Raw genomic sequence first — 288,358 nt, 5'->3', positions numbered from 1 at the left:
AATATATCAGTTTCGGACATCCAACTCTGAATACGACCCAATAGCAAACGAGCTATAATTTTTGGAACTGCATCTATAAGGCAATCGGGTGATAGTTGGCCGGGGCAGAGCGATCACCTTTCTTATAGATCAGCAATATCTCTGCCCCGAACCAAGAATCCGGTACCGATGCTCCACTGTCCAGGGCATTAGCTAGGATGGTTAAATAGGGGACCCATAGGTCCTGCTCCTGCTTAAATAAATCTGCGGGAATACAATCGGGTCCCGGGGCTTTACCACTCGGAAGAGATTTCAAAATTGCCTTTACCTCACTGGGAGCAAACTGTAGAACTTCTTCACCACTAAATGACCAAGATACTGCTTCTAACCTGTCCCTAGACTTAAACTTATTTTCAAAAAAGCTAACCCACTGTTCGGGTTCCACATGAGGTCATATCCTGCGGGTACCTGCCCTATTTAAGGAGGTGCCAAAATTGGCACATATTTCTACCCTCACACGCCTCGTATAGCTCCCTCCAACGAGTTTCATCCCAGTTTTTCTTTGCTTTTGTTTGGGCAGTTTTGTATGCAACTCTACAGCTCCTAATGGTTACTGGTAACCTAGATTTAATAGCTGTTAACAAAGCTTTATGGGTCTGTCTACAGCTTACATCGTACCAGGAATTTTCCCGAAGGTGTTTAGTTTTACCATTAACAGGAATGCTTTTAATGAAGAGAGATTTAAGCCCCACAAATAATTCACTATGGATACTCGGGATAATACACTTAATCCCCTCCTCGGACTCACATCTGGTCAGTTTATGCATGGCTATACTAACCAAATTCCCAATAGTAGCCCGTGTATTCACATTAGAAGCTATCTTTGGCCAACGAACCCTTCTCTGGTCATTAGTTAGCATAACTTGCGTTTGCACAATGCTAGCATCATCAATGGGGGAACCAATAAAACTACTATCAGATAGAGACAATGTCAGGGGGTTGTGGTCACTTTCTAACCTATCAGTCACCACCATGTCTATGATAGCCGGCCACAACTCCCGATTAACCAGAATATAATCTATTCTACTCCCACTTCTACCATTGTCAAAAGTCATCTTCCCAGACCTGTCCGATTTCGTTTTGCCATTAGCAGCCCTCAAACCCTTTTCAAGGCACAGTCCCTTCACGTGTAAGGCTGCTTGGGTCCATTTCCTTATGGGTTTTAGTTCCAACTGAGGGATTCCCCACACGGAGTCCTCAACCTCAGACAGTTTCCCGTCATCATCGCCCAAAGGCTCAAAACAGGTGTTAAAATCACCTGCCACCACCATCTATGGGCTCAGTACTAAGTAATTGCTCCAGAAGAAAAACTGTTGGGGAACACTTACCTCCTGGAAGACCCCTCACATAGATATTTATGATAAGGATGTTAAGACCCCTTGTGGAGGTAACCCTGATGACCAGGATATCAGGGTTATCAATCGGAACTTCCACTACTGTAATACCCTCACATTGGCGTACCCATGTAGTCAGGCCTCCCACCGGTCTACCTCTAGGGCCCTTAACGGCTGGTTTAAAGTAATTCAAAAACCCTACACGAAATATAGGATCTACCGCCCAGGTCTCCTGAAAGCACCATATATCCGCCTGGTCGATAAAAACCACCCAATCGGGTACAGCCAATCTGGATTGTAACCCGGCTATATTCCAAGAGGAGATCGTAACATTGTGGCAAACAATTTTTGTATTTACCACCTGATTAGCCAGGTTGGAAGGGGAACCAGGACAGACACTGGGTAAACCTTCATATGTAGGGCATACAATTAAAAGACATTCCTCTCCTTGGGCCATTGGATTTACCTGAACAAGTAACTCCCGACATGATGGTACTAGACCCCCTATTACCACAGGCCGAGGGAGGACAATGCTATCCCTCAGTCAGTCGTTATCCTCCAAGGTAGATAAGGCGTCTGAACATACCCTGCCAACTTATGGCGAACAAAGCGGTACAAAAGGACCACTGGATTCCAGCAAGCCTGGCTGAAGACGGCTGAAATGCCAGAAACTGGTCCTAGGAAGCTTATTTCCGGTCCAGGGAAGGCATGGCTTGGCAGTTCGGGCTGGACTGTTCCCATGAGGCACAGGGTCAGACTGATTTGCATATGGCCATGTCTGAACTGGGGTGGCAGAGTGGGCTAAAGAACGGTGATGGATCAAACTCAGATCTGTTGACTGGGTGTGAGTGTTTGATTGGTTCTGATGCTCCGTCCATCACCACCCCCTTTTGTACCGGTCTGTTGAACATGGCCCTTGCTGGTCTATAAAAATAACCTAGGGGTAGAATCATAATCTCATTGGGGGTGGGAGCATAATGGGACGCCATATCTAGTATATGTTCTACCAGTAGCAGGGACCTAAAGCTCAGTACCACACAATCCCCTGCCAATGACTTTTGGGAATGACCAACCCAATTCACCCGCCTAACCATTTTAAATTCCTCAAACAATGTTTTACTGGCCCCAAATTTATTCCCAAGACAGTACAGGGCTTTGTTTTTAAGATTAGACCAGTGCTCCCTAGACCCTTCTGGAAGTGTTGGGACGTTAGCTAGAATAACTGTATAGGGTGTGGCTTCTGGGGGAAGATGTAAACTTGATATCGCATCAGGGCCCTCTATAACTTGGGCAACAGACCTTGACCTATTCCCCATTGACTGCTGTTCAGTCGACGGCTTACTACCAATATTTGGAGGGACCATAGACCGATTTGGGAGTTCCCTGATCACTAAGGGATCATGAGGGTTATCTGCTTGAGGTCTTGGGGCATAGTGTCTATTAATAGCCCCTTCACCAGTGTAACTAGCCACTAACTTGGGATTCGACTCGAGTAATGATGCGGCTGAAGATTGTTTATTTATCAAGCTTGCTTCGATGCAGTTAAGCCTTACCACCACAGAGTCTAACTTTTCCAGGACGGGTTGTATAAGGGATACTAACTGTTCCCTAAGTAGAGAACATAATAGCTCGAAGTTATGCTGGGCCATAGGTTGCGATGGTGAGGTGCCTACAGGGGCAATAGGGTTCCCATGGAATTGAGCCCCTATGTTACCGGAAACAGCCTTAGGAGCACTTTTCTTACTAGGACCTCGTCCTTTCCTTTTCTTACAGGGCGGTTCACTAGCTTTGGCTCCAGTAACTTTTTGTTTCCCCCATGTGGTTACCATAGCTGGGCTAGAGGGGCTACTTACAATTAAAGAGGGGTCTGTAATCCCTGACCTAGATGTTAAAAATGCAGGTCCCGTCGGGGAACAATTACCCGACCGCTTATTCTTTGTGTTATCCTGTACAACAAAAGGCTGTGCACAGGGTAATATTAGGGCTGGTTCCAGGGATAGCCTTCGCTCCACGGCTAATATCTTCTGATTAATTGCTGTTTCTGCCCTAGTTAAATAATCGTCAAGAGTCCCCACCATCCTGCCCTCAGCCTTCCTCTTACTCATATCAATAGATTACTTGCCACCTAGGGAACCCGTATTTGAATAAACAAATACCCCACAAATTATACAGAATAGATTTGTAAATCCCTACAACGTCCAAACTAACCACCGGATCCAAGGGCCAAGAGAGAGGGCCCAGCCCGGCCTCAACCGGTCACTGACGGGCAAGGACGGGCCCGCCCTTGGCCCGGGCTTAGCCCGGGCGCCGCCCACGCGCGTCCCGCGCTGCGGGGGGAGAGGCGGCGCTTTATAGCGCGTTGGTCTCGCCTTCCCCTCAGGTGGTACAGCAGCGCCGGGGCTTGTGGGATTTGTAGTCCACTTACTGATCACAGGTGTGCAGGTGAGAGATTACAGATCGCTGAAGAAGGAAGACAGTCTATCGGCCCCGGGACTCCTGTCCCACCGGGGTAGAAACTTTGCGAGAGGAAAGGGCAAGCCAAAGGTCTATAAGCGCGTCCCGCGCTGCGGGGGGAGAGGCGGTGCTTTATAGCGCGTTGGTCTCGCCTCTCCCTCAGGTGGTACAGCAGCGCCGGGGCTTGTGGGATTTGTAGTCCCCTTACTGATCACAGGTTTGCAGGTGAGCGATTACAGGTCGCTGGAGAAGGAAGACAGTCTATCGGCCCGGGACTCCTGTCCCACCGGGGTAGAAACGTTGCAAGAGGAAAGGGCAAGCCAAAGGTCTATAAGCGCGTCCCGCGCTGCGAGGGGAGAGGCAGCGCTTTATAGCACGTTGGTCTCGCCTCCCCCTCAGGTGGTACAGCAGCGCCAGGGCTTGTGGGATTTGTAGTCCCCTTACTGATCACAGGTGTGCAGGTGAGCGATTACAGGTCGCTGAAGAAGGAAGACAGTCTATCGGCCCCGGGACTCCTGTCCCACCGGGGTAGAAACGTTGCAAGAGGAAAGGGCAAGCCAAAGGTCTATAAGCGCGTCCCGCACTGTGGGGGGAGAGGCGGCGCTTTATAGCGCGTTGGTCTCGCCTCCCCCTCAGGTGGTACAGCAGCACCGGGGCTTGTGGGATTTGTAGTCCCCTTACTGATCACAGGTGTGCAGGTGAGCGATTACAGGTCGCTGAAGAAGGAAGACAGTCTATCGGTCCCGGGACTCCTGTCCCACCGGGGTAGAAACGTTAGAAGAGGAAAGGGCAAGCCAAAGGTCTATAAGCGCGTCCCCAATAATAATAATGCTCTCATATTTTGATCCTTGTGGTGTTTATGTTACGTAGAATATGAAATGAATAATAACTGTACGTATGTATTTCTTCTATTGCCAACAAACTAACAAAGTATAACATAGATTCTTCCACGGACGAACATGTTCTTCTTGTCAGCAGTATGAAACCAGTTCTGTAACATGGGGAGGCCCGCTAAAATGATCCAAACGGGCACACTCCGGTCACATAGGTCTCTAGAAGATTATTAAAAGTAATTTTTATTAAGTACAGAAAATGTAAGAACTGGGTATCACACTCCCCTCACAATCTTGCATTCAAAACTTGACAGTGTAGATTGTTACTTAGGAAAAAGACACCTAAAATATCTTGCGTGTATAAAAATGGGAGTTAGCCTTAGTTTTTGGTCCCAAGCAGCTTTCTTTGGAAATAATACACTGTCTAACATACAAGGTGCTGGTTGTAAGCAAATACTCTTAAGCCACTAGTAACACGTTTGGAAAATCACCCTGAAGATTTCACTAGAGATCCTCTAATGATTCCTGTAGGAAAATAGCAACTCCACTGACTCCACTGCATTTTTAGTACACAAATCCTTGAGGCAAAGAAGGCTGGGAAGTTATGAGTAGAGAACTGTGTGGGGGGGGATCTTTTGGTTTTGGGTCCAATTTGTTCTCTTAAGTAAAGTATCTGATCTTTTTCACTACTATGATCTCACAAATAACACCATCTACACTCTTCCCTCTTCTATCCCTCTATTATCCTATTCTGTCCAACTAGCAAGCCTGCATGTCCACTGCTCAAATTAACGCATATTTCCCTGTACTAACCCACCACTAATCCTTTATGGATTCCGGAGTAGCATGCTACTCGGGGAAAGGCTCTTCAACGCCTCGTCATGGATAGTATTCTCTGCAAAAATACAATAACAATGAAAATTACATTATTCCCAAGGTTGGGTCATAGGACGTAGCAAACGTTTCACTTTTTTGACTTGCCCTCATCATTGAAAACCTTTTGCTCAAGAAAAATATACTTGCTATTTTTTCTGTATATTACTATACTTTTTGGGGCTGTGTGTCTTTGAACAGGCTGGGTTAGTGACAGATAATAAGAAATAGTTAAGTGAAAGCACACCATAATGTTGGTTTGAAATACAAGAATGTTATTCTTATCAAACAAATAGTCCAGGGATGGGGCATGGCTACCAAAGATGGCAGATGCAAATAAATGGACTCAGTGCGACAACCTTAACATTTCCAAATAATTAGCCACTAAGGTGACTCATCTTTAAGACCTTGATGCCAAGATAATCATACCCCTGGTAGACAGTGTTGAGCACTGGGCTAGCCCCCCAGACAACGGAGCATGTAAGTAAGACCAACTAATTTAAGACCATGAAAATTCCCCCAGGCCCTCAGACTTGAGCTGAGGCTGATGCTTGGGACACCGACTAATGTGGATAGGGAAGTGGACCTGAAGCATGGGTCCAGCCTTGGCACACTTGCCTGGTGGGGTGGAGTAGTGGCCACAGGCCCTCAAGGAAGGAAGGTGGGTCTCTGGTGACTAGTGTTGTTGCTGCCTGATTTGGTATGATATACCTGTATGGTCCCCATGCCGCGAGGAGCTGGTTCTTCTGTGTGCGTATCCTGGGGGCAGCGAGGTGAAAGCAGCTGGTCCTGGGCTGTGCTGCAGTTGGGAGGCAACACTCTTCATGTGGGGCACAATTCAACCGTGTGGCTCCCGCAGGTATGGGTGTGGACTGGGCTCCCCTTGTGCAAGAAGGTGCCTGTAAACAGCAGAGGTAGCTAATAGCACCACACCACATGGCACACTGTCCTTCAACAATGTTAGCAGCCTGGAAGTAGCAGCATTCTGAATGTAATCTTGAAGCGAAGAGGAGAATTAACGAGTCCAACCAACACAATCCCCAATGAGGAGTGAGCCCCGGCACTACATACACCAATCAGTTAATGTAATGAATGGAATTCTGATTACTCATTGACCACTTATTGGCAATCCCCCTAGAGGCCTTTTGCCGGTAGACTCATGAGGTGCGACCCAACGGCGAGACTAGTGATGGGGTTGGAGTGAACTGGACACTTGCTAAACAAGTGAATGTTCAGGAATAGAGCAGCTGACACAATATTGTGGGAAAATTCAGAAGTCCCACAGGAACAGGGTGCAGCTAATGACCTATCAACAGCCTACAGGTCACTATACAGTGACAGAAGGTCCTTTGATTTATCCAACACCGCCTTTATAGAATAGCGAGCCCCTGTCTCAATGAGTCACTCAGCTGACAAACTGGAAACTATTTTGTTTCCCACATCATTGTTTGACCGTAGCCAGTTGGTGGAGATATTCATTCCTAGGGGCACAGGTGGCTGACACTTGATCCTTAAGACACCCCGTGTTCACTGTCGAGTGAATAACATCCATGAAAACTACATGAACAGATCCCTCACCACTTTAGATGAGTCACCTCATGGCATTGAAAACCCCAGACAAGTCAGAAAGTGGAACTGAGGCAGACACTGGAGGCAGCATAATTGAAAACATGGACCAACATCTGGAAATGGAGGGCCAAAATGACTCCCAAACACAAATCAAATTGGACAAATCCTCGCTGCAATTACTCAACATTGGAACATAAAATATATACTGTTGTAATTGACATTAATCTTCGGCAGGACCGTCACAAAAAACTAGTGCAAAAAGTAAGGCAAAGGGAAGATCCTCTTGACAAGCCCCAGTTGCAACATTATTCTAGTGTCAAGTGTTGGAACTTACAGATAGAATCCACATCTTAGATAGAAAGACTGAAGATTTTGAAGGGCAGTCACCCGGCAATAATATCAGATTGGTTGGTCCTCCACCGCATTGAGATGGCAAATTATTTTGAGAGCTGAATGAAAATGGAAGTAGCACTCTATGGCCTTTCAAACATCTTTGCAACTGAGTGTGCCATAGGGGTTCTGGTTCTGCCACACCACCATGAGCCCCGCCAAGGCCAGTAGTGCTGCAAATATTAAATTACAGAAATCGAGGCAACCCTTGCAGAAGCAAGAAAGGCTGGCCATTTTCAGGTAGGTGACACAAGATCATGGTATTTCAATATGATAAGTTGGCAGTGCAAAACAGATGAATAGCTTTTCGGAAGAAAATCAGTGTCTACGAGTAGAAGGCATCAAATATAGCCTCTTGTTCCTGGCAAGGCTTAAACTTAAGGCAAATGACAATGCCATATTCTTTGATCTCAAGGAAGCTTGGGACTCACTAGATAGTTATACTAATAAGAGCACTGACAATACCTCCTTCCAGCAACCAAAACCAAGATGTTGACAGCACCACAATATGAAGGGATTTGCTCTTCATCCAAAGGGCTGTCCCTCTGAACAGCAAGCCAAAAATACAAATATAGTACAATGTGAATTCGACTGCAAAACCCCTGGCACATTGGTGAGGTGATCACCAAGAAGTATCTGAGGAGGGTTGATCCACTAAAGGTTCAGACTCTGACGCTACAGTAAAATTCAACAAGGACTGGCCAGCTAAATTCCCAGAGTAACAAACGATTGAATGTAGCTGCATTAAAGGCTGTTTGAACTGTGCAGGAGTGGGCTCCAGAGGCGGCTATTGACCAATGATGCCTGGAGTACTGGGGACCCTGTTGACCATAGCGTAAAAGGGTCTAGATATTAGAATCTATATAATGACTGGCTGATAGCAGGTCCAATCTAGGGGGCCGATGTGAACCCACTATAGCATTAGACTGTAGCATTGATCCTCCCCCCACTAGACCACTCTGGTGATTATAGACTCAATTATTAGACAAATCTTCATTCAGAGGTGAATTCGGTGAGGGAATTGATTGATTTGTGGCTAAAGAGGGGGACAAAAAAGAAGTACCTACCAGTAAATGGAAGGCCTTTAATGTAGTGATATGCAATTCCTGTATTGCAGTGGCACATGTAATTAGGATAACCATTACGTTGGTTAACAAAGAGTACCAAATAGGTCGGTAAGACCAGATAATTCTAAGGTCTAATAACAACAGCATGAAATATCAACTTATGGAACAGCACACTAAATTAACACAACAGTTGAGCTGATACAACTGCAAAGTATATCTAGCCTTCAGGCATGTCAGAGGCGAAACAGCTGGTAGAATTTTAGCTTGGCTCATCAAGCAAGATCAGAGAGGCTAATCCATAACACAAATAGTAGACGTCACAGGACAAATGTGATACACCCAACAAGCCATTAATTATGACTTTCTTGATTATACTGAGACAGGGACCCCCAGGCCAAAAAAGCACCTGGGTGGGCCAGGTCCCGGGGCACTCACCAAATACTTTGTAGGGGCCCGCTGGGGCCCCTGCAGCCCTGGGGACCACCACCTCCCTGGGGATAATTTGAATGCATGTGGGTGGCACTGCGGCCCCCCGCAGCCCTGGGGACGGCCTCCTTTGCCGGGCTTTAAAAAAAAATGTGTGGGGGTCCCAGTCCCCCCATGCTGCCCCGGGGACTGCCACCTCCCCGGCTATGAAAATTAACCACGGGGGGAACGTGGCCCCCGCAGGCCCGGGGACCGCCACCTTCCCAGGGCACAGTTTCTAATTTAAAATGATGTGTGTGGGGAAGAGCCCCCCCCACATGCCCCAGGGACCAAATATTCAAATTTGGGGTTCCGGTACGGACCCCCGGCCCTGGGGATCACCACCTCCCCAGGGCTTTGCAAACATGGGGAGGGGGGCTGCCCTTGATGGCCCTGGGGACTGACACCCCCCAGGGCTGGTTCTTGCAATGTCCCAGTGTGCCCACCCCCGGGACTTTGCTGTTTGTCCCTGCCATAGCAAACCCTGGTTTACTTCATTGAAGCGAGAACAGAAAAATCTCCTCTCGCTTCAATGAAGCAAAGCAGATTGCTTTTGAGCAAGGGGAGCTGCATGTTAGCAGATCCCCATGCTCAAAAGCAATGCCGGCTCCCACAGGAGGCGGGAAGCCGGCGGGACTGTGGGGGCATTGGGGCTCCCCCCACGGTCCCAACACAAAGGGCCGGCCCCGGAGGATGGGGTTCGTGGGGCTATAAATGGCCCAGGGGAGGGGAGCCACGCGGCCCACCTCTCGCGAAATAAAAAAAAATAAACAAACGAGGCCAAGCCCTGGGGGATGGGGTCCCCGGGGCCAGAAATGGCCCAGAGTAGAGGGGCCACGTGGCCCCCCTCCTCTCAAATATAAATAAATAGTTTTTTTATACTAGGCCAGACTCCGGGGGATGGGGTCTAAGGGGCCAATGGTGGCCCATGAAAGGTGGGCAATGGGCCCCCTTCCTATTTGTTTTTATAAAAGAAAAAGAAAATACTCAGGTCCTGGAGGATGGGGTCCCCGGCCAAAAGTGGCCCAGGGAAGGGGGGCCACGCAGCCCCCTCCCAGAAAATAAGAATTAAAAAAAATAGCAACTCACCAGAGGCCCTGCCCCATCCCTGCAGCACTGTGCAAACGCGCCCCCTGTCATGCTGCAAGTTGGGGGATTAAGTCCGATTAAATACTGAGGGTCCCTGGGGGCCAACCAGCTCACCCTTTTATTACTTCCAGTAAGTCCCACACAGCAGGATTGTGAACTGGTTATAACCAGGGGGAGCGTTTGCACAGTGGTGCAGGGAGGGGGGCAGGGCCTGACATAACAAGTGTGCAAATGTGCCTCCGGGCATGTTGTAAATTGGGGAATTAAGTGCCCTTCAATCCTGAGGGTCCCTGGGGGCCAACTGGCCCACCAGGTACCTCCAGTGAGTGCCAGAGAGCTGCATTACAGAGAGGTGGTTCGAGGCCATGCCCCTTTTTACACCACTCTGCAACACAGCTCTGTGGCACTTACTGGAGGTACCTAGTGGGCTAGTTGGCTCCCAGGGACCCTCAGGCTTCAAGGGTACTTATCCCCCAACTTACAACGTGCCAGGGGGCACGTTTGCATAGTGGAGCAGGAAGGGGGAAGGACCTGACATAGCAAGTGTGAAAACTCATCCCCTGGCCCATTGTAAATTGGGGGATTAAGTCCCCTTCAATCCTGAGGGTCCCTGGGGGCAAACTAGCCCACCAGGTACCTCCAGTAAGCACCACAGTGCTGCTTTGCAGAGTGGTGTAAAAAGGGGCATGGCCTCTCAACACGTCTCTGCAAAACAGCTCTGTGGCACTTACTGGAGGTAGATGGTGGGCTAGTTGGCCCCCAGGGACCCTCAGGACTCAAGGGGATTTAATCCCCCAATTTACAACACTCTAGGGCGCGCGTTTGCACAGTGGTGCAGGGAGGGGGCGTGGCCTGATGTGACAAGTGTGCAAACGCACCCTGTGGCGCGTTTTAAGAACTACCTGAAGCATACTAAGAATAGGGCCGTTATTTCTGCTATCAGGAACAATGCAGGGAAATATCCACATCATCCCAGGACATCCTGGATGTGTTCCAAACGTTCTACTCTGATCTATATAATACTAACAAGTTGGTGCACCCCAATACATGCTGCAAAGGCTATCACAATTCAAACCCCTTTCCACAACTGTCTCTCTCTTAATACACCCACTAAAAGAAAGGAGGATTCGAAAGCTAATCACTGCATCAGGGGTGGAAATGCCCTGGGACCCAATGGACATACATCAACATTTCACAAAACCCTAAAGTAACTGATAGCCAATCCAGTAAGATCTGCTGGGCTCCAACAGAGGTTACGGTATTAGTCAGCCCGAAGGAGGGGAAGGACCAATTAGATTTTAAGATATTCAGACCCATATCAATAATTAACCTTGACTGCAAAATATATATTCTAAAATCCTTGCAGAAAGACTAGATAAGGTAATACTAAAATTGATCACTCCATCTCAGACTGAAAGGCAGGTTAGCTGCCCACAACATTAAACTATTCTGCCACGCCCTCAATAACACTGACCGCATTGAGTCTCCATCAGTTATGTTGGCAATTGACACAGAAAAATCCTTTAACAAGGTCTCTTGGACATTTCTGTGTGCAGCCTTACACAAATACACAAATACCAATTGGGAGATTACTTTGTTAGCATGATAATGGCACTCTATTTGAACCCTATGGTGAATGTCAGGGTTAACGGTCATCTCTCTATACCCATCTCACTAGTACAGGGCACAAGGCAGAGCTGTCTCCACACTTATTCTTGCTAGTAGTTGAACCACACTTGTCTGCTCCTAGATGCAGCAACAACATTAGGGTTGTTGACTTCCAATCTAGTAGACATTTGGTTAATACCTATGCTGAGACATGTTAGTATTCACAGAAGAAGCAGACGTTGCCATCCTTCACATTATGTATGAGATAGAGAGTTTTTCCTTGATGTCAGGCTAATCTCTAAACTGAAACAAGACCAAGGTTTTCCCATTAAATATCCATTATACTTCATTGAATTGGGTGACTCAGGCCTGAAGTGGCAACTAGAGGCCCTCAAATACCTGGGCATAAGGACCTGGTAAGGACCTGAATAATTTCCTGATGATTAATGAAATCAAAGCACTGCCCAAAATTAAAGATTTACAGAACATATAGTCCCCCAAACACATCTCCTGTTGGGTTCGAAAAGAAACAGTGAAAATGATGATAGCCTCACTGCTTAACTTTCTTGTGAGTGTGTTTCCCATTTCTCTCCCATTCTCCTTTTTAAATAATGTTGATAAACAAATATCCAAATTTCTATGGAAGGGCAAGAGCATCAGGATTTCCGGAAATATTTTGAAATTGAATAAGAACAGGGGAGACCTTAACCTCCTTGACTTTCCAAGATACCAACAATTGTTCCTGTCTTCCCAGGGCTCATGGTGACTCAGAGAATCAGATGATCATTCTCTCCCATGGCTACAGATTGAAGTTCGATGAATTCACCCTCTACCCCTTAGGTCTACCCTCTCTATTTATGGTGTTGCAAAACTGCCCCTGAATCACTCAAACCGCATACTATTGGACACAATTTGAGCATTACTACACGGAAATAAACTACTAAACAAACATCTGATTCAGCATAGGTCTCCTTATGGCACAATCACAAAATTGAAATAGATAGGAAAATGATATTCTGAGAACCATTGGCAAACAAGGGCATAAATACAGTAGGGGATATGGGTAAATTTCTTAACCCCATACCCTTCACTTCCTTATGCGCACAATATAATCTTCCAGATATAGAATTAAGCAATTTCTTGAAACTGAAGAGTACCATCCAGAAACTGCCATAACCATATACTCCCGACTTCCCAGGATTATTGTTTACCTTTAGAAAACTAGGACACTTGGAATGACACCTCTATGAATTGCTTGAGACCCCCCAGGAATTACTAGCTTAAGGGTCCAATAAAGAAATGGCTTCTAAATATCACAACTTCACAATCCTCCCGCTTCCCAGATGCAACATGGAGTAGGAGTTCACCCTTTATGTCAAACATCACCTGGCTTTATCCCAGTCCAGATTTTGGTCTATATATAAGACTTATTCGACACCAAGATCTACAAACTAAGTCTCATCAAAACTGACAGCTGTGGGGAGGGTTCGGGATCCCTCGAACACATGTTTCTCTCAATGACAATGACCCAGCCATTGTAGACCAGAATACAACGCATGATTGAAGATATTTTTAAAATACCACTTATGATTGACTTCTTGACAGTAACATTGAGAGTCGCAGCCAAGCCATCCTCCTTATCTTTCCCTGAACATGATCTGCTATTATTGGCCCTCATGATAACATTGGGTGTCAAGACGATACTATTAGATTGGAAATCAGTGTCCATGGTCCTCTTTAATAAGTGGAGGAACACGCAATGCTTCACTAGAATCTCAGACAATATAATGTACAGAAAACTACATAATACATCAAGAACAAGGCAACTATGGGACTCTTTTGATAGATGCTTACAAAAGTCCAAATCACCATAAAGAGCACACCACGTACATTTCTGTGGGATTATCAGCTTAATCGCCCCTCAGAGAGGGAGTTTACTGTCAATCTTAGGATGTTATTGGGTTGACTCTGCACCCCCATACGCTTGTATTAATATGCCTCTGGTTTAAAGCCCTTCCAGTTTTGCGAGGACTCTACGACGCATGACTAATGCTGTTCAATCGATCCTCACCCTGTCGATGTTATCCTACCTGACTTGTTTATTATTTTTAAAATCTCAATAAAAGTGGTTTGAAAAAAAAAGCAAGATAGTGAAAATCAAGCATAGTATCTTTGTGTGGATCCTCTCAAATTATAGCATTACATTAAATGGTAAAGCATTGTGAACAAACCAGTTATCGAACACGCCCTGTTTCTAACACTTGTTCTCGTCTGCAGTAGAAAATGAATCACAAACCATTGTTTCCAGTTAACAAATGCAGTCTTGTATGCTGTCTAAAATCAGCAATTCAACTCCAGCGTTTGAATAAAAATACCAAATGTAATGCCCTGACATTTTCACGTGTAATAATAGAAGACATGCAATGTTAGTTTTTGCTTTCACATATATGTGTGTGTGTGCGTGTGTGTGTGTGTGTGTGTTTAGGCGTGTGTCATTCTAGTTACTTTGAATGAGTCCATTCGATACACCTGGCTGTGACATTTCTCTAGCCTTTCAAATCGCTTTTATTAAATTAAGGCTCATTAACATCCCTATAATTTGCAATTCCGTGTAGTAACGTTTTGTTTTATGTTAGGCAGTGTAAGTGTGAGAGAAATGACAGTTTCGATAATATACTGAGAGCACTCATCCCTTCGCACTGAAAGCATTCCTAGCAAACATTGTTACTTTCACTTGGATAAATCTTAATTTACCGCACGGATAAACCAACAGCATGTTTGTAATCGACAAATTGCTATGGTTTTATCTAAGCTGCTCTCTAGTGCCTTAAAAGTACTCATCTGCAGAATTAATGAAAGCGGTAGAGACGGTTTTAACCCTCTTCTTAGACAGATACATTGTTAATTTATGCTGCACATTGCACAGCACCCTGCAGTTCAACTGGCCAGTTAGTTGTCTGCCATGGTAGCTCCTTTTAGTTTATAGAAGTCCTCTGCTGCAGGTATTTAAATTTGTATGTCCCTCAAAAGTAGTAATGTGTCAAAGCGTTGCTCTCTAACCATTTCCTTTATTTTTGGTATCTATCCTTTTCATCCAGCTTTTTTCATCAAATATTTCTAAACATAAGTCACCATGCCCAGGACAGATTTGCTAAAAGTCGAGCAGTGCAACATTAAGGAAAAATATTTCACTTTGCATTGGCAGAACAGCAAAATTTGTCCTGCATCACTTTTAGAATGCATCGCATGCCGGTGACGTCATTTGCCACGCAAACGTAAATAATTTTGTACTCGCATGATGCTAAATGAGATAAAACATTCTGTCATGTTGAAAAGGCAGTATCTTGTGTGTATTTTGTGCAAGATGCACATCTTCGTATACAATTCTCTTCATGCAAAACCTTTCATGGGTTGGTTGTGACAGAGCAGAAATAGTCCAAAATTGTAATTTTCAGTACCCGTTCAACCTGTAACTTACAAGAATGGGCTCCAACTCTTCACCACATTCGGTATCTAGGTGACAGATCTTTGCTATGTTTCTGAATGGCAGCTAAATCAAATCATATCAATCAACATCAACATTTATCAGTTCTTAAGTTCAGTCAGTAATGAGAGCTATTTTAAATTGGTTTTGAAAATCTTTATTCTGATACAGAGCTGAGTAATCTTCGTTTTCTTTTTATTCAATTAGTAAGGCAGATAAATCAGTTTACAAAAATGTATCAAGAAAAATATGGCTAGAATCAATAATAATAAAAAATAACAAGCCTGTTCCATAAAATAATTAATCCTTATTCTAAATAAAGGTCAAAATTAAAAGCTAATAGAATCCATGAAGAGTTCAGGAAAAGAGTAATATCAGAGGAGCATAAAATTTAAAATCAAATTTAAGTAGTCGAACTCCCCTTAAAGAGTAGTTCAAGAAACTCACCTGAGTCTCAATATCCAAAGAGCAACAAGGAAACATGGGGAAATAGTTGCAGCAGTAGCTACACCCGTCAGGACAAGAAGGGTGGTTGAAAAGTCTCCAAGAGAGTCTAGGAGCACCTCCTCAGAAAGAAGCCTCTCCATATTAGAAACAGTCACTAAGACAAGAGCACATGTAAAAGAACATTGTTGAAGGTCAGCTCACTCTGGTTCATTGAAAAGACATGTTTCGATGGTGAGCAGACTTTGTTCTTCCTTTCCCACAGAAAACACATGAAGTCGACAGTCTGCTATCAAATGTGTAACAGACATCGCTAAACATTTGTGATTCAGAAACTGTTAACCTTGATTGCCTGTGGAGCTTAATGCAGAGTCTAATCTACCATTTATTCAATATTTCACTGCGTCACAGGGAACTATATTAAAGAGATAAACATTTACGTGCAGATTATGATGAATATTCTATGCAAATTGCATTAATGTCAAGCTATCAAATACATTTGTGCATAGTATAGCAATTTCTAAGCTTCTACATGTTAAAGATAAATAAAACACTGGCCTACCAGTGAACTTGACTGCCTAATGCATTATTTTTACTGTGGGTTTTCATGTTAATATCTAAAGCAAATTATCAGCCTTCTCAATCCGTTTTAATTTACATTTTCAGCTTTATCAGTTGTATTATATGTGTCATTTTCATGAAAATTCAATTGAATAGGTATGGAACTATTGCACAATTTCTTTTTGCTCATTGTTTAAAGCAGTTTTGATTACTGCTAATATTTCACACAAAGCACGGCCACTCTACTTTGCTTTATTTTACTTGATATGGTGTTGTGAGGAATTCTATGTATTTTTTGCACTGTTCTCACCATATAAGCCAATTTTGTATGACTTCTCAAGTGCTTCAGGCAAAGCAACACAATGTGTTTTAATATTAAGCGTATATCAATTTTTAACACAAAATACCTTTGGTGCACAGAAGTTGATCAACACTATTGTGTGCATTGCTTAGTGTTATGTGAACACCTGTGCAAAATAATAGTAAATTTGGGACCCTCAGTTATAGCTTTACTAGAGTGATTGAAAGTAATGTGACACCACACCCACTGTATCATGTGATTAATCTTATCAAATGTCCTTTCCCTATTTTAACACTAGTACTCAGGGGCTTTTCTTAGGCTCTAAGGTTAGTGGGGTGTGAGTCTGAAATTTCGCAACAAGATACTCAGCTGAAAGGGCTAGAGGGCAGGCTTGTGCCGCTGAGTGGAGGGTTAATGCCAGTGGATGAGTGGCATAAGTTCTGAGCAATTTGAAACTAAAATCAAATTTGAAAAAGCCCCGATGTGACTTATCCCTGTAGCTTCATTTGCAGAAATTCAACCAAACCACGGGAAGGAAGTCTTCACAAAATGTGTCTGTCCAGTTGCACTTTTTGAGCTACAATCCTCCAAATCTGGTAAAGACGATCCTGTCCTGTCACTGTCCCTTTGATTTACCTGAGCTGTTATAGTCTGTGCATGGAAATATCAGTCTTTTGATGCTCCCATAATTACTCTAAGGTACTGTACCGCTTCCCACCCAAAAGTATAAGAAGCCCCCTCTCTGATCCCCTGCGTAACACCAGGGGAGGGGAAAACCACCTTTAACTGCTTGTGTGCCTTGGTCGGAATGGTTACGTCCTCGGCTGCGGCCTGGTGTGCTGCGCACATAACCATTACTTCCTGGCATCCATCCATGGCGTACGCACTGCGTCTCCCCCGTGGGCCGCCCCTTTAAACCCTCACACCAGGGATGGCAGCAGAACCCCACAAACCCCTCATCGGCAGTCTGAGGATGTTGGCGACCTCACAGCACGCACTACATCATCAAGTGCAGCCTGGAACGCGCTGGAAGCCATTTGCTTCCAGTGCATCCAGTAGCAGTAGAACTTCAGGTGAGTCCTTCTCGGGGGTTGGGAGTGTTTTGTATGTGAAATCAGACACAAGGGGGAAGGAAAGACTTTTCCTTTTCCCTTGTGCCTGTTTGAAGTTGATTCCTGCTCAATGACTGCACTTGAGTCCGCGATCGTTGGGCAGGAATTCAAACAATAGACTTTATCAAACACTAGACTTTATCTGTTGATGGGAGAGCAACCCTTTAGGCAAGGGTTGCTCTCCTGGGAGCATTTAATATTCATGTTTTGGCCCCCGTGGGGGGTAGATTTGCTGCTTTTTTTGGCCGATCTGTCCCCAGGGGTATCAAAACCCACTATACCACCAGAGATGTTCATTTAGGCATAAACTATGGGTTGGGACCCCTTGGGCAAGGGTCGCTCCACTTGGGGAATAATTATTTTTAGTTATTCCTTCCTCCCACAGGGCAGATCAGAAATTTTTAGGCCAATCTGTCCTCTGGGACGGTGGAGGCCTACGAAACCACCAGGGATTGCTTTCTTGTTTGGAAAGCGACCCTTTGGACCAGGGTTGCTGCAAAGGGGAAATTGCCTGTATTTAGGCTGATCTGCCCTCTAGGGGGGGTAGAAGTCCACTAAACCACTAGGGATTGTTTTCTTGCTTGAGGAGCGGCCCTTTGGGCAAGGGTTGCTCCCCTTGCAGGGGAGGTCAGCTGTTTTTAGGCCAATCTGCCCTCGGGGGGGTGGGGGGGGGTGGAAGCCCAATGAAATACCAGGGATTGTTTTCTTGTCTGGGAAGCAACCCTTTGGGCAAGGATTGCTCCCCATGGGGGAGAATCTTTTACTCATTTTTAATCTGATCTGCCTGGGTGGAAGCCCACTAGACCACCTGGGATTGTTTTGTTGTTCAGAGCGACTCGTTGGAAAAGGGTCGCTCGCCTTGGGGAAGAATTTGTTTTTTTGTTATTCCACACCCCCAGAGGGCAGGTCACCTGTTATTAGATCGATCTGCCCTCGGGGGTGGAAGCCCACTAAACCACCAGGGATTGTTTCCTTGTTCAGGGAGTGACCCTTTGACCAAGTGTTGCTCCCTTTGGTGGAGACTTCTTTCATATACCGCTCCTCCCAGAGGGCAGATCTGCCCTTTGTGGGGGTGAAACGCCACTAGACACAAAGGAATAATGTTTTGAAGGGAGCGACCCCTTTATCAAGGCTCATTCCCCTTGGGGGCCCATATTTATTTTCATGCCGCTCTTCCCTGAGGGCAGATTGGTCATTTTTAGGCCGATCTGCCCACTGTGGTATGATTTTGCTCCTTTGTGAGATTTGTGGATTGAGCCTCAGGGTGGGTAGTAACACTTGAGTCACTTGGGAATAAGGTTATGTATGTGTTGGGAGATCTGCTTCTGAGGTAAGTTTTACTTCCATCTGGAATATTAGTGTCTTTTCATATTTTGCTAAATAATTTTTGTGTTTTAATCTTCTTTTCTTTATTGGAGAGTCAAATCAAATCAAAAAATTTCTTTATTCGACCTTCCGAAGACAGGTCATAAAAGATGCAGAGGCAAATACAATGTTTACTGGAGAGTCAATTGTTTCCTTTGTCTTGTTGGTGAACCCTGTTTGTGGGTGCAGGTTTGGCAGATCTACAGTTTGTGGAGTTGTGGTAGGTAAGCAACTCATTTTGTAATCTTTTCATCTAATGTATATCCTTCACCTGTTTGTACAATTTGTTTTGTTTTGCTTTGTTAGCTTTTTGTGTGATTTTCTTTCAAAGTTATTTATTTATTTGTACACGTTCTTTACTGCCTTGTGCGTAATGTTTTCTTTTAATTTCCTTTCTTTTTAATTCGACTTCTTTACCTCTTGCTGTGTCTGTGCATAGTAAGTGCAGTTGATCCTCAGTGTTGCTGTCTCTGGCAAGTGGGTGGTATTGCTTTTAGAGTAGATTGGTCCTTGTGTGCTTTGAATTGATTTACCTTTCCTACTAGATTTTACTATATACCAAGTAATTTTACTTTTCATTTGAGAAAGCCACACTTTGTTTATTACAGTGTTTGGTATTGTTAACTTGTTTGCCAAGTTACATTTCTTAATGAGGATTATCGCTAGCCGCAGGATGTCTGCTAAGCAGGTTGGTGGTATGCTTTTCGAGTCTTCTTCTGACCATGATTATGAGACTGACTCTGCATCTGAGGAGGCAGAGGAGGAATGCCAGATTTCTGGTAGTGAATGTTCTGTCCAAGAGGAATCCTCTAATGATGAAACCACTCTCTGGGCACATGAAGTGCCGCTTTTAGAGGAAGACACTGTTGTGCCAATAATGCAGCAAGAGGCATCTGGATTGCAGGCTGGGGCTGAAAGGATTTCCATTGGAAGTGCTGGACTCTGGGTTGCCCAAACATGGTGCAGCCAGTGTTGTCTGCCTTTAGTGGTGTTGCAGGGTATAGAGTGAATACTGAAAACTTTTTGCCAATACATTTCTTTCAGTTGATTATGGAGAATGTTTTTTTGTATGCGATTGTTGAGCAGACTATTTTGTATCCTGAACAGTCTTTGTGGGACAACAGTGGCAGACTTAAGTTCACCTCTAGAGCTACCAGTGGACTCCCATTATTCTGGATGAGGTGAACTAGTTCTTGGGTTGAACTTTTTTGATGGGCCTGATACGGAAGCCGTTGTTGTCTTCATATTGGTCTACTAGTCCCCTTGATGGCAATGGCTAATTTTCCTGCAACCATGATCGGTATTTGCTTCTTCTTCGGATGCTGCATTTTGTTGATAATGCTTTAGCACTGCCACAAGATCACCCTGAATGAGACCATCTTTTTAATGTTCGGCCTGTCCTTGATAACTTGTAGATCTATTTTCAGAGATCTATGTTCCAGGAGAAGATGTGGATGAATCTTTGGTCCTGTTCAAGGGCCGATTGGTTTTTAGGTAGTAAAATCCTAGCAAGATAGCATGTTATGGGATTAAGATATATATGCTAAGTGAGAGTAGTACTCCAAAAGGTCAGGGTATATGCTGGTAGGGATTGCAGTATTGACTCCTGTCCACTTTTAGAGTTAGTGAGAAAATTGTGTGAGAGAACTTGGTAGAGGACTTTTTAACAAAGGTCACCATTTATACGTAGATAACTTTTGAATTGGTGTGCAGTTGTTTAGGGAATTTTTAGAAGTAGACACTGTTGCTTGTGGCACAATCTGCTCTAGTTGTAAAGGTTATCCCAAAAAAGCTTGTTTGTAAAAAACCTGAGAAAAGACAGTGCAGTACCTTGCTTAGCGATTAACTTCTAGCTGTGAAATTTTCTGACAGGGGAGATTTCTACATGCTGACCACCATCCACGATGAAAGTACTTTACCTGTGACTGTTTGTGGGCAGGTTACTGAAATGAGCCAGTGTGCATTTTAGACTACAGTAAGCACATGGAGGGTGTAGATAGAGTAGGTCAGAGGTTGAAACCTTACACTGCTGATTGTGAGGCGTACGATTGTTATAAAAAGTTGGCTATCCATTTATTCCATTTAGCAACCTTCAATGCTTTTTTTGTATTCGAAGATTGTTCTCCAGAGTCAAATATGACATCTGTTCAGTTTCAGCAGTCTCTGATAGGCAGCCTTGTTGTGGTGGAACAGGCAAGAGTTCCCAGAGAAGCAGTGGTGGATGGATGTGGCTAGATTGAAAGATTGCACTTTCCTGCTCACATTCCTCCCATGATCAAAGAAAACGTTCCTGCTAAGAAATGTAGAGTTTGTGCCCAAAAAGGTATCTGGAAGAAGTGTCCTATCTTCTTCCCTGATTGTCCTTCTAATTATGGGCTGTGTGTGCTCACATCTTTTAAAACGTACCACACACAGTGGAGTTTTTGGTTGCAACTGTGAGCATAAAAGTAAAGTAACTGGTCTGTATCATTTTATATTGTTTGTTCAGTTTTCATGATTGACGTTCGAGTGATGTATTTAGTTAGAGATGTTGTGTTTGTAGTTATAGTTTTGTATCTACTTCCAATTGGTTTGTGTTTTCTTTTTTGTTTAAAAAAGGTGATGGCAGTGTGCATGGACTGGTACTTGACTGGCGGTGTATGTGGACTGGCATTTGGCTGGGATGTGAATGGACTGGCGGTTGGCTGGCAGTGTGCGTAAACTAGCATTTGACTGGCGGTGTCTGTGGACTGGTACTTGACTGTCAGTGTGAGTGGATTGACCTTCGGCTGGTGGTGTGCTTGGAGTGGTGTTTGGCTGGTGGTGTGAGTGATCTGACATTTGTCTAGTGGTGTGTGTGGATTAGCATTTGGCTGGTAGGGTGCGTGAACTAGCGCTTGGATGGCAGGGTGCATGGGATGGCACTTTGATGGTGGTGTGAATGGACGGGTGCTTGATTGGTGGTGTGCATGGACTGGTGTTTGCCTGGCAGTGTGCATGGACTGGCGTTTGGCTGGCAGTGTATGAGTGGTGACTTGCTACTGATCACTACACACACTGCTTACCAAATTCCAGTGCACACACTCCATCAACTGCCAGCCGGTGTGATTTCTATGTCAGTCATGGGGCATATGAAAGTGATGGCCCTTGAATGGCACGGTCTGTTGATGTGAGTGTTGTAATGTGCTGGGCCCGTGGCTGGCTGTGTGAATAGTCTGGTGTGTGTCACGTATGAAAGGTGTGTGAATGGTCTGTAAAGCTTTTGGGTGCCTTGACACAGTTTTACAGTGTATTTCATTTTTGCAAAGTCTCTTGCTAATACAATTTTAAGTTCTGAACCTTTACATACCCACATGGCAATTTTTTTTTTAATTCAATTGAAATGTATTGCATCATTACTTAAAACCATTACAAATTACATAAAACTTAAAATGAATAAAAAGCGGACAAGTGCACAAAAATTGAGGAGAAGAGCCTTGGAAAAAGCACTTTCTCTCCAGAAGCATGTATAACAAACAATGTATAATACATTTTAATTGAATCAAACCGGATATCTTACTGTAAAAGACTCATTGTCCTTTCTTTTTTTAAATAAAAAAACATGAAACACTAAAATGCTTGTCAAGTATCTTGATAGTACAATGCAAAGTTATTTGTGAAATGTGACTTATTCAAGGTGATAAAAATAAGAGTACAGTACAGTAGAAAATTTGTTAACAAAATAGGCACATCCCCTAACTACCAGGGAGAGACTGTTAGAATAGAAAAAAATTCATGCTTACTTATTGTTCTATTTATGTTAGCATTTGCAGCGCCATTTTCTATGTCGGTGCCATTTTGAGTCATAATTAAAACTAACTCCTCGTGGATTTAGAGAAAAGGGCCTCTGTTAGCTTTCGCCTCCCCGAGGTTGGGTTTTGCTTCATTAATGAATAGACTGTTCTTATTAGCACATGCTTTTCTAGCTAGAAAGAGGCCTTCTTCCCCTTGTCTAGTGACGGGCACGGGAAGACTGGCCTTGAGTAGTAGATTGTGTGTGGCCTCTATACTTCTCTTTTCAGCTGCATATCCTTGGAAAATTCCATTGTGGGCGTGCCTTCATTGGTTCTGAAATGTACATAACGTATCTTTATGCTTGCTGATGTCAGTCCCTCTGCAGCACTCCTAGCGACTGGGCAGACTGGGCTTCACTCTGAGTGTGCCTGAATAAACAGATATTGGTTTGTATTCTCTACTGTCTGACTGACTCTTCATTTAGTATGGAAGGCTGACCCTAATCAGGTCACTTCCTTCAAGACGGGATCAGGTTGGACATGGGCTCTCAAACAGGATATAGCTTTTTGAAACTTCAAATTAGCAGACCAGGATATTGAAGTGCAATGTGCAGTCACAGGCATTGTATACATTTTATGGTGCAACAGTTCAAGCCTAAAATGCAACTGTATTGATAAGTCACAATGTCTTTTAAAGTGCAAATAAATTCATAAATGAGTTCTAGTGCGGACAATATCTGAAAATTTAGAAATACAAATAAACCAGGCAACGATTTTGAAATGCATAATTAGGTCACAGACATTGTGTGTCTGTTAGTATGCAACAATAAAAGCCGGACGTTTTTAAGTATGCTTTTAAAGTTCAGTCACAGTCAATGTGTGATTTTAAAGTGTAAACAGAATCATGAACGATTCCAAATCCGGCCACTTTTTAAGGTGCTGTGTCATAGGCAGCATATTGTTGTTACAGTGCCTACAAACACGCCGAGGTTTGAGTTAGATTATTGAGTCACATACACTGTAAGGCTTTTGAAGTGCAGAACAAGTCTAAAATTGGGATCCTCTCAAGGACAAGCTAGAATTGATTGGCCCCTGAGAATACCATAAATGACAAATAATAAATGATATAGATGTATTTAAGTCGGCTGGGGGAGCCGGTGGGTGATTTTTTCCAGTACGGCATAAGCCTCTTACTCCGATCCTTGCTGCACTGGAGGCAGGGCAGTCTGACAACAGCTGGCGTTATTTAATGAGTTACAAACTTGCATTATGAATTTCCCAAATGTTGCCATTTCAGTCACTGTTTCCAGGCAGTATAGAAGGGAGACGGCCTCCTTGGTTGAGCGGGTTCCCTACCGTAAGAAGATGGGCCTCAGTAGTATCCGATGGGCATGTACTAATTGCTGGGCAGCAGAGTAGTATGTATGCCATGGATTCCCTCCTATAATTGCACAGTCTGTACCTGATTATGTTTTCAAGAAATTCCTACAATCGATTCAGGTCGCTGATTGGGAGCTGAACCAGTCTTGCCAATAAAACCGGGCGAGTTTTCCCACTGCCCGTTACAGATTAAGTTAGGCTGCATGATTCAATTGTGCTGCATCCTTTCTGATCTGTTTTAGGACTTTACAGATTGCAGGTTCATGTGGGGGAGATGAAGGTTTCCTCTCTATGATCCTTGCGTCTACTTTGTTTCTGTCAGCAAAATTGGTTGGGAGGCATTGGTCCTGTGATTGACAGTAAAGTGCTTTGGTGCTTTGCTATTCCCTTGCTTGCATGGAGTTCCCTCAACTTTAATCCCAGTGGCATTTGGCATTAACATGCTGCCAAAATTGCTGATGTTTGTTCGAGACGATCAAGCCCACAATTTTAATCCATTAAGCCTCTTGAACCTTCCTTGTGTGTTCCCACATCATATGTTTGTGTTCCCAGTTCGCAGAGTTTAGCTACTCCTTTGAGTGTCTGATGTTCACTTTCCTGTGCGCCCTTTGTATGGCCCTTAAATGCTGCACACTTTTCTTAATTTCCATGTGTGGGCCTAGTGTGTAAGTGTTTTCCAGTTTCAGAGCATTCAGGAGTTTCCCTTGTATTAATTTACATGGGACAGAGCATTTAATTATCTGTGGCGAAGTTGGCCACCCAGCCCAGCTTGTTTCCCTGGTATGAATCTTTCCTACATTCATAGCAGGCCATCTAATCTTCCAAGTGAACTTGTAGCATTCCTTGCCATTAGTGATTCCAAGGGAGCTTGCGTGGTAGCAGGTTCTGGCTGAAATACCTAATCCAACCTTTAGGGAAGCATGGTCATTCTCATTTCGTTGTAACACCTCTTAGGTTGTGAGGCAATTGCTTTGACTCTATGACAGGAAAATACAGTCAATAGTGGGTAGTATTTTTAAAGAAGGGGCATATGTTGCCTGTAAAATATTTTTTGCAGCTATTGCCTCCACTGAATTGAGGTTATAGGTTTGCAGAAAGATGTTAAACCTGATTGTTTCACTGTTGGTCCTGCAGTCTGCAGATCTGCAGGTTCCTCCCCCAAACGATGCATATTAAAATATCCCAATAGGCACATTTCTGAGGCTTGGTCTTTTTGTTCCCTTTAGCAGACTCTTCTTGGGGCTAGTTTTAAGGGGGAATTCACACAAAAGGGTGAGGGTAATGGACTCACATACTCCGGACCCCCAGACAATACTTTCATACACCTGAAGGAATAGGGAGTGATAAAAGGGTCTCTATTTCATGGTGGCACGTGCTGTGCGTCTTAATACTGCCCTCACTCACACAGTTGTGTGACATGCTTAATCATAGGGCTGCTACCAAACACCCCTGCGCAGCCAACGCCTGGGGTGGAGCAATAGGTTAGGGGAAGACAAACACAACATAAAAGAGAAACAATAATATCTAAAGTGAGTGGGATCACCGGAAGTGAAAGTGCAGTGTAGATTAAAACTAGCTCGCAGGTGTCGCTGTGCCTATACTTTATTCCTGGATCCTCCGGCCAGGATTAAAAATGTGAAGGATGGTGGTGATTGGGAGATGTAATGTGCTCCTTACACCCCTCCTTACTGCCAAATCGTCGACATGTTTCAGCCGTGTGTATGCGCCCCTCATTTGGGGTCACGCCGGCCATCCTCAAGGCTCTGCCATTCCCAGAATATATATGTGTTTATGTCTCACCTCGTATTCCGAGATAAGAGAATGTCAGAACCACTTGTTCTGGCTGCGAGGTATCCCCTCGACAGTACTCTGTTGTGATACTAAGTAGGGACAAAAGGACAAAAGACAACAAAACATGGGGTCATTAAAAATCAGGTTCCCCTTCGTGGTTAATGATTTACAAAGACATATTAAAAATATGCTCCACCACAGACTGGGGTAAATTACCCTTGTTGTACTCCTAATTAAGGAATCCAGCCAGTCGCACATAACAAACAATTTGTTTATCCTACCCTAAGAGTAGGCATAGATAAAAGCGACATGTACACCAAAGTACGTATTCCTACAATCAAACATAAGGACACATAATATCTCATCACTCACCGAGTTTACCTCTAAACAATGTAAAAACTGGTGAGAGGCAAGGAGAGACCCCCTGTAGTCACACTCTGAGGGGAGAAAGTTAAAAAGAAAAAGAACAACATTGTCAGAGTTAATGGTAGTAATATCATATTGTATTGTTGTCTGGAGACATGGTTGAAAATACATGTGTAGTTGTCTGAGGTATCACTGTCATTTGGGGTGTAGTTTCGGATGTAGTGATAGTTTACATGCTGTAAACGAGGCCTATATAATAAGTGCTGAGAGTATTGCACTCAGATATGAATCTACCAGCCCGGTGGTTTTATAGAGGTATGTGGAAGGCCCAGGGATTCTCTCTCAATGCCACTAAGGGCAGCAGATCACCGGTTTGTCGTCCCCACGGGTAGAAGGCACCCCCTTCAGTGATTAAGCACCCGGGGCTGAGCCTGTGTACAGTGCCCCGCCACCCAGACTCCTTACTTTATTAAGGTGGGTGCTCCTCCTTAGGACAGCTCATTTGCTCTCGTCATGTAGATTTGCAGGAGGACGGTGGCAAGCGAGTCCTGATAAAGTCTCTCTGCATCCCGGTCTGCCCGGAGTGTTTTCGGTCACATGGGTGTCGTGATGATGTGCACGTTGCCGGCGGCTAGGACGGGGAGGCACTGAGCGTCCTGTTGCCAAGGCGACCAGGCTCGGTCAAGTGTGGTGTATCGAAGCAAATAGTTTCTTAACGGTGCATTACGGTGAACAACTTGTCTCTCCTCCTCAAGAGAGTTGTTATGAGACAAAAAGATTTAAATTGGTGTGTTAACAGTAAATAGCGGTAAATTACATCAGTCACCTCCTGACAGGTGGGGGCTGACCTTGACTAAAAAAGGTGTGTGTACGTAGAGGCTTAACTGAACGCTAACTGGCGGTGCCAATAAGGTCTATTATAATGACCCAAAGAAGACGTGGAAAAAATGCGGTGAGCAAACCAGAGTTGTGGACCCCAGGACAGTCGGTACTGCCTAGACTGATAGTAGAGTCTCTAGCATCTCATTTATGGGGACCCTTATTACTTCTGCCAATGGTACCTGTTTCAGCTATAATATGTGCTAAACCCTCATAGCGACGTTAATCCTGCCCCGGAGACTACCCCAATTGTGTGTTAGGCATCCCCTGGGTCAGGATCAACCCATTACAAAGAATGGCTATTATACCCATGTAATGCTGCTGTGAGCACTCCATATAGATGTCTCCCACATCATATTTTAACTTGTAGTTCCACAAGTCATAATCAAAGAGAGAGGAGAGGAGTTGGCCTAATGGTTAGGGCGCTCGAAAGCGGACCTGGGGGAACTGGGTTCGAGTCTCGGTAATGACGCTAAACATCCTCTGATTCTGAACAAATCACTTAATCTCCCCTTGCCTAACAAAAAAAATGAATGTGTGTCCTCATGTAACGTAACTGGTGCTATGTAAAGCGCTCTGATACCTGTTTGGATTCGGGTCAAGTTTGTGCTATATAAAACTCTGGAGAAAACATAAAAAAAGTTGTGGTGGCCTCATAAACAGTAGAGTGCACATGAGGTCCTCAGGTTGGCCAGGACATTTATATAGTTACAGGTGATCTCCAGTATCTCTATATCAGAAGGACATCTACCTATTCAGGGTATGTCATTGAATGTCGTCATTAAAACACAACAGACAACTTTTTAAATGATGTACCCATTTTTACTCTCTAAGGAGGAGGGCCCTCGTCCTTTCTCCAGTGGCAGGGTTCAGAACGGGGTTTTTCAATCACCATCCCGGTCACATTGTCGCTGATGTGGTGTTTCTCTAGATAGTGTGCTATGAGCTTAGTGTTGGATTTCAAACACCTTATTGTGCTGCGATGCTCCATAATACGTGTCTTAAACTTTCTACTGGTCATGCCCACATACTGCTTGTGGCAGGGACAAGTAAGAAGGTAGATCACGAAATCGGAGTTGCAGTTGGTCTGTGATCTCTGCTCCCATGGATAGGTAAGTCCCAGATCTATTGTTTATGTGTTTTCAGTGAGGTGACACACATTGCATGATCCACATCGTGAGTGCCCTTGTATAGGAGGTAGCCCCCCCGGTGTTACGGTCCTCCTCTGCTGTGGTTGGTCAGGTGTTCACCAAAAGATCTTTCAGGTTCATGCTCCTCTTGAAGGAGAACAGCGGCTTAGCTAAATTCATACCATTCGAATTCAGTATGCGCCAATGTTTTAGTACCACTTGTTTAATCTGATGAGAGGCCGTATTGAAAGTAGTGACACACACTGGTTTTTCTGTTGGTGGTCTACTGGTTTTCTCCAAGAGGTTTTCCCTATTGGTGTTGGTTGCTCTTTTCCTGGCTCTTGTAATTGTGTGCTCAGGATATCCCCTTTGGGTCAGCTTTCTTGTGAGGAGTGCGGCCTCGCCCTTGAAAGTGTTTCTCTCTGTACAATTGTCCCACAGGCAGCTTGTCCCTGAGGGATTCGGGGTGAAAGCTGTTCTATGCCAGCAGTGAGTTCTTATTAGTTGGTTTATGGTAGACCTTGGTATGTAGTCTCCCGCAATTGGGTTCAATCACTAGATCCAGAAAAGGTAACTCTGTCTTAGTTACTGTGGATAAGAAATGGAAGAGGGGGTACCTGTTGTTCAGCCAATCCAGGAAAAGTTTGACAGATTGTACATCTCCCTTCCATATCACCAGGACTTCATCAATATACCGACACCACAGTCTGTTGTAAATCTCAGTCCTTTCAAAAGCACCCACATTCAGACCTTCCAGGCTCGGTGCAAACATGCTGTCCATCGAGGTCCCGTGGGTCTGCAGGTAAAGGGTGCCTTCGAACTCAAAAAAGTTCCTTGTCAGGGCTATATCTGCCAGATTTAGGATGAAGGCTTGTGGGGTTTGGTACCTCCACTCCTCTTCAAAAAGGATCTTCTCCAGTACCCTCAGAGTTTCCATCTGTGGAATGTTGGTGTACAGAGCATTGATGTCTAGGCCTAGTAGAAATTCGCTGCCAGGGTTAAAATCCATCTCCTTGATAAGATTATGGATATTCAGGGTGTCCTGTAGATAGGCGGTAGTTTTTGGACCAATGGTTTCAAATAAATATCACAAAATTGTGATAGCGGTTCAAGTATTGATCCGATGTCCGACACAATGGGTCTGCCTGGCGGGGGTCTGGTGGGTTTATGGATTTTCAGCAATATGTAGAAGTACTGCATCTTTGGTTGGTCTCTAATGAGGTAGTCTGCCTCTTGTTCCAAAATCCAATCATTGACCAACCCCTCTTCCACCAGTGTTACGATGTCCTTGGTTATCTCAGCCGTGGGGTCCCTGGCCAGGATCCTGTAGTTCCTTTCATCCGAGAGGTGGTGATGACATTCATTAGTATAAGTTATTGTATCCAAAATAACTATAGCTCCCCCTTTGACCCCCGGGTTGATGATGATGGAGGGGTTCTCCTTCAGTTCCTTTAGTGCCTCCTTCTCAATGTTGCTCATGTTGGCATATGAGCGTGTGTAAAGTTTTCCTAGATTTTCAAGGTCATGGATGACTGCTTGCTCAAATGTGCCTACCTCCTCTGGTAGCGTAGCAATCTAGGGTGTAAACATCGATTTTGGGCGTAGGGGTGTCCCCCCTGTGGTGGTATTTCTTACTTCGGCATCTTCGTGAAGATCTCCAATCTCACCCTTCTGAAGAAGGTAGCCAACTCCTGGCGCAATAGGAAATGATCCAGCTGGTTCGTTGGAACGAAACCTGTAGAGGAGGTTCTCCTGAGGACCAGTAAGGACTGTAGAGGACAGGTTAACTACTAATGATGTTCCCTGCTGGTTCCCAGTATCATGCTCTGGGCCATGCTCCTCTTCATTCGCTGGTTCAGCTCCTGATCCTGTTCGTCCCAGGTTAGTCTATGGTGGCCCTTCTGTTTGCCTCTGCCCCTGCCTAAAAAAGGAACCTGTGGCTGTTGGAATTGGGGTGGTTGGAAATATGGGTTCTGGAAGCCTGGATGAGGGGGGAGTCCCATTCCTGGCAAGTTGTAGTCCTGGTTTAGGTAGCCTTGAAAAGGGCAGGAGAAAATGGTCTTGATCACCTCTGATAACCTCTGACCCTCCCTCACCTACGTTGTGGGAATTCATAATCACTACCCTCACTACTACTGCTTAGGATGACCTGATATTTCTTGCCTTGTTTGGTTGCTATCTTCATTTCTGCAAGTTTTTGTTGGACGTAGTCTCGTTGGTATAGGGGTAGACTTTTTCCTTCGAGAATTTTTAAAGATCTTTTTGCAGTTTCAATATTTTCGACTACATCAGGTACTCCCTATATTCGCCCAATTCAGTGTTGACCTCATCAAGTTTGTATTTAAACGTGGCTAGTATTACCTTCGTTTTCAGACCGTGCTCACTTGTCTGGATCTGTATCACAAGGGTTTAGGCAAGTCTATTTTCTGTACTAATAATCAAGACCAGCCAATCCCTGGTGCATTTCCACGCAATCAGTGCCCAATCCCGTCTGAATGTGGCATCCTCTGAAAAGATGAGGGGTTCGTCCATGACAAAGAGGCCCCGTGGAGCTGCGTTTCCCCTCTGGTATTCAGTCAGGATGGCCCCATGAAGTATAGTCTTAACATGTGTTCTTTTAAGTCGCCGAGTGGATGAAGAGCAGCCGCCTGAAACTGAACTCAGACAAGACGAAGGTCCTCATCCTCAGTTCCACCCCCTCCCTCTGGGACGACTCCTTGTGGCTGGCCTCACTGGGAACTGCGCCGACACCCACCGACCATGCACGCAACCTGGGGTTCATCCTGTACTCTTCCCTGTCAAATGACCCAACAAGTCAACGCCGTCTCTTCCTCCTGCTTCAACACGATCTGCATGCTTCGCAAGATCTACAGATGGATCTCCACCGGAACCAGAAGAACAGTCACCCAGGCCCTCGTCACCAGCAAGCTGGACTACGGCAACGCCCTCTACGCAGGAACCACGACCAAGCTCCAGAAGAGACTCCAACGCATACCGAACTCCTCCGCACGCCTCGCCCTCGACATCCATCGCCACAGCCACATCACCGCCCACCTGAGGAATCTGCACTGGCTCCCCGTCAACAAGAGGATCACCTTCAAGCTCCTCACCCACGCTCACAAGGCACTCCACAACACCGGACCAGCATACCTCAACAACCGACTCACCTTCTACACCCCAATCCGCCATCTCCGCTCCGCCGACCTCGCCCTCGCCACCGTCCCACGCATCCGCTGACCTTCAGGATGCTCCTCAAAACCTGGCTGATCGATCAGTAGCTGCTCCCCCCTTCAGCGCCTTGAGACCCTCATGGGTGAGTAGCACGCTCTACAAATTGATTGATTGATTGAAGTTCCAAAAGTGTGTCCCAGCCCTCTCCTTATGTGAGAACCTGGTTCAAAGCGGTGTCACCTAATAGAGATGATCCAGCAAGCCTCTCTGCTATCATATCCTCCCCAAAGGATAGTCCCTGGTCCTGTGCCATAGTGGCTAGGGGTAGTGACCTGTAGTTTGTGAATGTACTCAAAACAGTGCAACGCCCTTTATCTACCTTCTGAAAAAATATGTATAGAATAAATCCGTAGTCCCCTGTGGCTGAGCTGCCGCTCAAAGCAAAAATTCACACAAAAGAGAAGGGTTGAGGGTAACAAACTCACCTACTCTGGATCCCCAGACAATACTTTCATACACCTGCAGGAGTATAGAGTGATAAAAGTGTTTCTATTTTATGGAAGCACGTGCCGTGTGTCTTAATACTGCCCTCACTCACACAGTTGTGTGACATGCTTCATCATAGGGCTGCTATCAAACACCCCTGCGCAGCCAACGCCTGGGATGGAGCAATAGGGTAGGGGAAGACAAACACAACATAAAAGAGAAACAATAATGTATAAAATGACTGGGATCACCGGAAGTGAAAGTGCAGTGTAGATTAAAACTAGCTTGGAGGTGTCGCTGTGCCTATACTTTATTCCTGGACCCTCCGGCCAGGATTAAAAACGTGAAGGATGGTGGTGATTGGGAGATGTAATGTGCTCCTTACACCCCTCCTTACTGCCAAATCGTCTACATGTTTCAGCCGTGTGTATGTGCCTCTCGCTCGGGGTCAAGCCGGCCTTCCTCAGGACTCTGCCGGTCCCAGAATATATATGTGTGTATCTTTCACCTCGTATTCTGAGATAAGAGGGTGTCAGAACCACTTGTTCTGGCTCCGAGGTATCCCCTCGACAGTACTCTGTTGTGGTACTAAATAGGGACAAAAGGACAAGAGACAACAGAACAATGGGGTCATTAAAAATTAGGTTCCCCTTCGTGGTTCCATGATTTACACAGACATATTAAAAATATGCTCCACCACAGGCTGGCGTAAATTACCCTTGTTGTACTTCTTATTAAAGAATCAAGCCAGTCGCACGTAACTAACAATTTGTTTATCTCACCGAGTTTATCCCTAAACAATGTTAAAACTGTTGAGAGGCGAGGAGAGACCCCCATTGTTCTGTTGTCTGTTGTCCTTTTGTCCCTATTTAGTACCACAACAGAGTACTGTCGAGGGGATACCTCAGAGCCAGAACAAGTGGTTCTGACACCCTCTTATCTCGGAATACGAGGTGAGAGATACACACATATATATTCTGGGACCGGCAGAGTCCTGAGGAAGGCCGGTGTGACCCCGAACGAGGGGCGCATACACACGGTCGAAACATGACAATTTGGCAGTAAGGAGCACATTACATCTCCCAATCACCACCATCCTTCATGTTTTTAATCCAGGCCGGATTGTCCAGGAATAAAGTATAGACACAGCGACACCTCCAAGCTAGTTTTAATCTACATTGCACTTTCACTTCCGGAGATCCCAGTCACTTTAGACATTTTTGTTTCTCTTTTATGTTGTGTTTGTCTTCCCCTACCCTATTGCTCCACCCCAGGCGTTGGCTGCGCAGGGGTGTTTGGTAGCAGCCCTATGATGAAGCATGTCACACAACTGTGTGAGTGAGGGCAGTATTAAGACACACAGCATGTGCCACCACGAAATAGAGACATTTTTATAACTCCCTACTCCTTCAGGTGTATGATAGTTTTAAGCGGGCCCTCAGGATGTATGGGTATTTTTCTTCTTCCATTGGGCTGATGAGTATACCCTATTCAGCGAACTAAGCTTTTTTCTTGTGGACCTTTGTGGAGGAGATGGGATTTTGGCAAGTTAGTATTGTAGATTCTCGTCCTGACTCCTTGGTGATGCTAGAGAATTGAATCCGAGATATGTCATGGGTAGCAATTGATGCCAGAGATGGAATATTCTGTAGGAGCATTAAAATATTTGATCTGTTAACAATGTCCATATTGCCTCTAGATATATATTGCAGAGTGAGGAATACTCTCTGTGAAACACCTCCATCCATGAGGCCACTCATTGTTATAGCACAAGTCATGGATGTATTTGATATTTCCTCTGAGTGGGATCCCAAGATGCCCCAATGCTATGTTGGCAAAATTGTTTGCGGCATTCCTTGGACTACTTCGATTGCTCTGGATGGAGGCCGATTCCCCAATCCTGCTCCATGTGTATCACGGCTGGCTCCTTGTTCATCGAGCCAAACAGAAAGGTCTCATGTAGAATTTGCTTGTTCTGCGATCTCCATTTGGACGTACATCGCCAGACCTTCGTTATTTGAAGGTAGACTCTGGGGCACCCCCAGGTGACGTCTCAAAGTTGGCCTGATTCCTGTGCCCTTAGCTTGCAGTGAATTGGCTGCAGGTAAGTGCTTCGATGGACACCTACTAAGCCCAGACATTTCCATACAGTAGACACCCGGGAGGGTCCAGGGAGGTGTGGCTTGCATGGATCCCCCAAATCAGGTTACTCCCTTGCAAAACCAGGTTGTTTTGTGATAGATAATTTTGATGTCCCCACAGTAGGTTGTGTGCCGTTTCTTGCTACAGGCACTAATCCCACCCACACATGTGAGGTACCATTTTTATTGGGAGACATGGGGAAACACTGGGTGGTAGGAAATTTGTTTCAACATGGTGATTCCACAACTTTTCCACACAGAAATATGAGGAAATGTTGTTTTTTTAAATCTAAATTTAAGATTTACATGGGATTCTGGGTAAGAAAATGTTGGGTGATCCATGCAACTCACACCTGCATGGACTACCCCAGGTGTCTAGTTTTAACAAATGTCTGGGTTTGGAAGGTTTTCCTAGATGGCTGCCAAGTCCAGAACCAAAAACTCAGGTTACACCCTTGCATAGCCAGTACTTTTTATGATAGATAATTTTTTTTTTTTTTTTTTTTTAAATTTTTATTGAACAATAAATCAGTTACAAGCATGGGCCTACAACCACCAGGGCCGGCCGCTAGATGCAGAAAGGATCGTACATTAGTTAAGGCAGTAGGCGACTCCTGGGGCCCAGCCCCGTAAATGGCTCCGGATAGTTCGAAGGAGGCAGGAGACATAAATTTAACATAAATAACAACTAAAAAACAAAAGGCGAGGCATAAGGGCAAAAAACGTGGGTCAGGCTACATCCGGGGGACTCTACTTCGGACCTTCAATTAGCTATCAAGAGGAAGGAGTACTGAAAGATCGGGGGGGGGTAACGGGAGAGGAACATCTATATTCGATTATTACAACAAGTTGCAAGGAACTACCAAGGGTCAGGGGGACAAGGCAATATCGGTGTCCACAAGGGGGGGAGTACAGATACCCCCACGATACGCGTTCCATTGCCCCCAAATTCTACCCCATGCCCCGGGTTTACCACGGGCCACATACACAGTCTTCTCCCTGAACATACACCAATCCATGTTCTCCTTCCATACTGACACGGTGGGAGGCCGCTGGGAGCCCCAAAGCTGCGCTATATCCCTCTTGGCAATCATGTTCCCCAGGGCCGCCCACCGAGTCTGAGCCGCGTTATAATCATTGGGCTCCCACACATTCAGGACACAGCGACGCACCTCCGGCAGCAGCGCAACTCCGGTGACTTGTCCCATGACCCCATGAACCCGACGCCAGTATTCCGCCACCTCGCGGCACTCCCAAAGGATATGGAGAAAGGTGGCACTGAGCCCACATCCCCGCTTACAGAGCCCATCTTCCGAGAATCCCATCGAGACCAAACGGGGACCCGTCACATACACCCGGTGGAGAATCTTTAACTGGACCAGGCGGAGACGGGCTGGAATGGCTACTTCCTTAGGGGACGACAGTGCGGACTGCCAGTCCTCATCGTCTAATTCCACCCCATCCCCCGTCCACGTCTCCCGAAGGCGCACCAATAGGTCAGCCCGATTATTAATACGTTTTTTATAGATTAAAGAGATAGTACTGTCGGGGACATGACCATCGAGTATGCGGTCCTCGAGGGGCGAAGAGGCAGGGATCTTAGTCCCCTCCCCAAAGACGGAGAGCAGGGCGTGCCGAACCTGGGCATATCAGAAGAACTCCCTGTCCGTGAGTTCGTATTCGCTCTGGAGCGCCGCGAAGGTCTCCCACTCTACTAATACCAATCGTGTCCCAACGGTCAAACCCTTTCGTCGTCCAGAGGCTTCCCAGTCGGTCGGAGGCAAATAAAGGAGTAGCACATGTTAGTCGCTCACTCCAGCCCATGGCTACATTGGCCGCCTTCCAGATCCGCACCGCAATCTTAGTAGGGCCCGTCAGGGTCCGTCCAGCCGAGCGGGAGTAAAGCGCCCTGTTATAATTCCCGCCGGGAAGCAAGAATTTATCCATCTCATACGCCGGATTCAAGCCAGGCGCATACGTGGCATGGTTAATGGCCGATAACTGCGAGGCCCAATAATACCTGCGAATGTCGGGAAGCGCGATGCCCCCGTCGTACCAGGGGAGAGTAAGCTTGGCCAGGGCGATACGCGCCCGTCCGTCCCACACCAGTCTCCTCTGCAGGCTCTCCACCTCCCGAAAGTAGGCCACTGGAATGACATCGAAGGAGTTCTGAAGTGCATAGAGGAATCTGGGAAGGGACATCATTTTAAACAGTGCTGCCCGACCCAGCGGGGACAAGGGCAGCCTACACCACCGAGCCGTGTCTTCCCTCAAACGCCGAAGTGGAAGCAGGAGATTTTGCTCATAGCGAGCCACCGGGTCCAACGAGACGTATATCCCCAGGTATTTAAAGCCGGCCAGAGATACTTGGATCGGAAGCCGAGGCGGCAAGAGAGGAGGGCCACCGGAGATAGGATAGACACAGGATTTAGACCAGTTAATCGTGAGACCCGAATTTCTCCCATAGGAAGTCAGAACATCAAAGAGAACGTTAAGCGACTGCTGCGGCGAGGTAAGATACAGGAGAATATCGTCAGCATATAACGAGACCCGATCCTCGAAGCCCGGGGCCCACCGGATCCCCCTGATCGAGGGCTCCCAGCGGAGCCAAGCAGCGAGTGGCTCCAGGGCGAGAGCAAAGAGCAGAGGGGACAACGGGCACCCCTGCCTCGTACCCCGACCGAGCGCGAAGGGCCGAGAGACCCGCCCATTAACCACCACCTGAGCCATGGGTCCCGTGTAGAGAAGCTTCACCCAGCCAAGAAATCCCTCCCCAAAGCCGAATTTGGTCAAGACAGCCCAGAGGAACGGCCACTCGATGGTGTCGAAGGCCATCGTGGCGTCTAAAGAAACCAGCACGGCCGGTTCGGAGAGGTACTCCGCCCTGGCGAGGGTGCCATGAAGACGCCGCAAGTTGAGGGCGGTGTTGCGATGCGGGATGAAGCCGCATTGATCAGGATGAATCAGATCGCAGATGACGCTCAACAAACGATTGGCGAGGACTTTAGCCAGGATTTTAGGCTCTGCGTTTAGCAGTGAGATAGGCCTGTAGGAGGCACAGCGGTCCCGCGGCTTACCTTCCTTGGGGATCATGACTATCGTGGCCAGTCGCTGGTCGACAGGAAGGGAACCTGCCTCAAGGGACTCCTGAAACATACGACGGAGGAAGGGCGCTAGTTTATCCGGGCGCAACTTATATAATTCGATAGGTAGACCGTTGGGACCCATAGCCTTGCCCGAGCGAAGGGATTGAATCGCAGTTGCTATCTCATCTACCGACAAGGGGGCGTCCAGCCGCTCACGGTCCTCGACGGACAGGCCGGGCAAAGCAATATCCCTCAGTAGAAGGCAAGAGTCTTCCTCATCCCTATCAGTCACCGGGGAGTACACGGCCCGGAGGTGGTCGGCGAAACATTCCACAATCTCACCAGGCTCAGTCACACACACTCCATCCGAGACACGCAGCTCCGGGACCACACGATTCACTCTCTCCTTCTTGTCCAGCCACGCAATCAACTTACCCGCCTTGTCCCCGGCATCATACAATCGACCCTGCTGCTCCCTATACATAGTTTTGGCAGCGTCAGTGACAAGAGACCTGTATTCAAACTGTTTCAGGCTGAGGGCATGGAGCCCGTCCGGAGTGACACCCTCCTCCAAGGCCGACTCCAGCCCCGAGATGTCAGTCTCCAGCTTCACCACTGCCTCACTCTTGAGCTTCTTAGCCACCACTATCTGGGAGAGGGCGTGTCCGCGGATTACGGTTTTAAAGGCTTCCCACAGGGACATTGCAGACAACACCGACCCCTCGTTTTCAAGGAAGTATTGGTCCATAGCCTTAACCAGGCTATCGCGAGTCGTAGGGTCTCGCAGGTACCACGGGTTAATGGGGGCGATCCGCCCTGCAGACCGCGACTCGGTGTCAAAGAGCAGCCACAGCGGGGAATGATCGGAGATACCCCTCGCCAGGTGCCTGACCTCTCGAATTCGACCAGTCTGCGCCGCGGGCATAAGGAAATAGTCTAACCTAGAAAGACTCCCATGTGCCCCAGAGTGAAAGGTGTACTGACATTGGGTCGGATGCATTAATCGCCAACTATCCACCAGGCCGAAGGTCTCCAACAGACCACCTAGCCATGCCTGGGCAGCGGGGAGGGCCCTGGGTGGGTGACGATCCAGGTCACCCGAGACCACCGAATTAAAGTCCCCGCCCATAAGCAAAAGACTGTCCGGAAGTTCAAGCAGCATTAGACCCAAGTCCGCGAAGGTGGAGTTCTGGAGGCCCGGGGGGACGTAAACTGAGACCAGGGCAAGGGGATGCCCCTCCCACCTCCCAGTCAGACACACATAACGCCCTCTGTCATCTGAGACTACCCTGGTGATCTCCAACGGAAGTGAGGATCGCAGGAGAATGCCCACCCCCCTGGAGCCAGTTGTGAAACCAGAATGAGCCACGAGGCGGTATCCCCCCCTATTCATTGCATGGCAGACATTACCAACCAGATGCGTCTCCTGGATAAACACCACATCAGGAGTCAGACGACGCAAATACTGCAGTACTACACCCCGTTTGATACGGTCCCCCAACCCATTGACGTTCCATGACATCAGCTTCAACCCGTCCCCCCCCATCCCCTCCAATAAATCAAAGGTCCCCCAGTAAGCAGCACAGTTCCCGATGGTGGACAAAAATCAATACCTCGCTCTGCAAACAAAAAACACACAACAAAACAACCCCTCCTTCCCCCCCACCCCCCCCAACATCCAACTCCCCCCACCCTGCACCCCTGCGGGCCAAAAAACCCCCCCAACTTGCAGTGTGCCTGTCGCCCAACTAACCCCATTCTACGAAAAGACCCCGGAGGAGGAAAGGGACCCGACCCCGCCCGCCCCCCACACAGGTCCTAGCAAGACACAATGAACCAAAGAAGTACAACCCAGCTGAACAGTGCAAAATGGCAAAATCAAGGACCAAAAGTCACTCCAAAGGGGACCCGTCACCGTTGGCACCTGCAGAGGGCCCGGGACGGCCACCTCTGTCCGGCAGCGAGTCCAGCCAGTCACTCACGGCCACAGGAGAGTCAAAAAAGGCAGTCCGATCCTCATGTTCCACTCGGAGTTTTGCAGGGTAGAGCATAGAGTACTTTAGGCCCAGTTCACGAAGACGACGTTTCACCCCCTGGAATCCCATCCGCTGTTTCTGGACAAGTTGGGTAAAGTCCGGCTAAAAGTTAATGGATGAGTTCTCATGTCGAACCGGGCCATGGACACGTGAGGCCTGCAGAATCGCATCCCAGTCTCTGTAGTAAAACAGCTTGGCCACGATAGGCCTCGGGGGGGCCCCCGGCCGTGGTCGACCGCCCGGAACTCGATGGGCCCGCTCCACGGCAAAGAACTTACTCAAGCCAGCAGGGGTCAACTGTTGGAGGATGAGCTCCTCGACCAGGAGGTCAACCGGGCGGTCGTCGGAGGACTCCGGTACGCCTATGACACGGATGTTGTTGCGTCGGGCCCGTCCCTCGAAGTCCTCCAGCCGCCGGGCCATCTGATCGTTGACCACCTTGATGTCACCAAGCGCGGCCTGCAGGCCCGACACATCCGCCCCAAGGGTAGAGGTCCGCGCATCGAGAGCCTGAACCCTCTCGTTTGTTTTGGAGAGATCCACCCGTATTAAGGTGACATCAATTGCCACCGTGTCGATTTTACGGGCCAGGGCCTCGTATTGCGTGGCGATGGTTTCCCTGATGCCATCAATGGCGCCCATGATATCCTGTAGGGAAAGTTCCGAAGAGACGGACGTGCCACCACCGGTGGCGTCCGGGGGGGGACCGGCCGCTCCAGGGGAGCCTCTGCCCTGAGTGTAGCGGTCCATGTTGTTGGTCTGGACCGATCCCCCACGGAGGGAGGCCTTAGTCTTACGCCCCTCGGGGCCCCCCTTGCCCCCCATGTGGTCACGGACACCGAGGGGGACCGCCGATCAAAGTAGCAGAGGCACCGGCACCGGAGACTAGCGCCTCATCCGAGACCACAATATGGCGGTGCGGGGGGACCCAAGGCGATAGGCACTCTAGTGGCAGGTGGAGACAAAGCCTTGTGCAGAGGCCAAGGATACACCCCGCCACCTCAAGCGCTCCACCGGCCAGCCCCCTAATCCGAAAGTGAAACCGAAAGTGGTCGAGCGGCCCCTGGCACCGCGCCGCAGCCGCTGTTGTTCAATTGCGACACGGCTCCACGGTTCACCTTCGCCCCGGGCACCTCCGTCGGGTGGGTCCCAAAAGTTCTAACAACGATAACTCAGGATTCCCAGGTCCGATTCAATTTCTGAAAAGAGATACGTGCTCAGCCGGTCTTCATCTCCCAGATTCCATAAACCACATCAGGATATTATCAGGATAAATTCCGAGGAGCAGCGAGGGTCCGGGGAGCCCTGTGCTCACGTGACCATCTTGGATGCGCGCTAGGCTCCTCCTCATGATAGATAATTTTGATGTCTCCACAGTATATTTCAGGCCATTTCCTATCATGGACACTTGGCCTACCCATACAAGTGTGGTACCATTTTTATTTGGAGACTTAGGGTAAGGCTGGCTGGGTGAAAGTCTGTGGGTCACCACAGACTCCAGATATTTCTATTACAGACATATGAGTAAAATGTGTTTTCTTTGTGACCAATGTTAAGATTTGCAAGGGAGTTGCAGTAACATAATCTGCTGAGAGCCATACAAATCACCCCATCCTGGATTTCTCTCTGTGTCAAGTTTTAAAACAAATTACAGGTTTGCTAGGTTTCCCTAGGAGCCATCTGAGTTAGAACCCATAATATACAGCTATGCCCATTGCAGAAAAAGGATCAGTGTTCAGTGGAAAAATGTGATGTGTCCACTTTGGGTTTTGGGCCATTTCTTGTCACGGGCATCAGGCCTACCCACACAAGTGAGGTACCATTTTTATCCATAGCATTGTGGAAATGCTGGGTGGAAGGAAGTTTGTGGCTCGCCTCTGATACCATAGCTTTCCATCACAGAAATGTGCGGAAAATTTGCGTTTTAGACAAAATATGAGGCTTGCAAGGGATTCTGGGTAACAGAACCTGGGGAGAGCCACTCCAGTCACCCCATCCTGGATTTCCCCGTGTGTCTAGTTTTAAAAATGTAGGTGTTCTAGATTTTCCTTGTCCCAGCTGAGCTGGGGCGCACAATCCACATCTAGGCACACTGCCAAAAAACTGTCAGTATTCAGTGGAAAAATGTGATGTGTCCACGTTGCATTTTGGGCCATTTCCTGTTGTGGGCACTTGCTGTACCCAGGGTCGGACTGGGAACCAAAACCGGCCCTGGCAAAGAGCTCGGCGGCACCCCGGTGTGCCGCCGAGCTCTTTGCCAGTGCCGGTTTTTGGCCGATTTTGTTACAGGGCCGATTTTGCAGCTATGCTGCAAGAACGACCCTGTAACAAAAAAACGGCCCCAGGGGGCCCAAAACCGGCCCCCACCCATGCGGCGCATCGGGGGATTGCCCGGTGCCCACTACGGCCAGTCCGGTCCTGGCTGTACCCACACACATACCCACACTAGTGATGTACCTTTTTTTTCAGGAGACTTGTGGAATTGCCGGGAGAGTGGACGTTTCTGGCTCTCAACAGATTCCAGAACCTTCCATCGCAGAAATGTGAGGAAAATGTGTTTTTTTAAGACTGATTCTGAGGTTTGTTAGCGATTCTGGGTAATAGAACCTGGTGACAGACACACAAGTCATCCCATCGTGGATTTCCCTGGCTGTCTAGATTTAAAAAAACGTACAGGTTTGTTAGGTTTCCTTCAGTGCCGGCTGACCTAGGGTCCAAAACCCACAGATAGGCACATTGCCAAACAGGGTCCATTTTCTTTGGAAAAATGTGATGTGTCCACATTGCATTTTGGCCCTTTTCCTGTTGCAGGCACTATGCCTACCCACACAAGTGAGGTACCATTTTCATTGGGAGACTTAGGGGAAAACAGAATAGTAGAATGAGTGTTATTACCAGTTCTCTTTCCATGCATTTCTGCTTTCCAAATGTGGGTAGAAAGTCAGTCATTTTGAATAATGACCTCTAATTCTCATGCTACTATGGGTTCAAACAAAACAGAGATGTGCAAAAAAACACTTTTTGTTAACTCCGTATATTGTTCCCATTTCAGAAATACATTGGTTTCCTCAATAATTATTTTTCACTCTTTATATTTTACCAATTGAATTAATTTATACCTTGTTATACAATGAAAAACCTTTGTATTGTGCAGCTCAGTGTGTAGCCCTGGGTAACCCGGGTTCTTGGTAAACATGCAATCCCTAGATATCCCCACAACCAGAAGGGTTCAGCGTACATAATGGTATATTGATTTTGAAAATCTGCCATATTTAGAAGAAGTTACAAGTGAAAACATAGGAACAAATGGCTGTTCCTTTTTCAACTCAATTTCAATATTGTTTTATTTTAACTGTTACTTTCTCCAAGAAAACCTTGAAGGATCTACACAAATGACCCCTTGCTGAATGCAGACTTTTCTCTACTTTTCTGAAATGTATAGCTTTCCATGATCTAGCATTCATTTTATACCCATTTCTACCACTAACTGGAAAGAGGTTGAAAGCACAGAAAATTAGAAAATGTGACTATGTCCCAGTAAAATGCCAAAACTGTGTTGAAAAATATGGTTTTCTGACAAAAGTCTGCCTGTTCCTGAAAGATGGGGAGATGGTGATTTTAGCACGCACACCCTTCATTGATACCATTTACTGGGAAAAAAGACACACTTTCTTCTGCAGCACTTTTTTCCCAAAATGTAGCTGCATTTAGTCTAATTTCTCCTTCCCCTCCAGGAGAATACACAAACCCTGGGTACCTATAGAATCTCTGGGATGTTGTAAGAAATGACCCAAATTTGGTATGGATACCTTATGTAGACTAAGAGTTATAGAGGCCTAACCACAAACTACCCCACATTGTCCAAAAAAGGCTTGGCACTAGGGCAAATGGGTTAATAATATATTTTATGAACTTCATTGAGAAGTGTCAGTAAGAACACTACTGTTTGTAAACTTTTTCTACACTGAGTGAAAAGCTGTTTGCAGAGTTGTAGATTTCTAAATATAGCTTTTGAGAAGTAGACAGAATGTAAAGAGATATCAGAAAATATTGCACGTTGTGTTAAAATGAACTATATAGCTGTGCAGCACGTACAATAAAAAGTGCTCAGCCGGTGAAATGGGGCTGTGTTTCAATTTCAGAACAGAAACTGACCCTACCCCAGCCATGATGGCCCTTCCGAGGTCACCGCCTGCCAAACACTCTCGAATTAACTCCTGATGCCCGTGTTTCTAATTTAGGGGCCACAGTGGAGTTAGCCATTTTGCAGATGGCAAAGAAGTGTGCTAATTAGGCTATTAAGGGTAATGGTGGGGAGAGCCAGAAAAGCAGCATTAAAACATGTGAGGCCGGTCACTCCCATATGAGATCACTTCTGTGCTCTGGGACACAGTGGCAGAGCACAGAAAAGGCAATAAACCTTGTGGCGTGGCCCATTAAGCTGCATAGTAGAGAATGGAGGCGAGAAAAAAAACCCTCACCCACAGATGGTCACTGCAGCTGGGGCGTGAACCACAAAAGACAACATGCACTGCCCACACTCCCTGCTTACTTTCACCCAGCTCTCATGTGGCAGCGAAGATCACAGTAGTGCTTGAGGATACGGCGGTGGGAGATGTAAGGCCCAATGCACCTCCAGACGTCTCAATGGACAGTTTACAGTGGTTCTAGAGAACCACCAGCACCCTTCAAGCTACTGTAATTTGTTTGCTCTATGACTGAGTGTTGTAAACACATGCACATAGATGGAGTGCTTGAACACAAGTCTGGGTGTCAGCTAAACATCTCGTGATTGTGGGCAAATTATTTAATCTCCCTGTGTCTACATAAAATCAGAATGTGTCATTGTAAGACATAACTGGTGCTCGTGAGAAGAGCTGCAACAACTTTGGGTTGAGTTTGCGTTTTATAAAAGCTTAAAAAAATTAAATAAAAAGAGGCTGCAGAGAAGCCGCGGTCCATGCAGGTAACAGCAGTGGGGCCGGGTGGGGAGGTATTTCAAGGGGCGATACCGAGGGAAAATTATTTATTTGTTTAATTTTCCCTTGGCATCGTCCCTCAAAATACCCCCCCGCCCCACCAGACTGCCCCACCGCTGTTACCTGCATGGACCAACGCTGCTGCAGAGAGAGCTGCAGCATTTCTAATGTGTGGCAGGAAAGCGCTGCAATACCTTTGGGTTGAGTTTGCGCTATATAAAAAATTACAACAAAAAATTAAACAAAAAGAGCAAGCAGAATGAGCTGCAGGACTGCTAATGTGTGGCGGGATGGTCACCTATTAAAAACAAAATGTAGTCCCGAAACAATAGCAAAAAAGTGGCTACTGGTAGGCTTACAGTAATAGGCTGGTACTCTCGGAGAAGGTTAATGACTGGAAGAGGCATGACTTATGCAATCCCTTGTCAAATGGTGAAAAGGGAAAATTGAGTGACGATGGTTGCAGCCAATGACAGCACCTGTTTCCTGACATTATACATTAGGTCGAAGTGTTGTGAGATAGTTATAGGTATTGGAATTAACAATCTTTCACTTTTTAGGTGGTAGGAAAAGTATGTATCTTTAGGTAAATCATGATTTCGGACTTGTTGTCTAGCATAAAATTTCACTGGACTTGCGGATATTCATTGTAATGTGTGATGTTTCTCGCCCCGGTTACAATAAATTCAAGAATTTATTGATTTTCTTACATTTTAATTTCCATTTTCTCTGTCTCACCCACCTCATAACAATCTGATGATTTGATATTTTCATGCACAAGTATAGTCAGGCTATAATGATAATGGTACTGGAGAGAAGGTTTTTGAGCCATGGTACACAATACTCTTGCTTGGATCTTGATATTTGATTTATTCCTTTAACATGGAGATCTTCATTTTTGGTTTTTGCAATGCCAACATTTGAATTCAGTGTGTTAAACCAATTGGTAATTGGTAGTACGAAATGGATAATTTAAGTGAGTCTTTAAACGAAGGTGTGAGAATTGACTCTTTTCGATTCAGGCCAGATGGGCATGTAGAAGCACTTCTCCATTAGTAGGGATGCTTTAGTGCTTTGAAGTTTGAGTGGGTTTTTAAACTGTTTATGGGTTTTCTGTGCAAGTGAGCCGCACATAGGGATAAAATGAGTTCTTTGACTATCCAGCATGTTTTAATATTACTTGTGTTATTCTATGTACATGTTTATGACAAAATGAGAAAGAACGCCTCTGGGGGGGGCATGGTCTGCAGGGGCAAAATGGCAGACGTGTTTTAAAACCACTCCGCTACAAATCCCCTTTATCCACCTAATTTACCTACTACAACAGAGCATCCACTAAGGTGCAGCTGGGTGACAACTCTCTCGGTCCCTTGGGGGTTGACCTGAGGCGGTGGGAGCTGAATAACTGCAGCCCGAACTGTCAGGTGCAGGTGCCGGGCCTGCAGCGGGGGGCTGGGCCCGGAACAGCGCTCGCGGAGAGGACACCCAACATATGACTGGCACTGAGGTGGTGGGCCTGGCGAAGGGACAGCAGCGACTGATCTGGAAGGTGATGGAGTGCAGGCCGTGCAAACAGACAAAGTCCAAAACGTAGCACCACACCGGCTGCAGGAGGCCTATGCCCGGCCCACCTGGAGTGGTGGCACAACAACCCTCAGCACGAAACACATAAGGGAGTGGTGCCTTCAACACACCTGAAGGAGCAGAGTCGAGGCCTGACCTCGGAATACCGGGGGCCACGCCGGCTGCCGGACGGGTGGCGCCACCGGGCCTAATACATTCCGGAGGCTGTGAGAGTCAAACAGTATGGAGGTGACTTAGAAGCTGGGGCCTTGCTCATCTATAAGCACTCCCTAACATGCAATTACTGGCCTCTCTGTGTGCTGCTGGAGCTAGAGGGGAGCCAGGGTGTTGAGCTCTCTGAGGTAGCAGGGACTGTGAGACAGGTGTAGCACCCCCCTGGTTCAGGATAACAACAATATCACCCATAAAATAATGTGAGGACCTATATGGACCTTGTGGTGCACCACCTGCTCCCCCCTGGCGGCACAGAAATGCGTCCCTGTGGTGTAGCTTACAACACCTTTCTGCTCCTTGGCACCCACTGTGAGGAGATCACAAATAGGTCATTGAAGCCAGCAGCAGGGGACAACGGTACCGTGCAGTCAGGTGGTGAGCTATAAGTTATCTCCACAGTACAGAGGATCACAGGACTGCGCCATCAGTCCAACTTGGCGTTCTCACCATTAGCACCCGCCCCTGCTCTAACTGAACCTACTGAGATGCCAAGGGCCACCACAGACACAAAACAGTAAGTCCACGGGGATGGGTCGCACAAGGGGTACTGAGTCAAGTGCCTCTTCACACACCTCAGGCATGACGGACACAGAACAATCAACTCACACAGACCCCAGTCCCATCTCCTGGATGGGCTGGATGCAATATTGAATGCCATTGAGAGATCCTGCACATCACTGGAATCCAAAATAGTGTAGCAGCAGACCTCACGCTGCTACACGCAGACCACAGGAAGCTGTCAGACCGGGTGACGACGACGGAACGCACCCTATCAGAACATTAGCCAGTAACAGATTTAATTGAAAAGCAGCAGTGTGCACAAGAGGCCAGAATAAGTTGCTTGGAGGACAGGGTAGAGGACACAGAGAGCCGCTCTAGGCGGAACATTGTCTTTCTGATTGGCTTGCCGGAGGAGGTGGAGGGCCAAGACGTGGTCACATTTATGGAACAATGGATCAGAGACTTGTTGCCTGCTACCTCATTGTCTCCCTTCTTTACGATTGAGTGGACACATCTCATCCCCTCTAGGAGACCAGCGCCTGGAACAGGGTCCGTCCACTCATCTTTAAGGTGTTGCACTAAAGGGATAGAGAAGCGATACTAAGTGAAACGAGGAAACTCCAAGAAATCAAAATAGAGAACACACTTGTTATGTTCTTCCCGGTTACATGTTGAGAGCGCAACACCAAAGGGGCTCTTTCTTACAAGTGAAGCAGAAGCTCTTTCAACTGGTTATTCAGTATTTGCTGCCGTTTCCAGCGAGGCTCCACCTGGTGGCTGGAGGACAGACAAATTCTTTGACGTGCCACAGGACACATGGGAATGGTTGGAGACGACTAGTCATTTTTTGGGGTCTCGTCCTTCTGGTGAGTCAAGACTCTGGAACAACGCAACAACTGGGCCCAGGACTTGTGGCTGATGAAATAAGAAACAACCACCTGGTCTGGAGGTGGTGCCGGGTCTGGAGGAGATCATAAGGGAGTGACCAAAAGTTGTGCGTGAAGCTGAGCGCATAGCTGCCACTCCAGAAGGTTCTGGACAGGGTGTTCAATCGATCCCTTCATCTGAATATGAATGCTCATCAGTTGTGTGCCCATCAGACATCACTTCACTAACTCTGCTGGACATCATCCCACAGACTTCAGATGCTATTATTTAACATACACAAGGCCCTACACGACCTGCTGCCTTCTATGAGAGTGCTGCTCCTCTACACACTGACATGATAAGTATGTTATGCTGTTTGTGCTTGTGGGCTGGCTGGCCCGGGCTGTATACTGCTGCCACACTGATTCCTCACTGGATTTTAGTTACACAGCATGCACATTTGGCACAACATAAGACATAATTAGGGGATGATATTTTTGAAAGCTCTACAAGGTCTGCTCCCTCTTGCTCCCATTTTAATTCAGGGTCTTAATTTGAAGTGCAGGATTTCTACTTAGGTTTGGGCAGCTCCTTCTGGTAATTGAGACCACCCTTTTGGTATTCACACATTGCCACGTTGGCACTTATGTTTTAACGTAAGATGCACAGGCTAGGGGAGGGCCTTGTGGTGCCTGTTGTCACCTATACACATGAGCACCTGCATACCTTGACCTAGGAGCAATCACAACGTGACATCACAGATCAAAAGATCCTTACTTGGAATGTGTGGGGTCTCTTCAGAACTTCCCGCCGCTATGCGGTATACTCCTACCTCAAGAGGCACAATGTGAGCATTGCCTTATTGCAGGAAACGCACCTATCACACTTTGAGATTACTAACCTCCAGCGTACATGAAGGGGTTGAGTGTATGCCACAGACTTCTCCTCCTATGTCGGGGTAGGGCTGGTTTGGATCCTCCCAAACACTCCCTTCCTGGCAGAAGAAGTAGTGATGGACAAGGAAGGCAGATATGTGCTTATCGAGGGTAGGTTAGATGGAATTTTTTTTAAAGTTTTTTATTTTATATCACAGCACAATCTCTAATACACAAATATCATCTGAGGAATAATTCACAGTACAGTACATTTTTTAACAGAAAGGAGTAAATATTACTATAATAATTCCAGTTACCATCATAATTTATCTAGGTCATTCATGTTCGGACAGCTGACAGTAAAAAAAAAAAAGGAAATCCTCCTGCCTGTTTACCATACTTAGAGGCTATTATCAATCCTATCTTCCTTCCATCTATAAATGGGCCCCCAGATGCGTCTGCCAAGCATTCTCCCTTTTTTGCCCTTTCTCTCATAGATCCCTTTTTCAAGATTATACGTGGCTAGCAGCCTAGCAAGCCATTGTTGGAACGTTGGGGCGGCTTGAACCAACCAGGCTGAGGCAATGCAAATGCGCAATACCGCCATAGCTAAAAAGAGAAAGTGGAAAAATGGATCTTGCCCTTCCTTGCTATTTATCCCCAAAAGTATTAATAGAAGGAGTAAGGGAGATTTTAAAATTCAAAGATTGGTCAAAAAAGTTTTCAATTGACCGCATCAGGGTTTGCAGCTGAGAACAAGACAAAAAACATATGGATTAACTCAGCATCCAAGCTATCGCAACGGGGACATCTAATTCCCTCCTGTCCCCCCCCCCCCACTGTGCAATCCTTGCTGGCATATAATACAAAGAAAATATTGTTTTAAAATGCTGAGCTTGAAGCCCCGCAGAGCAGAGGACGGACTGGCCCAGCTCTAGAGAATCGCAGAAGCTATCTTGATCAATGCCGAGTTTGTCTGCCCATTTCTTCCCATGCTTATCCAAATTATCCTGCTTCAGTAGAGAAAGTTAAGCATCAATCCTCCAAATAGGGCAGTCTTCCCTTTCTCTAACAACGTCAATAATTTTGATTTCTCTGAAACCATTCAACCTGCCCTTTTTCCCTCCTAGAAAGCTACGTATTTGAAGATACTTGAAGTTTTTCTTATCGATACCATAATCACATTGGATTTCGGAGAAAGGGCGAATTCTATCTGGCCCTATTAGATCCCCTATTTTCCGAATACCACACCCCTCCCATTCTGACATTATAGAATCGGAAAAGATTCCTGGAAAGGTGGGGTTTCCAAACAGCTGAGTATAGAAGTTAATTTTCTCAAGACCAGCCTTTTTTCTAAACCCTGCCCAGATCTTAAACGCAGCCATCAGAGTCTTGAATCTTGGTTTTTTTTAAATAACTAGGCTCAGTAAATTTCAAAAAGCAGTTCACAGCATCCTCTCCCAGCAATAACTTGTACATCTCTGGTGACCCTGTCCAAACCCATGGGTCTGTAACATTCCCACCAATTAGCCAATAAAAAAAGGCAGCCACCCAATAATACATTTTAAAATCAGGAGGTGCCTAACCACCTCTTTCCCTTGGCAATGACATATATCTCAGGGCCCTCCTTGTTTTCCCATGTGCCCATATAAACCTGTTTACCATATGTTCGAGCACCACAAACCATCGCTTCTCAATTTCAAGCGGTATAGCCCTAAATAGGTGGAGTACCTTTGGTAGGAACACCATTTTAACCACATTACAGCGTCCGACCAGTGACAGATGAAGAGTGTGCATTCTAACAAAGTTTTTTTTGCCTTCCCTATTACTGGTTCAATGTTTCTCTCTACTACCTTTCCCAAATCTGATGTAATATCAATGCCTAAATAGATGGCTGAGTCTGTCACCCGTGGGTCATCTAGGTCACCCACCCCCCGGTTTTTAACTATCTGTGTCTTAGATCTATTTAGTGCATACCCAGATACTGGGCCAAAGGCCTGTCCTTCTTGCTCTATGGCTGCTAGGGCATCCTGAGGATTAGATGTGGCCACAGCAATATCATCAGCATATGCCAGCGTTTTCGTTTCCAACCCATGGTATCTAATAGGGGTGATTCCATTGCTAGCCTCCAGCTTTCGAATTAAGGGGTCAATATACATGGCAAAAAGAAGTGTCGAACATAGACAACCATGCCGAGTGCCGCGCTTGATTAATAAATATGTTGTGTACCCCCGTTCAGCCTAAGCCAGTCCATTGGTGCCTTCTATAAAGACTGGATTGCCTTGATATATCTACTCCCAAAACCAAACCATTTCATAACTGCCCAGAGATAGTCCCAGGAGACCCTATTGAATGCTTTTTCGGCATCCATTAGCATCAAAGCCATAGGGTCCCCTGAGACTTCGTCAGCAACAAACAGGGTTATGACCCTACGAACGTGTTGTGTTGTTCCCCTCCACGGTATAAACCTGGCTGACAAGGGTGTACAAGGTTTCCAATAATATGGTTTAGACGTGTCACCAGGGTCTTAAAAAAGATTTTAGTGTCATTATTCATAAGCGTTATCGGTCTATGGGACGTAAAACATTTCTACTGGGCAACATTTATGCCCCCAATACAGATCGGGCCCTTTCCCGAGATCGCTTTCACCAGTGTTAGCTAAGAGGTGTGACATGGCGTGGCTGATAGGAGGAGACTTTCTCCCCTAATATTTTTGAAAAAAAAATATTCTTATATAGTGCATGGCTACCCGGAGGCATCCCAGCACTGCGGAGAGGCATTGAGGAGAAGGCAGAGTTATGGAAATAGCCAGGTCTTCAGTTGTTTGCGGAATGACAGGAGATTAGCTTCCTTACGGATGGAAAGAGGAAGGGTGTTCCAGAGTTTCGAGGCGTTGTAGGAAAAAAGGCGACCTCCTGATCTAGCCCTTCTGACTCTGGGGACTTCCGCTAGATGAAGTTGGTCTGAGCGGAGACTTCTGGTGGCTTTGTGAGGTTTGATAAGGTTTTTGATGATGGGGGGGCCTTTATTATGAAGGTTTTTGTGTGCGATACAGAGGGCCTTGAAGTGTATTCTCTCCTGTATCGGGAGCCAGTGGAGTGTCTTCAGGGCAGGCTTGGATGAGCAGCGGTTATTAGTGCCTGTGAGTAACCTGGCTGCCGTGTTTTGGACAACCTGTAGTTTGGAGATGACTGAGCTAGGCGCACCCAAATAAAGGGCATTGCCATAGTCCAACCTGGATAGGACGAGTGCTTGAACCAAAAGCTTTCTGGAGTGAACAGGCAGAACAGGGAGTACTTTCCGTATGGTACGAAGCAAACCATAGCAGGTGGCGGCCGTTTTTCTTGCCTGGGTTCTAAAGGTGAGATCGTGGTCGAGCAATATGCCCAAGCTTTTTATTTCCTGTTTGGGCAATGGTGCGGGTCCCATGCACGGTGGCCACAAATTATTGGGGTTGAAGCTTATATGATTGCCCAGCAGCATGAGCTCGGTTTTGTCACCATTAAGCTTGAGGTGGGAGGAGCTCATCCAGCTGGTGACTTCTTTAAGACATGAGCAGAGGTTTGTCGAGGACTGATCTTCCTGGTTCAGAGCTACAATGAGCTGGGTATCATCTGCATAGGTGACCAGTTGGATTTCAAAAAGGGCAACTATCTGTGATAGTGGGAACATATACACATTAAAAAGAGTGGGGCTCAAGGAGGAGCCCTGAGGTACCCCGCATTGGAGAGGTACTGGTTGGGACCGGATGTTACCTTCAAATACCTGGAAGAATCTTTCTTCCAGGAATGATTCCAACCAAGACAGGGCTTTGCCTGTCACTCCCACATTTTTGAGCCGGTGTATCAAAATACGGTGGTTCACCGTGTCAAAGGCTGCACTTAGGTCTAGGAGGATGATAGCTGAGGAACCTCCTATATCAAGAATCTTTCGTGACTCCTCCACCACCGCTATTAGTGCAGTTTCAGTGCCCTGGCCAGGGCGAAAGCCGGTCTGGGAGGAGTGGAGCAGATTGAAGGTCTTGAGGTGCGCGGAGAGTGCTTGGTTGACGTATTTTTCTGCTACTTTGCTGATGCCGGGGAGCAGGGAGATGGGGCGATAATTGCCCAATTCTGGGATCCAGGTGAGGTTTCTTTAGAAGTGCCCTCACCATGGCGTTTTTCCAGTCAGGAGGGACTATGCCTGAGGCTAGGGAGGCATTGACTAAATTGGTAATGGGAGTGGTGATTGTGGGCATTGCTAGTTTCAGAATATTAAAAGAGGCAGGGTCGCTTGGGGAGCCGCTTTTTATTGAATCTAAGATGTGGGGGAGGAGTTCCTCAGAGAGAGGGGCATATGCTTCGAGGTGACTGGTATTGTTCTGAGGTTCCAATTCGGGGAGTTCGGGGATTTGATCAGTTTTAATAGGTGGGAGGAGATTGAGGATGTTTTTAATTTTAGTGTTGAAAAAGCCTGCCAGATCTTCACAGTGACGGCCGTTAGGGTCGGCGGCAGGAGGGGGATCGGGAGTTCGTAGGAGTTTTTTTACGATCTGAAATATTTCTTTGGGGGAGTTAGAGGATGATTGAATTTTTTCCTCGTAGTAAGTGGCCTGTGTTGCCCTAAGAGCTGCTTTGTAGGATGTAATGGAAGTTCTATAGGCTGATTTTTTCTCACTCGAGAAGTCTTTGCTCCAAGCTCGTTCCAATTTTTTACATTGCTGTTTCAGTTTGCGGAGGTCAGGGGTGAACCAGGGGAATTTGTTGGTTCCGACTTTATGTAGAATGTACGAGGAAGTACTGCATTTAGTGAATTTGCGATCCATGCGCAGAGCTTTCTATTGGCAGTTGCGGGATTGGGGTTGTGGGTAGGTAAGGTCCGTTCCAATTCACGGGTCCAATCCTCAATGCTAAGCTTTGGCCATTGGCGAGCCAAAGTACGAGATGACAGTAGCTGGGTGTGCGTGGAGGAAGGGTGCCATAAAAAAGGGATTAAGAAGTGGTCTGACCAGGGGAGGGGGATGAGATCCATTTCTTCTAATTCTACGATATTTGAGAAAATAGGGTTGAGAAGGTGGCCCTTCGAATGGGTGGTGAGGTGGTTCTTAAGATACATCTGGTAGGCTGCAAGATCCTGGGTAAGGTCAGCCGACACTTTGTCCGAGGGCTCGTCAATGTGTAGATTAAAGTCCCAGAGAAGATTGAAGTTGGGTGATGTGCTTGCAAGGTTTAGGACAGATTTGCGTAATGAGCAGCAGAATTGTCCATGAGCTCCTGGTGGGCGATATAGAAGGATACCAGAAAAAGTAATTGAGGGGGTGAATTGAATAGAGAAACTGATGTTTTCGCAATCTGACAGGGGGCTATCTAGAATGCGGCAGACTAATTGGTCTTTGTAGACAATAGCGATCCCTCCGCCCTTGCTGCCTGCTCTGTCTAAGCGTTGGATCAGGTAGCTCGGGGGGAGCGCTTGAACCACATCAGGATCTGAGTTAGTTGACAGCCAGGTCTCTGTAAGGAACAGAACATCTATTCCTGTATCATGTAACAAAATGGAGATTTCTACAGCATGTTTTGGCAGAGATCTGCAGTTCAACAGAGCCATGCTAAGCTGCTTCCTTGTGGGTGGTGAGCTGTTCAGCATGGGGGGAAGTTTGTATGAGCAATGAGGACAGTTTCCTTTGGGTGTTTCAGGGGAGATGGGGTAGGTACAGGTTACGTTAGAGGTATCCCTGATGTGAAGCAGTTTTGCCCTGGAGTAAAGTAAAGGGACTGGGGGGGGTGGGCCAGGGATCCTGTGCCCTGTGCCCGGTCTGGCACGGACGGGCGCAGACGGGCTTGCCTTTGGCGCGCCTTCGACGCGCTACCGGCGTGCCCGCTGCGCGCGTCCGCTGTGCGCTCCGCTCTGCATTGTCTTTTATGTGGTGAGTAGAAGAGGAAACTAGACCGCCATCCTTAACCGGAAGTAGACTCCCTCCACTCAATCGGGATTGGGACCCGTGGTGGACCGGGGAGCGAACCGGAAGGGCTGCGGCGGTGAAAAAGAGGGGCTGAGGTAGTTTCCTTGCAATCAGCAGATATTGTAAGAATTTTAAGTTTTGCTGCTAAAACTAAATTGGTGCACACATATCAAGAGTGACAATCAATAAGATAAAAACAAGCGTGGAGAAGCGAGCATCATCAGCTAGCGCCAGGCAGATTTACACAAGTCTCACAAAGCGACTACTTTAACGCGTCCGCTGCGCGCTCTGCATTGTCTTTTATGTGGTGAGTAGAAGAGGAAACTAGACCGCCAACCTTAACCGGAAGTAGACTCCCTTCACTCAATCGGGATTGGGACCCGTGTGGACCGGGGAGCGAACCGGAAGGGCTGCGGCGGTGAAAAGGAGGGGCTGAGGTAGTTTCCTTGCAATCAGCAGATATTGTAAGTATTTTAAGTTTTGCTGCTAAAACTAAATTGGTGCACACATATCAAGAGTGACAATCAATAAAATAAAAACAAGCGTGGAGCAGCGAGCGTCATCAGCTAGCGCCAGGCCGATTTACACAAGTCTCACAAAGCGACTACCTTAACGCGTCCGCTGCGCGCTGCGCTCTGCATTGTCTTTTATGTGGTGAGTAGAAGAGGAAACTAGACCGCCAACCTTAACCGGAAGTAGACTCCCTCCACTCAATCGGGATTGGGACCCGTGGTGGACCGGGGAGCGAACCGGAAGGGCTGCGGCGGTGAAAACGAGGGGCTGAGGTAGTTTCCTTGCAATCAGCAGATATTGTAAGTATTTTAAGTTTTGCTGCTAAAACTAAATTGGTGCACACATATCAAGAGTGACAATCAATAAGATAAAAACAAGCGTGGAGAAGCGAGCGTCATCAGCTAGCGCCAGGCAGATTTACACAAGTCTCACAAAGCGACTACCTTAACGCGTCCGCAAAGGATGCAAAGTTGAATATGCGTATATAGGAATGTGTTGGTTTTTTTATGCAAAATTTGAAAGATTTATACATTTTGTGTTCATTCCTTACAGCCCTGTAGAAGCAGCTTTTAAAGCTGTGAAACACATGTTGGCTGTGTTCCAAAGGAACTTTATATCTAATTCAAGAATTTGTCTATGACAATGGGTTTCAAGAACAGCAGTTCAATACATTTTGTTTCAATATTATTGGGACATTGCTTTTCTTCTGTATTAGAACTCCTATGAAAATGCTCTTTAAGAATATTTGTATAACAGTCTCTGTTCATACATGTTTTGGAATACTGTTTTCTTTTCTTGTATAAAAGACGATTTATGATAATCTCACATGTAAAGACTGGTCAATAAATGTAACTGAGATTTAATTTGTAGGCATATATCTTTTTCTTTTATACCTCCCTCCTCCATTGGAAAGCAATTTAAAAATTTTGAAACATATGTCGGATGGGTTGTTGTGTGCAGATTTAGATTCCGTATATAGGTTTCCCGATTTATGCCCTTATTTGGACATAGAAATCTGCCCCTTATTTAGAAATTGTCCATACAAACCAAATACAGGCATGGCCACCTACATCCGTCCATCCACCTCCCAACGAATTCTTGGAAAACCAGACCCTTAAGCCTTTAGGAATTTCCCTCAGCTTGAATATTGATTTCTCCAAGAACTCATTAAGTATGCATGAACATCTATTCCTTAGGGGTTCATTCATGACGTTCCTCTACCCGACTTTTACGTCAATACTGGCATTCCTAGACACAATCAAGGTATAAATATACCAGCACTTGCCTTGGCAAATTGCGGTTCCCAGAGGATTTGATCCAACCCAGGCTACGCGGTTCGCCACAGCAAGTTCGGAAGGAGATCGAGTTCCAACCTGATGCACTGACCTGATACTGCCATCCTTCTCGCAGAGAATCCAGCTCCAGTGCTCTCTGACTTCCCTTGTGGGGGGTTAGACTATCGAGTCCAGAAAAGAGATTCCAACCTCTCTCATTCTCAGGTATGGAGCTGACTGGAACTTAGAGAAACTTTCGGCAACTCTTGGCTAAACTAAAATATAGCTAGCTATACTTTAGAAACAGCACCTATTTCAAATCTCGTACTGCACTTACGTTAGGTACACTGGGGTAGAACAAATTAGAAGCATCAGATTAGTATCACATTTTAGCATTATGTTATTTATGTATGTATTTTGATTAATATATGTCATAGCTACAAACCATGCTATTGCAGTATTATTTTATCTTACTGCTAACCTCGTACATATTGTACTTCACAGTCTGTCTTACGAATGTAGCAATTCATATCTCTGTCATGAGAAATAAGACTGTTCAATAAACCCTTTTATTGAAACGCCCGTCTCTCTATTAATGTGCAACTCTGTAGCAACGAAGCATGCACGATTGACTGAGTGAAACTGTTATCTATTGTTTCCACGATTTTGAGATTGTTTCGACACTAAGGGAAACAAAGTTGTCATGTTTATGCGGTTGTCAGAGACTAATCCCTTCTAGTATATTCAAGAAGTTTCTAGTGACCTCCGAGTTAGCTGGCACACACAAGTAATTAAGTTTAATATACTCGATAGAGACATACTGACCTTAGTCCTATGTCAAATCTGTAGTGTATGTTATTCCAATGCGCAGAGCCTATCAGGGATATAGGAACTACAGTACATGGTGCCCAACGGTTTGGTAAGGCACTAATTTAACGCTAGATACTGAAGTAACTCAGTCGTGCTTTTCTCAGAGACCCTCTACTCATAAAACTCCATAAGACGTCTGGAGTGGGTAGGGATAATATTCGCCATAGCTGAGTAGGACGAAAGTCCTATGTATTAGCTGTTTGGTTTTGTTCAACGTTGAAGGATACAGTGTTCCAAAATATTGTGCACCTTATCTTTGTTTCCTTGAAACTTGCTCTGCAATTTTTCATTAAACAATGTCCGACACCGGAAATGTTGTCGTCGAAAATGGTACAGCTGCAGCTGACATTACAGGTGTTAATGGAAACGAAGCGGGTGTTATACACATCCCACCAAATTTAAGGAGAGCCATCACTCTAAAACTTATAAAACATGGTCTAACACCAAGTGGTGGTAGAGCAGTTTTCGTGATAGAAGCACATGAATCTCACCAGACAGAGGTATTCTATTCATGGATAGTATTCCCAGAATGAAATCCAGTAACACACTTGTTTCACTTCTACAAAGAAGATGAACCACCTGAGGAATATATTCCTATCGAGGATATTGAAATTCCACTCACATACCAGGAGCGTGAGCTCTGGTTTGAAGGCACCCTAAAACATTGCAATCACATTACCAGGCTCAATTCACTAGGTAGACCAGGAGCAACATGGCCGATTTTAGCCTGTTGCACACCTGACCCTGACATTGAAATACTTAAAAACATACAAAAGCTAATAGAACTATATGGTTTCTTTTGTCAAAATATTGCACCAGAAAGCAGATATTTGACCGCTTTCTCAATAATGGGGACCCAGCGTCAATTTTGTTGACTGCCCAGGGATTCAAAAACAGCCCGGGGTTATTCTGAGCAAGGGTAACAGAGTTACTACAAACTTATGATGACGAGGCATTGTCGTATGTCGATGATATATATCTGACAGACGATGACCTGGATAGGCACTTGAACAGGGTGAGCACCATAATATTGGGCCTCGCCTCAGAGGGTTACAAATTCAACATTAAGAAGTCAAGAATTGCCCACCTCAACATCCTGTTCCTAGGATATGATTTATCAAGTGAAGGCAAAAGCCTGGCAGCCAACTTTTTAGAAAAGTGTGCGCTGCTCGAACTGCCACAAACGTTGAAATATTTACTGCTGATTCTAGGTTTCCTGAATTTTGGAAGAACTTACATTTTAAATTACGCAGAAAGGGTTAAACCTCTCTACGAATTAATCAAATGTGATTTTAAAATCACACATTAGACACAAAAACACACAGAAATTTTGCGTTCACTACAAATAGACATGTTAGCAACAAAACACTTGCAAACACGCGTAAACGTACGCAACTTAGTGATCCGAATAATTCCGGATCAATGCGGATTCACCTACTTAACTTTTAACGAATGTGAAAAAGTACCAATTGCAGTTCAAACCGCTGTAGCAAAAGAAAGAGCCCTAGCACAGGGAAAACGCTTTATGGTTGTGACTCCTGTACCAGCCCTAGAGGCAGTTACAAAGGCTAGCATTCCAAATGCAAAAGGTTTACATCTGAGATGGATACAATGGGTTAATTCTCTGGCTGCAACTGATACATTTTTGATCCATATTTAAAAACACAAGCATTCCTGTAATATGAACACGAATGTCGTCTGCCTACTGAAATTCTCCCTCTTGACCAGTACGAATTTATAATTTATACTGACGGATCTGCACAGCCCGCTATGGAGAATAAACAAGCTTACAGTGCAGCGTGTGCTATCGTTAAAGGTCGCATGCGAGATGGCAAATTCAGACAAATGGTCACAAAAACCCAATCTCTAGGAGATTGTACAGCTCAGCGAGCTGAACTACAAGCATTCAAGATAGCACTTGAAAATACGGATCGCGAATTCCCCACACTAATAGTGTGCGATTCTTTTTACTGTGTTCAATCTTACAATGAATATTTACAGAATTGGATTCAAAATGGTTTCAAAGATGCAAAAGGTGGCACAATTAAGCATAAATTGCTTTGGGAACAAGTAGTTCAGTTGCGAAACAGACTACAAAACACTCACGTAATACACACGCTGAGTCATCAACATGATGGCGTTCACATTGAAGGGAATTCATTGGCTGATGAAGCCGCAAAAGGGGCTGTGCAAACGGCTTTCGTAGCTGCAATCACTCGTTCAAAAACAAAAATAGACAGCAAAATAATGCTGGCTGTCAATGCATCAAGCAAAGGCAGCGGTGCCGCATTACCTAATAAGTTTCCACTCAAATATAATTGATGCTAATGGCGTTCCGTTTGCTCGAATCCCTGGAGTGGGGGATAGAGTAATTCCAAACAGGGAACATAGAGTAGCTTTGATTTACGAAGCGCATCTGAGAGAGGGTCTGATACATCAGGGGATCTCAAAGACAATTTTAGAACTAAAACTGGTGGCCAGGGATGAATACTTTCATTCACATCTTCATTGATAACTGCATAAACTGCAATAGAGATCGCAGTACAGAACGCCACCACATACCTGACTACAACATAGCCAGCCCAGTTCAGACACCATTATTAGACAGCATTAGACTATCTACATGCAGGCATCCTCTAGGAGAAATGCAATCCCAGAAACACTAAGTCTAGGTTCCTATGGATGTGGCCTCAGCGCTCGGCTGACGCTCAAACTGTTTTAAAAGATTTGCGAGTCTTTATCGGCACATAAGGAATAGGCACACTACCTTCTGACCAGGGTCCTCCGTTTAGCTCTAGGGCTTACAAAGAAGCCATGGCCAGTCTGGACGTAGCATTGCGTTATTCTTCTCCATTTCATCCTGAGGGAAATTCTGTTGTGGAAAGAAAAAACCGGGACATAAAGCAGTCTATAACAGCTAGGGAATTAGGTTTGGGTGATGGGTGGGGTCCAGTGTGCAATAAACAACTTGCCAAGAAGTTCTCTAGGGGGTGTCACTCCATATGAGGTCCTGTTTGGGACTGGAGTTGGTTCCGGACTTAGATATGAAAGGCACAGTAGTGGAAAACAAACAATTTGATATCAAAGATCGTTTGGCTGTTTTACAGGACTTAAATTAACTTAGAACGCAACAAAGCAACGTGGTCCTGAAGCCAACCACCACTGACAAAAATCCATCCCAGCAAGGCCTGTCTGGATCCCAAAGCTTGGGGATCTAGTCAGAGAAAAGATTGCGGACAAGAAGGAATTTGGGCCTTCTACAGACAACCAGTACCTGTCCTAGCAATCCACGGATCAAGAACAGCACTTTTGCCGCCCCTTGCCGGTAAAAAGGAGAAAAGATTTGTGTCCATCGACCTGATCAAACCACACTATGTGGCCGATACTGAACAGTAGGCCAAGTGGACTCCGCCAATGTAGCAGACGCACTACTCTAGCTACAATCCAAGAGGTTCAAACTGAGAGACTCATCACCTTTGAAGATTTGACAGTAAGAAATAGAGGACTAAGCAACAGTGCTATGGACCTTGTACCTCTTGAGACCCAAATAACAGTTCGTCCAGATACACCTATTTACAACGAAGTAACAAGTGATCAACTGGTTCCAGCAATTTCATCAAATACAGATGCAATTCCAACCATTGACAGAACTGCTTCTGGCTATTTCATGAACTTTGAGGATCCCAGTGAGCCTGAAACGATGCCAGTACAAAGAACTTTCAAAGAACAAACAACAGACTTTTTTCATCTACTGAAAAAGACTTATCTGGTTTCACCATGGATTGAACTATGGATTGTTTTAGGAATATTCTTCTTTCTACTTTGGTTAGCTCTGGTAATAACTCTGGGTATGCTGATTAATGGAAGATATATTCAAATGGACACAGCAAGTAAAAGAGTGAATTTACTTCTCCAGCCACACAAATCATCCCATCGTGAAGCAAGAGACTTGTCAGCTGTGAACATCACAGCGATTCCTATACCAGATGGTATAGTTTGGGACAAAACCGAATATGACATTTTTGGTCCGTCTGAGCTTTTGAAGATTCCACATTTATTTAAAATTTCATTAAGTGACTTTATTACCTCCAGTACCTTTTCTGATGATTGGGACTTCGAGACTGTTAATAATATGATGTCTGATCTAGAGATGTCAACTGCATTTACTAATAATGAATATTTACAAGGTTCATCAGACTATGAACAACTGTATTGTTATAACCACTATGGTCATAATTTCTTGCATAAATCTGCAACACCTAGAAATGTATTTATGTATAACCAATGGGAAAATTGTCCTACACCACCAAAGGGTAGCTCGAAAACATTTGCAATGAAATTTACATATTTTTCAGGGTTTAATATCTCGAATGCAGAGACATTTTACTTCAAGAATGTCAATAAGACAGGATTGAAAAGTATGTTAAGGAATACCAAACAGGTTTATTCTACAGCCTTTATTGCCCAACTGTCTAGACAGGGTTACGACTTTTGGAAAGACAACATTGAGACAAACACTGTCTGGGGTACTAAAGATTGGCAAGTACAGGGAATAGAAGCTTTGTTTAGAGCCTGTATTATCCCTGAGCAAATTATGTTTTTGAACGACACTGTCCAACAAACATCATGCCTTGGAATAGCCAAGATAAAAGACATGAACACTCCGTCTATACCTGCACCTACAAGTGAAAGCACTACACAGGGGGAGGTCGACGTACATACTATTTTGAAAAATAACAGATCAGATTCTGAATGGAAAAAATGGTTGCTCTGGCCCTTAGACACAAACAACTGTCAAGATAGATTCCTTAACAAGACACAAGGTTTTACCTTTCATAGGGCAGACCCACGTTATGTCCAAAGACAACATCCGGGGGTAGTAACAACTTACAGTGTAGGGAAACTTTGCCTTGATTGGCTACAGAAAGCTACACTAGAGGATGTAAAACAACACTTGACTTTGATTCAAGAAGGCGCAGACCTTAGGGAATTCTTGCTAGTTCCAAGAAAACCGCGTCAAAAATGTTTCATATATGCCGGTATCTACACTGCTTATAATGAAGCATGGAAGGTCACCCAAGCAGAGACTGCAGAACAAATACGAGAGATTGATCGTATTAATTTAGAGAAATCTCTCTCTGTAGTAGACAATGGGTTAACGACCCTGTCGTCCAGGATATGTTCCTTGGACAACATTGTATCCTCTGTCATAGACATCATGGAACAAGACTTGGTCATGTTGCAACATGGTCAGTCACAGCTATGTTCTATCATGCTATTAGGCTGGATGGCTTTGTGCTTTGGCGTTTAATAAATACTACGTCCCTTTTTGCAGAGTTCAATCTCACTGATAGACAGATCTAAATGGCACAAAGGGGAGCAGACTATACGGTGCTAAGCATTGAAAACCTGGAGAAATTACCATTCATGGTGGCAGAAAAATGAGCTACTGAGTGGATCATACATGGTAAGATTACTCTGCCCGTTACGACTTTCCGTTTTCAGTATTGCATACAAAATATACCAGCAGGCAAATATGAAAGGTTGGGTAACAAATACATAAAGACATCCTGGGACTATCGAGTCCAGAAAAGAGATTCCTACCTCTCTCATTCTCAGGTATGGAGCTGACTAGAACTTAGAGAAACTTTTGGCAAGTCTTGGCTAAACTAAAATATAGCTAGCTATACTTTAGAAACAGCACCTACTTCAAACCTAATACTGCACTTAGGTTAGGTACACTGGGGTAGAACAAATTAGAAGCATCAGATGAGTATCACATTTTAGCATTATGTTATTTATGCATGTATTTTGAGTAATATATGTCATAGCTACAAACCATGCTATTGCAGTATTATTTTATCTTACTGCTAACCTCATACAAATTGTACTTCACAGTCTGTCTTATGATTGTAGCAATTCATATCTCTTGCATGAGAAATAAGACTGTTCAATAAACCCTTTTATTGAAACGCCCGTCTCTCTATTTCTGTGCAACTCTGTAGAAACAAAGCATGCACGATTGACTGAGTGAAACTGTTATCTATTGTTTCCACGATTCTGAGATTGTTCCGACTCTAAGGGAAGCAAAGTTGTCATGTTTATGCGGTTATCAGAGACTAATCCTTTCTTGTATATTCGAGAAGTTTCTAGTGACCTCTGAGTTAGCTGGCACACACAAGTAATTAAGTTTAATACACTCGATAGAGACATACTGACCTTAGTCCTATGTCAAATCTATAGTGTATGTTATTCCAATGCGCAGAGCTTATCGGGGATATAGGAACTACACTACAGGTTTAGTAGCTAACAGTAGGTTTGATTCAGCATGGTGCTCTGTACATCCCTAACCCATTCAAGTTGTAAGTTGTACTATATATACCTGTTAGTATGGGAAGAGGTAGGAGCAGAGAGGTAAGTTTTTCTCAAAGACTACTACAGACACCTCTCACCCTGGGGAGATGTGTTGGCAGGCAGCTCACTTTCTTCACAGACAGTACTGTGGACCCCGTTGCTCTAGAGAGAGGTGTCAGCAGAGAGGCCACTCCTTGCCCACACAATACTGCACATCCATGTTGTCCTGGAGATAGGTGTTAATGGAGAGGACAATGTATCTCTGTACACTGAGAATGTGTCAATCTGGGCAAGGGTGTCATTGGACAGGCAAATCTAGTCCCACACCCTAATATAGATGGTTATTGCCCTTGGGAGAGTTCTGTGGAAAGGCCAGTCCCTCTAATACTTGCTATGCAATGCAGAGATCTTTCATGTGAGGTGAGCACCTTCTACATCCTACTGTGCAATCTGCCTGGCTTGGGGAAAGATGTGAGTGAGGAGGCAGTGTCTCTTTACATCCTACTCTACACACTGGTCACCTTGATACCTTCCACATAGTCTATTATACACAGTTGTTGGCGTTGGGAGAGGTGAGTAAAAAGCCAGTCTATCCTCACGCATTACTATGCACTGTTTTCACATTGTGAAAAGGTCTCATTGGAGAGGCCATTTTTCCCCACATGCTCCTAATGGGTATAATAAGGCATAAGCACTCTAATTAAGGAAAGTGTAAATTTGTGTCCAAAAACATTTCACGATCTGATGGAAGTCTTGCAGGATCAAAGATAATGCAGGGGGTGGAGAGAGTCTTTGTCGAGAGAGAGAGAGAGAGGCTTCAGTGAAGAGGCTTCTGTGTTCACAGTCTATTATACCTCCCCTTTGAAACAGGTCTATTATGCATGAAATAAAGGTTTAAATGTTTGGGCTCTCAAGAAGGTGTTTGAGTGCTCCCACTTTTGCTAGATTTTTGTGGGTGTCAGTATGCCTTTAGAAAGAAAGAAAAGATTTATACCATATAAAAATCACATAATTTTGGAATAGGGTGGCTCTGACAAGAGCCGTTGTATTTAGTATGTAATGTTCAGCTACACATAGAACTGGATGCATTCCTTGATGTTAAGGAAGAACCTGCTACCTTCTGCAATGAAGTTCACTCCATCTCAAGTATAGATATCTGGCATATGAAACCGGATGTTATTGTGATATAAAGAGCCCATGCCATGGTCATGAAAAAAGCAGTTTTTTTTAATTACTTTATTTTCCAATTTGAGGAACATAAAGGAAACAAAAGAAGCAATAATGAAACATATCACAAAGAAACTAAGAAAAAAATAGCCAACGTAATAGAATTTACATTACTGAATAGTCTGTATAATCGTGAACAATGAGTAGAAAACAAGCAAATATTACATACATTAATATCAGAATACAATCATCGCTGTGAGGAATAAAAAAACAAATTATTTAAAGACACTAGTATTCTAAGTCAGTACAGAAGTCTGCATTGCGTTTCTCAGAACTGACAGAATCCGTCATGACTGCTGGGATCGCCCTGTGTGGGGAGGTGTGTTGGTGCGCTCTCAAGCCATGGCCACAATGTATGCTTTGTACAGGCTCCAGAAGTTTTTCGGTCAATTTCTAGGGGGAAGTAGCTCGCTATTTGTTTCTGTCTGTGTATTACAGTACATCATGTCCCTGGACCATTGTGATATCGAGGGGGGAGGACCTTGGGACCAATGTAATGCTATGAGACGCTTAGCCACCAAAAGGGCCATATCTACCAAGTGCCTGATGGGCTTCTCCAATTTCTTGGAATAGCCGAGGAGGGCTAGCAGCGGGTCAGAGTTGATTGCCACCTGCGTAACTGCGCGAAGTTCGGCAAAGACGTGTATCCAGAAATCCGCTATTGTGGGGCAAAGCCATGCTAAATGTAGGAAATCGGCCTCACCCGTTGCACATCTCTCGCAGTTTGACCTGTCGCGAAATCCAAATTTGTGCAGCTGCATCGGTGTGTGGTAAATTCGGTTAAGAAATTTAAACTGTATGAGACATGTCGGCCGTTTAATTAGATACATTTAGTTGCTTCGCAACAATATTTCCACATGTCATCATCTATGTTAGTCTCTAGGTCAGTCTGCCAGTCGAGTCTGGCTTTTACGTATTGATTACGATGCAGTTCTTGTGTCTTAGAATATATATATAAGACCAGTCTCTTAGGGGATTCCATGCGAATTAGTGTGGAGACGGAAAGTACCTCAGGAGGTTCCAGAAGCTCGTCACCGAGTAGGTCTCACAGAGCACTTCGAGCCCTAAAGTAGTGTAATGTGGTTAGGGGTGGTGGTGGCGGATCCGTCTCCAACAAGTCAGTCCAGTCTCTGCCCGCTCCATCTCTGAAAAAGGCTCTGATCGTGTCTATTCCCAGGGAGTGCAGAGTCGCTATCATTTCTGGAGAGGTGAGAGTGGGGAGCCACTCGCACCAGGCTATGGGAGTGATAGAGGAGTACAATATGGAAAGCGCTTGTCGGTTGAGGAGGTTATGCCAGGCATGGGTGGTAGCATTGATCGAGTCAAGGACAGATGTGGTTCTACGTGGCGTATGGTATAGAGCAGTCACTAAGTGAGCAGGAGACTGTGTCAGAAGCTCTATGTGCAGGTGGGGAGGGGGTGTCTGCTGGTGTAGCCAACAGTATGCATGTGAGGCCTGTGCCGCTCGGTAATAGGCAGAAACTGTTTTATTGACATGCTTACAGAATTTCTCAATTTTAGGACAAAACTTTGCCTTTGACATATATTAGAAGATAGGCAGTGTGAGGAAAGACATCAATTATGAAAATGTCTGCATTTGGATTTCAAGCACAGCACCTGGGATTGTGCTTAGGTCATTTCCACCACAGCGCACTATCAGTTCTGATTGCTCACAATATAAATGGTCGCAACCATTGGTAGCAATTGTTGTCAATTCATACCTGTATGACCAATCCAAGATCTATCCACGTTTGGAATGTTTGTCACTATCACAATGAATGGCAAATTCTCTAGCCCAGTGGATGAAACTGTGTCCAAAAATCCAGAGGTTAACCATGGTGCAATATGGAGCTCTGTCACAAGAGGAGTGCTCAGCAGAATGAGCAAGCTCCAGGAGGAAGATAGTTATGTGGCGAGAGAAAAAATGGGAGGGTAGCAAAATTATAAATGTTATTGGTATATTTTTAGCAGCAACAATAGTAGGCTAGGTTGTCACCAACTGCTGTTTGTGTGGTGCACAGTTTGATAAACTGTGAGGTTTTCTATTGGGTGATTTTCAAATCTTGGTAGAGTCTTACGAGAGTAAAGCAGGCAGCACTGCCCCATTGGACTGCACACAAAGGATTGTCTATCTGGCTTTCACGAACTCTTGTGAGGCCCACTGACAATGATGAGCTTTTTCTGGCTCTCGCAAGAGTTGTTGAGGAGGAAAAAAGGGACACATACTACAAACAACATAGATAATGAAACTATAGGGTAGCTCTGAAAAGAGCCATTTTTGTGAACAGCTTTACATTTTTTTTGTTTTCTAAATTTTTTACTTTTGGCTGATTACATTTTATAACTGGGTAGAGTTATCCAGCTCTACAGTGTGATCTTACTCTGCCAGAGCAAACCTTTGTGGATGCACAGATCTCACGCTCCTCTACATGCCTGTAGTTCTAATACTGTGGTGTTTGTTTCTACGCCCCCAGCTGAACTCCATCTTGCAAAGTTTGCAGATCACATACTTTGCACAGACATTTTTGCAAACTGGCCTCATGCCAGACAATTCTCATACTAACTACTTTTTGGAAGGCTGAGCTGGTGCCAGAGCACCAAGCTGCTCATCTGACAAAACAAACGGCACGCAGTGCAAAGCAACATGGTCTACCAAAAGCAGACTCCAACAGGCAAATAAACTACAAAGATAGATTATAACTTTTGCAACTAAAGACATCAACCAATCACAATTCTTTCTTGGGGTGTTTCCTCTCCCAGACCTCTTGCGAGATCATAAACATATGTGTGCTTTATATATTGAAATAAACAATTCATAAATATTTTTTCTAACTTAACCAACACCTCTAATGTCTTTTGTTGTTCAGAAGAAAACACTTTACTATCTTAATACCAAATGTACGATTTTGTGGGTGCTTGACGAGAGCCAAACAGGAAGTACGGCCCTCTCAGAGTCCACGCAGGGGATTGTATGATTGACTCCCGCAAGCGTCTGGCAAGAGTTATCATTTCTGAAAATCAAAATAAATATAGCAAACATATATAAATGACTCCCTTATTAGAGATTACCTTTAAACAATAACTAAACACATAAAAAATAACTCTGTACTATACTTTAAAATGACATTCATAACTCTGCAATCTCGCAAGTGTTCAGTGAGCAGATTGCGAGCCTCGCAAGTGAAAGACTTTGAAGATACATTTACATAGTGAAAACTAATGCTCTTCGTTATTGCAAAAACTGATTACTCTTTCTTGAATTATAATTAGAACTTTAATGTTAAAACAGATGCAAAGGCTATAAAAATATGGTATTAGAATATTTATGAACTTGCTGACAAGATGTCTCAATATGAGTTACAAGAACTGAGGAGCTGGACAATCTCAACACAAATATTGTTGTATTACTCTTAATATTCAAGTTAAGTGTAACAAGATTTGTTTTTGTTTTAAAAAGAAAAAACCCCATAGAAATTCACTTAAAAACAAGGGTTCAAGTAACATTCTGGTTAGGTTTAACACAAATTTGTTTTTGTTAAAATAAAACTGAAAAAATCACTGAACAAAACTAAAGGTTAAAGTAACATTATAATTAGCTGAATTTGTCAGTGACAACATTAATGTTTTGAACAGAAAAACAATCAGAAATTCACCAGTTATAGTTAGAGCTACTAACTATAACTTGCGCCCCCATCATGCACTGCTTTTGACCTCACAAAGGATATCATTCTGATATCATTGATGACATCTAAGATGACATCATCCAAGCTTCCTTTTGCTGCATATTGATCAATAAATTACTATGGCATTAGAAGCCTGACAATAAGTAAAAAATAGCTCAAGAGAATATCAGCCATCGTTACTGCCATGATAGGTGTAAAAGGTATGCATTGTGTTCAGCATGGATCCTCTGCCATTCACTTTGGTATCGCTTTATTCACCTTACAAAACAAAACAAATGATCTACTACGGACAGCTTTTACGTGTATCTTACACCTGAAACTCATTAAACCTATTTCTATTTCTATTTCTATTTAGGGAGTTTTGTAAAGCGCTTGGTGACGCACAGCGGCGTGTCCCCGCGCTAAGGAGCGGCTGCTTACTGGAACCTACAGGAGTGGAATATTTTACTGTTCAAATAGTGCAGTTTTAAGCTTGGCTCTAAAGATTAGTTCAGATGGTTCGAGACGCAATATTAAGGGTAATGTGTTCCATCTGACGGCTGCAAGGTCTATAAAGGATCTTCCGCCCATCCGTTCTCTAGACACCTTGGGGATAACGAGGAGTCCTGAGCCAGAGGATCTGAGGGAGCGGGACGGTTCATAAGGCGTCAACAGTCCTTTCAAAGGGAGAGGAGACCTCCCGTTGATGATCCGATGGCACATGCAGAGTGCTTTGAATTCAACCCTACTTCTGATCGGGAGCCAGTGCAAGGACCGGAGGGCCACAGAGGATGCGGCTCTTCTGGGTAGTCTAAGTACTAGCCTAGCAGCGGCATTCTGTAGGACCTGTAAACGACTCAAATTCTTCTTCAGAGTCCCTAGATAGAGGAGATTGCCATAGTCCATCTTTGAAGTGACTAGTGCATGCACAAGGGTTTGACGGGCATTTACGGGTAGAAACTTCAGTGCCTTCCAGAGACTTTTGAGGGTCCCAAAGCATGATCCGACCACCCGGTTGATCTGAGGGCCGAAGGTCAGGTCGGAATCAAACCAGATGCGCAAGTTCTTCACTTTCAGGCACGGGATGGGTGTTGAACCTAGGCATGGTGGCCACCATGCCGACGTCCACGCCGATCGGTCTCCCCCTACGACAAGCACCTCGGTCTTGTTTCCGTTGAGCTTAAGGCAATTTGCGGACACCCAGGCAGCTAGGTCTTGCATACAGGCTCTGAAGGTGTCCGCCGAAAGATCGGGTGCACGCGACAGGGAGATCACCAACTGCGTGTCGTCGGCATAGGATACCATTCGAAGGCCGTAGCTCTCTACCAAAGAGGCAATCGGAGCTACATAGAGATTAAAAAGTGTTGGGCTCAGGAACGAGCCCTGCGGCACCCCCTGGTCCAGAACGATTCGCTCAGAGTAATAGTCACCCTGCCTCACTTGAAAGCCTCGGCCTGCAAGAAATGAATGAATCCATTTCAGCGCTGCCCCTCCCACCCCACCTTTGCTCAGACACTGTAGCAAGATGGAATGTGCTACGGTGTTGAACGCCGCGCTAAGGTCTAAAAGGATGAGAGCCATAGTTTGTCCCTCGTCGGCACCCTGCCCGAATTGAGTCGGATGAAGTAGGTTACTATCCTCCACATATTTCATTAGCTGCTTATTTACCACCTTCTCAGCTAACTTCGAAAAATAAGGCAGGAGAGAGATGGGGCGTAAGTTATCCAGCTTGTCGAAGCCGATGTTAGGCTTCTTACGGATGGGAAGCACCACAGCCTGTTTCCAATCCTCAGGTATAGAACTGGATCGGAAAGAGACATCTAGCAAATGCCTGATGTAAGGTTCTAGTGTCTCTAGGCTGTCACTCAACCTTTTTGGGGAAGCAGGATCGCGTGGGGAGCCAGATCTGACGGATCTGCAGATTTTGACAAGATCCTCCGATAGAGGAGTGGTGAAGTGAAGTAGCAGATCTAAATCGGCTTCAGCTCCTGCTAAGTCAGCAGGCTCTTCCGCTAGGGGTGGCGTGTCGGGAAAAGCAGAGTAAATCTTACACACTTTGTCTCCGAAGTAGTTGGCAATGCGGTTACATGCTGTTACTGAGTTTATATATGCTAAACAATTCCCTAGCCGAGTTTTCTGCCCCGTAAATTTTATCTGCATAGTAGGTGGCTTTCTCTATCCGGATTTTATTATGATAGGATCGTCTCTTTGTGAGGTAGGCCTCTTTCATCCGATCATCATATGCCACTCTCCATTGTCTTTCTGCTCGTTTGCAGTCCCTTTTGGCACAGCGCAGCGCCTCGCTGAACCAGGGTGCAGTTCTTTGCCTGTGGACAGCTTTGGTTGACCAACCCAATGGGGCTGTGTGGTCCAGAGCAGCCGTGATACGGTCATTGAGCAATTTATTTGCCGTTGTCACGTCATTTCCTCCTGGTGGCCCTTCCACGGTAAGAGCCTTATTAAACTCTCGCAGGGAGAATCTTGCCCACCTACGTCGAGGGTAGTTAAAAGGGGTGGGAGCGCTAGCTTTATGCTTGGACAAGTAAATAGTGAATGGAACAAGAAAATGATCAGTCCAGGGCAGGGGCACTGGGGGAGCAACTAAAACACCCTCCCAATTGGCGAATATTGGGTCTAGCAGGTGCCCACGATTGTGTGTTGGAAGCTGACCTTTTAACTCCAGCTGTAGGGTGTGAAGTTCTTCCCGGAACTCCACCGCTCCTTTGTCTAGTGCGTCTTGCAGGTGTATATTTAAATCTCCCAACAGCAAAAACTTGTCCCTCCTAATCGCTGTTTCTGTGACCCACTCTAAGAGATTTCCTTTAAAACTGGCCATAGGTCACAGTGGGCGATACATTAGCAGGCCCTTTACAGTCATGCTCCCATCAATTTTTATGGTGAAAACACCCGCTTCGCAACCTGCCAGGTCAACAAGTTCTAGTTTGCAAGGCCATTGTTGTTTAAAGGCGATCGCAATCCCGCCTCCTCTGCCTATCGGTCTGTCCAGGCGCACCATCTGATAGTCATCAGGTAAAGCCTGAATGATATCGGGATCAGAGTAGGGGTCTAGCCACGTTTCAGTAATAAACAGCAGATCATAATGTTTATCAGTGAGAAGGTCATATACGTCATGTTTGTGACAGCTAAGCGACCTCACATTAACGAGGCCGCAGGACAGCGAGGGATTGCTTGCCCTGGTATCTACTAGGGCTGGGCTGAAGCGGAATTGGCAATAGCTACACCCTTCATTCTCCCCTACCCTTACACTATGGTGACCAAGGGTGCACACAATCGAGGATAAACTTACTAAGTCACTCCTACTCCAGGTCAACTTACGATCTGGGCCAGGGGTTGGAGCCCTGGGCCGTGTCCGGTCACGGACGGGCGCAGACGGGCTTGGCTTCGGCGCGCGTCCGGCGTGCCCGCTGCGCCAGCCCGCTGCGCCGTCTGGCCGGGACGCACATATATAGGGTGTGAGGAGGGTGGGAGGGCGGGCCGACTAGAGCGCACCCCCAGCCCTACCTAAAATGGCGGCCACCGCCTCCAACAGCAAATAACACAAGACGGCTGGGCGAGGCAGAGAAAGGAAGATCAGTGTGATGGAGAAATGTCAGTGTGCCTAAATAAATTCCCCAGTTAACTATTCAATTTAAAACCCCCAAGTAAAAAGTTATAAAAATGATCTCTTTGCAGTTTTAAATCACAATTTCACAGATACATATGCCAGCAAGTAGGTTCCAGGTAAAAAACGCTCGCAGCCCTAGCGTCTCTCACTAGGGAGAGCTCTAAAATAGGCAGCGAGGGCTTCAAAGAGCAGCTCTAAATAGCCTGGGAGGGCGGGAGGGCGGCGCGACTAGAGCGCACCCCCAGCCCTACCTAAAATGGCGCCCACCGCCTACAACAGCAAATAACACAAGACGGCTGGGCGAGGCAGAGAAAGGAAGATCAGCGTGATGGAGAAATGTCAGTGTGCCTAAATAAATTCCCCAGTTAACTATTCAATTTAAAACCCCCGAGTAAAAAGTTATAAAAACGATCTCTTTGCAGTTTTAAATCACAATTTCACAGATACATATGCCAGCAAGTAGGTTCCAGGTAAAAAACGCTCGCAGCCCTAGCGTCTCTCACTAGGGAGAGCTCTAAAATAGCACCTGCACTGAGAAATTAAGCAGATGTATACATGGTCAATATCTACTCTAGACCAGTTAGCATTCGTCACAAATCCCCTGGGTACACAACTTGAGAGTGCTTTGAAGGTGCTGGGTGGTGTTTTAATTGCAACTTTGAGCCCCTCGAAGCCAACCATAATGACACGTTTTATAGTACTGTCTCCCCAGGCGCTTCAAATTAATGCCCTCACTCTGAACCATTCTTTACAGGCTTTTAATGGTTTATACTATGTCAGATAGCTAGGGGTCATAAACATTTGATCATGTAGGATGTTCATCTTTAATAGGTTACATCTTTGTTGATGTAAGGTTATGGCCATCAGTAGTAGATCTGGAAGTCCTGCCCAGACATGACAGTGACCATAACGTCACCTCCCTCTCCCTAGCTCTTCCAACCAGAAGAACAACAGTAACACAAATAGAACATCTAGATGAAGACCTAGATTGATCTTCACCAGAAGTAGAATTGAGGGCCATGCCCTTAAGCGGAAATGTTCATCCTGTGGTATAGCTGAGGAAACAGAGGTCCCTGCTATTTTTTTCTGTCCAGTTTGCAAGAAACACAGGTCCAAATGGTAAGTCTCACTTTGCAGGAACCTGGGAACATTGCATTGCTTTGAAGCACCTAGAATTTTGAAAACTGATACACACCAACCTATTGCTTTTGCTGTCTCTAGATATCTATTTTTGATTTGGTGCTTACAAAAAAAGGTTTTTGTGATTGTCTTTTTATTGTGTAAGCAGCTTAATTATTAGTACTGCTGAGCGTCTTAAAAATTGGTCAGTCTTTACTTCTATGCAACTGTTTTACAATTTAAATTGTATACTTTTATTGGCGGCATTGCATCATTTTTTGACCATGTTGGATGGAAATGGTTACAAATGTTTTAAAACTCTAGCCATGTTTTTAATTTATCATGTTATTGAAATGGATGATGTTTTAAAATCATTTGTTTTAAAAACCTTGGTGTTTGCGTACTTTTAGGGCTCTATGAGCCGCAGTAAAGTGAAGGAAGAAATAAATAAATTAGGCTGATAGCAGTAGAGAACTGGGTACTGTAAACAGTGCTTACTCTTTGGAGAGAGTTTACTTTATACAACACTTTGCAAATATTGAAACCTTCATAAGAAATATACCATAGAGTATTAACAAGTATTTACTAAGAAAAGTAAACACTCTACCCAACAGTTGTCAAAAATACACTATTTGCTAAAAATAAGCAAGATCTGAAGGTGTTAAACATCCTACAACCTGCACCCATTATACTGTTGAGAAAACTTCAGATAGCCTATCTTCTTACACAAAAGAAGCACATGTAAATAGGTTAATATCTGGTGCACACAGCCTTCTAAGTTATGTTGAAATTGTCATGCTGACATGATTCTGTCTAATACCTGAAGGCTGCTTACAAAATGTGGTACAAACTATGTAGAATCTTAGTCATGTTGAGAACGTTTTCTGCAGTACCAAAAAGTTTGTGTGCAACATAATGAACACTAAGTTGTCAACTGTCAGCTGCACACAAAAGTTGCTCTTTAATATAAAGATTTATAACATGTTCAAAACATCTACACACCTGTGGTACATTAGGAGCAGATGTGTTTTGTAAACACACCCATTAGCTGGACCCATGCTGTACCAAATTAGGCAGACAAGAAATATGATACTTACCTGCCACTTTGTAAAGTACATTAGTGTTTTACTGAGAAATTCACCTAGCCATAACCTTTGGTTCTTTCAGAGAGTACATATGTATACACCTACCTGATGCATACTTACCATTTCGTTGTAAAGACATGCGCATTAGAGGCATATACATTGTAAAGACATTCAGAGTAAAGGCAATGCATGGTAAAGGATGCATGGTAAAGGCATTTTGTGATGAATGCTGCATTCTAAAGGCTGTTTCCCCTCCCAGGACTAGCGCATTAGTGGTAAGTCTGCCAATCTTCCACCCCAGGGGGCAGAAAGACAGGTTTGGTCCCAGAGGTGATGAAAGCCCAATGCCAGAATGGGACCAACCTTACCTTAATTCTCTTTTTTTTAATTCTGTCTCTGGTGCCTATTGGGCTTTCTGCATCCTTAGAATGAATATTTGTGTCTAAATCAGCTCCCCCAAAGTGACAAAGTCTGTTTTTGGATCAGGGAAGTGTGTGCGAAATGGTGTCAGGATAGGCTGGTTGCCTCCCCATTCCTTTCATTGAAAAACATTCCCCAGTATCTAGAGGGATTAAGGACCCATGTGGCAAGCAATTTGGGTGTAAACCCCCTTATCTGCACCCACAGAGGGCAGAAAGACTAATGTCTTCTCAGTGGGGGAGGAAGAATTAGGCCAGTGCACGGGGGATGCTCCCCCCGTATAGCTGTCCCTAGTATGTAGTAGGCAGATCCCTGTATCAGGATCACCTTTCCGCTTTGATCCTTGAACAGTGACCCACTAGAGAGAGCTATCACTAGAAAGTAATTCCTTTACAGTGTTACTTTTCAAACTGTGATCAACGCTCTCAGTCTGTGTTGTTCCCTGAGCACATATCAACCGTTAAAGCAGCCACAGCCGTTATGCAGATCTTGTAATACCCTAATCACCTAGACAGTATATGTTCTGCTAAATGAGATTATTTCTCAATGTATTTTCAGCATGCACATCTAAATCAAAACTTGTCAGCAGCATCATCACTTTCAAGTTGAAAAACAATTCCCTCACTAATCTTCCATTCATGATGAAGGGCCATTATCTTAGTAGCAACTGCACATTTACTCTGCGGTTGCCCATGGTGCTGAAGTGAAATAGTGTTGAAATGAGTTGCTAATTAGGATATCAGCATATTTCATTTTAGTATACATTCCCAAATATCTGATAAATTTTGTTTAACATGACATTTTTAGTGGTGGAAGTAGAATTACAATGATCGTGATCTCTGACTTTATGAATAATTCCAGGGTTTTCATTATTTTATTGCTAGAATTCAATGAACTAATTTTTCTTAGTTAAATTTCATTTAGAAAATAATGACAATTGTAAAAAATGACAAGTGAAAAAGTAATATCCCACAGAAGCTGGTATATAAGATATTTTAGTCCATATTTAAAGTGTCCAGTTTGCGTAAATGTGCCCTCCTCAAGCATTAACACTTTATGGACACGGTGGTATGGCAAGGTTTTGGAACATAAGCATATACTCTGACACAAGATAAGATATCTGTTTTTTACTAACTATAAACCCAAGAGCAGGAACAAGACACACTAGAAAAATATGAGGAACAAAAAATTCAACAAATGAAGGAAAAGAATAAAATGTAACTTTTATAGTTCTAAGCTATAGATGGCTTTAGCTCTCTGTTGGCCAGAAGTATTCATTCCAATTCACACAGATTAGGCCATGGGTCATCCCTTGCTCATGACTGGGTCACTTTGCTATAGATATCAGTTATTTCCCTTTGATTTTATACCTTACCTCTCTAGACTTGTGCTTGTCCTACACAGGAGCATTGAGGACTTGTATCCTTCCACTGCTGCTATTGCTTGTAAACAGGGAATTACTTATTTCTTCTTCTTTAGGCACTTCATTGGAGGACATGGGCTTCTTGCACTCTCTCCCCTGTTTGCTGAACAATCCCATTCAAAGGTGACTTCTACATATATGACCTTGTCCCTGAAGCCATATTTGAATGGGTTTGTTCAGATATTACAAACTCATTGAAAGCTGGCTGTCGTGGATGCACGTGCATCCTTGACAGCCATCTTTCAATGCATTTCAGTTTTTTGAACAAATCTATTTCTCAATGACCACCACATATGCATGCTTATTCACTGTGGCAATCTAATTAAAAATCATTAGCACATCCATTCACTGCTAAGACCTCTCGGTTTTGACAATGCCGGTTTCTAAACAGCAGTTTTTCTCAAATGTGAACGTCTAGGAACAGTCTTCTGGTTCGCCCTCTGGTAGACACTCTGTTAGGCCCTGAGGTCCACAGGGTATTTGGGTGACATCAGGCTACAACCATGGTGGTTGAGGTAATTTTTAACTGGTGTTCTGGGGTCCATACTACTACTACTTTGCAAACTGGGCCAACCCCTTTCCGCACTTTACTCTCAGGGTAGTGAGGGCCAGCAGTCATAGGCTTCTTCAGAAGGTAGAATGGGGGAAAGAGCTCATAACTCAACAGTCAAACCAACAGTCTGTTAGAATAGAAACTGTTTATGCTTACGCAGTGCTCTGTGTAAGTTAGCATTTGCTGGTCCATTTTCTTCTTGGGCGACATTTTAGGCTGTTCAAAACTGATCTCGTCCAAGTTCTCAAAAATGCTCCCCTCTGAGTTTCGTTTCCTCTGGTAGGTTTTGTTTCAGTAATAAGCATATCATTCATGTTAGCTAATAGCTTTCTCACAAGATAGAGGCCCTTTCCCTCTTGTCCAGTGGTGGGCTCCAGATGGAACGACCTTGGTCTACGATACTTTGTGTAAGATAGGAGCGCTGAAACAGTTCTCTCTGTATTACACTGTTTAACTACACCTGCCTGGAAAATTCTACTGTGTGCGTGTTTTCGCCCAGTTGCGAAACGTCCATAATGTATCTTTATGCTTGTTGATGTCAGTTCTCTCTGCGGCACTCTCAGCGCCTGGGCAGATGGGGCTTTACTCTGAGTGTATATGAATAAACAGTTATTGGTTCGTGTTCGCTACTGTCTGACAGACTCTTTATTTAGTACGGAAGGCTGAGAGGTGGTATTAGTGACCCGGGTGCCCCTAAGCGGGTTACTTCCTTCAAGTCCCATGAAGTATTGTGTAGTTAAATGCTAGTAAAATAAAGTACTATAAATCTAGTGCTTCTGAATGCTGCACATTCCAAAGGCGGTTCATACCGCCTATGGTATCTAATGAAATGCAGATATCCCTATGGTGTACACTTCATCCCTCCTTTGCTCTCTTGTGTGACTTAAATAAAGATATGTGTACAGTCGTAGCCTAGGCATAGATGCAGATCACTAGTTTTTATCCCAAAGACTGCTCTACAGTTCAATTGTCTTTTGGCCAAACAAGTTCATTCCTGCAAAGGATATCATTGCAGTAGCAGTTTTGCCTTTGCTCATGTTTCGTGTCTCACTTCATGCAGACTCAATACCACAGTGCTTGCTCAGTGATGCATGTGAATTCCAAGTGTAGGTTGGTGTGATCAGCATCTTCACACTCATGAGCTTCGATTTTGGGGTGGGACAGCACGGATATTGATCTACCTACTTCAGGATCACAGGTGCTGAGCAATGTGCTAAGCAGACTTGTTGGAGGATGCAGTCTTCTGGCCAACACATGCCGGTGTTCATTCTCAGTAAGTCTGGGTGGTGAACTCCACTCCACTCCACTCGCGGAGTTTGCAGAGGTTTCCGTACCCCACGTTACGCGGAGCTTGCGGAGTTCCCAAAAACTCCGCTTTGCGCTGCTGAGCGGAGTTTTTTTCCTAGCTCGCGTTCGTCAATGTCAAGTTGGAGAGCGCGAGTGAGGAAAATCAAACTCCGAGCAAGATTTTTCCTCGTTCACAATCGTCAACATTAATTTGGCTATTGCGAGCATGGAAAATCAACCTCCCGGCGAGATTTCTCAATGTGGACGGTCAGATTTCTCATTCGGTCACGTTGTGAAACTGTCCGTTCGCATTGAGAAAGCTGCCGCTCGAGTAAAAATCTACTCAAGCCGCAGAAAAGGAAGCAGCGCCCGCTTGCACTGTGCATGGTACCGTTTGCGATGATTGTGCAGTGCGGACAAGCATCTGGCACTGAAAATCATTGCGAACAGCATTTATCTAATGCACTCTGCATAGCATAGCACGGCTGAGATTTTTTTGCACTTCGCGGAGATCCGCCTAGGCTCAATTTTCAGTAGTTTCTGTCATGGACGAGGATGCGTGAAACTGCTTGTCTTCAACAGTTACAGCCCAAGTAGCTGATGAAGCAGCTCCTCTCAGGTAGGCACCTCAGGTGACAGTAGCAGCAATAGGCCCTCCGGGTTGATGGTGGATGTTAGAAATTGGGTTGCAGGTTGACTGAGATGTGAGCTCTGGTCAAGCAGCAACAACAATCCTAGTAAGGGCAAAGTAAAAGCAAACCCTAAATTAGTCTGTGCTCAACCCTCTGGTAGCTTGGCATAGAATGGTCAGGCTTAACTTAGAGGCAATGTGCAAAGTATTTGCGCAACACTTAACATATAAACAGAGCTGAATTTAATCAATAAATTAAGACCAAAACGACAAAAAATTCAATCAGGAGAACTGGAGTTATTCATTTTTTTGTAATAAACTGTAAAATAGCCTCCAAAACCATAAAGTGCCAACCGAGGATATCTAGTTGAGCTGGGCCATGTCAAATTCAAAAGTTCAAGCCGACCGCAATGGAGCACAGGTCGGATACCGTTCCAGATTAGTCGCCCTGAAAGTCTATCTTCTCAAGTTTTGGGCCAATTTCGTGTTTCTGTGGAAGTTTACCAGGAGCAAGGAGAGCATTGCTGGCGGTGGCCTGCATGATGCGAGGAGAAGCTGGGCACCATGGGCGGTTTCCGTTGCAGTCAACACGTGCAATCAATGCTTGCTGTACGTAGAGACAAACTTTAGTATCTCACTCTGATTTTCTGTGCGAATGGTGCGGTTATAGTGTGAACTGGCCCATTCGCAGTCACAAAAGGCCCAAAACCTTGAATTTAACGGTTTGGAAGCCACACCAGGGACCCAGGGCCTGAAAGTTGACTCTTAGGGAGTAAGAAACTCATTGAAGGTAGACCTAGGAGCTGTGGGGAGGTTGTTTTATCTCTGAGGTTCCTCACATGCCAACTGTAAGTTGCACAGACTTTAGAAAAACAAACTTCTTCTTCACAATAATACACTTTGCATCCAATACTCCATGTTGAATCCATGTTTTTAATTCAACCTTCTTCTATGCTTAAACCATTCACTACAAAGGCAACGTGATTTCACACTTTTTCAAATGCAACAGACGTGCCCATCAAGACCTTCGCTGTGGCATGTAGTGATTCACTGTTTGCACTGGGTAGCCTCAAACATGTTACACCTAATGCATTTCGGGCTCTGCAGCCCTTTGTTAGGGGTAACTGAAAAATTAAATAAGAAACATGAATATTCTACCTGGTTTCCCTAATAACTGAACTCATGAAACATAATCTCATTGTAAAATGTGCTATCTAATGAATAATTAACACTTTATACTACGATGACTGATTCCAACATGAATTTGATTCTCAGCTGTTCATTATTGTGAAGAAGAAGTTTCTTGTTCTAAAGGCTGTGCGACTTACAGTTGGTGTGTGAGAAAGTGCCACATATAGTGGATACTGCAAGAAAATGCCAACTTTCTAAACATGGCATTTTCAGAAGTACAATTTAAAATCCGACTTCACCATAAATTAGGATTTTAAATTGTGATTCCAGAGACACCGAACTTGAAGGGGTAATCTCTTCCCATTTGTAAATTGCAATTTTAAAATGTAATAAAGCAACTCCAATGTTCTCCTTTGGGAGAGATAGGTGCCTTGATGTAGTGAAAAATGAATTTAAGGGGTTTTCACTACAAGGACATGGAAACCCTAAAAGTACATGCCCAACTCTTTAAATATATTGCACCCTGCTCTCTGGGCTGTTGAGGGACTACCTTGGGGTGACTTATATGTATTAAAAAAGAAGGTTTATTTTGCGAGGTCAAAATGTCAGTTTGAAACTGCACACACAGGCTCTGTAATGGCAGGCCTGATACATGTTTAGAGGGTTACCTAAATGCGAGGCACAATCAGTGCTGCAGGCCCACTAATAGCATTCAATTTAAAGGCCATGGTCACATGTAGTATCACTTTAGTATGGACTTATATGTAAATTAAATATGCCAGTTGCGGATACGCCAATATCACCATGTTTTAAGGGGTGAGCACATGAACTTTAGCACTGGTTAACAGTGGTAAAGTGTACAGAGTCCTCACGCCAGAAAAACGAGACCAGAAAAGAGTGAGGAAGAAGGCAAAATGTTGGGGGGGAAGACCACCCAAGGTTTGACAGGTCTAACAGTGCAAATGCCACATGGTGACATAGAGCACCATAAAATCATCAAGAGGCGTCCTGCAGCACGGGACCCTCGTTCCAGTTTGCTCGACTACTGTGCTCTGCTTCAGGCTGGGGAGACCACAACTCTCAGCATTCCAGGCCTAGAGGCAGGCCGCAATGCATGCTCTAGGCACCGGAGTGTCATAAAATCATCAAGAGGCATCCTTCAGTGTGGGACTCTCATTCCGTTTGCTCAACTCTTGTGCCCTGCTGCTGGCTGGGGAGACCACAACTCCCAGCATTTTCTGCTGGGTGGATGGGGGCGCAATGTATTCCCTAGGTGCCAGAGAGCCATACAATCATCAAGAGGCGTCATGCAGCACAGGTCATCCCAGGGTGTGGGCCAGGCCAAAAGCGGGCCGTCTGAGTCCAGAGGAGGCTGGGCTGGGACACCACCCTTGGTCATTCTCAGAGGTATGTGTGGTCATTGATTGAAACTTATATTGTATTAAAACCCAGCAACCACTTTATTTTATAAGTGTCACACTTAACTTAGTACAATGGGGAAGAAGAAGGTTAGGGGCCCCTGGCATTTAGCTACGCTTCCCTCCACTTCAACGTCAATTGACAGACTGCTTCAAAGGGTGGTGAGTGTTATTAGTAATGAGATTTTGACCTCACTGAGAAAAGACTCTCCCTTAGCTCAATGATATGGCTGTGCCTCTTGCTCAAACCTCTGATACCCCAGACTTGGAGCCACCTGTTGCTGTAAGGCTACTGGACTCACCAGCCCAGGTGCCACCACTGGCCAAGAAAAAGACTGTCTCTAGTTCTATGCCAGTTGCTAAGTGCTCAATGCGGACAGCAATTGGGTTGCAGCTCCTGATTGATAACTTTGTTACATTTATGGAAAATAAAGATATGAAAACAGTTAGCATTGTGAGTGGAAAAGGAAGGCCAAAAAAGAGGACACACCATATTAGAGGAGAGAGACTAGCTGAGACCCAACTGTTTTCATATTTAGGAGTCTAAATTACTGCATCAGAGCGCTGGGAAAGCCAAATAAATACCTCCAAAATGAACATCCTGTGAGCCACAGAATCCGTCTTTAGATTTGCGAGTTAAGTAGCCATAAACTGATTAGGGAAATACAGATTTTATATAAAAGTAAATGCCTCCCAACTTCTGGCTATGGTGCGGCATTATGCGGGCGGATAAATTGCGCCTCTTTGCAAACTGTAGAGATTCTGTTTTTGGTTCGATTGCTGGCTGTGGCAAAAACATTTTTGTCCTTCATTACTCATAAGGATGTGGCAGTTCCTTTTCTAGAGGATGAGCTACATGCCAGCCCTATCCTTTTGTGGAAAAACATATGGAGCAATGTAGGGACAGAGTTTACAAAGGATATAATATCAGATTGCCTAACTTTTGACGCATGGAGAAAAATAAGATGGCTGACTTATACAGAGATCCACCTAAGAAAAGTGGATAATAGTATTGGAGCCAAGCATACAGTTAAATCTTACAATACAGCAATACTGAGGTCCAAACCATATTTAGGGGAAGTGAGAGAGATAGAAAGAGATACTCGTGAGTACAAAAATCCACTGTGTGCAGATATCGGTGAGGTCCGGTACAAGTCGGGCCTGCAAAACTATCTGGTATTGGTGAAGAACACCCAATATAGGTTCTACCTCACCAGATTACACTTACACTTAGGAACATTGTAATTGAGTGTCTCCTTTCCAAAAATAGGGCTTGGGCAGATATATCACCAAAATGCACATGTGATGGTAGAACCAGCCAAAGCACAATGCACTTTATTCTGTTTTGTAGCTTCTATAAGGACCTTAGAAAACAATTCTTAGCGCCGATTTTTAAAACTGGTAACTATATTTACTATCAGGATGCTTTTAATTGTTTATGTGTTTTCGAAAATGTTGACATTTGCTCCTCTATTACCTCACTCATTATATTTGCCCTTTGTAGAAGGAAATATCTTGCACACTTGGAAGTTCTAACCTATGAGGCCGCATTATATTTTTTTTGAGGATGGTGTTAGCTATACCCATAATGTGCACATTGAAAGACTCTTTCTGGAAGAGCTTTTTAAATCTATCCTACATTGTACAGCCTTAAAAACAGTGGACTATTTATCCTCGTATGGATGTCTTCATCTAGAGCAAAGAAACTGCCATCATATGTTGCTCTCGATATAAATATAGTAAATAGTGAATTAAATGTTTTTTAACTGAAGCAAATGTATTACATTTTAAGATTCTTTTTATAGATTTTGGTGCCTCCGAATATAATGATATCATAATTGATTGAGCGAATTGATTTGAACTTGCGAGGGGAGCGCCATGTTTTTATAATTATTAACATGGCGGACCACTAAGTAGGTCTTTGTCTTTTTTGCTAGGTTTGAAGAGCCTGTGCCATCATATATGAATGTTATAGGTTTCTGTCATTGTGAGTGGGTATTATTTTATTGTCTTTATTGTGTACTTTTATGGTTTTATATATTTAAACCGAATAAAGAAATTATATGAATTCTCAAACCGATTGGCTAAATCTAGCCAAAGAAGAATAGCTACCCAGACGGATTAACGTTTACCAAACTCAGCTTTAACCACAGCTTCTGACTGTGATTACCCCCCTTGGTAAGGGAAGCTAGACCCCTTGGGTCAGCTCATAAGCCCTTCGAGGTGGCGCATTCATTGGAGGACCACCTTACGAAATTTAAAGACATATTGCAGGCAGTGATCTCACCAGTTATTGAATGGCTAGATGCCATTGAATGTACGCTCTTGGCTCTTAATCGCTCAGGCTGGAGTCTGTTCGAACCCCACCGCTTCAACAACCCTAACGCCTGATATAGCCTCAGGACAAAGGTTGGTTGAAAATCCCCAAAGCCTATTCACTCAAGCCCAGGCCGGCCCAACCACAAGGACTCAATCTCTAAACCAAATCCCTGTGAGTCTTCCATCAGTGGGAGATGGTTCTACTATATAACAATCGCCATGACATTGCTTCCTATAATGAAGTGCCCATTTCTTCAGGTAGATGCATGCCCTCAGGTGGAGTCATAATCTGGGTTAAAACTGCTCTGCATGCCACCATCAAAGACGTAAAATTGGGTTCACTAGACATTCTTGGCATTAGCCTTGTATCACTAGATTTTACTCATTGTCATATATACAATATATACTGTAGACCCAGGGGTGGTAAACCTGAGTCGGATGTGATTAGCTTGTAGCAGGTGTACTTAACTGTTAATTTGAGCCTTTAGACGCTCGTTTTAGACTCCACTCCCTTGAGGAAGATCAAGTCTGGTCCATACCCCAACTGTCAATTACATCAGCAGTTAAATTGTCCCCTTTGGCAGTCCAATTAAATGCTTTTACCCTAAACCAGGGCCTCAGGCCTTGTAATGGCAGGTCCACCTCAGAAGCCACGCATTTAATCATTTTCAGGGGTCGAGCTGTTTGTATAACTTCTTACTGGATGTGAGATTGTGGTCCGCTCTTATAGATATGACTGTGATTCCTCGCACTGATAGCAATCATCATCCCTTATCACTAGAATTAAATATTATAGTTTGTGCTAACTCTGATGAACCTTTTGATGGAAGATTGGTCCTGTCTACCAATAGACAAAGGGTGCGATGGAATGCCATTCAACAATCAGAAGAGGTTATTGGCAATATCTGTAGTTTATGTTGCTGGGGAAATTAATGTTATTTTGATACTGCCTGAGCTAGAAGTGGGTAACTGGGCAGACCCCGTAGATATACATTTGGAACTGTTTTGCAAATTACGGGAGATCTTTTATGTAGAATCCTGTTGCCTGAGCAAGAGCCTCAAACCTCCTACCTGGTATAAACAGCAGTGTAAAACAGCAAGAGTGGTGCTGTCATCTACCATTAAGATTGGTTCAAGATACAAGAGGCTAGAATGCTTTATAAAGGTAGCATCCGAAAGGCAAAGAGAGAGTAGGAAACCATGAAGTGGGAACACCTGCTGACTGCAGTAGAAAGGAGGGATTCCAGCTCATTTTGGAATATAATTGCTACTGGCACCATGGAGGGTAGCCCCCGATTGATAATCATATTCCCATGGCAACTTGGGTAGATCATTTTTCTAACTTATATTCCATCCAGGACCCTAGTTTCGCATCTGCTGGTCAACCCTTTACTTCCTGCAGCAGTGCTATTTTAGAGAATAGTACTTAATCAGCCTCCCATCCTACCATGGAAGATTCCCCTGACTGCCTAGATATTACTGATAAAGAAGAAATTGCAGCAATCAATAAAGTTGTTCCACAAAAAGCCCCAGGCTTTGACAAGGTCCCTGGAGACCTCTTCCTAAGCAAACCTGATGTGTGGGGGGGCCTATTTTTCTTTTGTGTTTAGTGTTATAGGGGCGCTCCCATTCCTCCAACTTGGGCCGTGGCAGAGATTATTCCAATCTTTAACAAGCATTGGCATAGCCAATGGGTCTCGCCTTTGGGACCTTATAGGTGTTTAGCCTTGCAACAGTTGATGTTGTTGCACCAAGGATATTGTGCTGGAAAACTAAACACTTATAAGGTACCAAAGGCAAGACCTATTGGCTATGCCGATGCTTGTTCCACATGAAGCAATGGCAGACCTATGGACACGCATGCCTAGAGGCAGATTCAGGGGAAGACTCATGATTTCTATAAGCAAAAAAATGCTTTATTTTAGCTGTCTCCCGCCTGTTTTCCTCTTTTTCAATGTTAGTCCATGAGAAAAATAAATTACCCCGATTTATTTTTCTCACAATCTTCCTCTTTCTTGTAACGAAATGTTGGCATATATGCAGGGGTGAGAGACCTATAGCACAGGTGTCCATTTGTACTGCAAAACAACGTTTCCTTCCCCTATTAGGAGGATGCTTGTTCTGTAAGGCAGCAAAGCTAGATTTGTGAATTTTATTCTCCCCACAAAGTATACACTTTTACCCGCCTTCTTTACTTTGATTTATGTCTGTTGTTACTTTAGCGAAAAATAATACTATGGTGGTACTGAGACGATACGGAGAGTATTGCTCAACAATAAATAACATGGGAGCATCAAACAGGCCACATGCATTGTCATAGGAGTGTAGTGTAACAATTCACAAGGTAACAGACTATGGCAAGAAAGGGGCAGCGTCTATTTCATATATTGTAATAGAGGATTTGGCCCAACGATCACAGCTGCCGACTTTGGAACTGGGGAGGCAGGTTCGAATTTTGCTCACCTCAACATCCTGTGATTCTGGGCAAATCACTTAATCTCCCCGTGCCTACCAAAAAATCAATGTATCCTTGAGTAAAGTAGCTGGCGCTCATGTAAAGCGCTTCAATACCCTCGGGTCGAGTTTGCGCTATATAAATGCAAAAAATATATATATATATATATATATATTACCTACTGGCGGTCGCCAGTAGGTAGTTATAGTTAGGACCTATTTTCCATAGGAAATCCGCAACATTCTATTCCCAATAAGTCTGGCGCCGGTTGATGAATCTTCGTGAAATTTTACAACTTTTGGCAAGCTCCGTCCGCTCCTATTCTGAAAGTTTTGTGATGATTCGTCAAGTGGGGGCCGAGATAAAAGGGGGGTCCCAAAACGCGTTTTCCCCATGCAATTTCCCATAGGACCTGTTGACGCAGCTACAGCCCGAACTGCTGAACGGAATTACACCAAATTTGCCAAAGAGGCAGTTATCAGTTCAGACTCGTGCCTTTTGCATAAATGGTGTAAATCCGTTCAGTAGCTTCTGAGAAAATTAGAGTAAAAAAGATAGATATATCTATGGCCTCGGAAGATCCGCACACCCTAAGCGCACCCTAAGCACACCCTCCCCGAACCGAGAGAGCACCCTCCCGATCACACGCTGAATGCTAATTGGCTGTCAAGTGTCTGTCTACATTCGAAACCAGGCAGCCATTTTGTGCCTCGGTAGAAGCGAGGCTGATTAAGTAAGGTAAATAAGTGTGTGAAAGATGTAAAGGGGGCAGGGTAGAAATACTCTGACACTCTAGTGTTGCTTAGGGGGTCCCAGAAGGACCCCCTGGGGCCTCTTTTTTTTTTTTGTGGTGAAATGCACGCAGGGTGCACGGTTCTTAACGCGTTGGGTGCGCGGATCCCAAAAAAAATGGAAAAATAAAATACAAAATAAAGTTTTGAAAATATTTAAAAAAATATAAAACTATATTTTAAAATATTAACAATTTTTTTTCAAAAAACCCAATAAAAACAAATAATATTTTTTAATTTTTAAAAGAATTAATTGAAAAAAATAAGTTTAAAAAAAGGTGATAAAAAAGTATTTTATAAAAACATAATTAAAGGAATTGACACACTGAAAAAATTTAGAAATTCAATGAAAATCATTAAACATCATAGCTTTAGAGATAAATTATAGATAGGAATTAGCATTTAAAAAACCTTTGAAATTCACTGGAAAAAACATAGGTTTCACGCACATTATAGTTAGGAATTGGCATTTAAAAAACCTTAGAAATTCACTGAAAAAACCATAGGTTTCAGGGGTGTTAGTTATAGTTAGCTGGACATTTCCCTCATACAAAACCCTAGAAATTTCCCCGTTATAGTTAGTTCAGCTAACTATAACTTGCGCGCCCCCGCAATGCAGTGCTGATGACGTCACATATTACATCACTCATGACGTGGTCAGTGACATAACTGATGACATCACTGATGACATCTCAAATGACATCACTGATGACATCACTGATGACATCATCAATGTAATAAATTAGTGCATCTTCTCACACCCTAATATAACCTTTGATACACCGACTCAAAATTTCAGACGGCCATTCTCAAAACCATAGATACTCCAATACCAATAACTACATACCCACTCATTGACTCTTAGGTCTACACACACCTCCACTCACTCACCTGTAGAGTCACTCATACTTACAGTCACTCAGTACAGGACTATCATATGCATTTATATACCTATATAGACACTCAGACACCGCCAATCATCCATAGACTACTCACACACCTTGTCAATCATGCAAATAATTAATCACACTCCAATTTACTCACCAATACAGTTATACACACACAAGTTCACGTACTCATAAAAATACTACCACATTCTTACGCTCTTATACAATTACTGATACAAGCACACACTCATCCATACAGCCACTCTCACAATCACACACTCTCACATATACCCAGTTATATACTCTTACACACATATACCCTGCCTTTCACATATGTAGTTACTCACACATGTACCACTGAGATATACATTCAATCACTAACACACCCATACGTACACTCACCCAACCATACAGTCCATCACATATGCACTCTTAAAACCATGCACTCATAGAATCACCCACTCACACATCTATGCACAGAGTCACACACACCCTACCCACACAAACACTCAGGCACCCATACAGATACTCAGACAACCAATCAATAACCCATATAGACACTCATATAGCTATTCACAAAACCATGCAGCCACTTACACACCAACAGACAGACAGATACAGACATTCACACAGTTTAGTCACTAGTATGCAGTAAGATACCTTTAATGACTCACTTATAGAGTCAGTCACACACCTAGAAAATCATCCATTCACACACTTATACACCCACTCATTCATTCATAGGTCCTTCCCTATATATTTTAAACATATTAAAACTCTACAGAAACACAGACTCACTGGATGACGTCATCAGTGATGTCATCAGTGATGTCATTTGAAATGTCATCAGTGATGTCACTGACCATGTCATGAGTGATGTAATATGTGACGTCATCAGCAGTGCATTGCGGGGGCGCGCAAGTTATAGTTAGCTGAACTAACTATAACGGGGGAATTTCTAGGGTTTTGTACGAGGGAAATGTCGAGCTAACTATAACACCCCTGAAACCTATGGTTTTTTCAGTGAATATATATATATATATATATATATATATATATATATATATATAGTCACACGATGCTGACTGTAAGAAATGGGCGTCGCAAGGAAGGCAACCCGGATACTCTCAACAGAGACAGGCTAGAGATTTCCAAAGATGTCCAGAATACCGAATGGAATGGAATAAGAGGGCCAGAGGTAAAACGTGGAATGGTATGAGAGGCTGAGAAGTAAGATAAAAATGTTCCAGCGAGAAAGTTTTGTAAATATATGGAACTACGTACACAATCACAGCTGCCGACTTTGGAACTGGGGAGGCAGGCTCGAGTCTTGCTCACCTCAGCATCCTATGATTCTGGGCAAGTCACTTAATCTCCCTGTGCCTACCAAAAAATCAATGCATCCTTGAGTAAAGTAGCTGGCGCTCATGTAAAGCGCTCCAATACCCTCGGGTCGAGCTCACGCTATATAAATGCAAAAACAATTATATATATAAGAGGGCCAGAGATAAAACGTGGAATGGTACGAGAGGCTGAGAAGTAAGATAAAAATGTTCCCGCGAGAAAGTTTTGTAAATATACAGAACTACGTACATGGAAATACGTAAGAGTGACAAGGGACAAAATCAGGAAAAGGACTCGAAAATACATGGGATACAGTAATGGCGTCTAAGGGCAAAGACAGGTATGGTGATGAGGCAACCTCCACTGTACGGTTACCATACTGACTATGCCAAATGTATTCTGGGGTTGTAGTCTTGGGTCAGCTTGGTTTATCCAGTTGATGGGTAAAAAAAGGCCCAGCATTGCGTCGGTTCCTCTGGTAACATATTTGCTGTACTGCAAAGGAAGAAGGCAGCCTGGCTGGGGCCATGTGGTGTACAAGGCAGAGCAGAGGCTTACTAATGCTGCAGTCTGTTTGTACAAATTAAGCCACACTACAGCATATGGCCCAAGTGGCCCCTAATTACCCATAAAGAATACAAAAGTAACACCCTTCATGCAGGAGAAAAACATACCAGAGCTGTTGACGTCACCGATTCCCTTCATAAACCTCTGTTAATGGTGCCCTCGACCCTCCCAAGATGGCAGACAAATGCAGAATAATGCAAAGGAAGCTCGCTTAACCCTTTATGGCCCAGTGACTGAAGCAAGTCCCTTGGCTTATACGTTTACCCGCCTATTAACCTATACTACCGTCCTTAATTGGGACAAGATTCCATGAATATCTTAGAGTTGCTCCGGACAATAAAACATGCATTTGGTGAACGTCGATACTCGTAGGTAGGTGTAAACAAGCATTGGCCGCGCGAGCGGCCGCGAGACGCGATCTGTGGAGGGAGGGGGGAGAAGCAGGAGTTCTATGCGCGCACTTGGCCCCTTCTCTAATTGTTCTATCTGCTGCCGTGTGGATAAGAAAACTGGTGTGAAATAGCAGCAGGGAAGGGGGCAGAGAGGAGGCTCTGAGGGAGAGCGACGTAAAGCCATATGGTTGCTTTGCGCGCGTGTACGCCTCGTGCACTGTAGCTCTATGCCAGCGGTAGCACTTTGAAAACTCCCTTACTAAAGTCTCGCTAGCACGCATGCGCGCTGGCTCAGTGAGACCTAAAAAGGGAACCCAGGACACCCCGGTCAATTATAGGCCTATTAGCCTAATTGATTACACTCAAAAATATTTCAGAAGGGTTGTGTTGAATAGTCTTCTAGAATGGATGACTGCGACCCGAACACTATCACCTTTACAAGCCAGGTTTTTTTTTTTTTTTTTCAAAAGGGCAATACAGAAAGGAAGAAACAACATGTCACAGGTACACTGTTTCATAGTGGCACAAAACAGTCATGATTACATCATTCCTTCCCATAACGTAGTACAAAAAGAGATTACGAAAAAATAAAAATAAAGGATTGAAGATCCGAAAGGCACGGTGTTGGAGCTTAGATACCCAGGTGTAGGTCAAAGTGAGTGGTTCGGGGACCGAGAGGGCGAGAGAGATAGAGTTAGCCCGGCAGTGGCGCCATCACCAATGGCCGGAGTGACCCTTATGGGGGAATTCGAAGAGGACCTGTCTGGGACATTTAGCTGGTGTAGATAGGAGATGAGAGGGGCCCAGATGTCAGGGGGTCTGCTAGCAGCCGGCATTAGGTCCAAAAATTCACCCAGAAGTGTCTGACAATTAGCAGCATCGTCCAGCCAGCTGGCAACCTTAGGCGCCGGCTTGCCCCCCCAGTGGAATGACACCCTACGTTTTGCAAGAACTAGGAGCATTGCAGTAAGTTTGCGGTTTGCATTAGATACATGTTTAACATAGCCTAGGAGGCATACCAAAGGATCAGGAGTGATATGTTCAAGTGTGATATCGCTGATAGTCGTGTATATGTCCCGCCAGCAGGCAGAAACCCTGGGGCACAGCCATGCAAGATGGGAGAAGTCAGCAGCCGGGGCGGAGCATCGCACACACCTATCGTTCGTGAGGAGCCCTATTCTATGGAGTGTAGCGGGAGTGCGGTATAGCCTGTGCATGTATTTTAAATGTATAAACCGCAAACGGTAATTGGGAGACAAGCGCTTAATTTGGTTGCAGCAGTACAGCCAGACCACCTGGGGGAGGTCCCTGCCCAAGTCCGCACATCATGCAGTGCGAGGTCGGTGAGTATTGACAGAAGAAGCGGCGAGTGAGAGAGCATATAGCCTGGTGACCAGCTTACCAGAAGAACTCGAGGCGTGGACTAACTCGAGGGCAGCAAGCACCGGGGGGGGGGCACGAGGAAATGTGGGATTTGCCTCTTTACATGTTGCTCTAATTTGATAGTAAAGTAACCTGTCCATAGGGCCTGCACCCTCTGGAAGGGCAAAGAAGGTATCATTGGGATAAACGTCTGCTATGGTGGTAATGCCGTGCGTCTGACCATGCCAGTAATCCGTAGTGGGGGGAACGCTGGGTTACGAGCTAGGGACATGGAGGGAGCATGAAGAGTACTGGCGGCAGCGTGCATCCGAAGCCTGTCATAGGCCCAGCGCAGGCACTCCACACTGTCTATTTCGCCGCACGGGGGCTTAGGTGGGATGAAGAGAGCAGTCTGGAGTTGCCAGGGCGCTACGAGGTCGGCCTCGACAGCAACGTGAGGTTGGAAGGGAGTGGGATATAACCAGAAGTGGAGGAAGCTGGCCTGGGCGCATAGCGTGTATAACTGAAAGTCAGGGGCACCCATGACCCCGAGGGCCAAGGGGAGAGTGAGAATGTTGTAGGCTATCCTAGGTTGTCACCCAGCCCAAACCAGGGATGTAATATGCAAGCTCAATTTGCGAAAGAAATGCGATGTAAGTGTGATGGGGATATTTAAAAAGAGGTATAAAAATTTCGGGAGGACCACCATTTTCACAATGTTGATGTGGCCCGCTAGCGACAGGGGGAGTCTCCGCCACACTGGGAGCTTAGATTCCAGCCACTCCATCGTACGGCCAAAGTTTGATTTCCACAGTTCATCCACATCTCGGCTTAGCCAAATACTGAGATACCTGGCGGGGCCGGATGCCCAGACAAAGGGATACTTGGGGGTGAAGGGTTTAGTGGCATCTGTGAGGGGGAAGAGAATTGATTTATTCCTGTTAACTTGGATGCCTGAAAGGCACCCGAACAACACTACCTCCCTTGTCGTAGGGGCAAAGTTGTCCTGGGAATTGCCAATATAAAGCGTAACGTCATCCGCGTACATGGAGACAACAAGAGCCTGGGCCGTGAAGCCTATGCCTCTTTGGGTGTAGGTTTTGCTGAAGCCTGGCCGCTAGGGCTTCCATGACGATGGCAAAAAGCATGGGGGAGAGGGGACATCCCTGCCTGGTGCCTCTTGTGATGGAAAGTGGCTCTGTAACCTGTCCATTAATTTTGATGCGAGCTGTGGGGAGAGTGTATAAAAGCTGTATTTTACGCACAAAATCCGTGCTGAAGGGGAGGAGATAAAAAAGGAAAGGCCATTTGAGGTTGTCAAAAGCCTTAGGGGCATCAAGGAGTGCTGCCACAGCCGGAAGAGAGGGGTTAATTTGGTGAAGAACGGCAAAAATGGTCCGGAGGTTGTGGGACGTGGCGCGCCCGGGAATGAAAGCAGATTGGTCCGGGCATGCAATCAGCGGCATGAGTGGAAGAAGTCGAGTGGCCAACAATTTTGCATAAATCTTATTGTCCGTATTAATGAGGGACAATGGGCGATAGGAATCACACGATTCGGGGGGTTTGTCGGGTTTTAGAAGAAGAGTGAGTAGGGCTTCTCGTAGAGATGGGGAAGCACCCGTGTTTAGGAGAGTCTTTATACATGGCGGCTAAGTGTGGCACCAAGAGGGGTGCATATTGTTTATAAAAGGCCGGTAAGAGGCCATTGAAGCCGGGAGCTTTGTCCCCAGGAAGCCCTGCTATAACGGCAGAGATCTCCTCCTGAGTGAATGGTTCGTCCAGGTACTCCCGGTGACTGTTGCCCAGCCAGAGGAGCTCAATGGTGTTGAAATATTGATCAAGAGTCGCACGGCATGGTACCTCACCAGCGGACTAAAGCTTCGAATATAAAGCAGAGAATCAGGTAACGATCTCTGAAGGGGAGGTTGCTCTATCATAAGGCCCATCTTGTAAGGCTATGATGTAAGAGGAGGCATGTGGATGCCTGAGGAGGTTAGCAAGTGTTTTACCAGGGCAGTTGCCCTCACCTTAGCGACGGGCTCTCGATTCCCGGTCTAAAAATGCAAGCTCCCTGTCTGCCTCCTCATGGAAGTCGGTGATTTTGCCTCTAATCTGCGTCAAAGTATCGGCGTGCGGGTCCCGGGACTGTTGAAGATCCAGGCATTGATCCGGGTCTCAAGACGCTCCAAGGTACCCTGATAGATCGCAGCACCCCAGACTGTTTAGAGATGCACTCACCCTGAATCACAACCTTAAAGCCCTACCAGAGAGTGGAGGGAGACTCCACCGAGCCGACATTATGTTCGAAGTAGTTGACTATGGCAGTGCGGATCTCCTCAAGCCGGGTTTAGAGAACGGATCACACCACTGGATCAGATCCTCCGGTTTCAGCTTCTCTAGTGGAAATACGTTTTATTGGGGCAGGGACAGCTTTATGTAGTATTTGTTGATCTTAGATCAGCTTTTGATCTGGTTTCCCACTCCAAGTTATGGCAGGTGATGGACAATTTGGGGGTACCACATTATCTGTTGAAAATGATTATGCGCTTACATGAAAATAATTTCACCCAAGTAAGATGTGGTCAGATGTATAAATTGACTGAGCCCTATAATATCCAAAGGAGATAAGACAGGGGGTTACCCAAGCCCCAACCCTCTTTTCTCTTTTTATTAATGACCTAGCAACTTTTGTGAACTGGTGTGGCTCTGATGCTCTGTCCCTCGCAAACACCAGGACACCAGCCCTGTTGTTTACAGACAACATGTTGCTTATTTTAAAATCCCTCATGGGTCTCCAAAAGATTTTGGACCGATTTGATTCCTTCTGGCTCTTAAAGGCTTAGACATAAACATCATAAAAACTAAGTTTATGGGACTTAACCCCTGCAAGACCACAAATCCTAACCCTGCCCTTAGAGGGTCCCATTTGGAACATGTTCACACGTTCGAGTACTTTGGAGTAACTCTCACTGAGCATTTCAACTGAGAACCGCACTTAACTAGGAGCAGGTTATGGTTAGAGCAGATTTCGAGGGGCATTGTAAAATTATAAAAGGTCTTCCCTTTTCACCCTATTTCCCCTTCCCTGCAAATCTTCAACTGCCAAGCACTTTGTTCAGCTCATTATGGAGCAGAGCTCTGGGGGCATAGGGATGTGTCTACCCTTGGGCTTGTTGAAAATCGTTTCTTGCGAGAGTTGATTGGTCTCCTTATTGCTTCCCCTAAGGCTAGACATGGGCTAAAAAAACGGATATGGTTGGCTTAAGGCCTATACTACACTGGAAGAGATTTTGGTCCACTCCAGAGCTGGCTCTTTACAGGCAGGGTTGCATGAGATTCTCTGTAGTGCGGCTGTGGTTGATATTCCGTGGCTTAAGTATATTAGGGCAACCCTCTTAAATATTGGTCTTATCCACCTTTGGTGTGCCTCTTCTGAGTGCAGCGAAACATCTAAGGCCCAAAAAAAGATTGCTAATGGGCAACATAAGTTAAATCTGCTGCATGCTCAGGCACACGTTGGAACCTTGACCATGGTTTTTCTTCAATGTAAAGACAACAATGACCTGGAGAACTTCTTGGATGGCATTCAACCGGCAACTGCAAGGAAACTCTATATGCAGTTCAGATATGGGCCCCTTGCACTTTTTTCCTTTACAGCTAGGTGGGGGCTGATTCGAGGCCCTCTCCCCAGGAATTTGCTACATCTTTTTCAGTGAGTGAAATACTTGAGCATGTTTTATTCTTTTGCCCGACATATCGAGGCCCTCGGAATTCCTACATCTGACCATTGTGCTGTAATCCTGAGTTTAGGATGTGCAGAGTGGCGCTGAGAATTTTGAAATGTGATGCTAGCCGTTGTGTAGTAATCACAGACTCACGGTATTTGTTGGTCGTGTAGAGGATCAGGCAATCTATCATAAAAATGAATCACATTGATTAGTACTACCCACGGTGTAAAGAATCAGTTCTTTGGCAGTACGTGTTGCCTGACTACCTCTACTGTTTAATATTACTTTTTTTTTTTTTTTCTTTTTTTTTTTGAAACCGTTTATTGCAATCTCAAGAATATACAGGTATGGGCCTACAACCTTCCGGCCGGCCGCTAGAATGACAGGAGCATATGACATACATACAAAAACACTTGGCGTTGCAGAGGAGCAAAATCAGGAGGTATCAGCGTCGTGGGCCACATCACTCTGACCCCACAATACGGTTTCATTTTACACAAACAACACAAAAACCACACCCGCAAGGCAACCTGCAATCGACAGTAACAGCACGTGCTCCCCGAATGGGGGACCCCAGCCATCCACAGGAGTCTAAAGAGGGGAAGGGGAACAAATCGAGGACTGGGGGAATTCCGTGCTCGGGGCTAGGAAAGGAGTCAACTAAGGGGACGGGGCTGGTGAGGCCGCAGGCAGCAATGGTGGCGCGCAGATACCCCCGCGGTAGGCGTTCCAGGGGCCCCATACCTTCACCCATGCCCCAGGCTTACCCCTCGCCACATACACTACCTTTTCTCGGAACATGCACCAATCCATGTGTTCTTTCCAGGCCGACACCGCCGGGGGCCTCTGGGATCCCCACAGTTGAGCAGTGTCACGCTTAGCTATCATATATCCCAGAGTCACCCATCGCGTCTGCGGAACCGAGTAGTCAGTTGGTTCCCACACATTCAGCAGGCATCTCCTCGCTTCAGGCAGCAGCGCGACATGCGTAACCACTCGCAGGACCTCATGCACACCACGCCAGAATCGCTCCACCTTCGGGCATTCCCACAAAATATGCAAAAAAGTCGCCAAAGCACCACACCCACGCTTACACAACCCATCCTCAGCATAGCCCATACGCAGAAGCCTTGGCCCCGTCATGTAAACCCGGTGGAGTATCTTAAGCTGGACGAAGCGAAGGCGAGCCGGTATGGCCACCTCCTTCGGAGAGGCCACCGCGGAAATCCAGTCTTCGTCGTCCAATCCAGCCCATCGGCAACCCAAGCCTCGCGGAGGCCAGTCAGCAGGCCCGAGCGGTCATTAATCAATTTTTTGTAAATAAGGGAGATCGTGCTGTCCGGAACGTGGCCATCCAGCACTCTATCCTCCAGGGGGGAAGACTCCGGGATGGAGGCGACGTCTGGGAAGACTGAGCCCAGCGCATGACGGACCTGCAAGTACCGAAAGTATTCACTGCCCTGCAGCTGAAACTCCGTCTGCAGCGTCTCGAATGTTTTAAATCCCCCTCTCGTCCAGAGGTCCCCCACTTTACTGATGCCGATCGTGTCCCACTTCTCGAAGCCCTTCGAGGTCCACAGGGAGCCCAATCTCTCAGACGCGTACAACGGTGATGCCCGGGTCAAACGGTCCTTCCACCCCATAGCTGCGTTAGCCGCGTGCCATACTCGTACCATGACACGCGTAGGTCCCGTCAGGCGGGGGCCGGGCGCGCCAGAGTAGAGCGCTCGATTATAATCGCCACCAGGCAGGAGCATCTTGTCCATTTCAAATGCCGGGTTTAAGGCGGGCCCGTAAAGGCCATGATTAATTGCAGCCAGCTGGGAGGCCCAGTAATACCGTTTAATATCCGGGAGGGCAATCCCCCCGTCGTACCATGGGAGCGTCAACTTCGCCAGGGCAATACGCGGCCTCCCGTCCCAGAACAGGCGGCGCTGTAGACTCTCCACCTCACGGAAGTAGCGCGCCGGGACTAAATCCATAGTATTCTGGAGAGCGTACAGGAAGCGTGGCAACGACATCATCTTAAACAATGCCGCCCGGCCGAGCGGCGAAAGCGGCAGGCGCCGCCAGCGCGCGACGTCCTCCTTCAAGCGCTGGAGGGGGGGAAGCAAATTCCGCTCGTAGCGGGCCTCCGGGTCCAGAGTAATGTAAACCCCCAGGTACCGAAACCCCTGTGAGGCAATCTGGATCGGACAGCCCCGCGGGAGGACGGGAGCCTCCCCGGAAAGCACATACACACATGATTTAGCCCAGTTGATGACAAGGCCTGAATTGCGGCCGAATGAGCGCAAAACATCAACCAGGACAATCAATGATTTACGCGGGGAGGCTAGGTACAAAAGGATATCGTCAGCGTATAGGGACACGCGGTCCTCATATTCGGGGGTCCAACGGAGACCACGGATGGAAGGGTGCCACCGCAGCCACTCCGCCAGGGGTTCCAAGGCCAGCGCGAACAGGAGCGGCGACAAGGGACAGCCCTATCGTGTGCCCCGTCCCAGCTCGAATGGGACCGATACTCTTCAATTCACCACCACCTGCGCCAATGGGCCCGAATACAACAATTTGACCCAGCTGATGAACCCCGGGCCAAATCCAAACTTCGCCAGCATGGCCCAGATGTATGGCCACTCGAGCGTGTCAAACGCCATGGTGGCGTCTAAGGACGCCAATATGGCCGGCTCCCGCACAAACGGGACACGAGCGAGCACCCCGTGCAAGCGCCGCAGATTAAGGGCCGTGTTGCGATGGGGAATAAAGCCGGACTGGTCTTGGTGGACCAGGTCGCCCACCACGCCGACCAGCCGGTTGGCTAGCACCTTGGCGAGGATTTTGGGCTCCGCATTCAAGAGCGAGATAGGCCGGTAGGATGTAACCCGGTCTCGAGGTCTCCCCTCCTTGTGGATCACCACGATTGTAGCCAGACGTTGGTCCGGCGGGAGGGAGCCCAGCGAGTGGGCCGCCAGGAACATCGCACGGAGGTGGGGTGCCAGTACATCCGGTCGCAGCTTATACAACTCGATAGGGATGCCGTTCGGGCCCATGGCCTTGCCGGATGCGACCGAGCGTATGGCGAGGGCAATTTCGTCGGCGGTAGGAGCGGCATCTAACGACACCCTGTCCTCCACCGAAAGGGAAGGCAGCGCGATATCCCTAAGCAGGGCATGGGAATCATCCTCCGAGCAGGGAGAAACCGGGGAATACACCTCGCGAAAATAATCCGCGAAACAAGAGACGATGTCTTCTGGCTCGGTGACACGCACACCATCCATCCTCTCAATCAGCGGGACCACACGACTCGCTCTCTCCTTTTTATCCAACCATGCAAGCAGTTTACCAGCCTTATCACCCACATCATACAGTCGCCCCTGTTGCTCTCTATAGAGGCCCCTGGCCGCCTCCGTTACGAGGGCCCTGTAGGCCGCCTGCTTAAGTTGTAGGACATGTAGTGCAGCATCCGTCACCCCACCCTCTAGATCACCCTCCAATTCAGCGATTTCGGCCTCCACCCGGGTCACCTCCTCCTGCTCGCGCCTCCGGGCATGGGAAATAAAGGAGAGGGCCTCCCCTCTAAGAACTGTTTTGAAAGCTTCCCACAGGGAGATAGCCGAAGGGACGGACCCCACATTCTCATCGAAATACCGCTGCAAGGATTTAATCAAATCAGCGCGAATGGTGGGGTCGCGCAGGTACCAGGCATTGATTGGAGCTACTCTGCCCTCCCCCCTCGGGAAGACATCAACGTGCAACAGGAGCGGGGAGTGATCTGAAATACCCCGCGCCAAATGGCGCACCTCTCCTACCCTCCCAACATAGGCCGCAGGGACAAGGACATAATCAAGCCGTGAGAGGCTACCATGGGCACCCGAGTGGAAAGTGTACTGCAGCTGCGTGGGATGTTTTAAGCGCCAGCAGTCCACCAATCCCAGTGTATCTAAGAAGCCGGACAGCCACGCTTGCGCCCGGGGGAGGTCCCTAGGGGGGTGACGATCCACGGTCCCAGAAACCACCGCATTGAAGTCCCCCCCAACCACCAGAAGCCCCCCCGGAAGGTCAAGGAGGAGGCGCCCTAGGTCTGCGAAAGTCGTGGACTGTAACCCCGGTGGGACGTACACTGATACAAAGACAACTACTTTACCCTCCATTCTCCCCACTAAGACAGTGTAGCGTCCCCTCTCATCATGGCGCACCTCGTCTATTTCCAACGGGAGCGAGTTCTTCACCATGATGCCCACCCCCCGTGAGCCCGACGTGAAGCCCGAGTGGGCCACCAAACGATAGCCACGCCGATTCATGGCACAAAAGGAATTACCAATAAGGTGTGTCTCCTGCAGAAAGACCACATCTGGCGAAAGTCGTTTCAAATACTGCAGGACCACACCTTGCTTAATCCTATCCCCCAGTCCGTTAACGTTCCAGGACAATAAAGTCAGGTCCCTACCCCCCATCCCAAACAGAAGCCATCATTCGTCCCCCCGAGAGCACCTTAAAGACACAAATACAATAAAGGGTTTGCCTTGCGGTAAAAACAAACAACACCCCACCCCAACCCACCCATCCCAACAGAACTCCCCCCTCCCTGCACCCCTGCATGAGCCCAAATAGCCCCCCCAAAGTGCAGTGTGCCTGTCGCCCCATGAATGATTAAACTAACTAGTCCCCCAGAGGAGGAGGGAGAGCCCCCAAGAGACCCCGTACCACCTCCACAGGAGGGAGACTTAACGAACAGTCAAAAATGATGACAATGTTGTCCAGAGCAAGGCCTACTATTAGTCCCTCAGTCCTGATCCGGCGAGCCCTCTCCTCCAACCGCGCCCCCCCCACCCCCCCGGCCCCGATCCCCGGGCAAGGAGTCCAACCAGTCCCCGGCTGCCTCGGGACGATCAAAAAAGTGCGTGCGGCCATCCACCTCCACCCGCAACTTAGCTGGAAAAAGCATCGCATACTTGAGGTTCAAGTCCCGTAGACGACGTTTGACTCCGAGAAAGCTCAGTCTCTGCTTCTGGACCGCTGGGGTGAAATCAGGATAGAAGTTCACATCCATATTGTCAAGTCTGACCGGTCCTTGTTGCCTAGAAGTCTGAAGGATAGCGTCTCTGTCCCGAAAGTTGAAAATCCGGGCAATGAGAGGCCGCGGAGGGGCTCCGGCCTTAGGTCTTCCTCCGGGAACCCTGTGGGCACGTTCCACCGCAAAGAATTTACTCAGCCCCCGGGGCTGGAGATGGGTGAGAATCAGATCCTCCACAAACAGGTCCGCCGCCGCCTCCTCACGTCCCTCCGGCACCCCGACAATGCGGACATTGTTCCTCCGGGCCCGACCCTTGGAATCCTCCAGTCGACGATCCATCAGGGCGCTCGCCTGGCCGAGCCGGCGCACCTCCTTTTGGAGGGCCGCCACGTCCGCCGTAAGGCCCGAAGTGGTGTGGGCCAAAGAATCGACCCGGTCATTGGTCTTGGATAAATCGGCCCTCACCAGGCCAACATCCACGTGGACCGAGTCAATCTTTTGCGCCAGTGTGTCAAAGCGCTGGTCCACCGAGGCCTTCATCTCGGCGATAGCGCCCATAACATCTCGCAGGGTCAGATCCGCGGGCAGCGTAGGAGCATCAGTCGGGCCCTCAGGGGACCGATGCGGCACCTCGGGAGATCCCTTCTGGAGGGTGTAGCGGTCCATGCTGTTGGACTGATGGGCCGCACCACGGCGGGTCGATTTCACCTTTGCCCGGTCGCCATCTTGCTTTGTGGACATGGTTTCAGTCCCCAAATCGTGCCAATCACCTCGGAAAAAGCCGACAAACCAGTTCACGGGCTCCGGGGGGGGCCACCACAGGTCCGCAGGACGGATCACAGCCGGCGGGCCAGCAGGGCACCCCAACGAGGCCACACCACCGCACACCGCCCCGCAACCCAACCGCGCCCGAGCAGCAAGGAGGGTGCAAAAGCGAAAGCGAAAGTGCGGGGTACGCGAGTCGCCCAGCCCTGCCCGCCGCTGTTGATCACTTTGTCTCCAGATCGCCCCGCGACTCCAATCCGGGGGGCCGGCGTGGAGAAGGCCGCAAACCTCAATCGGTGCTCCCGCCGGTGTCCGAGGTCCAATTTGGAAACGGAAAACGGGTGTCACCTCAGCCCGGGCTCACCAACACAGTCCCCTCATCTAGGACAGGATATTTTCAGGATTTATGTAGGAGGTCACGGAGGTCCTCGGGAGCCTCGCACCTACGCGGCCATCTTGGTTGCGCGCTAGGCTCCTCCTCTGCCTAATATTACTTTTTAATGGATTTTTATAATGTATGTATTTATGCTAATTGTATTTATTTATTTTATTGTGTTTTTAGTTGTTTGTACTTTGATGGCATATTGTCGAATAAAGATATTGATTGATTTTTATCTGGCTCATAGTGTAAGCTACAACAGGAGTGCAGACTTCGGGTCAGGCTGACCCACAACCAGGGAACAGTCTCTCCTCCTGTAGGGCCAGGCACAATTCTTACCTTCCTAAGGAGGAAGGTAGATTTCGAGGCACTAACACAAGCCCTCATCTTCTACAAGTTGCAAACTTCAGGTGATGTCCCTTCACCTGAAGAACATGGTTGTCTTGAAGATGCCAGTCCATGTTAACAAAGTCACTAAGAGAAGCACCCTCTTCCTTGGTCATGAAAGACTTGGAACTGAAACAAAGTGGGTTGGTTAAGATCCCAATTTTATACATATTTTCCATATGGATCCACGGTCCCAGGCTTCATACCCAGTTTAAGTTCTAAACGTCATTTCAAGGCTGTACTCCAGACAGCCTTTGTACAAGACAATAGTTCTTACAGGAGGTAGCAGTGGGGCTGCTATCCAAAACAGTTGAGTTCCCTGCACCTGCCTGCCATTAACTTCCTGAAGCATTAATCAGAGACAAACAAAAGTGCAGGTCCTGAACAACAATAACTGCAGTCTCACCTCACCCCTACCCTCTACCAAATGGCAGTGCTCAGTAAGAGCCAACCGGCAGACATTTACTAACAAGGCTCTCGTGGAAATAATGTAGCTCTCTCTCCACCCTCCTCTTCTCTGTGTCTGGTTCTCACCCCTCCTGCCACAGGAATGTAGGAAATACAACTCCACCATCTGGAGAAAATATACTCACCCTCCATCTTGTGCCATGCTAAACCAGGGGCATCCAAAATGGATCCAATTGGCCCCAGTACTCCAACCATATAGCATCTTACTACCATACATGTACTATTCGTGCATTGCACACACTCAACATACACACAGCATGTCAGTACAAGGTTCTGGGCTTCACATCCCAGCAGACCTTTACAAGAGAAAAGTCAGTAGACCACACTTTTACTGACACAAAGAAAAAGGGCTGGTCACATTGCTTAATATGAGGGAAAATTTCGAGCATCATTCCAGGTCACAGGACAAGTCCCAGAGCTTACACGGAAAATGACAGGTCTAGGGAACTGCTAAGTTAGCATGAAGCCAAGGCTAAACAAAAAATTTGGGATTACAGTTTTACGTACAGTCAGGGACTTGGAGCAGGGCTGGATGCCTGTTTACCATGCAGAGGACATTCCCTTCCAAATACATCCTTTGGAAACTACCTCCCTTAAAAATGCAACTACTGTCATAGTATCTGGGTTCCTTATTAACTTGATGTCTATCTACCTCAAGAAATAATTATCATTCATGTTGGCAAATATCTGCTCTGGGTTGAGAATGTGGAAAAGCCGAAAGAAATCTATGCTAGCCTTTTTAGAGGGTCACTCCAGCCTTCAAAAGCTTCAACCAGCACTAAAAGTCCTTTTCTGCAAAACACGTTTTTATCAGATGCTCTACAAATGCTATACTTTAATATCTTAAGCTCCATTTCCCTATTCATTGAAGACCAACATGTCTCTCTAAGCCTCTTAGTCTTTACAAGTCTTATTCTAGTAGCCTCTCCAAGAGCCTCATTATATTGTCGGGTGGAAAGCCTCCGACAGACTGTGGGATTCCCTTAGATTGTGTCGGAACCCATCCGTCCGACAGATCACGATGCTTGCGGTCAGAAGGGGAACTGTTCAGTCATTATGAATCGGTCCCCACCGGCAATTGGAGAATCCGAGGCAGTCGGAGGCGATCTGTATAGCTCTATGGACATCGTTTCCGACCGACCAATTACAATGTTGGATTCTGACACCCTTTCTGACTCGGTCTGTCCGACACGAAAAAGCTGTCGGAAACTGACTTTGGGGGCTGCTAGGAGGCCCGCTTCCACCTGAGGCCTCCGGTTGGGGGCCACTTGGGTACCCAAGGTACCCCCCTGTAAGACCATGCCCTGTGTGGCAGGCACCATGGGGTGCCCACCATAGGGTGCAAGGTTTTCTGCAGACACCCATTTTTCCCATAGGAGTCTTGTGTTGTCAGTCAGAACACAGGCCCCCATAAAAGTCAATGGGAGTCCTTCAGAATGGTGTTTGGAAGCAATGTAATTGGTTGGGAAGAACTGCCGACCGCTGGTCGGTCATATCACGAATCTGACATGGTGTCGGGCGGAACGTTTCCAACTGACATCGTAATGAGACCCTAAGTGCTATTTCGTGACTCACAGGCTCCATGTTTATTTGTCTTCTGCTTCTTTGAACAGGTGAGAAAGTGTGACTTCACTCATTAGAACCCCATATTCTACAATTCCAGTGCGCCTTGGCATAAGTGTGCCTTTCCTCTTCCAAACTTCTCACTCCCTCGGCCAACCCTACTTGAAAAGATCCCTCACATTTAAAAAAATGCTGTCTGTTATTAGACCTGCTGGTAACTCGTTCTCTTCACAAATTTACTATTTTCCAAATCTACTTTGCCACAAATGTCTTCACATCTTAACCTAAGGCCTCCTCCTTAATCTTTTCACATTCTTGCAAAGGTAAAAATGAACAACAAAAAGCTTTTTTGTTGGTAGATCCAACTGTTTTGGGAACTGAGCATCAAGTCCAGAGTAGCTCTACTGGGCATAAGACATTTTTCTTATGGACTGGAAGGGCGGGCCAGTTTCACTGCTGGTAGGGGTGGGGAGTTTGTTGCTGGGGACCAGATGGCCACGTTTCCTACTTGCAGTGCTTATAGGTAAGCAATGCAAAACAAATGGTTTTAAAGTGTGCTTCAAGACCATTTATCTCTACAGCTGGGTGGTTACCTCCTCATGCAGGGACTGCACAAGCAACACTGACCTAAAGGGCAAGAGGTGGGTGACGGGTCTGCTGTGCTTTGCTCACAGAGTCTAATATGTTAGAAGATACAAAATCTCTATTGAACTCTTGACGGGATTTCAACCTAGTTCCTGAGGCAAGAGCCCAAGCCACTGAGCTATAGCGCCTTGCCTTAATAAGCGTGCATGTCACACTGTTGATTGTTCTTTATCTAGTGCTGTAAAAATTAGACATGCACTTGATTCTGTTTTTTAAGATAAATTAGTTTTGTATGATTGTGATCTTTTATAGATTTGAGAATGAAATCCGAAATAAAGAATTATGATGCTGATGTATCCAGTATGTATATGAAGACTCTTCAACATTCAAAAGTGTATTTCTTTATGATGTGATGTTTTCAACACAATTCAGCTTACTGTATAAAACTATACCACTGTAATAAAAGCAATTGCTAGAAGTGACAAAATCTAATCATGAACTTAGAAACACTCATGCCCACCAGTCTGATGACAATGCTATTAGTGAAGCAAGCTGACTTATCCCCATACGTAACCTACAATAGAGTACCATTCTAGTCTTTTTTGAAGCGCAAACCCTGAACTGGCGGATTTCAAGGTGCTCTCATGTGATGATGATGGAAAAGGTTGCACTGTGAAAAAAGCAGTTGCCTAGATCACACAATGTGGTCAAGTGGAAGCCAGGATTGCTGCACGGTTTCATGGTTTCATGTTGTGCAATTCATCCAGTACATAATTATATCTGCCTCTTTAACATTTTAGATCAACGCTTAATGCTATGTTTTCAATTACTTGAGGAACTAAATCAGCACACTGTGTTTAATACATTCGAACTATGCATGTTTCACAAGGACTGTGGGTGGAAGTGTTTGGTAGGGGTGATGTTTTATTGTGAAAGCTTAAATGAAATCCAGAGCACCCAGCCTTGGTCAGTGCGTTGAGACCATTTGCTCCACATAGCTAAAATACGTTATTAATTGCCATACATTCTTGAATTATTCACCCACTCCTCACCATTCAACTATTCACCGATTGAGCCATGCAACCCTTCACCAGTCTTTATCCATTTAATGATTGAACAAGGTTTGATAATGAAAAATGTTTTGTAAAACGCACCATATTTAATTTTTTTTTTATTTCTTGGGAAGAAGCCCAAAGGTCCTCTGTGCAGTGAACCGGCTACCTCGCTACATACATTATGGGGGCAGGTCTGACAAACTTTGCCAGGGCGGCTTTTGGTTCCCAGTCCGACACTTCCTCGCATATCTAATGAGAGAAGGACAAATGAGGTATAACATGCGTGTACTATTCCTTTCCCCAGCAGATAGTTGCATTATTATTTTCTAAGTCTCTGCATTAGTTTGTGCATTAAGGTTCATATATTCCACTTTATAAGCTACAACCAATGCAAGGATTTTCTCCAGATCAATGTGACCACATTTTCACTTGATTTCAATAGCAAATGAACGATGTTAAATATGGCATCTGCGATGTATCTTGCTTTTTATGAATCAGCTTTTCCTTGAATGGAAGCCTTTTTTCTATGTTTGATGTGTATGAGAGAATGCAATCTGGCGATACCTATTGATTGCTCTGAGGCAATTTACTTCTGGCCTTGGCTGCACTGAATTAGCAATTACACGGAGGAGAAGCATTATCGACTGTGCCCCAAAATTGCCTTGTGTGCACCAGAGTTAGCGGTGCTATATGTGAACTAAATCCATATCGAAAGAACAAGATTCCTGTAAAAAATATGTTTATCTTCTCCTATATGTGCAAGGTGGCCACGTTCCTTAATGTGAACTAAACATTTGCATAACAAGTGTACACATAAGAGCCGTCAGACATGGTGGTGTAAACTGCATCGTTCTAATTGTACTGTTTCTCTAATTATTATTGCAAAGAGCTAAGAAATGAAATAGCAGTTAAGGGGGTTATTAAGACCATGAAAACATTTGTAAAACGGAATGCTTTTCACTAATCCTGGGTGTAAAACACCGACTAGCAGAAGCAGAGTGCTTTCAAATTCTCCCATTATCTATGATCATTGAATTTGCATAGTTGATATTTAGTTAGAATAATTGACAACACAAAGGGTGGTGTACTTTAGAAGCAGCATCAACTCTTGAATACTGCAATGGACTAACCATAACACCAGCCAGCCCGCATTCTGGACAAAGGATGTCCATGCAGGGACATCTTAAGGTTTTAGGGGGCTCTGGGCCAAACGAATTTTGGGGGCCCCTTTTAGGAACAGCATTTAATTTATGATCCATTTTCACCTCTTTCATGCGCCTTTTGGCCAGCTCACTGATAGTGCACAGGCACGCTGGTCCAAATTCAAAATGTGTTTCATCGAATATTCAGGGACCACATGTGTTTTCAATATTGTATCATAGCAGTGGCTCACTAATATCACTGTGACTTTATCCCATTTTTTATATGTGAGGTCCTGTTTTGATCTAAAAGTACTTTTTTATAGATGTTGCATGAATTAAAAACAAAACATTTATCTGCCAAATATCTGTAATAGACTCTCACACTTCACCCACTTTAAAAATAAATTAGGAGAAAACAGTATTTAAAACAATATATTTAAGAATTATTTAAGGTCATCAGGGCAAGACTCTCTGCAGAACAGAGGTGGCTCTATCAGGGGGGGGGCTGGGCCAGAGCCCACTTTGCCCATGCCTTAAAACGTCCCTGTGTCCATGTTACTTGAGGATTCATAACAGAGTTGAGAAACTACACGTCATTCTGCGCCACATAAGTCCTCCCTCTCTGTCTCCTTTTCTCTCTCTCACTGCACCGAGTTCAGAGGAAACATCAACAAAGAAAAGGAAGAGAACATTCTAGTCCATTTCGCACATTGTGTAGCTCAAGGTAAATAACTAGGAAAATCTCAGCACCAACCCGACCAGCTCAACTTTTGAGAACAGAAAAGTGAGATTTTGGAAAACAAATCAGGGAAATGAATTTTCCCCCTTGGTTTCTATTGGAGCAGAGGACATTTTAGGCGGGAGACAGCTAAAATAAAGCTACCTTTGGCTACAAAAATCGGTAGTCTTCAGTCTGCATAGGGTCTGTTGGCATGTGTGGGGTTGCCCCCTGGCTGGCTTTAAACTGGCATGGCTGGAATTTCGATGTCCCGGCCAGTATAAAAATGAGAAAAATCACCTAAAGCTAGTATTTTTTTCCCCTTTTGAGTACACACTTTAAACAGTAAATGTAAGAAGAAAGCACAGTAAAATGTGTTCTATAGGTATACTGAAATAATTAAAATAAACAAAGACAGAAAGACCTTGTTCAAAATGAATGGGAACAATTTCATGTACAGTTCTACTAAAGAATCATGTACAGGCCTTTGCAAAATGTTAAAACTTTAGCAGGTGGCTGTTTTTTGTTTCTCTGGGAAAAGGTGACAACCCTATATGACACGCCAAAAGTTTTTATAGTCAATGGCACGGATCAAGATCTCGATTGATAATGTTCATAACATAGGGTTTGCAAAATCTGTATAATCGTGGTTTTGGACGCTATATTATCTGGGAAAATGTCATAGTGAGAAAAACTATTTCTGTGTTATTTATCCAACACAGAAAAATAGTCTACAATAACTGTATAAATGAAAGTTAATCTTTCAATTTTCAAAACCCAGTACTCCCTCATCAGATGCACATAAAAATTGGAAATACATGCATTTTGCATTAATTGTACTAACATCTGCTGTCTAACCTTTGGAAAGGGCCTGATGCTTCCTTGACTAATGCATTCACTGCACGGATCTGCAGGCCACCACGGTTCAAGCCTAGGTGGGCCAATTCACCCTTTCACTATACCATGGTCAACACAATCAGAGCCATTGAAGTAAAAATCAATAAACACCTGATCAATATTGCCATAAAACACCTTTGGGTGTATGTGTGCTAATCACACTTGCTTCCCGAAAATCATGGGGTCACATCAGGTAGATTACCTAAGCCCCATAAGAAAACTGCACCATTTTCATAGATGAGGACCTGGCCTGGCATTCCGGGCTGGACTTTTCCCACTGGGGCACAGGGTCAAGACTGATATGCATATGGCTGTGTCCAAACTGGAAAGGCATGGTGAGCAAAAAAACGATGGATTTAGTCCCAGATCTCTGTACTGGGGTGAATGTATGACATTAATCTGCATTCTGTCCATCAAGTGCTCTTTTTGCATTTGTCACCCCGTGTGGGATGGGTATGCCCAGATGTGGGTCCCATGCTCTCCATGCCACTGGAGTCAAGCTAACCTGGCTGATGAGGGCTGAAAGCCTGAAACCGACCCTAGAATGCTTGTTTCCAGTCCAGGGAGGACCTGGCCTGGCAGTCCAGGCTGGACGGTTCCCACTGGGGCGCAGGGTCAAGAGTGATTTACATATGGCTGGGTCCAAACTGGAATCGCATGGTGAGCAAAAAAACAATGGATTTAGGCCCAGATCTGTGTACTAGGGCGAATGTATGATATTGTTCTGCATTCTGTCCATCAACTGTTCTTTTTGCATTTGTCACCCCGAGTGGGACGAGTATACTCAGACGTGGGTCCTGTGCTCTCCATGTCACTGGAGTCAAGCTATCCTTGCTGATGAGGACTGAAAGCCCGAAACCAGTCCTAGGATGCTTGTGTCCAGTCCAGGGAGGACCTGGCCTGGAAGTTCGGGATGGACTGGTCCCACTGGGGCACAGGGTCAATACTGATTTGCATATGGCTGGGTTCAAACTGGAATGGCATGGCGCACAAAAAAAGATGGATTTAGGCCCAGGTCCCTGTACTGGGGTGAATGTATGACATTGTTCTGCATTCTGTCCATCAATTGTTATTTTTGCATTTGTCACCCTGAGTGGGGTGGGTATGCCCAGACATGGGTCCCTTGCTCTCCATGCCACTGGAGTTAAGCTATCCAGGCTGATGAGGGCTGAAAGCCTGAAACCGGTCCTAGGATGCTTGTTTTCAGTCCAGGGAGGACCTGGCCTGGCAGTTCGGGCTGGACAGTTCCCACTATGATGCAGAGTCAAGACTGATTTGCATATGGCTGGGTCCAAACAGGAATTGCATGGTGAGCAAAAAAACGATGGATTTAGGCCCAGGTCTCTGTACTGGGGTGAATGTATGACATTGTTCTGCATTCTGCCCATCAAATGTTCTTTTTGCATTTGTCACCCCGAGTGGGAAGGGTATGCCCAGACGTGGGTCCCATGCTCTCCATGCCACTGGAGTCAAGCTATCCTGGCTGATGAGGGCTGAAAACCCGATACCAGTCCTAGGATGCTTGTTTCCAGTCCCGGGAGGAACTGGCCTTGCAGTTCGTGCTGGACTGTTCCCACTGGGCCACAGGGTCAAGACTGATTTGCATATGGCTGGGTCCAAGCTGGAATGGCATGGCGATCAAAAAAACGGCGCATTTAGGCCCAGATCTCTGTACTAGGGTGAATGTATGACATTCTTCTGCATTCCGTCCATCAATTGTTCTTTTTGCATTTGTCACCCCGAGTGGGACGGGTATGCCCAGACATGGGTCCCTTGCTCTCCATGCCATTGGAGTCAAGCTATCCTGGCTGATGATGGCTATAAGCCCGAAACCGGTCCTAGGATGCTTGTTTCCAGTCCAGGGAGGACCTAGCCTGGCAGTTCGGGCTGGACTGTTTCCACTGGGGCGTAGGACCAAGTCTGATTTGCATATGGCTGGGTCCAAACTGGAATGGCATGGTGAGCAAAAAAATGGTGGATTTAGGCTCAGATCTCTGTATTGGGGTGAAAGTATGACATTTGTCTGCATTCTGTCCATCAATTGTTCTTTTTGCATTTATCACCCCGAGTGGGGCGGGTATGCCCAGACGTGGGTCCCGTGCTCTCCATGCCACTGGAGTCAAGCTATCTTGGCTGATGAGGGCTGAAAGCCCGAAACCGGTCCTAGGATGCTTGTTTCCAGTCCAGGGAGGACCTGGCCTGGCAGTTCGGGCTGGACGGTTCCCACTGGGGCGCAGGGTCAAGACTGATTTGCATATGGCTGGGTCCAAACTGGAATGGCACATGGTGAGCAAAAAAACGATGGATTTAGGCCCAGGTCTCTGTACTGTGGTGAATGTATGACATTGTTCTGCATTCTGCCCATCAATTGTTCTTTTTGCATTTGTCACGCCGAGAGGGACGTGTCTGCCCAGACATTGGTCCCTTGCTCTCCATGTTTCACAACAGACCTAGGTCTTTAGAAGGTATACTGGTCAAACACAATATGGTTCAAAACCCTTTAAATTAGGTTATTCCATGCTCCCCATATTTTCAAATTTTGGGGTAGTAACCACAAGATTCGCCACCTTCCATTTCAATAAATAGACACTTTACTTGAAGCAGTCTCCCCAATGAGCCTCCTGGTGTAAAGACTCCTATAAAATACACCAGATGTTTCTCTAATCAGTTGATTAATAGAAGAACGTGACAACAAAAATGTGAAAAGAGACGTGATGGCACCTCACGTGCGCAACACCAATTGAGCCTGCTGACTGGTACTCATCAGCTATGCCCACTTTTATCATTATCGGTGACCATCACGCTCAAAAATAAGAGTAAAGAAAGTGTTCACACTGTAAACCCCAAAAGAAATTGTTAAAGGTAAGTGATGCGACTAAATAGTGAAAATTAAAAAATGAAAGGGATGCACCCTCTATAGGTTCCAACTTTATTCTTCCTTAGAAGCGCACCCAATCCAAAGCTTAAAAAGTTTGCTAAATATGCATACCATTAGTATGTGCCAACATGTTTCATCGGCAGGTTTATTTGGGGCGATTTCGTCAGGGCAACTACAGTCGCTAGGCACACGTCAAGGACACTTCTTAGAGTTTCATCAGGGGACTGCCAAAAGTAAAAAACAAAGATACACACAACTTGACCATTACCACAACTCGTTATATAAGGGAACAAAAATATCTCTCATCTTAATTAAAGATATCAGTTACCCTTGTGGAGCCATGGTCTCTCGTACCGGCTCATTCATGAAGGTCACCCAAAGGCTCCTAGTGTGAGTCCTCGTGATGAGAAAGCATTCAGCCGTAATGCCAATCTAAGGATAGTATGGTACATTCAGACATCCAATATTTACAAATCTAATATTTACAAACTTGTGACCACCGACTCACATCAAATAATGATACTCTTTACCCCTTGTTTCCGCTGTTCCCATCATTACACTTCAAACTTTATCAGCGCTATATTAGGCAAAGATTTTTCAGCGCTATATAGGGCCAAGACAGGTTATCGCACTGATCTAAGGTCACTCAAATCTATGGGATCCATCTATGTTTTACATACCCCCTGCCACCTCATTCTACTCCTCCTTACCACCCAAAGCCTCACGGAGCTCTTCCTCTCGGCCGGTCAGGTGTGTTATGCCGACGCGTCTGCTTATATTCCTTCGCCGTGGCCGCCAATCGGCTCACGGAGTGAAAATGCGCGCCATTTTGGATTGGGGAGGTATTTCATACAGGAACCAACTTATACGTAAATGCATGCCTTTATTAGTTTTACTATTTTTTATTTCTTGCTGTTGTGTGTATTAACGTAGTGCGCCCACATCTTAGTGCATACCCCGTGGTGTGTTTCTATAGGGTGTCACTGTCGGTTTACAGTGTGTTAAGAAACCGAACATCTACCATCCATTAACTGTGGGTGCCATGTTGACACATAGAGTTAAGAAGTTGGCTATTAGCTTTCCGGTTGGATTTATAGTGTCACGTCTCTATAGCATGCCCTAAGTTGTTCTCAAAGCGAATCTCATGAGAAGGGGATGTTACATAACCAGAGAGGGGTTCGAGCACAGCGTTCAGGATAAACCAGAGCGCATACATTTCTATTTCAAGTTTCTGATGGTTTTACTAGGCATCTGTAACCTGTACTGGGCAAAACAGTTCCCCGATAGTTGTTATCTGGTGATTCCATCCCCACAGAATTAGTAAGGACACCACAGGGGAAACAGAAGGGGAATCAACAGGGGGATCACGGAGGGGGGTGATCAATTTTCCACTATGGTCCTCAGTTCAATATTTTGGACAATCAATATCTTGCCCTTCCCCACTCAATTTGATCATTCAATCCCCCTTGATCAGATTTCTCCTGAAAAATCCATCTCGCTTCTTTAGAGGCCAGAAGATCTTCGACGTTTTGGGATGACCCCATTATTCTCTCCAAAACTACCCACGTGAAGGTATGCTTGTTGTTGTAACAGTGTTGTACCAATTTAGTCGTGAGCTTGCCTCCTCTGATAGTGCTCAAATGCTCCTGTATTCTGACTTTCACCTTCCTTGTTGTAAGTCCAATATACTGTAGATTGCATTGGGACGTCAGTCTGTAAACCACATTAGCAGTATTGCAATTGCTAAAGTGCTTCAAATACCAGATTTTTCTTGAGTTAAGGGTAACGCTTTGGGTTTTCTTAGTTATACTACACACGGAACATAGTCCACAAGGGTAATGACCTGAAGGAATGGACGACTCGGTCGGCCTTTGTGTCACTTCGACGCGTGTATGTACAAGTTTGTCACCTAGGTTGCTGGATCTTTTAAAAGCAAACCTAGGGGGAGGCATGTTGAACTCCTCAGTGGACAACAGTGTCCAATGTTTACGTATGGACTGACGGATCTGTGTGGCTAAGGGGTCAAACGTCATGACTACAGGTAGGCAGTCATCTTTTCTTTTTTCATTTTTCTGAAGCAAAACACTCCGCGGAGTGTTCATTGCTCTTTTTTTGGCCTGTCTGATGATTTTTCGGGGATATTGTCTCATTTCGAGATTGGCGCTTAGTTCCTCTGACTGGTCCAAGAAAGTTGTAATGGATGAACAGTTCCTGCGGTACCGCAGGAACTGTCCCACGGGTAGGTTATCCCTAAGTGCTCTAGGGTGGTACGAATTGTACGCTAGGAGGCAGTTTTTATCAGTGGGTTTTTGATGCACTTTGGAACATAGTCTGCCCCCTTCTTCGTAGATGTCTAGATCCAGATATACTGCTGTCTGGCGACTATAGTTCCATGTAAACCTAAGGCTGGAGTCCTGATGGTTGAGCCAGTTTAAGAACTTTAGTAACCCATCCTCTAGGCCGGCCCAGACGCAGAGCACGTCGTCTATGTACCTCTTCCAGAGACGGATGTTACTCTGGAAGGGATTGGACTGGTGGTAAACGACGTGCTCCTCGAACTGGCCTACATAAATGCAGGCCAGGCTCGGCGCCATGGTCGCGCCCATAGACGTACCCATGGTCTGCAAATACATGTTGTCTTTATAGCAGAAATAGTTACGTGTCAGGGCAAGTTCTATGCATTGTAGTATGAAGGATTGTGGAGCATCATAGAACCACTCTTGCCCGTTCAAAGCATACGCTGCTGCCACCAACGCTGCATCTTGTGGTATACAGGTATAGAGTGACTCTATATCAATCGTTACCATAAGCTCGTTACCTGGGTCAAAATGGAAATCCTCAAGAATATTGAGGATTTCTGTGGTATCTTTTACGAAAGATTTTTGATTGACAACTGATTCCCTCAGAAAAAAGTCGGCAAATTGCGAAAGGGGTTCCAGCACCGACTGAATCCCCGAAACAATGGGGCGGCCGGGTGGGGGGCGTTGTGGCTTGTGGATTTTGGGTAAAATGTAAAATGCCGGAGTTCTTGGTTTGTCATTAACCAAGAACTCTGCCTCCTTGGTCGTTATCCACTTTTTCTCCTTTGCCACCCCTACCATCCTTTTGATGATTTCCAAAAGTTCTTCCAATGGGTCCTTTGTAAGTGGACGGTAGTTTTGGCGCACACCTAATAGTCTCTTTACTTCGGTGTCATAGTCGGTGGTATTCATAACCACTACAGCTCCACCCTTGTCTGCATTTTTAATTGTCAAGTGCTGGTTATTCTGGAGACCCTTAACTGCTTCCCAATCCACCCGACTCATGTTGTTAAATTTAGGGATTGCACTTTCTTGTTCTAATCGACAAATATCCTGCAGTACCTTATTTTCAAAAACCAATACTTCTGGGCCTACCATTGCATTGAGTGGACAGAAGGTGGATGGTTTCTTGAGTGTGGTGTTAAACAAGGATGGCGACTCCTGTGATTTGTTAGCGAAGAATTTCTTCAATTTTATTCTTCGCAAAGTTGCGTGTAGTTCAATCCTGCATTTAAAAGGGTCATGTGTAGGGGTGGGGACAAAACCTAGCCCTTTATTAAAAACTCTTTCTTCATTGATGGTGAGTTGATGGTCTGATAGATTCACCACTATGTTGTTATTGATCATAGCTGGTTCCTTCCGCGACTCCGTGTTACTCTGGGGGAGTGGGTTTGCCATTGTTGGTTTTGGTTGCCCCTGCCTCGGCCCCTGCCCCGTGAACCTCCCCCTCTGTTGCCCCTGTGGCTCTGTCCTAAAAAAGAACGAAGGATAGCGCCTAGGTCTTCGTTATTCTTCTCCTGTTGTTCGTTAAATCTTACTCGGGGAGGGTTTGACTGGGGGCCTGACTCTTCCTCCTCGCTGGAGGTATTGTCGAAAGTCCAATTAGTGGGTGTCCGTTTGTTCTGTTGTCTCCCACCTCTACCTCTACCTCCTCTAAATGAATGTTCTATCACAGGATCGTAATATTTTTCATCCACATAGGGAAACGCCCATTCGTGAGAGAAACGGTCTAGATTTCTTTTCAACCCTTTGATCTTCTGGTTGATCATATAATTTTTATACTCACTCAGATCCTCTTGGATCCTCAGGAGCTGTTCCTTAGTATCAACAAGGGTGGTGTCCCTCCTTATGCTCTCTTCTAGGTCCACTATTTCCTTCAGTAACTCTTCGCTTAGTCTCTTAGCAGTATTAATTATAAGGATTAGCCAATCCCGTGTGCATTTATTGGCTATGTAGCTCCAATCTAGCCTGAATGTTTTATCTTCTAGGAAGATTTTAGGCTCAATCCTTACTATGAGACTCGCCAGGGCTGCCCCTGCTCTTAGATATTCTGTCATTAAGGCCCCATGGAGAGCTATCCTGACTTGTTTCTTCTTAGTTGTACTGAGTCTATCCCACTCTTCTCGTACTGATGTAACATTGAGTAGGGGGGCATCTGGAAACAGTGAGGGACCTGATAGGATTGCTGCTATCTGTTCATCGGTGAAAGCTAGACAGTTCCTGTCCATTAGGAAAAAGTGAAGTAAATGAAACCCCTAAAATATATAATATCTAGTGGGGGGGATTTTTGTGTTGGGAGATGACAGGGAGGGAAACCAGGAGTGAGAATGGTATGGTCTGTGTGTGTCTAAAACGTCACAATAATTTCAAAAAATGCTCTCACGGCTGATCCGCCGTTCTCAACGTGTACAACAATAAGGAGCTATAGAGGGAACAAAACCTAGGTCGCCCTCCTCTCAATCATCATGTTTCACAACAGACCTAGGTCTTTAGAAGGTATACTGGTCAAACACAATATGGTTCAAAACCCTTTAAATTAGGTTATTCCATGCTCCCCATATTTTCAAATTTTGGGGTAGTAACCACAAGATTCGCCACCTTCCATTTCAATAAATAGACACTTTACTTGAAGCAGTCTCCCCAATGAGCCTCCTGGTGTAAAGACTCGTATAAAATACACCAGATGTTTCTCTAATCAGTTGATTAATAAAAGAACGTGACAACAAAAATGTGAAAAGAGACGTGATGGCACCTCAGGTGCGAACACCAATTGAGCCTGCTGACTGGTACTCATCAGCTAGGCCCACTTTTATGATCATCGGTGACCATCACGCTCAAAAAGAAGAGTAAAGAAAGTGTCCACACTGTAAACCCCAAAAGAAATTGTTAAAGGTAAGTGATGCGACTAAATAGTGAAAATTAAAAAATGAAAGAGGTGCACCCTCTATAGGTTCCAACTTTATTCTTCCTTAGAAGTGCACCCAATCCAAAGCTTAAAAAGGTTGCTAAATATGCATACCATTAGTATGTGCCAACATGTTTCATCGCCAGGTTTATTTGGGGCGATTTCGTCAGGGCAACTACAGTCGCTAGGCACACGTCAAGGACACTTCTTAGAGTTTCATCAGGGGACTGCCAAAAGTAAAAAACAAAGATACACACAACTTGACCATTACCACAACTCGTTATATAAGGGAACAAAAATATCTCTCATCTTAATTAAAGATATCAGTTACCCTTGTGGAGCCATGGTCTCTCGTACCGGCTCATTCATGAAGGTCACCCAAAGGCTCCTAGTGTGAGTCCTCGCGATGAGAAAGCATTCAGCCGTAATGCCAATCTAAGGATAGTATGGTACATTCAGACATCCAATATTTACAAATCTAATATTTACAAACTTGTGACCACCGACTCACATCAAATAATGATACTCTTTACCCCTTGTTTCCGCTGTTCCCATCATTACACTTCAAACTTTATCAGCGCTATATTAGGCAAAGATTTTTCAGCGCTACATAGGGCCAAGACAGGTTATTGCACTGATCTAAGGTCACTTAAGAGCCTCAATCCCCCATTAGTGTTCTTAATCAAGTGGTGACGAGCTATTTATCTTTCACCATTTCTTCGATGTTCATCCCATGCGTGAATCACTCAAATCTACGGGATCCATCTATGCTTTACATACCCCCTGCCACCTCATTCTACTCCTCCTTACCACCCAAAGCCTCACGGAGCTCTTCCTCTCGGCCGGTCAGGTGTGTTATGCCGACGCGTCTGCTTATATTCCTTCGCCGTGGCCGCCAATCGGCTCACGGAGTGAAAATGCACGCTATTTTGGATTGGGGAGGTATTTCATACAGGAACCAACTTATACGTAAATGCATGCCTTTATTAGTTTTACTATTTTTTATTTCTTGCTGTTGTGTGTATTAACGTAGTGCGCCCACATCTTAGTGCATACCCCGTGGTGTGTTTCTATGGGGTGTCACTGTCGGTTTACAGTGTGTTAAGAAACCGAACATCTACCATCCATTAACTGTGGGTGCCATGTTGACACATAGAGTTAAGAAGTTGGCTATTAGCTTTCCGGTTGGATTTATAGTGTCACGTCTCTATAGCATGCCCTAAGTTGTTCTCAAAGCGAATCTCATGAGAAGGGGATGTTACATAACCAGAGAGGGGTTCGAGCACAGCGTTCAGGATAAACCAGAGCGCATAAATTTCTATTTCAAGTTTCTGATGGTTTTACTAGGCATCTGTAACCTGTACTGGGCAAAACAGTTCCCCGATAGTTGTTATCTGGTGATTCCATCCCCACAGAATTAGTAAGGACACCACAGGGGAAACAGAAGGGGAATCAACAGGGGGATCACGGAGGGGGGTGATCAATTTTCCACTATGGTCCTCAGTTCAATATTTTGGACATTCAATATCTTGCCCTTCCCCACTCAATTTGATCATTCAATCCCCCTTGATCAGATTTCTCCTGAAAAATCCATCTCGCTTCTTTAGAGGCCAGAAGATCTTCGACGTTTTGGGATGACCCCATTATTCTCTCCAAAACTACCCACGTGAAGGTATGCTTGTTGTTGTAACAGTGTTGTACCAATTTAGTCGTGAGCTTGCCTCCTCTGATAGTGCTCAAATGCTCCTGTATTCTGACTTTCACCTTCCTTGTTGTAAGTCCAATATACTGTAGATTGCATTGGGACGTCAGTCTGTAAACCACATTAGCAGTATTGCAATTGCTAAAGTGCTTCAAATACCAGATTTTTCTTGAGTTAAGGGTAACGCTTTGGGTTTTCTTAGTTATACTACACACGGAACATAGTCCACAAGGGTAATGACATGAAGGAATGGACGACTCGGTCGGCCTTTGTGTCACTTCGACGCGTGTATGTACAAGTTTGTCACCTAGGTTGCTGGATCTTTTAAAAGCAAACCTAGGGGGAGGCATGTTGAACTCCTCAGTGGACAACAGTGTCCAATGTTTACGTATGGACTGACGGATCTGTGTGGCTAAGGGGTCAAACGTCATGACTACAGGTAGGCAGTCATCTTTTCTTTTTTCATTTTTCTGAAGCAAAACACTCCGCGGAGTGTTCATTGCTCTTTTTTTGGCCTGTCTGATGATTTTTCGGGGATATTGTCTCATTTCGAGATTGGCGCTTAGTTCCTCTGACTGGTCCAAGAAAGTTGTAATGGATGAACAGTTCCTGCGGTACCGCAGGAACTGTCCCACGGGTAGGTTATCCCTAAGTGCTCTAGGGTGGTACGAATTGTACGCTAGGAGGCAGTTTTTATCAGTGGGTTTTTGATGCACTTTGGAACATAGTCTGCCCCCTTCTTCGTAGATGTCTAGATCCAGATATACTGCTGTCTGGCGACTATAGTTCCATGTAAACCTAAGGCTGGAGTCCTGATGGTTGAGCCAGTTTAAGAACTTTAGTAACCCATCCTCTAGGCCGGCCCAGACGCAGAGCACGTCGTCTATGTACCTCTTCCAGAGACGGATGTTACTCTGGAAGGGATTGGACTGGTGGTAAACGACGTGCTCCTCGAACTGGCCTACATAAATGCAGGCCAGGCTCGGCGCCATGGTCGCGCCCATAGACGTACCCATGGTCTGCAAATACATGTTGTCTTTATTGCAGAAATAGTTACGTGTCAGGGCAAGTTCTATGCATTGTAGTATGAAGGATTGTGGAGCATCATAGAACCACTCTTGCCCGTTCAAAGCATACGCTGCTGCCACCAACGCTGCATCTTTTGGTATACAGGTATAGAGTGACTCTATATCAATCGTTACCATAAGCTCGTTACCTGGGTCAAAATGGAAATCCTCAAGAATATTGAGGATTTCTGTGGTATCTTTTACGAAAGATTTTTGATTGACAACTGATTCCCTCAGAAAAAAGTCGGCAAATTGCGAAAGGGGTTCCAGCACCGACTGAATCCCCGAAACAATGGGGTGGCCGGGTGGGGGGCGTTGTGGCTTGTGGATTTTGGGTAAAATGTAAAATGCCGGAGTTCTTGGTTTGTCATTAACCAAGAACTCTGCCTCCTTGGTCGTTATCCACTTTTTCTCCTTTGCCACCCCTACCATCCTTTTGATGATTTCCAAAAGTTCTTCCAATGCGTCCTTTGTAAGTGGACGGTAGTTTTGGCGCACACCTAATAGTCTCTTTACTTCGGTGTCATAGTCGGTGGTATTCATAACCACTACAGCTCCACCCTTGTCTGCATTTTTAATTGTCAAGTGCTGGTTATTCTGGAGACCCTTAACTGCTTCCCAATCCACCCGACTCATGTTGTTAAATTTAGGGATTGCACTTTCTTGTTCTAATCGACAAATATCCTGCAGTACCTTATTTTCAAAAACCAATACTTCTGGGCCTACCATTGCATTGAGTGGACAGAAGGTGGATGGTTTCTTGAGTGTGGTGTTAAACAAGGATGGCGACTCCTGTGATTTGTTAGCGAAGAATTTCTTCAATTTTTTTCTTCGCAAAGTTGCGTGTAGTTCAATCCTGCATTTAAAAGGGTCATGTGTAGGGGTGGGGACATAACCTAGCCCTTTATTAAAAACTCTTTCTTCATTGATGGTGAGTTGATGGTCTGATAGATTCACCACTATGTTGTTATTGATCATAGCTGGTTCCTTCCGCGACTCCGTGTTACTCTGGGGGAGTGGGTTTGCCATTGTTGGTTTTGGTTGCCCCTGCCTCGGCCCCTGCCCCGTGAACCTCCCCCTCTGTTGCCCCTGTGGCTCTGTCCTAAAAAAGAACGAAGGATAGCGCCTAGGTCTTCGTTATTCTTCTCCTGTTGTTCGTTAAATCTTACTCGGGGAGGGTTTGACTGGGGGCCTGACTCTTCCTCCTCGCTGGAGGTATTGTCGAAAGTCCAATTAGTGGGTGTCCGTTTGTTCTGTTGTCTCCCACCTCTACCTCTACCTCCTCTAAATGAATGTTCTATCACAGGATCGTAATATTTTTCATCCACATAGGGAAACGCCCATTCGTGAGAGAAACGGTCTAGATTTCTTTTCAACCCTTTGATCTTCTGGTTGATCATATAATTTTTATACTCACTCAGATCCTCTTGGATCCTCAGGAGCTGTTCCTTAGTATCAACAAGGGTGGTGTCCCTCCTTATGCTCTCTTCTAGGTCCACTATTTCCTTCAGTAACTCTTCGCTTAGTCTCTTAGCAGTATTAATTATAAGGATTAGCCAATCCCGTGTGCATTTATTGGCTATGTAGCTCCAATCTAGCCTGAATGTTTTATCTTCTAGGAAGATTTTAGGCTCAATCCTTACTATGAGACTCGCCGGGGCTGCCCCTGCTCTTAGATATTCTGTCATTAAGGCCCCATGGAGAGCTATCCTGACTTGTTTCTTCTTAGTTGTACTGAGTCTATCCCACTCTTCTCGTACTGATGTAACATTGAGTAGGGGGGCATCTGGAAACAGTGAGGGACCTGATAGGATTGCTGCTATCTGTTCATCGGTGAAAGCTAGACAGTTCCTGTCCATTAGGAAAAAGTGAAGTAAATGAAACCCCTAAAATATATAATATCTAGTGGGGGGGATTTTTGTGTTGGGAGATGACAGGGAGGGAAACCAGGAGTGAGAATGGTATGGTCTGTGTGTGTCTAAAACGTCACAATAATTTCAAAAAATGCTCTCACGGCTGATCCGCCGTTCTCAACGTGTACAACAATAAGGAGCTATAGAGGGAACAAAACCTAGGTCGCCCTCCTCTCAATCATCATGTTTCACAACAGACCTAGGTCTTTAGAAGGTATACTGGTCAAACACAATATGGTTCAAAACCCTTTAAATTAGGTTATTCCATGCTCCCCATATTTTCAAATTTTGGGGTAGTAACCACAAGATTCGCCACCTTCCATTTCAATAAATAGACACTTTACTTGAAGCAGTCTCCCCAATGAGCCTCCTGGTGTAAAGACTCGTATAAAATACACCAGATGTTTCTCTAATCAGTTGATTAATAAAAGAACGTGACAACAAAAATGTGAAAAGAGACGTGATGGCACCTCAGGTGCGAACACCAATTGAGCCTGCTGACTGGTACTCATCAGCTAGGCCCACTTTTATGATCATCGGTGACCATCACGCTCAAAAAGAAGAGTAAAGAAAGTGTCCACACTGTAAACCCCAAAAGAAATTGTTAAAGGTAAGTGATGCGACTAAATAGTGAAAATTAAAAAATGAAAGGGGTGCACCCTCTATAGGTTCCAACTTTATTCTTCCTTAGAAGTGCACCCAATCCAAAGCTTAAAAAGGTTGCTAAATATGCATACCATTAGTATGTGCCAACATGTTTCATCGCCAGGTTTATTTGGGGCGATTTCGTCAGGGCAACTACAGTCGCTAGGCACACGTCAAGGACACTTCTTAGAGTTTCATCAGGGGACTGCCAAAAGTAAAAAACAAAGATACACACAACTTGACCATTACCACAACTCGTTATATAAGGGAACAAAAATATCTCTCATCTTAATTAAAGATATCAGTTACCCTTGTGGAGCCATGGTCTCTCGTACCGGCTCATTCATGAAGGTCACCCAAAGGCTCCTAGTGTGAGTCCTCGTGATGAGAAAGCATTCAGCCGTAATGCCAATCTAAGGATAGTATGGTACATTCAGACATCCAATATTTACAAATCTAATATTTACAAACTTGTGACCACCGACTCACATCAAATAATGATACTCTTTACCCCTTGTTTCCGCTGTTCCCATCATTACACTTCAAACTTTATCAGCGCTATATTAGGCAAAGATTTTTCAGCGCTACATAGGGCCAAGACAGGTTATTGCACTGATCTAAGGTCACTTAAGAGCCTCAATCCCCCATTAGTGTTCTTAATCAAGTGGTGACGAGCTATTTATCTTTCACCATTTCTTCGATGTTCATCCCATGCGTGAATCACTCAAATCTACGGGATCCATCTATGCTTTACATACCCCCTGCCACCTCATTCTACTCCTCCTTACCACCCAAAGCCTCACGGAGCTCTTCCTCTCGGCCGGTCAGGTGTGTTATGCTGACGCGTCTGCTTATATTCCTTCGCCGTGGCCGCCAATCGGCTCACGGAGTGAAAATGCACGCCATTTTGGATTGGGGAGGTATTTCATACAGGAACCAACTTATACGTAAATGCATGCCTTTATTAGTTTTACTATTTTTTATTTCTTGCTGTTGTGTGTATTAACGTAGTGCGCCCACATCTTAGTGCATACCCCGTGGTGTGTTTCTATGGGGTGTCACTGTCGGTTTACAGTGTGTTAAGAAACCGAACATCTACCATCCATTAACTGTGGGCGCCATGTTGACACATAGAGTTAAGAAGTTGGCTATTAGCTTTCCGGTTGGATTTATAGTGTCACGTCTCTATAGCATGCCCTAAGTTGTTCTCAAAGCGAATCTCATGAGAAGGGGATGTTACATAACCAGAGAGGGGTTCGAGCACAGCGTTCAGGATAAACCAGAGCGCATAAATTTCTATTTCAAGTTTCTGATGGTTTTACTAGGCATCTGTAACCTGTACTGGGCAAAACAGTTCCCCGATAGTTGTTATCTGGTGATTCCATCCCCACATAATTAATAAGGACACCACAGGGGAAACAGAAGGGGAATCAACAGGGGGATCATGGAGGGGGGTGATCAATTTTCCACTATGGTCCTCAGTTCAATATTTTGGACATTCAATATCTTGCCCTTCCCCACTCAATTTGATCATTCAATCCCCCTTGATCAGATTTCTCCTGAAAAATCCATCTCGCTTCTTTAGAGGCCAGAAGATCTTCGACGTTTTGGGATGACCCCATTATTCTCTCCAAAACTACCCACGTGAAGGTATGCTTGTTGTTGTAACAGTGTTGTACCAATTTAGTCGTGAGCTTGCCTCCTCTGATAGTGCTCAAATGCTCCTGTATTCTGACTTTCACCTTCCTTGTTGTAAGTCCAATATACTGTAGATTGCATTGGCACGTCAGTCTGTAAACCACATTAGCAGTATTGCAATTGCTAAAGTGCTTCAAATACCAGATTTTTCTTGAGTTAAGGGTAACGCTTTGGGTTTTCTTAGTTATACTACACACGGAACATAGTCCACAAGGGTAATGACCTGAAGGAATGGACGACTCGGTCGGCCTTTGTGTCACTTCGACGCGTGTATGTACATGTTTGTCACCTAGGTTGCTGTATCTTTTAAAAGCAAACCTAGGGGGAGGCATGTTGAACTCCTCAGTGGACAACAGTGTCCAATGTTTACGTATGGACTGACGGATCTGTGTGGCTAAGGGGTCAAACGTCATGACTACAGGTGGGCAGTCATCTTTTCTTTTTTCATTTTTCTGAAGCAAAACACTCCGCGGAGTGTTCATTGCTCTTTTTTTGGCCTGTCTGATGATTTTTCGGGGATATTGTCTCATTTCAAGTTTGGCACTTAGTTCCTCTGACTGGTCCAAGAAAGTTGTAATGGATGAACAGTTCCTGCGGTACCGCAGGAACTGTCCCACGGGTAGGTTATGCCTAAGTGCTCTAGGGTGGTACGAATTGTACGCTAGGAGGGAGTTTTTATCAGTGGGTTTTTGATGCACTTTGGAACATAGTCTGCCCCCTTCTTCGTAGATGTCTAGATCCAGATATACTGCTGTCTGGCGACTATAGTTCCATGTAAACCTCTCCATGCCATTGGAGTCAAGCTATCCTGGCTGATGGCGGCTGAAAGCCCGAAACCGGTCCTAGGATGCTTGTTTCCAGTCCAGGGAGGACCTATCCTGGCAGTTCGGGCTGGACTGTTCCCACTGGGGCGTAGGGTCAAGACTGATTTGCATATGGCTGGGTCCAAACTGGAATGGCATGGTGAGCAAAAAAATGGTGGATTTAGGCCCAGATCTCTGTACTGGGGTGAATGTATGACATTGTTCAGCATTCTGTCCATCAATTGTTCTTTTTACATTTGTCACCCCGAGTGGGACGTGTCTGCCAAGACATGGGTCCCTTGCTCTTCATGCCATTGGAGTCAAGCTATCCTGGCTGATGAGGGCTGAAAGCCCGAAACCGGTCCTAGGATGCTTGTTTCCAGTCCAGGGAGGACCTAGCCTGGCAGTTCGGGCTGGACTGTTCCCACTGGGGCGTAGGGTCAAGACTGATTTGCATATGGCTGGGTCCAAACTGGAATGGCATGGTGAGCAAAAAAATGGTGGATTTAGGCCCAGACCTCTGTACTGGGGTGAAAGTATGACATTGGTCTGCATTCTGTCCATCAATTGTTCTTTTTGCATTTATCACTCCGAGTGGGGCGGGTATGCCCAGACGTGGGTCCTGTGCTCTCCATGCCACTGGAGTCAAGCTATCTTGGCTGATGAGGGCTGAAAGCCCGAAACCGGTCATAGGATGCTTGTTTCCAGTCCAGGGAGGACCTGGCCTGGCAGTTCGGGCTGGACTGTTCCCACTGGGGCTCAGGGTCAAGACTGATTTGCATATGGCTGGGTCCAAACTGGAATGGCACATGGTGAGCAAGAAAACGATGGATTTAGGCCCAGGTCTCTGTACTGTGGTGAATGTATGACATTGTTCTGCATTCTGTCCATCAATTGTTCTTTTTGAATTTGTCACCCCGAGTGGGACAGGTATGCACAGATATGGGTCCCGTGCTCTCCGTGACACTGGAGTAAATCTATCTTGGCTGATCAGGGCTGAAAGCCTGAAACCGGTCCTTGGACGCTTGTTTCCAGTCCAGGGAGGACCTCTCCTGGCAGTTCGGGCTCGTTTATCCCCACTTTGGTGTAGGGTCAAGACTGAATTGCATACGGCTGGGTCCAAACTGGAATGGCATGGTGAGCAAAAAAACGATGGATTTAGGCACAGTTCTCTGTACTGGGGTGAATGTATGACATTGTTCAGCATTCTGTCCATCAATTGATCTTTTTGCATTTGTCACCCCAAGTGGGACGTGTCTGCCCAGACATGGGTCCCTTGCTCTCCATGCCATTGGAGTCAAGCTATCCTGGCTGATGAGGGCTGAAAGCCCAAAACCGGTCCTAGGATGCTTGTTTTCAGTCCAGGGAGGACCTATCCTGGCAGTTCGGACTGGACTGTTCCCACTGGGCCGTAGGGTCAAGACTGATTTGCATATGGCTGGGTCCAAACTGGAATGTCATGGTGAGCAAAAAAATGGTGGATTTAGGCCCAGATCTCTGTACTGGGGTGAATGTATGACATTGTTCAGCATTCTGTCCATCAATTGTTCTTTTTGCATTTAACACCCCGAGTGGGACGTGTCTGCCAAGACAAGGGTCCCTTGCTCTCCATGCCATTGGAGTCAAGCTATCCTGGCTGATGAGGGCTGAAAGCCCGAAACCGGTCCTAGGATGCTTGTTTCCAGTCCAAGGAGGACCTAGCCTGGCAGTTCGGCTGGAATGTTCCCACTGGGGCGTAGGGTCAAGACTGATTTGCATATGGCTGGGTCCAAACTGGAATGGCATGGTGAGCAAAAAAATTGTGGATTTAGGCCCAGATCTCTGTACTGGGGTGAAAGTATGACATTGGTCTGCATTCTGTCCATCAATTGTTCTTTTTGCATTTGTCACCCCGAGTGGAATGGGTATGCCCAGAGGTGGGTCCCGTGCTCTCCATGCCACTGGAGTCAAGCTATCCTGGCTGATGAGGGCTGAAAGCCCTTAACCGGTCCTAGGATGCTTGTTTCCAGTCCAGGGATGACCTGGCCTGGCAGTTCGGGCTGGACTGGTCCCACTGAGGCGCAGGGTCAATACTGATTTGCATATGGCTGGGTCCAAACTGGAATGGCATGGCGCGCAAAAAAACGATGGATTTAGGCCCAGGTCTCTGTACTGGGGTGAATGTATGACATTGTTCTGCATCCTGTCCATCAATTGTTCTTTTTGCATTTGTCACCCTGAGTGGGACAGATATGCCCAGACATGGGTCCCTTGCTCTCCATGCCACTGTAGTCAAGCTATCCTGGCTGATGAGGGCTGAAAGCCCGAAACCGGTCCTAGGATGCTTGTTTCCAGTCCAGGAAGGACCTGGCCTGGCAGTTCGGGCTGGACTGTTCCCACTGGGGCGCAGGGTCAAGACTGATTTTCATATGGCTGGGTCCAAACTGGAATTGCATGGTGAGCAAAAAAACGATGGATTTAGGCCCAGATCTCTGTACTGGGGTGCATGTATGACATTTTTCTGCATTCTGTCCATCAATTGTTCTTTTTGCATTTGTCAACCCGAGTGGGAAGGGTATGCCCAGACGTGGGCCCGTGCAATCCATACCACTGGAGTTAAGCTATCCTTGCTGATGAGGGCTGAAAGCCCGATACCGGTCCTGGGATGCTTATTTCCAGTCCAGGGAGGATCTGGCCTTGCAGTTCGTGCTGGACTGTTCCCACTGGGGCGCAGGGTCAATACTGATTTGCATATGGCTGGGTCCAAACTGGAATGGCACATGGTGAGCAACAAAACGATGGCTTTAGGCCCAGGTCTCTGTACTGGGGTGAATATATGACATTGTTCTGCATTCTGTCCATCAATTGTTCTTTTTGGATTTCTCTCCCCGAGTGGGACAGGTATGCCCAGACGTGGGTCCAGTGCTCTCCATACCACTGGAGTAAAGCTATCTTGGCTGTTGAGGGCTGAAAGCCTGAAACCGGTCCTAGGATGCTTGTCTCCAGTCCAGGGAGGACCTGTTCTGGCAGTTCAGGCTTGACTGTCCCCACTGGGGCGCAGGGTCAAGACTGAATTGCATACAGCTGGGTCCAAACTGGAATGGCATGGTGAGCAAAAAAACTATGGATTTAGGCCCAGTTCTCTGTACTGGGGTGAATGTATGACATTTTTCAGCATTCTGTCCATCAATTGTTCTTTTTGAATTTGTCCCCCTGAGTGGGATGGGTATGCCCAGACGTGGGTCCCGTGCTCTCCATGCCACTGGAGTCAAGCTATCCTGGCTGATGAGGGCTGAAAGACTGAAACCGTTCCTAGGATGCTTGTTTACAGTCCAGGGTGGACCTGGCCTGGCAGTTTAGGCTGGACTGTTCCCACTGGGGTGCAGGGTCAACAGTGATTTGCAGATGGCTGGGTCCAAACTGGAATGGCATGGTGAGCAAAAAAACGGTGGATTTAGGCCCAGATCTCTGTACTGGGATGAATGAAAGACATTCTTCTGCATACCGTCCATCATTCGTTCTTTTTGCATTTGTCACCCTGAGTGGGACTGGTATGGCCAGACGTGGGTCCAGTGCTCTCCATGTCACTGGAGTAAAGCTATCCTGGCTGATGAGGGCTATAAGCCCAAACCGGTCCTAGGATGCTTGTTTCCAGTCCAGGGAAGACCTGGCCTGGTAGTTCGGGCTGGACTGTTCCCACTGGGGTGCAGGGTCAAAACTGATTTGCATATGGCTGGGTCCAAACTGAAATGGCATGGCAAGCAAAAAAACGATGGATTTAGGCTCAGATCTCTGTACTGGGGTGCATGTATGACATTGTTCTGCATTATGTCCATCGATTTTTCTTTTTGCATTTGTCCCCCTGAGTGGGAGGGGTATGCCCATCCGTGGGTCCCGTGCTCTCCATGCCACTGGAGTCAAGCTATCCAGGCTGATGAGGGCTGAGAGCCCGACACTGGTCCTAGGATGCTTGTTTCCAGTCCAGGGAGGACCTGGCCTGGCAGTTCGGGCTGTACTGTTCCTACTGGGGCGCAGGGTGAAAACTGATTTGCATATGGCTGGGTCCAAACTGGATTGGCATGGCGAGCAAAAAAACGATGGATTTAGGCCCGGATCTCTGTACTGGGGTGAATGTATGACATTTTTCTGCATTCTGTCCATCAATTGTTCTTTTTCCATTTGTCACCCCGAGTGGGACGGGTATGCCCAGATGTGGGTCCCGTGCTCTCCATGCCACTTGAGTCAAGTTATCCTGGCTGATGAGGGCTGAAAGCCTGGTACCGGTCCTAGGATGCTTGTTTCCAGTCCAGGGAGGAACTGGCCTTGCAGTTCGTGCTGGACTGTTCCCACTGGGGCGTAGGGTCAAGACTGTTTTGCATATTTCTGGGTCCAAACTGGAATGGCATGGTGAGCAAAACAACGATGGATTTAGGCCCAGATCTCTGTACTGGGGTGAATGTATGATATTTTTCTACATTCTGGTCATCAATTGTTCTTTTTCCATTTTCATAGAAAAGCAATAGTAGCAGTTGCCTCTCACTGGTCACGCAGAGTTATGCCCATACATGTAAGGGTGTGGTTGAAGTCAAACAACCCAGTCATAGAATCTCTCATTTTCAGCTAAAAAAGTGTATTCCTATCCGAAAACCCTGCAATTGGTATGCGCGCGCAAGTATTGATGTTTTGCAACTATTTATTAGGAGTAGGGCTCATAATGCTCTATTTTGCCTGTTTTTTACAGATAAATACAAACAGAAAACAGTGGGGAATATTTACAAGGACATGACAGAGTGCGGAGCTGCAGCAAATTTTGCAGCGCCATACTCCGTCATTTCCAAAATGCAGGGATGTGCTGTCTTTAGAACAATACAGTGCACCTCTGTGTTTTCCCTAGTGGTGCCGCAAAAAATAGCAGCACAGCACCAACACAGACACCTCTGCGCCACAGAGCGAGAATGCCTGCAGGCAGGGAGTGATTGTTTTTTGCAGGAAGGTGTCCCTTCCTGCATATAAAAAATTAATAATGCCATTTTTCTATATGTGCTGCAGAATGCAGCAAACATAGAAAAAGCAAATCGAGGAGAAATAAAAGTATTTCTCCTCGCTGTGCCATTCTACTACCTGCTAGTGCATGGCGTTAGTTTTTGGTGCTGCCGCAGATTTGAACCTCCTAGTAAATCTAGGGCAGCGTCAAAAAGCAATTGGTGCTGTGGTGGAACACCTACAGCAACACCAATTGCATGCCCCCTTTCACGTAGATACTTGCGTGAAAGGGTACCATATTTACAAAGCGGTGTTAAGCCACAAAAACTGACAATGCCACTTGGTAAATATGGTGCCGGCACTGCGCCACCGGAACGTAAAATAAAGTGACGTTCTGGTGGTGCACTCCCCTTGTAAATATTCCCCTGTGTGTTTTCTGTTTGTACGTTTTTTTAAAGTGGAAAAATACAGAAAGTTATAGTTCTTTTGAGTGACTCCCCATGATGTGATTCACGAATTTCAAGCCAATGGCTGTACAGATTGGCAACATGGAGAGTTAAAAATAGGATGAGAGTTCCTTAAATAACATTTGTGCTAAAATGCTGAGTTTGTCATGTGGGTGTATTATTTAATTATATTTAACTGTGTGTTGTGCTAAAACGTGACAGGCATCAATGTCTGAATGCACGTTTATTGGTTAAATTAATGTGAAAATGAATAAACTATGACTTGATTTGATCACAAAACGAAAATTGGCAACAACATAAATATTAGAAAATGTAGACAGAAAGGTTAAAAAACAAATACCATAAAACCAGGGTCTCTAATTAGGAGTAATGTGAACAATATGAGTAAGAGTTATTGCCATGTTCATTAAAAATTCAGAAAACAAATGAATCAGTGAGTGAACCCAAATCATGTCCAAATCACACATCATCACACATCCCTAACCAACTAATCTAATCCATACCTACATAACATCTGGCTGAAATACAGCACAGTTTATTTTAGAATACCTATTCTGTGTCATGTACTGCCTGCATACCTTGATTCCATAAGGCCTGAAATCAAAGACCCATTCCTCAGCATTCACCGAATAATCAGCCCATATGCGTTGCTCCACCGAATTTCTATAACTTTTATTCAATTTTCTTAGTCTATGGTGCAAGGAGGGGTCTGCTCATGCTCAACTCTTGTTTCAGTTCCACCGAACGATATAACGTGCTGGTGTTCAGAAGTCAAGTAGCACATGTAAGCTGCTTCTATTATATCATTTAGTTCTAAGGATACCAACCTGAACAAAGTCATATAGAGTCGAGGAGCCACTGAGAAAGCAAGCTGCTGTAGAGATCAGCTCTGTCAAGTGCCACGAATCATAGGTAAGACTTACAAATTTCAGCGCTATGTCCTACATCAACACTAGGCCTGGGCGGTGAACTTTGCACCGTTTGAGGAGTTTGTGGAGTTTTCTGCACTCCGCGGAGCTCGCTGAGTGCAGTAAACTCCACTTCGCGATGTGCAGTGGAGTTTTCCCTGCTCGCGATCACGAATTGTAAGTTCGCGAGTGCGAGCTGCCGTTCGGGTAGAATTTCTACCCGAGCAGCAGGAATACCAGCGCTAACTGCAGTTTTTTTGTAACTTCATGGAGTTCCGCGCAGCCAAACTCCGCGAACTACACCCAGGCCTAATCAACACCCTGAAATCAATTACTTAAAGCTCCCTCAAGTGAGCTACTTAGTGTCTGCTGTGTGCCTACAGCTGCTGGGGACAGAGGCAGAGGTTTCCAGCTCAGAAAAAGAAGAGGTTGTCATGGATATACTGACACCTTTTTATGACACATTTGGTAATGGCTGGAATTTCGTCACGCCGCCTCTCTCCACGGCACTGTGAGGAGGAAGCCATAAACATTTCAGACTCGTTATTGAAAACGAGTATGCTATGATCTCACCCCTGGCTGGCTGCTGCAATCCTAGGTTCTCTTATGGAGCTCAGCTTCTAGGAGTTACAAAGGTCTCACACTTGCCGAGGAGACTGCCAATATGCATACATAGAGAAACGTTATATTCCATTAAATCAAACAGTTTTTTACAGCACACTTCCTGAACTAACATATTTGAAGGCACTCTAACATGTGATCATGAAGAAAGAGGAGGGTCTGTGAAATAAAATATTATCTTACAATTACACAATTTGGCAAGCGGGGAAGATGGGCCTGGCCTCAGGTTTTCTGGTTTCATATTCTGAAATTCAACTAGTAAATGGGTATCTCTTTCTCTCTCCTGTCTTATATGAAAGGTTAATGTTTGTCTTTAAATCTGAGCACATGAGGTTACAGCGTCGGCAAAGGCACATGAAAGCTTAGCTTGTTTTGGGCTCAAAGGTCCAATAAAGCCTCAGGCTGAGCTAGAGCCAGGCATCTGGTGTTAAACCTGTCATCCTTTGGGTGGGATTCCAACAAACGTTTTGCCTTTATCCTCCATTTCTGCTAATATTTGTTTTGTTGGCCCTAGAACTCTGTGTACCATACCACTGCTACCCAGTGCTAAAGTGCTTGTGCTTACATCCTAAAACATGGACATTTTGACTTACATCTGATTGCCATGCTTAATTTACTTATAAGTCCTTTGTAGAGTGGTATACTATACACCCAGGGCTTGTAAACTAAATGCTACTAGTGGTCCTGCAGCACTTATTGAGCAACCTACTTAAGCAGCCACTTAAATCATGTTCCAGATCTGCCATTGCAGCCTGGATGCAGTTTCTAACAAGCAATATAACCCCCTTGGATATGTACTTTTAAGTTTTCATGTCCTTGTAGTGAAAAACTAAGTTAATTTTTCTCTACTGTGAGGCCTACCTCTCTTATAAGATAAGATTATATTGCATTATCGCATTTAATAAGTGCTAACCTTTGATTGAAAAGAGGTACCATTTCATATTTGGTGTCTGAGATATTGTAATAAAAAATTCTCTTTGTTGGTAAAGTTGGACTTTAAGTTACAATTTTCACAAAGCCACTGTTAGGAAGTTGCATTTTCCTGCCCTAGCTATTTTGTGCCTGCAGCCTGTCCTAGATCACATGACTGGGTGCAGTTGGCAGTAGGAGTTTGTTTATTCCTCCCAGACAGCCACCCAATAGAGAGATTTGGTGTGCATTGACGACCCATCAACTGGCAGGATGGGGTGCAGAACTGGGCATGGTTCCCACTTGCAAGATGCCCACGTTGTTTTATGTTTGTCAGTGGCCAATAGTATACCATGTGTGGGAGTTATTCAATTCCATCTATGGTTATTATGGGTGATGTGTCCTGCAACTGCTGTGAGGGGCTGTTCATTGGCATCTGAACAGGTATTTCCACTAGCCTTCCCTTTAATTGGGGTGCATTTGCTATTGTAGCATATACTGCCCTTAGAAAACCTCTTTAATCAGTGGGCCTGTCACGTTATTGTTTACTAACCTCTGCTCTTATGAGGACCATCATTGTTCTTTTTTCTGAAACCCCTGGGGTTGTGCAGACCATTGTACCATCCGAGCCAAAATGTATTGTCATGTATTGTCATATTTAGTTTGGATATCAAATCCCTTACTAAGAGATTAGCTGGAGATGATGGTGAGTATAACAGTTTTTCATCAAACAAAGCTCCTCCTATTACCATCTCTACTGTTTCTCTAAATGGAACCCTATTTAATGCCCCAGCATGCCCACAAATGTATTTGATAAGGGGATTGTTACTTCTTTAATGCATGATTTTGTTGCCATTGTGTCTACTAAGAAAGCATATGGAATTTTGTTCCTGGCAACTGTCACAGTGGGTGCCTCATCCGATCTGTGCGTTATAGACACAACTGGACACATTGGAATGCTGTGTGGGACTTTTCATTGTATGTACTATTGGTGTTGTTGTTGGCCATTGACTCCCATATTTGGATTTGTTCCTGCCATCTCAACCATCCCTCTATGTCTTTGCTGGTTAAGGGGGTTATTCTGTTGCTGCTGGATTTGGAGACCCAGATTCTGATAACCTTGGAAGTTGTTTTGCTCCGTGGGCTCAGAAATTGTTGTCCTTGCCCAAGTATAAAGTTATTTTCCAAGGGCGTGGTCTGTGTCTGTTGTCCCTGCCCCTGTATCTGCATCATGTGTGCCTGCTTGTCTGCTTTCTTGTATCTTCACTATCTTGCCATGTGGTCCATGTTATGGCAGTAGAAGAATTCTATCAACTTTTGGTTGTCCATATTTCCCCAACGACTTCCTCTCTCCCTTGCACCACTTGACTGGTTCCCTCTGTAATATTGCTGCTGTGGTTGCGGCATTACCTTTTGGGGTGGCACTGCAGCCACTACTGCCCCTTCTGTTGCTGTCTTTTTCTAGCAGTTTTGAAAATGTTCTCAGCTTGGCTCCCAATCAACCCACTGAATGGACTTTTCATGTCTCCTATAGGTAAGATCATCCCTGCAGTCTGTCTCTCAAAGCTACTGATCCACTTATCTGCCCTGTCTGACAGGGGTGATAATTTGTTTTTTATTCCTTCTTTGTTCATTTGTGGCCATGAGATTAAATTTATTTGAGCTGCTCCTTTATGAATTATTGGTAACTGCATTATTCTACTATTTATTTTATAGGTGTCCATATCATTATATCCATCCCTGCAGCAGATCCCTTGTTTTCGGTTTCTAGATTATCGAATTGAATACTTTCCCCAAACTGTTAATTTTTTTACATATAATCATAATCCCAGTCTTGGTCCCCCTCCCCACCTCTGATGCATCGTTCTGCTATTGCCATGCCATCTGGGTCAAATGATCCTTCCCTTGACCATGGTCTCATCTGTAGGGTCTGTCCTTCTGTCCATCCAGCTAAATAATCGCAGAAGGGGTTCGCATATATATCCCCTTCTTTTTCAGATATTATTTGTTTAGGTGTGAGATCTCTACTTCTTACGCTATCATTATCCCTTACAAAAAATGCAGCATTGGCAGCTGAGCTCATACTTCTAGTAGTCATTCTTGGTCTTCGTACTTGCTCTCCTAAATGTGCATGTAACCTGATACTTTATTGAAGTTGCAGTTCTCATCCTTGGCGCTGTATTGTCTCTGTTTTCTCCTACTACTGTATCTGTATCCAACATTTGTGTTGGTGGTGGCATATTATTATTATTGATATGCATATTTCCCGACATGGGTTGTTTTGGGGATGCGGGCATTGAGGAATAGTGTGGCTGTGCTTGTGTGTGTGTTTGTACTAGTTCTTCTAGTTCTTCCTCTGTGTCCCATTCTTCTTCTGAGACAGTATATGTTCGCTCCTCATACTATACCCAATTATGTGCAGCATCTTTTAGTCTTTCATGCCCTTCTTCATTTATTCTAAGTAAAAGGTGCCCCGTCTCCACCTTCCAATTATAGAGCCAGCCCCCACATATTTTGAGCTAATCCTGTTCCTTGTGTCTGCACCCCTTTTGGGCTTTGTTTAATAGGTTAGGATTTTGTACTTCTGCAGGATTTTAATATCCTGCTGCTGGGGGCAAGAGATATGGGCATTTTGCTACATGTGCAGGGGATGTGGGAATGCAATGGGCTCTGCCTCTGTGTCTTTATTCTTATCTTCAAGGGGGCTCTTAATTGGAAGTTCTTCTTAATTCTCAGGGCTGTTTTTAAATATAGACCATAAACTAAGAATTATCTCTCTTATATTTAATTTCTTTCCTTGATATTTACCCTTGATAAATGTTAGAGTGCATGCTATGAGATCTTTGTCAAATGAACCATCTTTTGGCCATAAATGTGAATTTTTTGTTGTTCCCTTGGCCATTCTTGGTTATATTTGTTCTTTTCTAGTCACCTGGAAATGTCTGTAGCATGTGTTCTGGAGTGACCACATTTTAATCCCCGAATGTATATCTTTTTCAATAGAATTGAAGGAGTCATTCCTTTTACTATTCATTTTGCATGTCTGTAATATGTGTAGCATTCTATCTGTAGAGTGCCTAAACTTTGTTTATTATTTACTTATTTTAGATTTGTGTTCTCTTTAGAGCATTTATTTATATAATTCAACATTCTTCCTTATTTATTCTAAACTACATCTGATATGAACTATATCTGCAGAATGGTATCATGAGTTATCCCGTCCTTAATCAACTCACTCTTTTAGATTTAGGTTGTCTTCACATCTTCCAGACCTAGTATGGGATTGACTTTCTAACCTTAGAATAGGGTTTTTGGTCTACACCTGAGACCTATTTCTTCTTTCAGATCTGCTTTCTTCACCAGCCTGTGGGGAGGAGCTCACTAATGCATACTCTAGATGCCTTGTGCACATTTACCATAAAAGTTTTACTTTATCAAAGCCTTACTTTAATTGTTATAATTTGAGGAGTTTGCATTGGCCTCATCCTATGACAGGGACCACCTCGGGGAGGACCTGCCCATGAGAATAGACAGGCTTTTGATCAAACAGGCATCTGCTTACCTTCTCAGAGAAATGTGTGGTACTGTTATCAATGGGCAGTCTCCTGTCCAACGGATGCCATCTGTGATGACCTCTGCGACTCGCTTAGCTGGCTCGCCAAATTGTTGGTTAGACCTTAATTTAAGTAGAAAAACAAGAAAGAGTAAGTGATAATGTATAAAGGTTTTATTTTACAGCGGCTGGGAAAGTGATGAACCCAAATAGGATTGCCACCCAACTCTCAAACTGGCTACAGCAAGTAGCCCTTTATATAGTGTATTTTTGCTGAATCATACATACTAATAATCTGACCGACAAGGGACATATATGGCATATTTGAGCAACATTACACAACTAAAGCCAAGCCTCCCACGCTCCTACGTTCATCAATTTAATCACCTGACTATGTGTAATTTGAGCCACCTGACTACGTGTTATTTGATTTGTGCAATCTGACTATGTGTCCAATTTCAAAAACCTTAGCACAAGCAGAACACGTACCCCTTTTGCAATGTATTTTGATCTTCCCTGTGTCTTATCCCTCCCTACCAAATCGGCCTCAAAGCTGATTGGTTGCATGCATCCCTCCCCTGTGTCCCTCCCCTCACTGGGTCATTCTCTGGAGGAACTGTCAATATTGGTTTGTTTGTTGTTCTAGAGACTTCTTGATTTGTTTGTTTTATTCATTATTGGCTATTGTCAATATGTACCAAATGTTGCAGATGTTCTCTCTCTGAGCTCATCCACTGTAACCCATTATCTTGAAGCATTGAGCACATACTGTTTATTCACGTACATTTCTGTGGTGGTCAAGGTGAGGTTTTTCATAGCACTTTTTTGGGGCCCCCCTCCTCACTGCCTATACTAAGACTTTCTATACTAACACATCCATGAGGAGACTTCCTTTCTTTATGTCTAATCATAGCTACTACTGTGATAAATTTCCTTCGAACTTGGATTAACGGTTGCTACAGCAGCTGTCAGAGAACTCGGCTGAGTTTCCAGAATTGCTCTTAAGGAAGATTTCGCTCTTTTGCAACTATTAGCTTGATGCTCTGAATCTTTGTTCTTTTCCAAAAGGAACTATTTATGGGTTTCATATTAGGTTCGGTCCTTTAGATTAGATCGGAACTATTTCCTTTATTGACCAAGTTGTTATTTTTCATGCTGCCTCTAACCACATTTTTCTTGATGTTTCTGTAACTAGATATATCTGGCTAAACTGAACTAGAAGAGAACATTATTACTAATCTCTTAATGTGAAATTAAATTTTTAAAACTTACCATCCCTCCCATCATTGACTGAACATTAAACTGTTTTTAAGTTGATGATTTCTATTTGTTCTCCATTCTAACATGGTGGCAAGGATCTGTCGACTAAGAAACGTAGTTGGCATGGAGTTTGAGCTCTCTCTCGTAAGTTAAGGGTAAAACCGATTGCAAAGTTCTGTGCTATCAAGTCTGGTGGCAGACGATGGTTTACTCTCTGAATGGACAGATAAAATAGATACCCTAAACTTTACTCAAAATCCTTGATTCCTGAATCCAATGTCCAGAACTTAAGGATCTGAGAGGTGTTATTGGAAGGTGGTGGCGGTTTTAAACATGTGAGTATTAATAGGGCAAATGTGTAGTGGTTGTGTTTTTCATTTGGTTTGATTGAGTGGGAGAGAGAAAACATTGTTAAAAGACTGAAGATTTCAGGCTTGTTGTAGTTGAATGATCCCAGCATATTGCAAATTCTATTAGTAAATTTGTTTGCAGGATTGAGGTATGGTATGTAAGATAAAGTTGTTATGACTGGTTAACTTGATCACTTCTATGTCTACCAAATTGTAATTGTTTTAAAATCATGGTGAACTTAAGAGACAGGGAAGATGGGTAGTCTGAGGAAACTTAAACAGGAGATGTTGGATTTAGGTAAGGATCTCTCATAGTAACTGCTTTTGTAACATTACTATATATTATGCCGCAGATTATTACAAATCCACATCCACTTTTCTTGGAACAGTTCATTTAATTTCTGCATGAGTCCATCAATGAGCATTTACTTCATCCTTCTCCATAGGAAAAGTTTTAAATTGGACACATCCTATTCCACCAGCATAGCATTTTGGAGTGCTTTACTCTTGCCATATATATAGAAGGTTAGTGTTAGAAATTGGGTTGTAGGTTGACTGGGATATAAGCTCTAGTCAAGCAGGAACCAAATACTAGTCAGGATAAGAAGCAACCCCTAAATTAACCTGTGCTTACCCTCTAGTAGCTTGGCACAGAGCAGTAAGGCTTAACTGAGAGGCAATATGTTAAGTATTGGTGTAACACTTCAAACAGTAAAACTGTGAAAACACCACGCAAAAGATCCCACACCAGGTAAGAAAAATAGAACTTAATTTAATAAATAAAACAAAACCAAAGGACAAAAATTCAATAAGTAGAACTTGAGATAATATTTTTTAGAGCATAAACTGTAAAATAGCACTCAGAAGCAAAATGTGTTTACTTCGGATATCTGGTCACGACGGACTGGGACAATCTCAAAAGTTCAGGCTGACTGCGATGGAGTCCGAGCTGGATACAAGAACTCAGTCAGGTCTGCTAAACAAAAGTACTTAATCCAGGATTGTGGAGCGTTGCCTTGATTCAGGTCGAAGATGCGTCATGCAGCAGAGGCAATGCACTGGTTCAGAGAGGCAGTGAGGCTGTGAATCCTAGGGCTTGCATTGCGTAGATTGGTGTAGAGGATGCGTTGCACAATTGAGGCGGTTCCGATGAGCAGGGACGCTGCGATGCAGAGTTTTGTCGTCATTGACGAGGCTGCTATCGACAGGGATGTGAGGATCTAGTGCGGGCAAGAGGGCCACACAGTGGCCGTTCCAAAGGCAATGCTTCGAGATGGATCCACACAGCAGTAGTGAAATGTCAATGCCGATCGACGCAGCAGTGGCGAAGCACCGGGCTGATCCATGCAGCAGTGGTGATGGGCCGCCGGTTCAGATCTACGCAGCAGTGGCAATGCATTGGTTCAGCAGAGGATGCGTCTGTTTTGCTGGAACAAACATCTTAGGCTCTCTTCCAAAGGTCCAGGTCTGGGGTGGAACCACTAGGCAGGGCAGACTCACAGATGGCAGAGTCCAGGTGCAGAGGCGGGGTGGTTGGAAGTCTTTTATGTCCCTAAGACTTTAGATCAGGAGGCCAGCCAGCTAGCCCTTGGAGTCACTCTGTGTTCAAGTGATGCAGGTTCAGTCCTTCTCACCTAGGCAGGGGAACAGCAGGAAGCAAGGAAGTACAGCAAGGCAGGGTCCCAACAAGTAGCAGTCCATCAGAGTGACAAGCCTTTAGGAGCATAGCAGTCCTTCCTACTGGCAGAGTATTCATAGGTTCAGATGTGTACTGAAGTAGTGGTGTCAGGGGTCCAACACCCATACTCAGTTGGGCCTTTGAAGTGGGGGAGACTTCAAACACAGGCCTTCAAAGTGCACAGAGGTCCACCCTTCCTTTCCTGGCACCAGACTCACTACAGGGGGGTATACAGCCCTTTGTATGAGAACAGGACACAACCTTTTAAGGTGTAAGTGAGGCTGGGTCCAACTCCTCTCCCAGGCTTCCAGGGTGGCCCATCAGGTCACAACTAAGCTCTCATTGTGTGTGGCTGTTTAGGGGGAATACAGAAAGCCCAGCTGACATCCACCCAAGACAAGTGATCAGAGACAGGCACCAAATGGCCATAGCAAGAAAATGCCATCTTTTTAAAAGTTAAATTTTCCGAATTGCAATTTAAAATCCAACTCCACCATAAGTTGTGATTTTAAATTGTGATTACAGAGACACCAAATTTGAAAAGTGTATCTCTTTCAGATTGTGAATTACAAATATAGGATGTAATAAGGTAACCCCAATATTAAAGTACATGTCCTACCTTTTAAATACACTGCCCCCTGCCCTTTTGGTTGTATACAAAGGTAAGGGTAGGACCTGGCAAAAAGTTTATCTTGCTAGGTCAGTATGGCAGTTTAAACTGCACACACAGGCTCTTTGATGGAGGGCCCAAGGCATGTTTAGAGGGCTACTTCAGTGGGTGGTGAAATAAGTGCTGCAGACCCACTAGTAGTATTTAATTTACAGGCCCTGGGTATATGTAGTACTACATTTCTAGGGACTTATAAGTAAACTAAACATGCCAATTGGGGATGAGCCAATATTACCATGTTTAGGGGAGAGAGCCCAAGCACTTTAGCACTGGTTAGCCGTGGTAAAGTGCATAGCGTCCTAAATCGAGCAAAAACAAAGTCAGTAAAGTGGAGGAGGTATACAAAATGTTGGAGGGAAGACCACCATAAGGCTGTCCAGTCTATCAGAATTCTAGCTGTGGTGAAGTTATAGTGCAACACTGGGTAGTCAACTGATAGGCTGTTGTTGAAAGCACATTTTACTTAGCATGTCAACCATTTTTCCACATGAGTGGGGAAGGTGTGCCAGAGAAGGGCACTCTCAGAAAGTAATTTCCTCATCTCAAGTAGAGCCCTCACCTTTGCCCCAGGTCCCTTAGATTCTACCTTGGTCCATAATGACTTGGGAGTGCCCTTCCCATTGGATAATGTTGCTTAATTTTTGTCCTTTGACACACTTCAAAAACCTTCTGTTTGTGTTAAGCTTTACGGGGATACAAGCTAAGTTATTTAAAGCTAATTGCTTTATCATCATCGATCTAGAATCCTTAACATAAGATAAGCCTCATTTAATAAATCTGGCAGAACATCTATCATGTGTCAGTTCATCACCAGATGTTGATCTCCTGCTTGTGAAAGGTCAGATCACTGAGAATGCTGCAGGTGGCATGTAGCACTGTGCAAAATCTCCAGTAGAAACATAAATAATGTGTATTGATGAGTACTCCTGAAAGATCGTGTATCATCCTTGCATACGGAACACAAACCTGGAAACCTGAGTGAAACACCTGACAAATGGATCACTTCACTGGTATATTGAGCAAGCACCCTGTATATTGGCCAGTTGTGTTTCATCCTAAGCAGCAGTTTTGTTTTCAATTAATACAAACAACAGCTGCTGCATTTCAGGCACTATGTGTCCCATAACCTTCATCCTGCTTTCGTGACCGCAGTGGGAGATGGGCCTGCACCAAAATCTCGCTGTGTAGGGATGGTCCTTCTTTCACGGTGTGGGAAACAACAGACACTGCCTTTCAGGGATTACATATCCCACAACCTCCATCCAGCTGCCATGACCGCCACATAGATGTCATTTGGAGGTAGTCAGAAGTCACAGCTGTGACCACTAGTTGCTCCCTGCTACTTCTTGTACTTTCTTTGTGACCCCTGGCCTCAGAGAAGGTGATATTTTTACCCCTCTGAGTCCAGCGGTCCCACTGAAGTGCCAGGAGTAGCAGGGAGCAAGCTAGAGGTCACAGCTTCAACCTCTGACTACCTCCAAATGATGTCCATGGACCACCGGGGAGGTAGGGCCTGCACCGAAGTCACGCTATATAGTGCTGAGCCTTCTCCCGTAGTGCAGGATAAGTGAGGGTCGTGCCCGAGCCAAGGGCGGACGAATCCTGCATCCATCGGTGCCCAAAGGTGACTGTGCTGGGCCACCCCTCTTTTGTTTGTGGTTTGGAGGTACAGTCTCTATATATAATTCCGCTTTGTAATTACTATTTTACGTGGGAATGGATAAATGAAAAGCTGGAGGAGTGTTCTCTACCACTACTCCACCATTAAAAAGCACTTTGGTTGATTTGTTGCTGCATAGGGTTGTGGGTGTTATGACCACCAAAATCAAATTGATGGAGAGGAGGCATTCTTGTGGCACTGATACTGTACCAGGTGCTAAAGCGGCCTTCTTTCCAACTAATACACTGCATAGAAAGTCCACAGCCATCTGTAATCACCAAACGGCCTTGGCGGGGGCCCTGAAGTATGACTTTGGAGGTTGCTACTTTAACTTCCTTTGATCCTGCGCCCCCCATCTTGGAGCAGCTACCAACAATGTTCACTAAGGGCCCTGAAGGAGTAACTGTATCCAAACCTCCCAGGGTAGCACAAATGCTTGAGGCTTGTATTGGTAATTTAAAGACATTCTTCTTGTAAAACTATCTCTTGATATAAATCACCTTGTAATCATCAAGTATGAACTGGCTGTTGTGATTCTAGCTGAGCCAACTTTAAATATAGCCCCCAGGGCAAATGTGGGTCAGGTGTCTAGCTGAAGCAACTCAATGTGTACTGCAGGGCATGCGTCATCTAACAGATCCAAATCAGATAACCATTCCCTCAACCCTACAGTTCCCATTATTAATCGGAACTGCACCTGCCTGCCATCTTGCCCACCACAAGGTTAAATTGTGAGTCACCATGAGTTGGAAAAATCTTATAAAGCCACACCTCTAAAATCAAGTGGAGACAAAGGAGCCCCCCAGAATTTGAACCTACCTGTGATAAATCTTCCTCCTGCATCCTGATCCTGTCCCTATGTGGCAATATTAACTGGAGTTTCTCCTTTGCACGAGGACCAGAGGGAAAACATGAATACCTTGCCAATAAAATAATGAATTGGCTTATACGATAGAGGGCTTTTCCCTGCAAATATCATTTTACTGATTTGCCCAGTGGGTTGAATTGGTTCATGGGCGGTGGACTGCCCATTTGACTGTGACATTAATAATTAAAAATTTCCACTTCGAGTCCAGAGCTTGACCTTTGGCCACTTGAGCAAACAGATAGCAGAGACCAATGTTGCACTATTGTCATTAGGTTATTTTTATAAGCCAAGTCATCACTTCCTGCCGACCCGCATCCTGCAGACACAAGGAGGTCGAACACCATCAGTGCCTGATTGTAATTTTCCTCCCACTATGTGCAGCTCTGATGCCTACAATATTTCTATTTCCAACCGTTTTGTTATCCTAGCAGATGTGGACTGATAGGTTAATATCATCCAGCCCACTCCACTTAATGTCGGTACAATAGTAATTGGGACTTTGGGTATAATTCTTAGGGTCACAGGAAGAGGACGCAGACTATCACCGACCGCAGCCTCTGTATCCTAACAAGGGGTGCCAGATTCAGCATGAATTTGTCATCTCTCATGGACCAGTAGAAACAGGGACACCACATAGAATGCCCCTGCCAATTATGCCTGGGAGATGATCCTGAAATAGCTCTTTCAAGGGTGGGACAACAATTACATGTGAACAACACAGTCAAAAGCAAATAGCACTGGCTCAATAATTGTTCACATAGTACGCAGGTCAAATCTACCAAGGATAAAGTTACTCCTTATTAATTGACTAGAACAAAGTAGTGTGGGGGTGATTCCTCCTGCCTAAGTAATGAAGGAAATAATGTTACAAGCCACATTATTTCCCCTACTAAACTAGCATTATGAATATAGCAAGGCTAACATCCAAATTATTCTGCCCATAGTGGTGTTGATTTATTGACATTCACAATCTTTGCTCTTTAAAGAGACCTGGTCCATGAAGTCTGTGTACCGTACAGTCTTTGTCAACTTTAACTAAGAAGCTGGAAAGGGTAGGCCATTGGGAGACTCACGATTTAGGTCAGTACCACTCTCTCATGTGTGTCTAAAGAGATCAAGATGGGCTCCACTAATATATTGGGTATCAGCTTTACATTCCAGTAGAACATAGTCTATATCATCTATGATATGCATTGTAGACCATTGGGAAATAAAACAGAGTTCCCGGTTATAGAGCTTTTGAATTCCCATCTGGCAACACTACGAGCTGGGGTAATCAAAATCATGGGACGGATTTCAACTGCCATTTTGAACCACTTAGTGCAATCAGTGAAGCCCTCGCTCTGGAGGAAGATAGTGTATGGTCAATACCAGGATTAGTAATGCCTCCCATCAAGTCATTCCCTCTTCAATTAAATGCACTAACACTTAACCAGGGTATACAAGGTTGTAATGGCAAAATCACTTTGGACAGGGAAGGAAATCATACTTTTAATCGCATGCTAAGTCCTAGCTTCATTGACTCTATGCTGCTGGTTGTAAGGATGTGGCCCACCTAATCGATATGACCATACATCCCTGATACTACTGTTACCATAATGCTCTTACCCTTATTCTGGGGATACCAGCTCATACTAACCAAATCAGCTGACTCAAGCCCTTTAATCAAAGGCTGAGATTGATTAATAATCAACGCAGAGTCAAATGTAGTTTCATGACCCAGTCCAAGGAGCTAGTTGGGGCTCTCCAAAAACAAGTAGCTGAAATAATTGGGGTATTGCTTCTATTGGATTTGCCGCTGGATCAAGGGGAGACTGATAAAGATTAGAAGCATATATAATCAGATTTTCCTGAGATTGAAGAAACATTTTTGTGTATAGACCAAGCAGGCATTGGGAAGCCCCCCTCCTGGTTAAAAAGGCAATGTAGAAGTGCTAGGCCAGTGCTTATTGATGCTATCAAGCAGCAAGCTAGAATGCTGAACCATGCGACAAGGGGGTGTACAAATACATTGCCACTGAAGCAAAATTAGCCTGGAAGCATGGTAAATGGGAGGGTTTGCTGGTCTCTGCTAGAGGAGGGGATCATTGGTCCTTTTTGGAACATTGTGTCCATGGGAAACCAGGATGGCTTCTGCACCATTGAAAATCATATAGCTGCAACAGCATGTGTTGCACACCTCTTTTACTTGTACTCCACGCTGGAGGAACTTAATGTCTCCCAAAGTGATCTAGCACACCCAAATACATTCAGGCTGCCCTGCAGAGAGAGACTGGAAGATAAATTAATCTGGAGGACTATATCCACCATGATGAGTGACTATGCAGATATCTCCCATATTTTAAACTTTGAAGTAAGCAAGGCTATCAAGATCGGTGTCCCCAACAAAGGACCAGGGGCCATATGTAGGTAATTTCTATTTACTGATTCCTAAATACCAAATTTTACCGATTCGGTATTTAAGAATCGGTAAATAGAATGTAGGTAAACAATCGGTAAATTTTACAGATTCGGTAATATTCGTTATTACCGATTCGGTATTTACCGAATCGGTAATAAGAAATACTTTCCCATTCATTCCTATGGGCCTGGAGGCCCATAGGAATGAATGGGAAGCCATTCACTATTACCGATTCGGTAAATACCGATTCGGTTATATGGGGAGCATATTCATGGGTGGCAGGGTGTCACATTGACACCCTCTTGCACCCCTGAATCGTGCATGTGTGCACATGTGGCGCACATACATGCCCTAAGGGCATGTATGTCTGCCACATGGCACTTTTAAAAAAGCACAAAATTGCTTTTTAAAAGGTATTTGGTATTTACCACCAACCTGTAGTTGGTGGTAAATAACGAATCCTTAAACCAAAAATGCACTCACTTGAGTGCTCCCTACATAGGATTTAAGGATTCGATAATTTACCGATTCCTTAAATTAAGGAATCGGTATTTTACCGATTCCTTAAAATAACGAATCGGTAAATTACCGAATCTGTATATCCAGCCTCCTACATCGCAAAGGGCTAAATACCGGTCGGTAACGGGAAATTTACCGATTTTCGGCCGTTACCGACCAGTATTAGCCCACCTACATATGGCCTCAGGTTAGATAAGATCCTGAGTGATCCTTACCTCGACAAGATCGATATCTGGAGCCCATACATTACAGTGATTTTTATGACATTATTAAAGGTACACCCACCCTCCCATCTTGGGCAGAAATAATACCGATTTATAAAAGGGGTTCAAGATACCTTCCGATTAGCTATAGGCCTATAAGTCTCATAGATAGCTCCCAAAAGTTGTTTGGCAGGATTGTTTTGGAGAGGCTTCAGGAACTGCTGACTTCGAATGAGATAATGATCCCAGTGCAAGCTAGTTTTTGAGAACACACCAGCACAATAGTTCAAGCATAAATGACTCCAGCTCTTATTCTGGTACACAGACAGTTGACTTTATGTGGTATTTGCAGGCCTACAGTCCTCGTTTTATTTAGTACCCAAATCCTCACTTTGGCAGATACTAGGTGAAGTAGGGGTCCCTCAGTACCTCCTGGATATTATCATTAGGCTTCATGAACACAATTATGCACAGGCCAGATGTTGTCAAATGGGTGAATTGAGTGATCCATTCCCTGTTAACAGAGGAGCTAATCAAGGCTGTGTCCTTGCCCTCACTTTAATTAGATTATACATTAATGACCTGGTAGATCACCTGGAACAGTGTAAGAATGACCCACCAAGCTTGACAAATATTAGGGTCCCCGCTACCATGTTTGCAGATGAGACAATTTTGCTCTCTAAATCATCAATGTGGTTGCAAAAATATTAGATTGTTTTGAATGTTTCTGAAAAGAAAGGAGCCTGTAGATCCACATAGGGAAAACCAAGTTCATGGTTTTAAATCCCTTTTTATTCTACTAGACCATATCCCATGTTAAGGGGTACTCCTTTAGAGTGTTTGCATACCTTTGACTACCTCGGGATAAAACTAACAGAGCAGGTTGATTGGCACACTCACATAGCAGAGTGTAGGGTCAAAATTGAACAATCCACTGGGGAAATAACCCAATTTCATCCTATGTTTCTAGTGCTCCAAATTTATAACCATCAGGCACTAGGAACAGCCTTTTAATTCCACTTATCGCCAATATACAATGAAAAACATGCAGTAACAGCCCTCGTTTGATTCCCTAGCATAAGCCTTCCTTGTGATGAAGGATGAATTTGCAGAAGAGCAGTTCCTGGACGAGATTGTAGCTGCCAGCAAGCTCTTCTTGTGATTTTGTTATGGGGTTCTCCCACTTTTTGTTATTTCACTGCTACGAGGATAGTAGATTGGCTTTGCTCCTCTTGTGATATGTCAAAAGAAACGGATGGGCATGCCATATTCTTCATCCCCCTATCTCTGTGGCAGAAAAAAATGGATTGCGCCATTGTGATGTGGGTGTTAGGGAACATGAAGAGGGACTAAGAATATTGAAATCTGATAAAGGCTTATGTAATAAGAGGTACTTAGGTTCAATGAAAATTATCCTGAGCTACAAATATTATTGGTGTTGTAATAGGGACCACATCAGACAAAATTAAACAATTGGCCACCGCATGCAAGGTTACAAAAATGACCTTGGTGCATCAGTCAGGGTTGCCAGCAGTAATGTAAAAAGGCTTTATCAATTTAGAATGCCTCTACAGAGCTAATATATGACAGCCACTGCTGAAATGCCCCTATCAACATGGGAATGCTAGGAATAAGTCTCTCGAACGTTGCATGATTTATCACTAAAACATTGAGCTTTAAATATATTTTGGAAATTCAACAGATTTTTTCCATACATAAGCTTATGAGTTCTGAAAGTAACACACATTTAAGCCTCAAATACAGGGTTTTCAATTTTGGGATGCATATATAAATTCACCAAAGCAAAATCTTCAATTTTAGTAAACTGGGCTACACACAGGAGAGCTACTTATAAGTAGATGGAGAGCTACCAGTAGCTCATGAGCTACTTGTTGGACAATCCTGGTCTAAGCACTCTGGCCATAAAATAAGATGCTAATAATGTACCATTAGTACACTAGGGCCAGATGTACGTCAATTCCATTTTGAGGTTCGCAAATTGTGATGTTTTGCGACTCACAATTGGTGACTCACAAAACAGAATGTGTTAATGCGTCTTAGACATATTTAGTGATTCCCAATGGGGTCGTAAATCGCCTGCCTCATCAATTTTCATGAGGCAGATTGCAATTTGCGGCCTATTGGGAATGGGCAAGAACATAGGGAGGGGGCCTGTTGGGGACAGCAGAACACTATGTCTGTGTTTTCTTTTTCAATAAAGCAACATTTGTTATTCAACTACAGCCCATTTTCCTTACAGAAAAACGTGATGCATTTAAAAGAAAAATATGAACATTTTTCGTTTAATTTTTTAGGGGCAGGCAGTGGTCCGTGGGACTAATGCCTGCTCTTAAAAAATATTTTCCGATACATTCACAAAAGGGAAGAGGTACCCTGGGGCACCCCTTACCGTTTGTGATTGGCTTACCATCTTTTTGAAGTAGGTGGTAACTGCAAATATTTTGCGACCGCACTTGCGGTCGCAAAACAACTGTACAAACTAGTGTGACTCACTATTAGGAAGGGACGCCCTGGGAACGCCCCTTACTAATAGTGACGCACAAACCCTATTTTGCAAGTCGGTATTAGCTTTCCGACTCGCAAAATAGGGTTTGTACATACTACAACACTTTTTAGGGATTGCAAACTGCCCGGTTTTCTGTTTGCGACCGCTATAAATGGTCGTAAATCTGACCCCAGATGCTTCACTATGGTCTATAGTACACATTTTTTGAAGACCTACTATGAATTCTTGCCTGCATCTCATAATTACTGTAATTGATAGTGCTAGTCAATGCATTGTATTTGATGTTTTTTACCTTTTGTATACCTATTTTTATCTACTGCACAGTTTTTACCTATTTGCGTCAGTGAGTTTGCTATGTACTTTTAAGGCAAATTCCAGAAATAATGATTCTATTGATTGGTTAATAATTCATTTAGAAGTGTGCCCAATGAGGGATCGTTTTGAGGACTTTTGTTTTATTAGAGCAAGCACATTTTCAGACAGCTGCTTTGTTGAGACAAAATATATTAAGAACACATCTTTAGTGGCACAAGCTACGGAAGGAAATTGCATACCACAAAAAACAATATGCATTTTGTTTCCTTAACCCTACGATATATGGCTAAAAGAAGGAAATGTATACGATGTAGATTAAAAGCAAACACAGCCCACCCTTGCAATTTACCAAATATGCAGCCACATGTACCAAATTAGTATCCGTGCACGACTATGGGTACAACATATGCTTTGTTACAATGTAAATCACGTTCAATTTGCTTCCTGTCTTTTTAAAAATGTGAATTTAGCTAGACATGTGCTAGAAATCAGGGAGGCAATTTTTCATACTGAACACTGCGAAATAATGTGAAAAGTGAATTAATTGACCAATAATTGAATGATCACATTGTATATTTAAGGATTTTTTCTCTTAAGTGATCTTACCTTCCCGTATGTTTTATTTCTTTATCGGAATTTTGGTATGTCTATAAGTAGATGATTTTAATTACTAATCATCAAATTGAGATTCCTTGTTGGATTCCTAGAACACGCCCTTGACCAGCTGAACCCTTCAGCCAGGCATGTTAAAGAAGCCTTTTCGCAGCAGCCTCTTTTCCTCTAAGCTTCCTGTCAGTATATTGCAGTACAATAGCCCCTTTCTATCATGCAAAGTCCCTCTCTCTCTTCAATTTGTTTGCCATCTTTGCGGTTCTTTGCCACATAAAGTGAGAGCAGCTCTTTTTTCATCTCATTCTGCCAGCGATTGAATCTTTTACAGGCTCTCAATCTGAATCCCTTTAGAAATGAAAATCATTCTCTTTGAATGTTAAAGAATACCATTTATCTTCAGAGGCTCCTGTGAGCTGTTGCAGTTTAAGAGGGCTGAATGGAAGCTTAGGATAATTCCTTATTTCCATCTAAAAGTGTTTTTAAAATTCTCTCTAAAGTTACTTTAGCTAGAGCATGCTGTGCATCAGTCACACCGCCAGAGTCATCTATGAGTTTGGTCCTTATGTTCTGAAAGGCTGCTTCCCTCTGTGTCGATAGGAAAAACTCATGTCTTGAATGAGCTTGCTAGCTTTCTCACATAGCTGGCTGGGAGATATGCAGCAGATACGTCATCATTAGCAGCAACACAGCTTGATTACAAATTATTTTCTAGAGGGTCTTTAGGTGTGTGGGAAGTTAAAAAAATTCTCATATGTGAACCTCATTAAGGTTGTTCTCATGCCCTGTGAATTGTCTGAAGGTTGCAAAGATTGCAAAGATTTTCAAACAAAAGTGTGTAAGAAGGCGTTGCCTAATTTAATTTTGCAGGTAAACCTCCCCATAGGGAAATTATTTCACCAATTGCACATGTCAAAACTCTGTTTGTGTGTAGTTTTTGGCCATAGTCACACTCTTTTAAAATAGAGTACACAAAGTGGACAATCCTGTTTTTTATTTGTTAATGCCAGTGTCTATGTTCAGTGTTTCTGTAACAATGCTATCTTTGTTTTTATCATAACCAAAAATGTATAACTTAGAGAATTATGGCCAACTTAAAATATCATATCTGCAAAACTGAATCACAACATGCTATTCTTCCTTATGAGAAACAAAGTGTAGGCCGCCTTGTTTATTTTTGCTCTCTTCTGTAGCTCCTATCAGTTGGCTACAGACTAGGTACAGGGTTTTTGAGACATACGTCCCAACTCTACAGTGAACCACCGTTGAGCCCCGCTGCAGCACTGCTCCAGAGGCAGTCCCGAGGGAAGAGTCGGCTGCCATTTGGCTGGGGGCGCTGTTCCGTGTCTCATTGTGGCAAAGCAGCCTGGTGGATCCCCGCAGCACGTCAGAGCCATTCTCCAGTGCTGGTGAGCCCCTCTCTGGTGAGGCTGCCTGGTTCTGACTGTAGTGAACTGCTGTGGGGGCCAGGCTTAGAGTGTGGCCTGGCTTATATGGGCATCGCTTGGAGGCACCCTGTGACTGGGGGCTTGCGGGAGCCCTTCAGCGGTGCTCCCCTACCGAAATCGCTGAAGAGAGCGGAGGGTCTACAGGTGCCTGCTTGGGTCCTTGAAGGCTGTGCACAATGGACTGGCAACAGAGCGGGGCTTGTAGTTCCTGAGCCCGCTATAGTTATTGACTGCTGGATGCGGTTGCAGCTAGGGTTCATATGGGCCATGAATGGTGAGTGAAAAATTGGTGGCTCCCTCTTGGCTCACAATAGAAACGTTGGGTGCCTGTGGGAGGTCTGGCCCCCAGTTGCCTGCAGGGGATTATTTGGAGGCTTTGCAGTCCAGATTTGGAGCCGGTCATGGCTCACCACCACTGAGCCCTCCAATGCACTTGACCTTCTGGAGAGGGCGTGCTTTGAAAATTGTGTGAGTCTCCACAGGGACCCCCAGGACACCAGTAAATGGCAGAGAGGTGCCTCGGATCCCCTGACAGGTGGCTGTGATCCTGGTGAATTTGAAAGGGATCTGAATGCCTGTCCGGGGACACTGCAAACAGCGCTGGGGCTGAACTCTAAGCCCCAGACTTCAGGATGGCAGGAGCCGCCCACAGCGCCGACATTGCTCTCAGTGCCCGAAGGACTACTCATAGCCACAGGGGATCCCGCTGCATGGGTGAAGAGCGGGCAAAGAGCAGGCCCGTCTACACCCGTCCGTGGCCGGACAAGGCTGGGCTGGCCGCTACCCCCTTTGGATCTAGGATCTAGAAATCCCTCACTAGAAATTCAGCAGAACCTTCCGGGAAGGTAGGACAGCGGTAAATACATTATTATGGGGAAACAAAAAATGAAGGCAATATTGTTACCTCATCCCACACTGTTAGCCATGACTCTATGCTAGAAAGAGTTGTGGTGATAGTCTCCAAGGAGATAGACCTAGTAGAGCTCAGATCATCACTGGGCCCTTAGAGGTCACAATGCCCCAAGCTGAAGGCGGAAAGCTGTCTACCAAAACCAAATCAAAGGAAATGACCCCTTCACAACAGAGGATACTTAATTCAAGCATAAGCACTGATCATGCTCACAATTTGGTCCCCCTTGAGTCTGCAACATCAGTAATGGACTGCTGTCCCTGCTGCCCCTGCTGCCCCAGCTGCCCCAGCTGCAAACAGGAAAAGAACAGGTGGTACACGTATGCCCACAAAAAGGAAGCCGCCTAGTTGAGTTGCCTGTAGGAGCAATCGCCTTCTTACCTGAATACACCCAGTACAGCCAGCATCAGCACCTAATCCACAACTGCAGCACCCACCCTATATGCTAACCCCAGGCACTGAGGGAACTGCTGGCCCACTTGCAGATCCCCTGTGTTTTTCACAGTACTGTTCTTAATTGAATACCATATTAGATGATAAACTTAAGCCATTGCTGGAACGTCTGGCCAATATTGAGAAGAGCCTGGACACAATTCAGAAATGTGTAACCACAGGGAATGAGGTTAGGGACAGGGGCAGTGTATCCCACGTCTACTCTGCGAAATACACTTAGAATGGGGCATCTATGCCCCAGACTCTAAATTTACCCTCAAGGAGTGGGTTAACTAATGTAGCCCCGACGGAGCAGTCCCACAGATCAGCCCAGCCTGTTAAGCAAACCATTGTAGGGGACAGTGCAGCCACAATTAATGAAAGGACAAATTCGCCCACTGCCTGCATCCGCACCCACAACTGCCCACATGTTGTAAGGCAGTCACCCAAAAAGGATCAACTGGAATTGCCACCTGCAGCATGACCATGCGTAATGGTCCTAGCCGGTGTGCCCCAAAGTGAAACTGAGGAACAAATGTGTGGACTGGTTAACTAAACATAAACATTTCAATCCTGCAAAATGTAATTACATTTTGATGGTATGGAGGGTTGAGTGGCTAGGCCAGTGGAACAAAGATATAGAGGGTGATTGTTTTGTTATTAGTTTTGACAGAACCCACAACTTGTGTAACATGTTAAAACGGCCGGATGATTGTGGAAGACCTAATTCTAAAAACTGTTGACTCCCCCTGGGTTACTTCTACAGACCAGCAGCATTAGGAAGTCTTTATCCCCCACAGATGATCACATATAGCAATAGGTTCTCCACTTTAAAATGCATTGATGGGTTAGACTGACTGAGATCTAAACCAACAGATGGGGCTGGGCCCAGATTCAACAACATGGCTTTTGAGTCTCCTACTATAGCTCCATCAACCTAGTGCACATGCAATGATAACCAGACATTACAAATCTTGAGCTGCAATCTAGCAGGACTCCACTCTAAACAACTGAGTCCGAACTGGCTTACCTTCATTAGACAGTTTGATATTTTAATATTTCAAGAGACCTGGACTACCCATGAAATATTTGTTGATGGTTTCGCTTGCTATTATAACTTAGCAATACCTTCGAAATCAGGCTGTGCATAGGAGGACTAGCTATCTGTGTGAATATTAAAGCAGGAGATTGTGTGAAGGCATTAAAGTGGTTTGATAACAACATTCAGGCAGTGAGGTACCAGAGAGGCCTCACTAATATCTAGTTAACTTTTATAATAATGATTTTACGACAGTGCCTTGTACCAATTTCCCAATTTTGTTTGAATATATTTTGTCCGTACAGAGTGCAATAGGAGATAGCGGCCATTGGCCGTTTTTTGTTTGGGGGTGATTTTATTGCTAGTTTGAGTTCAGCACATACCCATTCCTATTTCCCGAATACTACTGTTTGCATTAGTACTCCTTCTTGAGTACAGACTGGATCCGGCATTAGAGGACTTAGGCTGGCCTCATTCTTGGCTACTTGCGAACTAAATAACGTTATGGATGCTTTAGGTAACTGCTCAGAAGGACTACCTACCTTCAGGGGCCCAAGCTATATGTCTACAATTGACTATCTTTTCTTATCACCAAATTTGGAGGCTTTGCTGCTAACAGGGAACGTTATTGAATCTAGTTTCGGAGATCAAAACCCAATTGAAATTGTCTTCTCCCTGGCCCCCAAACCACACTTTTTGATGGGAATTGGAGAAAGCAGCCTCGAGCCCTCATCTGATGGTCTTAGATTAATATGGGAAGCAGTTGTGCCTGCTATTTTTTCCAGAAAATTATTAAAGAGAACTTTGCAGTGGTTATGGAATGCCCTAGCGAAGAGCATACAGCGCATCCAGTGACTACGACCTTTGACCAACTTTGTTCTCTCATTAAGAAAGAGCTCATAAGTCCTTTAAAACCCAACAGCAGTAAACCAAAATTGTTTAGTCCGGAATGCTCCATTGCCAACTGCCAACTATGTCAAGCTCTTAGGCCACTCCCAGGAATATGCAGGAGGTGAGAGGCCTACGGGAGACTTATAAGCAAGGAACCAATGCCAGAAAAAAGGAAGTCCTAGACGAGCATTGGGACTCCCTAACCTTGTCTGCCAAGAATTGGAAGCAAACTTTTTTGGGTAGCAGTAAAATAGATTAAACAGTTTAAGCAGGCAGAGGGAAAAATTAACTGTAACATAACTAGTGAGGCCTGGGAGCAGACCTTTTCAAACATCTATCCACTGGTCTCCAAAGACTTTGAATACACGCCGCCCACAAATATTACCTCAATAGAGTTAACCCTGTGTGAAGTTGAGGAGGCTATAAATCAGAGTATTGGTGGAAAGGCCCCAGGTCCTGATGGGGTACCGATTGATGTTTTTAAATATAACCCAGGCTTTTGGGATTTTTTGCTATTGAACATTTTTAGCAGTTTAGGATACTTTCCTCTATCAAGCACATGGTCAACCTCAATAATAGTATCAATCTCTAGGAAGGGAAATCGCTTGGAGCCAAGTTGTTACAGACCAATCTCATTAATTGACACAACACAAAGAAATTTGGGAAGGGCCATTTACATTCAGATTAAGGAATGAGTAACTGAGAAAGCGTTTTTTTACCCATGTCAGTATGGCTTTACATCAAAGATTGGCACGGTAGAGCTGTGTCTCAATCTTAACCTATTAGCAAAGATACAATAGCACAAAACTCCCCAAATTATCTTGCAATCATAATATAAACCGTTTCAAGCTGTAGTCCACTCTTTTTATTCTTGGCATGGAAAGTAGGTTACCAACACTTATTTAAAAACCCGTAAGGATCACCAATCATTAGTTAAAAGGGGCTTAAAATGCTCTGTACAAATCCCTCAAGGCTGACAGATTGGCAATGGAGGTTTTAAAGTCAAGTGTAGCAGCATACATGAATTTATGTGCGGACACATTATTGGCGATGTACTTAAGAAAACCCTTGGGGCGATGGGAGAGATGTTTGTTGTTCTGATTATATGCTATGCTTCCCCCTAGGATTTCAGGAACATTTGGACTCCACCCCAAGCCTATGTAATGGGAGTTCAGGCCAATCGCTGCTACACTTTTTATTCTTCTGTGGTTTTTATTCTATTTACACTAAAATAATTTTGCTTCCCCTAATTAAATAGTTTGTCACTAGTGACTATAGAGGAGTTTACAGGAAGTTACTTCAACTCACTGATTATGAGAGCATTTTTTCTGTGGGAATGTTCTTGAAAACTGCAGTTCGGGCACGTATGTCAAGCAACGCAGACTAGCAGTGGCCTATAGTTGGTTTAAAGTATATGATTATGAACTTTAACCATAATATTTTATATAGAATCTTTGTTTTTAATTTTTTTTGTGATTTGAGAAATGTATTTTTAAGGACACCTCCATAGCAGAATAGAACAAATTGAATTGAATAGGGTAGCGCCAGGTTATTTTAATCATTATTATGGCCGACCATCAAGGACGTTTTTGTTTTTAGATTTAAAGAGCCTGCGCTGCTTCGTTTAAATTTTTTACATTTTTCTATTGGGAGTGGACACCGAGAAATTAGATATTGTTTTCAAATTTTACACTTTTACTGTGTACTTTTATGGTTTACCTTGTGTAAACCGATTAAAGATAATAAATAAAATTAAATGAAGTGTATTGTTTTGCATACCCTAAGGGGTTTTAAGAAATATCAGGACCTGGTAGAAACTATGTTACATTCAAGTCCAACCCCACTAATCTTCCAGCAGTTCTGTCAAAATGTATTTTTTTTCACTTAAATAAAGCACAATTTCGACGCCTTTTAGATTGTTTTGTGTTTTATGTCAGGCAACACTTTTAAAATATTTCTTTAGCGTTTTTCTTTGGTGTAGTCCTCATAAGGACGGTAACACAGCACTTTTCAAAGAATAAGCTGGCATACTCTTCAATTAAACAGATATATTTAATTTAGTTGAAGAATATGTTGTGTCATTGCATGGAGAATATTTAATTGTAGGGAAAACATAATACAAAGAAATGTGTTTCTCACACAGATTATTTAGCGGGCACTAGTGTTCTTCATGCAGTGTAAATGTAGCAATTTGTGTACATGAGGCATCTCAATTAACATGGCAGCGCCTTTCTAAAGGCAGCCACCAGTTTAGTTCCCATTATAAAGAGGAGAGACAATCAGTGCTTTAGTTAAACCATTGTTGAGTCTTTTAAGGCCACAAAAAATAAAGAACTTCAAAAAGTAGTATTTAGGATGGGAGACTTCAACTGTTTGCAGCATGTTTGAAATACAATTTCTAGCTGGCGGCCTCAGCAGTATTGAAAAAAGACTGGTGTTTGTTTTTAATCTTCAACAACTCCTCGATATTTGCATGTTTCTGTGATTTGTTTTTTGATCATATAATATTGGAACACAAAACTTTATAACTGATCTCTAAAGGCTATTTGGATTCTAATACCGCAATGAAGTACTGCTGTAATTATGTCAAAATGACAGTAAAACAAGTAAACTAGAAGTATGTTACACTTATCATACTGCTAGAATCTAGTGGCAAAGAGATTCCGGTTGAGAATGTCATAAAAGGGGGCAGTCTTGAATACCCTTCTAACTATTGAATTCCATTTTTAGGTTTAACATAAAAACATCTTCACCTGTCTGCCAGAGCTCATTGAATTAGGAAAAAGGAGAGGTATGAAAAGGGCTTTGGGACAGCCATCTTTAGACATTAGTTTGTTGTAAGCCACACTCATATTTTGAATCAGCTGACAGTACCGCTATTCTGTGTAGCTTTTGTCTTCAATGATGCTCCTCACATCATAGTTGTCTCCAGGTTGGAGCACCCATACCAGGGGCACAAAAACGTACATGAGCAGACTTCACTTGTTAACATCCACACTTCATAATGATCAGGAAAAGAGACAAAGTGCTGCTCACTTACAAAGGACCGTTCACAACCTGACATCAGAAACTTCCAACAGTGGCTCGTCCGCAATGGCGGAGGAGCGTTGCCCCACTGCCTGGTTCTGAGCTAGCGCTGTAGGGAAAGGCGGGGGAGGAGTGCTATGTGCACTCCTAAGTGCGCATATGTTTGGCAGGCTGTCTCAGGCAGGCCAAACACACATTTGCACTTAGGTTTCTCCAGCCCGGCTGCATTGAACCGCCAGACTAGAGAAATCCCACAGACTCATTCATCTGAGGTGAGCATCTTTCCAGCCTGCTCAGGCCAATCCCCGCACTGCTCTCATAGCATGAGAGCAGCACAAGGATTGGATGGGAGTCTGTCCCAGGGGCTGCTGGGACCAGGAAGAGGATAGGAGGAGACGCAACATAATGTGGGAGGCTGCCAGCGGCTTTAGGCAAGTTCTTTTTTTGTATATTATTACTAACACCCCTCATGCCCCCATGCGATCCCTCTCCCACTCTCCCCCTCCCATCTTACTTCCACCTGCTCACCACCCTTTGTTTGTGGCAGCCGCCACTGGAAAATTCAGTCCCACCGGTACTGTTTCCCACCACCAAATGGCAGCTCAAGAAATCTAATCAGTACTCCTCTGTATCAGAGGAACACACACTCTTCTAGCCCTGACAGAACATAGCTCACAATACAATTGAAAGCATCAGTTGACTTTTTCAAAATAAAAAGGCATAAATATATTTAAACTACTTGTAGCTGACGTTTTTTATATTGCCTTTGAACCATTAATAGATATGAATGTGTTTGGGATGATAAATCTATTAGAAACTACAGACTATATACTTCTCGCCTTAAAAGTCATAAATTATTTGAATGATTACTACCGGACATAGAGTAGAAGAATTTTGGCTAAATATTAGGGATCCTGTTGGCAAAATAGGTACAGATTGGACTGAATTGAAAGCATTTATCTATTATAAAAGATCAGTGTAGCATCAGAAAAATTATTGGAAAAATGATTTCAAGTCCTGTAAAATTAGTATGGACACTTACAAATGTTAAAATGAGTCTTACTGGTGTGATGGTAATAAATGAAAATAAGAAAGTGTCAGCTTCTACTAATGACAGCATTATTTGTTTTGTGGACTATAATAAAATGAGGGTATTAATATTTTGCTTTTCTATTAGTGGCCATGTCCCCAACTTTCAGCAGAGAGAATATTTTAATATTATAAATGTCTATATCAGATGATGATACACTAGATTTAGAGTTTGGCGGACAGGGTACTCCTTCACAAACATGGTAGAGTTCCTCTTCAGCAAATTGATGCTCCGCTCATCCTATTCAGAGCCAAGCAGACCTTCATCTTTCAAAAGCAGGACGTCCACTGACTCAATGGTCAAAAAACGAATTCCAATGGTTTAACGGAGTAAGGGTCATTGGAGGAAAGACATCAGGCTGCTCGTCCTATTTAAAACACAATTTCATAGTTTTATTTCTATCATTGTTAGGAAAAACCTGTTGATCACAGACATAAAAAATAACAAGCATTGGCATAGCCAATAGGTCTCGCTTTTGGGACCTTATAAGTATTTAGTTATGCAGCACAATATCCTTGGTGCAATAACATCAACTGTTGCATGGCTAAAAACGTATAAGGTCCCAAAGGCGAGACCTATTGGCTATACCAATGCGTGTTACCATCACCATCGGGGTGGAAAAAAAAATCTTAACTCTGCAGCATGGCCACCCTTCACTGCCTTTGAGATAACTTCAAAGAGTCGCCTAGCTTGTTGTAGGTAATCTTACTTAGTGTATTATATATTTGGACTCAATCACAGAAGCAGCAAAATGACAGTCAGGCGGCGCTCTATGCCAAGCACATAGTTTTAGCTTATGCGTTTTAAGCCACGCACCATTGAGACCCCCCCCCACACACACACTTTTTTTATCCCACTTAAAGTCCTGTGCGCAAAGAAGATGCGATAAATGAAAAATAGTCACCATGCAGTTTAATACAAGTGCTTGAGTGGAAGAGTAACGGATCAACTGAGTGGAGGTGTAAAGGATACACTCAGACAGCCAATAGAATTAGGTGAGAAATTGTTTCTACACTAGTCTGAGCCAAGACATGAATGACAAAGTAGTCTAAACTAATGCCTGAAATGGCTGGTCGAAGAGAGCCAATGGTTGAAAGGGACAAACTCAAATCCCACTCTTAGCAAGCAATGGGTTCCAGCTGTGTTGTCAAACCCCACACTTAAAACACACACACACACACACACACATGCCACATTATCGCTCGCTCTCCACCATAGCTCCTTGAAGGTTATCTGGGCATGCTGCGGGGCAGCCCGCACCTCTCCTTTTAACGCTGCTGCTGAGGTGGAGCACAGGGCTTAGCAGGGGTGGAGAGCTGACCAAAGTCTGCAGAGGGGAGCGCCCTGCCACCTGACCTGGACCTCGCGGTTGTCCCCCAGAGCATGTACAGGTGGTTACAATCTTTTCACCCTGCATAATGTTGTAAGAGACTATTCAGGGCGTTGTGTAGCTCACTGCTATCTTGGAGCGGGAAAAGCGGGGAATCGCATCAGCAAATCTCGCAGGAGTGGCTACAGACCTCTATCTGAATGATGCCGGGCAAGAACAGACCAACTACTGGAGCTCACTGCCAGAGAAGATCCCCATGCACACACACACACACAACAAATCCTCACTAAACGAGAAGCATCTGTCTGTACACAGAGCCCCACTGATAAGGCTACTCGACATCCATCAGTCTCAATACCACAAGAAACTGCACACCACAAACCCTCACAGAAAGAGAACTCTGTGCGGGGGTATAAAAGAACCTCACTACAAGAACAACCCTGCAGCCTTACTGAGAACAGCCACATAGATCAACAAACTGTATGAAAAATGGTGCGTACAAAAGAGGGACACTGACAGAAAGCAGTGAAAGCAGAAAAGGGGCACTGAGAAAAGGCACGTCCGCCAGCAGGGCCTGCTTGGACCACTGTGCATAGAGCAGAGCATCACTGTTACAAAACACTGTACCCAAAGCAGAGCCTCGCTGTCAGAAGACACTACAAAGCAGACAGTGCATCACTGGCAGGAAGAACACTCATCAGAGTCTCACTGACATAACAGCATACATGGGCCCCAGCTGCAGAGAAAACACCGAAGTACAGCAGAGCCTCACTGTTGTAAAACACTACACAGAGCAGAGCGTCACTTATAGGAACACCCTTACATGCACCAGTCTCACTGACTGAACAATAATAATAATAATAATTGTCAAGTCCACACTTAGGGCAGTCTGCCACAAGGTGGCGCTGCTCATGTAATTTAGAGATTAGCAGTATAACAGTGTTTAGGAAAACAATATACATAAAAAAATTACTAATACCTGCCTCCCCAGCCATTCCTTTAGCTTTGGGGACCTGGAATTATCTGAACTGTCGCATTCACATGCGAGAGAGATGGTCTGTAGTTGTTTTGGCAGCGGTGACAGGGGCGATGGGTGGTGCAAGCTGTAGTGGCCTCCTGGTCAGAGCCCTGGCAATTCATATTTCACAAATTAAGCACTGCTCCATCTTGTATGGTGTTATAACGTTAAATCTGGCAAGGGGACGCTTAACGAAAACACGAAAATAGGATGTGAAAATGGTTTCAATGCTTATAAATTGGACATGGATTTGTGTGAGCTCGCATAAGAAAAAGTGCAGGCGTTCGGAAAAGGGCCACGCCTAGGCCAGGGGATTATTGCTCGGAAAGCATAACACCTTAGGAGACAGTATGGACAGCCGCCAGGCAGAGAAGCAACAGACGCAGCCCTTGCTCAGAGGGCATGAACATGCCTGTGGTCTGACAGACATGCAACAGTACAGATGGCAAGAATGGCAGCACAGAGAGGTGGCCGCAAGCTGACGACCTTGGAACTGGGAAGCACACGATATTGTGCGGCCTCCGTGCGTGTTGCTGCTTGCACTTAACGTACGTGCCGCAAACTGAATATCTCCAGGTGCGGCCTTTTTCCACCTTGCGAACAGAGAACAAGAAGCCACGGCATATTGGAGAGTGAACAAGGGGGAGGGAGTGAAAAAGTGTTGTGCTTGTGAGGGAAAGAGGAATCAGTGACAAAATAGGCAGGGCATGTTCTGTCAGGACAGGAACCGGTGCTGGTCTGAGAGGGACAGAGATAAAGGCCCGGGAGGGATAAAGAGAGAGAGATGATTCACAGGCAGTGCATGAGAAAGAAGGTGTGGGTGCGCCAGGATAGAGGGGAAGGCAGGGACTAGGGGAGAAACAGCAAGTGACAAATATAAGGGAAGCAAGGTGAGAATCAGAGAGAAGGGGCGGTGAGCAGTGCATGTGAGGGGTAGCAGGGCTAGAAAGAGGGGAAGAAGAGAAAGGAGACAACCACCATGGGTTGGCAGTAACCTAGGGACCATGGTAACGATATCAAGAGTGGACAGGATCTCACAGACAGCTGCATTAAAGACAAAGGAATAAATATTGAGCATAAAGGGAAACTGAGCGCAAAAGAAAAACCACGATGGAAGAATCAAGAAAAGATTTGGGGCAACAAAAGAACCTGGAAAATTAAGAAACAAGCGGCCGCGAAAGTGAAAGTAATCGCGGTACAGCACGGCGCGCGTGCCTGCGCACATGCACTGTAGCTCTAGACTGGCCTGGTAGCACTTTTTGGAGCCCTCTCAATAAGTCTTGCCAGACCAGCGCATGCGCTGGGTCAGGCGAGACCTAAAAAATGACTCACTCAACATGGGAAAAAAACTCTAAGGGTGTTAAAGTCATTAGAGTTTGTTTCTCAATAACATACTTCCATACTGGGAAATTGTTTTTGAAAAACATAAATATTTGGTGTCCGGCTGCCTAAAATGAGGGCATTCCCGTACCAAACTTGCAGTTTCCTCAATAGATCCGGCACAATGGCAGTTCCTCTGAAGGCAGTGACCTCTAAACATAGCTAATGAACTCCAGCCAGATGCCCTCTGCCAACCTGACGGATGGTGGGCTGCCCACCATAGTCAAAATCAGGCCCTTAGTATTCTAAAACATAGCAAACTGCCTGGTTTGAATGGGTCCACTGTTGAGTTCAATTCTAAATATAAGAAGTCTTTAGTTCCTCATCTCGGAGGTAAGTCATTGTGTAATACACTACAGTGCAAACCCCTTTTTTATGGAATCTGCATCAATTGCTTCAGTACCTAAACCCAAAGATACTGTGCCTTGAACTAATTACAGACCAATTTCTGTAACGTTGAACATTCAATGATACCTTATCTCATAGAACAGAAAATATAATACTGAAAGTTCTTCACAATTCAGAAGTGGGCAAAACACACAAACAAAGGTACATTCTCAGATTAAATTTACCTGAATTCCGAATCTAATTTCTTAATACCACAGAAAGTGATTAGTTTTAATGGTGAGAAAGCCTTTGACAAAGTTAATTATTAAGCTATGTGGATTTCCAGACTTGTTCATTGACATGATGAAATCCTTGCACAAAGATGCAAGAGCTTGCTTTTTGACCAAAAAATGTCTTAGGGAATGAGCACACTTCAAAGTTCTCCACTATCACTGCCATCACTACTACTCTCTTATTTAATGCTAGAGACTTTAAAATACTTGTTATTAGGCCTGGGTGGGGCTCGCGAATATTCACTCCATGGAAATCTGCGGAGTTACCAAAAACTCTGTGAGATTCCATGGAGTTCTGCGAGCAGGCAGAGTAAAATAACAAAGGGCAAAGATGGTGGCAGAAAAGAAGGGGCTTGGGATCTCGTGTGGCAATCCACACCCACTGGAGGCTGAGGCCAATGGAGTATGAAGCCTGTGAAAACTAGAAAGAACGTGAAGCACTGGCACAAGACTCAGAACTGGCAATGTGATTCAGGGCATAGCAAGCCCAATAACTAGGACAGAAGAGGGGACTCTGAGTAATACAACCCATCTTGCAATGGCAGATTAGACCCCCCCACCTGGATCCATTGTCAATAAGTGGATGAGTGGGAAACCTGATATCGAGTTTGAATTACTGACCTGCTAGGTAAAAGTGTGGGACAAGAGCCTTCTGGCTGCTGCCTACACCGCAGGAACTTCTTTGGGACCTCGCACAGTTGGAAACTGCCACAAGAGACTAACAAATCTAGGGATGATGAAATCTACGAGCCCCAGGCCGGGTCAATGCTCCAGCACCTTCAGCTTGCTATATGGTCAGGCGGCATTGCCACTGCTTTTTTTGTTCTATAGCGCTTTGTCACCCCCTAGGGCCTATTGCGTCGCATTCTTCTGAGAAAAAATGTGATCAGTCTACCTGGGGCCATAATTTATTTGAACCACAAATGCTCCCTCAAATTATTGCGACATAAGTTGCCTAAATAAAACATTTCAATTAAACCCTCTGTTTTCCTCTACTCCTGCTCCAATCTGAAATGCTGTAAAAACTATTCGAGCAACATGGCACTCATGGTTCCACCAGATTTCCTTTGCCACGATCTGAAGATTTACACTCTAGTTTGAAATCAAAGCATAACTGCAAACCTTCCAGAAGTATGAGGAAGTGCAGCTATAGTTCAACAAAAACCTATCTATGTGTGCTAAGCAAAAATAATTAATATATAATGATTATGCCTAATGATTAGGATGCATGTTTAGGTATGTAACATAGGATCTAAATGTCTGTGAACTAAGGTATAAATACTATAAAATCTGCACATTTATATTAAATAAATGCCTACTATTTCATAACATACAGCCAATTATTTCATACCAGCTCAATTGCAGAGCAAATATTTTTATTTCATGATTACCTTTACAAAATGGCCACCAGATTACATTCTACAAAGGCTGGCTGCACAGACTCCAGCAATTAAACTTATCCACATTACCCTGTTACCAGGTAAAAATGACTGCCCTCGTCTTGCTAAAAGGGGGCAAATGTCAGAACCTGACAGCATGACTACAGCAGCATCAGTAAGTGACTTCCCTCCAAGACCAGGAGTGTGGTGCTTGCAGCTTCCAGAGGGTAGTCTGAGAATAGCACCTGTGGCATAAGTGCCCTCGGCTGCAGCAAATCCTGCTTCTGACATTCACTGTAGCTGACCCTGGCTGTCCATATTTGTGACAACAGTGAGGGATAGCTGGTGTGGCGATCTGCATGATGCAACTAGCAAAAGCATGGGGTGCTATGCCTTCTGGTTGCATGAGGCTGGGGTGCATTCATTAAGTGTCCACGGATCATCTACAGTTAAGGAATGGCATGGTTGTGTGCTTTGAGGGCACATGATGTGATTTGCTCATGTCATTTGTGACCCTCGATGCTGGTAAAACTTGCCACACGGGGGAGTGGAGCTTTTTGCTGAATTCTGTGCTCCAAGCGCAACATGGAGTGGTAAAACTCTGCCAACTCCACCGGTGGAGTGGAGATAAGCGCCCATCCCTACTTGTTATCTGCAAAAGGATCCAGAAGTATGTTAAGTGGATGTTAATGATATGTACAGTCAGAGCTAGTATATGCATCTCTTCAGACTTCATTACAGAATCTTTACAAATAATTGAAAGCCGTGGCTTAGTGTAGGAAGGTAAACTAATGGTGCTCAAGCTGGGAATATGTGATAATTGAGCGTTACTGGGTCCTGGGAAAAAGTTAAATATAAAACATACATAAACGCCATACTTTATGTTCCCACCTGAGGTGACTAACCCATCAAAGTGGTGAAATGAGTGTACCCCACACTGATGTCACCAGTGAGGAAATTGGGAAACATGGAGGCGGAACAAAAAAACGTATTGTGGCATTTGCACAATTACACATTCAACTGAGGATCAACTGAGGACTAAGACTAGGACCAGGACCTGCAGCAGGACTATGATCATGAGGCTCAAGACTAGGAGGACCATGTCAAAGAGAACTAGGATCAAGAAGACTGGGAGCAAAAGAACCTGGAGGAGAAGGTCCTGGAGTAGCAGAATGACCAAGACCAGTAGGAAGTGTTGAAGACCAAGAGGGAGAGGAGCAGAAAGTTAGGGAGTTGGACCAGGAACAGGAAAACTAGGAGGAGGACCACAATGGGACAGAAACAAGGAGGCACAACAGGAGAATAAGGAGGAAGACCACATGGAAGAAAAGGAGATCCAGTGCCATGAGAACCAAGACTTGAAACACTAGAGCCACAAGGACCTGGAATAGGAGACCAAGGTTCAAGACCAGGAGGAAAATGAACAGGACCCAGAGGAAGACCAAAGGGTTTGAAGAGGGTCAGGAGGAACAGGATAAGGAGGACCAGGACACCGCCAGGAGCCAGAGAAGATGAAGGAGAGAAGAAAATCAAGAAGTCCAGATCATCCTGAACATGCTACCTCTGTTCTTAATTGTTCTTGTCCCCCTGTTACTCCTGGTCTTAGGCCTTCTGGTGCGGGTGTCACCACTAATCTGTATTTCTGAATTTTTCTGCAGGAGCCTTGTGGAGAAGACCAGTCTTCTTCCCCTTCGACCATGACAAGCACATCTGATACTGCACTCAGCACTGACATCAATGAAAGAGCAAGGGAGATAGGCATATGATAGAATTACACGAGAGATGTTGTCACATAGCTCGTCTTGTTAGATAAAGATTCTCTCTGATTTTATGCAATCCCTGACGTGACAACTTTTTAATACTAACAAAAACACAAGACTACTTTTACTATCTGCTCTTACTAAATTAAAAATTAGGGGTGGGCCAAGCTCAGAGTTTCACTCAGTGGAATTCTGTGCAGTTACATGAAAACTCCACATTTGCGGTGTTCCACGAATGGACGGAATTAGGCATGTCGCCCTGCTCACTCTGAAATTTAGGATTAATCTCATTGGGTGCTGTCCAACAGACTGAAACTCACACTAGGGGATGTCAAATCCTGCTGAACTGCAAGTGAGCTGCACTTGGTGAGCTGTACACAAGAAACAACTCCACCATGTGGCGGTTGGTGGAATTTGACTGGAATTCCTTCAACTCTCGCAGGTGGAGGGCAATTTATCACCCACCCTCAGTTTTTCATTGCAATGGCTTTCTTATGAATGGTAATATTTCACAGGAAAAAAGACAATTATAAGGATATTCTAGTAAGTGTTGCAGTATGATAATACCTTTGACTTTTTAGAGCCAAAAGAGTCTGGTCTTGTTTTGATTTCCTATAACGGTGGTTAATGCTGCACAAGTTGAGACAATGATCAGAAACAAAGGTTCACACAGGATTTCCATATAACACGGTGGACGCCCAAGAGACAGTTTTTAGAACACAACTTTGAGGGCATGGCAGAATCCCATAGTCTGACAATCCAATCAAGTAATATTTAACTCTCCCTAGCTTTCACTAATCTGAGGTCTAACAGCACTGGGGGAGGTCAAGTAATTCCAAGAATGCAAAGGGCTTTGAGGTGGCACTGCAGAATGAATTTCAGGATATGCAGCAAACAAGAAAGAATAAATCTGGCTTGGAGATCGGAGATAATCCCACCTGGAGAGCCAGGAATAGAAGTGAAGAGCAGAGGCCAAGCTGGGGCTTCCTCTCATCACCACTGAGGAACGTCAAGCACCTGCCATACCTTGGGTGTGGCTTTTATAGACTGTGGATAATTTAATAAAGTAATATACCCTCAAGCCCCAGGATCCTCAAATCCTGTCATAGATTTTATTCCAAGGGATCCTCAAATCCTGCATGGGGAGAAGACTTACTTCATGGGGTCAGGGTTGGCTGTGCTGGTGATAGGGGTGTATTAACCTCCTTGTCAGCCTTACACTGATTATCCCAGTTGTTTCCCTCCTGGCCCTGATGCTAATTGTCATCTGGTCTAGTCCTCCTGATCCTCCTTGTAGTGCTAGTTACGTTGCAGATCCTGTCCTTCAGTTAGCCATCCTCCTTCTGGGGGTCCTACTCCTTCCCTCCCTTCTAGTCATCCTAGTACCACCAGCAAGTCTGTCACATTTTTGTGTTTCTTTTTGTTATCGCTACCATATTTTTATACCAAGGAAGCAGTGGAGGGTAGACAAAGAGAACATAGTAGGGATCCATCTCAACAACTCTTTTGTCTATGCAGGTGCTGAGCACCAGCCAGACCCTTCTCTGGAATTAATGTGGTTAAGGCACGATGCACAGAACTATGTACGTTCAACAAACTTCCAAGTAAAATTATAACTTCACTTTGGGGGATAATTTACTTGCTAGAGAGATGTGTATAATCTCTTGGCACAGGTTTGAAGGCTCTTAATATAGCACAGAAGGTTAAGGAACCCGCTTGGTAGCATGGAGTATAATATGCAGGTCAAACATTTGTGTTTTGTATGAGATAGCTTAGTGTTTAAATGATGTTGCATAGAAACATCTGTTACCTGAAGGTCTCAAATTACAGTCTTGGTAAAACACTTGAATGAGTAATGTGACCACTTCAAACTGCTCCATGTAACCTGCAGAGCACATATTTTTTGAAATCTTGCATGTTTTAACTCAATCTGTTTACATTGTCTGCTACACAAATGTTTATTATGAATGCTCTTAGACACACATAGACATATGTACTTGACATTCTCATATAGTATGCATAGGCCTACATATAATTACATACATACTAAGCTTGAGATTGAAAGTCTAACAAATCTTGTGAAGTGACATGATTAGTGTTTTTAGTTTCCCCAATAGGCAAGGTGCTAGGCTTCTGCTGTACTTGATATAAGCGGCAACAGTTTCCAGCAGGATTCATGAGGAGAAAACTAAGGGGGGTTTTGATGTCATGGAGGAGGGTCTGATAATTAACCAAAAAGTAGGGGCTATGGCCTCCACCACCTTAGCAGAGGACCACTTGCCCTATTTTGTGATTATTGCCAACACGGTGGGGGTCCCTGTGCTGTGAATGGAGAGCACGCATCAGCCCCCCCCCCCCTTGCAGTGCTCAAGATTTATTGAGTGTCCGTTATGTTTTGAGTGCAGCCTCAGCAAACTATAAGTTTAAAGAAAACAAACTATTTTTTTGTTGGGACAATATAGAAGAAAGGAAAAGTTCTTCCTTTTCCAATTGACCCTCTCTTCCCTATTTTTGTATCTCTCCTACCTATTTTGTATCAGATGTGCTGTAATTGATCCTTTGGTGCATTAGGTTGTAGATGGGATTTGCTCCTAGCTAAGGATGATGGTTTGTGGTGTAATCCCATGTGTCTCCAGCAGGAGCTAAAGGCAGTTTTTAACTGTTTGGCTGGTGTGGAGTTGTGTTCTGTGCCAGGTGGCTGCTTCCACTTTGAAAACCCCTGATATCTAGTGGCAAGGATTTATTCTAAGATCTTGCAGTGCTTTGCAATTCCTGGGCAGGAATGGCTGCTGCTAGAACCAGAGACTCTCTGTGCTAAAGGGCCTCACTCTATGCAGTCACAAACAGGGACTCTGACCCACTAGGGCATATATGCTCATTATTGACAATCAGCCCCACCTGGAAATAAAAAAAAACTATGAGGTCAAATAGTAGTTTTGCTGTCTGTCTGTGTCAAAGAAAGATATCAAGATCAGAGCATCCCATGAAGACAGAGGCAACAGTACAGTTGGACAGGAGAGATTCTCCCGTTTCCAATTATGATTCTCCAAAAAGGGATCCTGTTTGGGGACTGCAGCAGGATTGGAAAATATATGTTTGGTAGTGGCATCAACAACCTTCAAAAAGGTATTCCTTCTCAGAGATCACAGTTCTGCTGGAAAAACAGAGCAAAAATGACATTGATCGAAATGGGATCTGAAACCTCATCTGAATACATGGAATCTTGCATTGTCATGCAATAAAAAATGAAGTTGTGCATCCCAGGCATGTGGCATACCTCTCTCTACCTTCTAATCAACACCTGCATTTCAACACTCCTGTTTGAGCAGCTCTGGGGTATAATCCCCAAAGCAGCCCTCTCAGGAGACTAAAAGTGCCCCCTGAATACAAGTTCACATTGTTTGGTAAATAAAAAATAGAAATGGAATGCTGTGCTAAGCAACCTGGCATGTGGGGTGCCTCTCTTTGGCCTCTATCCAATCAATCAATCATGTGTTTGTTAAGCATGACTACTCACTGTAAGGGTCTCAAGGCGCTGCGGAGGAGGGGAGGTCCAGGTTCCAGTCCATCAAGGAGGGGTTTTGGCGAGGAGCCAAGTTTTGAGGTTTCTTGTAAAGATGGGGAGTGATGTAGTCTGTCTGAGGTGGAGAGGGTAGGGTGTTCCAAGCTCTGCCCGCGAGGAAGGAGAAGGAGCGGCCTCCCGATCTGGTCTTTCTGGCGTGGGCCACCACGGTGTAGGAGAGCTGGGATGATCTTAGGGTCCTTTGGGGTGCACAGAATTTGAGTTGGCTGTTCAGGTATGCTGGTCCTGTGTTGTGGAGGGCTTTGTGTACGTTGGTGAGAATCTTGCAGGTGATTCGAGCCTAGAAGGGGAGCTAGTGGGGTGTGTGCAGGTGCTGGGAGATATGGCAGTGTCTTGGCAGGTTGAGGACCAGTCTTTTCGTTAGCATTCTGGAAGTTTTGTAGCTTGCGAGTGGGGTTTTTGTTTATTCCGGTGTAGAGTGCGTTGCCATAGTCGACTCTGCTGGTGACGAGGGCGTGAGTGACGGTCTTTCTTTGCTAAAGGGGGATCCATTTGAAGGTCTTACATAGGAGGCGGAGGGTGTGGGAGCAGGAGGATGCAACAGAGTCCAGGAGGATTCCAAGGTTACGTGCGTGGTCCGTGGGCGATGGGTGGGCTTCAGAGGGCAGGGGGCCACCAGGTGTCGTTCCAAGCATTGGGGGTTTGGGACCATGATGAGTACTTCTGTTTTGTCAGTGTTGAGTTGTAGGCAGCTGCTTTTCATACATTTGGTGACAGCTTCCATGCCTTCTTGAAAGTTGTGTTTGGTTGCATTGGGTTCGTTGGATGGGGAGAGGATGAGTTGGGTGTAGTCTGCGTATGAAACAATGTTGAGTCCATGGGTTCTGACGATGGGGTGAGAGGAGCCATGTAGACATTGAAGAGCGTGGGGCTGAGGGAGGACCCCTGGGGGACTCCGCAGGTGGAGGGAGTCAGACCCTCTGCGTTCTGCCTGAGAGGAAGCAGTGGATCCAGTCAAAGGCCGTGCCCCGGATCCCTGCTTCGTGGAGTCTGCATGTTAGGGTGCGGTGGGAGACTGTGTCGAAGGCCGCTGAGAGGTCGAGGAGGATGAAGGCTATTGTTTCTCCTCAGACCAGGAGGGAGTGTATATCGTCTGTTGTGGCGTGGAGGGCGGTTTCTGTGCTGTGGTTTTTTCTGAAGTCAGATTGAGAGGAGTCAAGGATGTTGTGCTCTTCGATGAAGGTCGTGAGTTGGCTGTTGATGGCTTTTTCAATGACTTTCGCCGGGAATGGGAGCAGGGAGAATCTTCAATATAATTTCCGTAGAGAACAAAATCAGAGGTGTTCTGTTATTCCCTGATCTGTCACTACAGGAAGTCTCAAAGCCCTCTACAATGTTGTTTGGGAAAGGAAAAACTAGACATGGAGTGGCAAGCTGGGCATCCTGTTGCAAGGTATGCATCTCTTTGGCCTATTGCAAAATCTACATGTTAGCTCATCTTGAAGAGCAGATAAATATCCTATCCCCAATATGCCTGTAAATCTAGAGACCTAAAGTGATCCAGGTACACCTGGTGAATTTTCTGAGAAACAGATTTGTAAACTGAGTATAAGGGCACAAGGTGAGTTCTCTATCCTATATCCCCCATCTGCACCCTTGGGGAGTAGATCTGGGATACCAGCAGATCGGGGACCTGAACTATAGGGCAGCTGAATTTTATTAACTACAAGAGACAATCTTATTTCTATAATTGGAAATATTACTGGAACTTAAACTATCTTAACTATCTCACTCTCAAAAATGGCCCACATTTGTGTTATGTTATGTTATCTTAGATTACATTTATAAGAGCCTATCACCGGAAGGTCTCAAAGCGCTGCAACATAAATCAGAGGTCCAGTATCCCTACGCGCAACTATCCACAACCTGCAACAGAGTGAGCTTATCTAAACACCTCTGTAAACAGAAAGGTTTTAAGTCTCCTCCTGAATGGTAGTAGCCTGCTTTCCTTGCGCATACCGTCAGGCAGTTTATTCCAAATCTGGGGAACAGTGACAGAGAATGCCCGGCCCCATAGGGTCGTTCTGTTAAAGCGAGGGCAGGCTAACAGACAAGAATCTGATGGCCGGAAAGTGCGACCGGGCACATAGGGCCTAAGACGATCTTTGATGTATTTGGGTGCCTCTCCAAACTGGTGCTTGTGAGCAATGCACAGCCCCTTGAATATAACTGCATGGGCTCTTATTGGAAACCTAAAAATCAACCTTGTCACATCATTAATAACCACTTGTAGCTTCCCCAGAATTATATCGGGAAGCCCAATGTAGACTGCATTGCCATAATCTAAGCGTTACAAGATTATTGCCGTCACGACAGTTTGCATAGTTGAGGAAGACAATAAGGTCCCCAATTTCCGGAGTTGCCACATTAGGCCAATACAACTCCCTACGATAGCAGATACCTGTTTTTTTAGGGTTAATCCAGTGTCCAGATTTATGCCTAGGCTCTTTACTGCTGGCACCGGGATTGGAGTGGTGCCTAGTTCGTGAGGCCAATAAAGACTGGACCAGTGCGAAACCACTGTGGTCACAGCCAGTACTTCTGTTTTGTTTGGATTTACCTTTAGGGAGTTAGAGGTCATCCAGTTCATAGCGAACCAGAGAATATTCTGGACGTTACCCTGAGCAGCGGGGGCGTTGTCAATATGCACAATTAGCTGGGTGTTGTCGGTGTAATTAAACACGTAACAGTTTGTTTTAGCTAGTACGTCTATCAAAGGCTGCAGGTAGATATTAAAAAGCAAAGGAGACAGTGCAGAGCCCTGAGGGACCCCCCATTGTAGGCCACCCTGCCTAGATGTACAATCTCCCACTTCGACTCTCTGTCCATTTGTGTGTGACCAACCAAATGTGGAGATGAAAAAGCAAAAAATGAATTGATAAGTGGATACTTTTGACTGAACTGTTTGTCATTGAATCTTGACTATTGAAATGTCTGCTGCTTGTCATAGGTTCACCAGCCATTCACTAGATCTACTACCCCACACATTTTTTTTAAGCTAGAGATCAAAAAGATTCTAAGGCAGTGTGACATGCATGCACACAAATCCCCCTACTGATATAGTCCACCAAATGTCAAATGTTCAGAAAGTATTTTTTTGTGTAACTTATTTGAAAAGAGTAGTTGATGCTTTGTTAAAACAATTGAAGGGCCAGATTACAATGTGAGACGTTATTTGTCCCCCCTCATAAATAACAATCCTAAGGTGTACGTTATTTATCGGGTGCGATAAATAACACCTATTATGAGTTTATAGGGAACAAAATGTGGATTGTGATGTTTAATGCACCAAAATCTGTACCTTTTCTCCTGTTAAATTTGATCAGGTTTGAATGTTTGATTAAAGAAAAGCGAACTCTTAATTCTGTCACATGCGTAGTGAGCGATTTATGTACGAGGCAGAATTAACCACTGACTTGTAATCAGATTTGTTGTGTTTTTATACCACAGAAGAAGAAAGGAATGGGGTCATACAATACCTGTTCAGCTTTTATATTCCAGGAGAAGTAAATAAAAAGACCTGAGATATACACAATTTCCTCCGATTTATGTTTACACTATAATTTATAAAAGCAGAAAATGTCCTATTATCCTTCATTTACTCCCTCTAATAATAACGGTGCCACAGAAGCATTTATGGGCACATCATAAGCAAGAGGATTGGGGCAAAACTACAATCAACTCTAGTTTGTTTTTTGAAGGTGGATCAATAACATTGAGAACGCTACGAACACTTTATGGGTAGTCTGGCATCAAGGCCTCATTGCCAAACATAGATATGTTTGAAAGGTAGAGTTCCATGGGAATCCAAAAGTATTTTACTCCCATGGATCACCTTTGATTACCCAGACTGCCCTGTAATTTTAGGAGAAAGTGGTTTATGAGTGAGTGACACAAGTAGAGAGTAAGAACATGCTAACTGAACAACAATATGCCTTCCAGGCAAGAAAACATACCATATACCAAACAATGTATTTTTATCTTTTCTTAGAGCAGCTCAAAATTGTGGTGAAAACGTTATCTAGCTTTTATTACTATGCATATGGCATTTGATGCTGTTAGTAGAAATACTTTTTGGTTTACCCTATATTAAATTAGGATGCAAAACGTTTTGATAAACTGCCTAGTGACAACTAGCTGGTTACAAAACTGTGTCTGTAAGGGTGGTCAATGGGGGCAAAGAATAAGCTCTAAGGTGAACAGAGGCGTGCACCAAGGCTTTGTCAGCCAGCCCCTGCCCTGATATTTCATATATAAACTTGAAATGCTCCTTCTTAACTGATAATGTATAGGGTGTATTGAAAGGGGATGATAGAAATTTTCGATCTTTCTATCTTCAGGTGATGCAGTGTTTTTATCAAGCGCTTGAAGACTCTGCAAAGGCTCTTACAAGCATTTGTACACTTTTATAGGTAGAAAAGCTTGAACAATATGCCTGTAAGACCAAATATTGGAAGGCTCCACTATTAGCTTGTGGAAGGGCCTGCATGCCCCCTTCCCTTGAGGCCCTGAGTGATGGGGTTCCCAGAATCCATTGTGGCTTATGAGGGGGAACTATCCCCCCATTCCATTTAGATATTTGTTTTAGCCACAGGGGATGTGATCCCCTTGATTCACAATTGGCTTTGGGAGGGGGTCCTGCACCTCCTTACCCTTTAACAAATCCCCAAGGCCTTAAAGACTCAGGGATGGGGGCTGCAGTCCACCCTCCTCTAAAAATACAAGAAAGACCCTGAGGGATGGGGGCCATAAAGCTCAAGGATGGGGGCAGTGTGTAATATATGAAAAAAAGCAATAAAATGATTACTAAATGAGCTGTATATTTTAGCTATTGCAGTCACCACTATGTAGTTATAGTTAGGACCAAGTTTGAAAATAGAAAACTCATTTATTTTTTTGCCAATAACTTTGGCACTGTTTGACGAATCCTCACACAGTTTTCAAATCTAGTTCGGCATTCACTTTAGCTCCGGTATTGAAGATTTCAGGATGCTTCGTCAACAGAGGGTCAAGAAAAAGGGAGGGGGAAAATGCATTTTCTCCATACAACGTCCATGGGGAATTTAGACATGACTTCAGCTCGAACCGCTGCAGGGATTTGCACCAAATTTGGCATAAAGCTAGATCTTGGTCCAGAAAGAGGGCTTTTTGTCATTTTGTATAAATCTGATCAGTACTTTTGGGATTTATAAAGAAAAAAGAGATATAGGTATCTAGGGACGCAAACCGTTTGTAAATCCTCCAACGGGACTCAGGAGATTTATGTGCCACGATCAATGCTATGATTGGCTGGCTACAAGCTGAGAGGAAAGTTGGGGCCATCTTTTTAGATACGAGGGAACGGTCATCGGTTTTAAGACTAGACAAAAATGGAATAGAAGGGGTTAGGGTAGAGGTACCCTGACTGTATATGTGCAATATAGGAGTATTTGAGAGGCCCATGATTGAAAAGATATTGGACTATACACTTTTCTCCTCACATGCGCGATTCCATGATCCACTGTGATGCTCAGAGCAGCCAGTGTAAAATTGTGGTAGATTCATGAATTCAACCACTCTCTGAGCCACTGAGATACTCATACACCCACTCACAGACACCCAGTCAGACACCCACACAGACACTGCAACACCTACTCTGAATCTCAATCACACACTTACTCACACACTACTCAGACACTCTTGCACCTGCTCACATACCCATTAAGACACTTACACACCCACTTACTGACCCACTCAGACACTGATGCATCTACTCACAGACCCACTCACAGACTCTCACAGCCACTCATAGACCTACTCACACACTGGCACACCCAATCACAGACCCACTCACACACTGACACAGAGCCACTCACACTCTGCACACCCATTCACAGACCCACTCAGACACGTAGGAACCCACTCACAGACCCAGCCACATACTCACATATCCACTCACAGATACACTTACACTTTTGCACAGCCACTCACAGATCCATTTAGAAACTCACACAAACTTTCACAGATTCAGACACTCAAGCACCCACTCAGAGACCCATTCACATCCTCACACACCCACTCATGGACCCACTCATACTCTGACACATCCACTCACAGACCAACACAGACACTCACAATCCCGCTCACAGACCCTGTGTGGATCTGTGACTCCACCGTCAAGTTATACTGGGGCCCATGCTAACCACCAGACTGGGTTCACAGATTCGCGAAAGAAACCAACAAAATTAGGCTTCTTCACAGAAAACATGGAAAGGGTTAAATAAATACTGACCATTTAGAAGAGGTATAACAATTTTTTTTTAAAGATACCTGTGATTTGTTAACTAGAGCAGCATATGGAAGAGCACATGGTGAAGGGGAGCTATTTTGGCTGCTTTTCTACTGAGATTGGAGGTGGATTAACAGAGTTGTCACTGGAGCTTAGGAATGAAAACATATGTTAACAGACAGAAATAAAACTGTGGGAACAGCAAAGAACTTTTACTGGTATGTTAATACGGTTGTATTATATTAAAGTATATTTAGATAAAACAATTGTGAGTGCATATAAGCTGGAAGAAAATGTGTGTAGATTCTAGACACTAAATTAGAAGGGAAAACATAAGGGAGAAAGAGAAATTGATATATTGAAAGTATAGTCATTTTATTATGCCAGTATGAATGAATGTGTTTGAATAGATGTGGGTGTTTTCTTATAGTATGTCATTTTCACACACTCACACAGTCAGACAGGCACTTAGACACCCATTTACACTCCCACAAAAATACTTAGGTACCTAACATTCATAAAGCCAGACAGTGACTGCAACATTCAGTCGCATACCCATAAAACAATTCACACATCCATTTACTCACCTATACATCTAAGTTTGAGAACTAGTTTACCCTTAGAGTCTGGAAAGACATCCACTGAAGGCAATCTGCACCACAGGAAGATTGTGAAGAGGACTCCTTAAGCTCCCTTGAGAAAGGGAGAAGCCTTATTGTGGTTGATCTTGGAATCAGGGCCCCAGAGGGCAGTGGCTCTGAGAAGGAAGGAAAGGAACAGAGAAATGACTGGGCAAAGGCTCCAGAGGAGAGACAGGATCCCCCAGAGAGAGTTCCCTATTAGATTTGATGCTGGCGGTACTGTTTCCTTTCAAACCCATTCCCTTGAGAACCTCAAGAACAGACAAGCTGAGTGGGACCTTAAGCTGCCATTGGCAAAGCTGGCTGCAGAGGAGAGGAAAACGGAGGCTAAGAGAGCCTGTGAAGAGAAAAGAGTCTTTCTGGCTCATGAATTGTATGTCAAGGAGCTGTACTTGAAGGCCAAATAGCTGTTAGAGTCTAGCAAAAACGATGTGAGCACCACTACTGTGTCCAGTGCAAAAGAAAGAGTCCATATACCCAGAGACTTGGTGCCTGACTTTAAGGAGGGGGTGATATAGACTTCTGGTTTCAGGCAATAAAGTAGTTGTAGAGGTACAGAGAATTTCTGGAGAGGATTAAGGAGCTGGTCTTTGGAGTCATATTCCTGGTGATTGGAGGGACAACCTACAGTCCTGTGAGAAGGGGACGAGTTTGAGCTGTCCCACCAGAAAGGAGACCCTTCTCTGTAAGTATGAATTCACTCCAGAGGATTGCAGTTTGAAATTGAGGGGTAGTCAGAAACTGTGTCACCAGTTCTTTCAGGATTTTGTGGGATACGTTTGAAATGCTTGTAGAAGGCACTGTTGTTTTGTAAGAAGGTTTTTCTAACACTTTTATGCTTTTTCTTTTTTTTTTTAAAGTGAGTGGAAAGAATTAACTGGCTACAGACTTTGAAAAACAGGAAGATAAGAAAATTAATAAATATTTCTGCTGAAAGTACTTTCTGCATCTATGTGATTGGAAATTCAGTTCTTTATGCTTTAGGATTTTTTCCTCCGTGTCTTTTGGAATGCTACATGTAATATACTGTTCTATGATAATAAGTATAGACTCATCTGTGCCTGTTCCAAATGTAGGAGCATCTTTTGCCCAGAACAGCATATGAATATGAGCACCTCTTTCTTGGAACTCTTTTTATAAAAATAAATCAGTAATCTTTCAAAGAGGAGGATTTTGTTTGTTGCAGATGATTTACAGAATAGTTTGATTGTAGTTAGTTACATCCTCATAGTATGAAGTTTTTTTCTGCAAACTTTATGATTGTTTTTCCCCACAGTTCATTGATGACTCTTTCACCAGTTCCTCACTTTTGCTCTAGGAGTATAGAACCTGAGACCAGTACAAAAGGGAAAATGCACCCACAGAAGACTTTTGTACAGTGGCAAGCATGTGGCATTTTGCACAGTGATTAAGCATCTCAATACAAAATTTCAAGGTAGGTGGTATTATAAATAATGACTGCAGTTGATGGTGGTTCTTCCAAGGGTGCTGTACAGGTGGACTGTCCTGCTGTACCTAGTTTGTCCCGCATCATCCGATTGTAGACCATTTCATGAATTGCATTTTAGTGCTTCTACATGAAAATTATCCAATGTAAATATTTGTTTGTAGTACCCCTGGATAACTGCTTGCCACAAATATTATACTAAAGATATTTATCTGTAAGTTTCTTTTCCCTTGACGGTAATGTATCACTTTGTTTTGTGCTTCCTGAAGTGCTTGTGTACAAAAGTGTATTTGTAAATAGTTAAATAAGTTATGTTATGTTTATTTGAATAACCTTCAAACTCCTCACACACGCTTACAAGGCCCTCTACAACATCAGACCAGCATACCTAAACAACAACCTCTCCTTCCACACACCTAAGAGAAACCTCTGATCAGTTGACCGCTCTCTGGAGACCTTGCCATCCATCTGCAAGACCACAACAAGTGGAAAGTCCTTCTACCTACCTAGAAGCCAAGGCCTGGAACGACCTCCACCTCCGGAAAAGCCCTACACCTCTCCAATTCAGGAGGGACCTCGAGACCTGGCTCTTCAGATGACCCCAGCACACTAAGGAGCTGCCCTCCTCCTCCCAGCACCTTGAAACCCTCATGGGTGAGTAGCTGCACTATATTATACAAGCCCCTCATTGATTGATTGAATGATTTGTTAATTGTTTGGTTTAATTTGTTTATTAGTGTGTTAATAAAAAATATTTGTAGTTATAAAAATCTATATTACCAATTTAACTTATAGGTCACAAACACAGCTATCAAGTATTCATACATGAACTCACACATAGAGTCGTTCACAAAAGTACTAACATACCAACATTTTCACTTGTACACCTAGTCAAAACCCCATACAGTCTGTCACACACCATTCAACACATGCAAACAGCTACTTACATAGACTAATATACCCATACAGACATTCACACACCCAGTCTAGCACTCATAGAGGCACACAAACCAAGCCACACACCAATATAGTGACTCATACACCCAGCTATTTACTGGTACACCCACCCACACATTCACCAATTCAGCTACTCGCACACCCAGACATACATTGATAAAACCACACAGAGACTGGCACATCCATGCACAGACCAATACAGCCACTGACACACCCAGGTACTTACCGATACAGCCACTGACAAAAACAGGCTCATACTGATACAGCCTCTCACACATCAAAACAGCAACTGACATACTCAGACCCACACTGATAAAAATATTGACACACCCAGCCACACTCCAATACAGAAACTGACACACCCAGGCACATACTCATACAGCCAATGACATACCCACTCACATTAATATGCAGCCACTTGGAAATTCAGCCAAACACTGATACAGCCTTTCAAACACCCATATACAGACTGACACTGCCAGCTACAAAACCAACTACACGCTAATACAGATACTAACTCACTCAGCCAAATACTAAAGCATGCAATAAGACACCCAGGCATACACTGATGCATACCCTGACACATGCAGGCATACACAATTTCAGACACTGACACATCCAGGCAAACACCATAGCAGACACTGACACACCCAGTGAAACACTAATGCATCCAATAATATACCCAGGAACACACTGACACACCCAAGCATTCACGATGCATACACTGACACACCCAGCAAAACACAAATTCATCCAATAACACACATAGGCACACAGTGATGCATACACTGACACACCCAGGCATACACCGATGCAGACAGTGGCAAAGCTAGGCACACACCAAAGCAGATGCTGACACAACCAGCCAAACACTAATGCAAACAATTAATACCCAGGCATACACTGATGCATATACTGACATATTCATTGACTTACCAGTGCAGATACTGACACACTCATCCAAACATTAATGCATCCAATAGCACACCCAGGCACACGCTGACACACACACTTACACACCCAGGGACATGCCAGTACAGATACTGACACACTCAGGCACACATTGATGCATACACTGACACCCGGATACATGCCAATGCCTTCACTGACACACCTAGGCATACAGTAATGCAAACACTGACATGCCCAGCCAGACACTTATGCATCCAATAACACCCAGGCACACACTGATGCACACTCTGACACACTCAGGGACTTACCATTACAGACACTGACTCACCCAGGCATACAGCAATGCAGACACTGACGCACCCAGTCAAACCCTATTGCATCCAAAAATACAGCCAAGCACACACTGATGCATACATTGATACACCCAGGGACAAACCAATGCCTTCACTGACACACTTAGGTATACAGTAATGCAGATACTGACACACTCATCCAAACACTAAAGCATCCAATAACACACCCAGGCACACGCTGACACACACACTTACACACCCAAGGACACACCAGTGCAGATACTGACACACCCAAGCATACAGCAATGCAGCCAATGACATACCCACCAAAACAATAATGCATCTGACAACACACCCAGGCACTCACTGATGCATACACTGACACACCTAGAAACATACCAATTACAGACACTGGCACACCCAGGCATACACCAATGCAGTTACTGACACACCCATCCAAGCAGCAATGATTCAAATAACACACCCAGGTACACACAGATGCAATTCCTGACACAACCAGGGATATGTCAATGCAAACACTGACACACCCAGGCATACAGCAATGCAGACACGGATACACCAAGCCAAACACCAATGCATCCAGTAAGACACCCAGGCACATATTAATGCACACACTGACACACCCAGTCTCATACTGATATAGTCACTGACAAATTAAAAGCGCAGAGATGCTCTTTCATTGATAGATGGGTTCTAACAGCCGTTTTTCTTTTCTAGAAGTTTTTTTTTAACAGTTTTCAAAATGTTTTCTTCTTTATCATTTTTTGAACAAAAAGTGAACAGGGTAGTAAAAGGATAAGGATGGGAAAATGCAAAGAAGCAATTTGCTTAAGTCTTCAAAATACATTCCGTGGTAACTGGTAGCAAAATAATAAAGTAACAGTGATGCTTCTTCACAATATTGAAATATGCACCCACAGAGGATATTTTCACAGCAACAAGCATGTGGCATTTCACATAGTGAGTAACCATCTCACTCAATTCATCGCAGGTATCTGTTATTTTAAAGACTGCAGCTGATGATGCTTCTCCCAAGGGTTCTTAAGAGGTGGACAGTCCTGCTGCACCTGCTTTTTCCCACATTATCCAAGTTAGACCCTTTTGTTATTTTTTTTTAAGTGCTTCCACATGGAACTTGTACCCGATGAATACTTCTTTGCAGTATCATTGGATAACTGCTTGCCACAAATATTGCACTGCACATATTTTGCTGTTACCTTCTTTTCCCCATAAGTTATTGTAAAGTGCTTCCAGACATCAAATTTTTTCCATCAAGGTGGTCCATCTTCCTCCTCATCCTGAACAGGTTGTAGATGTTCTTCCTGGACTGAAGATGTAGCTTCAGCCATTCTCTGAAAGCAGAGCACCACTGGGTCTTAATCCTCTTTCTAGAGACCAGCTGGAGAACTAATTCTTTTTAGGTGTGGTTCTCAATGTACATGGGTGGGATCCTACGATTTCCAATCAAAAGGGATGCTTTAGGTGTGTCATCGGATGAATTTTCGAATCCGGTTCGTAGATTCACAGATTTGTGAAACTTGTAAAATGGGTAGCTTTCTTGAAACAGAGCTATTTGGGTGCCTTATATATACTTGTAAATATGTTCACACTGATGTCATTAATGAAAATGGAGGAGAATACATATATAAAATAATTTATAGAACTTTCAGAAAATCCGTGCATTCAAATTGGCGGATTCACTCTGATCATATGTTTGGTATTAAAAACCATAGACTACTTGTCCTGTCTATTTTTTTGGACCCGTGGAGGTACAGTGGAACAAAATATAATTTGTAAAAATAATTGTTTAATTACATATACAAAAAAAATTATATTTTTCACATTAAGTACATATGTGATTTTTTCCTTTAAAACATATATAAAGTATATTTATTAAATAATTATCTGTAGATAAAAAAATTAAATTAAAAATCTAAATAAAATGTAGTATACTGAGTACTAAAAATAAACCCTAAAAATGAACAGAAAAAAACTAAACATTACAGGGACATAATACATTAGGAATCAAGTTTGAAAAATCTTTGAAATTCACAAAAAAACAAAGCCTATAGAGACGTCATAGTTAGAAAATACCATTAAAAAACCTTAAAAATGCACTGAAAAAATGAAAGGTTACAGGGACGTTGTAGTTAGGTTTAGCTTTCACTCATACAAAACCACTGACATTCAGCAGTTATAGTTACCTGAGCTTACTATAACTTTTGCCCCAGCAATGGACTGCTTATGACCTCACACATTGCATCACTCATGACATGGTCAGTGACATTACCAATGACATTACTAATGATGACATCTCAAATGACATCACTGATGATATCATCCACAGAACCACTCACACTCTCACTGACACCCATGCAGCTTCTCATACACCCACTCACACCCACAGACCTATTCACATACCTATTCACGGACACATCAGTTGCGGCTCGTGCCTCCCGCTTCGCGGGACGCGCGCGGGTGGGTGCCTGGCGAAGCCCGGGCAAAGGGTGGGCCGTCTGTGGCCGTCCGGGGCCAGAGGAGGCCAGGCCGGGACCACCCTCTTTCCAGCACACCATCAAGACGCAACTATGGGTAAGCGGAAATTATATATCACTCAGGCTCAGGGGGGGGCCAAAGCTAAAGTCCCTAGGAAATCGGGAAGCATCATTTCATCATTTCATATTTAACCTCTGCTGTGGGGTGTTAACATCGGAAATTGATCAGGCCGAGAGAGAATTGGGCCTCAATGTCAACGAACTTCATGACCCTGGCCTCATACAGCGATCGGAGGCCACTCCAGTTCCATTAGAACCTGTCGTTATTATTGGCCCCCCACCTTTGACTCAAGATCATCAAAATGATGCTGGAACCATATCGGCCCCTGACCCCCGATATTCTCGCCTAAACCCATCATCTGTCAGCCCCCTGCTACTAACAGACAACTCAAACCCCAATTAAAAGGCACACGGAAAATGGGCAAAAGAATTAAAAATAAGCGGAACATTATACCCAGCCGCAATACATCGGAGCCTACCCAAGTGAACATTGATTCCCTCCACTCTTCTGTCCGGGACTTGGTGGAAAATATTTTTACTAGTAGACTTGAGGAGTCCCTTACTAACATTGCTAAGGACATAGTTGATACGCTGAATATGTGTGTGGCCAGTTTATTAGAGAAATGTGCTCGAATTGACTCCACACTTTTAGCTATGAACAAGGCATCTGAATTATTACAAAAGAGCACTTCTCTCAGCTCAACCCATTTAACATCATCTGGCCCCACTAGTGGGTCATCGGGTGTATCCCCCAGGTTACAGAGTGGTGACCCGTCGTCAAACCCAAGTCCCACTATTACAGTTCCAGTGTCTAGAGCTCAAGAGGGGCATTCAAATAGGGATACTAGCTCATTGCCCCAACTAACATCCCAGGCTAATGTTGCTAGTGAGTACATTTCAAGCACTACCCCAGTTCACCCTTATATTAATCTCCCCCCTGAAGCTGTCCCATTGGTGGTCATCTTGGTAAATGTGCCTCCACTTTTGCAAGGGAAAAGTGAAACACCCGAGGAACTACTGGCAGATACCAGAATTTGGTGCGACCAGAACTGCTCGGGCGATGCCAATATATCGCCCTATATTCTGACAGCCAGGCGGGTTGGATGGATAGGTGAAACCAAGAAAAAAATTTAAGGGAGACTGTGTGGTGGTAAATTTGAATAATCCTTATGTAGCCCCTCGTTTGTTATGGGATGCCTCTGATTGGGTTAGGGATTCCAACATTAGGGCTGTCCCTTTAAGCCTTTTTTATCCACTGCCCCTTACTTCTTCTTCGATTCGAGGGAGACATCGTCCCCCAACACGAACGGTGCGTCCTTTGGTTGTGCCCCGTTGTGCAGTTCCTAGTGCTGATTCCGAGCCTTGGCGCTTTATCAAAGCCCCTTTCCAGGGTCACCTCAGCAACAACAGGATAGATAGGCCCATTAACACCATCGCTTTATCTAACAGGTTTTTACCCTTGTCACAACTAGATGTCAATGACTGACTAGCCTCATCAGTTCCCATACTTAGTAACACTGGTGGTGACTCTACTAACTTTGAGGATTCTGGTGTCTTTGTGAAAATAATGAGTTGGAACATAGCTGGCCTACGGTCTAAACAAGAAGATGCAAATTGGTTAAAATTTGTTTCTTCTTTTGACATTATAGCCCTACAAGAGATGTGGGCTAGGGAAAATATCCTGTGGCTCGATGGTTTTAAATCTTTTTTTCTCCCTGCATTTCCATCGCCCGCAGGAAGAGCTAAGGGTGGCCTGCTATTCCTTTGCTCTATAAAATTAAAGGCAAAGATTATCCAGCTAGACACGAACTCCCTTAACTGTCAAATATTGGAATGTACATTAGAGTCGCAACCCAAAATGTTGTTTATTAACTTTTATAATGCTGGGGATTGTGCTCCTGTGAACGCGAATCTTATTTTTTTATTACATTTCTTGGAATCTTATAGGACACGTCAGACCACTTTGGTACAAATTGTTTTTATGGGTGATTTTAATATTCATCTTTGTGTAGATAACTGTAAGATTGTTGATTTACATGGCCCCCCGCATGCTGTATCCCCTCATTTTGAACACTCTATTAAGGGTGAAGCCCTCGAAGAGCTTCTTCAATCAGCGGATCTGTATGAGCCCTGTCTTTTATCTAAGAGTCAACGGGTTGCGACGTTTGAAGTGGGGGAAAGTGAATCAATTATCGATTATATTTTTTTATCTCCAGCTCTTTTAAGGTGGGTCTTTAGGTATTTTGTTTTCCGGTCCCCATTTAATGGTCATAACCCTGTAATTCTAGTTTTAGATAAGGGTTTTTGTCCCAAGGATGTAACCCTGGCCCTACCTCCACCTGTTATGTTAGTCTCCTGTGATCATGGAAGGAAATTAAAATGGGCCAAAGTAGTCCCAGAGGATTTTATGGAAAACTTACTGGTAAACAACAGTCTTGCGTTTGGGAAGTGTCTGGACCCCTCCTCTACGGGGGGAGAAATCATATCTGCTTATGACTCCATCTGTTCCCAGGTTGCATCTGACCTTACTATTACCAGCAAACCCCGCCCATCACAGGGGAAAAAGTGGTTTGATTCCAGCTGTTCTAGGGCCCATCAAACTTTATTAATTGCGCTGAAAAAACAACCTCGGGATAAGGCCCTAATCTCTAACCTAAGGAAAAATTATAAACTAACTACCCAGAGGCGTAAAAACGAACTTAAGAAAGAGGCCTGGGAAGCCCCATTCTCGGTGGAGGTCCTCAAGGATAGTGCCAAGTTTTGGAACATTGTGAATAGCCCACTCCTTACAGGAGAAGAAAATGCCCCATTGGATATAAATATCCCAGAGGAGGAGTGGCTGGCACACTTTGAACAAATTTATGCTAGTAATATAACCTTGGTCAACCCTGAGGCCTCTGAAACACCGTCCGCCATTAACCACCTAACCTTTGATAAACATGAAGTCTGTAAGGCTATAAAAGATTCGGCCTCAAATAAAGCCCCAGGACCAGACGGTGTCCCTTTGGATCTTTACAAAGGTGACACGGAGCTCTGGAGTATCATCTTAACCAACGTTTTTAATGCTAGTGTGGTGAATGGGTTCCCGGAGTCCTGGTCCAAATCGATCATCGTACCGGTTTTTAAGAAGGGAGAGAGGGGGGACCCGAGATGTTACTGGCCCATCTCGCTAATTGACTCAGCTGTGAAAATCCTGAGCAAAGTGATTTTGCACAAAATTTCAGACTGGGTATCGGAGAGGGGGATTTTATCAGAGGCCCAATATGGTTTTAGATCTGGTAAAGGCACCATGGACCAATGTCTTAATTTGTACATGCTAATCAACAAATACACTAAATCAATTAAAGGTCCCATATATTTGGCATTTATGGATCTGTCCACAGCTTTTAATCTGGTTAACAGATCAAAGCTGTGGACGATCCTATTGGAAATGGGCATTGATCCCTGCTTGGTCCTTTTTCTTGCGGATTTGCACCAAGACCTACATGCTGCTATAAGGGTGTCTCATGAGGGGAAATTCACACAACATTTTAAATCATCTAGAGGGGTTCGCCAGGGTTGCATTCTTGCCCCCATACTCTTCACTTTATATATCAATAGATTAGATATTACCCTAGGTAAGGCCTGCCTGGACACTCCGCGTATAGGGAACAGTGGTCTACCTGTTCTCCTGTACGCGGATGATTCCGTGTTATTGGCACGTACCCCTCTGGGTTTGCAGCGACTACTGAACTCCTTTGGGGAGTTCATGAACTCTTTGGATTTAGTGGTAAATAGCACTAAGTCACATGTTATGTCCCTGGGTAGGTGTAAAAACAGAGGAAAAACCTTTTATTGCAATGGAGTTGAGGTTACAATTGTAAAGGTATTTACATACCTGGGGGTCCTGTTTGATGATAGGTGTTCATGGACCCCCCAGCTTTTAGCTAAGAAGAATAGCGTAGGTAGAACCTCCTCAGCTATATTAAGTTTTGCTCGACGGTTGGGTGGCAGTTCTTGCCATCTACAGGGCAAAATGTCTGGCCTTAGCGACCTACGGAGCTGCCATCTGGGGGTACAAAAAAGCGCAGGACGTACAAACCGTAGAAAATAAATGTTTTCGCTCTATCCTCTCCGTCCCCCAGTCCTCCCCGACCTTTTCAATACATCAAGAATTGGGAATGGACTATGTTTCTGACCATATTAGTCTGGCCCCTCTGGTATTCTGGTTGAAAATATGGCTGAACCCTGAACTCTCTCTGAATCGACTGATTTTAAAAGACTGTATGGGTCTAGATAGAGCTCTAGATATTCCGTGGCTCCTGCATATTAAGAAAACATTTTACAATTTAGGGCGCCCTGAGCTCTATGACAACCCAGAAGCAATTGCTAAGGGGGACGTTAAGCAGATTAAAGCCCAATTCTTGATTCTAAGGTCTTTAGAGCGGGAGGGGGAGGAACTCAATAAAGTATCAGTAAGGGCCCATTCTTTATTAATAACTTCCCCCCAGACTGAGCCTTATCTCAAGATAGTCTCGAATCATTTTCACCGCTGGCTGCTGACAAGATTCCGTTTTAATCTAATACATTTTAATTTAGGTAGCTTTCAAGGTTGGTGCAAACCAGAAGATGCCGCTTTGTGTAATTGCGATGACAGTTCAATTCAAGACACTGCGCACTTTATCCTATTTTGTAACCATTACACAGTAATTAGAAGAAAGTATATTTTAACTTTGTTACAAGGGAGAGGTTTTTACCAAGTAAAACCAGCACTGATGTACCTTCAATTACTTGACTCCCCATGGATAATTTTTAATATTGTTAACTTTTTGGTAACTGCGGTAAGGAAAAGGAAAAAACTTGATGCTCAGTTTGTATACTGCTGTTAGGGGCACATTTATTGGCTTGGTCGACCCCTATGTGAACTATTTTATACTGTATTTTGTAATGTTTTTATGTGTATGAATTATTGTGATGTACTTTTATGATTTTAAATAATCGATTAAAGTGGTTATGACTGACTGACTGACACTCACACAACCACTCATTCACCTATACATCTACTCACACAGCAAATCACTCACCTATACATCTAGTAACATAGCCACTCACTCACCCATACAGCCACTCACACACCCATTCCTCACCCGCACAACCACTGAAATATCCATTTACACATCCGTACAAGCACTCACACGCCCACTCATTTGCCTAGACAGCCACCCACACAAATTATTACTGTGCAATGCAGCCGATCACAAACCCAGTCACATACCCATACACCCACTCAAACAGCCACTCACACATTGAGCCACTTGTTTTTTTTTTTATTGACATTTACATGTTAACAACACTTTTTCAAAACAGGCATATTACATCAATCACAGTGTTCTCAGTTTCAGTCCGTCAGGATATATGATCCTTTAGCATTAGCTATGATCATTACACTACTTAACTCCGACCACTAGTTGCAAAGCTCATATGTCACTATCCCTCTTTCGACCATTACAAACAATAACTATGAACTTACCCCAACCCCTCCCCCGGGTCATGGGTTGTTACACTCATTTCGAGGCATGGAGACCATCCCTGTTATTGGTTACCTCAGTTATCTATGCTGTTCTCTGGCATACGTGGGACCTTGGGTGTGTGTGACATGTCAGTTCCTTCCTGGGTAGAATCCAAGGGAAGCGCCTCATGCTCTGGGGGATCCCTTTCTTTGGTCAAGTCTGTGATCATTAAATACCAAGCCCTCGCATCTTCCTCAAGCTTCCTGTCCCTCCTGACCTTTTTCATCCGTATTACTTCAACGGTGGCCCATTCCATCATATCTCTAATCCACTTTTTGAATATGAGCGTATCTGGACTTAGCCAATGAACTGCAATTCGCCTTTTTGCCAAGAAGAGGCCCAGCTGTATAAACCTCCTAGTGAGTTTCTTGGCTTTTGGTGTAGGTAATAGCCCTAACACCACCCTTTTTATGGTGGCTGGCATGGTCTATCCCATGACAGTCTGTAGGTTATCTATAACCGCCCTTCAATAGCATGCCAGCTCAGGACAGTCCCATAGCATATGGACAAAATATGCATCCGAGCATCTTCATCTGGGACATGTGTCTGCCCGGTCCGGGTATATTTTATGTAATACTCGGGGAGCGAGGTACTTCTGGTGCACCACATTATATTGAGTTAATTTAAAGCTTTTATTGGAACTTACCTGTTTGACCCCCTCATGCACTTTCTGCCATGGCGTCTCTGTAAGAAGCTCACCCATTGCATCGTCCCATTTCGTTTGTATTGGAAGGGGAACAGTGGGGACATCTTCCCGCAGCGCTCTGTATATATGTGAGACCAACCTTCTCCCCCCCGCCAGGGTGTTCACCATCTGCAATACTGTTGTGACCTGCTGGTCTTGTGGGAATGCGGCTATAAGTCTTCGGCCACCGCAGAAATCTTGGTGTACTGTAGGAACTGCCCCATACCCAATTGGAAAGCATTATCCGCTTCCTCTCTCGTCATGAACCGATGCGCTATATATAGATCTCCTATCAACTGACAACCTTCCTCCATCCATTTGTTAACATTTATTGCTTGCCCTATTTGTTTGAAGAGTGTAACCGCCCACAATGGAGTTTCTACTAATTATCTTCTGTACCACCATACCCCAAACCGATGCGACATGACGTATGACATAGGTAAAGGACGCCAGCACCTTGGATCCCATCAGAAAAAGCTCTGGCAACAATACCCCCCGGTGTGTGCCTGCCAACAATCTCTTCTCCCAGTTATCGTTCTCATCAAACCAATGCACCGCATGCTGTAACTGTGTGGCCATGTAATAGAAATGCAATCGGGAAACCTCCAAACCCCCCAGCCCCCATCGTCTCTGCAGGGTGCTCAACTTTATCCTCTTCCATTTGAGCCCACACAGTAGCTCTATGATCAAGCTATCAAGCTGTGAAAAAAACTTTTGTGGAACCATATATAAGGAATTATGCACAGTGTACAAGCATCTTGGTAGGACAACCATTTTAGGCAATGCTACCCTCCCCATTAATGATAACGGGAGTTCTTTACAGAAAGCTACAGATTTTCTGATACTGTCAACTCTCTTCCCTATATTTTTGGCTAAATATGTCATGCTGGTCAGCGTAATCTCCAGGTATCACACCCCTTCAGGAACCCATCTCATCCCCACACTAGGTAGCTCATTCTCAGACTTCCCTACTAAGCTCCCCATGGGGAACAGCTTAAATTTCCCAGGGTTGAGACGCAAGCCAGACCGCATACCAAACCCATCTAGTTCGGCAGTTGGCACCAGGACTGCCTCCTCCAGTCGGCGCAAATATACCAACGTGTCGTATGCATACATAGAGTCCACATGGAGCGTCACCCCCATCTTATCCCCCAATTATCCATATTTGTTCATAAAGTAATGGGCAGTTGCTCAATTGCGATGGCAAACAGGATGGGGGACAGGGGGCACCCCTGCCGAGTACCCCGTTTCAAACTAAAACTTTCTGAGACTTGTCCTTGTATGCGAACCCTCGCTGACTGTCTATTATATATGACTTGCATACATTGTATAAAAGGCTGCCCCACCCCCATTCTGGTCAACACTACCCACATGTAATTTCATTCCACTGAGTCAAAGGCCTGTTGGATATCCAGTAGACACAATGCCCATTTTCTTAATCCAAACTCAGAGCATGCCAGACGTGAGCCAGGTGTCGTAAATTATGTGTGGTATAGTGCTTGGGGATAAACCCCACTTGATCTGGATGGATCAATTGAGACATATACGGTAGTAGACTGGATGCCAGTATCCCACTCAAGATTTTGTCGTGTACATTAAGGAGAGAAATTGGCTTATAGGAGCTCGGCAAGAGGGGGGTCCCTGTCTGGTTTACGGAGCATGGATAAAATTGCCTCCGACATTGTGTTCCTTAATGTTTTACTGTCCTAGGCCTCATTGAACACTTCCAACAGGCGATCCACTAGCAAAGGAGCATATCTTGTGATAGAACTACGCCAGGAGCCTATCTTCCCTGGGACATTTCTCGGACCTCAATTTCCGTATAGATCCCAGGACTTCCTCCCTGGAGGTCGGCACCCCCAGGGCTTCCACGTCGTCCAGCGTGGGAAAAGCTGGGGACCCGTGCACGTGGATTCCAAATAAGATGCAAATTCCCTCAGGATTGCCCCTTGTGTTTGTAACAGGACCCCGTCATTGTGCTGTAATTGTAATATGGGTATATGTTCCTTTTCTGTTTTGATTAATCTCACGAGCAGCGCTACCGAACTGTCCCCCTGCATATATAGCCACTGCCTATATGATGTGTAAGTGAATTTTTCTAATTTGGCCCAGGTGTCCAGCCACTCCCCTGGTAACCTGGTCCACTCAGCCAAGTGTTCCTGCTTCTCACGGAAAGTGCCCTCCAGCTCCCACATTTGGCGTTCAAGCTTTGATATGCCCCTATTTAACAGTTATTTCACCCCATAGGTGGTTTTCATACACACCCCTCTTATAACCACCTTCATGGCCTCCCATTCAGTTGATCTGGTAGAAGCAGTCCCCCAGTTCTCTCAGAAATAATTTTGCACGGTTCCTGACACCACTGCAGCGTAAGGTGGATCCAATAGTGCTTCCACCCTGAGTCTCCAAAGCAGGATGACCGGACGGCTCAGACCGCTCTTCAAAATAAGCAATAATGGTGAGTGATCTGAAATGTAGCGGGTGAGGTATGAGACACTCTCCGTATCCACTGATAATCCAGGTGTAAGGTAGCAATGATCAATACAGCTAAATCTATTGGCTACTGGGGTGTAACATGACAACGCTTTCATTGTTGGGTACCTAGCTCTCTACTCGCCCTGAGTTGCATACCCTGTAGCAACTGGGCCAGTGATCTCGCATTGCGTGGCTTAGACTGTGTATGGTAGCGCTGCTTTGAGGATAGCAGGGAAAAAGTCTGGGTAATCTATGTTCGGGCATCTACATTAACAATACACAAATCCTTCCCGTCCCATTTTCCATGAAGGATAACGTATCTCCCTCCAGGGTCTAAAATATGACTCATATGTTAGAATAGGACTCTGAGGGCCACCCAAATCATAGCCCCCCCCTTGCAAATCCTGAATATGAAGTGGCATACATCTGTCCTCTCTATATTCTACATATACTGGCAATAATGCCCCCATATATGCGTTTCCTGCAACCCTACAATCCCAACTTTATGCCATTTCAGAAAAGAATAGATCCTTCGCTTTTTCTCCAGACCCGCCATTCCCCTAATGTTCCAACTAAGTAGTTTCAAAATTTGCGCTGCCGTTAATGTCAGATCGTGAGATGTGAAATCTCAGGATAAATCTGTCCTGCTCATCCCTCTTCTCATGCCTTGCTGTACCTGTCCCAGAAGCTAATTCCCCCATGACCATGTGCAACCCCCTAACCATGAAAACATTGTAACTTGAAGAGTCCCATGTCACTTCCCTCCCCATGGGTAGTCGTGCAAGTTCCACTGCTAGCAATAAATCCAGTGCAGAATTCCACACATACCGGTCCAAACCTCCCACCCCATCCCTCAAATACCTTTTAGACCATACCATACAGAGCCGTAGCTCAGGCACCAGTCCAGGTTTGGATCAAGCCCTGGGAAAATGTATAAAACTGAGTGCTGTGCAAGATATCTGAACCCACAAAGGTGCGAGATTGCTCTCAAGCACCCTTCATGGGGCCAAACTCTGGTGGGGGGTGTCACTGCCCTGCAGCCGCCCATTCCCGCTCTACTATTCAAAGTGAAAAAAGTCCTTATTAATGAGTCTCTTATAGCCCTCAACTATCCCTCATTTCGTGCGTAGATATGACCACAGTAGTGCATGTTTGCCAATGAGAGCACTTATCTGTACTTCTGTCGGAATCAGGACACCATCATTCCTGTCCACTCCTCTGCTCTCCGAGGTCTGTCTCTGGGTCCTGTGTCACCACAATGGATTCTGGGACAGTCTCCGTGTCAGATGTGTGTAATGTGCCATCTTGAAGAACTTTGATACGGCCAGGGTCTCTCTGTGAGTCCATCTGTTACTGTCTTTGAGATCCCCAACAGTCGTACATTTCATCTGGCACAGTATGACTCCCTGATGACTCCGTGGATGATACCAAACATCAACCCTTTGGTCCCCTGGCATCCAGCCATTCAGTGGAGTCCCGTGCTGAGTAGAAAAAGAGTGGGCATCCTTCATGTTCAACCCTGAATTTCGCAGGAACCTTGAGGCTGTATTTCAAGTTTAACTCGTGCAACCTGCGCTTGACCACAATCTACGATTTTCCCTGGTCTTGCACTCTTTGAGTATAATCCGGGTATTTTGAAATGGAGTGGCCCTCGAATAGGAACTGGCCTTGGTTACGCGACAGCTGCAAAAGGAAGTCTCTGTCACTATAATTAAACAATTTTGCAATAATGGCCATCAGTGGTGCTCCTGGCCTGGGGGCGGAACGAGCACCCTGTGTGCACGTTTGATGTTAACAAACTTTGAGAGTTTCTTGGGAGCGATCACCTCAGTAAGCCAATCTTCCAGGAATGGCTCTGTGGAGGGGCCATCTGCTTTTTCGGGAAATCCCATGAAACGTAAATTATTCCTCCGTGATCTCCCCTTTGAGTCCTCCGCCCTCTCATCCAGTTTGATCACCTGCCTTTTTAGAACAACCACTGTGGAATTATGAGACTTAACCTCGGATTGCAATGCACTCACATCTTTTTTGGTAGTGGCCACTCTATCCGATGCTTTCCGCAGATCGGCCCGTAGTAAGTTGGCATCTATGGCCACAGAATCTACTCTATTGATCATGTTGTTCCTGGTCGTATGGATGGCCTGGATCACGTCCACCCACATGGGGAGACTGTCATCCTTTCTTTCTAGAGGTGCCTGGTCACCACCTCTGTTGTCTTCGCGTTTTTCCAGTCCCTGCGCCTGTTGTTGAGCATAATTGGAGATCTTATTCGTTTGTGACTTGGGGACCCTGTCCTTACCCATGTTAGTTGTCAATTGATCAGCGTTCCCCTCCTAAAGGAATATTCTGCCCTGGGTTGGGGGAACTGAATCACCATATATTCCTCACAGCGATCAAAAATGCCCACCAGCCTAACAAGGGACCGTGTGCATTCTTTGCATCACAGTGCTGCTAGTGGGGGCAGTTGTGCCATCACCGTCAGGCAGTTCATGTTGTCACCTTCATGGACCTGGTCGCGGGGCACTTGACCCCTGTAATTTATCCCAGGCCCAAGCACATTCTCAGGAGCCACAGGAATCCCCACCGGGTTAATGGCTCGCTTCTCCCTGTTTGAAGGTGGCAACCGCCACTGTAACCCCGGCAGGGGGCTATTAACTAAGTGGAGCGGCACCCCATCATTATATGTCCAGCCATGCAATTCAAGATCCCGCTGTTATCTCTGCCGGCTCTAGTCATTTCTTTCCTCAAACTAATAGCCAAACGTTGATAATTTCATGCTCCTAGAGCAAATACCTTCTTGGCGGGACGTTAATAGGCTCTTAGGTGTGCTCTGTAATGTGATTCTCTCGTGCTTCCCATGTGCGGCTAGTCGCTCCCTGCCAGGGCCTCCCCCCTGCTGCCTGTTGTTCTCGCTAGCGGTCTGGGGGAGGGCACCACGTGTAGGGAATCATGCGTTCTCTCTGGGGACCAAGAATCACGGTTCCGGGTATGTCCGGGCCCATCAAGCTCCCAATGCACTTCTTCACTTCCCCCTTTTCCCTGGTGAGCCATTGTCACATACCTGTGTTTCCCTCCTCAGCGTACCAGGCCAGCTGCAGCTTCCGTCAGTTTTCTTTATTCTGCCTGTGTTCCCCAATGCACTGGGAACGTTGACCCTAGCTCTCAGTTGGCCTCAGGGGAGACGCTGTCCAGTCACCCCTCCACAATTGGCTAAGGGGTTAGCCAAACTCTGGCCGCCCCAGCGAACCACGGGCCCCTTCGATGCTCCGATCCCAGCAGTCGTCACTGACTGAAGATGGTGCCTTGTTGTTCCGGAGTCCTCACCTTCCCCACTGAGGTGTTACAATGCCGCCTCTGCCTTCCCAGTGTCCCGGAGTGCCTCGGGTACAGGTCAGTACGACTTTGTGCATTAAGTTGTTGGTTGTTGAGGGTAGGAATATTTAGGATTATGGTAAAATGTGGGCCGCCACGAGGAGCTAAAAAAAAAAAACGTCTACGTGTTCATGTTGCTAAGCCATGCCCTCCCATTGAGCCACTTATACACCCAGTCACTCACCCATTGAGCCATTCACACACCCACTCACCCATCCAGAGAGTCACTCATACAGACACTCACTCACCCATATAGTCACTCACACACCCATTTTGTTTTACCCATACAGCCACTCACACCCCCTCTCACACACCCAAACAACTAACTAGGGCAACTGGCAATGAGGCAAACTGGTCTATAAAGAGGTGGGCAGTTCACGAGTGCAAAAGCATGACAGAAAAGTGAATTATTTTTTAACAAGTTGTCTCACAAGTACTGGCAAGGACATTTACTTTTTTCTTAAACGTGCATAAATATGACAGCGGAAGTAAGGTGTTTTTAAAGTTCATCGATGAACGCGATTATGATAGTGAAACAAAGTTGTTTTTAAGTATATTGGTGAAAGCCTTATGGTGTTTATATTCAGGATACCAATCAGTAATTAGTTATGAGGCGCTCTTTAGAAACAATAGATTGGTGGTACACAAGTGCAGGTTTTTATTTTTGTTTTGCACAAGTTATCTGACAAATGCAAACAAAGGCGTTTTTTTTATGTGTCAATGTAAATAACTCTGCATTAATGTCGCAAAGCATTCCGTGGAGGTGCTATTCTCCCTTAATAGCTTTGAGGTTAGAAACATTACTTAAATAGATTAGAATTCAACAATTGATTTACTATTCTCTACAGAGTTTCATAATATAGGGATAAATAATGGAAGCATCAAACCTATAAATCATTGGATCACTACAACGCAAGAGAACCTAGTAAAAATGTGAAGATGTCTCTGTTTATACCAGGTGGGGAACTTGAAGAAAAGAAACTTGTCAACTTATTTTAGAGACTCAAGGAAAAATACATGTGTATTTTTACAGACAATATATAGCAAATCAAGTAGCAACAGGATAACAGACATATCCATATAGGATAATGTTACATAAATGTTACATAAATCTATTAATTACAGATAGAAAGTACAAAGATTGAAAATTGCTATCAAAGAAGAATGGGTGAATAACACTTTTTATAGGGGACAGCACTTGTGAAGATTTGGTATCTATGTGAGGTAATCTGATTCAACTTAAAATAAATAAATTAGGAAGAAAGATTTAATGATGCATCCAGTACATAAGAGATACTACTGCAAACAAACAGTTGGGAAGACTTCATAATCAATGTATATAATTATTCATTTTTAACTGATCTCCTGGACACTGATTATATTGTAGAACAATTGTGTTATGGATACACTGTGGATGTGAAATTGGTTTGACTTATTTACACACCTTTAGAGTTTTTACAACAAGGTAATTGTACAATGAACTGTTTTACAATGCCAAACTTGCACTTTGAAATTAGGGTACTGCATGAGTTGTTGAATAAGTAGTAGTGTGGATAAAGTAGTCTGTTTTGAGTATGGATGATTTGGTAACAATATAATGAATTTGAATTGTATTGTTGATTGGTGTTTGTATACTGAAATAGTATGTTTTCAAAAATATATTTGGGAGCTTGACAGTGCCCCTAGAAGAGGGAGTGACACCAATAAACTTTTTTTAAATGTTGTTAGGGGCTACATGGAGTCCAGCACCCCAGCAGGGAAACATCTATTACAACGCAAGCATTACATCATAGTGCTTTTACAACACAGTCAGTACCACAACTGCGACATTACCACTAGTTCCATTACAAACCAAGTAATTACAATGATTTGATTTAGGGAATGCAGTGTTGGACTGTTGTTGGATTTTAAGCCCAACACCTTCCCTACTGATACATAGACTGGAGTTGGAATAGTGATTTAAACTATTCCAAAGTCCAGCTCTTCCCTAAAGCAAGTTGTTGTAATGACTTGCGTTGTAATGGAACTCATGGTATCAACACAGTTATAGTATTGACTGAGTTGTTAAGCCACACATAGTTTTGGCATGCGTGATAACAGATGCTATATCCCCAGCAACATTAAAAAAAATAAGTATGTCTGCTGAGTCGTTAAATCCATGAAAAACATCTTCTGCCAATGGGACAGTGTGATTTCAAGGAAGGATGTTCTACAGTAGATAACATTATAACTTTATTAATGATTTCTGAATATTATGTGAATTTAAGGAAGGTCACACTTTATGTTGCTTTCGTTGATTTTAACAACACATTTAATAAAAATGACCGACCCCAACTTTGGCAAAAATTAATACATTGGAACATTTCAACTGTGCTATTAAGTCCACTAATATTTTTACATTCTGACTACTGGATAAAAGTCGTACTCAGTTTGGGGCCTGAATATACCTCCAATAGTGCAGCTCAAAATGTCCTTAAAGAAGGTTGCATTTTATCACCCCTGTTATTCTCCCTTTACCTGGCTGATTTTCCTGAGCATATAAAGACATTGAATATGCACCCTCCTAAATTAGGATTGAAACCGATTTCGGTATTAATGTATAGATGATTTAATTCCTCCAAAGACTATTAGATGCCCTAGCGGTTTATTCTTCTTTCCACAACCTAAGTGTGAATAAGGGGAAAACAAAAATTATGGCTATGGGTGGAATCTCGAAATAAATGGTTTTATTAGGTGGGGGAGTAGAAACAGTGCTAGTTTCTAATTCTCTCAGGACTCTCATTCCAAACACCCTTTCATGGTCTAACCATGTCAAGGGGCAAATTTCACCAGCCACTGCAATTGGGTTTGGCTTAAAGATTTTTTTTTAAACTTGATAGGGTGTAGACACATTTCTTTATTGTCAAGTGTATGTCTCAAAAATATCTTCCATAATACAATATGTGGTAGAGTTTCACTCGATATGTGCTTTAAACAGTTAACCCACCATTGCATTTAAACTGTGGAAATCCACAATAAAAATTATTCATTTGGAGCTAATGTTAACAAGTATTAACCACAGGGCCATTGGTCAAATACTCCATTATGCATATCAGCTCATTAGTAGTTGTGAAGATTTTAATAAAAAACTCATTTGAAGTGTATGTGTGCTTGATTTTGAAAGGGTCTGTCCTTTTATCTAATTATTTTGGTGCTCAGCAGCTCAATTAGACCTCTCAAAAGATGTTTATTTTTGGGGTCTAACTCAATTAGAATCCTTTCTTTGAAATTGAAAAATATTGACAAAACATAAAGATATTAAGTTGCAGTAGCACATTGTCTACACATTCCAAGTTTACAATTGAATTGTTTCCTTGTTACTAATGGTGCAATGCAATTTTATATAAGAGCAAATATGGACCCTCACGTGAGGTGCATATATATTTATGAGGTTTAAGTTTGGCCTGCTCCCATTAAGCATAAATCCATGGGCTAAGGAAAAGGGAGTATAGGGGCTGCAGAGTTGCCAATTCTGTAACACCATGAAACAGGATTTAGTGCATGTGTTGTTTTCATCTCCCGGCCTAGAAATTTTGACATCCGTATATTTGGTATCAATTTGGAAAAAAATCCCCTGTGACTCACAATAAGGCATTTTTTTAATGTTTAACCCACCATCTGTTAATATATGTTGTTGACTAAAAAGCTTCTTTAAATAATAAAATGTTTTTAACAAGGTATTTTGGACCATGATATCAGAAATCTATATGTAAAATTTACGTTTTCATGATTTTTCTTTTCATCAAATAATAATTTCCGACAGAAATGTGTGGACGATTTATAACTATGCAATTTTTAACTATGTTATCAGCTGATGTTCCTGTAAATGAAAATGTTATTTAATGATTTTCTTCAAACAAATGACAATATGAAGAGGAGATGAGTGGAGGATGTTTATTGGCATGTTTTTAAAGGTTTGCCTAACTTGTAATTTAAAACTGATGTATTCTGTTTGTGAGTTCAGTGGCTCTGAGGATTAACCGAGTATGTAAATATATAAATCCATCATTGCATTCTTTGAATTACTGAAATATACATTAGAATAAAAATATTGCTAATTTAAGTCTGCCTGAGTGCTGCCAGGACCTGCAAGACCAACTGTACGCTGCACATGTCAGAAGGCTGCGTGTAGCGTACGCTTGGATGCCCGCAGGCCAACCCCATGAACGTGTGCACTGTGGGGCTGGCTGTCCACATAGGGGTTGGCTTTATGTATGGTAATAAAATTTTACTCACATTGAAAAATCCTAGAAATTTACTGAAAGAAAGTTTCTAGTTAGGTGAAAAATTCCGTGACAACACAGCATTGTAAACTTAAAAAAGAACTGAAATTCACCAGTTATAGTTATCTCAATTAAATATAATTCTTGCCCTGAGGTAACTATAACTTGCCCCCTCACAATGCACTGCTAATTCCCACATGTAACATAATTCACAGCATGATCTATGACATCATTGATAACATCACTGCAAGATCTGAAATTAACATAATTGGTTGATGACAACACAATAACTTTAGCTTGTGAATTTCATTTTTTTATTTAAAACTTAACATTGTCACAGGCATTTTCATATATATATTTATATTTATGTATGTATATAAAATATATATTTGTGTGGGTGTGTAGATATATGTATCTCTCTCTCTCTCTCTCTCTCTCTCTCTCTCTCTCTCTCTCTATATATATATATATATATATATATGTTCACTAAAAAAACATAGGTTTCATAGACGTTATAGTTAGAAATTACCCTTTAAAAAAACATAGAAATTCACTGAAAAAACCCATAGGTTTCAGGGACGTTATAATTAGTAGGACATTTCACTAGTACAAAACCAGAGAAATTCACCCGTTATAGTTAGTTGAGCTAACCATATCATGGAAAACATAACAACTTACAAATATTTGGGTGTAACACTGGACTCGAAGATCTCCTTCAAATCTCAGCTGGATTTTCTGCGAGGCAAGGGGCTGGCAATCTCCCTTGCTCTAAAATCGCTAAAGTCAAAACTCCCAGACTTGACCTTCTACCCGCTTCTTCAAATACTTTGTGTAAAACTGAAACCAACACTCACCTATGGGAGCGAATCCCTTCAAGGGAAGGATGCCTCTCTCCTGGACACAGTGATATCAAACTCCTACAGGCTCATCTTCAACTTGCCAAAACACGTTTCCCCCGCACAAATACTACTAGAATTTGGCATTATGAAGCAAACTCTAGAAAGGCGGTGTGCATACGTCGTTGCTTGGCACAAGATATGCAACGCCGACAAAGATTCCCTAAACTTCAACATTTGGGAAGAGACTCTTCAGCACCAAAAATCATCAGCGAGGAATTACTTAATAGGTTCTCTTGAAGTGCTGGGTCTGTCCGACTTGTGGGGTACCCCGACAGACCACGTGACGTTTAAAAAAACAGCCAAAATAGTAGCAAGAAGTATCTCAACAATCGAAGATAAGGAAGCCCTAACAAAAAAAGCACATGGCTGGATAATCCTTAATGACTATGGTACATTGCAACCACAGGCATACCTTAATGTTGGCATGAACTGAAAAAAGAAAGAAAAATTCCTAAAATTTCGCTTGGGCGTAATCCCGGTATTTCCTCATTTACCACCTTGGATAAGGAAAAATCTTCAATCACAATGCCGCCTGTGCTAAGCCGGAAAGGAAGATATTGTCCATGCAGTGTGCATCTGCCCCGAATTGAAAGATCTGAGATATAAATTCCTGCGAGACGCCTTCAAGACTCATGGTGTCCGGACATGCAGACAGGCAGTCAAACTTTGTTTCAACCCCAGCAATACAAAATGAAACTGTCAGGTCGTAAAATATTTTGAACTTGCGGGGGTCAGATACACGAGATCCTGAGGATTGTTGTTTTACGGGACAGACAGAAGTTTTAAAAATGTTTTTATCCGATTTGTAAAGATTTTAATTAATCATGCACAAATAAAATTACTTACTTACTTACTTACTATGGATTTTTCAGTGAATTTCAGAGGTTTTTTAAATGATAATTTCTAACTATAACGTCTCTGAAACCTATGGTTTTTTTCAGTGAATTTCAAAGGTTTTTTAAATGCTAAGATCTTTTTCTTTGTCCTCATCTCACCATTCAGCGTCTGCAAATTTGGCTAGAAGCCATCTTTCCGACCTGGGCACCCGAGACTTGTACAACTGCATTGGCTTTGGGCCTTACCAGGCCAGGTTCTTCGTATGAAGCTTGGTGTAATCATAGAACCCAGGGCTGTTCAACCAGTCTCATCTCTCTACCCCATGATAAAAACTGAAACCAAATATTAGAGTTGTCATCGTTTAAATACCCCTGATGTAAACGTGCTGAAGCAAATGCAGCTTTCAACCAGTCTTCATATAGTGGGGGCTGTAGGTCTTTCCAGAGTTTACATATCTCCCTTCGGGGAATAAGGATTAAGTATGATAACAAGCCTCTTTGTATTGGCCGCAGAAGATTCATCAACTCAATATCCATACCAAAAATTACTATAGAAAGGTTTAAATTGATCTTAACGTTAAAGGTGGCGCCAAGGACATGCTCCACGTTTTACCAGAACCCACATAATTTACAGCACTCATAAAATATGTGTATGTCATCGGCTTTAGAAAAGTCACATCTTGGGCAATTAGAATAGACTGAAGGAGCAAATCTTGCAATTTTCACAGGGGTATAATATAATCTGTTGACTACGTAAAAATGATTCTTTTTTAAGGATGCCGGTTTAACAAACTTAGGGGCATATCAGCAAGCTGGTGATGAAAAATTATCGCCACTTTAGCGTCCGTTTTCAGACGAAAAGCGCCGATAATTTTATCGCTTAATCATCAAGGTCACACTAACGCGTGATTCCTTGCTTTGGCTTCCTTTCCCATAACGCCCACCTTTGCATCTCTAATGAGATGCAAAGTGGGCATTCCGTCCCAAAATAACTGGAGAAATGTCACTAAGCGACATTTCTCCAATTATCAAGGGAATCGCTAACAGGCATAGCGATAAGAAAAGTAGCGCTAACCACAGTTAACGCTACTTTCCTTACTCCTGCTTTCACCCTGACTTAGCCATTATATCCAATGTAAGGTTGATATAATGGCTAAGTATGCCCTGCCTTATCAGCAAGCTAACACCAAAATGTGTGAGATTATCGCTGGATTTCCAGAGATAATCTCACTGTTGGCTGTTAGCGCAAGGAATTTTATCGCTTTTGAGATGAGCGTTGCGGATAGCACGCTATCTCAGCGATAAAATTCCATGCTAGCCGGCGATAATTATCCTAGCACTAACTGCGCTTAGCGATAATTATCGCCGGCCCTTGCTGATATGCCCCATAGATCTTCCGCTTTAGAGTCCAAGAGTGACTGATTGCAGGCCGCCTGCTGTGAAGGGAGTTATGCAACATCTGCATCAAGGAGTTTCTTGTACCAATATGCAACCTCCTTCTTTTTAGGATTTGAACTTTGAAGAGTAAACTCATTTTCCCAGTCACCATAGATAGACTCATTTTCTGCTGTACAGCAAAAGGCCAATTGTAGATATTTAAATTTAGAAAAGGGGCTTCCTATTTTAGATCTTAATAATTCCCACGGATACACTCCATCTGAGGATACAAGGTCTGACCAAATCAAGATGCCAGCCCTTTTAATTTGTAACACAAGACTATCATCTAAGCAGGCTGGCATCCCAGGGGAATCCCAGATGCTAAGTTCTAACCATAACATCCCTGAAACCTATGATTTTTTCAGTGAATTTCTAAGTTTTTTTAAATGCTAATTTCTAACTACACCTAGATAGGTAACATGTGCAGAAAGACAAAGAAAGGCGCGGAAAGAAGCAAGAGAAATGCAGAAAGAAGCAAGAGAAGTACAGAAAAAAGGCAAGAAAAGTGCAGAAAAAAGCAAGAGAGGTGCAAAAAGAGGATAAAAGGTGCAGAAAGAAGCGGAAGAAGTGATGAAAGAGGCAAGAGAGGGGCAGAAAGAAGCAAGAGAAGTGTGGAAAGAAGCAAGAGAGGCACAGTAAGAAGCAAGAGGGTAGCAAAAAGAAGAGAGTGAGGTGCAGAAAGAAGAAGAAAGGTGCAGAAAGAGGCAAGTGAGGTGTTGAAAGAGGCAAGAGAGGTGCAGAAAGAGACAAGAGAGGTGCAGAAAGAGGCAAGAGAGTTGTAGAAAGAGGAAGAAAGGTGCAGAAAGAAGCAAGAGAAGCGCATAAAGAAGCAAGAGACGTGCAGAAAGAAGCAAGAGAGGTGCAGAAAGAGGGAAGAGAGGTGCAGAAAGAGGCAAGAAAAGTATAGAAAGAGGCAAGAGAGGTGCAGAAGGAGGCAAGATGGGTGCAGAAAGAGACAAGAGAAGTGCAGAAAAGGTAAGAGCTGTAGAAAGCGGCAAGAGAGGTGCAGAAAGAGGAAGAAAGGCATAGAAAGAGGCAAGTGAGGTGCAGAAAGAGGCAAGAGAAGAGCAGAAAGAGGAAAGAGAGGTGCAAAAAGAGGCATGAGAGGTACAGAAAGAGGCAAGAGAGGTACAGAAAGAGGCATGAAAGGTTTTGAAAGAGGCAAGAGAGATGCAGAAAGGGGCAAGAGAAGAGCAGAAGGAGGCAAGAGAGGTGTAGAAAGAGGCAAGAGAGGTACAGAAAGAGGACAAAAGGTACAGAAAGATGCTGAAGAGGTGCAGAAAGAGGCAGGAGAGGTGCAGGAAGATGAGAGTGAGCTGCAGAAAGAGAGAAGAAAGATGCAGAAAGAGGCAAGTGAGGTGCAGAAAGAGGCAAGAGAATTGTAGAAAGAGGCAAGAGAGGTGCAGAAAGAGGCAAGCGAGGTGCAGAAAGAGGCAAGAGAAGTGCAGAAAGAGGTAAGAGCTGCAGAAAGAGGCAAGAGAGGTGCAGAAAGAGGAAGAAAGGCACAGAAAGAGGCAAGTGAGGTACCGAAAGAGGCAAGAGAAGAGCTGAGAGAGGCAAGAGTGGTGCAAAAAGAGGCAAGAGAGGGGCTGATAGAAGGGAGCGACCTGCAGAAAGAGGGAAGAGAGGTGCAGAAAGAGGCAAGAATGGTGCAGAATGAGGTAAGAGAAGTACAGAAAGGGGCTCAAGAAGTGCAGAAAGAGGTAAGAGCTGTAGAAAGAGGCAAGAATGGTGCAGAAAGAGGAAGAAAGGTGCAGAAAGAGGTAAGTGAGGTGCAGAAAGAGGCAAGAGAAGAGCAGAAAGAGGCAAGAGAGGTACAAAAAGAGGCAAGAGAGGTACAGAAAGAAGAAGAAAGGTGCAGAAAGAGCCAAGAGAGGTACACAAAGAGGCAAGAGAGGTGCAGAAAGAAGAGTGAGCTACAGAAAGAGGCAAGAGAGGTGAAGAAAAAGGGAAGAGAGGTACAGAAAGAGGCAAGAGAGGTGCATAAAGAGGCGAGAGAGGTGCTGATAGAAGAGAGTGAGCTGCAGAAAGAGGGAAGAGAGGTGCAGAAAGAGGCAAGAGAGGTACAGACAGTAGAGAGTGAACTGCAGAAAGAGGCAAGAGAGGTTCAGAAAGAGGCAAGAGACATGCAGAAAGAGTCAAGTGAGGTGCAGAAAGAAGTAAAAGGTTAGAAAGAGGCAAGAGAATTGCAGAAAGGAAGAAAGGTGCAGAAAGAGGCAAGTGAGGTACAGTAAAGAGGCAAGAGAAGAGCAGAAGGAGGCAGGTGAGGTGCAGAAAGAGGAAAGAGAGGTACAGAAAGAGGCAAGAGAGGTGCAGACAGAGGCAAAAGAGGTACAGAAAGAAGAAGAAAGGTGCAGACAGAGGCCAGAGAGGTGCAGAAAGAGGCAAGCGAGGTGCAGAAAGAAGAGAGTGAGCTGCAGGAAGAGGCAAGCGATGAGCAGAAAGAGGCAAGAGAGGTACAGAAAGAGGCAAGAGAGGTGCATAAAGGGGCAATAGAGATGCTGATAGAAGGGAGTGAGCTGCAGAAAGAGGGAAGAGAGGTGCAGAAAGAAGAGAGTGAGCTGCAGAAAGAGGCAAGAGAGGTTCAGAAAGAGGCAAGAGAGGTGCAGAAAGAGGCAAGAGAGATGCAGAAAGAGGAAGAGGTGTAGAAAGAGGCAAGAAAGGAGCAGAAAGAGGGAGAAAGGTATAGAAAGAGGCAAATGAGGTACAGAAAGGCGCAAGAGAAGAGCAGAAGGAGGCAAGAGAGGTACAGAAAGAGGCAAGAGAGGTACAGAAAGAGGCAAGAGAGGTACAGAAAAAAACAAGAGATGTACAGAAAAAGAAAGAAAGGTACAGAAAGAAACAAGTGAAGTGCTGAAAGGGGCAAGAGAGGTGCATAACTCTTTCTGCACCTCTCTTGCCTCTTTCTGTATATGCAGAAAGTAGCAAGAGAGGTACAGAAAGAGGAAGAAAGGTGCAGAAAGAAGCAGGAGAGGTGCAGGAACATGAAGAAAGCTGCATAAAGAAGCAAGAGCAGTATAGAAAGAGGCAAGAGAGGTGCAGAAAGAGGCAAGAGAGGTGCAAAAAGATGAGAGTGAGATGCAGAAAGACGGAAGAGAGATGCACAAAGAGGCAAGCGAGGTGCAGAAAGAGGCAAGAGAGGTATAGAAAGAAAAAAGTGAGCTGCAGAAAGAAGCAAGAGAAGTGCAGAAAGAGGCAAGAGATGTGCATAAAGAGGCAAGAGAAGTACATAAATAGGCATGTGAAGTGCAGAAAGAGGCAAGAGAAGTGCAGAAAGAGGTAAGAGCTGTAGAAAGAGGCAAGAGAGGTGCAGAAAGAGTAAGAAAGGTGCAGAAAGAAGCAAGTCAGGTGCAGAAAGAAGCAAGAGAAGAGAAGGAAAGAGGTAAGCGAGGTGCAGAAAGAGGCAAGAGAAGAGTAGAAAGAGGAAAGTGAGGTGCAAAAAGAGGCACGAGAGGTGCAGATAGAAGAAGAAAGGTACAGAAAGAGGTGAAAGAGGTACAGAAAGAGGCAAGAGAGGTACAGCAAGAAGAGTGAGCTGCAGAAAGAGGCAAGAGAGGTACAGAAAGAGGCAAGAGAGGTACAGAAATAGGCAAGAGAGGTGCATAAAGAGGCAAGAGAGGTGCTGATAGCAGAGAGCGAGCTGCAGAAAAAGGGAAGAGAAAGACAGAAAGAGGCAAGAGAGGTGCAGAAAGAAGAGAGTGAGACGCAGAAAGAAGCAAGAGAAGTGCAGAAAGAGGCAAGAGAGGTGCAGAAAGAGGATAGAGAAGTGCAGAAAGAGGCAAGAGAGGTACAGAAAGAGGCAAGATAGATGCAGAAAGAGGCAAGAGTAGTGCAGAAAGAGGCAAGAGAGGGCCGAAAGAAGCAAGAGAGGTGTATATATATATATATGTATATATTCAATCTCCTCTCACTTTTACAAGGAAGAAATCAGCACTCGGGTTGTAGTTTGGAAGTATTTAATCTACAAAGGACACAATCCACGCGTTTTGGCTAGCCCGAATCTTGATCAAGATACAAGACATCATTGTAGCTTCTTTATTTAAATGTAGAAATGGCTCCAGTTGCCAACATTAACAAAGGACTACATATTACATTAAACCAAAAAGCTGTCAGCCATATTGGCCAGGTCACGATGCGTGAATTCAGGAATTCATACAATAAAGAAAAGAAAATAAATGTTAATATGCACACAATGTAATTTCAGCACATCTTGCCCAGTGACCGCCATACCTGTATGTTCGTCAACGTGACTTGTTCATAATAAACATACTTACGATTGCAAACATCAACATAAACAATGTACTACACATTACTTTAATGTGAAAGGCTATCGGCCATATTGAGCTGTGCACGTTGCATATTATAGAGGTTCTTACGCGAAAGAAAAGGAATAAAAAGTGGTGTTAAGATACACACACTATCCCTAAATAAAGTTCTAGTGATTACTGATTCATTCCATTCACAGCTCATTTGAGATGTCATGAGTGATGTCTTGAGTGATGTCACTGACCATGTCCTGAATGATGTAATGTCTGAGGTCATAAGCAGTGCATTGCGGGAGTGTAAGTTGTAGTTAGCTCAGGTAACTATAACTGCTGAATTTCAGTGGTTTTGTACAAGAGAAATCTGAGTTTAAGTGAAATCTGAGTTTAACTATAATGTCCCTGTAATCTTTGTTTTTTCAGCGAATTTCTATTTTTTTTAAATGTTAAGTAAGATGCCTATCACAATGGATGGTGGGGGTTGGAAGCAGGGCCTGGCCTGGCATTGTTCTGCCCCCCACCCAAGCTTGCTGTTCCTGCCTCCCCTCCTCCTTGCCATCCATTGTCCAAGTCCATGCCTCTGCTCTCTCATTACAGCCCTCTGTGGCCGTTGTTCTGCCTCTGACGTTCCCGCATTCTCTGAACAATTAGCTTGCTGCCCCATCCACTTTCTACTATCCTCTGTTGTCTGAATCCATGCACTATCCTCCTCCCTCCTGCCATGCGTGGTCTGATGTGCTGCCACTGCCCATTATTTAGCATGATGTCCCAGTCCGCTCCTCCTGCCCTTCATTGCTCTCCTGCTTAGCCTCTGTGCTTAGCTTGCTGCCCCTACTCTCCTCCCCCAGCCCTCCGATGTCTGTGTACATGCCCCTGAGCCAACCTTTTTGCCCACCATGTTCCATCGACCTGCCCCTCCTATCTACTCTGAGTTTTCTGTTGAGCTGCCACTCCCCTCCCACCTGCCTAGCATTGTCAGATGACTGTAACCTCTCCCTGCTACCTCCACCCTGCCTGTCCTCGTTCCATGCCCGTATCCCCTTCCTCTTGTCCTCCATGGTCCATTTTACTGCCACATCCTCCTGCCCTCTCTGGTCTGTTGTGCTGCAACTGCTCCTCCTGCCTGCCCCGCATGGTCTGTTGTGAGGCTCCTTCCCCTGAACTCTCTTGTCTGTGCCCAGCTCCTACCCCTCCCTTCTAACCTCCATGATCCTTTGTGCTTGCCCCCACACCCTCCTTCTTGCCTATCATGGCCAAATTGTGCTGCCACTAACCCTCTTGCCTGCCATGCATGGTCTTCTGTGCTGCCACTGCCCCTCCCACCTTCCCTGAGTTGTCAGCTAGCTGCCCCTGACCCACTCACACCTTCCCTCTATGGTCTGTGTGTTTGCCATTGTAGTCTCATTGTTGCCCTCCATGGTGTTTTGTTCTTCTAGTGCCCATCCTGCCTGACCTCCATGGTCAGCTTGCTGCTCCCGCCCTGCCCCCTTGCCCCCTGCCATACCTTTTCATGTGCAGACCCTGATTCCCTCCCTCCTGGCTTTTCTGTTCTATTGTCATGTCCCTGATCCCTCCGTCCTGCCCTTTATGGTCTGTTATGCTGCAGCGTTCTCCCCTGTCTGTCCAGTATGGTCAGCTTTCTACCATTACCTCTTTCCCCTCTGTTCTCTGTTGTCCATGTGAATTGTCCTGTCCCCTCCCTATTGCTTTCCATGGTTTGTTGTGCTGCACTGCCGTCTTGCATGCCCTGTGTGGTGTATTGTTCTGCTGCAACCCCTGATGCCTGCCCTGTAAGGTCAGTTAGGTGCACCTGTCCATGTCCCTCCTGTCCTCTGTCATCCGAGTCCATGCCCCTACCCCAATTCCTCCGGCCTTCCATGATCCAATGGACCATACTTGCTAACATTTTGAACTTGGTAAGAAGGAGATTGTGAAAAAAACCTTGGGAATTGATTTTTCCCATTGACTTGCATAGAAAAAGAGGAGATTGTAGACAAGAGATAGATAAAATAAAGCCCTTTTGGGCTTAAAAACCGAGGGCGATTCCTGCCTGAATCATCACTGTTGGCATGTATGGTTGTACTACCACTGCCTCTTCCTTCTGCCCTCAATGGTCTATTATATTTCCACAGCCTCTCTTGCCTGTCCTGCATTGTTGGTTTGTTGCCCATGCCCCCCTTTCCACTGCCCTCCATGTTGTGCTGCCACTGCCCTTCCTGCCTGCCCAGTGTGGTCAAATTGTTGCCTCTACACCCTCCTACCTACCTTCATTTTCCAAGTCCTTACCCCTGACCTCTGCCTCCTAACAGTATCCTAATGAGCAACTAGATTGCTAACATTCTATATTTATTACAAAAGTGTGGCACGCCTGACATCATCTTGATGTAATCAAAACTGTAATACCTAAAGCATTTCCTTTAGAAATTATAGAAATGAGAGGGTCTTATACGCATAGAAATTATGATTAGTGCTCTAAAAAACTAGAATGAGGACGTATTTTCGGAGTACTCAAATAGCGACAAAGCACTTTTAAATTATTTGTTATCTTTATTTTTTTATCCAGTTGACCACTTGATTAAATGTAACGCTTAGGGGAGAGAATGTGGTGGTATTTCCAGAGCTGCAGACTTTGCAACTGGGGAACCAAGTTGGAGTTTCTGCTTCAGCTCGACATTCTGTGATTCTGGTCAAATTACTTAATCTCCCCATGCCTACAACCAAAATGAGTTTGTCCTTGTATGATGTAACCAATGCTCATGTAAAGCACTCCAATATCTGACCAGCCTGCACTACATAAAACTGCAAAAAAACAAAGGATAAAAAGTGATTTTCACACTTCTGTCATTGGGCTACATCTGGGTGATATTTATGCTATATTTGTGCTCCTTTTTCTCTGATGGCCATCTTGGGAGACTTCAATTAAATTCATTAAACTTTATTCGATCTGATTTAGAAACATAGATCATAAAAGTGTAGATAAAAACATTAAATCCTCTTTCCTAATACAAAACAATGAGAATTAATTAAAACCAGTGGGTAAAAACGGGTGTTACAAGGCCCGGTTCAGAGCAACTTCAGGTTAACAGAATCGTAAAGTTCAATGTTTCGCAAGATCAATCTCATGTACTTCATGCAAAATACGCAATAAGGGGTCCAAGTAAGATGTAACGCTCCAATACCTGAGCAGTCTGCACTATATAAAACTGCAAAAAAACAAAGAATAAAAAGTGTTTTGCACACTTCTGTCATTGGGCTATATGTGGGCTACATCTGGGTGATATTTATGCTACATTTGGGCTCTTTTTTCTCTGGTGGCCATCTTGGGAGACTTATTTGTTACGAAGTTTCCAAATGATCTCATTTACTGCAGTCTCCTCAGTAGGAAATGCTTTCAGATTTTTACTTTGATTCCATCAAGAAGACATTCAGATGTGTCACACATTTGCCATCAATTCAGAATGTTAGCACTCTAGTTGCTCATTATATCACTGTAGTAAAGCTACTGCTCACCAGGGAGTTAACTGGAAGTCTAATCCTGGTGTTGAAAGTGATTGTTTCACTCTGCATGCCAGAATGTTCTAATGAAATAGAAGAGGATTTGAGATCTCACTTAAAACATGCCCTAATTTTTCTTTCTGCAGCACTAACCATAATTTCTCTGGCAAAATGAACCCCCTCATTTTGTTCCTTTTGAAAGTAAATGTTTTAAGTGTTGACAGTTTATTCCAATCAAGATGGCTTGAGGTGTGCCATTATTTTGTCATAAGTAAGACTGTTAGCACTCTAGTTGTTCTTTAGAACACTCTGGGAAGCTGCAGTAGAACACAAAGGCATCAACTGACAGGTTGCTCCTGTTGAAATATAACAGGAAGATATTTGTGATCTCACTTAAAACATGTTCCAAATTTTCTTTCTACAGCACTAACCAAACTTTCTATGACAAAATGAACCCCCTCATTTTGTTCCTTTTTAAATTAAATGTTTTAAAAGTAACCAGTTTATTCCAATCAAGATGGCTTCAGGTGTGCCATAATTTTGTCATGAGTAAGACTGTTAACGCTCTAGTTGGTCTTTAGAACACTCTGGGAAGCTGCAGTAGAACACATAGGAATCAACTGGCAGGCTGCTCCTGTTGAAATATAACAGGAAGATATTTGAGATCACACTTGAAACATGTCCTAATTTTTCTTTCTACAGCACTAGCCATAATTTCTTTGACAAAATGAACCCCATCATGTTGTTCCTTTTTAAATTAAATGTTTTTGGTGTTACCAGTTTATTCCAATCAAGATGGCTTCAGGTGTGCCATACTATTGTCATAAATAAGGCTGTTAGCGCTCTAGTTGTTCTTTAGAACACTCTGGGAAGCTGCAGTAGAACACAAAGGAATCAACTGACAGTCTCTGCCATTGTTGGATGTACATGTTTTACTGAGAATGTCAGACTTCATTCTTACATGACTGAGAAAGATAATGTGAATTTACAGAAAGTATGCTCTCATTTTAACTTCTGGAGCACCTTCCAAAACTCTATGGGACAAGCTTGTGAAAATAGTTGTCTCTCAAACATGATTCATGATGTCACAGCAGAAGGATTTTCACAGGGTAAAATCACCTTAGAATACACCACAATTCCTAAAATTAGTATGTTACCATCAACAAATGAATTCTAATATAACTAAAGTCTGTTATTACCCTTTATAGTTCTCCTTTTGGTGACCCTCAAAATCTTCTATTCACTACAATGCATTTCAGTGGGGTGCTATCGTGTATATTGGTCCCAAGATGGCTGCCAGCAATTCCAGGATGAAGTGCTGACAGCCAATCAGATCTCACAATGACATGTGTGGTTAGGCTCTGCCCAGATATCGATATTTATTCTTTTTCAGATTTCTCAGGAACTGCTGAACGGATTTACACCATTTAACAAAAAGGACTCTTTTTGAGCCAAGACCTACCATTTTGCCAAATTTGGTGTAATTCCGTGTAATTCCGTTCAGCAGTTCAGGCTGTAGCTTTGTCTAAAGTTTCCTATGGAAAATAACATGAGGAAAGTGTGTTTTGGAACCCCGCTTTTTTCTCAGACCCCGCTTGACGAATCACCCCAAAACTTTCAAGACAGGAACTGACTGGAGCACCCCACTAGTTTTGAAAATTTCGCAAAGTTTCATCAACCAGCAACAAAGTTATTGGGAAAAGAAAAATGCTTTTCCTATGGAAACTAGGTCTTAACTATAACTACCTACTGGCGACCGCCAGCAGGTAATATATATATATACCATTATTAATTTAACAACCATGCAACTAACAGACAAAGAAAAGCAAATACTCATGTTAGGCCTCTCCTATTGTCCACCAAACGACTTTGACTATGCTCAGGCCAGAATCGATATTTTCAACTATATTCGAAAACTCAAACTAATGAAGTTTTATACAATCAAAAATGGTTGTGCCAATCACTGTGCTCGTATATCAAAATTAAAGCAACAACAAGGTAGCGCCCTACAAGTCTCGGACATCCCTGTCCTACTAGCAGCACAATCTATCATGCTCGAACCAACTGATGAACACAGTACCAATGCTCAAGCAACTTTATCAACTCAAGAACAGTTAGTACAAGCGGACATTGGGCAAAGGGGGGCAGGAAGTAGCCCCTATAATCAGAAGTAAACATTTGTTCCCCAAATGCCGAAAGACTCTATCGACGTATTCCATGAAAGGGTGACTGAAGATATTAAACAATTGTACCATCAAGTCAAACATAAAAAACAACAACCACAAAACAAAGACATTGAATATATCAAACTAATCAACAAACTGAGTAAAAATCATGAGGTGATAGTAAAACAATCTGATAAAGGAGGCAACATTGTGCTATGGCCCCAAAGTGATTATCTAAAAGAGGCACAACGACAACTATCCGATCAGTCATGTTACCAACGAACAAGCATGCAAGAATACAATAAAGCCAAGGAGATGCTAACCAAACAGCTTCATCAGTTTAAACGTGATGGCATGATATCTACAGAAGAATTTAAATTCCTATGGATAGAACACCCTGTTATCCCATCTATCTACTTTATACCCAAAACGCATAAAAATGTCAACCCCATACCAGGACGACCGATTATCTCTGCTATCAATAGTATGGAGAACACATATCGCAATATGTCGATTACTTTTTGAAAGATCTAGTAAAAGACCTGCCAACATATGTAAAAGATACAGGAGATTTTCTTAACAAGATCAAAGACATACAATGGAGAACCAACATGAGATTTATTACTCTGGACATAGAGTCACTGTATACATGCATTGAACATGATATAGGGCTCGAAGCTACAACATATTTTTGGGATTCAAGACCTGTAGAGTACTATGAACACAACAAGACCATAATCAAATGTATACATTGGTGTCTAAACAACAACTATTTCATGTTTGGGTCTCAAATGTATAAACAAACAAGGGGCGTTGCGATGGGATCCTGCTTCTCCCCCAGCTATGCCTGTCTTATGGTAGGCTGCTAGAATAAAACAACAGTAAAACTGACCAAACGCATGAAACCAACACACCTAGACTCATTCTCACATTTACCCAACAGGAACGACAGATCAGGTCCATAATAAAACGCAATTGGCCGATCATCCTGACAGATGCTGTCCTAGCCCCAGATCTCTCCAATAACCCTACCATCACATTCAGAAAAGGCATATCCATGAGAACTCGAATAGTGAAAAAAAGCCACGAGATGACAGCTAAAAAGTCAACTTGGCTGCAACCAAGACAGGGGTTCTTCAAATGTTCCTCATGTCGAGCATGTAGATTTGGAGAAACCACTACCAAATACATGACTCCCTTCAGCCCCACTGAATACAAGATCAAGGGCAGTTACAACTGCAAAACTGAGTACGCCGTGTATGTTCTGACATGCACCTGCGGACTCAAATATGTAGGCAGTACAAAATTGCAGGTGCATGTCAGAATCCTTCAACATCTGCGTGCAATTGTCAACAATGACACGGCGTACCCAGTCGCACAACATTCCAAAGCAGTGCATGGTAACGACCTTAAATGCCTGACATACTTTGTAATTGCAGCCATCCCAAATCCCCCCAGAAAGATCACTACAGCAATTGGAGTCAAAAATGATTGTTGAACTTGACAGCAAACATCCAAACGGGTTAAATAACACTGAAGATCTTCATAACTTTTTATAATGCATCCCACAGTTACAATATACATATTAGTAATTAACCCAACTATCCTCAGCTGACAATCCCCCTTCCCTGTTTTTTAAATCCCTGAAACACTTACTTTTAGATGGATAAATAACTTGCACCATTTGCACACAATTTTGGCACTTTAAACACAGCGCTTTGTACTTTCAAGCACAACATACAAGTAGATATGGGGGCTTCTAATTGTTTACACAAATGCATAGTGTTGCACAAGAATCATGGTGGTCAGTATATGTTCAAATTTTATTGATAAATGCACCAATATTTATGAATCTTATTTTTAGATGATCTTACTAGCAATTGCATCATTGTTCTTATAATTCACAGTGACCCTCAATATACATGTAATCATTGCCATATTTATTTTAAATGGTACTATGAGGAAATGGACATAACAGATAGTATAGGAATTATTCTCCCTGTTTTTCACATCATAATATAATGTCAACAATGTGCAATGTATCATGCATTTATGCAGGTATTTATATTTGTGCTAAATTCTTTGTGATGACAATAATTGTTGTTGTTTTTTATAAAAGACAATAATGTGGCCACCAAAAATGTATGATTCTCTATTCTGGGCAAATAGCAATAAGTATAAACAAAGAAGGAATACTAGCGCTATAAGTGTATTTTCTATGTTTATTATCACATGACACAAGAGCACCATTTGCAAAATACCATCACACAAATAAACATTGGTATAAAAACATTAGGCGGACTGCGTTTCCGCATGTGAACAAGGATACGTTGTTATCCGAACCGCGTCAGAGCTGTGAACGAGAAATAAAAACCTGATCTCTGCCACGAAGTAACTGGTGTCCGTGACTCACTCTTCTCTCTTTACCGGCTGGGAAGTGGGAAGAGTCGGGAAAGTGCTTCAGATATATATATATATATATATATAAGAAGCAGGGGACCTCTGAGCCCAGAGGTCAGGAGTACACGCACTCACACGGGATCCAAGATTTTAATTTTCAATTTGTTTTTAATCCAAAAGAAAGTTCTTCAGCACAGCACAGCCAGTTAACAACAACACTGGCCCAACGCGTTTCGGTTCTCACTCGAACCTTGATCACGGGTTACCAAACACAATGGCCAGACATTATTTATGTCAATTATTGCTACTACTTCCTGTTTAAGCATTTGCAAAGCATGCTGGTCATCGTAGTCCGTGTATTTCCGATTTGTGCTGGTGAGTTCACAAAAGCAAAATTTACCAAAATTAAACTCAGGTAACTGGCAGAGAAAAGGCGAATGCAAAAATTAAGCATCATTACAATCCTTAAGTGGAACGCTATAGGCAACGCAGTAGCTGGTAAAATAATACATCAGGTAATCAGATTAACATAAGCATTGTGTTAAACGCACTTATTGTGTGACAAGTGAAATATGTTATTGACCCTCTAGTGGTATTGATGACACAGTGTATGCAAGGCACAAGTGCCATGTAAAACTACAAGTCACAATAGGAAATTCCATCCCTCTGGTGGGGAAGCACGTATTGACACAAGTTTAACAAATACAAATAAATAAACAAAAGGCCAAAGCTCCGCCCTCTAGTGGGTGTTTGGCTCATATTCATGATAATATGCCTAGTTAGTCTGATAAGACTCTTGCATAGAGAATTACAGAAAAGAATTTTTTGTAATTAACCGGTATTATTGTTTGACTATAACACTGGGGTATGTTGCCTAGTTATACCAACAGGGTTCACAAATGTACAAAAAGTTCCTCATCCTGGTTGAGGCCATGAGGGGTCAGAGTTCTGAATGACACAATATGCTTTGATTCTTTTTGGCGGAGGAGTTTTTCTCGGTTTCCTCCTCGATCCAGAAATGGCACATGTTCAATAGCATAGTAGCGTAGCAGTTCCCATTTACTGTCATGTGAATTTTCCATATGCTTGGCAATGGCATTTGAGCGATCTATGTTAACAGTGGCTCTGATGTGCTCCAGAATGCGTTTCTTGATTTCACAAATAGTACTTCCTATATATTTTAGATTACAGGGGCATTCAACAACATACACCACATATTTGGTTTTGCAAGAAATGTGTTGCTGAATTTTCCAGTTTCCTCCACTTCTGCCTTCCACCTCTTTTTTAGGGATGCCAATTTTGCAAGCTTTGCAGTTCTTACATGGCCAGAAGCCCTCAATGTTGGTCCATGGTTTCTGTGGCTTGATTTTGAAATGGCTGCGTGTGAGTTTGTCACCTAGATTCGGTGCTCTTCTGTAGGTGACTTCCGGATGATCTCCAATCAGGTCTGCAATGGTGGTGTCTAGTTTTAGGATACCCCAATGTTTTTTCAAGATATTGATTAAATCACTGGTTTCAGTTGAAAAAGTTGTGATGAGGCGTATTTTTGTGAAATCATTTTGAGTCGCCTTAGGTTTGTTTTTCAAAATCTCCGTACGATTTCTTTCCTTTGCTTTTTTAAGACTTGTCTGGATTATCCTGTCCGGATATTTTCTTCTTTGGAATCTTGCTGCCATTGCTTTGCTCTGGTGTTCAAAATCATTATCTGCGGAGCAGTTTCTGCGTAGACGCAAAAATTCCCCGTACGGTATGTTCCATTTTTGATTAGTGGGGTGGAAACTGTCCGCGTGCAGAACTGAGTTGGTGGCTGTTTGTTTTCTGAAAAGGGTGGTTTGTATTGTGTTGTTTTGTACATAAATTTCGATGTCAAGAAATGAGATTTTGGTTGAACTGATTTCGTAGGTGAATTGTAGCTTGGTCTCATTATTGTTCAAAATTTGATAATATGTTGCAAACTCTTCACTAGTACCATCCCATATTATGAATAAGTCATCGATGAAGCGCCACCATGCAATGATTTTTTGTACATGATGGTCATTTTCACTGTTCCACGCGATTTTCTGTTCGAACCACCCCATTACAAGATTGGCAAAATTCGGTGAAAATGAAAAGCCCATGGCTGTACCTTTCATTTGTTGGTAATGTTTTCTGTTGAAAGTAAAGATGTTATTTTGCAAGCATAGAGTAATCATTTGTAGCAACATGGAGTTGTGTTGTTTGAATTGAATATTGCGTTTGCCTAGAAAGAAGCTGCAGGCTTTTAGGCCTATTTCGTGTTCTATGTTTGTATACAAAGAAACCACGTCCATTGACACAAGTTTATATCGATGGTTCCAGGGTATGCCCTCAAGCTTCTGTAGCAGATCTGTTGTGTCTCTGAGATAACTGGTTAAGTCCTTTACAATGGGAGCTAAAAAATGATCAATGTAGTTGGAGATAGGTTCCATAATTGAACCGTTGGCGGAAACAATGGGTCTGCCCGGTGGTTTGTGTAATCGTTTGTGTACTTTAGGTAAAAAGTACATGGTAGCTTCAATAGGTTTTGTCACTGTAAGATATTTTTTCTCTTCTTCGTCGATGAGACCCTCCTTATGCCAGTCATTGAGATATTGATTGATGACTACTTCAATTTCTTTGATTGGATTGGTGCTGAGTTCTTTATAGCACGATGTGTCCTGCAACTGATGGTTAGCTTCCCATATGTAATCTGTTTTGTTGAGAATTACAACGTTTCCGCCTTTATCAGCAGGCTTGATCTCGATTGTAGAATCCTGCTGTAAGTCTTTGAGCGCTAATCTTTCCGAGGGTGAAAGATTGTCCTTTAATTTCCGTTGGTTGAGATGGTATAATTCATGTATAATGGCTTCATGAAACAAGTCAATCTTGTTGCCCGGTAGCAGGGTAGGATAGAAGTAAGATTTGGGTTTTTTACCACTTATTCCAGCTCCCAAAGGTGGAAGTATTTCACCCAGATTGTCACAGGGATCAGTTGGTTCTACATCACCCATTGTTATAAGGGTGATTAGAGCTTGTTCATCTTCTACTAATAATTCACTGGTATGAATTATGGCAGTTTTCTCCTTTGTGGGTTTCGTTTTTTCCGCAAAGATTTTAACTAATTTGAGTTTGCGGATGTATTTGTAGAGGTCAATCCGTGTTTGAGCAAGGTCCATATGAATTTTTGGGCAAAAGTTAAGGCCTTTCTTTAGCAATTGTTCTTCCGATTGGGTTAAGTGCCGAGATGAAAGGTTGATAACATTTAATTCCTGAGAGTTGGCACTGTGCTCCGTTTCCTCTTGCTGTATTGATGTCTTTAGGTCCGTTTCAGTCTGCCCCGGGTTTCCATGGAGGTGTCGTTGCCTCCCTTGCCCTCTTTTGCCTCTCCTTGTCTTCCTCTATATATATATATATATATGTTTTAATGCGGGGTGGAGCATTAACCTAAAATATGGCGGCATCTGAAGAAGGCTTTTAAGCCGAAATGCATCATGCCCGTTTTATTTGCTGAATAAAAGGTTTTTCAACGTTCCCCTGTGAGGTCTCTGCTTCTTCGTTTGGAGGAGGATTTGTGCTATAATTTCGCGCTTACCAGTGGCGCGGTGGAGACCCCGTTCTGTTTGAGGCCGGATCGATGCTGGTACCTGCTGCTGCAGTTCTTGCTTTATCCGAGGGATCGGAAGGATTTTGGCCCGTCCCGCAACGCAGACCGTGCCATGGGCTGCTGCCTTGTGTAGCTCGTGACTTCACGAGTAGTCAGGTTTACTGAAACCTTGACTCACGGCCCGGCGTGATTTTGCATTGGGACTTGAGCGTTTGGGGAGCAGAGGAAAACCTAACAGCGGATGTTTCATTTGGGACTTTCAATCGGACATCCCGCATTTTTAGTTTGACATCAAGCCCACAGGAGCCAACATTTTGAATAGCTCTCCCCAGGCAACACTTACCTAACCCAGCTTCCTTCTGGGAACTGTAGTTTAAAAGGTGAAACTGCAATCATGTGACCAGTGGTCAAGCGGACTACCGCCTATGGGAGAGGCTTGGACTGTTTAAATGCGGGGTGGAGCATTAACCTAAAATATGGCGGCATCTGAAGAAGGCTTTTAAGCCGAAATGCATCATGCCCGTTTTATTTGCTGAATAAAAGGTTTTTCAACGTTCCCCTGTGAGGTCTCTGCTTCTTCGTTTGGAGGAGGATTTGTGCTATAATTTCGCGCTTACCAGTGGCGCGGTGGAGACCCCGTTCTGTTTGAGGCCGGATCGATGCTGGTACCTGCTGCTGCAGTTCTTGCTTTATCCGAGGGATCGGAAGGATTTTGGCCCGTCCCGCAACGCAGACCGTGCCATGGGCTGCTGCCTTGTGTAGCTCGTGACTTCACGAGTAGTCAGGTTTACTGAAACCTTGACTCACGGCCCGGCGTGATTTTGCATTGGGACTTGAGCGTTTGGGGAGCAGAGGAAAACCTAACAGCGGATGTTTCATTTGGGACTTTCAATCGGACATCCCGCATTTTTAGTTTGACATCAAGCCCACAGGAGCCAACATTTTGAATAGCTCTCCCCAGGCAACACTTACCTAACCCAGCTTCCTTCTGGGAACTGTAGTTTAAAAGGTGAAACTGCAATCATGTGACCAGTGGTCAAGCGGACTACCGCCTATGGGAGAGGCTTGGACTGTTTAAATGCGGGGTGGAGCATTAACCTAAAATATGGCGGCATCTGAAGAAGGCTTTTAAGCCGAAATGCATCATGCCCATTTTATTTGCTGAATAAAATGTTTTTCAACGTTCCCCTGTAAGGTCTCTGCTTCTTCGTTTGGAGGAGGATTTGTGCTATAATTTCGCGCTTACCAGTGGCGCGGTGGAGACCCCGTTCTGTTTGAGGCCGGATCGATGCTGGTACCTGCTGCTGCAGTTCTTGCTTTATCCGAGGGATCGGAAGGATTTTGGCCCGTCCCGCAACGCAGACCGTGCCATGGGCTGCTGCCTTGTGTAGCTCGTGACTTCACGAGTAGTCAGGTTTACTGAAACCTTGACTCACGGCCCGGCGTGATTTTGCATTGGGACTTGAGCGTTTGGGGAGCAGAGGAAAACCTAACAGCGGATGTTTCATTTGGGACTTTCAATCGGACATCCCGCATTTTTAGTTTGACATCAAGCCCACAGGAGCCAACATTTTGAATAGCTCTCCCCAGGCAACACTTACCTAACCCAGCTTCCTTCTGGGAACTGTAGTTTAAAAGGTGAAACTGCAATCATGTGACCAGTGGTCAAGCGGACTACCGCCTATGGGAGAGGCTTGGACTGTTTAAATGCGGGGTGGAGCATTAACCTAAAATATGGCGGCATCTGAAGAAGGCTTTTAAGCCGAAATGCATCATGCCCGTTTTATTTGCTGAATAAAAGGTTTTTCAACGTTCCCCTGTGAGGTCTCTGCTTCTTCGTTTGGAGGAGGATTTGTGCTATAATTTCGCGCTTACCAGTGGCGCGGTGGAGACCCCGTTCTGTTTGAGGCCGGATCGATGCTGGTACCTGCTGCTGCAGTTCTTGCTTTATCCGAGGGATCGGAAGGATTTTGGCCCGTCCCGCAACGCAGACCGTGCCATGGGCTGCTGCCTTGTGTAGCTCGTGACTTCACGAGTAGTCAGGTTTACTGAAACCTTGACTCACGGCCCGGCGTGATTTTGCATTGGGACTTGAGCGTTTGGGGAGCAGAGGAAAACCTAACAGCGGATGTTTCATTTGGGACTTTCAATCGGACATCCCGCATTTTTAGTTTGACATCAAGCCCACAGGAGCCAACATTTTGAATAGCTCTCCCCAGGCAACACTTACCTAACCCAGCTTCCTTCTGGGAACTGTAGTTTAAAAGGTGAAACTGCAATCATGTGACCAGTGGTCAAGCGGACTACCGCCTATGGGAGAGGCTTGGACTGTTTAAATGCGGGGTGGAGCATTAACCTAAAATATGGCGGCATCTGAAGAAGGCTTTTAAGCCGAAATGCATCATGCCCATTTTATTTGCTGAATAAAATGTTTTTCAACGTTCCCCTGTAAGGTCTCTGCTTCTTCGTTTGGAGGAGGATTTGTGCTATAATTTCGCGCTTACCAGTGGCGCGGTGGAGACCCCGTTCTGTTTGAGGCCGGATCGATGCTGGTACCTGCTGCTGCAGTTCTTGCTTTATCCGAGGGATCGGAAGGATTTTGGCCCGTCCCGCAACGCAGACCGTGCCATGGGCTGCTGCCTTGTGTAGCTCGTGACTTCACGAGTAGTCAGGTTTACTGAAACCTTGACTCACGGCCCGGCGTGATTTTGCATTGGGACTTGAGCGTTTGGGGAGCAGAGGAAAACCTAACAGCGGATGTTTCATTTGGGACTTTCAATCGGACATCCCGCATTTTTAGTTTGACATCAAGCCCACAGGAGCCAACATTTTGAATAGCTCTCCCCAGGCAACACTTACCTAACCCAGCTTCCTTCTGGGAACTGTAGTTTAAAAGGTGAAACTGCAATCATGTGACCAGTGGTCAAGCGGACTACCGCCTATGGGAGAGGCTTGGACTGTTTAAATGCGGGGTGGAGCATTAACCTAAAATATGGCGGCATCTGAAGAAGGCTTTTAAGCCGAAATGCATCATGCCCATTTTATTTGCTGAATAAAAGGTTTTTCAACGTTCCCCTGTGAGGTCTCTGCTTCTTCGTTTGGAGGAGGATTTGTGCTATAATTTCACGCTTACCAGTGGCGCGGTGGAGACCCCGTTCTGTTTGAGGCCGGATCGATGCTGGTACCTGCTGCTGCAGTTCTTACTTTATCCGAGGGATCGGAAGGATTTTGGCCCGTCCCGCAACGCAGACCGTGCCATGGGCTGCTGCCTTGTGTAGCTCGTGACTTCACGAGTAGTCAGGTTTACTGAAACCTTGACTCACGGCCCGGCGTGATTTTGCATTGGGACTTGAGCGTTTGGGGAGCAGAGGAAAACCTAACAGCGGATGTTTCATTTGGGACTTTCAATCGGACATCCCGCATTTTTAGTTTGACATCAAGCCCACAGGAGCCAACATTTTGAATAGCTCTCCCCAGGCAACACTTACCTAACCCAGCTTCCTTCTGGGAACTGTAGTTTAAAAGGTGAAACTGCAATCATGTGACCAGTGGTCAAGCGGACTACCGCCTATGGGAGAGGCTTGGACTGTTTAAATGCGGGGTGGAGCATTAACCTAAAATATGGCGGCATCTGAAGAAGGCTTTTAAGCCGAAATGCATCATGCCCGTTTTATTTGCTGAATAAAAGGTTTTTCAACGTTCCCCTGTGAGGTCTCTGCTTCTTCGTTTGGAGGAGGATTTGTGCTATATATATATATATACGCACATGTGTGGTGCCTCAATTTTGGTGCAGCTTTCGATTGGATATGTAGCGGCCTTGCCCAGGTCGCGAGACACCCCGCTGCGGACGAGCAGCTCCAGTGCGCTGTGATTTTATCGGCGCACAATGGAATGGTGTGACCATTTTTTGCGAGACTACGAGCAGGGACCCAGCCTTGACATTTACAGTTACCCACTTGAGGTTTGAAGAGACTCTGGGGAAACACAGTGATATCCACTAGCGATGTTAATCAGCTTAAAACTACTGAGACCAGCATACCGTTGTGAGGCACGCTGTTGTAATGTTACTTACTGACAGTCAGCTGTTCCTAGTTGCTGACATCCTTGGGTTCTAGAATGTGAGGGCTCTTGTGGCTCAGGAAAGAATCTGGAGGATGAGAGACTGGAAGAGTGAGAGGCAGTTGGAAGGCTGAGCTGTTGTACCTACCTACTTGTGAATAAATATACTTTGAAGATCTACCTGCAGTCCATACTTCATTTATGGAAGAACTTAGTATTTAACACACGCCCACTGGGCGGGATCATACTTTAAATGCTGCAAATGCGGCGGGAAACTGTTGTGCTGTGCCCCCCGAGGAACACCAGTGAGCAAGTGCTAAGGTAGCCCGAAACATGTTTGGTGACTGACGCTGTGATTCTGACCCTGATTTCCCTGCAACTTGCCGAAATTAAAAGGTTGAAAATACGCACATGTGTGGTGCCTCAATTTTGGTGCAGCTTTCGATTGGATATGTAGCGGCCTTGCCCAGGTTGCGAGACACCCCGCTGTGGACGAGCAGCTCCAGTGCGCTGTGATTTTATCGGCGCACAATGGATAGGCATGACCATTTTTTGCGAGACTACGAGCAGGGACCCAGCCTTGACATTTACAGTTACCCACTTGAGGTTTGAAGAGACTCTGGGGAAACACAGCGATATCCACTAGCGATGTTAATCAGCTTAAAACTACTGAGACCAGCATACCATTGTGAGGCACGCCCACTGGGCAGGATCATACTTTAAATGCTGCAAATGCGGCGGGAAACTGTTGTGCTGTGCCCCCCGAGGAACACCAGTGAGCAAGGGCTAAGGTAGCCCGAAACATGTTTGGTGACTGACGCTGTGATGCTGAGCCTGATTTCCCTGCAACTTGCCGAAATTAAAAGGTTGAAAATACGCACATGTGTGGTGCCTCAATTTTGGTGCAGCGTTCGATTGGATATGTAGCGGCCTTGCCCAGGTCACGAGACACCCCGCTGCGGACGAGCAGCTCCAGTGCGCTGTGATTTTATCGGCGCACAATGGAATGGCGTGACCATTTTTTGCGAGACTACGAGCAGGGACCCAGCCTTGACATTTACAGTTACCCACTTGAGGTTTGAAGAGACTTTGGGGAAACACAGCAATATCCACTAGCGATGTTAATCAGCTTAAAACTACTGAGACCAGCATACCGTTGTGAGGCACGCCCACTGGGCGGGATCATACTTTAAATGCTGCAAATGCGGCGGGAAACTGTTGTGCTGTGCCCCCCGAGGAACACCAGTGAGCAAGGGCTAAGGTAGCCCGAAACATGTTTGGTGACTGACGCTGTGATGCTGAGCCTGATTTCCCTGCAACTTGCCGAAATTAAAAGGTTGAAAATACGCACATGTGTGGTGCCTCAATTTTGGTGCAGCTTTCGATTGGATATGTAGCGGCCTTGCCCAGGTCGCGAGACACCCCGCTGCGGACGAGCAGCTCCAGTGCGCTGTGATTTTATCGGCGCACAATGGAATGGCGTGACCATTTTTTGCGAGACTACAAGCAGGAACCCAGCCTTGACATTTACAGTTACCCACTTGAGGTTTGAAGAGACTCTGTGGAAACACAGCGATATCCACCTGCGATGTTAATCAGCTTAAAACTACTGAGACCAGCATACCGTTGTGAGGCACGCCCACTGGGCGGGATCATACTTTAAATGCTGCAAATGCGGCGGGAAACTGTTGTGCTGTGCCCCCCGAGGAACACCAGTGAGCAAGGGCTAAGCAAGCCCAAAACATGTTTGGTGACTGACGCTGTGATGCTGAGCCTGATTTCCCTGCAACTTGCCGAAATTAAAAGGTTGAAAATACGCACATGTGTGGTGCCTCAATTTTGGTGCAGCTTTCGATTGGATATGTAGCGGCTTTGCCCAGGTCGCGAGACACCCCGCTGCGGACGAGCAGCTCCAGTGCGCTGTGATTTTATCGGCGCACAATGGAATGGCGTGACTATTTTTTGCGAGACTACGAGCAGGGACCCAGCCTTGACATTTACAGTTACCCACTTGAGGTTTGAAGAGACTCTGGGGAAACACAGCGATATCCACTAGCGATGTTAATCAGCTTAAAACTACTGAGACCAGCATACCGTTGTGAGGCACGCCCACTGGGCGGGATCATACTTTAAATGCTGCAAATGTGGCGGGAAACTGTTGCGCTGTCCCCCCGAGGAACACCAGTGAGCAAGGGCTAAGGTAGCCCGAAACATGTTTGGTGACTGACGCTGTGATGCTGAGCCTGATTTCCCTGCAACTTGCCGAAATTAAAAGGTTGAAAATACGCACATGTGTGGTGCTTCAATTTTGGTGCAGCTTTCGATTGGATATGTAGCGGCCTTGCCCAGGTCGCGAGACACCCCTCTGCAGACGAGCAGCTCCAGTGCGCTGTGATTTTATCGGCGCACAATGGAATGGCGTGACCATTTTTTGCGAGACTACGAGCAGGGACCCAGCCTTGACATTTACAGTTACCCACTTGAGGTTTGAAGAGACTCTGGGGAAACACAGCGATATCCACTAGCGATGTTAATCAGCTTAAAACTACTGAGACCAGCATACCGTTGTGAGGCACGCCCACTGGGCGGGATCATACTTTAAATGCTGCAAATGCAGCGGGAAACTGTTGTGCTGTGCCCCCCGAGGAACACCAGTGAGCAAGGGCTAAGGTAGCCCGAAACATGTTTGGTGACTGACGCTGTGATGCTGAGCCTGATTTCCCTCTAACTTGCTGAAATTAAAAGGTTGAAAATACGTACATGTGTGGTGCCTCAATTTTGGTGCAGCTTTCGATTGGATATGTAGCGGCCTTGCCCAGGTCGCGAGACACCCCGCTGCGGACGAGCAGCTCCAGTGCGCTGTGATTTTATCGGCGCACAATGGAATGGCGTGACCATTTTTTGCGAGACTACGAGCAGGGACCCAGCCTGGTATGAAATATCAGTCAAGGACAGGTGCCAGTATCATCAAGGTCTTTAATTTTCTCATCAAATTAAAAACCTATTTTATTCAGAAAGTTTTTAATTTGATGAGAAAATTAAAGACCTTGATGATACTGGCACCTGTCCATGACTGATATTTCATACCACCGCGTCACTATTTAGGAGGTATGTGATAGGTTATTATATGAAAACATCAATTAGCGATAATAGGGATGAAATTAAATAGCCAATTATAACAAAGTCCAGAAATAATGAATAATACTAATTCAAATAACAATAAGGGAATAATTGATTATCATGTTTTATTTCATTCAGAAAACGTTTAATTTGATTAGAAAATAAAAGACCTTGATGATACTGGTACCCGTCCATGACTGATATTTTTATACCATCGCGTCATCATTTAGGAGGTATGTGATAGGTCATCATATGGAAACAACAATGAGTGATAATCAAAATTAGATAGCCAATTACAACAAAATCCAGGAATAATGAACAGTATGCTGTGTCCTGAGATAGTTAACAGGCTAACCAGTGACAAAACTATAACATGACAATTTATGATGTTATTCTTTTAACATTGTGTGATTATGTTTTTGGGTAAATTCTTTAAATTTAAGATTGTTATATAGGCAGGTTATAGAGGGTATAGATGTATTAAACAATATTAATTTGATTGTCAGCTTGATTTTGGGGAATAGAGATGTATGATATATTTATTAGTGATATTTTCTTTTCTATTCTTGCAGCCCTGATGAGGTCCCAAGGGGGACGAAACGCATTGGCTGTGTATATGTATAACTAAGAGTTTGTTTGGACTTCTAAGAATGTGTTGGAGCACCAAATTGAAAATAATTTGAAAGAATAAAGGAATCTATTTGGAAGAAATCTCTTGGACTACAGAAAATATTTTTTGGGACTACAATAATTTATTGTTTATGGATCACTTGCCCACTCCTTCCATTTATTGATATATTGTATGTTTTAAACTAGTATATGTGAGTATTGGTGTATATAAGTGAGTATATGTGAGAATGAGAGATTGGAAGAGCTCCTGTATAAATAATTATGTGTTTCTATAAGTGATTGTTTAAGAGAGTAAGTATGTGTAATTTCTGTAGAAGTAAGTGTAGTGGTGTGTGCATAACTGTATATGCAAGTAAATGGATGTTTGATTCTTTATTAGCATGAGTGACTATGTGTGTGAGTAATTCTATGACTGAGTGGCGGTGTGTAACAGGATGTATAAACGTATGACTACATATGAAGAGTGAGTACATGTATGAGTGACTATATAGGACTGTTGGTGAATGAATGGATGTGTATATAGATCTTGGAATTACTGAATAGGTTGTTGTAACTGGTATTGGTATGTCCATTTTTTTGAAAATGTTAGTTTCTATTTTTGAATGTGTGTATCAAGGATGATGTCATCAGTGATGTAATCAGTGATGTAATTTGAGATGTCATTCGTGATGTCATGAGTGATGTAACTGACTATGTCATGAGTGATGTAATATGTGACGTCCTCATCAGTGCATTGCGGGCGCCCGAGTTATAGTTAGCTGAACTAACTATAACGGTGGAATTTCAATGGTTTTGTGTGAGTGAAATGTCCAGCTAACTATAAAACCCCTGAAACCTATGTTTTTTTCTGTGAATTTCTAAGGTTTTTTAAATGCTAATTCCTAACTATAACGTGCCTGAAACCTATGGTTTTTTAAGTGAATTTTAAAGGTTTTTTAAATGTTAATTTCTAACTTTAACACAACTGAAACCTATGGTAGTTTAAGTGAATTTCAAAGCTTTTTTAAATGCTAGTTTCTAACAATGCCCACAGAGGTAGGACATGTGAAGAAAGAAGACAAAACACACAGAAAGAAGATAAAGAAATGCAGAAAGAAGCAACAGAAGTCCTCAAAGATGAAGAAGAGTGCAGGAAGAAGGAAGACGTGCAGAAAGAACAAACAGAGGGGCAGAAAGAGTCTTTGCTGCAAAATCATCCTGTACCCTCAACTTTTTTGGATGGGTACTGTGGTAACTAACTCTAACTAACCAGTCCTAGAGCCAGTGCTATGCTAGAAGACACTTATAATACAGTTAAACACCTATATACACCAGGGAACACTATGCGTTGGGGTACCCCTGTTATTAGCATGACCTCCTCTGTAAGCCCCTAGTATATAATAGGGCAGGGAGATTAAAACTACCTCTTAAAAAGCGCCACAGGGCACATTTGCACACTGGTGAAGGGAGGGGGGCTGAGCTGACGTGTGCAAACATGCCCTGTGGCCATTTTAATTTGGGGGATAAAGTCCCCTTGAATCCTGAGTGTCCCTTGGGTACAATTAGCCCATCAGGTATCTCTAGTTAGCACCACAGAGCTGCGTTGCAGAGAAAATGGGCACCGTCTGGACCACCTCTCTGCAACGCAGCACAGTGGCGCTTACTGGAAGCACCTGGTGGACAAGTTGGCCCCTATGGGCCCTCAGGATTGAAGGGGAATTATTTCCCCAACTTAAAACGCGCCATAGGGCGTGTTTGCACACGTCACCTCAGGCCCCTTCCCCTCCCTTCCCCACTGAGTAAACAGGCCCTGTGGCCATTTTAAGTTGGGAGATTAACTCCCCTTGAACCCTGAGGGTCCCTATGGGCAAATTAGCCCACTAGGTGCGTCCAGTAAGCACCATTGCAGAGAGATGTAAAAACGGGCACAGCCTGAACCACCTCTCTGCAATGCAGCGCAGTGGCGCTTACTGGAAGCACCTGGTGGGCTAGTTGGCCCCCAGGGTCCCTTAGGATTGAAGGGGAATTATTTCCCTAGCTTAAAATGCGCCACAGGACATGTTTGCACACGTCACCTCATGCCCCGTCCCCTTCGTTCACCACTGTGTAAACGTGCCCTGTGGCCGTTCTAAGTTGAGAGATTAAGTCCCCTTAAATCCTAAAGGTCCCTAGGGTCAAACTAGCCCACTATGTACCTCCAGTAAGCACCGCAGAGCTGCGTTCCAGAGAGGTCTAAAAAGGGGCATGGCCTATGAACACCTGTCTGCAACGCAGCTCCCTGGCGCATACTGGAGATACCTGTTGGGCTAGTTGGCCCTCAGGGACCCTCATTATTAAAAGAGAGTTAATCCCCCAACTTAAAATGCGCCACGGGGCGGGTTTGCACAGTGGTAAGGAAGGAGGGGTGGCCTGAAGTGACATGTCTGCAAACACACTCTGTGGCGCGGTTTAAGTTGGGGAATAAATTCCTCTTCAATTCTGAGGGTCCCTTTGGGCCAACTAGCCCACCAGGTACTTCCAGTATGCGCCAGAGAGCTGCGTTGCAGAGAGGTGTTCAGAGGCCATGCCCCTTTTTACAACACTCTGCAACGCAGCTCCGTGGTGCTTACTGGAGGTACCTGGTGGGCTAGCTGGCCAACAGGGACCCTCCGGATTGAAGAGGAATCAATTCCTGAACTTAAAATGCGCCTCAGGGCGTGTTTGCACACATATCACCTCAGGCCCCGCCCCCTCCCTTCACCACTGTACAAACGCTCACCGTGGCGCGTTTTAAGTTGTGCGATTACACCCCCTTGAATCCTGAGGGTCCCTGGGGTGCAACTAGCCCACCAGCTACCTCCAGTAAGCACCACAGAGCTGCGTTGCAGAGAGGTGAAAAAAGGGGCGTGGCCTCAGAACACCTCTCTGCAACACAGCCCCCTGGCGCATACTGGAGGTTCCTGGTGGGCTAGTTGGCCCCCAGGTACCCCCAGTATTCAAGGGGAATTCGTTCCCCATCTGCAAATGCACCAGGGGGCGTGTTTGCAGAGTGCTGAAAGGAGGGGGCGTGGCCTCCGGTGGAATGCCTGTATTTCTTTATATTTTTTTAAGAATGGGGGCTATGTAGCCCCCCTTCTTTTTCTCATTTTTTGGCCCTGGGGACCCCATCCCCCAGGGCCTGCCCCCTATAATTACAAATTTGGGAAGGGGCCGCGTGGCCCCCCTCTTGAGTCCTTAATCAGCACCGGGGACCCCATCCCCCGGGGCATGGCCTTTTTTATTTTTCATTTATTTTTGGAGGTGGGCTTCGTTGCCCCCTCCTCTGGCCACTTAAGACACCTAGGACCTCATCCCCCGGGGCCAGCCTTTAGAATTTTTTTTTTTTTAAATGTTGTTATTTTTGTGGAGGGGGCCGAGTGGCCCCCCTCCCGGGCCACTAATAGTCCCAGGGACCCCATCCCCCGGGGCTGGCCCTCTCCGTTGGGGGCCGTGGGGGGGGTCCTCAATTCCCCCACGGTCCTGCGGGCTCCCCGCCTCCTGCAGGAGCCGGCATTGCTTTTCCATATGGGGAGATGCTAACATGCAGCTCCCAGTGTGGAAAAGCAATTTGGTTTGAATTTTGAAAGAGAGAGCAGGTTTCCTGCTCTCTCTTTCAAAATTCAAACCAAGTTTGTTATGGCAGGTCGGGAGCCGCGAGGCTTCTGCCCTGCCATAGCAAACTGCAGTGTCCTGAAGGTGGGTACCCCGGGACACCGCAGGAGCTGGCACTGGGGGTGGAGGTCCCCAGGGCCATCATTGGCTTTAGGGGGGGCCGCGCGGTCCCCCTCCCACAAATTTTCAAAGCCCCGGGGGGGTGGTGGTCCCCAGGGCTGGGGGGTCTGTCACGGACCTCCCAATTTACATATTTAGAGCCCCGGGAAGCTGGCGGTCCCTGGGGCATGTGGGGGGCTGTGAGCCCTTGCAAAGATTTTCACAAAGCCCTGGGGGTGGCGGTCCCTGGGGCTTGGGGGGGCCTTTGAGCCCCCCCACCCAGTTATGTTAAAAGCCCAGGGGTGGCGGTCACTGGGGCTGGGGGGGCTATGAGCCCCCTGCACAATTTTTAATAAAGCTTCGGGGGTGGCGGTCCCAGGGGCTGGGGGGCCCCTTCGGGCCCCCCACCTACATTCTTTCATTACCCCCAGGATTTGGCCCGTGGGGGCTAATTACCAATATAGTGCAGGAGCCCGCGCTTCATTTTTTTCTTTTTATCGGCAAGATCAACGCAACCTGCGCGCATTTTGCCGATTTAAAAAAAAAATTGGGGGGTCCTTGGGGGTCCTTGTGGGACCCCCTGACCAGGCCTCAGGGTCAGAGTGTTTTTACCCTGCCCCCTTTTTGCGAGTTTTTTTCTTTGGTTTCTTGTGCCTCGGTTCTACCGAGGCACAAGATGGCTGCCAACACTTCCTGGTTTGGAGTGTTGACAGCCAATTAGCATCCAGCTCGTGCTCGGCAGGGTGCGCATAGGGTGCGTGGATCCAGCGCGGCCATAGATATATATGTGATTTTGATTTTCTCAGGAACTACTAAATGGATTTACACCATTTAAGCAAAAGGCACGACTCTGAACCAAGGTCTACCTTTCTGATAAATTTGGTGTAATTCCGTTCAGCAGTTCAGGCTGTAGCTGCGACTAACGGTCCATTTGGAAAATTGCATGGGGAAAACACGTTTTTGGACCCCCTTTTTTCTCGACCCCCACTTGACGAATCACATTTCACTCATACAAGATCACAGAAATTCCTCTGTTATAGTTAGTTCTGCTAACTATAACTCGCACGCCCGCAATGCACTGCTGATGATGTCACATATGGCATCATTCATGACATGGTCAGTGACATCACTGATGACATCACTGATGACATCTCAAATGACATCACTGACATCACTGATGACATCATCCAGTGAATGTGGTTTAGTTTGAAATTTAAATAGGTATTATATATATATACCAATCTGTATTGAAGATTGAGTGGATATATAACTGTCTGGATGGAGGATTTAGTAGCTGTCTGACTGTCTGTTTAAGTGAGTAATTAAAAGTGTCTCACTTAATACATGTATCAGTAACTAAACTATGTGAATGTGTGCAGCACTGTCTCTGTTGTTGTATAACATGCTGCATCAGTTTGTCACTAAATACATGAGTGTGTATATTAGTTATTGATTAGTTGGGTGAGTATTTGTATGGGACACTGAGCTTGTGTGTGGTTGTAAGGGGTGTGTGTAACTCTATGCATAGATGTGAATGGATGATTGACTAGGTGTATAGGTTTAAGAGTGTATGTGGAAACTGTTGTTTGGGTGCCTGAGTGTATTTATTTATGTGTTGGTGAGCGAATATATGTTTTAGTTGTACATCTTCAACAAAGTAAAAAAATAAAAGGCATTGTATGTGAGAGTTGGTGTATATAAATAAGTATGTGTAAGAGTCAGTGATTGTGAGAGTAACTATATGAATGAGTGTATAATTGTAATGGTGATTTTTTAACATTAACTATGATTTACTATGTGTTTGAATAAATGAGGTGTTGTTGGATAATTGTGTAAGTGAGTAAATGTAAGTGTGATTAATTTTTTTCATGAGTGAGTAGGATGACTGCATAACCGACTAAGATGACTGCTGATGGGTCAATGTCTATATATGTGTATAAGTGCATTTGATAGTGTTCTATTAATTAGTGACTGCATGTATAAATGACTGTGTTGTTGAATGGGTAGTTGTGTGTGTAGACTTAGGAATCAGTGAGTGGGTATGTAGTAACTAGTATTGGTGTGTCAATGGTTTCAAATATAGCACTCTGTATTTTACAGTGACTGATGAAAGGTTATACTAGTGTATGGTGAGGTGTATCAGATTGTCACGTGGATGATGTCATCAGTGATGTCATTTGAGATGTCATCAGTGATGTCATCAGTGATGTCACTGACTATGTCATGAATGATGCAATATGTGACATCATCAGCAGTGCATTGCGGGCACGCAAGTTATAGTTAGCAGAACTAACTATAAAGGAGGAATTTCTATGGTTTTGTAGAGGGGAAATGGCTAGCTAACTATAACACCCCTGAAACCTATGGTTTTTTCTATGAATTTCTAAGGTTTTTTAAATGCTAATTTCTAACTATAATCTCTCTGAAACCTATGTTTTTTTCAGTGAATTTCTAAGCTTTTTTAAATGCTAATATCCAACTATAACGTCTCTGAAAAATCCTATTTTTTTTTGGAGTCGCGCACTCAAAGCTTACACATCATGGTGGGTGCGTGCATTCTAGCTGCCATTTTAGAAAAGCCGTGAAGGATCAGCGTATGGTGTGTGACGGCTGCGTGTTTTTCAGTTACATCATATACATTTAATATTACGTGATGTGAGCGATTGGGATGTGACCAGTCCACGACTCCTGCCCCTGCGCATTCGCGACACATGCGCATTACGGTACGAGATGCTTGCGCGGTTGCGGGTCCCGCGTGACGTCATATACGTGCTGGGGCGCGCTGGGTGCTCCAAAATGTATGTTCCAAAATGATATGTATGTGTCTTTAAAATACATATTAGGGCAAGAGATTATCTAAGATATTCATAAAAATAATATATTTGCACTTATAATAAACTTATATTGTTTTTAAATATATTTTCGCGAAGTCGGGTGCGTGCATCGTGAGTGCAGAGAACCAGGTCAGCAGAGCTGCTGTAGAGCCAGAGAAACCAGGTCAGCAGAGCTGTTGTAGAGCCAGAGAACCAGGTCTGCAGAGCTGCTCTAGAGCCTAAGAAGCAGGTCAGCAGAGCTGCTCTACAACCAGCGACCCAGGTCAGCAGAGCTGCTCTAGAGCCAGAGACCCAGGTCAGCAGAGCTGCTCTAGAGGCCGAGAACCAGGTCAGCAGAGCTGCTGTAGAGCCAGAGAAACCAGGTCAGCAGAGCTGCTTTAGAGGGAGAGAACCAGGTCAGCAGAGCTCTTTAGAGGGAGAGAACCTGCTCAGCAGAGCTGCTTTAGAGCCAGAGAACCAGGTCAGCAGGGCTGCACTAGAGCCAGAGAACCAGGTCAGCAGAGTTGCTTTAGAGCCATAGAACCAGGTCAGCAGAGCTTCTCTAGAGGCAGAGAACCAGGACAGCAGAGCTGCTTTAGAAGGAGAGAACCAGGTCAGCAGAGCTGCTCTAGAGCCAGAGAAACCACGTCAGCAGAGCTGATTTAGAGGGAGAGAACCAGGTCAGCAGAGCTGCTTTAGAGCCAGAGATCCAGGTCAGCAGAGCTGCTCTAGAGCCAGAGACGCAGGTCAGCAGAGCTGCTTTAGAGCCATAGAAACAGGTCAGCAGAGCTGCTCTAGAGGTAGAGAACCAGGTCAGAAGAGCTGATTTAGAGGGAGAGAACCAGGTCGGCAGAGCTGCTTTAGAGCCAGAGAAACAGGTCCGCTGAGCTGCTCTAGAACCAGAGAACCAGGTCAGCAGAGCTGCTTTAGAGCCATAGAACCAGGTCAGCAGAGCTGCTTTAGAGCCAGAGAAACCAGGTCAGTAGAGCTGCTTTAGACCGAGAGAACCAGGTCAGCAGAGCTGCTTTAGAATGAGAGAACCAGCTCAGCAGAGCTGCTTTCGAGCCAGAGAACCAGGTCAGCAGAGTTGCGTTTGAGCCAGAGAACATGGTCAGCAGAGCTACTCTAGAGCCAGAGAACCAAGTCAGCAGAGCTGCTTTAGAGCCATAAAACCAGGTCAGCAGAGCTGCTTTAGAGCCAGAGAACCAGGTCAGCAGAGCTGCTCTAGAGCCTAACAACCAGGTCAGCAGAGCTGCTCTAGAGCCAGAGAACCAGGTCAGCAGAGCTGTTGTAGAGCCATTGAAACCAGGTCAGTAGAGCTGCTTTAGAGGGAGAGAACCAGGTCAGCAGAGCTGCTCTAGAGGGAGAGAACCAGGTCAGCAGAGCTGCTTTAGAGCCAGCGAACCAGGTCAGCAGAGATGTTGTAGAGCCAGAGAACCAGATCAGCAGAACTGCTTAAGAGCCATAGAACCGGGTCAGCAGAGCTACTTTAGAGGCATAAAACCAGGTCAGCAGAGCTGCTCTAGAGGCAGAGAACCAGGTCAGCAGACTTGCTATAGAGCCAGAGAAACCAGGTCAGCAGAGCTGCTTTAGAGGGAGAGAACCAGGTCAGCAGAGATGCTTTAGAGCCAGAGAACCAGGTCAGCAGAGCTGCTCTAGCTGACACTGACTGACTGACACTGACTGACTGACACTGACTGATTGACACTAACTGACACTGATTGACTGACACTGACACTGACTGACAACGACACTGACTGACACTGATTGACTGACTGACACTGATTGACTGACACTGACAGACTGACTGACACTGACTGACTGACACTGACACTAACTGACTAACACTGACTGACTGACACTGACTGACTGACACTGACTGACTGACACTGACTGACTACTCTCTACTACTCTCTCTCTACTACTCTACTACTCTCTAATACTCACTCTCTACTACTCTCTACTCCTCACTCTCTACTACTCACTCTACTGCTCTCTACTACTCACTCTCTATTACTCACTCTCTAGTACTCACTCTCTAGTACTCTCCCCTCTCTACTACTCTCTCTCTACTACTCACTCTCTACCACTCTCTCTCTACTACTCTCTCTCTACTACTCACTCTCTACTACTCTACTACTCTCTACTACTCAGTCTCTACTACTCACTCGCTACTACTCTCTACTACTCACTCTCTACTACTCACTCTCTACTACTCACTCTTTACTACTATCTACTCTCTCTCTACTACTACTCTCTACTATTCACTCTCTACTACTCACTTTCTACTACTCTCTACTTCTCACTCTACTACTCTTTACTACTCTCTACCACTCACTTTCTACTTCTCTACTACTCTCTACTACTCTCTCTCTACTACTCATTCTCTACTACTCACTCTACTACTCACTCTCTACTACTCACTCTCTACTACTCACTCTCTACTACTCATTCTCTACTATTCACTCTCTACTACTCTCTACTACTCACTCTCCACTACTAAACTCTCTACTACTCGCTCTCTACTACTCTCTACTACTCACGCTCTACTACTCACTCTCTACTTCTCTACTACTCTCTACTACTCACTCTCTTCTACTCTACTACTCTCTACTACTCTCTCTACTACTCACTCTCTACTGCTCTCTACCACTCACTCTCTACTACTCTACTACTCACTCTCTACTACTCTCTACTACTCTCTCTCTACTACTCACTCTCTACTCACTCTACTACTCACTCTCTACTACTCTCTCTCTACTACTCACTCTCTACTACTTTCTACTACTCACTCTCTACTACTCACTCTCTACTACTCTCTACTACTCACTATCCACTACTCACTATCTACTACTCGCTCTCTACTATTCTCTACTACTCACTCTCTACTACTCTACAACTCACTCTCTCTACTACTCACTCTCTACTACTCTCTACTACTCATTTTCTACTACACACTCTCTACTACTTGCTCTCTACTACTCGCTCTCTACTACTCTCTACGACACACTCTACTACTCACTCTCTACTACTCTCGACTTCTCACTCTCTACTACGCCACTCCCTAGATGGCTGCTGTGCACGGGGCCAAAAACCCAGGTGACCCCCTAGCAAAACCAGGTGGTTTTGAGATAGAGAATTTTGATGTCGCCTCACTACGTTTTGGGCCCTTGCCTGTCGCGGGTCCTTGGGCCTCCCACACAAGTGAGGCACCATTTTTATCGGGAGACCTGAGGGAATGCTGGGTGGTAGGAAATTTGTATGAGCCCAGTGATGCCACACTTTCCCACACAAAAATGTGTGAAAAAAGAGATTTTTTCAGCTAAAATTGAGGTTTGCAGGGAATTCTGGGTAAGGAAACGTTGGGGGATCCATGCAAGCCATATCTCCGTGGAAGCCCCCGGGTGTCTAGTTTTCAGAAATGTGTGGGATTGGTAGGTTTCTCTAGATGGCTGCTGATCACGGGGCCAAAAACCCAGGTGACCCCCCTTGCAAAACCAGGTGGTTTTGAGATAGGCAATTTTGATGTCGCCTCACTGCGTTTTGGGCCCTTGCCTGTCGCGGGTACTTAGCCCTCCCACACAAGTGAGGCACCATTTTTATTGGGAGACCTGGGGGAACGCTGGGTGGTAGGAAATTTGTGTGAGCCCGGTGATGCCACACTTTCCCACACAAAAATGTGTGAAAAAGTTATTTTTGTCAGCTAAAATTAAGGTTTGCAGGGAATTCTGGGTAAGGAAACGTTGGGGGATCCACGCAAACCATACCTCCCTGTCTAGTATTCAGAAATGTGTGGGTTTGATAGGTTTCCCTAGATGGCCACTGAGCACAGGGCCAAAAACCCAGGTGATCCCCCTGGCAAAACCAGATCGTTTTGACATAATTTGTTGTTTATTTCTGCAGCGTGAGAATTTCAGCACAATATTGCAAGGAAAATGTGACAGACATTTTGAGGTTTGCAGGACATTGTGGATAAAATAACTTGTTGGAATTCACAAGAGAGACATCACCATGTACTCCCATGGGTTTATGACAATTTCTACAGTTGGTAGGTTATTCTTAGATGGAATGTACACCTTGGCAGAGAGACTAAAAAGACAAAGATTCCTGCACAGCCATCTATTCCTCAAACACACACACACATACTGGTTGGATTTGGCACGAGGGCGAGTGATGGTTCAGTATACTGAGCCAGTGACTCGCAGCTCGTGAGCTGTAAAGCCACGGCAAGGCACCAACCGCTTTACAGGCCATTCACACACCTTTCATACGTGATAAACACAAGACCATTCACACCGCCAGGCACAAAACCAACACATTACAACATTCACAAAAAGGAAAAAGGTACACCCTGCTTCAGAAAGACAAAAAGACAAATATTACTGCACAGCCATCTAATCCTCAAGCACACACACATACTGGTTGGATTTGGCACGAGGGTGAGTGATGGTTCAGTATATACAATTGTATTAGCAAGTGATTTCACAAAAATGAAATGCACTATTAATAATTGAAAGGACGAGAAACTGAACCATTGGCTCACAGCTCGTGAGCTGCAAAGCCACAACAAGGCACCAACCTCTTTACAGACCATTCATACACCTTTCATATGTGTGACACATACAAAACTATTCACACCGCCAGCCGTGGGCCCATCACATTACAACACTCACACCAGAAAGACAGCGCCATTCAAGGGACCATCACTTTCACACGCCCACATTCTTGACACAGCAACCACACAAGGTGATGGATTGCGTGGAGTGGCGCTCAGCTAGCAGTGTGTGTAGTGACCAGCTGCAAGTCACTACTCGCACACCGCCAGCCAAGCACCAGTCCACGCACACCGCTAGCCAAACACCAGTCCACGCACACTGCAAGCCAAGCGCCAATCAACGCACACCGCCAGCCAAGCGCCAATCCATGCACACTGCCAGCCAAGTGCCTATCCACGCACAATGCGAGCCATGTGCCAGTCCACGCACACCACCAGCCAAGCGCCAATCCACGCACACTGCCAGCCAAGTGCCAATCCACGCACACCGCCAGCCAAGCACCAGTCCACAGACACCACCTGTCAAGTGCCAGTCCAGGCACACTGCCAGCCAAGCGCCAATCCACGTACACCGCCAGCCAAGCACCAGTCCACGCACAACGCCAGCCAAGCGCCAGTCCACGCACACAGCCAGCCAAGCGCCAGTCCACGCACACCACCAGCCAAGCTCCAGCCTACACACACCACCATCACATTTTGGATTTGTTTTAGTCAAAAATAAAAACACAAACAAATTGCAAATAGATACAAATCTACCAACACAAAATCTGAAACAAAATACATTGCACTAATGCCAACCTTGAAACATAATAAAAATGTTTAAACACAGACCAGGCAGTTCACTTTACCACTCATGGATGCTCCCAAAAATTATTTTGCGTGTGGTACGCTCTAAAACAAGCAGGGACACACAGCCCAGGGTTAGAAGGACACTCGGGCGGTACATACAAGTCTCCTTCCGTGTACCTCTTCACCAACAGACTCTACATCTCCTAGTGGGAAAGTCTTTTGAGGATGTGGGAGGAATGTAATCAGGAAACTGGCGATCTTTCAATCGAGCCGCATCCTCCACCACTCCAACTCTAGGAGCACTTGCCTGTTCCACAACAACAAGGCTGCCTATCACAGACTGCTGAAACTGAACAAAAGTCAACTTTGATGCAGGAGAACACTCCTTGAACACAACAAAAGCATTGAAATTTGCTAAATTGAAGAGATGGATGGCCAACTTCTTATACCAAATGTAAGCCTTATGAATAGCAGTGTAAGGTTCCAACCTCTGATCTACTCTATCAACACCACCAATGTGCTTATTGTAGTCTAAAATGCACACAGGGTTGCGCACTTCAGCAATCTGACCCCAAACAGCCACAGGTGAAGTACTCTCATCATGGATGGTAGTCAGCATGTACACATCCCTCCTGTCCACAAATTTCACAGCTAATAGTTCATCACTACGCAAGGAACTGCACTGTCCTCTCTGAAGTTTTTTGCAAACAAGCTCTTTTGGATAACCTTTACGGTTAGAGCGGATTGTGCCACAAGCAAAAGTGTCCACTTTGAACAAGTCATTAAACAATTGCACAGCTGTGTAGAAGTTATCGATGTAAAAATGGTGGCCTCTGTTAAACAGTCCTCTAGCAAGATCCCACACAATTTTCTCTGAAACTCCAAAAGTGGACGGACAACCGGGGGGTCAATAGTGGAATTCCTACTAGTGTACACAAGGAAATTAAAAACATATCCTGTCCTACTCTCAGACAACATATACAGCTAAATTCCATAGCACGCTCTCTTGCTAGGGATGTACTGCCTAAAAACCAAACGGCCCTTGAACAAGACCAAAGACTCATCAATAGATATTTCTTTCCCTGGAGTATAGATCTCTGAAAATCGTTCTACAAAGTGATAAAGAACAGGCCAAAAAAAAAAGACGGTCACAGTCTGGGTGATCTTGTGGCAACGCCAAAGAATTTTCAAAGAAATGCAGCATCCATAGCAAAAGTAAATACCGATCACGAGTCATAACTGCAGGAAATATGGCCGTTGCCATCAAGGGACTGGTAGACCAATATGAAGCCATGGACGGCTTCCTTATCAAACCCATCAATAAAGTCAAACCCAAAAACTTCTTCATCTCTTCCAGATTTGTGGGCGTCCACCGGGTAGCTCTAGAGTGGTGCCTAAGTTTGTCACTGTTGTCCCTCAAAAACTGTTCAGCATACAAATTAGTCTGCTCAACAATTTCACCCAAAAATACATCGGGCCCGATTCACAGAATTAACTTAAGACAAAATCCTAAACTTACTACTTTTGGTATTCACAGAATGCACTTACTACTTTTGGTATTCACAGAATGCACTTACTACTTTTGGTATTCACAGAATGCACTTACTACTTTTGGTATTCACAGAATGGATTTACGACTACTAACTTTACGTCCACACTCAGGCCGGAAATTTCGGCCCGGAGACCGAGCTTCCGGCCCAGAGGCGGAGCTTCCGGCCCGGAGGTGGAGATTTCGGCAATGGCTAAATCTCCGCCACCGGCCGGAATCCCCACCTCGGGCCGGAAGCTCTGCCTCTGGGCCGGAAGCTCCGCCTCCGGGCCGGAAGCCCCGCCTCCGGGCTGGAATTTCCGGCCCGAGTGCGGACGTAAAGTTAGTAGTCGTAAATCCATTCTGTGAATACCAAAAGTAGTAAGTGCATTCTGTGAATACCAAAAGTAGTAAGTGCATTCTGTGAATACCAAAAGTAGTAAGTTTAGGATTTTGTCTTAAGTTAATTCTGTGAATCGGGCTCCGATCCATAAACAACTGAAAAAACTGTATAGGCTAAAAAAATTCACAATCCACTATACACCCTGCATCACCACTAAAGGCAGGCAACACCGGCTGCACCATGTTTGGATCAACCCAGAGTCCAGCACTTCCAGTAGGATGCCTAGCAGCCTCAGGCTGCAATCCAGATGCCTCTTGCACCATCGGCACATCAGTATCCTCCTCTAAAACAGGCACTTCATCCACACTGAGAGTAGCTTTATCCACACCAAGAGTTGCTTCATCTTCACTGAGAGTACCTTCATCATCCGATGATTCCATGTGGAGAGAAAACTCACTGCCTGAATCTTCCCCTCCCTCCTCTCCCTCACACGCACTGTCAGTCTCATAATCCTGCTCAGAGGAAGATTCAAGAAGCATACCAACCACCTGCTGAGCATTCATTCTATGGCTAGCCATACTGCTTACTAATGAAAGTAACTTGTCAAACAAGTCAACAACAAAAAACACTTTGTAAAATAAGTAATAAACAAAATGCACCTTCATCAGAAATACCTATATACTCCAAAACGATACCACTCACTTGCCAGAAGCAGCTAAATTCACCACCTCCTACTCTGCACAGACACATTATGAATCAACAATATCCCACTAAAAAAAGAAAGAGAAAAGAAAATTACACATAAAACAATGCAAAACGCATCGCAAAGAATTCCATGCTCAAAACACTAACTAAATAAGCTGCCATTATGACACCACTTACAAAAAAATTCATTCATACATGACAAAAATACTCATTTGGAGTAAATACAACAAAAATATTTTCCTTACCAAAAAAATGCAACTATGCAAAATTGCGGAACACCACTGTCGAAATCGCAAACAGGAATCAAAAGATTTATACTATAATAAAAAAAATAAAAAAACATTACAATCACATATGCAAATAATGCACCAGTCCACACACAATCCACCAGCCAAGCTAAGGGGTAGGTGGGCCTAAGAGTATAAATAAAATATTCACCCCCGTAAAAGGAGAGCAACCCTTGCCCTTGAGGCCACTCCCCAACACAAAATTAAAAATAAAAACTGGTGTCTAGTGGCTTCTGCCCCCCTTGAGGGCAGATGGGCCTAAAAACATACTGTTATTCTGCCACCCAAAGAGGTCAGAAATGGCCACAATCATCCTCCCATAAAGGGGAGCGACTCTTGTCCAAGCGGCCACTCCCCGACATAAAAAAAAAACCTGGGTGGCCTAGTGGCCCTACAAAAAAACAAATCAGCAGATCTGCCCCTCAGGGTGGCAGAAACGGACAAATTAATGCTCCCCAAATGGGAGCAACCCTTGCCCAAGGGGCCACTTCCCACAAACAAATCCCTGGTGGTCTAGTGGGCCCAATTTTTTTAAAAAACATGGCGATCTGGCCCCCTGGGGGGCAGCCACAGCCACAAATATTGACCCCAAAGGAGAGTGAAAATGGCGAAATCTGCCCCCCCATGGGGGCAGACAGCCAAAATCATAGCCCCCAAAGGGGAGTGACCCTTGCCCAAGGGGCCCCTCCCCACTAAACACTCCCTGGTGGCCCAGTGGGCAGTTTTTTTATATATAGAAAATCTGCCCCCCCAGGGGGAGCAGACAAAGCCTATAATATATCCCCCATAAGGGGAGTGACAAAACTTGTATGCGTAGACATACAAAAAAATAGCCCCCAAAGGGGAGTGACCCTTGTCTAAGGGGCCACTCCCAACTACATTTATTATAGCTCTGTTAAAACAGGAATGGAGAATCCTGTTACTCTGTATGAACAAAAAGACTGCAGAGCCCAACTTCGACTTATCCACAAGTTGATATTTATTCGTCTGAAGCGCGGCAGCAAATTAAGCACTCCTTTCTTCCCTACGCGTTTCGGCGTTCTCGCCTTGTTCATAGGTGAGTGCATTTTTCAAATCCCAGTGGTCATATGGCCTGTGATTACAGCTACGAGCATCAGAATGCACCATTAATTCATTTTTGCAGCATGACTTGGCGTTCAGTTTAATTTTGATCAATAGGTTTATTTCTTGGCCAATGTCCTATTCATTTGCTGGCATACTTCATAGAGTACACTGTTAAAAAAATTTATGCAAAGTGCATGTTTTCTGCTGCCACGTTTGTAATTGCGTTGCGAGGTTGCCAAAGAGAGGATGTCACCTCTCTCATCTCCCTTTCTTTCCACCATCACCAAATTGCCGTGGAAATCCGCTGGCTGGTGCTATTGACTAGCGGGTCATGCCCACTCCATTACATGCTTGTGTAGAGGCTCCATTTAACTTGGGGCCCCCTACCTTGCAGGCTGGACACTGTTAAAACAGGAATGGAGAATCACGTTCCTCTGTATGAACAAAAAGACTGCAGAGCCCAACTTCGACTTATCCACAAGTTGACATTTATTTGTCTGAAGCGCAGCAGCAATTTAAGCACTCCTTTCATCCCTAGGCATTTCGGCGTTCTCGTCTTGTTCACAGGTGAGTGCATTTTTCAGATCTCAGTGGTCACATGGCCTGTGATTCCAACTACGAGCCCCAGAATGCACCATTAATTCAATTTTGCAGCATGAGTTGGCGTTCAGTTCAATATTGCTCAATAGCGTTATTTCTTTGCCAATGTCCTATTCGTTTGCTGGCATACTTCATAGTGCACACTGTTACAAACATATATTGCAAAGTGCATTTTTTCTGCTGCCACGTTTGTAATTAATACTTGCGTTGCGAGGTTGCCAAAGAGAGGATGTCACCTCTCTCATCTCCCTTTCTTTCCACCGTCACCAAATCACCGTTGAAATCCGCTGGCTGATGTGATTGACTAGAGGGTCATGCCCCCTCCTTTAGATGCTTGTTAAGAGGCTCCATTTTACTGGGGGCCCCTGACCCTGCAGGGCGGGCTCTATTAAAACAGGAATGGAGAATACTGTTACTCTGTATGAACAAAAAGACTGCAGAGCCCAACTTCGACTTATCCACTGGATGACATTTATTCGTCTGAAGCGCAGCAGCAATTTAAGCACTCCTTTCTTCCCAACGCATTTCAGCTTTCTCACCTTGTTCCCAGGTGAGTGCATTTTTCAAATCCCAGTGGTCACATGGCCCGTGATTCCAACTATGAGCCCCAGAATGCACCATTAATTCAATTTTGCAACATAACTTGGCGTTCAGTTCAATATTGCTCAATAGCGTTATTTCTTGGCCAATGTCCCATTCATTTGCTGGCATACCTCATAGTGCACATTGTTAAAAAAATATGTTGCAAAGTGCATTTTTTCTGCTGCATTATTCGTAATTAATACTTGCGTTGCGAGGTTGCCAAAGAGAGGATGTCACCTCTCTCATCTCCCTTTCTTTCCACCGTCACCAAATTGCCATAGAAATCCGCTGGCTGATGCGATTGACTAGCGGGTCATGCCCCCTCCATTAGATGCTTGTGAGGAGGTTCCATTTTACTGGGGGCCCCCAACCCTGCAGGGCGGGCTCTGTTAAAACGGGAATGGAGAATACTGTTACTCTGTATGAACAAAAAGACTGCAGAGCCCAACTTCGACTTATCCACAGGATGACATTTATTCGTCTGAAGCGCGGCATCAATTTAAGCACTCCTTTCATCCCTACGCGTTTCAGATTTCTCGCCTTGTTCACAGGTGAGTGCATTTTTCAAATCCCGTTGGTCACATGGCCCGTGATTCCAACTACGAGCCCCAGAATGCACCATTAATTCAATTTTGCAGCATGACTTGGCGTTCAGTTCAATATTTCTCAATACCGTTATTTCTCGGCCAAGGTCCCATTCATTTGCTGGCATGCTTCATTCATTCACTGTTTAAAAAATATATTGCCAAGTGCATTTTTTCTGCTGCCACGTTCGTAATTAATACTTGCGTTGTGAGTTTGCCAAAGAGAGGATGTCACCTCTCTCATCTCCCTTTCTTTCCACCGTCACCAAATCGGCGTGGAAATTAAGGGTGGGCGTAGTTCGCGAAGTAGCACTTCGCGAAGCTACGCAAAGTGAAGTTCGCACTACGCGAGCTACGCGTAGCACTTCGCGAACTGCGAAGTAACATGTTCGCACTGTGCAAGATGTTGTTTTCAATGATTGCACAGTGCGGACAAGCAACCGGCACTGTGCAATCATTGAAAATGGCATCTTGCACAGTGCGAGCTGTAGTTTTCTGCTGCTCGAGTAGATTTTTCCTCGAGCTGCAGCTTTCTCAACGCGAACTGGTAGTTTCTCATCGCGAGCGGTCGCGAGCATACGCGACCCCTCGCAATGAGAAACCTGACCTTCTCGCGTTGTGAATCTCGCCGGGAGGTTTATTTTCCATGCTCGCGATCGCGAACAAGGAAAAAGTCTCGCCAGGATGTCATTTTGCTTGCTCGCGGTCGCCAACTTGACGTTGAGGACCGCGAGCAAGCAAAAAATGACTGCAGCACTACGCAACACTACGCTACGCGTGTTCGCACTGTGCTACGTGCAGTTCGCGTAGTGCGAAGTAGCGCGAACTTCGCAAACTACGCGAGCGTAGCGTAGTGCTTCGCCCAGGCCTAGTGGAAATCCGCTGGCTGGTGTGATTGACTAATGGGTCATGTGCCCCTCCATTAGATGCTTGTGAAGAGGCTCCATTTTACTGGGGATGGCAGCATCAGAGGGAAACCTTCTCTCTGGCCGTTCTCACTGGGGCAACCTTTTGTGATGGATGTTTAGCGGCCTGCCTGTTCGCGATGATGGCCCGCGAGCTGTGGTGCCCGGATGGCTGGGTGCCGGCTCAGGATTCTAAGACTCGTGCTGCAGGATTTGCTAAAGTCAGCGCACTCCGGATTTCAATGTTTCAATAACCCACTGTGATTTTATTTTGGACGCTATTGGGGCATGCAACAGCATACACTTGGATTTATGTAGAGCACTACCAATACCAAAGTACATTGCACCTGAGAAAGGCATGTGATACCCCCACTGGGGAGGGACTTAAAATAAAGGTGAATTGGTGGTCCACTCAGCTGCAGCTATGTTCTTTGTCTTTCAGGCTCGTGAACAAGAACGTCAGTTAGAAACGCTTAGAGCCGCCAGATTTATGATGGACATTTGAAACTGTATGCGTTGCCATCCCCAACATAAGAGGGCGACCTTCTCTGTGGCCGTTCTCACTGGGGCAACCTTTTGTGATGGATGTTTAGCGACCTGCCCGGTCGCAAGGGCGGCCCGCCGCCGGAGGTGGATCTGTGGTGCCCAGATGGGTGGGTGCCGGTTCAGGATTGCAAGGCTCGTGCTGTAGGATTTGCTAAAGGCAGCACACTCCAGATTTCAATGTTTCATCAACCCACTGTTGTTATATTTTTTACGCTATTGGGGCATGCAACAGCATCCACTTGGATTTATATTTATGTAGAGCACTACCAATGCCAGAGTTCATTGCACCTGAGAAAGGCATGTGATACGCCCACAGGCGTAGGACTTAAAATAAAGGTGAATTGGTGCTCCCCACAGCTGCCTCTATGTTCTTTGTCTTTCAGGCTCGTGAACAAGAACGTCAGTTCAAAACGCGTAGAGCCGCCAGATTTATGATGGACATTTGTAACGGTCTATGCTGCCATCCCCAGCATCAGAGGGAAATATTTGCTATGGCCGTTCTCACTGGGGCAACCTTTTGTGATATATATATATATATATATATTCACTGAAAAAACCATAGGTTTCACACACGTTATAGTTACGAATTAGCATTTAAAAAACCTTGAAAATTCACTTAAAAAACCATAGGTTTCACACATGTTATAGTTAGCTGGACATTTCACTCGTAAAAAACCAATGAAATTCCCCCGTTATAGTTAGTGCAGGCAACTATAACTCACGCGACCGCAATCCTCTGCTGATGACGTCAGATATTACATCACTGTATTTAGACACTTATTTACCCATGTCTTCTTCCATTAATCTTTAGCTATACATATATTACAAATATTTATTTTTCATAAAGACACATATGTCATCACTGATGTAATATCTGACGAAATCAGTGTGACTCCATTTACCAGAAGCCCCGCAGTGTCACATGACCAGCCCATCCAGGGCGCGGTTAAACAGCTGTACTTAATGGGAATGGAAGCCCGCCCTGCATGAACCATTCTCAGCGAGAGCCTTTGAGAAAGAAAGAAGAACTTTCGAAACGCGTCAGGCAGCGAAGGAATGGCTGCTTAAATTGTAACCTGCAACCTGATGGATGTTCATATCCTTAATAAAGGCTTTCCCATGGTCTTTTCTCGAGTGCAACTCAATTGCTTGGGCAATCGGTAGCTGGAATATTAGGCGGCAGCCCCACCGCCGAGTCTGCACCACCCCGCGAAGCAAGGGGGCCATGAAGCATCGGATTCACCCTGCTTTCAGATGGAACAAAGACTCTGGGGATCTAGAACGGACACAGGTAGCGGAGGCCCATCGAAGGGCTTTTAATCTACTCGGCAGTAATTTTAATCATGCAAGGAAATCAGTGTGACTCCATTTACCAGAAGCCCCGCAGTGTCACATGACCAGCCCATCCAGGGCGCGGTTAAACACCTGTACTTAATGGGAATGGAAGCCCGCCCTGCATGAACCATTCTCAGCGAGAGCCTTTGAGAAAGAAAGAAGAACTTTCGAAACGCGTCAGGCAGCGAAGGAATGGCTGCTTAAATTGTAACCTGCAACCTGATGGATGTTCATATCCTTAATAAAGGCTTTCCCATGGTCTTTTCTCAAGTGCAACTCAATTGCTTGGGCAATCGGTAGCTGGAATATTAGGCGGCAGCCCCGCCGCCGAGTCTGCACCACCCCGTGAAGCAAGGGGGCCATGAAGCATCGGATTCACCCTGCTTTCAGATGGAACAAAGACTCTGGGGATCTAGAACGGACACAGGTAGCGGAGGCCCATCGAAGGGCTTTTAATCTACTCGGCAGTAATTTTAATCATGCAAGGAAATCAGTGTGACTCCATTTACCAGAAGCCCAGCAGTGTCACATGACCAGCCCATCCAGGGCGCGGTTAAACAGCTGTACTTAATGGGAATGGATGCCCGCCCTGCATGAACCATTCTCAGCGAGAGCCTTTGAGAAAGAAAGAAGAACTTTCGAAACGCGTCAGGCAGCGAAGGAATGGCTGCTTAAATTGTAACCTGCAACCTGATGGATGTTCATATCCTTAATAAAGGCTTTCCCATGGTCTTTTCTCGAGTGCAACTCAATTGCTTGGGCAATCGATAGCTGGAATATTAGGCGGCAGCCCCGCCGCCGAGTCTGCACCACCCCGCGAAGCATGGGGGCCATGAAGCATCGGATTCACCCTGCTTTCAGATGGAACAAAGACTCTGGGGATCTAGAACGGACACAGGTAGCGGAGGCACATCGAAGGGCTTTTAATCTACTCGGCAGTAATTTTAATCATGCAAGGAAATCAGTGTGACTCCATTTACCAGAAGCCCTGCAGTGTCACATGACCAGCCCATCCAGGGCGCGGTTAAACAGCTGTACTTAATGGGAATGGAAGCCCGCCCTGCATGAACCATTCTCAGCGAGAGCCTTTGAGAAAGAAAGAAGAACTTTCGAAACGCGTCAGGCAGCGAAGGAATGGCTGCTTAAATTGTAACCTGCAACCTGATGGATGTTCATATCCTTAATAAAGGCTTTCCCATGGTCTTTTCTCGAGTGCAACTCAATTGCTTGGGCAATCGGTAGCTGGAATATTAGGCGGCAGCCCCGCCACCGAGTCTGCACCACCCCGCGAAGCAAGGGGGCCATGAAGCATCGGATTCACCCTGCTTTCAGATGGAACAAAGACTCTGGGGATCTAGAACGGACACAGGTAGCGGAGGCCCATCGAAGGGCTTTTAATCTACTCGGCAGTAATTTTAATCATGCAAGGAAATCAGTGTGACTCCATTTACCAGAAGCCCCGCAGTGTCACATGACCAGCCCATCCAGGGCGCGGTTAAACAGCTGTACTTAATGGGAATGGAAGCCCGCCCTGCATGAACCATTCTCAGCGAGAGCCTTTGAGAAAGAAAGAAGAACTTTCGAAACGCGTCAGGCAGCGAAGGAATGGCTGCTTAAATTGTAACCTGCAACCTGATGGATGTTCATATCCTTAATAAAGGCTTTCCCATGGTCTTTTCTCGAGTGCAACTCAATTGCTTGGGCAATCGGTAGCTAGAATATATATATATATATATATATATATATATATATATATATATATATATATATATCTTTATCAATGGTCCAAGCCTTTAGGAGTCACTCGACAGCTTTCCCATTTCCTCTACATGCTGGAAGGAATTTGGTAGCCCTACACGTTTCGAGGCCGATTTGTCTCTCTTCAGGGGCTGGCTATTATTTTCATCTGGCGCAGGGAAGTCTCTTGTAGGCGTGCCTTACTTATTAATTAACCCTCGTGGGTTGCGCGCACCGCGCGTGAAGATGGAAGCACGCTGGCACATGTAGTCCTTAAAGAGTCATTGTTTCACCAATCGTTTTGCCTTTAGTAGGCTCCATGCGCCAGCATTAAAAGCATATTTACATTCTATAGTAGAATCACCATGTCGAGGCAAACCTGAATAGGTATAGGGTCCGCTGTGCTGTCTGGGTCGGGCACAGTCCCAGCCTTCAGCCTTGTCATATTTGTAGAACAATGGTGCTCTCCTCACGCCAAGACAGGCGTGTTTAATATCTTTATCAATGGTCCAAGCCTTTAGGAGTCACTCGACAGCTTTCCCATTTCCTCTACATGCTGGAAGGAATTTGGTAGCCCTACGCGTTTCGCGGCCGATTTGCCTCTCTTCAGGGGCTGGCTATTATTTTCATCTGGCGCAGGGAAGTCTCTTGTAGGCGTGCCTTACTTATTAATTAACCCTCGTGGGCTGTGCGCACCGCGCGTGAAGATGGAAGCACGCTGGGACATGTAGTCCTTAAAGAGTCATTGTTTCACCAATCGTTTCGCCTTTAGTAGGCTCCATGCGCCAGCATTAAAAGCATATTTACATTCTATAGTAGAATCACCAAGTCGAGGCAAACCTGAATAGGTATAGGGTCCGCTGTGCTGTCTGGGTCGGGCACAGTCCCAGCCTTCATCCTTGTCATATTTGTAGAACAATGGTGCTCTCCTCACGCCAGGACAGGCGTGTTTAATATCTTTATCAATGGTCCAAGCCTTTAGGAGTCACTCGACAGCTTTCCCATTTCCTCTACATGCTGGAAGGAATTTGGTAGCCCTACGCGTTTCGAGGCCGATTTGCCTCTCTTCAGGGGCTGGCTAATATTTTCATCTGGCGCAGGGAAGTCTCTTGTAGGCGTGCCTTACTTATTAATTAACCCTCGTGGGCTGCGCGCACCGCGCGTGAAGATGGAAGCACGCTGGGACATGTAGTCCTTAAAGAGTCATTGTTTCACCAATCGTTTCGCCTTTAGTAGGCTCCATGCGCCAGCATTAAAAGCATATTTACAGTCTATAGTAGAATCACCATGTCGAGGCAAACCTGAATAGGTTATATATATATGTTGATATTGATATATATATATATATATATTATAGACGCTGCAGAGCGGTCCATTCAGTACACACCAACTGGTATTTAAAAGAGGGGCGGTGCCACGCGCATGTTGGGAGCTGCCGGAGCCTCAGAGCAAAGAGTTTCAACTATACGCCGAAATGCATCAGGCATGATAAGGCAGCGCTGTGATTAATATTGATGTACGGGACTGTGTGCATACCTATAAAAGCGTCAAGCAGCAACTCGAGTCAGAGTGCTTCTTACCGGAGGGGTAAACCTTGGAGCATGATATATTGGCGGCTGCCCTGCCGCAGGGAAGCCCCACCCCATGACTGTAGGGGGCCGAGATGGTTCGTATTTACGAGGCTGTCGCAAGGGACACTAGTTGAGGATTTATTACACCACCATGCATCAAGGCTCATTTGCGGGCTGAAAAACAACCTTTCAGCAGATGTACCCGCGCAACCATCGGATGAATAAAGGACATTGGCACTACAAACCCCAGAATGCTCTTTGCTATAGACGCTGCAGAGCGGTCCATTCAGGACACACCAACTGGTATTTAAAAGAGGGGTGGTGCCACGCGCATGTTGGGAGCTGCCGGAGCCTCTGAGGAAGGAGTTTGAACTATACTCCGAAACGCGTCAGGCATGATAAGGCAGCGCTGTGATTAATATCGATGTACGGGACTGTGTGCATACCTATAAAAGCGTCAAGCAGCAACTAGAGTCAGAGTGCTTCTTACCAGAGGGGTAAACCTTGGACCATGATATATATATATATATATATATATTTTTTTTTAACCAATGGCCCGAAAGCAATGAGAGGGCACTCAACGGTGCTCCCGACCATCTGGTCTGTACGCCTTGCTGCAGCTCGCCTTGTGTTGCCAGCATTGGTTCCATGCCGACGCGTTTCGAGGCTGACACGTCTCTTCTTCTTGGGCTGTTGAGTCAAGATTTGCATTCATTTGCTCACTTCCTTTAGTCATTTCCAAATTGGTGAAACGCCCCCAGTGGGCTTAGCTTGGTGCAGGGTCTTTGCGGCATCATGGGATTTGTATTCCCTAGGAGGTAAGCACACATTGTTTCCTCAGTAGGTTCAATGCAAAAAATGAATTTTATAAAAACATTATTAACATCCTTAGTAGGAAGGCAACAGAAAGCGGGCTTAGTATGCATTCAGAATGCCGTGCTGAAAGAAGCGGAATTGTTTCCCTTCACAGCCTTTCTTTATTTGCAAAATGGTGCCCCTCTCCACGGCAGGGCAGCCGTGTAATATTTTGTAACCAATGTCCCGAAAGCAATGAGAGGGCGCTTGACAGTGCTCCCGACCATCTGGACTGTACGCCTCGTTGCAGCTCGCCTTGTGTTGCCAGCATTGGTTCGATGCCGATGCATTTCGAGGCTGACACGCCTCTTCTTCATGGGCTGTTGAGTCAAGATTTGCATTGATTCGCTCACTTCCTTTAATCATTTCCAAATTGGTGAAACACACCCCCAGTGGGCTTAGCTTAGCGCATTTGAGATGTCATCAGTGATGTCACTAACCATGTCATGAATGATGTAATATGTGACATCATCAGCAGTGGATTGAGGGCGCGCGAGATGTAGTTAGTACAACTAACTATATTGGAGGAATTTCAATGGTTTTGTTCGCGTGAAATGTCCAGCTAACTATAACACCCCTAAAACCTAATTCCTAACTATATCAGGCCTGAAACCTATGGTTTTTTCAGTGAATATATATAGAGATATATAGATATATCAGCTCTGATTGCACCTTTCAAACTCGGGAATTCACTCGCCGGTGGGTGCCCTGAATGTGGCGATGCAGTCCACAAACTCGCAAACACACGCGGAGAGCACCGGGCACCAACGGATGGATGTACTCGTCTTCTGAGCCTGAGTGTTTAAAAAAACGGTGTCACAAACTCACGGACTGTTTTGGACTTCACTGTGATTGCATACAGATAACGCTGAATCACACCGTTTCCGTTTGAATTATAAGACCTCCTGGGTCGGAATTATCACCAGGTTTAAGGTCCGATATATTGGCCGTACTACGAGAAGCCCTGAAGAAGTCGGGGGTGTGTGTACCCCATGACGAAACACGTGTTGGCTGGATTATTCTGAAATACATCATAAAAACCGAAAACTGAATCTACCTGGTCGTCCTGTGGTCCCTCATTACTCAATTGTTTTGTTGTATGATTTTGTTTTAGACACAAATAGTAATATGCCTCAGACACTGTGAATTTAACGTGTGCACAGTCTTGCTTTCTGTTCATATGGTGGGCCGTGGCCCACTTGTAGAGGGTTTAGGGGTTGTTTCTCCCTCTTCTGTGGCACCGTTACTGATATATTCGAATTGTGACAAGAACGTATAAAAGAGAGCGCTCGTAAATAACCTGACATTTTGAAATAATACCCCCATTTTGCTAATGATGTTATATGTGACATCATCAGCAGTGGATTGCGGGCGCGCGAGATGTAGTTAGTACAACTAACTATATTGGAGGAATTTCAATGGTTTTGTTCGCGTGAAATGTCCAGCTAACTATAACACCCCTAAAACCTAATTCCTAACTATATCAGGCCTGAAACCTATGGTTTTTTCAGTGAATATATATGGAGATATATAGATATATCAGCTCTGATTGCACCTTTCAAACTCGGGAATTCACTCGCGGGTGGGTGCCCTGAATGTGGCGATGCAGTCCACAAGTAATCAACGCTCCAACTCCCTCCTGTCGCAAAGGAAATAAGCACTCACGGGAGACGCTCGGAAGAGATTTTATTCCGATATAACAAACAGACGCATTTCGGCGAATTGCCTTCCTCTGTGTTTGCTCGCCCACCGGGAGGTCGCCATTTTAAATGCATGCATAGGCTGCCATAGCAATGAGTTGACATAGAAAGGGGACTTACACGTTCATCATATATCTCGTCCGCCATTACTGAATTTGCAACAGTAACTTATTCAGATGGAACCGTGTTTGATTTCATCCCAAATACAAGGCAAATCACAATTTCATCATCCGTATTACTGATCTGAATTATAGAACAGAGCAGGAAACAAGTTACATTCTATGTACGCTTTTGCACGCATTGTGGCTCTTTAACAAAGTTTTATGCCATGTATTGGCTATGGCATCCAGGTAACAACACTAAAAGCTGACTAATACATTACTCGGAAAATCCGCCATTTGTAAACCTGCAGTTGAGAATCATTACTTAGACCATGTTTATATTGCATGACAGTACCTCTCAACTTGAATGCTATGGGTCTAAATTCCATACGGCTAATAACCACATGGGCCACCCACGCATTATATCTAATGCGTAGCTTGTAATTGTGCATCACAATTTAGCTATGTATTGGCTTACGACATTGACCAATCATATCTACAATAAATCAGTGTGTAATAGACCCAATTTCTATCAAATTGTCCTTATCTTCATCCCCACCCACGAGTGAATTCCCGAGTTTGAAAGGTGCAATCAGAGCTGATATTGATGGGAATACACCGCCAACCTTTGAAAACATCGTAAGAGCTGCCGAGTCAATGCGGACGTCGGAAACGGATACAACAAGTAAGACGCTGCTTGACGAATGGCAATGAAACTGCATGATATATTTATGCAACAGTGATTGGATGAAGTTTGGCAGGGTGAGGAAGACGCGCAAGAAGTAAAAATATTCCGAACGAGTACTAAGATGTTTAGTGACTCAGCACGCCGCATGATTGTCCATGACAGAGAGGGCGATGAAAGTTGGTATCGAACAAGGGATGCAAGAGAGTCCATTCAAACCAAAATCGTTGTTTGTCCCGCAAATGCCCTACGACTCCATCGATGTATTCTCTGAGGCTATGGTCAAAGATTTACTTGACTTTAGAGGCAAAAAGTACCGTGCGACTGGGAGAGACAATCTAACTAGAGAGGAGAAGCTGGCACTAACCAATCTGATGGAAGACAAAATGATCATTATAAAACCTTCAGACAAAGGTAGTAATGTAGTCTTGCAAACAAGATCACAATATCGAGATGAAGCATTACGACAACTGCAAGACACAAAATACTACATACCGACTACACGAGAAATGTATCTAGCCAGTGTGGAAAAATATGAGACTATGCTCAAAATGTGGAATACCAGAGGAATGTTGGGTAAGGACGAACATTTATTTCTGAGGTGCCCTAACCCGGTGATAGCAACTTTTTACCACATCTCAAAGATACACAAGGATGCAGCCCATCCACCCGGAAGACCTATAGTCTCGTCACAAGGCAGTCTGACAGAACACATGTCCATGTTCATTGATCAAGGCATGTTCAAAAGCAAGGCATCAAAAGCAACGGGTGATTCAGACATGCCCACGAATGTAAAATCTACTAGTGGGATCAATGTCATGCTAACGAAGTTGGAGAGACTCTGCGAAAGAGAAACAAGAAAGTGGTGAGAGGCGACTTCACTTCAGAGTTACATTGAGGCTAACAGGGTACCAAGGGGTTTAAGGGTTTCTGCAATTCCCTCTTATGAAAACCCTGATCCGGCATTATTGGCGGAATGGGCAGAACACACAGCCTCATACTGCAAAGGTACACTGCAGATTTTAGTGAAGTACGCGTGGAGTGATCGTGACAAAGCATTACAAGAAATAAAAGAGGTGGAAAACATGTTAGCCAAAGAAGAGGATAAGAATAGAGTGGAAGAACTGTTGGGGCAAATAAAGATACGCCTCCAAAAATATGAAAGTAAAATTAAAAACAGGAAACAAGAAAAATATGAAAGGGACGAACAGGATTATCTTCAAGGAAGAGTGCTAACGTTTGCACGTAAATTCGATATTCCCAGAAAAGAATTATCTTTGCAAACTACGCAAACGGAAACTGGGCAGGTGGTAACATCAGAATCTGAAGTCACTGAAACTGAGTCAGAAGATGAACGCACTGGAAGCCAGGCTATTGGCGGAAACATAACCACTCCTTTTTTCGACGAGTTCAAAATCATCAGGCAATCATGGTTAAGGGGGGGCAAGAACAAACCACCCGAAAGAGCAAACGAAGAACGTGGAGATCAGGGTGGGGCAAGAAGAGGAAGAACATGGACACCGTGCAGGAAGAGATACAACAAGAAATAACTAACGCAAGTAATCTCACTGTCGTTAACCTTACCCCGAGAACCCTGTCTGAGAATGAAATTAAAGTCTTATCATTAGGACTAATGTTTTGTCCCACTAACCATCTAGAATTTACGCAAACCAGAATTGACCTATTTTGCTTTGTGCGCAAATTGAAACTACACAAATACTTCAAATTACGACCCACCATGAAAGAGGTCAAGGGCAATGCCTCAAGAATCACGGCAACTGATGTATTGACATGCAATGATATATGTGCAGTGGAACTCTTGCAAAATTTGAATACCGATGACCAGGAAAACATGGGATTGTCCATGACAGAGAGGGCGATGAAAGTTGGTATCGAACAAGGGATGCAAGAGAGTCCATTCAAACCAAAATCGTTGTTTGTCCCGCAAATGCCCTACGACTCCATCGATGTATTCTCTGAGGCTATGGTCAAAGATTTACTTGACTTTAGAGGCAAAAAGTACCGTGCGACTGGGAGAGACAATCTAACTAGAGAGGAGAAGCTGGCACTAACCAATCTGATGGAAGACAAAATGATCATTATAAAACCTTCAGACAAAGGTGGTAATGTAGTCTTGCAAACAAGATCACAATATCGAGATGAAGCATTACGACAACTGCAAGACACAAAATACTACATACCGACTACACGAGAAATGTATCTAGCCAGTGTGGAAAAATATGAGACTATGCTCAAAATGTGGAATACCAGAGGAATGTTGGGTAAGGACGAACATTTATTTCTGAGGTGCCCTAACCCGGTGATAGCAACTTTTTACCACATCCCAAAGATACACAAGGATGCAGCCCATCCACCCGGAAGACCTATAGTCTCGTCACAAGGCAGTCTGACAGAACACATGTCCATGTTCATTGATCATTTTCTCTTTCCATTTGTCCATTTGTAGTGGAATTGAAATCGTATATAAGAGACACTAAAGACTTTTTGGGTAAAATCTCTTTAATCAATTGGAATCCAACGTACTTAATGATGGTGCTTGACATCACCAGCCTATACACTTGTATCAGCACTACAGCACGTTCTAAACAGAAGACAGCTTAGGTTTGCTGCACACAATGACATGATTTTACAATTCACGGAATTTTGTTTGATGAACAATATATTCTTGTTCGAGGACAGCTACTTCAAGCAAGTGTCAGGTACAGCGATGGGCACCTGCTTCGCCCCCAGCTATGCGAACTTGTTCGTGGGCTGGTGAGAGGAGCAGGTGCCGAAAACATACGAACATGGCAACATAACAGGAAGAGTAGTGGAATGGTATCGTTATATAGATGATTTATTCATAGTGTGGCAGGGCAGTATTGAATCTGCTAATGGCTTTATTGGGAATTTGAATGATAATCATCTTAATTTACAATTCTCAGGTGTAGTCAGTCCAGTGGCAGTGGACTACCTGGATCTAAAAGTATTTGTAATGGAAGAACAATTACACACCACACTACATCGTAAAGACACCGCAGGAAACTCCACCCTGTTTGCCACAAGCAATCATCCACCAAAACTGATTCAAAGTATCCCGTATGGGGAACTCTTGCGCCTAAAACGCAACAGTTCACGCCCATGTGATTTCAAAGTGTCAGCACAAGAATGTATACAGAGGTTTGCCTTAAGGGGATATAATCCCACATTATTACATAACACACTGAATAAGGTGAAAGGCATTCCCAGAAAGAATTTGTTGGCCAGTAAACAGATGTCAGTAAAAGAGTCAGGGATTACCCATCAAGGTAAATTTAGGATGATAACTACCTACTCAGCAGAAGCTAATCATTTGAAACGCATGTTGAGAAAAAACTGGCACATTTTGCAAACTGATTCGGTATTGAATGAGGATATTCCAGCATATCCACTAGTTACATTCAGAAAGGCCAGATCTCTTAGAGATCAATTAGTGCGCAGCCATCTAGAGAAAGAATCCCTCGGGGTGAGAACCCTTAAGGATATGAGAGGTTTCTTTCCCTGTGGAAAGTGTAAGGCGTGCTCCAATAGTAGAAGAGTTCTCTCTTATGATTTACCAGGAATACCGGTAACAAGAATCATCAACAAATGTATTACCTGTAGCACCCCCTATGTAGTGTACTGCTTAGTGTGTCCTTGCAATTTATGGTACATAGGTAGTACCATACACCCATTAAAGATCAGGGTATTAGAACTAGGCCTGGGTGGTAAATTCCGTTCCGTTCGCGGAATTTGCGGAATTTGGGTAATTTCGCGTTCCGCGGAGAACGCGAAATTGCCCAAAAATCTGCGTTCCGCGACTTCGCGAAATTTTTTGCTTCTTCGCGTTCTCAATATGCGTGTTCGCGAGATATTTCACCCCGAGCACGCAAACAGTGATCGCGAACAGGAAAAAAGTATCGCGAACAAGCAATTCCGCGTGTTCGTGGAATTTCTGCGTGTTCACGGAGATTTTTTACCGTTTCGCGGAGATTTGCGTAACGCGATTACGCAAATTCCGCCCACCCCTAATTAGAACATCAAGGGCAATTACCAACAAAGACACGGCATATCCTGTAGCAAGACACTACGCTGAGAAACATTCTAGCAACCGAAATCTATTAAGATTTTATGGTTTGGATCTCGTACCGGATAAAGTAAGAGGTGGGGACAGACTGAGAAAGTTACGAAGATTAGAATCACGGTACATAGTCGATTGCCAAACCAAATTTCCCAAAGGCCTAAATAGTGGGGAGGAATTAGCATCACACCTGGGTACATGAGGAATGTAAGACACAAAATGTATGAGTAGAGATTAAGTAGTAGCATTTGTACTATACTATTTGCCATGAGATTATCAATTGGAAGTAGAGTTATCACCAACTTCGGAACTAAATGAATGTATTGTTATGTGATTATGAGAAGGACTTTAGCAGTTGTGTCTTGCGAGTTGATCATGCAATAACGATGGTACAAAAAAGCCGATACACGGCGGGATGAAGATAAGGACAATTTGATAGAAATTGGGTCTATTACACACTGATTTATTGTAGATATGATTGGGCAATGTCGTAAGCCAATACATAGCTAAATTGTGATGCACAATTACAAGCTACGCATTAGATATAATGCGCGGGTGGCCCGTGTGGTTATTAGCCGTATGGAATTTAGACCCATAGCATTCAAGTTGAGAGGTACTGTCATGCAATATAAACATGGTCTAAGTAATGATTCACAACTGCAGGTTTACAAATGGCGGATTTTCCGAGTAATGTATTAGTCCGCTTTTAGTGTTGTTACCTGGATGCCGTAGCCAATACATGGCATAAAACTTTGTTAAATAGCCACAATGCGTGCAAAAGCGTACATAGAATGTAACTTGTTTCCTGCTCTGTTCTATAATTCAGATCAGTAATACGGATGATGAAATTGTGATTTGCCTTGTATTTGGTTCCATCTGAATAAGTAACTATTGCAAATTCAGTAATGGCGGTCGATATATATGATGAACGTGTAAGTCCCCTTTCTATGTCAACTCATTGCTATGACAGCCTATGCATGCATTTAAAATGGCGACCTACCGGTGGGCGGGCAAACACCGAGGAAGGCAATTCGCCGAAACGCGTCTGTTTGTTATATCGGAATAAAATCTCTTCCGAGCGTCTCCCGTGAGTGCTTATTTCCTTTGCGACAGGAGGGAGTTGGAGCGTTGATATATAGATATATATATAGATATATACACATACATATGCTAGGGATGGATTCTTGCCTACCTGGTTATCTTCAAGTAGCCTCGCAGGTCGCCAGGATCTTTTTATCTGCCAAATAGCGTAGAGGGGATTAACACAATTATCAAAATATATCTACCAAAATTTTATTTCATTTGGAAAGTACCACTGACTCCGAATCTAAAAATTGTAATATTTTATTATGATCAAAAACATCTGAACATACAGACACCTCAATACAAGGTGTAAAAGGTAAATGGGCACTAACACAAGAGCAAGTCTACGCAAGATTTCTCATTCGACTTAAAACAAAAAGAATTACAGATTCTAAAAGCATCAGGAAAATAATCGTCAGGCTAATGTCCATTTTAGGAATCATTAGTCGAGGAAAAACAATTCTATCCCTACACTAACTCTAAGGTGACATCCTTACTTAACAATCCCATCCCAGGCAAGAGGATCAAAGAAAAAGGTGTCAGAAGTGAAGACTTCCTAAGAAGTACATTCACTTAGTCAGAGCTCGATCTAAGATGCTCCTTCTAGCTACCCACCTAATCCTCATGTGCTCAACCCACGGGGCACTGTCCCTAATACAAAACCCCAAATTCATAGAAGACGCCCTTCGGCACACCTCTTCAGCCAGGTCTTCTCTCGGTACTTTTCCACAAATTTGTCCTGCGTCCAACGTCCGTTAGCTTGACCTTGAGTCCCAGGCACCTTTTCTCACCAGAAGTAACTTCTTCACATTCCAATGCACTCCCCTGTTGGCTTCCCACAGAATCCTAACTCCTAAAACAAAGACCTATTCTCACTAACGAGCTAAATGTCCTTGCACCTGGAACAGAAACATGGAAACGAGAAGAAACATTTCACGTCTTAAGAATTTACATTTCTCTACAACCCAAAGCCTTTACCAAGGGAATCAGTTTCGGCCTGCAACATTAGCCAACATAAGAAATGAACAGGCCTTCTCTCCTAACGTATATTCGATTAGGCCTTTACAAAATTGAACACATTACTAAATCACACTCTAAGCATTAGTTCATTATTCTCATATAAGTAAATAAGCGCCCTACACGTATAACTTTAACATGACACACGTTTAACTTAATACATTGCATTGTATGAAAACTAATGATTATTCGTTTTATTGAATACATTCACGATAACTAGCAACGTTGATCTTCACGAAGCATTATTACATTTCTAATCACCTCTATGTTAAATGATTACAGCAGTACATTTCTATGGCACTTCTAAACATACATTGATTAATATGCGGGTGCTGACTAACGGTCAATATGATGCACCCCTACAAATTTCAAAATCTCATGACGCTCTATCACATACATATACATATATGCATACATATGCATACATATATACTTACCTACATAGATACATACATACACATACATACTGCTGACATTATTTACCATTTTGTGGTGGATTTAATTATTTTTCGTTTGTGAGGTGAAACCTTTAAATACAAAATAATTTGAACTAGATTTTAACTAAGAAATGTATTTTGTCTGACTGTCCTGTTCAGAGAAAAACAAATCTTCATTCTTACCTGTTTATTTTACTCATTCACTGACCTAAAATTCCAGCTCATTTTTGCTTCAACTTAATGAAAAGCATCGACATTTTCATTTTACACTTTACAATTTTGAGTCTCAATTATGTGCGGCTGTAATAGATGATTTAATGGAAGTGGAATTTAAACTGTGGCAACTTCACAAGCACATATGCTATACAAGCAGAGCAATCATAAAATAGTAATAACTACTTGCTGCGCTAGCACCATTACAGTGATAAATAAAACGATGATCCATGAGCTGCTTCCAGCTCTGCGTTCTGTGATTCAATAATGTATACTTCAAGCTGTCAGGTACAAGTGCCAGCGAGGCAGATGCTGCACAATTTGACATAATGCATTTTCCAAGTCTTGACTTTTATCCAAAGGAGAAATCTTTGAAATGTTTCAGTGTGTTCATTTCACTTCATCACTATTTTGCAAGCGTAAAAGCATAAAAAAATAGTATTCACAATACACAGGGGGCACTTTAAATACAGCACATTGTAAACATATATTACTGTATCGGCGCCAAATACTCCATTTTGGCCAAGATTTCCAATAGAAAAGACAGGCACAGACAAAGGGTGTAGATACATTTTTGTTGCTGATTCTTAATGGAAATTATAACAACAGGGACTCTTGAGAAAGTGACTAGACTGAGAGGTGAAGCGTTATTCACGTAAGAAGCAAGGTGAGGCATAATGAGAAGAAATATCTTTATTTCTCCCCATTACTTCCTCCTTCTATGTGTGCTGTATTCTGACGCACAGATAAAATGAGGAAAACATCTTCAGGGGATTGTTTTTGTGCAGGAAGGTCTCCTGAACAAAAACAATCCTGCTTACAACACAGGCACCCTTGCACCATGGTGCAAGGGTGCCCGCGTTGGCGCTAGGCAACCCATTGTGTGTCTGCACTGAGAAAGGGCAGGAATGAGCCATATTTTGTTAAGTACAGCACATTCATGCCCTTTAACTATCATGCAGCACAGCAACGTGACTTGATGCACTGTGTGATTATTTGTTAAAAATGCACCTGAATTCTTTATTTATGTAGATATTTAAGATACACAGATGTCTATGTTTACAGCCCCAGAAAATATGATTTATTATTCTGAGTGTCAGAATTGGAATGTTGTTAGCTATTTACACATGCTCACGTCTTGAAATGAATGTACAGCTCGAAAGATATTTCCTGCTGTTTCTTAAAGGTTGAGATCCCACTACGGTCACAAGCATCAAAGATTGTGCAAAGGTGTGAACAGTGTGGTTAATACGAAGATTCTGATATAGATAACTTTACTATTTTGTCCGCACTCCAAAATCGGAATTTTCAGGAAATTTCTCATTTGTCAGGGTGACAGTACATTTGCAGTTTGGACAGTCAAGTTTGTGGTGTGACTGCCAGACAGGGTTGGATTGGGATCACAATTCGGCCCAGGCACCCCTTAAACAAGTGGCCCACATTTCCAGATTTCACCCATTTATAAAACAGCATTTGGCTAGTCTCATTGGGCTCATTTTTAGAGAAATGTTTGAAAAATTACATATTTTAAAGCTCATAGAGCCAGAAACTTTAATGAAAGCTAGAAGCACTACATTTTGGCTGGGTGAGTTAGGTGAAATAAAGTGGCCCAAAGGCCACAACTCCTGATGTGGCTATGTTTGCCACCTGCCCATTTTTTAACCAGCATTACTGGTATTTTAATATCCTGGTCGTAGGAAAATGAAGAAAATCACCTAATGCTGTTATTTTCTCCTCTGATCAATATGTACTTTAAACAATAAACATAAGGTGAACGGAGTTTAAAATGTGGTCTATAGCTGCTTTAATGATCCATGACAGATAGTTAAAAACTAAACAAAGGCAGAAAAGACGTCAAGAAGGAATAGGGAAATTTGTATTATTGTATAAAGAATCCTCTTTTACTATTATTCCAGCCTTTGCAGACTCATAAAACATGAGCAAACAGAAGATTATTGTTTATTGTAGTTTTAGAGTGAACTCAGCCCAAGGGAAGCGAATATATGAGCACCAGTCACATCACAGAAGATCAAATGAATTTTCATTTTAGGCCTTGGGCAATTAGGTCATTTGACCAGAATCACAGGATGTTGAGCTGAGGCTGGGACTCAAACCTATTTCCAAATTCAGCAGCTCTGACCCTAATATTACATCCTCTCAAGTTTTCTCTCTGTTAAAGATGCCTCACAGCAAGGCCTATGCAAACATACACCCCCTCTACCAAGGCCTGAAAGACTCTGGCGCTGAGGTGCCAACAACAGGCCTCCAGTGGGGCCCCTCCACTCACTGTTCCCCCTCCCCAGCCAAGTATAGCCTCAGGGCAATGGCCTAGCAGGGGAGGGGTGAAGTAAAGCACAGAGCTTCTGCTGCTCCAGAGGAGCTGAGGTGATAAGGGCCCAACGGCCGCATAACCTGCTCCCAGCCAGGTGAAGAGACAGTAAGGCTCTGTGGGCCGGTTGATAGAGCTAACAAAAACCGGCCCACAGGTGACCCTTAGGGACTGGCTCATCAGCCAATGCCCTACTGCCTGCCTTCCCAGTCCCATGCTGCTGCCGGGGGAGTGGCAAGCGGGCAATTTCTACATTAAAAAAAACATCTCCCCTCACTATATTTTATGCACACAAATTAAGCTATCAGAGAATTATATTTACTTACGCTACAGTGTTCCATTCAGCACTACTTAATATGAGTGCTGGAGACACACAAAATGTAATGGGTTGCCCTCACACACCACCAGGTGTCATGCTTAATCATAGGACAACCCTCACTCTCCAAAAACCCGGTCAGGGGGAATGAGTAGATGCGTGTAGGTGTCTGGCTAGGGACGCACCTTGAAGCAAGTGTGACTGCAGGGGTCCCTGAACCCTTCTTCCAAGAGGCATTCAAGACCCTATGCAGGGGTATCTAAGGACCATTTTAGCTTAGAGGTGGGCACAGGTCACCCTACCAAAGAGGCAATTCTTAGTAGAACATTGCCTCGTCAGGAGCCTGTTTGTTCTTCCTGAAGAATGCAGTGGACTCAGTAGAGTCACAAGGCAGAAACATGTCGATGACAATAATAGTGATGATGGGGTAATAGTTCCCCTTATCCCCTCATTTTCATCTTTTAATACCAAATTGTTTGCCCACTGAATAAATGTAATTTAGGATGCCACATTGGTTTTTAATTCACTGTTTAAATGGCCCCATTCTAATTTAGAAGTGCCTCCCTGTCTTCAGGTGTAGGCCCACTCTCCATCAAACCTGGTTCTTGGAGAGTGAGGGTTGTCCTATAATGAAGCATGACACCTGATGGTGTGTTAGGACAACCTGGTACATTTTTTTGTGTTCAGCACTCCTATTGAGCAGTGCTGAAAGGGACACTGTAACGTGGCTGAATATACTTCCAGGGTAGCTTAATTTGTGTGCATATAGTAGGTTGGAGGCCAGCTCACCCCAAGACCCTGTTGCCTCTAGTTTCCTCCCCTGGATTCTGCAGCGGCCGTGAGTTGATGATGACTTACTATATGTTAAACACCGGGCTTTGTAAAATCTGTTCACGATGAACATGTAAAAAGACTAATATATGCTGTTATCGAGAGATGGTGGTAGATGGGACCTACAAATATAGTAAACTCACTATCATGTTTAGCTAAAGCTACAACAAATGGGTGCCTCTCACTGCTGTTTTTATTGTAAATATTGCTCAAACTGTTCATTAGATACCAGATCCACCAAACACAGTAAATGTAACCTTTTTAAAAGTAAATTTTGCATTTACTGAGCATTTGGCCCTATGCCTGGTTCATTGAGTTTCAGTAGACTGCCTTCACCTACAGGGGAAAAGAAAAGTTTTTGTTTTTGACATTTATTTTTATTTTATTTAAAAGCAAGTTACTCAAACATAATATTTATATATTATCATTATTGGTTTGAGCTAAAGTTAAAGTGATAATTGACCTTGCCACTAACAGACATACAGACAGGGCCATTATAACTGGAGAATGCTAAAAGTACCAGGGTAGGACCCAGAGGCAGGGCAATCTACATTTTAACTTTAATATGAACAAAAATCTCTTCCCAAAATTTAGTTAAATTGGGACATTGCCAGTTATATGAAAGCATGTTCTTTCTGCTTATATAGCACCTCTAAAGCAATGTGCCCTAATATTTTCATACATTTAATTCAGAAAATGTAGGGGTTCTATAAAGTAGTCATTTAGTGAGAAATTGCATTTGCCTGAGATTGGTCACTCTAATAGCCTCAAAGTTTAGTTGATTACCTTTCTTCCATATTTCAGGGATTAGGGTAATTTGGGCTTTATTCTCCAATCTCTTAATAGCTTTTGATAAATAAATATGCTCCCTCCGAAACTGGTTGATTATTAACATATAAGTTAGATAATAGTTTGCGCAGTTTCTCACTTACTGCAAGTACCATTTAAAGCATTACATTTAAATATCAAACTATTATCTCACTTATATGACAGGTAGACAGTCTACGGAGCAGCCCAAACCAAGACCGCTTTAAAAAAGACAGTCAGGATGAGGATGTTGATGAAGAGGACTTGTTTTGTCCAGACATCCCACCACCTAGAAAAGGCCACACTAGTTGAGATCACAGCCTGAGGACAGGTCTTATATTAATAATGGTGGGTAGTAAGCAAAAAAGATGCCCTTAGTCAGGAGGACTACCGAACAGAAGGGGGGTAGAAACAATGGAAAAAGGAGGACAACAAACACTGAAAATCAGATAAAAGGAAAAGACACCAGGATATATCTAACCCCAGCTGGGGGAAATTACAGGAGAAAAAGAAAGCAAACCAGAAGAACAGAAATAAGTCTTGAGTTTCAAATGCCTCTAAGTAAAAGATAAAACACATTCAGTATTCAAACTTTTAAAAGGAAAGTAGAGTTTATTTTGGGTGTTAGAAGGAGACCAAACTGAAACGTGAAATGAAAAAGAATGGATAACACTATTTAAACATAAGTAAGCCCTATCTTATAAAAGGGTAGGATATATATATGAACCACAAGTAGAAATAGAAAATTGTCTATTCAAGGTAAATATCTAACCCCAGCTGGGGGAAATTCTAGGAGAAAAAGAAAGCAAACTAATTTTAAATCTATAGGGGGATACAAAATTAATCAAAATAAAACGGAGATCATTATATTAAATCTAAATGACAACTCCTTCTTACCACCCACTTTACAAATCCAAGCTGCTAAGTTAGCCCCGGTACGTTATCTAGGTATTTTTATTTATAAATCAATAGATCAATTATTCTCTCTGAATTACAGGGCCACATTGACTAAAATAAAAACTCTTCTTGATAAATGGTCTGTACTTCCTTTATCTATAATCGGTCGGGTGTCCCAGATTAAAATGATGATTCTCCCGCTTTTTTTGTTCCTTTTCAGTAATGTACCTTTAAAAATGAATGCGAGTTATTTTAAAGAAATCGATTCTTTATTCAGGAACTTTATATGGGCCAAGAAGGCATCCAGGGTTAAACTTGAGGTTCTACAGCTTGAGGTAGAAAATGGGGGGCTCGCCCTTCCAAAAATGCGAACCTATTATGAGGCAGTCATGCTCGATAAAATAGCTTGTTTTTTAGACACTAATAATTCAGAAGATCATTTTTTTTTAAACAAAATGCTTCAGGAGGCAGGTGTACAACTTCCTATTTTTTTGAAAATCATCAAATTGCCAAAAAAAACTAGGTATAAAACACTACGGGATTTTTCTTTTAGATCGTTATCTTTATTTAAACAAAATAGTTTCCCAGGATGGCTTTACTTAAAGCTTCAAGAATGTAAGGCTTTAGGATTATCTCTACATCCAGGACGTATTCTGAAATGGAATGAAATGGGCTTAGTGGAATTGCGAAATTTGTTCATGAATAATAAGATTATCTCGTGGCAGGAGATTCAAAACAAATTTCCAGATCAAAGTGTGCTTAATTTTCTTGATTACTCTCAGATTGCTCATTTTCTCCAAACGGTCAATTTCCCCCCTCCTTCCGCGATGATATATCTGTCTTCCCTTTTATATGAAATTAAAGTGAAAGGCATAGGAAAATGGTATTCTTTTCTACGGAAGGATAGTGAGCTCCCTATTTTGAATAATTTTTTGGTCAAGGTTCAGCGGGAAACGGGGTGCGCTCTCTCAAGTCAAGAATGGCAACTTCAAGCTCAGCTAGGCCATAAGGTTTTGAGAGCGGCTAATTTTAAACGGATGGCTTTTCTAAGTAGATGGCTAGCATATTTTACCCCTGCGGCCCTGAGGAAACGATTTCCGGACGTAGAAAGTAGATGTTTTCGTTGTCGAGTTGGAGAGGAAGGGAACTGGCTTCATATTTTCTATATACATATACATATACATATATACACAGTAAGGAGCTATAGAGGGAAAAAGGACTAGGTCGCCCTCCTCTCAATCAATATATTTCTGCACAGGCCTAGGTCTTAGAAGGTACAATGGCAATGGAATGTGGTTCAAACCCTTATCTTTTAAGGTATTTTGTACTCCCCATTTTTCCAAATCTTATGGTAGTCGCCAACAAAACTCGCCCCCTTCAATTTTTAATTTTTTTTTAACTACTAAAGGTTTTACTTCTGGCAGTCATCCCAATGAGCCTCACGGTGTGAAAAGCTCACCAAGTGTTTCTCAAATCAAAATAATGAAAGAAACGTGAAGAAAAAATGTGAACAAGGCGAGATGGCACCTCACGTGCGCAACACCAATTGAGCCTGCTGACTGGTACTCATCAGCTTTGCCCACTCTTATCATCATCGGTGGCCATCACGCTCCAAAAAAATAATGAACAAGTGTCCACAACATAAACCCGAAAGGAAAGTTTTTAGGTAAATAGTGCGACTGAATAGTGAAAAATAAAAATTGAAAGGGATGCACCCTCTATAGGTTCAGCCTTTATTCTTCCTTAGAAGTACACCCAATTAAAATCTTAAAAAGGTTGCTAAATATGCATACCATTATGTAGTGCCAACATGTTTCATCGCCAAAAAGCATGTATAGCGATTTCGTCAGGGCAGGTACAGTCGCTTGGCACACGTCAGTGACACTTCTTAAAGTTTCATTCGGGGACTGCCAAAAGTAAAAGACACAAACATACACACAGCTTAACTATTGCCACAACCAATTCTATATGGACGGATATGTGTCTCTCATTAAAATTCATCAATTACCCTTATAGAGCCATGGCCTCTCGTACCAGCTCTGATTTTAGATTTTTAGATCACCCTAAGGCTCCTTGTGTGAATCCTCGTGATGGTTCAGCATTCAGCCGTAATGCCAATCTATGGATAGGGTAATTACAATATACTCAGATTTCCGATTTTTACATGCTCTTAACAGCAGCATCGCCTCCCACAATAGTGCCATGGGCCCCTGGTTAGTAGTATTCTGGTGTTTATCTACACACTTGTTTTCATATCTAATAGTATAGAAAAAGTTTTCAATTATGTTTTATTTGGAATATGAATGTGACATATATGAAGACTGACTTCTTTTGATTGTATTTGTTTTAATCCCTGCTCTGCTCAGTAAAAAAAAAAAAATGAAATCAAACCAGAAGAATGAAATATTTTCTATACCTGTCCGGAGCTTAATGAATTTTGGCGAAATATTTTTCGAGCCATAAGTCAGGCCATCCATAAATCGATAGATCCTCAAAGAAAAGATAGCCTTATTTGGAATTTCTAGAACTATCTCTGGTTTGACTAAATATGAAGAGGCCTTTGTTATGATTTGTTCACTGATGGCACGATCGTTAATTTTGCAAAATTGGAGATCACCTGAGATACCCTCATTTATGAAATGGTTCAATAAAATGAAGCGTACTAGGGCGTTTAAAGAAGCTTATGCGATGAGGGTGGGAGCAATGAGTAAATTTAAGAAGACCTGGCAGTTTTTTTATTATTTTGACATGACCTGAAGTTGTTGTGGTTTTTTCAGCTGTTTTCATATCTAATAGTATAGAAAAAGTTTTCAATTATGTTTTATTTGGAATATGAATGTGACATATATGAAGACTGACTTCTTTTGATTGTATTTGTTTTAATCCCTGCTCTGCTCAATAAAAAAAAAAAAAGAAAAGAAAAAGAAAGCAAACCAGAAGAATGAAATAAGTCTTGAGTTCCAAATGACTCTAAGGAAAAATAAAATGCATTCAGTATTCAAACTCTTAAAGAGAAAGTAGAGTTTCTTTTGGGTGTTAGAGGGAGACCAAACTGAAATGTGAAATTAAAAAGAATGGATAAAACTATTTAAAGTTAAGTAAGCCCTATCTTATAAGAGGGTAGGATATATAAACGAACCACATGTAGAATTAGAAAATTATCTATTCAAGGTAGGATAGTTAACCCTTAAAACTCCAGGACCCAAGTGAGTATGAGAAAGAAAACACAAAACTAGGTAAATGTATGTATTGTATTTATTTTATTAATGAACAGCTATTTTCTCAAGATGTGCTAGGGTTCTTCATTACTGATCTAACACGTGAAGAAGAGAAAGAAGAACTGAGAGAAAAGAGAACAAGGAGAACATTGAGAAGAGAAAGAGGATGCCTATGTGAAGAAAACACTAAGATGTTCTGATCAATGCCCTGTTACCTTGTAGTTAATAAAAAGCCTCTGTCGTCCTCTCTGCCACATACAATGTAATTTAATGACTTTACTAAATAGATGATATCAAAATCCTGCAAATTATATGGGCCGAGCTCTATGGCAGACAGATGTCTCACCACTGATGTTATTATCTTACTACTGTTTCTCAAAGTAACAGGAATACATGTTTGTTCTTTTGTATTGGGTATTGCCAAGAGAGCATAGACTAATAGCTTTCTCCGAGGGAATCACTTTAATTTCTTAGTTTAGATTACATACCCAGGTTCCTAGGAATACAGGGTTGACTCTTAATTGTTTCAGTACATATCGCAGAAACAGCGCATGGTATAGTTTTACAGGATTAGAGAATCATGTCTTTTGCATGGTGTGAATTAGCACCAGGGACTACACTTCTTAAGGTTGGGAGACATCCATTACAACATGGTCATTACAACGCAAGTTGTTACAACGACTTGCACTGGATGGCGCTCTACACTAAGGAATAGTATGAATTACTATTCCAACACCTTCCCTACTGTTGCACGCACTGGAGTTTGAATAGTAAATCATACTATTCCTATGTTCAGTGCCTCTAGCGCAAGTCGTTGTAACTACTTGCGTTGTAATGACTGCGTTGTAAACGTATCGCGGTGTAAAGACCGCGTTGTAACGTCATACATTCTTAAGGTTGATTGACAGAAACCAATAGCATTTTAGAAATTGCATTACGTAAACCAGGCTCACTCTAGAAACTCACTAACATGTAGGCCCCGATTTAGAAATGGCTTGCAATGTGACATAAGGCAATGTAAGCCCCTCAGTGGGATCTACTAAGCCACAGAAAGCAACCTTGTGAGGTGTGCGGCTAAGTAAATACAGAGTAATTTAAGGTGGCACAAATCCCTGCCTTGCATTACTCTGCATTGGGAAGGAGTTCCAAGGTTGGAGCATTGGCATTCTTATGCATCCACTCATGGATTTTGAGCAATCCCAGATTTACTAATGTTGGTAAAACTGGGATTGGTTCATAACTGTATGCCTTTCCAACAGAGGTGTAACAATAGAACATTTCTCCTTGGTATTTCCTCTTTCCAGGTGTGCTGCAGAATGCAGCACACATAAAAGAGAATAATGTCTCAAAGGATTGTTTTTGCGCAGGAAGTTGACCATGGCACAAGTCTGTCTGTGTTGGCACTAGGTACCACTCAGTGCACCAGTGCAGGGAGAGAGCAGGAATGTGTCATCTCTTAGTAGGTATGATGCATTTCTGCTCTCTCCCGGTCATGCAAGGCAACACAGCAAGTTGTCTTTCTGCATTGCATGAAGTGACTTAGTAAAATTGCCCCTTAATAATAAGAACCTCTAACCTACATAGAAGGGGAGATTACATTGCAATACTAAACAACAATTCACAAAAAAAAAAGAATGGACCACAATTTCATCAGCAAGCAGCGCTAGCCTTGAACATTTGAACCATTACATGCAGGCTTCGTCCAAAGCACATTGGTTGTTACAGAGCAAATAAAGTACCATGGAAAGAACACAACTTTGTCTATTTTATGACTAAAGTAAAAACACACAAGAGAAGGAAATCACACACACTGACCAACATTTAAAAGCCACGCTTCATCAGCTGTTAGTAGTGCCCAGTAAATTACAACTGCGGCCTACTCATGTAGACTTAATGACACATAAATGAGCATTCATCTTTATTATTAAATCTAAGCTCTCTGTTTCCATGCATTTTCCTTCTTATAAAGTCTCCTTTGTATGCTTTAAACAGAAACTTGTATCACAAGAAAAGGCTCTGCAAAATCTTAGATTGGAAACTCAGACATCCCAATGGAAAGATAACTAACTTGGAAAGGACTATTTCTAAAGATTTGTATCTGCTCCTTTCCAGAAACTCATGGGGGTTGTTCGCCTATAAAGAAGAAGCCCACATTTAATATAACGCATATCATGCGGAATTCTGAAGTTCTGCTGCTGGCATTCATGCTCCTCACAAGTCCCGGCAATCCCCTCAGGTCACTGCAAGTACAAAAGCGCCAGAGTGGCCTAGTCAGTGTCGATGCTCAGCAGTCGCCTGACAATAAACTGATAAAGACCTCAAATGGTTCTCAAACTTCTGTTTCCAGACATTCTCAGGTACTGGTTTCTGCACAGACCCTAGATCTAATATAACAAAGCTCTTCATTTTCAATCAATTCATTACCAAGGAGTTATTGTATTGCCACTTATGGCTCTTTTCTCCCAACAGTGATCCTCTTAATGAGACATGTAACACCTTTCACGTGTATGTTAAGCGTAGTGTGGCATTGAGGCTACTGGGAGGAGTCACCTTTTCTTCTTGTAATAATGAAGGAAACAAGAGAGGTCTTCATTGTATCAAGTCCCTGACAAGCATCTTAAGCACACTGTTTTTCCTTCATAACTATTGATTAATTTTTACATTGATGCCTATTATTTTATGGTAAGATATGCAGCATGTATTGTGTGTTTGATAATGCATGTTCGGTTATATATTCATATAATCTGTTGTACTGGCACATAAATCTAATGGAATTGTATGTGTAACATGGTAGAACATTCCTCATAAGTTTCTTCTCATACTACATCATTAATGATGAAGACAATTTCTCATGATAGCTCCGATACGTACCTATATCTTCAGCTCTCTCAAGGAGAAACTAGCATTATCAACTCTAGGTAGCTTGTTTTTATCCACCAAGGTTGTTGACAAATAACAGAATGGACTACTGTAAGAAATTGGGTTATAAGTTGAGTGGTAGTAAGTACCCACCAAAAGTAATAATCACAATCCTTGTCAGGGTGAACCACTAAAATCACAAATAAACCTGAGCTCAACCCACTGGTAGCTAAGACACAGAGCAGTGAGGCAATATTTACAGCATGTATGCAGTACTAAAACAGCAAAAACAATAAAAGTCCCACAATGAATTAGAAAAATAAAGTGAAATTAAATAAACAAAATGACACCCAAAATGACAAAAAACAAATAAGGGGAACCAGAGATGTGAAATTATAAACTTTCAAGTAGTAATAGCATCAAGAAGCACAAAAGTTCCCATGATAGTCAATTGGCCAAGCAGAAGATGACCGAAGCACAATTTGATGCTGACCGTGATCAGGCGTGACTGGATACACCCACCAAGTTTGTCCTAGTCAAAGGACTTTATCTCCCGACTTAGGGCCTGATTCTCATAGGTAACTGAAATGTTTTAATAGGTTTACACTGTTGAATAAGTTTACTACTTATCGTTAGTCACAAACTGCACTTTTGTTGTAACTTGCATTTTTGTATTAACATGTATTTGTAGTAGGTCCCAACACTACATATGGTTAACGCACTGGCGTAACAAAAATTGAGGGGGCCTCCCTGCTAAGCACATGGAGGGGCCCCCTCCAGGCTCAAACAGGAGCTCTCTGGCCAGATTGCTGTGCTGAGGGGCCCCTGGGTTAACGACTGGTATTGCAACACCCTCCCATTGAAAATAATGGGGGTAGGGAATTACTACCAAAGTATAAGTTACTATTAAAGTGTAATTTGCAGTTTGTGACTAGCACTTTGAAGTAAATGTTGTAGTGTCACTGTAGTGCTACAAAACGCACAGTAAAGTGCACTTGTGACTCAGTCCATTAAGTCACCAATCCACCACAAAGTACACTTCTGTAGCCCCCGTGACCAATGAGGAGGTGCTTAGAGACTCACTGGGTGTCAGTTAGAAACAAACAGCAGGGTCCAATTCAGGTCTAGTTGGCACTGGTCAGCTGGGCCAGCAGGTTAGCTAAGAAAATAAAAGGCCTCTTGTAGCTTGTTGCATCCCTGTAGCTTTAACAGCGGGTCATCCTTATGACACTTTGAGCCCACTTCTTTGTCCTGGCTGCAAGAAGTAGGGCAGGTCCATTCCTTCAGGGATCTTCTCAGGTCCCAGATTGCAGGTGCAGTCCCCTTTTGATCTTTCACATGTGCAGGAGTGTTCTTGAGTGGGTGCCTGGCACATGCTAGTGGGGGGGAAAAACTCTGGAGACACATTATTAAATGGGGAAAAGCTTCCCAGGGCTAATCCTACTCATTCTCAAGATGGTGAAAGTATTCAGCCAGACAAACTGGGGCTCTGAGGGGAGGTGTGAGTATACCATAGTAATCCTAGTGTCCTCCCCATCTAGCACTAAAATCCAATGTAAAGCAGCTTCAGTAGCCTCCATTAACCAAAGAGGCAGAAGTCTGGTAGAACAAAAAAGCAGGGTTTTTAGTAACCAGACACTAGATACAAAGAAACTGTTTTGGCATTCTGTTACCCTCATTTGAAGTGTCATATGAATAACCCCAGCAGACATGTCAAGCAGATTTTGACCCTCAAGCAGGATTTGACACTGGAATGACAAACCCAGGCCCACTGTGATTGGAGCCTGTCTCTCTGGCGGGACCAAGAATGGGAGCAGGCCTGGATGTCAGGTGTATCTGTTTGTGACAGAGAAGCCCTCTTTGAAGTTAAACAAATTCCTGGCCCAAAAGTCTTCTTCTCAAGTGCACAGCAACACCTCCCCATACCAAAACCTTTGTCTCAACTCTGGGAGCAAGTTCACATATCATCAAGTGGGCTATTCAAATGCTCATTCCTGACTGGCAGAAGCAAGAGAACAACATACAGCTTAATAGCCAGGGAGTTCATACAGAGAAAAGGTAACTTTCTAAAAGTTAGTTTTCCCTATTATTTAGTGAAAGTATAAATTCACCATTGAATTGTATTTGAATAACTTTTCAAAGTAATTGTTTACTTATTTTTCTAGCTAGACCCATTTCTGAGATAAGGTATTAGTATTTAATATTGAATCCCAGTGTTTTCCTACGAAACAGTAAGCCTTGCTACAGTGAAAATAGCTTTTGGGGACTTTAAACTGTAAGGATATTGGTAACATGAAGCGTTTATATATCCTACATTTAAATACCATGTACCTTGCCCTATGGGCGATAATGGCTACTTAAGGGTGACTTGTATATAAGGCTCCCTGTTTTCCGTTTTTATGGATTTTTACAGATAAATACAGACAGAAAACCATTTCTTTTCTTGTCTGTATTTATTTTTAAATGTGGATAAAAATGGAAATTGGGTGTTTTTTGAGTGATTCTAAATGCACTTTGTCATGACTGCCAGGCCAATAACTGTGTGGATTGATAGGTAAGGGTTAAAAATGATAGACATTTTAGTAAAGAAGATTAAACAGCAGATATGCACAACACTGATACTGAAATATGCATATTTTCATTGAAGTGCATTGATTTATCTTCTGCGAGTGTTCATATCATTGAAACCTGGCAGGCATTGAAGCATGACCACATATTTATTGGGGAAATAAATGTGGAAATATACCAGTTTCAGTTTTATTGTTTTCACAATACCCATAATAAATATGGATAAATACAGATAAAGTTGACAAAAAAGAAATATGGATAAATACAGACGGAAATTACAAAAAAATTAAATACCATAAAACCAGGAGCCCTACTTGTAAAATATTGGAAAGAAAGGTTTCAGCTTGTCAGGTGGGGTCATTTTGACAAGTTGAATTTGCTGTTTAAAACCCCATAGCCATGCTATTGAGGGTAGAGCTGCAATCATGTTTACATTGTCACTAGTGAATGGTACAATGACTGCTGCAGTCCACTTTTGACATTTAACTCACAGGACCAAGACAGGGAAGCAACCAAGGATCGGACAGCCGCACTACCTGAAATCATCACATATAATGTACTGTAAATACACGCTGCCCACCTCGATGACCTGCTGTTCATTGACCAAAACATAGTCAGGGCTCTTCCTTTAGGATGGCCCCAAGTATAATCTCAAAGAAATAACAAAAAGCGGGCTCTTCCTTCAAGATGTTGTGACCTCTGTCTCAAAGAAATACGAAATAGTGAAGTAACTCACATTTGTTGATTATTATGGGGATGTGATGACACATGCAAGGGCACAACATGACCTCCATCCTCCGATATTGGAACTGTTTGAAGATTGTGGAGTTAATACCTTTAGTTTTAATGAAAGAGTTTAGGACGTCTGACTACAAACAAAAGAGAAATTTTCCAGTGTGGCTAATACTTTATGCCCTGATGAAGCCTTTTTTAAGGTGAAACGCGTTGGCTGCGTTATTTTGTTTAAAAAAGAAAAAAACACAATACAATACCAGGACTTGCGACTGTATATTTATGTGTTTCTTGAATTTATGACATTCACTAATTGATTGTGGTTGCCTCTCTAATTGTATATAATTTAACTGACAGGGCCTGCTATACTAGTGACTTATTGGTAAGTAAATATGCCAATTATGAGGATCCTAATTCTACCATGTTGTAAGGAGGAGCACATGCACTGTATCCTTATTTTCAGGGGTAAAGTGCACATAATTCTACAGCCAGCAACCATAAATAGTCCAGCAAACAGTCAAGGACAATCTGGGGTCAACAAACAAAAAGGGCACGTTTCCAACAATGATCATAGTCAAAACCTGATCTTACATGCACCTGGCTGCCTGCACTCAGTACTCTGTTATGCAACAAACGTACTGGACCTCTTATGATGGCCATAGCTTAGCAAGAAGGTAATTCATATAATGCAATATGGTGCATCTATCTATATCCTTTAATACTCAGATCCCCCTATCCAATCACTGTGGTTGGCACACTTATTTTGATTCCTGCTTTCATATTTTCCAAATATTCTACCCTAGACTAGCTTTGAATAATGCCTAATAAATAGTTGTTCAGATTTCTAGTGTTTGCTCCTATGGGAGGAAATGTGAGGGGACCCTGCTCAAATCAATGTGACTCCGACTGGTAATGTTATGGGGAAAATGGCCTTTACAATGTGGGCAGAGCCATGTGTTCCATTTCCCAGCAAGCTCAACCAAGCATGCATTAACCACAACCACGCATATGCCTTAACCTTGCATGTGCGTGGTTAAGGCAGTGCCCTGTCCAGATAATGGGAACGGGAGGTCAGGAACAGGAAGGCTCGGGAGAGGACGCGGTGAGGTAAGTGGGGCAGAGGCCAGGTTTTGGGGTGTGTGTGTAGTTTTTAGGTATCGCCTAGGCAGAGCTTGCACTGTCTCTTTAAGGCCTGCTGTATTCAGGATAGGGCATGAAGCCATTTCCCACCCATTTTTAATTGACTCCTGTCCCTGTCCTTTGTAAATGGTAGCTTTTCATTTGTCAATAGGCTTAGTAGTCCCTCCTTAGTACCATCTTTTCTCTTCTTGTACCCTCCTATGAGGACACTCCCTGTTGCATGTGCTGTTACTCCTTAAGTTTTAATCACAGCCTCGGAGAACTATTTTCTTAAAGAGCTTTGTCCTGCCTGCTTTTGCATGCAGGACATGCTCTCCCACAATGCTTTTTAATTTGTTTTTATTTAATTACATTTTTATTTAACAGTGCAGCACTCCTCAGCACTCATAATGGCGGTCGTGCTTTTCTTTTTTGTTACTTGAGATCGCCGAACCTGACCTCATGCCTTTTTTCCATTTATTTACATTTTTACAATGGCAGCACTCATGCTTTAACTTTAAACATCTTAAGCTAAAACAAAGGTGACAGCATTGCTTCAAAAGTAAGGCAGTAGAAAAAAAGAGGAGCATTTTTTTCTATTTCTTTACTTTTGAAGCAATTGCGGCACCCGCGCTTTAGCTTAAGATGTTTAAAGCTAAAGCGCGGGTGTCGCTATTGTAACAAAAGTAAATAAATAGTAAAAAAAAGTGTATGGCCGCTATTCTTTTCTATTTGTTTACCTCTGTTACAATCGCAGGACCTTCGTTTTAGCTTTAAACATCTTGAGTTGAAGCGTGGGTGCCCCGATTGCTTCAAAAGTAAAGAAATAGAAAAAAACATGTTTTTTTCTATTTCTTTACTTTAGAAGCAAATGTGGCACCCAAGCTTTAGCTTTGCGAATGTGCAATTGATGTTTATCTTCCTGTAGTGCTCTGAATCGGCACACTTGTTACCAGGGAGAAAGGCAACTCTCTGCCTGAAAGGTAACTATTGGGCTTGAACGTGCATACATAAACACAATATCAGTTGTTGAAGTGAATATGCATACATAAATACAATATAAGTTGTTGAAGTTTAGAAAAATGTTCATTTCCAGGACTGCCTCTGAATTTATTTATTCCTCGCTAAGTTGAGAAGTTCTGGGCCTTCTGCTGTATTGTCCTGTGCTGGCTGCTGGCCCTCCCTGGCTGCCTGAACAGTAGAAAGAATCACCATGTACCGCTACATGAGGGTGCACACGACCCGTGGGGGTGCGATGATGGCCGTGGATGCCAGACTCCCTGTGGCCGCTTTAGGGCTCCGGCTGTACTGTTATGCACCCCAGTCCGAGGATGACCCCAACTTCTTCAAGATGGTGGGGGGCTTTTTGGACTACTGTGCAGGCATCGTGGAGGATAAGCTGGTAGTGGTCCTGCATACCCATGAGAGTGAGGACGAGATGTGGCGGCAAATGGTAGGCATCCTGCGCATTATCAAACCTTGCAACAATGTGCTGAGTGTCAGCTTCCCCATCATGTGAGACAACAGCGAGTGGGGATTGATCGAGGGCTAACAGGCACAGTACAGTCTGCATCGGCCCCATGCAAGGGAGGTGAGAGCCTGTCAGTTGCGCTGCTTTCTGAGCAGCTAGTAGTGACTTCACAAATTCCCCATGCACGGCAGCCTATAAGTCTTGCTAGTCTGCTACCAACACTACTGTAGAACAAATAGCTCATAGTTTGTGCAAGATACTGCAGTAGGGACGATGCTGGACCAGACTTTTACAATCACAGGCCCTACTTTGTAGCAATATTCTTAGGGGCAGATCTATGTTGGAGTTGCGCCACTTTTACGCTGCCGTTGTGTCACTTTTGTGACGCAGCGGCGGCGTAAACCCTGCGCCATGTTGCGCCCTATTTACATCGTGACGCATCTATGGGGATGCGTCACGGTGTAAAGCCCTGCGCCACATGAAACCTGCGTCAGGTTTCATGTGGGCATTTCTACGCAGGGGGGGCGTTCTGTCGCAGGAACGCCCCTGAAAAGTGACTCAGTGAAATCTATAAGATTTCACTGAGTCACTTTCTCAACGCTGATGCGTCAAAACCCTGCGCCTGCTTGAAGCAGGCGTAAGGCTTGATGCACCATGATAGGTATGGGGTAGGTTGGAACAGTGCTGAAGTTGTGTCGCGCTTGCGACACAACTTCAGCACTGCGCCAACCTTACACCAGCACGGCTGTCACGCATCTGCTTGTCCTTGCGCCACGATGCACCGCATTGTAAATGCGGCGCATGTGCGGTGGCGCAAGGGCAAACTTGCGTGACGCATCTTCCCTGGCGCATCCATGCTGATTTGCAGGGATGCGCCAGGGAACATAAATCTGCCCCACAATGTTTTCCTGCCTGGTTCTTTATTGTGCATCTCGTCTGATATAGTTAAATGAGGTTTGTTATTTTGCCCTCTGAAGCATTGATAAGGATAGAAGAGTGACCCCCTGAAGAAAGAAGCTAATAATAAAGCCCCCAAGCCCATCTACCCTGACGGATCCCTTCCAAGTAGTGTGATTTCTACACCACTGATGAAACATGATTTTTGTGAAATAAATCCTGCCTGATCAAATCTGCTTATATTTGTGTTATTAACAAAACAAATGACTAATGGTCTGAAGATAAATAACACTGGTGACTTTTTATAAATTTACGTGAAAAGTGCAAGAAAAAGCACAACACGTGTAGTAATGAAAGTAGCATTAGACATGCAGAAATCATGAATAAATGAAGTATTCTTTTACTCCTTATGTGGACTAAAACAAATATTGTATGAGAGAAAACGATTTGAAATAAAAATGATGCATTTTAAAAGCTTTCATATTGAATTATGAAATAAAAATAACAAGAACATTTATGAAAAATGATACGTGAAAATGCCTATTTCCTTTCTTTATCACATAAGAGAGACATAATAATGAAAAATGAGCTTAATTAGACTATACTTATGTGTTTAATCGGAATAGTGAATCTTTGACATAATGAGTTAATTAGAACACTAAAATGATGGGGAGAATTAGATCATTTGAAAGGAAGATGGGCTAAAAAGAAGGAAGATGCAACAGTGACTTCACTGGTTTTACCACTGTATCCACTAAGTCAGGGGCAGAAGGAGCTGATACTACAATATACCCGATAAGAGAAGTACCAGGAGGTGGGTTTGTCCATGGTCCTTGGTCGAGAGAGGATATATTGTCATTTATGAATGAATTCCCATGGTTGAGAGAAAAACCAGTAGAATGGCACAAACAAGTGGAAAGGTTTGTGAAAGTTTCAAAAGTATTGTGGAAGGATTTGGATGGCTTGTTTGATATTGTAGTTCCAGCTGATTCGTGGACTGAGTGTAAAACTGTTGTACATTGGCCAAAAGAAGAATATCCAAGAGATTCAAAAACAGGAGCACCATCTGAAGAGGTTATGAAAAAATATAAGGAAGTCATTACCTATTTGAAGGGAAGATTTCACTAAGGAAACAGATTGGGTAAAAATAGACAGAACTACTCAAGAATTGAAAGAGTCAAAGTGTTTATACGGTACAGTGGTATTGAGAACATCACTGATAAAGAAATGGGGCATTTTGTATATAGTTTTGTGTATGTATAGAGACCAGAAATTAGTCTTATGATTCAGAAGCATTTAGTTTGTTGGCAAAGTAAGACAATCAATGAGATTCTTTGTTATGCAAAATATTGCAGTGATGACATTGATACAAGACACAAAAAGTTAAAGGGGGAACTAATGTTGGCTCAAATGAAAGGAGGATTTGTGAGACCAGATTATGTAGAAATTTACCAAGGAATTGGTCAGAATACTAATGGTATGAGAGGTGTATCAAATGGAAATACTGTGACATAAATGTTACCTTGTCCTGCATGCGACAAGTTGGGGCATTGGAAGCGCGAGTGTAGGAGTTTATTGGCAAATAATGCTGTTACATGAGTAAATGATATAAATCAGATGCAAATGAATCACCAGAATCAGAATCAGCAAATGTCAGTTGAAAGAGGACAGGGTATGCCTTCAGCTCCGATACCTCAAGCTCCTATATCAAATTAAATATGAATGGTCAAGTGCAGACATAAAGTGTAGATATGGGTTTTTATACAAATGATCAATTGAATTTAAGTATGCATGTGGCTTCACAATATTTGATGCTGTGGCAAGAAAATGAATCATATACATCTCAATGACTGTGCCTGAGGTGGAAGGAGGAGTGTGTGCTTGGTGCATCTTTAGAGGTAGATCAATGTGGTCCCTATGTGGATGGCGAGGTTGACAAAAATTCAATTACGTTCCTCGTAGATACTGGTGCCACTCGTTCCACTGTGAGAACTGTGGAAATTCCCAACCTACCCCTCTCTGGAGAAAGTATCCAAGTAGTAGGCGTTTCAAACAAATTGATTAAGACCCCAGTGACAAAACCAATGAAAGTGCAGATTGAGGACTCCAAGATTTACATTGGTTTGTGATGTGTGACGCAAGTCAGGTTAAACTATTGGGAAGGGACTTACTTTGCAAAATGAATTGCTCAATTTATTGTACACCAGATGGAATAGCATTCCATACAACGGAAGAAGATATAGTCTTTAAAATGGCAGGGCAGAGAACAGAAGTGAATGATTTATATACTTTATTTACAGCAAATGATTTGCCTGTTGAGTTGAGAGATTCAGTGTTGCCGGATGTACAGGATTTTTCAAGGAAAGACATTGGACTAATGAAAGTAGCTCCGATTCAGATTACAGTTGAACCAAATGAAGAATTTCCAAAAACACCACCTTACAAAATGAGTCCTGAGACGGTTGCAGGAGTAACGCCTGTGACTGAAATGTTGATTAACCAAGGAATTCTAAAAGAGATTTTAGGTAGTCCATGCAATTCACCTATCATGGAATTCATAAACCTAATGGAAAATACAGGATAGTTCAGGATTTGAGAAAGGTAAATCAGATAGTAATACCTTGTTGTCCAATAGTGCCAAATCCAGCTGTGCCTCTTTATCAAATTCCCTGCGAAGCAGAATGGTTCATGGTGATTGATTTACGTCAAGCATTTTTCTCGATACATTTGCATCCAGATAGCCAATATTTATTGGCATTCCGGTTTGAAAACTGTGTTTTGTCATGGTGCAGAGTTCCTCAATGGTATACAGAGAGCCCCTCAATCTTCAATCAGATATTGAAGACATTTTGGAATCACTGGTAATTTCTAATGATTCAGTCCTGGTGCAATACATAGATGATTTGTAATTGCATCAAGGACACAAGAAGTGTATGTGACAGACACAATTGCTCTACTGAAACACTTAGCAGTAGGTGGGCTTAAAGTGTCACCAGCAAAATTACAATTTGGCCAAAATGAAGTTCTTTACTTGGGTCACAAAATTGAAAAAGGAATCAGTAAAGTGTCTCAAGATCGGATTAACCCCTTGTATGCCCATGACGAGCTGGACTCGTCATGGAGCACAGTCGCGCTGTGCCCATGACGAGTCCAGCTCGTCATGAGGCATACCCTAGGGAATCCCTCTGGTGCGAGCACCAGAGGGATTCCCTTTCGTGCAAAATAGCCTCGGGAACTGGGGAAGAGCTTCCCCAGCACCCGAGGCCCCCCCCTTTCACTGCAATGACGATCGGCACGCATGTCGCGCCGACGTCATTACAGTGAAAGTGAAACTGAATTGAGCCAAGAGGCTCATTTCAGGTTTCACTTTGTGCGTGCTCAGGGGGCTATCTCAGCCCCCTGAGCACGTACAAAGCCGGGAGAGGTATCGTTGGAAAGGGGAGGATCTCCCCTTTCCAATGGTACTCCTCCCCAGTGGATCCCTGCTTGGGGATCACCACAGGAGGGCGATCCCCAAGCAGGGATCCACCCACTAGACACCAGGGAGGGGGAGCGGCCCCTTGGGCAAGGGCCTTTGCTCCCCCCTGTGTATTTTTGGCCATTTTAATCTTTTTGCCCCCCCTGGGGGGCAGATGGGGGCATTAGCCCCCAATCTGCCACCCCGGGGGTTAAAAAGCCCACTAGACACCAGGGAAGTTACATAAATAAATAAATAGGGGTGGTGCCTGCCCAAAACGGGCAGGCCCATGCCCCCACCCCCCCCCCCCCATTACTACAGTCTTTCTGCCCCCCGGGGGGGCAGAAAGCCCACTAAACACCAGGGATTTGTTTTATTTTTAGGGTGGGGGCTGCCTGCAATGCCCCCACCCACCACCATTACAGCCTTTCTGCCCCCCCTGGGGGGCAGAGGGGGCATCGGCCCCCAATCTGCCCCCCCGGGGGGGGCAAAAAGGCCACTAGACACCAGGGAATTGTTAAAAAAAAAAGGGGTGGGGGCTGCCCAAAACGGGCAGGCCCATACCCCCGCCCCACAATTATTACAGTCTTTCTGCCCCCCCCGGGGGGGCAGATGGGGCATTTGCCCCTAATCTGCCCCTTCGGGGGGGGCAGAAAGCTCACTAAACACCAGGGATTTTTTTGGCGCAATTGTTTTTAGGGGGTGGGCTGCCCGAAACGGGCACGCCAATGCCCCCACTCTCCCCCTCACAAAAATGTCAGTCTTTCTGCCCCCCAGGAGGCAGATGGGAGCTGTAGCCCCCAATCTGGCTCCCCTGGGGGCGCAGAATGCCGACTAGAAACCATGTATTTTTTTGTTTTATTAGTGTAGGGGTAGGGGCTCCCCAAAATGGGCATGACAATACCCCACCCCACCCCCAGAGAAATTCCAGTCTTTCTGCCCCCCCGGGAGGGCAGATGGTGGCAGTGGCCCCTGATCTGCCCCCTGGGGGGGCAGAAAGCCCAGTAGGCGCCAGCTAGTATGCAGGCTTTTTTTATGCGTGGGGGTGGGGGCTACCCAAAATGGTCATACCAATGCCCCCACACCCACAAAAATAGCCAAGTCTTTCTGCCCCTTCAGGGGCATATCAGGATGAAACCCCCTTCCCCGATTCCCCCCCAGGGCGGCAGAAAGCCCACTGGGCTCCGATTTTTTTTTTTAGCAATGTGCATACCTGTGGATTTTGGGCCCTAGCGCAGTTGGCACGTAGGCAAACCTAGCAAAACTGTACATTCTTTAAAACTAGACACCGAGGGGAATCCTTGATGGGGTGACTTCACTGGCTCTCACCAGGTTCTGTTACCCAGAATCCATTGCAAACCTAAAAATGTGTTCAAAATAACACTTTTTCCTCACATTTCTTTGTCGGAAAGTTCTGGAATCTGCGTGGGTCCACAAAATTCCACAAACCCTGCGTTCCCCAAAGTCTTCAGAGAAAAATGGTATCTCACTTGCGTGGGTAGGCATAGTGCTCGCGTCAGGCAAGGGCCCAAAACCTATTGAGGAGACATCAAAATTACCTATCACAAAACAACCTGGTTTTGCAAAGGGGGTCCTATGAGTTTTTGGCCCCGGGCTTGGCGGCCACCTAGAAAAAGCTACCAAACCCACACATTTCTGAAAACTAGACACCCAGGGGATTCCAGGGAGGTATGGTTTGCGAGGATCCCCCAACGTTTCCTTACCCAGAATGCCCTGCAAACCTCAAATTTGGCTAAAAAAATCACCTTTTTCACACATTTTTGTGTGGGAAAGTTGTGGCATCACCGGGCTGACACAAATTTCCTACCACCCACCGTTCCCCCGGGTCTCCCAATAAAAACGGTGCCTCACTCGTGTGGGAGGCCCAAGTACCCGTGACAGGCAAGGTCCCAAACCGTATTGAGGCAACATGAAAATTGCCTACCTCAAAACGACCTGATTTGCAAGGGGGGTCACCTAGGTTTTTGGCCCGGTGCTCGGCGGCCACCTAGGGGAATCTACCAAACCCACACATTTCTGAAAACTAGACACCCAGGGGATTCCAGGGAGGTATGGCTTGCGGGGATCCCCCAATGTTTCCTTACCCAGAATGCCCTGCAAACCTCAAATTTAGCTGAAAAAATCACCTTTTTCACACATTTTTGTGTGGGAAAGTTGTGGCATCACCGGGCTGACACAAATTTCCTACCACCCAGCGTTCCCCCGGGTCTCCCAATAAAAAACGGTGCCTCACTCGTGTGGGAGGCCCAAGTACCCGCGACAGGCAAGGCCCCAAAACGTATTGAGGCGACATGAAAATTGCCTACCTCAAAACGACCTGGTTTTGCAAGGGGGGACACCTGGGTTTTTGGCCCGGTGCTCGGCGGCCACCTAGGGGAACCTACCAAACCCACACATTTCTGAAAACTAGACACCCAGGGGATTCCAGAGAGGTATGGCTTGCGTGGATCCCCCAATGTTTCCTTCCCCAGAATTCCCTGCAAACCTCAAATGTAGCTGAAAACATCACCTTTTTCACACATTTTTGTGTGGGAAAGTTGAGGCTTCACCGGGCTGACACAAATTTCCTACCACCCAGCGTTCCCCCGGGTCTCCCGATAAAAACGGTGCATCACTCGTGTGGGAGGCCCAAGTACCCGCGACAGGCAAGGCCCCAAAACATATTGAGGCAACATGAAAATTGCCTACCTCAAAACGACCTGGTTTTGCAAGGGGGGTCACCTGGGTTTTTGGCCCGGTGCTCAGCGGCCACCTAGGGGAACCTACCAAACCCACACATTTCTGAAAACTAGACACCAGGGGGATTCCAGGGAGGTATGGCTTGCGTGGAACCCCAACGTTTCCTTACCCAGAATGCCCTGCAAACCTCAAATTTAGCTGAAAAAAACACCTTTTTCACACATTTTTGTGTGGGAAAGTTGAGGCATCACCGGGCTGACACAAATTTCCTACCACCCAGCGTTCCCCCGAGTCTCCCGATAAAAACGGTGCCTCACTCGTGTGGGAGGCCCAAGTACCTGCGACAGGCAAGGGCCCAAAACGTATTGAGGCGACATGAAAATTGCCTACCTCAAAACGACCTGGTTTTGCAAGGGTGGTCACCTGGGTTTTTGTCCCGGTGCTCAGCGGCCACCTAGGGAAACCTACCAAACCCACACATTTCTGAAAACTATACACCCGGGGGATTCCAGGGAGGTATGGCTTGCGTGGATCCCCAACGTTTCCTTACCCAGAATGCCCTGCAAACCTCAAATTTAGCTGAAAAAAACACCTTTTTCACACATTTTTGTGTGGGAAAGTCGAGGCATCACAGGGCTGACACAAATTACCTACCACCCAGCGTTTCCCCGGGTCTCCCGATAAAAATGGTGCCTCACTCGTGTGGGAGGCCCCAGTACCCGCGACAGGCAAGGCCCCAAAAGATATTGAGGCGACATGAAAATTGCCTACCTCAAAACGACCTGGTTTTGCAAGGGGGGTCACCTGGGTTTTTGGCCCCGTGCTCAGCAACCACCTAGGGAAACCTACCAAACCCACACATTTCTGTAAACTAGACACCGGGGGAATTCCAGGGAGGTATGGCTTGCGTGGATCCCCCAACGTTTCCTTAACCAGAATGCCCTGCAAACCTCAAATTTAGCTGAAAAAAACACCTTTTTCACATATTTTTGTGTGGGAAAGTTGAGGCATCACCGGGCTGACACAAATTTCCTACCACCCAGCGTTTCCCCGGGTCTCCCGATAAAAACGGTGCCTCACTCGTGTGGGAGGCCCAAGTACCCGCGACAGGCAAGGGTCCAAACCGTAGTGCGCCTCAACAGGCAAGGGTCCTAAACGTAGTGCGCCTCACTACGTTTTGGGCCCTTGCCTGTCGCGGGTACTTGGGCCTCCCACACGAGTGAGGCACCGTTTGTATCGGGAGACCCGGGGGAACACTGGGTGGTAGGAAATTTGTGTCAGCCCGGTGGTGCCTCAACTTTCCCACACAAAAATGAGTGAAAAAGGTGATTTTTTCAGCTAAATTTGAGGTTTGCAGGGCATTCTGGGTAAGGAAACTTTGGGGGATCCACGCAAGCCATACCTCCCTGAAATCCCCCGCGTGTCTAGTTTTCAGAAATGTGTGGGTTTGGTAGTTTCCCCTAGGTGGCCGCTGAGCACCGGGCCAAAAACCCAGGTGCCCCCCTTGCAAAACCAGGTCGTTTTGAGGTAGGCAATTTTCATGTCGCCTCAATACGTTTTGGGCCCTTGCCTGTCGCGGATACTTGGGCCTCCCACACAAGTGAGGCACCGTTTTTATCGGGAGACCCGGGGGAACGCTGTTGGTAGGAAATTTGTGTCAGCCCGGTTATGCCTCAATTTTCCCACACAAAAATGTGAGAAAAAGGGGATTTTTTCTGCTAAATTTGAGGTTTGCAGAGCATTCTGGGTAAGGAAACGTTGGGGGATCCACGCAAGCCATACCTCCCTGGAATCCCCCGGGTGTCTAGTTTTCAGAAATGTGTGGGTTTGGTAGGTTCCCCTAGGTGGCCGCTGAGCACCGGTCCAAAAACCCAGGTTACCTCCCTTGCAAAACCAGGTCGTTTTGAGGTAGGCAATTTTCATGTTGCCTCAATACGTTTTGGGCCCTTGCCTGTCGCGGATACTTGGGCCTCCCACATGAGTAAGGCACCGTTTTTATCGGGAGACCCGGGGGAACGCTGGGTGGTAGGAAATTTGTGTCAGCCCGGTGATGCCTCAACTTTCCCACACAAAAATGTGTGAAAAAGGTGATGTTTTCAGCTAAATTTGAGGTTTGCAGGGCATTCTGGGTAAGGAAACGTAGGGGGATCCACGCAAGCCATACCTCCCTGGAATCCCCCGGGTGTCTAGTTTTCAGAAATGTGTGGGTTTGGTAGGTTCCCCTAGGTGGCCGCTGAGCACCGGGCCAAAAACCCAGGTGACACCACTTGCAAAACCAGGTCGATTTGAGGTAGGCAATTTTCATGTCGCCTCAATACGTTTTGGGCCCTTGCCTGTCGCGGGTACTTGGGCCTCCCACACGAGTGAGGCACCGTTTTTATTGGGAGTCCCGGGGGAACGCTGGGTGGTAGGAAATTTGTGTCAGCCCGGTGATGCCTCAACTTTCCCACACAAAAATGTGTGAAAAAGGTGATGTTTTTAGCTAAATTTGAGGTTTGCAGGGCATTCTGGGTAAGGAAACGTTGGGGGATCCACGCAAGCCATACCTCCCTGGAATCCCCCGGGTGTCTAGTTTTCAGAAATGTGTGGGTTTGGTAGGTTCCCCTAGGTGGCTGCTGAGCACCGGGCAAAAACCCAGGTGACCCCCCTTGCAAAACCAGGTCGATTTGAGGTAGGCAATTTTCATGTCGCCTCAATACGTTTTGGGCCCTTGCCTGTCGCGGGTACTTGGGCCTCCCACACGAGTGATGCACCGTTTTTATTGGGAGTACCGGGGAAACGCTGGGTGGTAGGAAATTTGTGTCATCCGGTGATGCCTCAACTTTCCCACACAAAAATGTGTGAAAAAGGTTATGTTTTCAGCTAAATTTGAGGTTTGCAGGGCATTCTGGGTAAGGAAACGTTGGGGGATCCACGCAAGCCATACATCCCTGGAATTCCCCGGGTGTCTAGTTTTCAGAAATGTGTGGGTTTGATAGGTTCCCCTAGGTGGCCGCTGAGCACCGGGCCAAAAACCCAGGTGACCCCCTTGCAAAACCAGGTCGTTTTGAGGTAGGCAATTTTCATGTCGCCTCAATAAGTTTTGGGGCCTTGCCTGTTGCGGGTACTTGGGCCTCCCACACGAGTGATGCACCGTTTTTATTGGGAGTCCCGGGAAACGCTGGGTGGTAGGAAATTTGTGTCAGCCCGGTGATGCCTCAACTTTCCCACACAAAAATGTGTGAAAAAGGTGATGTTTTCAGCTAAATTTGAGGTTTGCAGGGCTTTCTGGGTAAGGAAACGTTGGGGGATCCACGCAAGCCATACCTCCCTGGAATCCCCCGGGTGTCTAGTTTTCAGAAATGTGTGGGTTTGGTAGGTTCCCCTAGGTGGCCGCTGAGCACCGGGCCAAAAACCCAGGTGACCCCCTTGCAAAACCAGGTCGTTTTGAGGTGGGCAATTTTCATGTTGCCTCAATACGTTTTGGGGCCTTGCCTGTCGCGGGTACTTGGGCCTCCCACACGAGTGAGGCACCGTTTTTATCGGGATACCCGGGGGAACGCTGGGTGGTAAGAAATTTGTGTCAGCCCAGTGATGCCACAACTTTCCCACACAAAAATGTGTGAAAAAGGTGATTTTTTCCGCTAAATTTGAGGTTTGCAGGGCATTCTGGGTAAGGAAACGTTGGGGGATCCACGCAAGCCATACCTCCCAGGAGTCCCCCGGGTGTCTAGTTTTCAGAAATGTGTGGGTTTGGTAGGTTCCCCTAGGTGGCTGCTGAGCACCGGGCCAAAAACCCAGGTGACTCCCCTTGCAAAACCAGGTCGTTTTGAGGTCGGCAATTTTCATGTCGCCTCAATACGTTTTGGGGCCTTGCCTGTCGCGGGTACTTGGGCCTCCCACACGAGTGAGGCACTGTTAATATCGGGAGACCCGGGGGAACGCTGGGTGGTAGGAAATTTGTTTCAGCCCGGTGATGCCTCAACTTTCCCACACAAAAATGTGTGAAAAAGGTGATTTTATTTTTGCTAAATTTGAGGTTTGCAGGGCATTCTGGGTAAGGAAACTTTGGGGTATCCATGCAAGCCATACCTCTCTGGAATCCCCCAGGTGTCTAGTTTTCAGAAATGTGTGGGTTTGGTAGGGTCCCCTAGGTGGCCGCCGAGCACGGGGCCAAAAACCCAGGTGACCCCCCTTGCAAAACCAGGTCGTTTTGAGGTAGGCAATTTTCATGTCGCCTCAATACGTTTCGAGGCCTTGCCTGTCGCGGGTACTTGGGCCTCCCACACGAGTGAGGGACCGTTTTTATCGGGAGACCCGGGGGAACACTGGGTGGCAGGAAATTTGTGTCATCCCGGTGATGCCACAACTTTCCCACACAAAAATGTGTGAAAAAGGTGATTTTTTCAGCTAAATTTGAGGTTTGCAGGGCATTCTGGGTAAGGAAACGTTAGGGGATCCACGCAAACCTTACCTCCCTGGAATCCCCCGGTTGTCTAGTTTTCAGAAATGTGTGGGTTTGGTAGGGTCCCCTAGGTGGCCGCCGAGCACGGGGCCAAAAACCCAGGTGACCCCCCTTGCAAAACCAGGTCGTTTTGAGGTAGGCAATTTTCATGTCGCCTCAATACGTTTCGAAACCTTGCCTGTCGCGGGTACTTGGGCCTCCCACACGAGTGAGGGACCGTTTTTATCGGGAGACCCGGGGGAACACTGGGTGGCAGGAAATTTGTGTCAGCCCGGTGATGCCACAACTTTCCCACACAAAAATGTGTGAAAAAGGTGATTTTTTCAGCTAAATTTGAGGTTTGCAGGGCATTCTGGGTAAGGAAACGTTAGGGGATCCACGCAAACCTTACCTCCCTGGAATCCCCCGGTTGTCTAGTTTTCAGAAATGTGTGGGTTTGGTAGGTTCCCCTAGGTGGCTGCCGAGCACCGGGCCAAAAACCCAGGTGACCCCCCTTGCAAAACCAGGTCGTTTTGAGGTAGGCAATTTTCATGTCGCCTCAATACGTTTTGGGGCCTTGCCAGTCGCGGGTACTTGGGCCGCCCACACGAGTGATGCACCTTTTTTATCTGGAGACCCGGGGGAACGCTGGGTGGTAGGAAATTTGTGTCAGCCCGGTGATGCCTCAACTTTCCCACACAAAAATGTGTGAAAAAGGTGATGTTTTCAGCTATATTTGAGGTTTGCAGGGCTTTCTGGGTAAGGAAACGTTGGGGGATCCACGCAAGCCATACCTCCCTGGAATCCCCCGGGTGTCTAGTTTTCAGAAATGTGTGGGTTTGGTAGGTTCCCCTAGGTGGCCGCTGAGCACCGGGCCAAAAACCCAGGTGACCCCCTTGCAAAACCAGGTCGTTTTGAGGTGGGCAATTTTCATGTTGCCTCAATACGTTTTGGGGCCTTGCCTGTCGCGGGTACTTGGGCCTCCCACACGAGTGAGGCACCGTTTTTATCGGGATACCCGGGGAAACGCTGGGTGGTAAGAAATTTGTGTCAGCCCAGTGATGCCACAACTTTCCCACACAAAAATGTGTGAAAAAGGTGACTTTTCCGCTAAATTTGAGGTTTGCAGGGCATTCTGGGTAAGGAAACGTTGGGGGATCCACGCAAGCCATACCTCCCAGGAGTCCCCCGGGAGTCTAGTTTTCAGAAATGTGTGGGTTTGGTAGGTTCCCCTAGGTGGCTGCTGAGCACCGGGCCAAAAACCCAGGTGACTCCCCTTGCAAAACCATGTCGTTTTGAGGTCGGCAATTTTCATGTCGCCTCAATACGTTTTGGGGCCTTGCCTGTCGCGGGTACTTGGGCCTCCCACACGAGTGAGGCACTGTTTATATCGGGATACCCGGGGAAACGCTGGGTGGTAAGAAATTTGTGTCAGCCCAGTGATGCCACAACTTTCCCACACAAAAATGTGTGAAAAAGGTGACTTTTCCGCTAAATTTGAGGTTTGCAGGGCATTCTGGGTAAGGAAACGTTGGGGGATCCACGCAAGCCATACCTCCCAGGAGTCCCCCAGGTGTCTAGTTTTCAGAAATGTGTGGGTTTGGTAGGGTCCCCTAGGTGGCCGCCGAGCACGGGGCCAAAAACCCAGGTGACCCCCCTTGCAAAACCAGGTCGTTTTGAGG

Source organism: Triturus cristatus, chromosome 2_1, assembly GCF_964204655.1.
Source record: "Triturus cristatus chromosome 2_1, aTriCri1.1, whole genome shotgun sequence".
In the NCBI taxonomy this organism is placed as follows: domain Eukaryota; kingdom Metazoa; phylum Chordata; class Amphibia; order Caudata; family Salamandridae; genus Triturus; species Triturus cristatus.
The sequence above is the reverse complement of the archived record's forward strand: the minus strand, read 5'-3'. Positions refer to the sequence as shown.